General features: G+C 39.5%; 4 protein-coding genes across 13 annotated transcripts; 1 reads left to right on the top strand and 3 right to left on the bottom strand.

Annotated features, from left to right (window-relative positions):
* Window positions 1-48,173: 48,173 nt before the first annotated feature.
* Window positions 48,174-53,102, bottom strand: plk2a (polo-like kinase 2a (Drosophila)). The gene is made up of 14 exons (XM_072659087.1): window positions 52,891-53,102; window positions 52,352-52,459; window positions 52,128-52,244; window positions 51,572-51,701; window positions 51,296-51,479; window positions 51,001-51,199; window positions 50,716-50,863; window positions 50,508-50,605; window positions 50,259-50,394; window positions 50,055-50,135; window positions 49,744-49,903; window positions 49,511-49,640; window positions 49,296-49,406; window positions 48,174-49,003 (listed from the first exon to the last, which is right to left on the bottom strand). The coding sequence occupies exons 1-14, from the start codon at window positions 53,080-53,082 to the stop codon at window positions 48,812-48,814; spliced, it is 1,986 nt and encodes a 661-aa protein (XP_072515188.1). The 5' UTR covers window positions 53,083-53,102; the 3' UTR covers window positions 48,174-48,811.
* A 6,274-nt stretch (window positions 53,103-59,376) lies between these two features.
* On the bottom strand, window positions 59,377-66,128 carry LOC140536732 (ATP synthase subunit C lysine N-methyltransferase-like). 3 transcript variants are annotated; one of them, XM_072658717.1, is made up of 5 exons: window positions 66,047-66,128; window positions 64,302-64,579; window positions 63,019-63,159; window positions 62,874-62,924; window positions 59,377-60,193 (listed from the first exon to the last, which is right to left on the bottom strand). In XM_072658717.1, the coding sequence occupies exons 2-5, from the start codon at window positions 64,572-64,574 to the stop codon at window positions 60,005-60,007; spliced, it is 654 nt and encodes a 217-aa protein (XP_072514818.1). In that variant the 5' UTR covers window positions 64,575-64,579; window positions 66,047-66,128; the 3' UTR covers window positions 59,377-60,004. The 3 variants fall into 3 exon arrangements, with proteins under 3 accessions (XP_072514818.1, XP_072514816.1, XP_072514817.1); XM_072658715.1 differs by lacking the exon at window positions 62,874-62,924; XM_072658716.1 differs by lacking the exons at window positions 62,874-62,924; window positions 66,047-66,128 and adding an exon at window positions 64,767-64,877.
* Window positions 66,129-66,498: 370 nt separating this feature from the next.
* Window positions 66,499-94,287, top strand: LOC140536651 (ras-related protein Rab-3C-like). Its single transcript, XM_072658582.1, has 5 exons — window positions 66,499-66,616; window positions 68,085-68,294; window positions 82,915-83,033; window positions 87,450-87,574; window positions 89,778-94,287. Exons 1-5 carry the CDS (start codon window positions 66,593-66,595, stop codon window positions 89,969-89,971), a joined length of 672 nt encoding a protein of 223 aa, XP_072514683.1. The 5' UTR covers window positions 66,499-66,592; the 3' UTR covers window positions 89,972-94,287.
* A 2,978-nt stretch (window positions 94,288-97,265) lies between these two features.
* LOC140536649 (3',5'-cyclic-AMP phosphodiesterase 4D-like) lies at window positions 97,266-284,830 on the bottom strand. 8 transcript variants are annotated; one of them, XM_072658576.1, is made up of 16 exons: window positions 284,547-284,830; window positions 146,245-146,436; window positions 140,787-140,849; window positions 131,522-131,558; window positions 130,948-131,024; window positions 129,270-129,319; window positions 121,113-121,225; window positions 108,065-108,158; window positions 107,045-107,220; window positions 106,485-106,583; window positions 106,217-106,381; window positions 105,899-105,998; window positions 103,527-103,681; window positions 103,044-103,166; window positions 102,593-102,775; window positions 97,266-101,723 (listed from the first exon to the last, which is right to left on the bottom strand). In XM_072658576.1, exons 1-16 carry the CDS (start codon window positions 284,636-284,638, stop codon window positions 101,226-101,228), a joined length of 2,217 nt encoding a protein of 738 aa, XP_072514677.1. In that variant the 5' UTR covers window positions 284,639-284,830; the 3' UTR covers window positions 97,266-101,225. The 8 variants fall into 8 exon arrangements, with proteins under 8 accessions (XP_072514677.1, XP_072514675.1, XP_072514678.1 ...); XM_072658574.1 differs by lacking the exon at window positions 284,547-284,830 and adding an exon at window positions 238,473-238,995; XM_072658577.1 differs by lacking the exon at window positions 284,547-284,830 and adding an exon at window positions 193,432-194,695.
* Window positions 284,831-288,358: the final 3,528 nt, after the last annotated feature.

Here is a 288,358-nt window from a genome sequence, read left to right as displayed (position 1 = left end):
CTATAACTACAAACCGGATTACAAAAAAGTTGGGACACTAAATAAATTGTCAATAAAAACTGAATGCAATGATGTGGAGATGGCAAATGTCAATATTTTATTCGTAATAGAACATAGATGACAGATCAAAAGTTTAATCTGAGTAAATGTAACATTTTAAAGGAGAAATATGTTGATTCAAAATTTCATGGTGTCAACAAATCCCAAAAAGGTTGGGACAAGTAGCAATAAGTGTCTGGAAAAAGGAAATTGAGCATATAACGAACAGCTGGAAGACCAATTAACACTAATTAGGTCAATTGACAACATGACTGGGTATAAAAAGAGCTTCTCAGAGTGTCAGTGTTTCTCTGAAGCCAAGATGGTAAGAGGATCACCAATTCCACCATTGTTGCGCAGAAAGATCCAGAATGGTGTTACCCAGCGTAAAATAGCAAAGACTTTTAAGTTATCATCATCAACCGTGCTTAACATCATCAAAAGATTCAGAGAATCTGGAACAATCGCTGTGCGTAAGGGTCAAGGCCGTAAAACTCTACTGAATGCTCATGATCTCCGGGCCCTTAAACGTCACTGCACCTCAAACAGGAATGCCACTGTCAAGGAAATAACAGAATGGGCTCAGGAATACTTCCAGAAATTATTGTCAGTAAACACAATCCACCGTGCCATCCACCGTTGCCAGCTGAAACTCTACAGTGCAAAGAGGAAGCCATTTCTAAGCAAGCTCCACAAGCTCAGACGTTTGCCCTGGGCCAGGGGTCTTTTAAAATGGAGTGTGGCAAAATGGAAGACTGTTCTGTGGTCAGATGAGTCACGATTTGAAGTTTTTTATGGAACACTGGGACGCCATGTCATCCGGACCAGAGAGGACAAGGATAACCCAAGTTGTTATCAACGCTCCGTTCAGAAGCCTGCATCACTGATGGTATGGGGTTGCATGAGTGCTTGTGGCATGGGCAGCTTGCATGTCTGGAAAGGCACCATTAATGCAGAGAACTATGTTCAGGTTCTAGAACAACATATGCTCCCATCTAGACGTCATCTCTTTCAGGAAAGAGCCTGCATTTTTCAACAAGATAATGCCAGACCACATTCTGCAGCAATCACAACATCATGGCTACTGAAATGGCCAGCCTGCAGTCCAGATCTTTTACCTATAGAGAACATTTGGCACATCATAAAGAGGAAGGTGCGACAAAGAAGGCCCAAGACGATTGAACAGTTAGAGGCCTGTATTAGACATGATTGGGAGAGCATTACTATTTCTAAACTTGAGAAACTGGTCTCCTCTGTACCCAGACGTCTGTTGAGTGTTGTAAGAAGAAGGGGGGGGGGGGTGCCACACAGTGGTAAAAATGGCCTTGTCCCAACTTTTTTGGGATTTGTTGACGTCATGAAATTCTGAACCAACATATTTCTCCTTTAAAATGTTACATTTACTCAGATTAAACTTTTGATCTGTCATCTATGTTCTATTACGAATAAAATATTGACAATGATCTCCACATCATTGCATTCAGTTTTTATTCACAATTTGTTTAGTGTCCCAACTTTTTTGGAATCCGGTTTGTACATCTTATTCAGACATTTTAAAACTCAAATGTACCAAACAAGAACAAAATGCACAAATTGCAATAAAAGATTCTCCTGCACTTCATTAAACTTGATAAAATTATTTTGTTTCAATAAACACATTCAACACCTACAAACACTTTCCCAAATACATTGAATTTAACAGCTGAAGTAGCTCCCACTGTTTCTGCTAGGTTGTTGTTGAGTTGGTGTTGCTAGGTGGTTACTATGGCTTTGCTTGCTATGGTATTCCACATAGTTGCTATAGTGTTTCAAAGTGGTTGCTATGGTGCTACTAAGTGGTTGCGAGAAGAGTGGTGGCTGCTGTATTTCAGGTAGTTGCTATGGTGTTGCCTAGTGTTTTTTAGAATGTTGCTTGGTGGTTTCTGTGGTATCCCAGTCACACTTAATTTTGTAAGAGTTTTTTTTTCAAGTTGGTTCTGTTTGGTTAAATAAAAGTGTAAGAAAAGAACTAACAATATGGATCCTAACAAGCTAGTCTGCTGATGCTGATAGGCTCTTTGCCTTGCCTATGTTTTATAAAAGTTAAAAAGTAAAAAAAAAAACAATCAAAATTATGCAAACCTTACTTTTGGTTTTTTTGAAATTCCACAGGTTTCTGTGGACCACCACACAAATATAAATTTTCTTTCTATTATTTGTTAACTACATAAGCCTTGTAACTCCAGTCCAGAACTAAAGAGGCAAACCTCAGATATCAAGCACACAAACTGGCTGTGACATTTTTACTGTTTCTACATAATTTATACATCAAACTTTGACTCAATATACTAAATAAATATATTCTAAAGTAATTCCAAGTGTGGTGAAAAAAAGTTACAGGATCTTGCTATGACAGTAATGATATTCTACAATGAAAACCTAAAAAAAATACCATTAAGAAATGTGTGTTGAACAAGTGTAATGTTGTTAATGTGGTCTCTCCTTTCAGAAATATGTGTGTATGTGTGTGTGTGTGTGTGTGTGTGTGTGTGTTATAGGAATAGAGCAGCTAGTGTCAGAAGGAGCAAGACAGGGGAACCAACCCAATCTTACGCATACACTACAAACACACACGACTCAGCGGCTGTGCTCGCAGGTCTAACACACCTTCCAACCTTATCAGCCATACTCAGATAACTCAAACCTCCATTCCAGCCTGACAGCTTACTGATAGGCCCAATTGGATGAATCAAGAGTGTGAGTGTGTTTGTGTCTGTGTGTGTGTTAGAGAGAGAACGAGATATAGGCGTCTGGTGAGAAAAACATCACCTGAATTAAGGAAGAGCTTTAATCAGATTGAAATGATGATGCAGGTATAGCCTGAAAACATTCTGCAATAAAGTTCAAATCAGGGCAAATCTGACCAAACCCAACAAAATTCCCCCTAACTCAAAAATGGTCTCAATCCACATGTAACCCTGACCCAAAACATGACTATAGTCCAAAATAAATCTGAGATTGACCAAAAGGTCTGACATTCTTAAAAATAAAGCTGCTTCAGCTGCTTAGAAGAATGACTTTTGGTCCTATACAGAACCGTGTGTGACACTGAATGTTTGATGTTAAGGTTCTTAACCAGTTCAAAGGTTCCTCACACTCAAATTTCTAACACAATTCTTTATGGAAACAAAAGTGTTTTGTTTATGGGATCGCTCAAAGAACCATTCAGAGCACTTTTTTAAGAGTGTAGCTTAACAACATTCTGTCTCAACCAAACTATAGCACAAACCTGAATGTAGTCCAAAAAGTTTCAAACCTCACTGTAGTCCCGCAAAACTCTGTCCTAAACCAGACTACAGCCCAACAAAATTCTGTCCCAGATCAGACTGTATCCACACAAAAATCTGTAGAAAACCCAACTGTACCCCACCAATATCCTGTCCCAAACCCAACTGTAGCCCAGCGAAATTCTGTCCTAAATCAAACTGATAACCCTCAAAAATCTGTCCCAAATCCAACTGTAACCCAACTAAATTCTGTCCCAAACACAGATTGTTGGACTACAAAATTCAATTTAAAATGTTTGTATTTTATCATAACTATTCCTGCTATTGTCCACCTCTGCAACAGCATTTCTGTGAAGCTGATTTGTGACCTGTTTGATGCACAAAGCTCTGCATAAATGAAATTGAGTTGAATTACCAATAAATATTATATGTCTTCAAATATGAAAGGACTATTTCATTATGTGACAAGCTATGTGGGCTAGAGCTAATTAGAACAGCAATACTGACTAATTAAATGGGATTGGGGGAGTAAACTTAAGAGGAAACAATTCAGCATTTTTTGAAAGCTTCCAACATTTTGAGCTATTTTGTATTGTTGAAAGGCAAATTACAGACCACATCAACTCAAAGCCTCCTTAAAGAATTGAATAGTTGCCACTGTAACTACTTTGCACACTTTTGAACATGTCATGGCTGTACCCCTTCATACAACCCTGGTGTGAACACGAGGCCAAGCAGAACTGGCAGAAATCACAAGTGGCTTCACAGCTCTCGTGGCAGTACGTGTTAAACTCTTGCAAATATGTGGGCTTACACATTTGCTTGTGCCTGAGGATGTAACAAGTAGACACTTCTGTGAGCTCAGGTTTCTGACGTGCTGCTGTGCTTCTGTTTGCTTGTTGTTAATCAGCAGCAATCTGGTTTCATTTGATTGAATGGCCCTTGAACACATGCTGCATAAACACACATACATAACTGGAACTGTGTCAAGGGGAATTGAACAGTTTATTAGACAGACGAATTGCTTAACCAGTGCCATTCATGCGTATGCTGTAAAGAACCAGCCTCTCAATGGCCCCTGCACGCTCTGAAATACGTCTGAAAGGCATATTGTTATATTGCTGCTGTTGTAAGAAACCTACATATCTGTGAAATGGTATCTTTATAGGAGCTGCAAAACCTCCAAGTAATTCTCAACCATTTCTATTGGTCCATTCATCATGAAATGTTGTGCATCGTTTTGCCTATATGAAAGAGTTGAGAAATGAAATGAAAGAGATACAAAATGCTGCTGTCACAGCATGTGGCAGTCAAAAACCTATTAGGCTAAACACAATGGCTGCGTCTGGAGAATATGGAAGTGAGGCCAAAAATGCTAAAGGCTAAAAGCTAGATTAACTGGAACAAGAACCGATGCTGTTATCCGGAATGCTGAAGCCTTAAGAGTAGTTTACAGCTAATGCTAGGCTAACTGGTCACAATCTCCTCATCTAACTAACTGCATACTTTAAAACTGTCTATTACAGCTAGGCTTACCGTTACTTTCCACAAGCATGTTTCATTCCGAGGTAAAATAACAGGGTGGTAAATAGGCTTGTAAAGTGGCATCTGTGCATTTTTCTCCCCAACCAAAGTCACACACCTACTATTTATACATCAAACAACATCTTATATACTCAATTAATGCATTCTGAGGCACCTTTAAACTTAACTAACATCATTTGACGAAGCATCCTTGGCTTTTTGGGCTATTTTGTTGATATTGTCAGTCTAATAATGTCAGTTTAGTGCCCAACAGTGTTTGCTTGCATGTATCAAAATTAATTGTAATGAGTATTTTCATTTATTAGCTCTGATTCTCTGCACAGTAATAACTGTGACAGTGAAGCCATATCCATAAATCTTTTTAATGCAAATGAGTATAAAAAGCAAGGAAAGTGTCAAATTCTCACGAGCCACCGTGTATGAGTTAATTGGGGTGCAAGGCTTCCATTTGTTTGAGAGAAAGCATCTTTGAACCTTTGTGAAAGCCTCTCATCTTTTACAGACGTTGGAGTTTGTTGCCATGGCAATGGAAGAAGAGGCAGATCGGGAGAGAGAGAGAGAGAGAGAGAGGGACGGAGGGAGGGAGGGAGGGAGGTGCAGTGAAGTGTTATAATAAGTGCAGCTGTGCCACATGACGCCACAACAGTCACCACAGCAACATATTTGGTCAACATTTCCATATGAAAGAATTCAAACAGACTTCAGCCTCGACACGCACACTTTGAATATTGATTGCTCCAAAACTGCACCTATTTGATGTGTATATGCATTTCAATTCTCCAGTCTTTATTTTTAAGGTGGAATGTTAAGTCCTTTAAGCTTGCACTGCATTCCCCTGAGCATCACTACAGTTGGGGGTCAGCCAATCCCGGTCAGCTTTTATTGCATTAGGATTTTAACTGGGGTTTAAGTGTGACTGATATGCTACAATGCCTCGCATTCATTCGCATATCGAGGGGGCCGGCAGCATTCCTTAATTTCATATATTTCAATGCTGCTTTGTTCCATTTGAATCCCAGTTCTGTCCTTTGCCACTTTTTTTTCTCCCACCCACCAGATAATGCATGGAATTATAACTGTGACCGCCGTCAGCAGACAGTTATGAAACAGTGAGCCTTCTTTACCTCTGCAATAAAAACGATGAAAAGAAAGTGCAGAAAATGTCAAAATTGGGAATTTCCCCACTGCGGGACTAATAAAGGACTATCTTATCTTATCTTATCTTAAAAAAATAAAGCTCCAAAGGGCACCTCACTGACCAAGTAATGCACAGAAGAAGAAGGTCCAGAAAATGAAAGCCTTTTAAATTGTATCTTCTTCTACTGAGCCTTTTAACCCTTAGACATCTAGGATTACTGGCACTGTTATGTACTGTTTAACTATAATTACCTGTCTTTCTGTGCAAAAATGCAAACTCAGTAAAGCAGTAAAGTGTGCCCAGGTTTAGAACTGTGACAGTGTCAACATTCTCAATCAATCAGTCAAACTTAAAATTCAGAGTGTTTTACAGATGATTGAATTGAAGATTAAAAATTGGTCCAAAATGACAAACAAATAGTAAAATAGTAAAATAAATAAATATTAAACAATATAAAAAATATTAAACACTGCACAGACGCACCAAAGTATTTCGCATTTATCTGAACAACTGTTTAATGTAGTTTGCAAGATACAACTGTTAGCATCCTGGCTAACCCTTGCATAAAGCCTTGAGCTGCTGCAGAACGTTGGAAACCATATTTACACCTGGCATTAACATGTGTTTTTGGTTATCGGATCACATTTGAATATCACTTGTCCCGTTGAAAAGCCAGGTGTAAACACCCCCAAGGCGCACACCCTCAAACCACATTCGGAGGTGGTCAGAGGTGGATCTCCACCAGATTTAATACAAGTGTAAATGGAATTAATTTTCTGAGATCGGATTCCTACACGCGCATAAACATCTGATGCAAAAAAAGCATCAATATGAGTCATTTTTACTAAGGACCTTGGCTTCTCCCTCCCTCTCTCTCTTTTGGTCTCTTGCGGTTTAAATAGCCCGGCGCATTTTCTGATAAATTATTTCTTCCTAGAGTGACCCCAACACGAGTGAAACATCGCATTTGTTCATACTTCCATGAAAGGTGTTCACCACCAGGTAATTTTTGACCCTTTGGACAGGGGGAGTACACGAGACGTTAAGACCACATAAAGGTTTGTCCAACAGGCCTCAGCAACAAAGTGGCAGCAGGCCGTGTAGCACTAACACACACATAGGTGCTATGGGGGCTGCAAGTGTGACAGGATCACAGGGGAATGAGCGTAAACTCACTGTATGGTCATGAGTGCACAGGGTCCCCAAAGCCATCATGATCGCAACCGTCTCACTGGCTCATCCATCTGCGTAAGTCTGTATTAACTCTGTTGGTTCACTCATTACTCACCAGCCATTTGTTTTTGAAAAATACAAACACTGGTCAAAACATGTAGAACACCCACAATTTGTCCAATTTTTATTGACATTTAAGCACTTCATGTCCAGTGAATAACCTTAAATGGTGCAAAGGTCTGTGACCTCAAATGGTACAAAGGAAAGCAGTAAACTCCCAAAGCCTTAAAGGGAAAAAATAACCAAAACCTGAAAAATAATGCAGATTATTTTTATTACTAGGATTATTACTAGAAATGGTGACAGTAAACCAAAATGCAATCCGTCTCAGTGTTTAAGCAAACAAAGCCATGAATATAGGCAAGCTACGCCAGGTGCAAAGCACCCTGGATATACCAGCAAAACAAACCAATGAGGAGTACAATCTTCAGGAGAAATGAATCAGGAGTGTGTACACTATTAGAAGCTCAGCAGATTACTAAAAGCCAGAAGCCACACATCACTGAAGGAACATGATGGAACACATTCCCCTAATGTGCCTTTTGAGCATTGGAACAGCTGGGCTGTATTCATAAAATGAATCTGGAGAGGGGCATGGCTTCTTTCACAAATAAAGGGGCCTTGGCTGCAAAATGTTTGAGAACACCAGCCCTAAAGGACTCCAGTTATTTATGTTATTGTTATAGGTTGTTCTCCCAAGATGATAGGTTCAATTTCTCAAGTTCTCAAGCTAATGGAACTATGTTTTATTGAGATACTAACATAATTGTGAGAAATTAAAGCTACAAGCTACAAAACTCAGTCTAACCTGCAATATCTCAGAATTGTGTAATTATATATTTCTGTTGGCTGGTTAGCTTTATAAAACGTTTATTCCATTACATTGTAAGTGTGCTACATTGTATACTGTAAATAATGCTATTTATTTAATGTTGCTTATTTGCATGTTCAAGTTGCACAAATGTGGCCCAGGGCTGCAAGTTCCAATCCTGAGCCATAACGTTTTGCCATCAGTGATCGGGGTTCGAGAGAACACAATTGACTGTTATGTTGCCTTCAACGGCAGTTTGAACATGGGAGGTGGCTGGCTTTGCATGTATCAGAGGAGACATGTGTTAAGTCCTTACCCTTCTAAGGTCAGTAGCATTGCTAGTGCTAGAGGGAGTTACAAATGGCTGGGTTAATTGGTAGGTTTTATTTGTGTTTCTATTTTGTCTTGCATTTGTCATGTATAAGTATTAAGTGTCTCATTTATTTAGTCACACACCCTGACACACTTTTGCTTTGTCTTAAGGGTCAAAAATGTCCTTTTGACTTTTTCTAGTGTAACCCCAACAAGTGAAATATCACCTTAGGTTCATACTTCCCTGTACACCTCCAGGGTACATAGGTTGTCTTCAGGTCATTCTTGACCCTTAGGTCAAGGGGAAAAAGTTAGTTACGGGTTACAGATTTAATTGGTTTACTGTTTCTGTGTTTGTGAAAGGGTTTAACTGTAAAATGGATTTGTATAAGTCACATGACATGTGGCATTGCTAGTGGGTTTTCAAGAAAAAAGAATTGGATCAGTAGCAGCTGATCCTCAATGTTTCAGCTTTGTCTGTGTGAGACTTTCCAAGCTTTCCATTGTTGCAGTCTGTGGCCGGGAATGTAAACCAATGCTTTTCACACTCTCGAAACAAAACACACAAAGTTTGTTTGACAGAAAGCTGGGACACTGCTAAGTGTCATCACTGTGAACATGAAGCTCAGCTCTTTGCCACCCTATTAGCACAACTGACCAGAAATATAGCCCCGCTGAAGAATCTGCTGGCATACAGTATAAACCGGCTATTAAAAGGAACGCAAAGTAATAGCAACCAGCAGCTTAACAGCCCACAGAGATCCACATTATCTCCTGGATAGTGTGTTTGTTCAGTTTGATTGCACTTAATCAAAACAATGGAAACAGCACAAGTGGGTGTATGAAAATATCAATTTATCAAAGTATTGTGATATGGTTTACAATAATGTATCTCCAAAATAATATATTAATTTTTAATGAATTTTAATTTTATTTATTTTATTGTTAAACGGATAAGACCCTTTAGGAACTTCATCATGAGGTTCATCAATTTGACATTAATGGAGAAACCACTTATGGTGCTTTAAAGAACCTTCACAAAAAGGCTTTTAGACAAAAAGGGTTTCTTGCTGACTTCTTAAAGGACTATAAGAGGTTCCCCTACAGTTTTAAATTGAAGAACCTTCAAAAGTTCCTCAATGATCTTAAACTTTTAACAGTGTATAATGTACATTGCATACATCACCTTGCTTAAAGTATCGCAGAATATATATTTAATCACTGCTGGGCAAAAAAATCACAAAACTGCTGACTCAGGCTTTGAAAATTAAATGAATGAGCTAACAGGAAACCGGTGTTCCTGTACTAATCCACCCTTATCTAAGATCACACCTGTAACTACAGGCTTCCAGGGGAATTAAAAAAACCTGTTATGCTGGCCTGAGCACCAATGTGCAGGAGGAACTAACCAGCCGAAACTGTAGAACTGCAAGTCGCCTTAATTAACACATGGATGAGAAAGCTTCCAGTGAAACTGCCTGCATACCCTCACTGCTTTGTTGTGCTGCAATAGTCGGTGTAATTTTACACGTATTAGGGGATAGGCTGAGACTGGTGAGATATTTCAGCCGCTCTGTTTGTGCCACATTTTTTCCCATACAAATTAAATAATGTCTCCATTTCAACTTTAGGCCTAGCGGCACAGGATCCGTTTCACTGCAGCAATGAACACACTACACTAGTGATACACACCTCGTAGTCAAAACACATGAATGTAGAAATGGGGCCGATACTCAGTATCAGAAGCCGATACTCTGGTAAGAGAGAAAAAATGATAGCAAAGAGTAAAGTGTAGTGAATCTGAAATATTACAAAATTACATAATTATGTTATTTCTGTTGTCTGGTTAGTTTCATAAAAAGGCGACATCATTATATAACAGTACATTACACTGTACATGTGCTACACTGAAACTGGAAATCTCTGGTTGACATTAGTGCATCTGCCATGATTATTATAAGTATATATTTGTAATAATCATAAAATAATTTAATTCAATAATATAGTTTAACATTCCCTTTTGAAAAAAAAAATTGGAACAGTATTAGACAATACTCAAAGATTCAGCATTTGATATAGATATTGTAAAGCTACTATCTTGCCATCTGTGTGTTAATGAAAATCCTTAGATAATGGAATCAAGCATAGTTTGAGACATGACAAATACTCCAGTGGCCAGATAGGACTCATCACCTTAGTTTGCGCTTTTGGTTTCCAGGTTTTTTAATGTCGCTGAAGTATAATGAGCGCAGTCTGCTCGTCTTGAGGCTAAACAATTCTGCTGTTGTCTTGCTCTGTTTTGAGAGCAGATTCTAGACTCTGACTAACGCCATTAATATTCTAATCTAGTTGCTTAATCAAAATTCTTTTGGGAGCTATGCCACCAGACTCAATAAGCCTTACAAATGATTATCATTTCTCATGCTTTATGAATTACTCACTCGATTATCACATAATCATGTGTGCTCTACCACTCAGAACTCATGATGCTTAAACTGATGGTTCAGCCTTTTGGTGGTTAAGATTTCCCTTTTAGTCTAAATGGAGTCAATCAGCCAACATGTGTTTGCTTTCCAAAGTGTACTTCTTTACTTTTGCACTGGAGCTACAAAGCTAATGTAGCTAACAAGTAGTGTTGGGGAGTATTTAACCCTTCAATAAATCCTGCATGACTTCTGCTTTTGCCGGTAGCTGGCTTCAGGTGGTCTAAGACTAGTTTGGTTGATAAGTTCTGTCTGGATATACAGAGTGGTCAGGCTGGTTCACCAACATGGTATAACAAGTTGGACTGCTGTACAGCCATTGTACATTACAGTGCTAGATGGAGTTGAAGAAGAGAGGAGATGAATTGGACCCTGGTATCATCTTTTATTTTATTTCTCCAAGTATTTGATTCATCTTCTCTTTTTCTGGACTTCTTTCTGTCTCTCTCAACTGTATCAGTGCTGACCCTGCTGTACTGCTATCTGCTTCGAGGCTTCTCTGGTCCGGACATCTACTTTGATTGATTTACTTCTATTCAGTAATTATGCTTGCTTCCACACTATCTGGTGTCAACTAGAGGCAGATAGATTCCTATGTAAGGTCATGGTTGCTCTCAGAGTGCTCTGAGGATGTTTTTTTTTTTGCCACTGTTGTCTAATTTGGCTTGCTCAAAAGAAGCTTGGACCCAGATTTCTGTAAAGCTGCTGTGTGGCAATGATCATTATGAAAAACACTGTACTAATAAACTGGCGTGAACTGAACCGAATTTGAATGAAGAATGTTGAAACATGAAAGATAAAGTTCACTAAATACCAGGAGAATTAGTCCAAATCTGTTTGTCTCTGCCAAAAGGCTTAAACTTGTATGTGGGTGAACCTTTCAGTAAACTAATTCCACCAAACACACATCGAAATCCGATTTTCTGGTCAGGGGACCACAGAACAAAAGTTTTGCAATGACCCTCTTAGTCTAGAGATTTAGTCTAGAGATTTGAAAAGCTGAGATGTGTATTGAAGAGGGCAGCCCAGAAGTGAAGACTCAAGAATATCAAAGAACTGGAAATGTGTTTGCATGGAAAAATGACCCAAGAGCTCTGAACAAGTGTTCTTCAATGTTAAAACATTGCAAAAAGTGGCTAAGTGCTTGTTCTGCAGTACCCATGTGACCTGTTATACAATGAAACCATTTGTATAATAATTGTGGTAGCAATATAAAAACATATGGTTATGACCTTATGTACAGTATCTTAAGGCATTAGACAAAAGGAGAATGTCCAAGGTTGCAGTCACACCAGACCAAGGCTGGCCAAAACGTGGCCCAGGATGTTTGATTTGACCCACCAGGGACTGAAACTAACCCCTACTCCGTTAGAAAATGAGAAAATATACTCTTATATTATATGTAGCTTATGTACTTATTATCCTTTAAATTTTGTATGTTTTAATTATTAGTAACAAAAGTATACACTTTTGCTAAATTTTATTAAAATTGTATTGAAAAGTGTATTAATTGTATACAACATCTTTAAAGGGCTGCCTCAATGCAGCTAAAGCACAAGAGCGATTGTTTTTTGCTCCATAGTTCATAGTTGGCAAGTTAGTTAGCTTGCTGACAGCCGCGAAAAGGGGCTGATCTTCCGGTTTATGTACGGTGTGACTGTGGCTTGAGGTGAACACTCAGGTCTGACAACAGTAAACAATGAGGTCATTCTCTCTGATACAGTCTGTGGTGGAGGTAGACAGAGTAGGTCTGTCTCAGCAGGTGAGTTAAAGCATGACCATGCGGGTCATACTCAGGACACCACAGTGAGTCATGAGCCATGAGATACATCTGGCATCTAAAGTCTACAGGCATGTCACTGTTCAACTCATAGCAAAGTCTATTCATACTTGTCTAGCTAATAGTACAGCCACAGTTTGGTCAAAACATTCCCACACAAGATGGCTGAGATCCGTTATCTTATATTACAGCACTGTGTGAGGAGACAATAGTAAGTATGATTTGCTAAATTGCCTGGTAAACTGTCAACAATATCTGGCTTCATAATTCTTCTAATGTAAAACGATTTCTTACTAATTATTTTAGCCTTTGTTCACACTGTTGGGCAAATCAGATATATATAGTATATATATATATATATATATATATACTGACCTTCCTGTCACGCATCAAGACATTAGGACGTCAAAGCTGTGTCCGACTATCGATAAAATCCCATCCGACTGGTCAAATTGAGTCAATGTGGACTAAATCCAATTGGAAAAAGATGGATTTCATGGGGGTTTTGGTGTTAAGACTGCCAAAAATCTGTCTTGCTTAAATCGCATATGCTGAGAAGTTCATATTTAAGCTGGCTGTCTGAACAACGCCTTAGGCCTGAAGACAGGCCCGGTACCACATTGGGATGCAGGGGACAATGCCCTCTCAGTTCAGCTTTGCATTCTGATTTTGTCCAGCAAGGTAATCTACCCTTCAAAGTGCTCTCAGTGGAATTAAGTGAATTTCTGGGCTGAGCCATTTAGATATTTACTGAGTCAATATTATCTGATTTGAGCCTGTCAGACAGAGCTGCATATGATTTTTCATGTAAAATTGACAACGATCCCACAAGAAGATAAATCTACATGATTCCAAGTGAACAGCAGAGATAGAAATTGTGGACGAAATGTGAACTCTACCACAAGACAAAAGCAACATTTAGGTAACATTAGTTATCATTAGTTCATACTGCACATACCAAAAACAGCCCAGTGTGGATGCTGTCATGTTTTTTTAAGACTTTGGTTTTTGTTGGATACACTATGTTTTTTTCCAAAGAAAGTTTGCAAGCTCATTCAAAACACAGTTTGGATTAATTGGATTAATTTCTATTTTTTCCTACGAATGAAAATCTATGACTTGGGATAACATCTTTTTACATTGACTCATTTTCATTCAGTAAAGAAAACTTTCTCTCCATTTCCATTTCCATTTTGGAGATACAAGGTTTTTTTGCTTTTTTGCACAGTTTATGTATATATGTTATTATTTCATATGTGGGCAAGATTCTATATGTACTGCAAAATTAAATTGGCTAGTGCTAATGCTATCCTAATATAGCAATACCAGACGTTGACCGGGTGAAGATTTATAATGATAATATCTTTTGCCCACTTGTCTAATTGGTCCTGCCTCTGGGCCTGTTTGATCTCCCCCTTTGAACACAACAGTTCCTTATCTCTAGGGTACTCCCACTAAGAAAACCAGCACTGTACTTCTCATGCTGAGTAGCTGCTGTGTCCTCTTGTAAGGTTTAAGTACAACCTGAGGCATACACTTCTGGCTCTTGTCAGACTTTATGAGCTCAGGTATCACACTTGCCTGCCGCTCACCATCTCTCTCTCGAGAGAGGACACGGCCCGCTCTGTTCCGCCCAAGGCTGTACGCAGTGAAGCCAAGTGAAACTTCCAGAACAACCCTGAGGGGGGCAAGATGGTGTTTTCAGACATGAATACAAATTAAAATGTACCTCACCTTCTCTGTCCTCAGGTTTGTCTAGCTCTTGTTATTCAGCACCGCTTGTCCACCACAAGACTGTATGCACATTGCACTTGGAACTCCCTATCCTGAATATTTGAACAAGAATTAGTATGTTTTGCTCCTGGGCTCCCCCTATAGTCAGAAAGTGTAATTCGCACTTTAGGCTAACACTAAAGGACACATTTTACACATTACATTTTTACATATACATTTTTTGGACAAGCTGAGAGATACAGAACCGTCACTGAAAGTGAAAGAAGCATGTGGACGGAGGTGGTAGAGTAGTATTACAGGGTTTTACATTAATATGACTTGGTTTATGCAGCATTATGCTGTTCTCATGAGCGTTGAACTACCCATTCACAAGAGTTACATAGTGCAGTGTGCTGAGCCCAGGGGAGCAACTATTCTCGCTTCCTAAGCTGTTATTTTAAGGTAAATGCTACATAATGCTGTTTACAGCATCTGATATGATAGTAGGGTGACCAGACATCAGACCAGAACCAGACAAGTTGCAGAAATCTCTTATAGTCATGAAAAGATGATGTAGATAGTAGTGAAATGAGTCATTTGGGTTGAAGTATAAAATTAGATGTTTCTTAGCCTTCATTATGCAACATCACCTGATGCTCTGATGGGCACAATCTGGGTGTTGAAAACAGTTTTAATTAGCCTCACATCAGTCATTTCACAATGTACCTTTTTCACCCAGCTGCTCGTGATTATAAAATGCGCTTAACAGCTGCTTATGTGTTTTGATATGTACTTGACCTCATTTTCTGTCTTTTATGTTGGAAGAGTGTTCAGTCTTTTGAATAATAGCTTATGAAATGTGTGAGCACTGGGTACATCCACATGTTTTATGGCCTTATTTTATAAGTCGTAACCTACATTTAACAAAGGTCGGCATTCTTCAACCCAGAAAAGATGACATGTACAACCTCTTGTTCTGCACATACTAATGTTAGTGTGTCTGTCTAGCAGGCCGTGGTCAAAGCCATTGAGCAAACAGCTCACGGTTCGTTCTTGGGGTCCAAACACAAGGCTTTCAGTGGAGGGTTTACTCTGGTCATGAGCATAATCAGCTCTACTTTTTCTACAGGGAGAGTGAGAGGGAGGACTGCCTCAGTGCTGATTGAAGCCCCACCACACATCCTGTGCCCTTGTGCCTGTTCGTCTTATCTCCAGAGCTATGTTTGTTTCTGGTAAGCAATTCACTAAAAATGTCCCAGGCTTGCTTGATGTGTGCGGGCCCACCCATCCACAGAGTGATTAGATTTTGCCTTTCTCAGCATTTGGAGATCAGACGCATGCGTAGCTCGTCCTGCTGCCAAGCAAAGTGTACAGTCTGATAAGCTTCAAAACTGACTTTGCAAGGACCAAGATCTTTTATATGATTATATTTTTAAGGGAGTACTTCAGTCTACTTTGAAGATAACACTGCTAGATGTGAGGAAAAGCAGGTTGAGACCAGTTAGCCCAATTTAATTTGCCTGAGTCAACTGAGATGAAAATGGAGCTTTTGTCCATATTGCTATTTTATGTCTTTAATGTCATATAAAGCATGATTTATCGCATCATAAGTATCAGAGATGGGCACAATCTTCATGCAAGTCTGAGTTTAGTGTCTGTGGTGCGAGTCTAAGTCGGGTCTTGACTGCATGACTTAAAAAACAAGTCTTTTTATTATGTAAGTTAATACAGTGTTAAAGGGCAGTTGGACAAAACCTAAATGATTTGATTAGCCTGTAGATTGTTTAGCAAGTATGCTAACTACATAACATAACTTACTAAAACTTTAGCTAATTTAGCAGACAGCAGATGCTAAATTAGCTTTTGAGCTAGCTAGCATACTTGTAATCCAAGCTACTTACCTCTACATACCAAACTAGCTACTATTCTTCAAAGCAAGGTTGTGTTATTAGCATTGTTAGCTTTTTTGTGTTCTCGTGTCGTTTATTATTTTTTTTAAGTTGTATATGTTAATATCCTGTGTAGTTACAATAATACACATTTATTGATCACTTAGTGTATACTGAACTGGCAGCCTTCTTTTTCCCACAGCGACTCCCTGTTCTCCTCTGCTATTGAGATAACTGAGCAGAGGGAACATCTAACGTATGTAAAAGCAGACCGTTGGGAAAGCCGGGACGTGACTTGGATGCATACAGGCCCTGCAGCTGAGCCCGGCCAGCGAGATGCACCTGCGCTGGACGAAAGGAAGCGAACACAATGGAGTTTGTGTCATTTAGCTGTGGGCTTCCTACTCTCTTCCTGTTTGTCAGGAAGTCAAAACTCCCTTGGACCCCTGCAAAACCAACTCCTCACAAACACACATACACACACACTCCCAACGTGACATTTGATCTGTATTTATGCCCAAAAGTTAAGCTAAGTAAGCTATGCTCTTCAAGTTCATTATTTTCTGTAATTTAAGTGCATTACGAAACACAGCATGGCCGTATTATAAATCAATTTCAGCTCATGGAGAGCTGATGGAGTGAAAGGCTGCCTGCAGATGAACAAATATTGATTTTGTCTGCCATTTAAATACCAGACAGTGGTCAGATAACCAGGACGTCAGAGGCATAATGGAAGGATGCCCTCTGTTTAAATGGTAATAGACCATTTGTAGCAGCTTAGGGTGTTAGGAAGTGGCCGGTAGAAGCTGCAATCAACCAGTGAATAGAAAGGGCTTTCAGGGAACAATGTAATGATGAGGCATACCTCATGTCCTCTGGAAATGAAATTGCTAACAGGCGTGGAAGCTCTGTGCTAGGCTAATGGCTTACATAACAAAACTTGTAACCTATTTAAATGTCAGTTGATGTTTTCTGACAGGTGTTCTCTACAGTGTAAGACTCTGAGAGTCTTAGCAAAAGAAGAAAAGTCCAGTGGGCTTTAAGGACAGTTACTTTAAGGTGCAGCAAAGTGAGTGAGGGGATTATGTATGTGATGTAATGGGCTTTAGTTCATTGCTATCAGAGAGGATTCATCTACCACATGGAACCCCAAGCACTCAGCTCTACGTTAATTTAGTTTTCACCCCGAGGTGCAATTTTATTGTGATAAATTAAATGTGCACTCTCAGTTTTTATGCAAATAAAGCAAGCCATTATTTCTTATATAAGACCTGGTTGCACACTGATTAAACCCATACAGATTTGCACTTACAAATCAGTTAAATGGCCCATATAGTGGAAAACTTTATGAATTTTTTCTTAAATAAACGTTTGATGGTATGATTGATTGAATGATTGATAACCATTTTCAGTTTCAAAGTTTCAAAATGTACAGTTCACTCCTCAATTCATATATTAAATATGTAGAAGCTAGGCTGGCAAAACTGACCTATTTTGAATTTATTCTTTGTATAATGTCACATAAACCATCACTTCTGCATATTAGCCTTACAGCAATTGAGCTATAAGTATTTACTGAAGTTATAAGGCACATTTTGTTTTAAAATGTGTTTTTAAATACATGGAGACCAATGAGCTTATTTATGGACTTCAATCTTAAAGGCTGAAGGCAGAAACAGCCATATTAAGTTGGAAAACAATCATAGAAAAATGAATTGCACATAGGAAAAAAATAAAAAGATAAAATTTGAATTAAATTGCATTAGAATTTAAAGAATACAATGTGTATTGTTATCAATAGATGTGAGATTTTCTACATACATACAGTAAAGTGAACCAGGAATTGGATTGTTAACTCTCTGGATTGTTAGCGTTGCTTTATCTGTAAAGATCTTTGGGTGAAGTATTCTTTCAAGCTTGTCTCTTCGTGTTTTCTAGTTGTGCTCTGTGAACAGGTCAAAGGGTTCAGTTCAATCCCACGACTTTGGGCTGTGAGGTAGCATAAGAACAGACTTGTAGGTTTGATTAAGGGCTTGATTCAGTGCTCAGCAAGGGCAGAGAAAAGCAGTCTGCAGAGAAAATAACGCTCAAGTGATTCGACGCTTGGCTGAAACCCACAACGCCGACTTTTTCTCACACCCACTTCATTAATGGACTCTTGTGTGAAGCGCTGCTAATGAGAGACGTTTTCTTTCACACAGAATGGGAGAACATCATATTCTGGCAGTCTTTTCCATGAGCTTTTGTGCTACAGGCTTCATTACTGAGCAATGAGAGACAATCAGAGCACAGCCATTTGTCTTTTTCAGTGGCTTTTCAAACATAATGTTTTTTTTTTTACTTGGACAAAACGTACATCCGCAGTGTTCCTCTTCACTGCTGTGGGAATTCCATCTTTGCAGTGGCCACCTAGTGAAACTGTTCTGTGGTGCTTTATCATGCCAGCAGATCTCTCGTGTCATTCTCACCATAGTGTCATTTAGAGAAGCATCAATATGATATTTATGGGTCAACAACAGTTGATATTGATACCAATATCTGATCACTGATCAACTTGTGTTGCAAAAAATGTCTGCACTTGACTGGCGAAACCATGTCATGTATAATGTGACCCCATTTTGATTGGGCTGAAGTGTGGGGGAGTGACCAAATGACAATAAAGTCAAAATCACTGTGCTGATCAGTTATTTATCTCAGTGTTACTGAGCTCTACTAAAGCCTGAGTAGACTGATAAATCACTGTGCTGATCAGTTATTTATCTCAGTCTTACTGAACTCTACTAAAGCCTGAGGAGACTGATAAATCACTGTGCTGATCAGTTATTTATCTCAGTCTTACTGAACTCTACTAAAGCATGAGTAGACTGATAAATCACTGTGCTGATCAGTTATTTATCTCAGTGTTACTGAGCTCTATTAAAGCCTGAGTAGACTGATAAATCACTGTGCTGATCAGTTATTTATCTCAGTGTTACTGAGCTCTGTTAAAGCCTGAGTAGACTGATAAATCACTGTGCTGATCAGTGATTTATCTCAGTCTTACTGAACTCTACTAAAGCCTGAGTAGACTGATAAATCACTGTGCTGATCAGTTATTTATCTCAGTGTTACTGAGCTCTACTAAAGCATGAGTGGACTGATAAATCACTGCACTGATCAGTTATTTATCTCAGTGTTACTGAACTCTACTAAAGCATAAGTAGACTGATAAATCACTGTGCTGATCAGTTATTTATCTCAGTGTTACTGAGCTCTACTAAAGTCTGAGTACACTGATAAATCACTGTGCTGATCAGCTATTTATCTCAGCGTTACTGAGCTCTACTGAAGCCTGAGTAGGCTGATAAATCAAGGAAAGAGTCCTCAGCTTTGGATGTGTGCTATACTGGACTTATACATGCATTCATGGTATGATTTAATCTCTATTCACAGGCTCCCCAAAAACTACCATTAATATCATTTAATGTACTTTTCTTTATTACGTCTCACAGATGTTGTATGTATCAAGGTCATTAATATGTAAAGAGCTTGTAAGGATGAAACAGTCACTATGTGGCCTGTGGACAGAGGCTATCTGAAAATCTCTAATGTATTCTAAATGTATTCTGAATACATGACTTTTTATGTTGTATCAGAATATATTACAATACATTTAGGACAATGTATTCAGAACTCCATCATTATTACATTTTCTATGTAATCAGCCACACTCTGACTGAATCGAGCATTGCTTTACTTTCATTTCTTTTCCTCAGCACAAAGATGAGCTAAGTGAGTAAATTTAGCCTCTGGGTTTTTCAGATGATTGATAGATACCAGCTTCTCACTTGTTTTACCCAGTTGACACATTAATAGCACAGTTTATATAGAAATCCTCCTAGTGGATGTATGTAAACTCTCTATTGAACTACTCTTCTACAGTAATAAAAAAACTTTCTCAGCATTGAAAGGCCAGTCAGAATCCAGAGGAAAGAAATATTCTAATTAAGATCTCCTGTTAATCTTATTCAGTTCTCCTGGGCACGGTTAAATCCAGTTTGAGATTGATTTAAGCAATTTTTCGCTTCTTTAACTTCTGAGAAACAACCCCCTGATCTTCTCTGATCAGAACAAGGTGGTTGAACTCTTTTTGGTCAAATAGATTTTACCTCAGTCTTAGCTGAGTCATATAGGAAAACTCAGAAATGCTTCTCTCATTTGTGGCCAGAACCCCATACAGTTAAAGTACAATATGCAGCATTTGTATATTAAAATAACAGCTTCAAAATCATGTTGATGGATGTTGATCCACTGGCTGTAATTGGGAGAAAAGGATCTCTATTGTTGCTACTCTGGGCTAAACACACTGCTTACTGCACTATGTATTACAATGCTTGTGAGAACTGCGCAACATTGTGTAAGCATACTTTTGTGAATTCCTGTAATATTACTATACTGCCTCAGTCCATATGCTCCTTTCACTTTCAGTGATATTCCTGAGCTTGTCCAGAAATACATGTGTAAAGCCACTATCACACTGGGTTTTGTCAGGGCGAATACATTTTGACTGCAAAGTTTTGCGTTGAATTCTGGTAAACTTGAATTTAAAACGCAAATTCCAGTCCCCGAACAGTAGAGCTGCGGCTCTGGCTATGTGACCTATGACGCGGTCTGTACCGTGTACCTGCTTTGTCTGAGCCAACATGGAAGAAGCGCTGATTGTCGCGCATTTAAAAAAATATATTAAAAAAGTTTAAATAATAATAGTAAAATAATAGTAAAATAATGCAATAAAAGTGAGAGGCTGCATGGTACACAGTCAGTTGGAAGGTGAGATTAGATTTCTGGAGTTTTTAGTAGTTTTGATTGCACGCTAGCTGGTTGTGGAACTGCTGAGCCAAAATGGAGGGCCATTTACTCTGAGCAATGCCCATTTCGCGAGACAATGCGCAGTCACCAGTGTGACTGCAAATTAAAATGTGTTAAAAGGGTGTCTCAAAAACGTGACTTTAACTTCCCTACTGCAGGGGGAGCCCAAGAGCAAGATGTATAAATTCTCACAGAAACCAGTGATACAGTGATACAATTCTCATGTGCATGGGCTTCTGAAATGTCTAAACAAATGTCCTATCACTCCTATGAGGCCCTGCCAAATAAAAAAATAATTTCTGATTGGTTTTATTTAAATAAACTTGCTGACATGCTTGCTTAACACCTTCGATTGTTCTCCGTCACCAGTGGAATGTGCCCCCTCCTTCCTCCACTCTGTGAGCAACTGCTTGGTTAGTTATTGCCGGTCATGTTTGGGCATGTCTGGTGGAGGTGTTTTCCCCTGTGCTCTCAGGTAACCCATCGCCTGGTGTCCTTTGGTTTCTTGATGACTCTTTGTGTTGCAACCTCTGTTTTTCTTTTGCTCTCAGCTTTTCCATAGCTTGCATCGGTTTCGCCGAGAGTTCTCAGGCTCTTGGAATGTGAATCCCTAAGGTGTGTCGGGGAGTAACCCTCCACTATGCATATACAGTTTGACAGCCGTGGTGTTAGGTGTTTTTGTGTTTGTGTGGCACTTTGTGGATGGGATTTCCTCTGCCATTTGTCTGGAATGTCAATAAACCATTGGCCTAATGCCTATTACTTTTGGGTGAAGTTCAATATTGAGGCCCTTGGGCAAAATCAGAAAACAAAGCAAGGCATACAAAATATGGATCAGCATGCATTTGTTAATATGTAGGACACTCAAAGAAGCAGTTCACAGACAAATTATATTACTACATAAAACTCACAGAGGCTGACCTCAGTGCTGTAACATAAATGTATTATTAAAGACAACAGCCAGGCCACCACCATGAAAAAAGGAAATCAGGGCGGTCCAAGCACTCATAGCACAAGATATGACACAGTGATATTATGTAATATCGGGTTATATCCATAGATTAGCAGTCTGGTCAGGAAAAAGATTGAACCCTTGGAAAACTATTATGAGAATTATTAAAAGCATTTTGATCTTTTAATTTGCTCAATCATGTAAGTTAATGATTAGAAATTGTATAATTGACAGCCTTTTCTTTTACAATTTCAAAACAACAACCAAAGAAAAGGGCATGAAAAAAAGGTGTATAGTTTCAGTTTAAGAGTCTACTTTAAGGGAATTTCACCTATTCTTTCTTGCAAAAGGTGTGATTGGATGTTTGTATCCAGAATTTGCTGAAATTATGTGCAAGACACTTTTTTGCCACATGCTGCAACACAAACCGTACAACTATGGTATTTTATCATTATTTTGCCCCCTGATCCAATCTTAATGACCCCTGACCATCAGCCAATATCGATCCCATCTTTGTGTTGGTCTAAATAGTGCAGTCACCCAGTTTAAATAAGATGAGCTGCTGATTAATACTAAGGCAAAATGTCTTTATTTTTAGTATCAGTTTCTATAATGAGACGTTCTGGACTGATTGATTTAGTGTAGTAGTGACTTTTCTTAACTGTTCTTTCTTGACTGTTTTATAGTGTGTTTAATATCTTAGAATCCAGTCAGACTCCCTGACCAATCAGCTTTTAAAAAACTACAGTCAAATCACTTTGTGTGTGTGTGTGTGCGTGTGTGTAGTGGTAAACACTCTGGACTTATATCTGCTGTTGTTTGCCAGCCTCTGATGTGTGGTGAATCTGTTGTGATTGGGGTTTCTATAGTGTGTGTGCGTGTGTGTGTGTGTGTGTATTAGCATACAGACTGCAGAGGGAGTTGGAGGTGAGTAGTGCGGCACATATTGGAGGCTACCCTATGTACAAGGCAGATGTTGTTTTCTTATTTGAATTTCTTTTCCTCCTTAAATGGTGCTGCAGTACCGGACATATTCTAGACCAATAATGCAGTATTTGCATAATTTAAAGGTGGTATGTAAAATTAATGTAAGGAACTGCCTGAAAACTACACTTTTAAGTCGTTGACCAGTATACACTACTAGATTATGCTCGAGTCAAGATTCTTTGAGGATTAGGATTTTCATGGGTATATTTATTAATAAACATAATAAACATGAACCTATTTCCAAGTTTTTAAATATTAACTGAATTTATATTTTTTTATCTTTCTTGTCCATGTCTAGTTCACAGCAGAGGCAAGGACAATAATGTGCATTTCATGTATTTAAGTATATTTGAAATGGTATTTTTTGCAGGAATTAATGAGTAACACAATCCCATTACAGTTTGAGAGAAGTAACTAATAATTAGTAACTTACATTGTGTTTTTTTGGGAGAAACTATTAAGACTGGGTTTCTTTTGTACTTTCCTGTTCGTATAGATTTGTATTGGTACTGTAGAGTAAAATAAGCCCACTACAGTTTGAGAGAAGTAATTAGTAGTGTGTAATGGACTGCTTCTTTGAAGAACTACTAAGGAACTGGTTGACGCCATAATAAATGTTAGAAAGCTAGAAGTGCAGACTCAAACCTCTTAATATATTCAGTGAAAATATGTATGTATGTAAAATATGTAATTGTGTAATTACATTTAAACAGTATAGCAAAACGACAATAATAGCCCTGGACTTCTAAAAGTTAACCCACGTTCTTAATGTGGAGACTGGGCATGATACAGCTGAAGCTAAAGCTCCCACACATCGAAGCTGTCTCTTCTAATCTATTCCAGGGTTAATCATTACGCCTCATACAAGAGAAGATCAGACCAAATAATCAGTAAATCATAATTACATAATATCTGTCCTCATCTCATCTTGTTCTAAGCACGGTTTGCCCACCTTGATTAATTATGCAGTCTATTCATAGAAGACCCATCACTCTCCCACCATGACTAAAAATTCGTGAGATTTTTTGCTTATCTCATGCTAAACAGAAACTCCTCTGTGTGAAGAGACTTGTTTTGGCCTTAGCAAATAGAAGAATGCCCTCAGCAAGCCTCATTTTGCAATGTAACTTCAAATGCATGATTGGCCAATGTTGTTCTTTTCTCGCCCTTTCCATGTCTTTAGTAATCATTTGAGACTAATTAATGAATAGTTCAGTAAAGAAAGATAAATCCACTGGGATTATGAATGCCATTTTTCCACAAAACCCCTCAGGTTGTGGTCAGGGAGGACACTGTTTCATTACATGTGGGTGTACTGCAGTGCTGTCTGAGAGCTATAATTTTAGAGGCATTGACAACTGTAAACACAAGCCATGTACTGCAAGCAGTACTGAGCCTCTTTGAAGGGAGGAACACTGTGGAGTGCATATTGCTGAACCATTAAAAACAAAATGTTCTTCTATGAAATGCAGTTCCTTGTCTCAGTGTATCTTTTGTTTTCTATATTGACTTCATCAGTCCACAGCACTTGTTTCCAAAACCCTTCTGGCTTCTCTGTTCTGCCATTTCTTAATAACATGCTGATAAGCTGATAACGCTTGGCTATCTTCATATTGCCTTCCCCTGCCTGATTGGGCATTGATTACTTACATTTTCAGAAATTTTCAGACAGTTTCTTAGATGAACACATGTTTAATGTGTGTCAGTGCCCATGTCTAATGAGTATGAAATTTCATTCAGATGACAGTTTCTAATTCTAGTTGGTGACATGTCTCAGGTCTGATTTGCTAGTCCAGGTCTGAGACTTTTCCTAAAAAAAAATATGTGTACAAACTAGCACAGGCTACATCAATGATATATATTTTTATTAGATTTTATATATGAAAGAGTAACTGTGCATTAGGATATGCCAATAATATAATGACCACTTACCTAATAGTGGGAATAATGAACTTTGGCTCAGATTACTCTAGTGGCACTAGTCACGTAGTGGCATGGACTGTATTAGGTGATGGAAGGTGTTCATTCTAGTGATTCTAGAGTCAGTTGCTCTGTAAAACCTGTCGGAGTCATCATTTCCCTCTGGGGCAATACTGTTATGTCTCTAGAAGGTACTCAATGTATGAGAAGTCCATTCTCAATATTCACAACAGCAACCCCAGAACATCCCACAAACTGAGCAGTTTCCGAGATGCTACCACCCTTCGCCTACTGCCACAGTCATATCAGAAAATGATGGCCACCACTGGTGGAATGAACTCAGCACGGGATGTTAGATGCCACTTGATGGGGTTTGCTGCAAACATTAATAAGCGAGCACACCAGTCAGTTGTAGCATAGTGCAAAACAATCATCATGGGCAAAGGACTTGTAGTAAGGTAGTAAGCTAAAGGTGCAATCGACGCACCACGGTGGATCAGTTTACCTTTACCTTCTGCCACCTTATACATGATGTCCCCTACTGTCACTTTCAATGGTGCAAAACGGGGTTGTACGTGCGTTGTGCACGCACTCGTCACTGCCAAGATAGCAATGAACGTCTGACTGTTTACGTTTGCCTAGGTTGTTTTTAGGCAGTGGTGCACTTGTGTTTTCCGTTGCCAAGATAGCCATACGACTGAAATTTACACACCTCATTTCGAGACCACCATATATTCCCAAGCAGCGTTGCTATTTAAACGACACAGACGGAAGACATGAAAATAGACTGTTAGCGGGGTGTAAGATAGCAATGAGCATTGGGTGTAAGATAGGGCCCTTAGAGTTAAAAATATGTAAATTCTAAAACACAAATTTGTCAAAATAACATAAAATTGTTTTTTTTCATACATGTTAAATTAAGCCAAAATATTTAAGTTAGCTTCATGTGCTACCATGACATCACATATTGTATGTTGATGTATACTGCACATGCATTTTGTAAGTGAAGAAATATGTCTTCTTATTTTTCTCCTGGGTAGAACTGCATTAGCATTGAGGGAGACTGTACACTTCAAGTTATCCACAAAACAACATGGCCACTTGGCATTTTCCCATTTTCACCTCTCTAGAATTTCCCTGGTTGGCCCACGATTACATCATGTTTTTTTATAATGAAGTATAACGCTCAGTCTGCATGCCGGCCCTGAAATCAGACAACCAGCCTGTTTCCTTGCCAACTGTGTGCATTTCCAGGAATTTTTTTGAGTCTAGTTTTCACAGCCCTGCCCTGTAACCCTAAACAATGCTGATCTACTCACACCAATTGTGTATTTACTCTGGCAAACCAAAACTGTTACAATATCCACACAGCTAGAGGTGTGACAGTGTCAATGGAATGTGGATGGGATAGATTTTCATTAAACATTTACAGCATCTTAATCTCCACTGAAGCCACCATGACCTTTTGCGAGAATGGCAGGATGCAATACTGTTTGCTGTGGAGCTCAGGGGAACATTACCAGGGCATTTATGTGGACATTTGGTTGGACCAAAGTTTGTGACATGCCCTCTCTTCTCTTAGGTAGAACATAAAACGTAGAACTTTCAATGAACAATCAATATCTCATTTTCTTTATATAAGATAATTGAATAGACTAATATGTTTGTTGCTAGGTTGGACAAGCTTTTCAGAGACTTTCAAAATTCCTGATTCAGCCTAGTGAGAAACTTTTTTGTCAGGTTTTCATTCCATCCAAGCAGTAGAACACAGTAGCAGTATAGGAGATATCGATAACAGGGTTGTGGGTTCGATTCCCGGGCTCGGCAAGCTGACACTGTTGGGTCCTCGAGCAAGACCCTTTATCTCTGCTCCCCGGGTGCTGGAGTTGGCTGCCCACCGCTCTGGGTGTGTGTGTGTACTCACTGCCCCTAACACGTGTGTGTGTGAGTGTGTGTTCACTACCAGATGTGTTAAATGCGGAGGACACATTTCGCTGTACAGTGACAAATACGTGCACCTTTACCTTTGCTACTGCATCGCTATTGCAGGGTTAGCATCGCTATTGCAGGGTTAGCATTGCTATTGCAGGGTTAGCATCGCTATCGCAAAATTCGCATTGCTACTGCAGTGACTGCTGGCCTTACCCAACATTGTTACTGCAGTGTGAGCAATGCTATCGCGGTGTAAGTCACAAGCCATGTTCATGAACTCCTGGGCCTTTTACATTTCAAAACTATTAAATATGTGGTCTACATCCTAAGGCTCCGGGTCACATGAAATGGTACATGAATGGTACATTTTAGACCACATGACCTTTTTTTTTTTTTTTTAATAAAGGCAATATAGCTTGGTCCCGAACTCCACATTATTAAAAAGCCATTGACGGTTATATGCAGCCAATTGCAATCTGGCAAAACTTGTCCTGCCTGTTTTTTCTTGTTTGTATTTTATTGGCTTATGATTTATTGGCTTATGTTCTTTGTGTGATTTTATGACTCAAAATAGCAATGATTTGTGTTTTTTGGTTACAATGGCACCTGGAAAAAGGGAGAAAGCATGTATTTGGCAGATAATTACACAACAGGCTCAATGACAACAATTTAGCTTTCGGTTCTTCTGCAGAAATCTCCAGGGAGGCTTTTTCACACCTTTAAATTTCAGTCTTATAAGTCTTATATTTTCTGCTTCTCACTATCCAAATAATATGGAACACATTAACTGATATTGAAGTCTGGCCTCTGGATGGTCAGTTCATAAACAGTGCATTAACAGTGGTTTTACCTGTGTTATAACCCTCGGTCGTATTGTTCTTTCATTTGTGAATGCTGCTTCTGTGTTGTGTTTTTGATTGACATGTTGGTAACATAATTGGGGGCTCTAGGTCATCTGTGTCACAGTTCAAAATTTCATATGACAATTTTGTCTGTAGTTTTAAAAGCTTTAGGTGGAGGTCCCAGGTCTGATGCACCTGAGACTGATGTTGCAATGGGTAAGTCTGCCCTTCTTCTATAGGTGGAGACCAGTGGTGGTGGAGTTAATACCCTGCACATACAGTAGATCCTGATTCACTGTTGGGTGCCTTTGAGTGCAGTGGTTTAAAGGGTGTTTGACATGGCTGTGTGGCAAATGGAAGCATGTAGCGATTGTGTGTTCTCTGTAAATTAAATAAATGAAGGGTGGGCTCTGACTTTTGCACAGCGCTTAAGTTCAGTCATGGGTGCTCCAGGTCACAAGGGCATTCCAAGAGTAATAGCATAATTACTTGGAATGTTCATACAGTATAGTGGAAGCCTCTCTACTGAGTGACATTCCCCCAGGGCAGAAGTTACAGACCACTGGAAAATCCCTCTGCTTTATAATTAGCAGTCGTCCTTAAAGCCAGCACGGGCTGATGCCTGTTCATTTTCTGACCATATGACTTTCCATTGTAGCTGTAAACTGAAACTGTTGAACAGTTTGTGGATGATGACATGTCATTTTGCTTTGGCTCCCTGTGATTTTCCAGAAATTTCCAAAAGATTTCTGTGCGATGGGTGGTTTACTGTTTTTTAATTACATATAGCAAGATTAAAAGCATGGTGCACACATTGACCAAAACTTTCCTTAGGAGCATCTTTCACTAAATCTCTTTCTTAGAAAATAAGCCCAGAAAAAGCTTGGTTTAGCAAGAGCTTTTGTATGCCGTGGTTTTAACTACATGCCCTGGAGGAGCACAGTGCTCAGTTTCGTATTCTTCCTGCTCTTACTTACCTGATTTAACTCACTAATTAGCAAGTTGAATCAAGTGTGTAAGAGTCAGAGGACTGCAAAAAGCAAATCTGCAACACTACTGCCTGTCTCCAGCTCCAGTCCAGCTCCAACCTGTGAGCATTCTGTGTTCTATCATATCCATTTTAACACATTTTGACAGTAGAGCAATTTCAGGACCTTCTAAGACTAAGAACTAAAAAAATATATAAACATTTTTAACCCATGCTTGTATTTTAATCAGATAAGTTAGAACATTGAGGATAATCATCTGCGTAACACGGTGGTCCTCTGTGGTCCTCCAGGGCATGGAATTAGAATCACTGGATACAAATTATTGCATTAATGCTCATATTTCAGTGCTAACTTCTGGTTGGAAACAAATGGGCTAAGTTCTTGAAACAACCCAATGGAAAACGATCCAGTAAGGATTATTTTTGCTTCTGTGGTATCAAGTGTTCTATCAGACACTTGCCTAATACGCTCTTCTGGTTTGGTCTGATTTGGCTTAAAGCTGGGCTGAAAGCTGAACATGTCAGATTACCCACCAACAAAGATGGAAAATGACAGAGGTAACTGATTTTTAGGGTACAGAACATTGCTCTGGGCATTCTGTCCTAGATATATTCCTGATCGTGAATGCAAGCCAAGTCTACCCAGAATTCAGTCGATGGCAGCAGCTCTTCACTGCTGAACTTCTACATACAAATGTAAAATGGATAATATATGCTAATGTCTGTAACACACATCAAAACAAATACAAGACATTGATTTTTTTTCTCTATTGCAAGCCAAAAAAGTTGAGCATCAGTTTTAGCATAGTGCTAACACTACTAGAATCCCAAAGGGTCACTGGCAGAAAGGAATGTTACTTTAGATTTAAATTTGTGCCTGTTTTTTGGGCCTATTTCTACCTTTGTTGCCCAAACTGAAGGCCTAGCTCTAATGCTTCTTTTAATGTACGAAAGTTGGGAAATTTGTACTCATGTGTTTCTGGTGACCATGGCGGAAGAAGTTTCAGTTGCCATCATAATCCAGCTGCCATCATAATACTCACGGTTCTATAAAACAAATACAGTGACTAAAGGCTGCAGTTTCTGTGATACCACAGATTTCTTCCAATAGGATATGGCACAAATGTGTTCTTATCTAATCTCACTGTGCAATTAACCATGTCCATTACGCAGCTGGAAACAGAAAAGCAGGCTGGTTGGCAGGCTTTTTGCGAGATTATTGACGGGACTCGCTAATAGCGTCGGACATGATGGCGTCATGAGTGCTTTTGGCAGAAGGCAGTCTACTGGGAGGCCGCTCCTGCTGACAGCTTTGCTGCTGAGTTTCCCCACAGGCGTTCTTGTGGTTTGACTGGCAAACGGCTTGGTTTTGGACTGTGGCGCTAGCCGCTTATGCTAATCTTTAGTCTCAAGAGTATCTTTGAAACTACACTTCCAAAGCACAGCAAATCCACAAGTGAGCACAAAGTAAAACGCAGAGAGCCCAAGCTGTGCTGGTTTGAGCGGACTGTTAAGACTGGAGAAAACTGGAGGCAGTGTGTAGAGAAGGAACAAGGCCTACTTATATAATCCACAAGGATCTGTGGAAACTAGTGATCAAAGTCCTCTTGAAAAGCGCACAATGTGAAGTAAGGTGAAAGCTAGGGCATTGTTTACTGTAAGGGGAAGCGTAGCTGAAAAAGGGCTTTCAAGAAAGCTGAAGAAGAGGTGTTGGAGAAGAGAGACCAACAATAGGAGATGAAGCATCCGGGCGGTAGTTTTGGCGAGGGAGGCTTACTCAGGGGAAATCGCAAAGCCTGTGATTTAGGCCGAGAAAATATGACAAGAAAAATAAACCTCCTCAAGTCTGCATAGCACAGGCAAAAGTGTCTCTTTGGCTTTGTTCTGTTTGGTGATATTGCCAGAAGCAGACGTGTAACTACAAGCAATGCCCATAGCGATGGCCCTATTACATCTTTATTGGGCCCCTCATACACAGATCAGCCGTAACATTTAAACCACACTAATAGAGAAGGTCCCTCTTGTGCAGCCACAACAGATCTGACCCATTGAAGCATGTCCTCTACAAGACCTCTGAAGGCATCCTGTGGTATCTGACATTGGCAGCAGATCCTTTAAGTCCTCAATGGATAGTATAACTGAGCCTTAGGTGCCCATGACCCTGTTGCTGGTTTCCAGGTTGTCCTTTCTTGGAGCACGTTTGGTAGATAATGACCACTGCATACCAGAACAAATAAAGTCCTGCCTGATGTTTTGGAGATGTTCTGACCCAGTCACCTAGCCATAACCATTTGTGGCTCAGATTACGCTTGATCATAATCTTTGTTTTTCAAATCACTTGTGGTTATGGTTATGGTTAATTGGTGAATTGTTACTTATGTGAAATAATAACCCATTTAGTGTTCATATGTGATCTTCCTTGAGGTCCACTTATATCTGTCACAATTCATTTGCATAACTATTGTCCGACATAACTTTATCTTTTACATCTTGAATCCAAAGTGAGGCTGAGTTATACAATATTTTAGTTTAAAATTATTAGTATTAGGGATGTACTCAAACACTCAGTAAACCATTCAATTCAATTCGGGCTCCGCATGCTGCTTACTGCACTATGAAACTCTATGAAAATTTTGCTTGTATACAATAGTAAGTTGAAATGTGCTATTGAGCTTAACATGAACGTATTGCTAAGCATGTGGTGCCAAGGACACGTTGTTTAGCATGTGATTGAAAAGGTAGATTTAGCATAGCTTTAAACAACCTAAATGTGCAGCTGAATCTTTGTGCTGTTTCTTTACCTGGTGTTTCTACACCAGGTATCTAAAAGGGTTCCAAAGAATTTCCTAAAAAGTATTTGTTTCCCAAAGAAACAGCATTTAGAGTGACCTTTAATGTTATTCCAGAACCCTTAGCCTACATTAGAGCACCAGCTTGTTTGAGACATGACAATAGTGAATTAATGAAATCTCTGGAGTCCATAAAATCCTAGTTATACCAGTGCCCAGGATGTGCTGCTTGGCTAGCCAGCCTTATAGAAGTGCTAATGACCACACATCATTTCCATATCATTCTGTCTGCCAAACAATGAATTTCCAACACCAACACATTGGCCTACTGTATTTGAAGAGGCAAATTTCTGAAGACTGTCAGTGCAGCTTTCTGTGTAGCTAGCCATTTACCTTATCACTTGAATGGGTACTGTGTCTATATTTTCCATCATATCTTGGTCCATGGTTCAGCGACACAGAGACTCTACAGTAATTGACCTGTTTTCACCGGTGTCTACTCTGAGTTAAAGAGCTTAGCTGTCAAAGCCTTGGATGTTAAGTTATGATTACCTATTGCACCTATTTATAGAAGGTAGTTTCTGATGTCCCTGTTTATAGATGCAATATAATGATTGCTACATGCCTATCAGCAGCAATAATACAATCACAACAATGATGTGGAAATGTAGCTTGACTGTTGTAGAGGGACAGCTGTTAAAACATGGCTGAATACTTGCTTAGAGGACCACTAATAAAAATGCAAAGCAGAACTTATGGCTATAAAGTTGAAAGCTACCCTTTAAAGGAAGTACAACTAAGTGCTTTGGTCAGTAGTAGTGAAGTCACCTTCAAATTGTCAGGTGCATAATCTATTGAGGTGGTGTATAGAGGTAACATTCAAAAATTTTAATTTAACATTTAACACAAATTAAAAAAAATTATTTGAAAAGTTTAAAAAAAATTAAGAGTTACAATGAATTATGCAATCACTGTTTTGCTTCTGCTTACAGGATACCAATGGTGTGGGACATTAGTTAAAGCAACATTATGTAATATTTTGACCTTAAAACACCTGCTTCAAAATCATGTTAATGCTCCATGGACTGTAATAGAGAGAATAGCATCTCTATCAATGCTCTGGCACGCTGCTCACTGCCCTATGCAACTCTGGAGAAGCCTGTAGGACAATGCTTGTGAGAACTCTGTGACACTGCATAACCCAAGTCATATTAGTGTAAAATGCTATAGAGTACAGTATACTCTGCTGCCTCAGTCCACAGGCTTCGTAAAGAATGCAAGACCACCTGTCTAAAAACTACATCTGAAATGTCACACAGCTGAAACAATTCTGCATGGAGGAGTGGGAAAGACTTCCTCACAGTTGATGTCAGAGACATTATACGAAATGTCTAACTGACATTATTATAGCCAAGAAGGGAAATATCAGCTATTAAGATATTAATAAGAGTTTTTTTGGTTTAGTTATATTACCTCCATCTCTTAATACTGTTTAAATGAAGTGTGCTAACTTTTTCACGGGACTGTTTGTGGCTTGGCCTTATGCAGATATAATCCTGATACTCAAGACACATAGTAAACCCGGTCAGTGAGCCTTAGGAGCCCATGACCCTGTTGCTGGTTTACTGGGTGTTCTTCCTTGGAGCACTTTTTTTGCTAGCTACTAACCACTGCATACCAGGAACACCCCATAAGACCTGCCTGGTTTAATGTTATGTCTGATCAGTATTGATATATTTAATATATCTATATTATCCAATGTATTCATCACTGACATGCTGATAAAACCAGGCTATGATTCCTATGACTGTCTCAGACTGTTTAATTATCAGCCCTAGTGAAAATACATGCGCTGTGTGTGTGTGTGTGTGTGTGTGTGTGTGTGTGTGTGTGTCTCTCTCTCTCTCTCTCTCTCTCTCTCTCTCTCTTTCTCTCTCACTGTTTTTCAGCAGAGTAGACACTGAGAGGGCAGATCCAGGCTGCCAGCTCACCCTCTGTCACTCTGCTTCACACTCTCCAACTCCTTCTCATCTCTTATGGCACCCGTGATCCCACTGCATGCAGAGAGGAAAACAGCATTTCTTATGAACTTTAACCTTATTCTTCAAATTAAAGCATGTTAATTTATCCATTATTTAGTTATTTAACAGGTCCAGCCTTTATTTTCCCTGACCATCATGACAGGGTTTAAGGACACTGCTAATTTGCAGTGGAGCAAAAATGAAAACCAAATAATACTAATGCAGCATTTTGAGTTTCAAATAGACAATGTTTTAATTGTTAATATATGTTAATTAATCTCTACAGATACAGATGTAGGTCATAGCACATGTGTAAGCATAAGCACTAAAAAAGCAGTGCTTAGTATTTATGCACAGTTTATTCCAGTAACCACAAGATGACATTAGATGTTCTATGAAGCAAAGGACACTGTACTGATTCAAAGGGCTTTAAACTGAACTGTTCCATTTGTAACACTGTTATGCTGCAGTGGAACTTGAAGCAGGGGCCTTTTTAATAAATGTGATTTCTTCAACTGAAGTGATGACATTTTACTAAAGAAATACAGTGAGAGTACTGTATCTCTAATATTCCTTTCTAATTCCCGTATGTCAGCACTTCATTAAATGTCTTGTGTATCTTGCAAAAACTTGCATAAGCTGTTAATAAAACTCAAAGGTTGCATTTAGATATGTTATGAATGGTGTAGCTGTCTGAGCGTCAGTACTGCCATTGGAGAAATGCATGTTCAATCCCCGGTGATGCTACAGTCATCCAGGGACAGGAGTCTTATGCTGCCTTAAAGTCGTTTTGGAAACATCACATTTATGCGTGTGTAAACACCACCACAAGGGTGTATTTAGTAATGTGAAATTACAAAGTGGTTGTGCTTTAGTTTAATTTAACAGCACCTCATGAACACTGCAGTCTAAAGAAAAATACAGAAATGTACTTACCTATTCAAACAGTGCAACAATGCTCAAAATAATGCTTCTTTCTGGCCAAAACCAGAAAAAGTACAGAAAAAATATTTTCCTAGAGCATTTAGGGTAATTATGACTGAGGACAGGTAGAGGGTCAAATGCCTACACCCTTGCTGTATCTATGTGCTATTTTACTTTCCTTTAAAAGTGTGTTTGCATAGTTTAATGCCATAACTGGAGGGCATAACAGTGGCGTAGTTTACTTCTGAGTCATTGTATGTAAAAAAAACAAGGTGTGTCGGAATAAGTGATTAATACATTAAGCACACATCAGAACCGGAAGAGAAGTCAATGCTAATGACCCACAGACAGTTTTAGGAAGACAATGCCACATATTTGCCATACCATATTCATAGGTTGGATAATATATCCTGTTTGTTCATCAGGTTTAAAGAGAATAAAAGAACAGTAGATCATGGTAGCTAACTAGATGTTGTTTTGGCATTATTCTGACATTGCTAGACCCTTTGGCATTTACAAAAGGGTTTTTAGAAGTTGACCTACATGATGTGGATGTGATAGTGTGGCATGAAAAAATCCTTTTAACAGGTTGGTTTAGCTTCTTTGTTTATTTAAGCAGTACTGATTAAGGTTAACAGCTCATCCATGTTCACCTGAAAAATCACTGCTCATTAATTTTTTGTTTGTTTATTTATTATTTGCTTTTCTTTATTTATCTCATTCACCGAACTGCAATGACATATAGAAGAAAGCAAGTCACCAAGCCAGTGTCGTAATGAAATGTAATGAAATAAAATGAAAAGAAAACTCGTTTCTCAGCACTGTGTGTAGTGCTGCTCTGGCATACAGAAGTCACTCCCTGCATGATTGATGATGTTTACAGGAAGCAATGACAATCTCCATGCAAATGCTAATGGGCACCTGTTTCAAGCAAGGCATTCGATTAAGCAAGAAGCCTTAAGAGACTTGTGTAAGACGCCTTTAGCAATCAGACCAGTTCTATACACACATAAACCCACAAGCATGTATCGCTTTGACATGGCCTGCCAGCAATTACTCAATCTGTCAATCAGATTACAGGAAAATTAAATGATTGTGCCTATATAAACATGTCTGTGTTGGCTGGAATCATTTGAATCAATGAAGCAATGATGAGCATTTCTTTCAGGTGGTGCTGGCAAGGGGGAGATTAAGGCCATCATTTGTGTTCATTTGTGTGATATACTGCTCCCTTCCTCTGATGTGACTGTTGACTGCGGGCGATTTCCTGCTTCTTGTTTTTATTACTGCAACATGTCAGAATAGCTCTATTACCAAAAAACACACGGGACATAGTATGTGCCTTAGAGAAAAAGCTGGGTCAAGCAAGCCTTTGTAGCCTTTGAGGTATCTTGACTTCCAGTAGGAGTCAAAGACATAGACAGAAAAAGTCACAGCATTGCAATCTTTTGTGTGGAAAATTAGTATTCACAAAGGTATTCACTATTTTTTATTATTTAATGTATTTTTTAATATGCATTAAGCCCACTTGTACGTTTATAGACAGGTGGTCTGGTGGAAAAGGTTGGTGCAAGTCATGGTCTCTGGAAATAATCTAGTTTCCCAGATAAATAGGCAACATTTACAGGGCATTAATGTTATGTTATGCAAAATCACTCACCAAGCACTTTATAATGAAGACCAGTACATCGGCTTATTCATCTAATTAGTGTGTACCAGCAATTCAGTGCATATGGTCATGCTGATATGGGTCAGTGGCTACAGGTGATGTTCACATCACCCATTAGAATGAGGGGAAAATGTGATCTCTCTTTTGAGCATGGCATGATTGTACTGGTATGAGTATGTACTGGTTTGAGTATTTTTAGAACTGTGGAGCACTGCAGCCTTTACCTCAGTGAGTTTACTGAGAAGACCACATCGTGTTCCACCTTCAGCCAAGAACAGAAAACTGAGGCTGCAGTGGGCACAGGCTCTACAGTACTGGACAGTTAAACATTGGAAAAAATTCATTCTTCATTTCTGCTGAGGCACACAGGTAGTAGGGGAAGAATTTGGTGACAACAGCTAACAATGTGGGGTATGTTTTCTTGGTATACTTTGGTTCCATTAATACCAACCATCATACCATCATTTAGCAGAAATGAAAGGACTAGCGAAAGTTCAGGAGACTAAAATGCACCATCACCAGCCGTCAATCACCAGCCCTTGTCTGTGTTAAAGATCCTTTAATTACATCCTTTTGTTTTGCAGCTTTCAGAAGTGACGTCACGCCTCTCCCTCCTTCCTCCCCACCAGTTTGGTCCCAATGGCTGCCCGGGGGAGGCTCCTCTAAGTCTGACAGGATCTGTGAGAGTGTTGCAATGTTGCAAGACCCGGGCTGATGACAAGGCCTATGCCAAAGACGATCAACAGTTCTAACTTGCTAACATTGTTCCCATCTCATTGTCAAGATTCAATTTACGATTTACTGCCCTCATGTCTCCAGAGTCTGGAACTGTATTTACAAGTTGATATAAACCCAGCATACAGGTGATGGCTTACATAGCAGGGTTGACAACTTTGGTGTAGTTACTGGAATGAGATGTTTCAGGTGGCTGGAGTGAGACTGGAGGGTGATTTTCAAGATTACATGTGTATTCTTTGTCACACTGCTTAAAACACTCATTTAAATCACAGCTCATAATTATTACAAAATAGATTTGATGTTTATAGGCCAGTCTTCAGTTTTCCGACAGGTTTCTCTGATGACAAACATGATGTTGGCACACAAACAGTTAAAAATTTAACATGTTCAGAAGTTATTAGCATTTAACATCGACAAAAGCTTCATCCATAAATCATGCAAGGTATCATGGAGCATTCTAATAAGTTGAATAAGTGGGGAATGGTAGGACAGCATAGTTGATAACACCACTGCCCCTGCATACACAATCACAGTATACTGTAATGTCATATTGCAATATTTAGCACATCACATATTCTTTACTAATTACAATGAAGGGATTGTATTGTACTGTGAGTAGCAAATGACCCCCTCCCACCATAGTCCAAGTGAAGTGAGCTATGTGTATACTATGTGCTTCTTAGAGTTATCAACGTAGAGCTCAGTGAGAGCACGCTGAACATTGATGATCTGTTTCTGGGAGCAAAGCCAGCAGCATAGCCAAATGTGTCAAATATCAAATCTTTAATACGTAATTAAAAAAACTAACTGGAACCGAGATGCTTTCTCTCTCCATTGCCAGTTTTAGTTCCCCTTTTTTGTTCCTTGGATGAATTATTGCTACTGCAGCAAAGATATAAATGTGAGACGAAACATAACTGAGCAGTTACGCTATGGCAGTCAATGCAGCTTACTAAGTGGCATCATTTGGGGGTAGGGGGTGGGAATACATTATGGTGGTCTCTTCAAAGTTCAGTGCTCATCTTTTCAGAAGGGCAGTGAAATGTAATCTCTTCGTCATGGCCCTTTCATCCTCCAGAGCAAGCCTTTAGGTTCATGGCTGTGTTATTAGAAAGTCTGAAATTTCAAATGGCTCTCTCCTATAAGGGCTGCTCTCTTGGCCTCGCCTTGGTGCTCCTCCAGCTGTCTAAATAACCCTGCATTTAACTGCTTTTCCATCAAAAGAGCCCCCCCTCTCATTACCAGGCCAAATTAAAGCAAACCTACTGCAAAACTGCAGAGGCTCCCATGGTGTACATGACTTAAAGGAAACTCCATGACATGACAGACATCTTGTGAAGGTTCACGTGCCACCCGCCTTTTATTAGGCCATACCAGCCGGTAGCCAGAGTGCAGTTAGAACATGATATGTTGGGGGATGTGGTTTTTGAGGAGAGTGGAATCCTTCAAGACGAAATTCTTTTTACGAGGCTGTATGGCAAACACATGTGCACCAGTGACTAAGCGGGTGACGGCCTTTGTAAAAATGCACTGTTCATCATATTCTCCCTCTTACTGGCAATTTATGGTTTCAAGCCATGGTTTGGAGACACATCAAATGTACCCATTTTTCCTCTTATCCCAAAGTGTTGAAGTGTTAAAGGGGAATTCCACAGCTTGAAAGACAAATTCAGAGTATGATTAGGTCTAGAGAAACTTACAGAAGCAACTGTTCACTGTTTTGGTGACACAAACCAGACGTCTGAAGAGTATAAAGCTTCTAAAAGTTCTTCCTGGTCAGCGTCATGCTGAACAACCACTTTCACATTCTCGTCCAGCGTAAAAATATATAAAAATCTTATCACTGTCCACATTTCAACCATGCTAAATGGAAAGCTTGCTACTTGCTCCAGTACAAACCTAAAGAAGCAAACTTGTCTTGGAACATTGACTATATTTGGGCTAATGGTCACCAAACTATTCCAACTAAGAATGAGTTTAAGCTTCTGATAAACACTTCACAGCTAAAGGCAGTTGGTGAATTGCATGCCCAGTGGTTTGCAAATTCATGATATTTAGCAAGTTGCTGATTTACTTCCCTTCCACCATAAGATCACATGCATGTCATGTGCCAGGAGAGCAGTTTCTTCTGTTCTGGAATCTCATTTGCACTCATAGTAGCACTAATTAATTACAATGTTCTCCTTTGAACCAAACATTTTCTCAATCAAATGAACGTATGAAATACCTTCATACAACCTTTTGTATGGCTGCAAAACAAAACAAAAAATCAGAGAAGACATATTTACATTTACATTTACATTTAAGGCATTTAGCAGACGCTCTTATCCAGAGCAACTTACAAAAGTGCTTTGCTATTTACCCAAGAAAAACCTTTGCTAGTTACCTCTAAGTTTAGACACTACTAAACACAAGTCAGTAAGGTGACCACTCTGCTATTCGCACACACAGAAAATCAAACTCAGTCGCGAAACCAATCAAAAGCTACAGTTTTAGCTAAGGGTGAAACTCTCTATTTCAACTGTAGGGGCGGGCCAACAGCCAGACAACCAAACTTAGCATCAAAATGTCAGTGTCAGCTTGGTATATATCTCATGATGTCAGTCTGATGCACTTGGTTACCGTGTGAAATGTCAGTTACAGTGTATGTACCTTACTAACATAGGCTTCCATGTTAATGCCAATATTTTCCCACCACGTTTTCAGCATGGTTTCGCCTGATCTTCTGTGTAGCGCTCAGATGATGGGGTTTAATTTATTGAAATGACTGTTTTGCATGGTGTGTTTTGGCACATGTAATTGTGTAGGACTTGCAGTGCGGAATGCTCTTTGGAGTGTGTGGGAGGGAGAAGCCGTGTGAAAGAGTGCAGGTGTGTAGAGGAATGCACAGGGTGCGGTCGTGTTCTGAGGAAACCGGCAGTGTGTTGACGTCCAGTGGTGTGCCACTCGGCATGAATGAACTAGTCACGGGCCACAAAAATGAAAGATACGACTCAGCGCAAGCCTGCATCGTCCATTCCTAGACTACTGCAATAGTATTACAGGCAGCTTAAGCATGAACACACAGGTCATTATATCAGTATTTTGCAATGTGATAGTATTAAGACAGATGCGGAAAAGGGAAACAGTAGTTACAGTAAATCCCTGCAATGATATGTTCAATCTTGTAAATTTTCTTGCATATAACCACAGAAAAAGACACCCCTATTTACCCAGTATTTGTGTTGGACACAGGTGGAATTTGGCCTCCGCCTTTAACCAATTTGTGCAGTGAACACACACATGCACACTAGTGAGCAAACACACACAGTGGACAGTGAGCACACATGCCCAGAGTGGTGGTCAACCATCACTGCAGTGCCCAGGGGAACAGAGCGTGTTAAGGGCCTTGCTCAAGGGTCCAACAATAGCAGTTTGCCAAGCCTGTGTGTCGAAAGCACAACTCTGTCATCAATGGCCAATCAAAATCTCTATTTTAACTCAAGAGGTGGGACAACGGACAGTCAAACCCAGCAGCAGAACGATTGGACAATTCAATTTAGACAAACGATCAATCTCAGAACCAAGTGGATGTATGTAGATGTAGATGTAGATGTACTCTATATGTAGATGTGTCTAAATGTAGATGTACTCTATATGGACAAAAGTATTGGGACAGCTGCGCATTCGTTGTTTCTTCCAAAACCGAGGGTATTTGGATTTGATTGCATTCAAGTATTTGATTGCATTCAGTGATAAGAGCATTCATTTGGTCAGAATATTGGATGATTCCAGTGGTTCTTTCATTGTATTGTTTAAACACATAATTTGTTATACCTTTATTTAAAAAAATGTGCAGAAACCAACTGGCTATAGTCAACAAAAAATTATCCAATGTAAATAACAAAAACAAAACAATGAATCCAGCAGCTAACCAGATGCAACCAAATTGTACATAACCATCCTGAAAACTGCTGCACCACTTTTATTTATATGGCAGTTTCAGCCATAAACAGAAATAATGATGTAACTACAAAATATGTTTCTCACAAAGCCACACATTGTTTTGGCCAGACTGCACATTGGAATACAGTGAGCGGAGGAAAGCTGGAAACTAGGACAAATGTGCGATGCACACATCAGATGTAGGGCAGTCGGATAGTGTTATGATGGACGTTCGAGTGAATGGCAGATGCACTATTATGTAAGTGTGTGTGATTCACTTCAGTCTTCAGATGGTGTGTTATAGCTCTTGCTGTGAGCATGGAAGGGTCGTATCCTTCTGATCGACCTTCACATGCATGTACTCTAGTTAATACAGTGGCATGCAAAATAAAAAAAACTGGTAAAAATGTCTGTGACTGTTAAATCTGAAGTCAGAAGATGACAGGATCTCCAAAAAACATTTAGTTAAAGAATATTCTCAACGTTTTAAGCATGAGTGGTGTTTATTTTTGTTTTGTACAATTTTAGAGCAAAAAAGGATAGGAGCATCATGCAAAAGTTTGAACACCCCAAGAGATTTAAGCTTCAGATAACCTGTACCAACATCTCAGACCTTAATCATCTCCTCAAATCTTCCACAATCAGCACCCATGGGCTCCTCTAAGCAGATGCCTTACATCATGTTTGGGGATCAAATCTCAAGGAGTGATATGGACCAATTTATTACAAAAAGATATTGCTTATTACTTGAATGTATGAATATACAAGTTTAATCAAATATCAAGCATGAAATTCAGTATCAGATCATATTATCATATATATAACATTTGATTATTGTCCTAAGTAGCACATCTCAATGACTAGTACAACTCAACAGAACACCAGCATTTGCTTCAACATTTCTACCAGCTTTACCCACTATCCTTTGGATTGCCTGGATCCATTCAGATCTTAGCATGTTCTTGGTCAGAAATGTATGAAAACCCAGGTATGGCTGCTAACAGAAACCAACAGAGGTGAGAACCCAGAAATGTGAAAAAAAAAGATCCATATGTATAAATACATTTTCACAACATTGGAGAAACAATGATTTTAAAACTGGTTGATTTCACTTGTTAAAACATAATATTTCATTACACTCTTAGAGAAGGGGTTCTTCAAGGAGTCTATACTAAAGGCAGATACTAAGTTCCAGTAGTAGTTTAAAGAACAACGTTCCAGATTTCCAGAACTGGACGTGATTAGCCATGGTTTCCAATACTTCCTCCCATTTTGTTATGGCAAATCCGCACCGGCTAGCTGGGTCACCCCCATCAGACCAGTGCTGGGAAGGTAGCACTCGCCCTCTGTACTCACTTCTGGTACATTAAAAAAGTCCTGTCTATTATCTTTATTATATGAGCACACACATCAACAGAACTAATCATATTGTCATTTCCCTGGTCAGTTTAATGGTTGGGAATGACTGAAGAATCAAAGCCACATGGGCTTGTAGAAAGTGTCTGAACGGTTTCCTGCTGCAAGCTATTATGTAAAAGACTTTCAAACAGACTACACTCTCACAAAGTATAACACATCGTCCTTGAACATGCACACATAACTCTAATCACAGGCCGTGGTGACATAATAACAATTGACTAAAATGTTTCTCATAGTTGCTTCCATTCATAAGAGAGAGCGCAATTATGGCAATGGCGTGTGTAGCCTTAAGAACAGACTTCAGATAATTGACTCAGTGGAGCAACCTCAAGACTTGCTTTTTCCAAAATTAGCCTATGGTACATCTAGTGCATTCTCACATTACACAGAATTTGGGTGTTCCAGTACAGGTAAAGGTCTTTGGAGAGTCATAATTGAGCTTTCATAGAAACAAAGATGATTTATATATTTAGAAAGCATCTGCGAGAAACAGTGCTGCAGTCAAGTCCTAAAAAAAGGTGACCCGACGTGACACTTTTTCATGTTGAAATCGTAGCTGAAAGCCCATCTCAGCAGTTATTTTTCAATGCAGGTTTTATTTACCCGTACACTAAAACGATGAAGGACACCAAGGTGTCTTCTTACAAGGTACTGTGTAAGGAACTCTTTGGGGAGGAGGTCATTTACACAGTGTACCCCTTACCCCAAATTAGCCCAGACATTCTGAAGGTGTCTGATGTTTTGCACTAGAGCTACAAGGTAATTAACGGAAGCTAAGAGCCCAACAATTAGCATTATGCAAATGGAATACTTACTGTAAATCACACAATTGTCTCAAATGAGTATTGAGTTGGGTGACATTTTCTTTGTAGGCTTTCTGCACAGGGAGTCCAAGCAATGCATAGTACATAAGCACTGAATGATAAATTAATGCATCTATTGAGAGTGTATTAATACCACCTTTTACCAGTAATGGAAAGATGTTTAGTGAAGTGTGTGACATTGTATTGATATAAGGGGCCTTAAACTAAAGCGGTGGACACTTGTTCCATTTATAACACTGTTATGAAGCATCATTCTCACACCACCTCTAGATCAACCTTCCATTCTCACGCATGGATACAAAGCTCATCTCTAAAATCTCTTTTTCAGAGAGTCTGAACAGGCTACCTATGTATGCCGTGATATAGCAGCCATCCCAACCCATGTCTGAGGTGTGAGATGGTGTCAGCATTTTACCCTGGTATTTGGTGCTGCCCACTATCACATTTAGCTTCTTGATAGTGAAATTATAAACCTATATAGACTTAGAATTTACCTCGTAACAAATCTGTTGTGAGAATAGTTGAGTGTATTCGCTGTCCGATAGTTCTCTAATGAGATTCTCCCATGAGATTATTAGCCACTACTAATTTTAGCTGCAGTTGACCAGTATTGCATATATTTCTCTGACAAAGGTTTGACAGCGTTTACAAATCTGTCCCGGAGGAACTTCCTTAATTTTACATCAAAATTCACCCCCTTCATAGAACTGATATACGTTGTTCTTAACTAGGCCTCTGCCTTCTAAGTTTCATTACATAGGAGGCCCTTGTGTCAATCCAATATTATTTACTATGCTATCTTGTAAATAGTGACATAAGCTGTTCATATTTTACTTTTCAAATATGTTATTCCACACCAATGCATGTGTTATAACATACTGATAGTAATAAAAAACATAGATAGTGATTTGACCATTGAGAGGGTATCATACAATGTCATGTCATACAATGTCATGTATGATACCCTATATTAGTTGTGTGTGTGTCAAAGTGCAGCCTTTGTTTGACCATGCGTCATCCAGACAAGAACATCATCAGCAAGAACAGTTAGACAGCAATCTGGAGTTCATTCAGTTGATGTTCAGTGTTGATTGTTCTTATTACAAGGGTTTGTCTTGTTGTCTTTGGCTTTTTCTAATGTTTCTATTCATACTGAGAGAAGAAACATTCCTCAGGAGGAACACACTGTTACGCTGAACTGTTTACACTGGCGCATGAATGAGCATTCTTTACCATAATTGTCAGTGTCATTGTGAAGTGTTATAAAGGTTGTTAAGTCATTTCTGTTTACTAGACCAACCTGTCTGAAATTAAGTCAGCGCTCAAATAAGATTTACTTCTTACTTAGCTTTGCTAAGTCATTGTGAAATCGTTATATACTATCATCACTATCATCGTTATATAGTATCATCACTCGCATAGCAAAAAAACTCAAAACCAGCAGTTAGAAGATTCATACTCGACACAGGTATTAATGTAAATTAAACACTTTTACATAAAAAAACTTTATTATTGGTGTTCATATGGTGTTTAATTGCTGGTTTTATTTATATGTACACTGAAGCACACCAAGGTACTGTGTAAGGAATTCATTTACACAGTGTACCCCTTACCCAAATTAGCCCAGACACACTGAAGGTGTAGCAACAAGGTAATGGAGCCCAACAGTTAGCATTATGCAAAAGGCATACTGTAAATCGAACAGGCTGTCTGCACCAGGAGTCCAACATTAGACACATAAGCACCTGAGGGAGGGTGAGGGCCGACACTTGCCGGACTTCTCGGACTTCTCGGACACATGCGCAACCAGCCACTGGCTCTTTTCAAACTGCCGCCGATGCAACATCACCAGACAACCAACATGCTCAGAGACGTGGGGCCATCTACCCACCCAGAGAGAACAAGGCCAATTGTGCCTTCTTGGGCTCTTGCTGCTAATGGCAAACCAGCAATCCTTGGGTCATCGTGGCAGCACCTTAATCTGCTTGACCACTTAAAGCCCCCTACTTTTATTAGTAGTGTAATGTAGTGTTGTAATCAGTATCTTTTTCTGTATGTGTTTAAGGCTCAAAATATCTGTATCTGTATTCAGCATCGGAAGTGGGTGAGCCTGGAAATTTGGAATTTACATTTACTTTTTTTCACCATTGAATGACACCTGTCTGGTCTAAGAAGGACAAAGATTTTTTTTATTATTATTATTTGTTGGAGCTACTCAGAGCTCTTTTCTAATGAGTTGATTTGTGAAAAGGGTTGAAGTGTGTTGAATGCCCTATTTTCTCACTTAGGAAGCCTGCAGAAGCTGACACAGCTGTCTTATCTCACAGTTTCTGGGTTGGTAGGCACTTCAGATACCCAAATGTTTGTGCACATGCACTGAAAAAGTGAATTTGAAAAAAATGTCCCCTTTAAGATGGTGCCAGGTATTTCTCCATAGGGGTAAGGAGTGGCCAGCAGGCAGAATGAGTGCTTCTAATAGGCAAACCTAGATCTTTGCTTTTCTACATAACAGAACTTCGTAGATTACATCCAGAATACCAAAATACCTTTTGATATACTTTTAATCTTGCTGCACATAATCTCTGTCTGAGAGTATGTTATCCTTTTCATGCTTTCACGGATTCCATGGATTTCATCGTCTGAAGACACAAGTATTATATAACGCTGCAAGGCTTGTTTAGTTAATTGAGCCTATTAAGTAATCCAGCCTTGACTCATCAGAGGCAAAACGGCCTACATTTCATAGCACCAGATGGCGTGAGTAGGAACTTCAGCATGCCAACAGTAGGGCTATTCTGTTGGACTATTGGCTTACAGAACCAACTTTTCGTTCTGGTTCCAAAAACTTTCTTACTCAAAGCCAATGGAGAAGACGCCAGTTGGAAGGATGCTGCAAGGGAGAACATTTCCGAAGTGATGGCATGTTGACATGGTAACCGAGTGACTGAAGATGACCCCTCTTTTTTCTTTCAGTGTTCATTTCAGTACTGTAGCACATGTTTAGCAAGTCAATTGCTGTTCTAGTAAAGTGTCTGTTGACTCTAGCAATGTATATTTAGTCTGGCAATTATTATTTAGAAAAAATCAGCTTTGCCTTGAGCTTTACAGCAGTTATACAAGACCACACTTCATGTATTTCATTACTAGTTAAATTGCCATAAAGAATAGATTATTCCTATTTCAGGAGATATTTATGTGGATATTAGCTTTAAGATTATCCACTTGTGTAAGGACTGAAAAGGTCAAAGGAAATTGGATTCCTAACAACCATGCAAGGTGTAACCCTCCAAAACCACCTCTATCAGATAAAAAGGACTGTCATCTCTAAAAGGGAGGAGATAATTGAGCTCCACACTTGCTTCAGGTCTGAAAGACATCCACAGGTGATTTCAGTCTATCTTTCTGTTGTGAGTACATTAAAGGCATGAAAGGATGTGGATCTGATTGAGAAGCTCTTAATGGTAAAATCTGCTAATCAAACTCCTGAAGCTGCTAGAGTTCTCAGAGCAATTGTCTGGGCACTCCCTTAATGCCGTCGATTGGGATTGGAATGATGTGGATGGTAAAAAGCAAAAAAAGCACATTTGTAATATCTTAGGCTGCAGAAAAACTGAAAGTGCTGTTAGCAGGTTAGAGGGTGGACAGATATTAGAGCTGGGCTTCATGACCTCAAATCAATATTACGATTAATTGAACATTTTAACACAATAACAATCAATGAACAATTATAAGCTGCTCAGTTGGCTCAGTGTTTGAGTTCTACTCCATGTTGCTTCCATGTTGCAGACTGCATGGGGTGGAGTCACGCCAACACATGTGGCAGTATGTTTTAAGGGGACAGTACATGAACACACAGGGGGAAAATAACTAATCAAAAAAGGTATATAATACAGCAAATTCAAATAATTTCCCATCCCTAACTGGTATGACATTTTAATAAATTTGAGAAATTCTATCAAATATACATATCAAATGCTATTTTTCTTCTGAATGAACAGGTGGTCTCTAACTTTCACAAAATATTGTAATTGGAAACACTTGACTCTAGGTGACCAAGGCCATGACTTACAGTAGGCGTAGAACTACATACCAGCCCATAGGTTACTGAAGTTCACTGAAAGTAGTGACTTTTGATTGAGCAGGCAAACAAAAGTAGGACAGCCGGTACCCAAAATAGAACTGAATCAGTCTTTATCAAAGACATGTCTATTCAGTAGCCCTCATGTTTTTTACTGCTGTCTCAGTGGACAGTGATCTAAATTTTATACATACACATACCTACACTTGTTGTCCATCTTCCTTTGTAGTTCTATAATTAAAGACTGTAGTCCATCTGCTTCTCTGCATACTTGGTTAACCACCCTGTTCTTCACAGGACCACCACAGAGCAGGTATTATTTGAGTGTTGGGTCATTCTCAGCACTGCAGTGACAGACTTTTACAGTGCTTTTACTAGTGGATCAGACACTGCAGTACTGCTTGTGTTTAAGACTGTGTGCTCACTGTCCACTTCAACCTAGTTGTTATATCTAGCTCACCTTGTAGGTGTAAACGTCCAGAGAACACCATTCCACAGCTCAATGTTGGGGCATTATACCCCACACCTAGCATTAGGCAAAGTGCCAACAGGATCACATTTATCTGCTATAGAATTATATTCTATTCACAATACCACTCTACAGGGACTAGAGAGAGCAGTGTGCGCTCACAATGTAAAGTAGCTAAATGCATTCATTAGAAGGGACATTGTATGTATATAGCTAGCCACATTTGGAGCAATTGACCAATTTACTACCTCAGTATAGAGGAAAAGGTCATCAAGGCTTGTCAAGAAGCAAGACTATTGCAATAAAGCAATTTGCACTGGTGAAAATGGATGGTAGAGAACAGCAGACACTTCCCTCCCCCCCTTCACTCCTTTTGTGTATTTGTTTGTCTGTGCAGCTACTTTCCTCTGGCCCAAAGAGATGTACGTGTCAACCGCAAAGGCAGGCCTTTAGCTATAAGACAGCAGCAGAGAAACTGCTCAATGATGCAGCACTACCAAAACACCAACTATTGGGATTGTTTGGTTGAATGCACTACAGAATACATCTGCTGCTGTCGCCCTCAGGAGTGTGCATTTGTGCAGCAGTCAGAACCGCACCCAGTAGGAAACGAATCAATTGAAAGTCATTCACAAACAAATAATTTCAATATTATCTTTATTAAATAAATAAATACTGGGTTCTGTCAAATAAGTTACATCCATGGCACGCTAGCATAGTACGTCTCTCCAGTCAACATTGCTGAAGTGGTCCAGATCCTTATCCTCCCGCACCCGCCCCCCCAAAAAAAAAAAAAAAAAAAAAAAAAAAAAAAAAAATTTGATTATGGTGGGAGAACTATGGCATTGGTTCTAGGATACATCACCATGGAGCCCACTTCATGATGTGGAATGTATTCACAGTTTTACAGTGGTCTGCTCTACAGAGAGCTACACATCATCCTGCCCCGCTGAAGCTATTTCCATGACCACATCCCAGTTAAGCTTCAGCACAGCAAGATTGCTCCAATGTATTTATATGTACAAACACGCACACGATAAACACTAATGTTCTGCAAGTCCATTTTGTCTTTTCTGCCAGTCCATTTGGCTTTTCTGGTTCCAGCCCAGCTTCTTTTTTAATATTTTTGCATATCCTCAAGTCCTAGTCTCTCAGTCTTTGTACAGCGTACCGCACTCCTGTAGAACAAAAGCCCTAACCAAGTTCCGATGAATGGTGGTCAATGAAGTCCATCCAGTCCAGGAAAAACAAGGTCTTCAGCCCGAAGGGTTGAGAGTTTTAGTTGCATCTTTGCAACAGCATGTTTAGGGCATACTCCATTCGGTTGCGCAGATCTGAGGAGCAACCACAGCGGAGCAGCGTGCTGAGGCGTAATGTGGTGGACACACGTTCCTCGTTGATGTAGGTCAGCAGGTACTCCTCACTCTGGCTGCACAGGATGATCTTTGTGTGGTCGTGGTAGAAGTTCACCTGTCAAAGCAAAGGCAAGACATTAGAAACCACAAAACCACCATTTAAAACACACATTTAGATTAAGAAAAGGTAGAGGCAGGGAAAAAAAAAAAAAAAAATGTATCCCACCAAACTGGGATAAATTAATGACCCCTACAGCAATGGTTCTCAAGCCAATCCTCAGGAGCCCCCAGACTGTCCACATTTTTGCTCCAACTAAGTTTGGACTGGTTTGAGAACCATGTGTCCATAGTATTAACATAGGTGCCTGGCGCCCAGACTTCAATTAACATCGCTGGCAGATCTCTACCTGAAAAGTGCCATCATTGAAGAGCATCATAAGTGCACGGTCTGACTTGAGCCACTGCAAGAGATACAGTCTGGGCTTGCTGACATCCATCACATTAGGCAAATCACCACCCTGAGGAAAGGAAAAAGCATTAGCATTGTGAGGGAGCAAGACGACTAAAGTTTACACTGGACATCCATGTGAAGATTAGTTTTGGGCCATTGTGAAATACTCACATCCATAAGATTTTCTTCCATGTAATGTGCAAAGTACTTAAGGATTGTGACCTGGCCAACAAACTGCTCTGGGGCTTCACTGGCAGAGAAGACTGTGCACTGGCCCAGTTCTGCATAGTAATGCACTGTCCTGAAAGTCAAGAAGAGCATGTTAGTAGTGGAACAGATGGTGTCTAACAATTAGTGAAAGTGACAAGGGCATTGTAAAGGTCTTGAGTTTCAAGTCTACTTACTTCTTATCAGGCAGCAGGCTCATATGGGTGCCATTGTTGAAAAGAACACCAACTGTGTGGTCTGATAGCTGGTAGCCAAAGCCGTATTTGTTGGAGTAGTCCACCCACTTCGTAACCCACTGGAAGCTGCAGCTCAGGCTCTCTTTTGGAATGTCATTTACTACAGGAAGAAAAAAAGGGACAAAAAGCATGTAAATATCAAACATCAGCACTGAATAGACTTCATGTTTAACTTTGGGATAGTATCAAAAATGCACGAGCTGTTGAAAGAGCAGGAAATGGCATGAAATGGCAATGAAATAATTGCATACCTTCTGGCATATTCTCCAGGCAGCCTCGGAGTACTCTAGCAACAGTGTCTGCTACTGTACCCATTGTGCTGTCCTCAAGGCCTGCCATCAACACAAAGCACAGAAACCCATTAGCCACCACATTATGACATCCATTAATGTTTAGCTTGCAAATTAAACAACCTTTTGGAGCAACACAGTGCAACAGATAAGTCAGACACGTACATTCACTACTGCTACTGCAGCTCCCGAGGGTGCCACGCACAATCATGCGGATGGTGTCGCGGATCTGCTGTTTGTTGCCCCCATCCTTGGCAGGGACAGTGGGCTTTCCGGTTGGCGGAACTGGTGGTTTGCTGTCCTGAGGGGGGGAAAGCACAGTTAGGTCACATCCCAAGTAAAAGGCTGACCAAATGCCCTTGATGTTCGTTAAGGAAGCCCTACAACTAAAATGACAATGAGCCAGCAACTGACCTCAAGAGCTTGCCTGCAAGGCTGGTTGCTGATCGAGGCCTTCCTAAGGTCATGCCGCAGTTTGTGGATATCCTCTTCCTCTTTTGTTGTTAGTTTATCTGCCAAGAGCAAATAAGAGAACCCTGTTAGCAGTGCATCAACTGAAATGCTTCCCTAGAAAAGTTGGCTTCAGTAGAAGAGCTATTTCTCAAGAAGCAAAAGCACTTACTTAGTGTTTCAAAGTACTTGGCCTTGTCTTTCTTGCCACCGAACAGAGCCGCTGCAGCCTTCTTGAAGAAGCTCTTGGCAGGGCTAGTGTGCTGAAGGTCTGGGGCTGTGTGGCAGCAGCTGGAAGATAGCCTGTCTGGAGTGAAACCCTGAAATAAAAGAGCACTCGAGATGACTACAAGGCTATGGAGTAGAAGTGGGGTTTTAAAAAGTAAATACTGCAATGACATTGTTCCTCTGAAGCATTTTACACAAAAACAGTGAATCACAAGCAGCTTACACACACCTGGCTAAAGAAGTCATGGCGGAGGATGTCGTCCAGCCTCAGCCTGTCCTCAGGGCTCTTAGCCAGCATGTTACTAATAAGGTGCTTGGCCTGTGGCGACAGCGTGGAGGGCATGGAGTAACGCGCCTCCCGTATGCACCGATACGTCTCCTTCAGATTGGTGGTTTCAAACGGGGGCCTACCCAACAGCATGGTGTACCTGCAGAGTCAATCAGGGAGGATAATCAGTCAGTGACGGACAAATTTAGGCACCGTCTTTTCCCATGTTTGCAGAGATAGCTACGGTCTAACTCACATGACACAGCCGAGTGCCCAGACATCCGATTCGCAGCCATGGCCTTGCTTGTTGAGGACTTCGGGAGACAAGTAGTTAGGGGTCCCGCATATCGTTCTTCTCCGGTTTTCGACAGGTTCCAATTTAGCTGCCAGGCCAAAATCCCCAATCTTCAGCTCCATTGCCTCATTAATGAAGAAGTTGCCTGTAAAGCCCAGATCCAGAAGTTACAAAATAATGTACTTGAAATTATAAGATTACAAAACCATGTCATTGGTGAAATCACTGGTAACCTACCTAATTTAAGGTCTCTGTGGAGGATTTCCTGTTCATGGAGGTACTTCAGGCCTGAGATGATCTGTCTTAGGTAGTACCTAACCTCTGGTTCTGTGAGCACCTTGCGGGCTTTGAGGATGTGTGCCAATGACTGGAGGAAAAGGAACAGCCCACGTTAGTCATGGTTAGTCAGCATCAGATCACCTGCATTAAAACATAATTCTTCTAGCAGCTGCTCCCAAACTCGTCCTGAGGGTTTCTATAGACGGCCCACATTTTTTCCTCAAGCTCAACAGTAGGTAACATTTATATAGAAACCATTTAAAACAAATCACATATCACACACACACACACACACACACACACACACACACACACACACTACAATATACTAAATCCAATTAACCAGGACTAAGAACGCACCACTTTAATGATATGCTCTGAAAATAACGACAATAATGACAAGTAGTCACATATCCCATACTTAAATGGGAGAAGCACAAACGTGAACCTTCTACAGGTTCCAGAGGACCAGTTTGAAGAGCACTGCCTCGTAGGCTGCGCTGAGAACACTTACTCGTCTGCTACAGTACTCAAGAAGGATGTAGATGTTGTCCTTATCTTCGAAATGGTGGTAGAACTGTACGACGTGTTTGTGGTGGAGAGTCCTGTGCAATTCAATTTCTCGATCAATCTGAAAATAATAAATAAATTAATAAATAAACACTACTTAAATCTCCCTGAGTAAGACAGACACTGTGTATGGCATGCAAGCAGAAGTAAAGAAGTAAAGAAACATACCTTTTCCCTTTGATGAGGTTTGGAGACGCGAGTGTGTGGAATTATTTTCACAGCATAGACTTTGCCTGAGCTCAGATCCGTAAATTCATAGCATTTGGCAAAACCACCCTGGAGACAGAAACAACCTTCATCAAGCATGTGCTGTGGGCTATGAGAGTCTTCCACAATGAGAACAAGCCAAGAGCTCTGACAGAGCCAGTCAGATATACACAATACACATTGGATCCATCCTGAACTATGGTAGAAACAGCTCCAAAGAGTGGGGCTTATTGTCTAGACCAATGGTTCATAACCCTGATCCTAGAGGACCACCTGTCCTGCACATTTTAGTGGTTCCATACTCAAACACACCACCTTCAGATCACGAAGGACTTGTTAAATCATCTGATCTGCTAGATCCGGAGTGTTCAGAGCAAGGCAAACATTAAAACGTGCAAGTCAGAAGGTCCTCCGGGATTAGGGCTGAACACCACTAATCTAGACCCACGGGAACTGTACATGAACGCTGCGCCTGCATTCCTAACTCTTCTTAAGCATACCTTGCCAAGAACTTTCCCCCTGCAGTAGCATTTCCCAGTTGTGGAGTCCGATATGATCCGTGACATCTCCTGTGTCGCGTGTGAACCGTCCTCCAGCTTCCCACGTCTCGTCTCTGAAGGTCTGCTGTGTGTGTGTTCACACATCTTGCTGTTATTTCCAGGCTGATGGGCGATAGTCCTGAGTATGTCCATGCTCGCTTCGTCTCAGTCAGACCTCCTCTCTGAGGAAGAGACGTGGTGCGCGCCGGGTCTTATAGACCAAGCACCGCCCCTTTATTTTCCCTCACTACGTCACACGTTTGCTGGAGCTGAATGTAAATGAACCTCATAGGTGTCTCTTCTGTACACTTTACTGAGGATCTGATGATCCTGCTAAGGGAAGACTGTCCTAATCATGGTAAATGGTAAATAGTAAACGTAAGCCACGCATTAGGGGTTGGTTGGTTGAGTTTTTATCTACATTTTAATTTGGATTTCCTTAATTCCGATGTTTTATGTATATACATTATTATTTGTTTTATTCATTATATATGTTATAATATTATATATTTTATATATTATTTTATTATATAAATATATAATATTAATATCTAAAATCTTTGCTTTATTCTGTAAAATTAACCAATACTAATATTTAACACAACAGCTTTTTTGTTTCAATTCCAGTTTTTTTTTTTTTTTTTGGCATTTATGTACGCAATATTTCACATAATATATATAAAAAAACAATAACTAACAAAATCAAAATAAAGTACCACACGTGGTAACATATGCATATAAATCGATGAACATTTATATACACATAAACTGCTCCTTATCAAACATCATTTTTAACAAGCTAATATCGACATTTTTGTTGTATTATTAATCTGTTACTATGATATATGTATGAATCTTATCATTAATATATATTATCTCATTATTATTTTCTGAAATACTATTATTGGTTTTGTAGGTTAGTTTTGTTGGTGTGAATTATGGGCCTGTGCTTAGCACTGTTAGCACATTTAGGCTTATCCAGTGTAAAAGAAGCCAACATCGTCTGGTGAAAACAAACTATGCTGAAGAACTGAACGACCTGCTCCGGACTGTGCTGTCGGTCAGCACTGTCAGCCTTTCACTAGGCTCGTGTTCATGTGGCCGGACCCCGCTCACTGTGGTAAGACAACGATTTGACAGCCCTTCTGCGCCCCCTTGTGGTACACGCTCTAGTAGGGATGCACAATGATATTGGAATCATAATAATATCAGGAAACTAAGTACACTGCGTTACATTTTACTGTATACTGCATAGCATCTTAATTATACATAGTGCATTATGCATATATTATATAATGTATATGTTATTGACATATATTGCATTATACATACATGGTATCATATGTTAATAGTGCATATTGCATTAAATGTATATACGCATGATATACACATACATTGGTGTCCGAAAGCTTTAGCATTCCTTGGCCAAATAACAATCACCAAAATCATCATTGCAAAATTTTTGGACACCCAGGCAAAGTTTGAGACCTTGATTTGGCAAAGCCAGGCCTGCGGCATGTCAACAACTGTATTAAGCAACTGTCAGCTGAATCAAATTTCCAAACATAAAAATAATAACAAACCATCAAACATGGGCTTCTTTAAGTAGCTGTCTAAAGATCTGAAAACAAAAATGATAGATACTCACAGGGTAGGACGAGGCTGAAAGAAGACAGGCACATGTTTACAGGCACGAGGTTTCTCTGGTGCAGATTGTTATTAAGAAATGGCAGTTCAGAGGAACGGTGAGAGACACGAGGAGATCTGGAATACCAAGGGAAGTCTTTGAGAGAACAGCTTGTATGCTGGAAAGACAAATCAAATTCCCTTGCAAAAACATAATCTTCCTGAAAGAGTCATAGGAAGGTAAGCTTAATTGTGGCCTCTTCACAAAACTTAACGTTTGAAGTATAGAACATCTAGAGAGGATTAGATTAGATTTCTAATCACATGCTGAACTGATGAAGTCAAAACAGAACTCAGTCAGTTAAGGTATGCTTGGGGCGAAAAAGGGAAATGCATTTAATGAGAAGAACGCCTTACCACCTTCACTAACTGTGAAGCATGGGGTGGGTGTGTCAAGTTACCAGTGGAATTGACAATATTGCATGTGTGGAGGGAGGAATGGATTCCCCAACACACCAGCAAGTGATGCAAATTTCAAAGCCTCTGTTCAACGACTGAAGAATGAAATGAGAATGGCTTCTACAACACGATAATGGTCCAAAACATACCTCAGAACCACAAGGGACTAACAGATACAACTAAAGCTTGTGGAATGATCCTACACATTATAGAGAATTTCTGGATAGACCTCAAACAAGCTGTGCAACAAGAAAACCCAATAATATCTCAGAACCTGAGGCCTTCTGCAAATTGAGTAGGGAAAAAATTGGAAGATTGGAGACCGTGATTTGTTCCAAAGTGGATGTTATTTTTTTTTTTACCCAGGCCACATTAATCATTTTAATTTGTATTGTTTATGTTATGAAAGGCACAGTAACTGCACATTGGGGGTTGTGATAAGCTTCAGATGATGTGCTTACTAGGCTGTGTTTTCTCAGTTCTAAAAAACTGATTTGGCAAAGGGTGCCCAAACTTCCCTATAATTCTGCACTGTACTGGGATTTCCATCAACCTCAATCTAATCGGCCACCTGCACTGATTGGTGTCCCTTCTATTATTTACTGTCAGTGCTGGCTGGTATTGTGTCTCGTGTGAGCAGTAGCTCCCGTGTTGTCCGCTTCTCTATGTACTTCCTCGTAGGAGTACACTGCTGTACAGTTAGAATGTCACCATATTTAGAATGTCTTATTTTGAATGATCGTAGACCAAACTTGAACTTGAACACAAACAGTGGAGGTAATTGTATTAAATAGTTTTCGGTGCTAAATGGTCTCAAAATAAGCCAACAAGTAAAACTCTGAGTCATGTTGAAGTTCCGTTGGTTAAACATATCTCCTCAGCAAATAAGGAACTTCTGTCTTCTGTCTTCTGTGGCCATCCAGATCGAGGCAGCTATTGCGCTGAAACCACACGCTTGAATGTCAAACGCCAAGCAAATTTTACACCACTTGACTTCCTGCACTCAGACAGACTGCAGTCTTCAACTTTGAAAAGTAAGGTAAAGTTCTTTTACCACTGTGTGATCTGATGTAACATGTATAGAGGCCTATATAATCTATCTAGAGGTATGATTTTTGATCATCTTAAGGTGGTATGATGTTTAACTGTGGTATGATTTTTAAGGTGGTATAATTTGGAAAGACTGCATATATTCTGTTGGCTTAGTTGTCATTAACCTCTTTTTGGTGTGTTAAGGTTTGGTTTAGCTTTCAGAAGAGTGACAGTTTTAGAGTTTTAAATTTGGTCAAATCTCTCAAGGCGGGACACAAAATATCAAAACGATCACAATATCAAATAGTCCGACACTCAAGCAGGAAAGGTTCTATATTGTATTACTGGATTGTATCTTAGTTAACTGCACATATTGCATTGCACATATTTACTGCATCATACTGGTATAGAGAGTACAATCCTTTTTGGTGCTAGATAACACCAAGAGGTTTGCCAGCATGAAGATATACTGGATAATACTTCCGTTAACTGCATGTATTGCATTAAACATATGTACGGTATCATATCTGTATAGATATAGTTGAATCTGGTTAGACATATTCTTCTATTCTTAACAAAAAGGATTCTTCAATTTGTAACAGGAACTGAAGAACCCTTTTTGCTAAAATCAGAAGAATAGAGAAGAATAGAAGAGAAGAGAAGAATTTGGTGCTAGAAATACAATAAAAAAATAAAGAAATTTTTATGTTCCCTACATAAACACAAATAATATTTTCCTAATTGTACTCCATCATAGAAAAAAAACATATAACCAGACGAAGACAATTTTACACGTCCATCCACATCCATTTTCTAACACCGTCGTCTCTACTAAAGAAACACTGAATGAAAACATTTTTTTTTGGTATTCAAAGTTTTCCAGAGAAAGATGGATGTAAGATGTTAGCTGTTATCTTAGCTTTTGGATGAGCTTAGAATTGAAAGGTCAATGCCATTTTGAAGGCAGACTCAAACAAAAAGAATTTGTTGATTATTTTATGAAGAAAACACTGTGTTATTATAAACCCTTCCTCTGGTCAGATTTTAATCTAAAGTCTAGCACAAACCGGCAATCCAGTAATAAATCAATTTGTAATAACCTTCAGAGCGTGGGAAATGAACATGTAACATGCATTTCAACAATATCTACATTTGTGCAGAGAAAAGCAAACCAGTTTGAAAAATCAGGCACTGAACTGCTTTACCCAGCGCAAGCTTAGATAACATCATGCAGCATTTAGGAAAATTCTGTTGTTAGTACCAATAAAAAAAACATATTTGGATAATCTAGTTATATTCTACAGAACACCAGCTTTTTTAGTCAGATATGGCACCATGTGGCTGGGCCAAGTGGGTTGAGCTAAGCCTTCCTACAGATTTTTATGATTACAGTTAAAGAGAAGATGTTATACAGTGGGACGCACAAGTTCATGCACCCCTGAGAGGTATTTCACAAAGCAGGATTTCTCAGGAGGCCTACAGGCAGATAACTTAAAGCCAAAGTGACACCTGTCCATTAGGAGAGGAGCTGACAACTGACAAATCCTGCTTTAAAAAAACGCCTCCCTAATCAAATGACACTACAAACGGACGACTTCATATTTACAAACACTATTACAGTTTCTGTGCTTAATCTAATATACGGTGAATACATCAAGCACAAAAGTACAGTGGTATGTACAATGGTTTCATGCCATAGGTTGTATTTTTTGCAGTATGTTAAATGCAACACACATAATAAGTAGAATTTCTTCTCCTGAATAGAGTGATGCCATAAAATAATCACTTTTGGTTCCAAAAAGAACCATGTTTACCTTTAAATTGGTAAGGAACCTTAACATGAAGTCAAGGTTCTTTAAAACCTTTAAAAAGTCACACTTACACATCTTATAAACATAAACATTTCCTGCTTTGGATGGATTTTACTTTTCATGTATATTCTACGGTTCTTTATGGTACCAAAAGTGGTTCTTTTATGAAGCACCTTCATTTTTTAAAAGTGTAGCCTTAAAAAAGCACTCAGACCTTCTCAGAACATTAGGAAAGGTGGAAAACATGTTACAAACTCTACATTTACTCTTTTCTATCTCTGCTTGGTCATCTGCTGTCCAAGCCAGCTGGGTGAAAAGGATTACCAGTCATGCAGAACAGCACCAAAAGCTATAAACCAGCGGTTCAGCAGATCAGCGGTTGGATGATCGGCGGACCTGTAGCAGCAGCTGTCGTGTTGGGCCTGGCTGTTGGGTTCATAGTTTGGTGTTGGAGGCGCAGAAGGAGGGCAGCATTTTTCCAGCCCTCATTTCAGAAACCTGACAGAGACTCAGGACATGACTACGAATCTCAAGACGACCACCAACACGATGGAGGTTTTCAACAGTACCAGCAACATGACAGTGAGTCGGAACATGACTATGAATTTCAAGATGATGACCAAAATGATGAAGACTCTGAAAATGACTATGTGAACGTGTCGGTTCGACCTCTCAACCACGCGATGCGCGATTCTTCCGCAAGGGGCAGCAATGCAGGACTTTACCTGTCATACAGTTCATTGGACGTCAACAACATTTATGCCAATTATAAGCCTAGCGAAAATGACAACTACTAAGATGCTACTACGATGTCTACTGAGCTTATGGATGATGTGTATTTGCACTTAACTTAAGGTGATGCAACTAGAGAGATATGCCTGTAATAGCACACACTCACATGGCTGTGTGTTTCTGCCTAGGGGCTAGAAGGATGTTTGAGTGATTAGAGCAGGATTGCGCTTTAAGTTCAAGTTTTTTCAAAACATCTGCATAGTTTGAACATTAAGATTCATTGCAGAGAATCTTTGCAATCCAAATCTCTTTTCTTTACGGGGGTCATCATGTGTGCAATGCAAATATAGTCATTTTATTTACCATCCAAAAGGACTGTTAAACCATATCCATGCCATCCCAGTTTGTATATGTAATGCTGATTAAGATAAAAAATAAAAAAAGTGGGATATCTGAAAAGATACATTTTTACTAGGGACTACTTTGTCTCTAACATGCTGCATGTATCCCTCTGCCATGAGTTTTTTTTATTTCCCCCCCCCCAACATTTAAGACCAAATCTCTATCTGAAATAATGCCTCAGGCGCGCCCCTGACTGAAAACAACCAACACCCGACATCAACAGTCAGGCATTATCGCTATATTGGCAGTGAATTGTCAACACAGGTGCGCCACTGAAATACCAACCTGGATCTTAAAAGAAATGGCAAGTGACAAGCTGATTGGTTTATTGTGTGTTACGCTCCAAAACACACCCTGAATAATTAAGAGAGTTAGTACATGCCTTTTGCACAAGGTGCCGCACAAGATGTACTTTTTTTCATTGTGATGATAGCAAAGACACACTGACACGCACCCTAAATCAAGCTGTGCGGTGAAAGATTGATGGCTCTGCAAATTGCTAAAATAGAGCCCGAAGAGCCATGCCTAACATGGTTCTTTGGATTGGCCAAAGAAGTTTTTTTTTAGGTAGTTTTATATGGAACCTTTAAAAAACAACAACAATAAAAGTTCAATATAGCACCATAAAGGGTTCTGCGTCAAATAATTTTTCTCAGTAATGTGAACAAGATAATAATTAAAATAAATAAATAAATAAAACAGACTATCATCACGGTCACACAAAAACCTTGTGCCTTCATTTTCGCTTTATTTCTCTTTGTTTGTTTAAGTTTTAGACATACTGTAAATCTGGCAGTTGTTTTTTGTGCCATGTCAAAATGTCATCAATAGAATTACATTTATTTACACTGACTTCCATCGAAAGTTAGGAACGTTTTTTTTTTCCTGCTCTAAAGTTGCAGTTTCGGAGATGCAAGTTTTTGCGGGAAAGTGACACTATGCTTTTCGCAGCGGTGGGTGAACGCACTTGCACTTACACTTACACGCAACACAATTATTGAGCAATGTCCGATTTAAGCCTGTGGTTTCAGAGAGGAAGTGTTGCCTCTTTGTTGTGCAGTGTAGACATCATAGGCCCAGACTTGGTCCAGTCCATCACCTCTAGTGCAGCTGTGAGGCCACTGTGGAAAAGGAAAGCGGCACACTACAACACGAGCATCCCCAGGAAGCTCCTTCAGCAACTTGTCCTCCAGATCCTGCATCTGACGAGACAAAATAGAGCATACTGTATGAGCTATGACATTCAAGACTTAGGCTATGTTCAATGAGTCTTGCTTCCCCAAAGCAGCACAAAGGTCACCATGATATAGCACTGATACTGGTTAAAGAGGAATTCCACTATTATTTTCAGAATTTCTGCACAATGAAATGGTTAGGACGTCAACAAAGTCATTCAGAGAGGTGGGGTGAGAAATGCGTTGTTCTAGAGAAACTTGTTGAAGTCAGAATTGTTCAGTGGTGGTAAATGGAACCGGACATCTGAAGAATTTAATGCCTCTACAAAGTACAAATACATTAAATGGTTATAAATACGCATGGATGATGCCCGAGACGCTGTTTTACAATTAAGTTTAAAACCCGTTTTAATTTATACTTTTTATTAAAGATTTTTACAAGATACCAAGTACAAACAGCCCCACCTCCTTAAAGCCACCAAACCCACCCACCCCATATCTCGGCAACAGGATGTTTCACATATTCCAAACTTACAAGCTAAGGCACACGATAATTTTAAATATATATAAATATGACAGGGTTACACTCTCCGCTTCCATATTCCAATAGATTATATGAAATGATAATCTTATATATCTTACCTATACTTTTCTTAAATTTTTTGTTTGTTTCTTTTTTTATGTCTATATTTGCATTGTAGGCATTGTGATCCTGAAGACTGAGTGTGTATGAGTGTGTATGGAAAGAAGTGTGTATGGAAATAAGATATGCTATAACACAAAAGGAAAAAAAAAACATTGGAGAGAGAACTTTATTTTCGAAACTGCATTATGGAGATGTAAGATAAGATAAGATGAGATAAGATAAGATAATCCTTTATTAGTCCCACAGTGGGGAAATTCTCAGTGTCACAGCAGAAAGGGATAGCAAGACACTCAGTTTAAATAAGAATTAAAAAAAAAAACAATAACAATATTATTTACAGGTTATTGCAAATTACTCTTAATTGCACATGGTATTTTTGCATTGAGGGATCTCTGTTCCCTGAACATGTGTGTGTAGTTTAAGTGTGTGTGTATGTGGTCCACTGGGAGCAGTGCTGGTTGTGGAGTCTGACGGCAGCAGGAAGGAAGGACCTGCGATATCGCCCCTTCACACACTTGGGGTGAAGCAGCCTGTCACTAAAGGGTAACCTATAGACATGTGTGTGCCAGTAGCCTTGGATCATCAGATTTAGTGTATTGCTCTGCTCTGAGATTCATTACAGGAGACCCTTGCAGCACTCATCACTGGAGGCTGTGTAAAAAAAGCTGGTTGTCCTCTCTGGTTTCTGTTAAAAAAGGCACTTGATGGCCACATGTCAGTCTGTACTACATCAATGATCAATGAAAAAATGATCTGACCCACTCCAGTGGCTGGATCACCTGCCAGGTTCAGAGAGTTTGTACTAAACTGGGAAAACCACCGAGTTGGAACTGAGTACAGGATGCTTCAAAGCTCAGCTCGCTGGTGTCATCATTATTTTAATTTTTTTTTTTTTAAATCTGTTACCACCTCCGGCTTGCCTGCAACTGATTTATTATTGGATCTTAGCTTATTTGTTCTGTTTATTTATTTATTGTGTCTTGTTTATTTGTTTATAATGCTTGCTGGTTTAAACTCTACTTTTATTTATTTTTATTTTTACGTACAAAAATATGAAATATACACATAACATTTAATGTTTTAAATGTCTATATATGATATTTTATATTTTATGTGTGAGGGTGTGTTTGTGAGATGAGGCTGTTGTTTTTTTTTGATTTAATTTCTTTTAAAAATTGAGAGCAACAGCGCCCTTAATTGGAGAATATTGAGCTTGCCTTCCCTGGCATGCTGTAAAATTGCATTTACTAATGGAAATTTAAAAAAGAAACGAAAACAAGTATCACTCTTCAATGTAAATCAGACCTTCCAGCAGTAAATATTCTCTCAGCTTTAAAAGACTCTCGAATTTAACGAAATATTTGAAGGTAAGAAAAGGTAAGTATTAATCACAATAACCTGTAACCTCACCATTTTGATTTGATTTTGAATTTTCTTACACAATCTAATTAAAGTCAGCAGCCCTTTACACTGCCCTGTTAGGAAAAAAATACACCAGCAAACCAGACCATCACCAGACTACTTTAGACAAATATGAAATAAGGTTTTGTTTCAGCAGTAATGGTTTGTATAATTTAGTAGACAGAGGATTAATGTCACCAGGACGCAAGATTGTTTGACGTGCAAATGAGATTGTTTGGTATTGGGTGTAGACACATAGGACAGTTTGACATGAATTCATACGTAACATTTTTCTTTTGTCTTTATTTAAATATATGGCTGTAAAAAGACTATAATCCGAATCTCCTTATTGCATTACCACCAACATGCTTCTGAAGCTGCCAATTTAAGGTAAAAATACTACATAATGTTAAAGCGGCTTCGGTATGTGACACACTGAACTATGCAGAAATTTTGATCAGTGGAATTACACCTTTAACACAAATTGACTTTTTTTTATTTGTAATAAGGGTCACCATTAAAGTCAGTTTTACACCTCGATTACAATACAGTAAAGACGAAATGCTTGAAACTGTAAATTGGTCTGCTGTGTCCCCATGTGGTCTAAACAATGCAAAGGCCTATCTACCCAGCTAATAGTGCCCTCTAGGAGGGACTTACCACAGCAGGTGCCAGGAATGCGATCACGTTTGTGTATCTCGACAGGTCAGTCTGCATGAAGACAAAATCTAGTAGTAATAAAATTCAGTGCAAAGAACAGCTGCACCAGTCAATCAAGCTTAAAATCTACAGGTATGATTCCTACCTTCCAGAAATCCTGGTTCACAAAGGTGGCTTTGGTGTGCGGCATCCCCCTCCACCATGCCCTGCCACGAGAGTAAGCCAACAGCATGGAGTTGATCTCAAATCCTGTGCACTGGAATCCTGAGGAGCATGCTGCAAACACCTACAGGGATATAGACTGCATTAAAGCAGCATTACGTGAAAATTGGTATTTTTTGTTCATGGATGATATAGGCGCTATTCTCCCTATTAGACTCAGTGGAGGATCACAATGATTTTAAAGCTCTATTTTAAGGTACAAATGCTACATAATGTTCCTCCTAGGCTGAAGAGCTTAAAATTAAGTGATTGCTCATGTGGGTCCTACCCAATGTCTCTAATCAGATGTTATCCTCCATATTCCTACACTATTCACAATGTACATCAAGACAGATCTCATATTCTGCCATATGTTGAAATGATACTTAATGTACAGTAATACAGTATAACAGTGTTACATTTCCATTACAGGTAACTGTGACAACAGCTACTATAATGTTCAGTGTTATTATATTAAAGGGGCCATATATTACATTTTAATGGGTTTGTGTACCTAATACAGGGTACATTTTGCTGGGTGTACTTTTACTTGCTTTGACCGCTCTATATGCAAATCCCCTCTGTTCTGATTGGATGCCCTGTATTGTGCCTCACTCAAAAAGCAGTCTGGGTTGAAACACTCCTGGAATTAACCCCCTTGGTGTGGAAACTGTTCTTTAGCCTGGTTAGTTCTCACTGTGGGTTATTTACATGCTTCAGTACTACCAGCCACCAGGAGGATGATGGAAAATAATATAAGTGCATTCTGTGACATACACAGACACACACACACCACAGTGTATACATCCAGTGAACAAAACCCTTTTAAGATGTTAACATTAAACATTAATATCAGTCCAAGTGTGGTCCAAATTCACAGAAGATATTCAGAAAAAGCTGTTAGTGGCCTCTACGGTGTGACCACTTCAAAATGACCAACACTCCAAGTTAGACCAACATTACATTGAACAAATATGGGTAAGATGCCTTTGTGTAGGGCTTTCTTTAAAATTTACTGTGCTTGTATGGAAGCTACTCAGACGTAATTTAATGACAAGCGGCACTGTGTAGTACTACAAAGATATAATAATATAGTGCATATCCTCAAGTGAAACACAATCAGTGCTCCTCATCATCCAGGTATTAATGGTGAACAGCAAGCTGTTGCATTTTTATGTACATCACACAAGTGCTTGATTTGAGACCCTACTTGTTGTCTAGACCCACCAGTCTTCCATCTCCAGAGCCGAGATCAGCCAGGAGGCCTCGTCGCCCGTCCAGCAGCTTCATTACATTCTGGGTCTGCACATTCGTGGAGGGTAAGAAGGGCACCTTTAGCCGCAAAGGCACTTTCAGCCCAGGCATGCAAAACATGGCCCAGAGCCCGTAGACACCGGAGAAAACGGCTCCAGTCACCAAGGTGAGGATCCGGTTGTCCCGGTAACGGCGGAGCAATGTGTAGTTCTGGTCTTGGAGGATGACCTCAATAGAGTCCTCCATTGCACCTGCAGTTTAATACAAAGAGCACAGGCTGGGTACTGGTATAGGAGATAACTGCTTACCTGTGTTAGAGTACACATACAACTGAAGATCAACGTATCAAGACAAAGTTTAAATCATAAATGAAACAAACTACAAACATTTTAGAGTTTGTATCATGGAAATTAGTAAGGATGTAACTATTCAGCTTACTGTATAGACTAGAAATATGCAGAAGTATCGTCCTGTAGCTTGTGTTTAGTGTGTTGGTATGGAGCTTGACATATTAGCTTGTGGCTAGATGATTAAATAGGGACACTATAAAGCACAGCATTTATTTCAAATATTGTACATTTAGAATGATCAATTCTGTAATATATCAGAAAAGTAAACACTGACATAACAGCATCCTTATTTTTGTTGTACTGTAAAATATCTCAAATTGAGAAACCACTGTATCAGATTAAAATTTTGTAAATCATTACAACAGTAGAAAGTAACCTGTAGCTCATGTGGCACACAAATTAAGATGAAGATCAGACTAAGATGTGATAAAAAAACAGAAGAAAACTACACTAATCACACTAATCACACACAGTGCCAGTGAGCACATGTGCCTGGAGCAGAGGACAGCCATTGCTGCAGTGCATAGGGAGCAGAGAGGGTGGAGGGCCTTGCTCAAGGGCCAAACAGTGGCAGCTTGCTGAGCCCAGGTATTAAACCCACAACCCTGTCATCAATGGCCCACTGAGCCACCACTGCCCCCTAAAATCATTCGAATAGGGCTAAAGACACTCATTCTAAACTCTTTTACAGACAAGTACCTAACTACATTCAATAGAACTAAGTAATTTAATTAATACCCCAGTAAACAGTAGATTGTCCAGGACAGTAAGAGTCCTGATATGTCTACCATTTCTGTTTTGAGTGTAATATCTACATTTTCTTTTCTGGTTTGATTAGGACACATCCTAGAGGATTTTAGAGTGCTAGCTACTTTGTGTGGATGGGAAGTATTGGTTTCATATTGCAGTATACTCCTGAATTCTGAAATGCAGAAACTGCTCCACAGTAGACTAGTAGATTCCCCCTACCATAAACCCAGCTCACCAGCAGAGGTCGCACCACAGCAGCTTTGGAGACATTGGACACAGAGGGTTACTTAAGGTAAAAGTCTTCAGCGTCTCACGTGGAAGACGCGCATGCTAAGACAGGGTGTTTAAGTCACCAGTATATTTAAACTCTAACTGTAACCCTAACCTAAATGTCCCTGCCTGGTCACATACACTTTCTGCTTAAAATTATGCCCCGTATGCGTTAATCCGTTATTAAAATATACGCCACTAGTGTCCTTTATGCTTTATGCTCCTTTAAGCTGAAGCTCCTTACTCACTCCAGAGTTAGCTAGAGTTAGCTAACTACCCTGTTTTTATGAGCATAAATCCTTTACATTTCAGTGTTGGCTAGCTATATGGATCTAGTTCGGATTTTACCTGCCTCGTGCGCTCGAGTCAGTAGAGTCTCAGCAGGATTTAGCAAACTGATTCAATGTGACTGACGGGTCACAAACCCACGACACCGGAGCCGACAAGCGCTTGTTTACTCTTGTCTTATTTTTCTTCCATGCCATAAAACCAGCAGTATAATTGTTCAGGGATTCGTGTCCATGCAATAATAAATAACATGCTAACACGCGTGAGCTGGTGTAACTACCACTGAATTAATGATTCAGTAAATTCATAATAAACCCAGCTGTACTGCCAGTCGCTTAGAATCGTGCAGATAATGTTCACGTCGAGCCTTGTGAACTTCAAACACGTAGATGACGGCGATGACCGCTTGTGCAGGATTCGTAGTCCGGGGTAAAAACTACAAATCCCAGCAGCTGTCCAGTGACGTAGGCTACGTCTCGATCACGTGTGGGTGTGGCTTTGAAAGAGGAGGACGGAGCTGCTGCTGCTCCTCAGAGGGCGCGGAGGAGCCGGAGCATCACAGGGCTTGTTAAAGCTGTTAGTGCCAAACCATTTGGGGTTCGCAGCATGAGGCAGGACGGTTCCATGCAGGTTTGTGTGTTTTCTATTTTCCACATTTATTGGGAGACAGTAAAGGGTTGTAAGGGTGTAAAAACGTCCGGTTTTGATGAAGCTTTCCGTTTTGAAATAGAGATCACAGTAGCTAATAATGTAGGACAGCGTTCGGCGTCCATGCCATGGTATGTAAATAAATAAATAACGATATATTTGTTTATTTAATATGAGAGCTTTACACGTTCAAAAGGAAAACCCGATTAAATGAACACTGTTTAGTGTCCATAGAAAACACCCATCCACGAGTGGGGGGTGGGGAATGTTCCTGTCAGCGCTTTAACCCTTTAAAGCTTGTACAATTAGATGATTGCCAGAATATATATTTTTAATCTTTATTTGACCTTCTGACCAATTGTATATAAAATAAGAAACAAAATAACACTTTGCTAATATTACTTTTATTTTGTATATTTGGTACATCCGGGGTTTTTGCTCACAGGTAACGCTACATATGTGTTGTATCAACAAAACTGATTATATGATTATAATTAAAATAGCTAATTGTTTAAAATGTTTTAGTAATTTCAGACATGTATTTTTCTCTTGCTGCTTTGCACAGATAATCCACCAGGGAGCAGAAAATATGCATCTGGTTTTAATTACTTATTTATGACAGTTATTATAGTTATAATTTATATGTACTTTAATCATTATTTAAGATAATAAACGATTACATGCATTACAGTACTGATGCTGCAGAATCCTCAAATACTACATACTTGCTTTTAAAGGGGTGCACTAACGGTTGTGCCTTCACATGCAATGCAATTTTTGTCACAGGTTTTTTTATTGTTCGCTGGACATGTCTTGGATCTATGCCGTGTTTTGGCCATTTTTTAACCTTACGATGCAAGGTTTTTATCTCTAGGCTTATGCTTTCTGACTAGGTGCTCAAAAATGTTGTCACAACGTTGTCACAACCTCTTTATTAGTAATGCTGCCATATGGTAATATGATTAGTATTGGAAACTTAGCAAAATTCCAATATAGTTCCAATATATTGAGACAATATTACCTTTTCATGGGGTCTTAGGGTAATTCCCTCTTTCACAGATGCTCCTTACTATTTCACCTTGTCACCTTGTCATGTTGTCAAAAGCTCCTAGATCGTTGTCAGATAATGTTGCAGAATTTACATTTCAATTACATTTCAACATTCCAAGTCATTTTAGAGGGAATAAGTAAATATCGGGTAAAGGAAGATTTTCTACCTCTGGGATTAAGCTGTTACTAAGACTAACCTAGGCCTTTAGCTCTGATTGAAATGATCTGTCATCATGGCTCTGATGGCAATGGATAGGCTGCAGAGTGGAATTTTCACTAACAGCTATGAATTGGAGCCCATTAATATTAGATGCAAATGAAATGGTGCACATGCAACACCCATTGAAATGCTAAACTGTGTACTAAAAGCTCCTCTTTTATTGTCCTCCCTTTGGTGCAGATGGCTGCGACACAGAAGGAGAGCTCAGACCAGAACTTTGATTACATGTTCAAACTGCTGATCATTGGTAACAGCAGTGTAGGGAAAACATCTTTCCTCTTCCGATACGCTGACGACTCCTTCACGTCAGCCTTCGTCAGCACGGTGGGCATTGATTTCAAAGTCAAAACCGTGTACAAGAATGACAAGAGGATCAAGCTGCAGATCTGGGTACGTGGGCTGTTGAATAGAACTGTATGTCCTTCACTATGGTCAGATGTTTTGTAGAGATGGCGTCTTTTTTTCTAATACCAAACCTGATATAAGTCTTGACTGTTGGCCTGTATTGATATTAATCATATATTTCTTCTTTAAAGAAGCTATTTTTAATCGCAGCACTTCATTTAAAGCAACGTTATGTAGTAGTCTGTAGACATATTTGTGGGGGGTGGCTGGCTGGAGGCTAGACGTCACATTAACCTTCCCAAGCCCAATTGTGATAAAGCAGAATCGCGCATCGTTTCTTTAATGTTTTATGCGTTGTCTCTCCACATATGCATCCGCAATGTACTTTACTAGCTCTGCTGTGTTCTGATACTCGCTGTACTTGGTTCAATGATGAGCGCTGTGTGTATTCAGTTAGTGTGGTTAAAGACTTTACTTTGCTTTCCCCGCGAGACACGTTAGTTTTACACATTCTACAAATTTGTGTTTGAGCCCGATACGGTAAAAACCAGCAGACTGATGGCTTCAGCACACAGAGCGGAGTACAATGCTGGCTTTAATGATTATCTACAGCCGTGCGTGAGCTCTAACAGTTAAACGAGGAGCCTCGCACAGAGATGCTGTTATCCTTAAATCCCGGATGTGATCCGATTGGCTTTCAGAATCGGCTAAATTAGAGACATATTAGCAATCACATATTTTGGCTACAAATCAATGGATACCGATACATCGTTACCGCTTGATTGTTCCATCAATATTATGTAATGTTTAGCTAAAATAATGATTTTAAAGCTTCGCTGACTGTAATAAGGGGATGTCGTCTCTGTCATTGCTACTCTGAGCTCGGCACGCTGCTAACTGCACGATATAACTTTGATCTCAGCTTCTCCAGAAAAGCATGTGTAAAGCATGTCCTTAAAGGGTGGCTTACACTTCTGTAGGGGGAGCAGAGGCGCAAGAAAAACCTCACACGGTAAACATCACGGTCAAACCTCTCAAACTGTCTACTGTCTCACAGCAAGAAGTACACAGCTAACAATCACACACTGTGAATAGTCATAATACTTACTTATTTTAAAATGTAAAACTGTGTCCTCTGATGTAAAATTACAAACAGGTGTGGAAAGAAAGAATGGCATCAATGAGGTTAAATGCCAAAATTTATACCTGTGTTATATCTTTGCTCTATAACTGTGTCAGTGATGAACAGTTCATCTGTGTCTGACCTGGTTTAAACAAATGACTCTGAATGGCTGAAAATGGCTGCCATACACAAACCAAATCATTCATAAATAACCTTTTTTTTACCAAATACCTTTTTCTATCAAACCTGGCATTATTTTATTCAATACAAGAAATAAAGTCTGCCCATTTTTTGTATTAACCATGTCTGTTAGAAGACCTTACTTACATTTTTGTGCTCCTGAAAATTCAAATGAAATGCATCTCCAGCACCTCAGCCTTGGAGAGTGGACTTAGATTTACGACGTTGCCTCTTCTGATTTGAAATGTTTGTCTCTGAGTCCATGCTGATATTGTGGAGCTGCTATGGCTGCTATGGTCCCACCAGTCTGACTAATACATATGGAAAGTAGCCCGGAGCAAGCACAGAGCTGAGGTTTCACTGCACAGGGTTACTGTCAGAGCTCGGCCAGACTCCCCAGATTGATTCCGGGAAGTGGCTCGTCTGTAATAGTATTTGTAGCGAAAACCATTTTAATCAAGCCAGGGTTTAGCCCACTAACACATTAATTGCCTATTAGGAGTGCAACAGCACAGCAAATCATACTATATGATATAGGACTACAATGAATTAATTTACTACTTATTCTTTATTGTGTGTTAAACTAAAACAGAGCTAAGAAGCCGACAAGGACGTGCTAAACTAGAGGAAGCACCTTAGTCCGCTGGACCACTTGGAGCCTCTATACTGTGTTTATGAGAGTCAGATTACAGATATTGCTTAACTGCTGACGTTTACCTGCCATTTAATATGCAGTAATAAGCATATGTGGAAATTGTTAAGATCACTGTCAGTCAGTCTTAGTAGGTGTTTGTAGTAGAACAGCTTCATGGGCAGTGCATTTATGAGCCCATCTTATCTCTCATCATTTGGCACAGATGCAGCACAGCCTCCAATCTGAGAGGAACAGCTGCTCAGTGTCTTTTGTTCCTGCAAGCTGAGCGTGCGTCAGGCTTGATTCATGCCCTACGTTTGGAGGCGCTGGTCCGTTGAGCTGCGTGGCCCACGTTTGCTACGCGTGGCTTTGCTTCTCGGTGTGGAAAAATGAGCATCAGTCACTTTTAATGGGGCTCCTTTCACAGGACATCTGTCTGGGTCTGGCATTTATCAGCAAGCGTTTTAACTGTAGCACAACCCCAAAATGTCTGAATATCACTGCTTTAGGCTTAAGGGGCTTCATAGCTGACCTGTAGACTTAAAGGTAAAGCCAGAAACCCACAGCTTTGTCACCATGTGTATAAACAATAATAAAGGCAAATGTTGGTGACTATTGATTATATCCGTACTCCGTGACTCCAGTATATCCGTGACTAGGGCTGGGTGATGTGGTAAGTATACTACATCACAATATTAATAAATGTTTTTCACCATACAAGATATTTATCACCATACATGAAATCACAGACTAAAAACATCAGTGGTGTCAGATTCTTAAAAACTTAAACTTAAAAAACTTAAAAAAATACTTTCTTATACTGAGTACAGTGATTTTATTTATTCAGACACTTCATAATCTAATTAAACCAGTCTAATTAAACTGTAATGAACTGTGCAGCTGATCAATGTTTATTAAACATTAGCAATGTCCTCAATATACTTAAAAAAAAACATATTGCGTATTACAATAACAAATTTTATCACGATACGATCAAATATAGTCATATTGCCCAGCCCCATCTGTGACTTATTGAGTATTTAGAGGATTAAGTATTCATAGTTTTTTTTCTTTTTTTTTAGAAAGTAAAAATAGGCCTAATTAACCAGTTATGTACCACAAATATGTTTTTTACATTATTGGACGATAACACAAAGGCTCAGTGTGCAATATGAAGTAAGAGGTTGGTCATCTTAAAGTACTGCTTTAAAAGCTACATGCCTCAAAACATTGTATTGCCAGGTTCTTGCCAATACACAGCCCTAGTTTTGGCTGTCAGTTCGTGGCCTGATCCCACATGTCACATTTATGGTAATTTCTATTCTAGCTTGGTTAAATGCATTCTGGTTTGTCCTCTGTGCTTAATGGTGTCATGATATTGTTCAGAACAGGGCAGGTTGGCTATTTGTCAGCATCCTACATCCTAACCATTCTCAGGCCATTTCCAGTCCCTGCCCCCCAAAATTCATTCACCAGCCGTGTTCTTTGCGGCTCGACACTCCGCCACAACCAATGGCATGACTATTCATCTTGAGCTATTTTTACCCTGCCTCGTTCAACCACAAGGCCTATAGGGAGAAATCGTTGAGGTAGAGCAAGGGAGGGCAAAAAGGGGAAACAGCTGAGCTGGGTTTTTTTCTTCCTCTCTGTTACTTCTTTATCTTTTCATTCAGCAAGATTTCAATCTGGTCCTCATTTTTCTTTTCTTTTTTTTTTCTTTCTTTCATAATATGCCCGGTAAAATCAGCCATTTGATTGGCAACACTGCCCCTCTGGAGATTGAAATCTTTTCACAGAAATGAGTCTTGGCACAGATTTGATGCTAAAGACTCTTCCAGAAACTGGGGCCAGTTTTTGAGTGCCAGTTTCTATAGCTGTTGGGCTTGTGTTTGTGGACACATGTAGGTGTTTTTGTTTTTAATTGCTCTGAAGATCCAGAGAATTTTTGCAGTTCACAATTTACCATATGGATTCAATTCTGCTGATGGCTTTTTTGATCTTGGTCATGTTGGAAGTGATCTTGAACTGCCTGAAATGTACATGCTAGTATACAGGCTCGTATTAGGGCTGTGTATTGGCAAGAGCCTGGCAATATGATATATATATCTTGATACAGGGGTTGCAATTCAATATATTGGGTTCAATATATTGTGATACTGTAAGCAAGGTGATGTATTGCAATTTCTTTAAATCAAATTTGAGAGTCAATGCAGTATTGCAAAACTTAATATTACAATACTCAGGTGTATTGATATTTTCTTATTAATACGTTTACCCCTGGCATCTTAGAGGTACACAGACTGAATCTGAAAATGCAGTTACGTATTTGATTTCATTTACATTAGCAACTCCTAGAAAATGTAATGGTATAGTTTAGCCATATACATATCCAGGGGCATTATGTATGTTATGACTCATAATGACAAATAAAAGGTACTAAAATTGTGCTGTTGTGTTTAAAGAGTTCTTTTATCCAACACAGTGTAAAAGCAAATACAAATTGGTTTGAAACCACTTACCACTTTAGTTAAAAAAAATGTATTGACCAGTTCATCCCTAATAAAAGTTTGGACAGCAATAGAATGCAGTTGAGAAGTAGTAAACACCTCTTTAGCTAGTCAAACAGTTACTGTCTTTAATAACATAAAAATAGAAATTAAAATCATCAATGTGGCCACATTACTAAGGTCTTCATAGTGCCCCCTTTGGCGGACTATCACAACTTGTAATCACTTTTTGTAGCTAAATGTCTTCCAATTCTTGTATTTGCAATTTTTTCCCACTCTTCTTTGCAGAAGGCCTCCAGTTCTGGGGTATTCTTGGGGTTATTCACTAAGTCAGAGTTTGGTACACAACAGGGACTGTCCAATGCAATATTTCCCATACCTGAAGTACTCGTCCCTTTGGTAACCATGCTTGCCAATCTCGTTAGGAGTGATCAATCTTTGCACACAAGCTATGTGTACGGTGTTTTCTTTGTGCAATTGTGTGCACAGAACTGGGATGAATACAAGTATATGTTACACCCCTACTATTCACACATTCTCTTTAATGTTAAGGTCAGGAGAGGGCCGTTCCAAAAGCTTCGCTTTGTGCTTCTTCAGGTCCCCCAGTGTTTCTCTCTTTCAGATTCAGCTTTTTAACAGATAGTTTGCAGCCATAGTTTCTGGTAGTTTGTGGAATCCACTCTTCCCTCCAACTGTGCAGTATCGCCAATGCCACTGGTGGCAACACAGCCCCAAAACATGATACATCCACCCCCATGCTTCACAGTTGGCAAGGTCTTCTTTTTTATGAAATTCTTTTTACTTAGTCAGTCCACAGCACCTGCTTCCAAAACTCAAGTGGCTTTTCTACATCTTCTGAAGCATACCCCAGATGTACAGACATGGTCATAAGTAAGCTGCCGGTCCTCAAATACTTGCATCTATTTTTCCAGTGAATACTGAACTCTGAATCTGCCATTCAATTCTTTAATTGCCTTTTGGTTAGCAGTCTTTTCATGTTGTTTCATCATTGTCATGAAATGGGCAGGTAGCTTGCCTTGGCTCATATTCATTAGTCTGAGGAGCTGTCCATGGTGCTGCTCTATTTCTCCTGTTAGTACTGTGCACTTGGGTGATTTACTTAAGGTTGTATTCTTTTCCATTCATCATTCACAGATTATTATCCAAACTAATAGTGTAGCTAATGACCTCTTGACCATGGTTGAGCTGTAAGTAAAACCTCTCTTTTTCAGCTCCTGTCTTTTTCCTTACTCACTTACACATGCCAACTCATTGGGGTTTTAGTTCACCTGAAGCTCTTTGGGGGGTTGTTTGGTTATTATGTTCTGTACACTGCTATTCTCAGGATAGGGCTGCACAATCATCATCTCACCATTGATTGCAATGTGCACATGCACAGTAGTCATATCACAGGACATATAAAGTCTTGTGCAATATCACATTTGATGCTTGTACAAAAGGAAAATTCACACTGTTCTTATTATTTTCAGATGATCATGTATATTCATATATCATGTATTTTGCTCCAGTATGAAATACACAGAGGGCGTTATTATATCATGCCATGTTGGATTACTGACATCTGGTGAAATCTGATGAAAATCCCTGTATTTTTAAATATTGCTTGTATTGCAGAAAACTTTTCGTGCTGCCCTACTTCAAGCTAAAATAGTTTCCTTTTTTCCTTCTTCATGTACTTTCTTCTAACTTCAATTTGTTAATCAGTATCCCATAATTGGCCTTTGCAGCAGCTTTATCAGCAAGACTTGCAATTATGGCTGCCACAGTTAGTGCAGTTCTACCCAGTTAAAAAATATCTTCTCCGTGAATCAGCAGTGCCCATTTGGCAGGTTGAGTGATTTATAAAGTGTATTATTAGAAATGCTTTTCTTTTAGCCTAGTTTGCAAGCCATTCATTTACAGTGATCTCGGGCGTCATATTGAGATATATGATACTGTATTTATGAAAGCAGATCATTGCTGAAATGAATGATTGATGGTGGACAAAAAACAGTCTCAGATCTCAGAGAAATGAGCAATATCAATATTAGCAATTTATTAGTTAATTTATTTAGTGTTTATGTATAAGTATCGCCAACAAAATACATAAACAAACTGACATTGCAATATATATATTTTTCTGCAATATGTTGCAATATTTGAAAATGCTAAATTTTCAAGGAAATTTACAAGAACCAGATGTCAGTAATCTTGCATCAAATCAAATTTATTTGTATACCGCTTTTTACAACCACCATTGTCACAAAGCAGCTTTACAGGAATCAGTAATACGACAAGAGATCAACAAAACATAAAGCCAAAAGCAACTACTTAACCAGAACTACTTATAAATTATTGATAAAAAGTCACTGTACCACCAAAAAGTTGTATGTGCAAGATTGGAATGGTACTGTGATGTCTTTGATACAATTTGCCTTACATGACATTGCACATCCTGCAGTGTAACTATTGCACTTGCCCACATTGCGATGACAGTGCTAAAACGATATATTGTGCAGCCCTAGTTAGGATACCTTGCAAGGCATGTCGTTTTTGCAGTATGCAGCTGTATAATGGAATTCTGTCCAAATCATGCAGTTCAGCTCTCTTCTCAGGTCTACTTGGCACATCTTGGCTTGGGCCCAGTGGCCAGGGAGGTTTCAGCCTGTCGAAATGACGAGCACTTACATTGTCAGACAGAAATTTATCGGCCCTGTGAAAGGATAAAGGGTCAGTCCACACACGGAAGGGATCAATAAAACCGCTTGGGGCAGGGAGGAGGGCTGAGCTGAAGGCTTGGGCCAGCTCTGGGTGCATGAATCTAGTGGATGGAGTGCAAGCTGATTGGCCTATCAGGCTAAGGGCCATGCATTAACTAACACAGCTTTCACTTTAATTAGTGCAATGCCATATGGCAATATAGGAAATGAATAGCACCCCCCCCTTCTTATAGTGCTAAAATCAAGAGAATTTACCTTGTGCTTTACAGACATTGGGCTTCATTCACTAATATATAATAATAATAAGAATGTTTTTAAGTTTGTTCCTGAGAAAAGCCCAAACAAATAGTCTGTCAGATTCATGTTTTTGTTGTTGTTTTTTTGTTTATTGTTTTAATACACAAACAAACAGTACAAACAAAATATATCATAAGTACATTTGTATTTCTTCAAGGGTACAACGTTCCCCCTTTTCTTTTTGAAAGAAGGTTATAGACGGGGGGGGGGGGGGTGAAGACAAATATAACACAATCACACATAAGGACACTACAAAAAGCAGCTGTTAGAGACCTTAAGAATCATCTTCACACCATATCTGCATAATCAGTTTACTTCATGACCGGTTCAGTTGAAAGTTACTGATATATGAGAATGATTCCAATATGGAAAAAAATGTACTGGTTTTACCTCTCAGTGAAAATCTGTTTTTCCAATTGAAGGTGATCCATAGTTGAGATAGTTGGTGGTTTTTGTTGTTTCCAGTTCAGTAATATCAGTCTGTGAGTCTGGGTCAGCTGGTTGCAGGTCGGGTCAACCTTTGTAAACATCTTAAGAAGTTTGAATTTGGAGAGATTAAGTATATGTAGAACTTGAACTTGAAGTAGTCCAGAAAGATCAATACCTAGGTCCTCCACCCAAACTGTTTTTACGTGCTGTAAAGTGGTACCGTGTTCTAGCTGCAAGAGTTGGTTGTATATGTCAGATGTTCCTTCCTTAATAAGAACTTAGAATTAATAGGTTCATAGGGATATTTATGGGAAATTTCATTTTTTTAAAGCAAATTTGTAGGTAAAAATATATGACCTGAGGTAAATTAAATTTAACTTGAAAATTGTTGGAATTTGGGAAAGACTGTATTGACTGTATTGCTTTTTTTGTATCATATAAATGAATGTTTGGCGGTCATTTTCAGAGTGCATAACGTCAGGACCTGATGAGAGATATGTTCGAGGGATAGGTAAGGCTGAGTATATTAGTGCTGGTAAAGAAGACGGGAAGCAGTAGTGGCTTTCAACACTTGACCAGTCGGATAATTGCTCCTGGAACCAGAATGAAAGGACACGTATGTTACATGACCAGTAATAGAAAGACGTTTTAATTCTGGTGTTCTTTTTGTTCCATATAAATTGTTATAATCTTGAGCAGTTTCTTAAAGAAGGCCTTATTAATGAAAAAAGGGATGCATTGAAAAATGGATACGATTTTTTGGATACGATGGATACGATATATCGAGTTATTGTAACTCCTAAATATGTAAATTGAATTGAAACAGTAAATGTGAGCGGATTGCATGTTTGTTAAGTTGTCAGAGACTGATCTGAAAATGTATACCCTTTTAAATGGTTGAATTTGTAGCCTGAGCATGATGTGTTTTTACACTGCAGAATTGTTCACGGCTCTCTTATAATGATGGGTCACACTGTCCTCGTAACCTGAACAAATCTCAAATAAGAACACATTGGTGAATTTCAGAATTAAGGGCGTAATAAAATCCTGATACACTTAAGCATCGCAATATTGTTATACAATATTATATTAAATCTCAAACGCAGCATCGATTTTTACTTGATAGTTTATATGTAAAGATTAGTGCCAGGCGTTGGTTCATTGTGTGTTGTGTCTCTTTAGATTGCACGGTTCTGAAAAGTTTTCTTTTTACTCAGATTTTATGAGCATGGTGGTATGTTTTTATACTATGGCAGTTTTCCTAAAATTGTCTAATAAAAAAGCAGTTGCCTTGCTTACAGTATCACAATAAATTACAATATATTGAATTGTAACCCTTACATTGTGATACATAGCACACATGTAGACATGCAGATACATTGTGATACATTCTTGCCAATACACTCACCTAGTGAAAATCTTTGTGAAAGCTTTGAAAGTGAGTTTGAAGTCTTGGTTGCATGGGTGGTGAATACAACCCATTGTTAATTAATGTTTTATTCCCTATAGAATGAAAACCACAGTTTCCATATGGAACAATTATATGAGTACAGGCCTTTTTTTGTTGTATTTTGCACTTTACAAATGTAGCACTATTTTGAACCTGGAAGGCATGCTCAGTTATTCCAGTGTTTTAATCGAGAGCCTCAATTATTTCAAGAACAGCCTTTTAGTGACTCATAGAGTGAGTCAAAGTCAATATTCAATAAACAGAAATAAATAAACAGCTAGTGTGTTAAGGTGGATTTAGAGAGACTCCACAGCATCAGAAAGACGATGAGGTGGTCCGACTGCAGGGCCGCCAGGCATTGTTTTCGCCATACTGCATGCTGGCAGGAGCAGCTTTGATCCTGTTTGAGTGAAGGATAACATTAGGTCTAGCACAAGGGAACATATCGGACTGGTCACACGCACATCGCTCAGTGGACGTGAGCGATTAGGACTTGCTCCGTCAGGGGGAGTGAACCGAGCTGCCTCTGGACTGCAAAATCTTGGTAAATGGGCTATTAGTCCTGCAGAAAACTTCATATTCTAATCATTATAACAATAGTAGCTTCACATCTTTCTTTCTGCATGTCTTTGCGTTTTACATACATTGTTATGTTTGACGGGACCTTTAAGTAAGATTAGTCACAACAGCTAATGAGATGCCACTTGATAACCTACCCCATTTTTACACTACTAGTCCATAAATATATTTTTATGTAGTCGTTCATAAACAACCAATCAGAGTCAAACCAGTGAAAATCTGTCTTATGTATTGTTACCCTGCAAATAAACAACGAAGATAGTAGGTCAAAAGTGATCTATATACAAAATATTAGAAGATGCACCTGTGACATACATACAGAGAGACAGACACACACTATTGGCCCTCCAAGAAAATGAAGGCAGGCAGTAGTCTACGACAACACAGATTGAATTTGAATGTTCTGATACCCGCAGCTATGTTCTGCTGCTGCTCTCTCTTACAGTAAGAAACAGAAAGGCTGATGAACACGTGTTTCTATACAATTAATTTTGTGGACCTTGAAATGATCTTTTGTCAGTGGTGGACAATACAAACCCATGAACCCACGGCTTCACTAATAAATGAAACAAGTACCAATTTCCTTTCAAAATCTATTCTATAATAATTACAGCATAGCAGTGATAACAAGGAATCACAGCCTTGCCTAGTAACCCAGCACCATGCCATACTGAATCATCGCTGACTCAGAGCCACATATATTTATTTATATACAAGTCTTTGTAAAGTCATTGAAGCATTTTTACTGTGGCCTCTATGTCTGTTTCATACAGCATGTGTTCAGGGAGAACATACTAAGTAGATCAATCTACATTAACAGAAGAGATTAGGAATTTCTGATGATTTTTTCTTGAATTTTAACACTACAGCATACTAAATATTAAATGTTGAACGTTTAATATTTACGACATATAAGCAGGATCAGTGAAGATCAGAGGAGTTCAGATTGGATTACTGACACCCCACACAGGATCACCTTGGGATCATCATTTAAGATCACCCTGACATCAGGGGGTCATTTTGCGATTGTCCTATAGTATAGGCCAGGCTTTAGTCAAAGTTTGCTCTGTGTCTGTGGTTGATCTGATCCATATTTAGGCCAGAGTTAATTCTCTAGAACAGGGATCTCAAGTGTTCTCTGCAAAGGGCCACTCTTCCGTACCAATTGTGTATTGGCAACCTGGCAATGCGATACCTATTATAATATAGCGGCTACAATTCAATATATTGAAATATATTGTGATTTATGTTGTGAAAAAATTATAGGAAACCTGTCATAGTAAAAACAAAATACCACCTGCATAAAATCAGAGTGAAAGAAAGGCCTACTTTTTATCCAATCAGAACAGTGGGTACAACACTGCTACCTAGGGGTCAACACAGTACAAAATGGACCACTGTCTGTCATTAATGTTTGCCATTTATTATATCTTTATTAAAATGGTGTTTTGGGGATTAAATACAGTATTACAAAACATATTGCAATACTTTGATATATCAATATTTTCTTACACCCTTAATTATAACCAGTCACTTGTTTGAAGACCAACTGATGAATCCAGTGGAATTAGCTGTGCTCCACACAGATCCTTTGTGATGAAGATCGGTAAACCCTAAGCTAAAGAACCCTGACCTGCTCCTCACAATCAGCATGTCTCTCTAGAAAAAAAAAAAGCTCTGGAAGCTGCAAAGTGATGGATTTTGTCCTTTATGGCAGTGATGGTATCTAAGCAGCTTTATGCCTTCCTGAAGGAGCTGTTTACCAGGCTGCCCGGTACCTGCAGAGAGGGAGGTGGGGAGGAGGAGGAGGCTCTTACATGGCCTTATCAGCAGCTCTGTTTGCAGTAATTAGAGTCGTCCACTCCAGCCCATGTGTGCAAACAGCGGCCTTTCGCAGAGCCATAAAACAACTTGAGTAATAATTGTTGAGAGAGAAAGAAGCAGAAATACTTCTAATGGAGCCAGGGTCTGGTAGTGCATATATATATGTGTGTGTGTGTGTGTGTGTGTGTGTGTGTGTGTGTGTGTGTGTGTCTCTGTGTGTGTGCTGCCTTCAGCACGTACTCGTGTGAGCAAGCACAGAATGTGTGGCCTGTCCGAGCTGCCACTGTCAGATAAGGAGGCCGTCCTCTGCAGGCTGAGCTTCGCTGTGGCTTAGCGATGGGAGGGAAAATTGCCACTTTGTCATGGTCCATTGCACACTAGAGGGCAGTGTTAGTAGTCTGGAGGCACAGGAAAGCTGATTTCAAGCACTTTTGGTGACACGCTGTCAGCTGAGGGAGGTTATTTATTTATTTATTTATTCTTGTTTTCTTTCTGTAAACAGAATCTTCTATATTTAAAGCAACATTACTTTTAAAATAAAGATGCTTTATACTGTTCTTTGAGTGAAGGCAGAGGAACAGTAGAAGAACCATGCTTGTAATACCCAATTCGTACTCACACATATCTATTACAGACATGGTTCTTTGTGGAACCATAAGTGGTTCTTCTATTGCTTCGCGCTTTTTTATGAATTTTGACAATTTTACACCCTAAAATAGCAGTTTTGAAGTCATTGTGATGCTCCACTGGCATGTAAAAAGAGGAAAAGGGCTCGGCACAGGGCTCGGCACAGGGCTCGGCATGCTGCTAACTGCACTATGTAACTCTACCCCTTCAGTTCAATTGCTTTTTTTCAATTTTACTGGTGGTTCTGTATCTATCAGCTTGTCCAAAAGCGCATGTGTTTTTGGTGGTGGCTCAAAGTGTGAACTACACTTCCAGACTGTTGGGGGAGGCCGGGGCAAGAAAAAACAGTTCTCACATAGTATGCATGGAGCATTCAAGAAGACGTTAACTTGATAGTGCTGGAATGGTTCACTCCTTCTTATTCAGACTGTATGAGGTTTTCAGTGATTTCTGCAGTAAATTTCCAAGGCAGCAATTTAAGAGGATTTTCATCAAGCAAAAACAGGAGGTGGATTTTTTTAAATCCAGTGAGTCAGTGAGACACGAGGGCCCGACAGCAGGTGTCCTTGTAGTTTTAGCTGCATTAAGCACTGAGGCAGAGAATCACACCATTACAGGAATATGTTGCTTAAGAATGCTATCATGGTAAACAGTGAATAAAAGGTACACTTACAAATAAAGGCTTTGGCTTGGCCACCTGGTTTAAAAAAATTCTTTGATTATTATAGAATCTGTACATTTTGGGCTGGATCTTTAAGTTTTTTCACACTTTTCATTTTATTTTATTTATAGGTTCTATAGGGAATCCTATACTCATCACTCCAAAGAACCATCTTTATTTTTAAGGGCATAGTGTAAACTGGTTGCAGAGTTTTATTTGCATAATGCTAAGTGGCCTCTAGCTTTACTGTAACATTACTGCGGATACACCAGCTGGTGGCATTCCCATTTTATACCTTTGTAACCCTACCCCATTAATGCCCCCAAAATGATGAAGCTATTAATTTACTGATTCAGATGCGGTGGATCTTCTGGACGGTGGACACTGTAACTGGAATTGAACTAACACACAAACATATATAACATTTAATTGTGCATCTAAAATCCAGATTTCCGAGATACTGTGTCTTTTCTAGCAGGTGAAGTGAATGAGAACAGTGGGGGGAGTCAGTAACCTAGTGCCCTCTGTCATAGTCGTTTGTATGGTTGTAACGTTACTCCATTAGATTTTCAAGGAGGCCAAATACACTTTTTTACTTTTTTATTTGGACTTTGATAGGACTTACTTTCAATCCAAACTATACATTCATATAGTGCCCACAACTATGCTAATTTGTCATTGTGTGAAGACTAGTACCACCGATTAGTCATCACACCACACACACCAACGCATGACACATTTTTACTTTCACATCAGCTGAGCTCTGTACTTACTTTGGCTTATAAGTACTTACTTAACACATTTTATCTGTATTTTGTTTTTGTTTGTGAACCCTTCGATCCCAAGCACAGTTATATACACTGTATGACAAAGCTATATAATGTTATCAACACTGGAAGGACAAAATTGATTTGATGTTAATGGGCCAAAATACATTTTATAGCTAAAAACAGTAATATGTAACTTGGGTATGTTGGTCTATGTGTAAAAATAACAGCATGTTTTATGATGTTAGAAAACCCAAAAGAAAGTCTGATTGAGATGACATAACTTCATGTAGTTTGATTTAACTACAAGTGTATGTTGATTTTAGGCATGCAGTTTGCACAGTGCTGATTGGGTGGTTTTGGAAAGCGTTCAGGCTTCCATTAATGTTAGCGCCACTGTTCTTGCTAAACTGGGCTTGGCACGCTGCACTATGTAACTCTGGTAAAATGGGCGGGTTTACAGTCGCAAGAACAGTGTAGCGCTACGTAACCAGAGTCATATTTGAGTAAAATCCTGTAATATTACTCCACTAACTCAGTCTACATGCTTCTTTCACTGTGAGCGACGGTTCTGTATCTCATAGCTTGTCTAAAAATGCATGTGTTCTTTAGGGGTGTCTCTCAGCGCAAATGACACTGTAGGGGAAGCCCAGGCGCATAGTATTTTAAGGTAGTTTCTCCAGGTTCAGTGTTATGTAGAGAAAGTTGCTTTATAACAGTTTATTTGACACTGACAACTGGTTTAATCTTAGAATTCAAATCATTGCTGACAGTATATTTAGCCACACAGATTACACTCATAAATAAATAAAATCAGTGTTAAGAAGCTTTATTTTTATGCTTGTGTGTCTGTTTGTGTGTATGCAGGATACTGCGGGTCAAGAGCGTTACAGGACCATCACGACCGCCTACTACCGCGGTGCCATGGGTTTCATCCTCATGTATGATATCACCAACGAAGAGTCTTTTGGAGCGGTACAGGATTGGTGAGTGGGCATGCTTTCAGAATAGCTTTCAGAACAGAGTAGGAGAAAATGGTACAAATTCCTCACTCACCACATCTCTCACCAACGTCCACACTCTCGCGCTCTCCAGCTGATCAATGAGAGTCGGGGTTGCAGTGTTTGAACAGTAGGAGACATTTCTCTGTAACAGACTGTGTGTGTGTGTATATTTGTGTCCTTGACTGGAAAAAAGTGTTCTGTTTTATGGAGGTAAGTGAGTCATCGCCTTCTGAGAGCAAACCTTTCTTTTAATACAAATGTCAGGAGTGATACAGCCCTGAGGAAGACCAGAACGAGCCATGCTCTGTTCCATTATGGTGGAAAAAACACCTTCCTTTCATAAGTAGTGAAGGCTATAACTATTAGTGGATAATCTGTAAAGGACACTTTAATGAATGAACATCGAGATGCACTGATTGCAATTTAGATTTTTTGAACATATGACTGGCTGATTCTTGGCCGATTTTCTTTCTTTCTGAACATTAATGCGAAAGCATAAACAGTAATGTTAAACTGCTTCTGCTGTGACCAATGGCTGAGGCTACTGCATTTTCCTTAATACGCCAATAATTCACACACCTACCAGAGTTTCTGCTCCATCAAGATTAAAATGAAAAAACTTTGCTCATAATCGTGTCATATTTAATGAGGCAACCAATAAAATGACCGTTAAACTGAACCGATGGAGATGCAGGACTGCGCAGTCAGACAGATTTACTCATATTTATGATTTAAAAAGAGTAACTGACTGGGAAGAATTAAAGTTGCTGGATTTTACTGTTTGAGCTCATCGTTGAGCTCCCAGTGCAGCAGTAAACGCCGCACTGCTGCAGACTTGCAGGGTCACACAAATGTCTAGAACTTCGATATGATACGCTTCAGCCAAGACAAACTAGCCTGTTGTATGCATTATGGGGCCATTTCAGTCACAGCTGTGGTGTGTGTGTGACTATGTTCGTGCCACTGGCATAAGTGTAATTGTAACCGGTACAGAATTGGTTGTATGAGACTGATCGGCCTGTCACCGGGTGTGGCCAAAAAAATGTCCCATTCCAGTCACCAGCCAATAGCGTGGTTCATCTCTAATTCTTAGGGATGTCAAAGCTGCATTATGCAAGTATTTCTTGCTCCCCCTACAGTCAGGAAGAGGTATTTGTGCTTTCAGGCATGGCTTTTGATTAAATCAATCAACCAACAGTTACAATTGTTAAACTGCTCTGAATCAGGAGTGAGAAGAAGATTAGCATTAGCTTAGTTAGCAAGATAACATCCTAGTCATCACAGAATGTGGTGGTGGTTCTGTAGCCCACTTTCTTTGCTATCCTTGCTTATCTAGCTTGGCAATAAATCCACAGATCACCACTAGGTTCACTAATAACAATAACACAATAACAATAACAGTAACTAATAACACAGATTAGAGCCACTGGTAACACAGAACAAACATAGGCAACATAGACCTTGAACATGTTGTAATTTTGAAATACCGTTCTCATTTGGAGATACCATTATCAAGTTTAAAAACTCTGTATATCGTGTTACCGTTATAGCGCCTTGACTGAGTGGGGGCTGACCGAATGTGTGTGCTTCTTTTGAGATGGGACACCATTTTATTGCTGATGGATATGACATTTAACAAAGTTGAAGGGAAAAAGACAGGAGGTAAAGGGTTTTGAAGGGCAGTTGGGTTGTTAATATTTAATGGAATTGATTTAAATGTCCCTAAGGATCAGGAACTGCGAACCAGGCAGCAAGAAAGTAGACTCTGTGCCCTGTTGGAGCAGGTCAGTCCCGGTCAGACACCTCATTCTGAACTGAGGTGGACGAGACTCTATTGATCCTCCCGGTGGGGTATTTAGCTGAGCTCGGGGTGCGGCAGTTGATTTAATTAGGCAGCAGCGAGACTAATGAGAGGCCTGACAATACACTGAGGAAGTGGACGGAGACGAGGAATGAGGGAGCATGGCTGAGGCGGATTCAGACACTGGGGCAAGGTGACCTAGCACAATATGCTTCCGGGGAAAATAACTACAGTGCCGTAATAAAATAACGCTCATGCAGACTGGCATATGGCATTTTACATTAAATTAGCAGCTTCTCTGTGATACTCCACTGACAGCAATAGAGAGAATGGCATCAATATCATTGCTACACCAGGCTCGTCGCACTGCTTACTGCACTATTTAACTTTGGTAAAGCGGCCAGGACAGTGCTCGTGTTCCCTACTCTATTGCCCCAGTCCACATGTTTCTTTACTTTTCAGTGACGGTTCTTAATCTCTCAGCTTGTCCAGAAATGTCCAGCATGTCCAATTGTCTCCTTTAGGGTTGGCTCAAAGCACGTATTTCACTTTCCGACTGTAGGGGGAGCCCAGGAGCAAGAAATACCAATTCTGCCGCTTTAATGTTTGAGGATATAAGGGTCTAAGAAAGGTGGCTAAGGCTGACAGAGTAAAATAAGACTAAACAAAAAGGGCAGAATGGTAGAATTTGCCTAGAGGCTGCACTCAGAGTTTGAGAACATGTAGAGTTCACTGGCCGCTTTTGGCTAAAAAGTGGTCACCCGCCTAACTGAATGTGACAAACATGCTGAAAGAGTGGTCTACTGACCCTACTGCTTTCTGTACAAAAGACATAATGTTCTTATTAAATAGCTGATAATAAGAATGTTGATGTATCAGTTGGACAGTGATAATGGGAGATATTGACAACTAGCAGTTTTATCTGTATTGCAGATTGCAATTAATTGCTCAGGCATGTAGTCTCCTTACGATAAAATAAAACCCTAAACCAGGGTGAGGAACTCTGCAGAGTTTTGTGGTTTTCCAGCTCAACCACACCTGATTCAACTGCTCCGTTAATTGTCAAGTTTAGTAGATGTCTTGGAGTCAGGATATCACCAAACTGTGCCGGACTCCGGCCCACAGTTCCCTACCCCTGCCCTAGTTAACATGAGGTGTTTGGTTTTCGGGAAATATGGCGCTGCGTAATCTAGACATCTCCACTTTGGTCTCGTATGGCCAAAGGAAATTGTTTTCACTTGTTAATAATCTTTCTTACTGTAGAATCAGGGACTTCAGATTTGCCTCTTAACCCTTCCCAGATTGATGGGCAGCAGCAATTGCTTCTCTAAGATTATTGCTGATGTCTTTGGCATTTGTTAACACACACCTAAATGTTCCAGACCAGCAAACTACCAAAATGTCTGCTTTTGTCAAGGTGGTCAAACTTGCTGATGATCAATTAATCAAGGGCATTTGCAGCACCTGGCTGCTACTTACCCTCTTAATTCCTATGGAAGCAGTAAGGTGTACTTAGTTTTCACACACTGTCTGCGCATTTTGATCTAGTTTTTGTTAAATAAATAATGACTGTGAAATCTGTGTTGGATCAGCTTACGTTACTTGCTAAGTATTATTGTATTTCACCGCATACCTTCTTTTAGCTTAAACGCACAGTTGACGAGCAAGTTAGCTAATACCAAACCAAAATGAATTTTCTTACTGAAGGTTAAAACTGTTAAATCTGTACAAGTGTAAAACAAACTGGAGCTTCTTTTTCACTGGTTCTTTTCTGTGACAATTCATTAATGCAGTAGTGCTGTAGCGCTAATGCTAGCTGCAGTAGTCTTTCTATGCTTCCTTCAAATCAGACTTCCACAACTCCCACCACTTAGTATGACTTAGGCCTACTCTCTACTCCACCAGAGGAGGAGGAATTCAATTACCTTAGCAAGCCCAGGAAAAAAACATTTGTGTTCATTACATTCATACAAATAGACACAATGGAGAATATTGAGGTCAGCAAAAATGATTGAGGTCTTGTCTATATATTGTACAATAATGTAATTATTGTGACGGGCTGAGTTCAGACATCTCATGTTTTTAAAATGCTATAATGCAAATCTTCATTTAGAAATCTTAATTTGCTTTTTTGCTTTTCATGTTTTGTCAAATATTTAAGCAATCTGGCTCATAAACATTTAATTGAGGAGTCAAAGATAGGTCAGTGTCTGTTGGACCCTTATAAAAGTCCTGTCCTGGTCTGACCTGCTGTGTAACCTGCTGTACGCAAGTAAATGCTGGAGTTTACTGTAGATTTTGCAGCGAAGGGGCTGGGCTCCCATTACACCAGCTGTCTGCTCTCTGCCAGCTCTGCTGTTGCTATGGTACCGATTATTGGAGCGAACAGCCTTTTTAAAGAAAGAGCCTAGGAAGCTGTGTGCAAAATGTTTTGTCTGAGCAAGTGTGTATTAACGGAATAATGTCCTACATATAGTGTGCTTCCCTGTGTGCAAATCACAGTGTATGGAATTAGCATTATTTAGACCATGATGCATAATGTAGAGCACAGCAAGGCAGAGTTTTACACACACAGACACTGTTGTTTTTGTATCCAGGTCGACCCAGATAAAGACGTACTCATGGGACAACGCGCAAGTCATCCTGGCTGGGAATAAGTGTGACATGGAGGAGGAGAGAGTTGTGTCTGTGGACAGTGGCAGGCTGCTGGCCGAACAGCTGGGTAAGTCCAGTCCCACTGCTGCAGCTGCGCAGCCTCTTTCTCCAGGGCACCAATCGGCTACATCCATCTGACTCCGGAAACTAGTCATCAGGGCCACTCTGAGCCAATCAGCTGTAATTCTCTGACCTGGGCTCTGGGGTTTATTGAATCTGAACTAATATACAGCGGTCAAATGCAATAACACACAATCCTTGTCCAGTCCAGTGACTTCGTAAGTTGAAATGTGATGTTAAAAGGCAGTTACCATAGCAATACTCCTAAACCCACTGCAGTTCTAATAGTACCACACCAATTCAACAGCTTACGCCTTAAGGTTTCGGGGTGGTATGTGCGCTTCTTAATTTATCATATTTACCCTAATAGTGTGTACTGTGTATTCTCTGTGCAGCTACATGAACCGAACTGTTACCCCCGTACGTGACGGGTTGATATTAACACGTACCGTTACACTTCTAAAAACACAAAATGAACCACTGTCTGCCACCAATCATTGCATGTAATTTTGTAATGAATTATTATTAATTGTTACTGTGAGAATTGATACAGTATTGCAGAACATAATGTTCCAATACTCAAGTGTATCAATATTATGTTTCTAGTACACTATTCACTATTCTAACATCATGGTTTTAGATTTCCTTCTGTTTTTTTTTTAATTTTTATTTATTTTTTTTTATTCCAACAATTAATATTCCGAATGCCTTCTAATCACAAGCAGACCTTCAGTGTGAATAAATTTGAGCATATGGAGTGTGCTCTTACAGCTCACAGCTCAGGCGATAATTAAACACATCTAATTAGATGACACCAACCGCTTGCAAACCGCACTCTTCATAGGCCAGGTCTTTAGAGTGGGGAAAACAAACAAAAATAAAACCTCACTTTCTGATGAAAAAGATACATCCAGAATGAGGACGAAGGAACACGTTTCAGAGGTCCACTGATTTTCAGTTTTGTTTAGGCCAAGGGATTGTGAGGGCCATGGCCAAACCTTCTGCTTGCTCTTCATATGAGAGTCTGTTGTGGGTTTTGAGGTGTGTTTAGGATCATTATCCTGCTGTAGCAGCCATTCTTTTTTTTCCAGAATTTGCTGGTATTTGGTATTTGATCTTCCCTTTACCAGTGAATATTTTCTGCGCTACTGGCTGCAACAGAAGCCAAAAGCCTGATCGATCCACCCCTGTGCTTACCAGTTGGAGAGGTGTTCCTTTGTTTTTCTTTTTACCTTTGCTAAATTGTAGCCAAAAAGTTCTGTTTAGCTTCATCAGCCTGACTTGTGTTCAAAATGTATGAAGCTTATTTAGATGTGCTAAAATTTCTGTTTTGTCGTGAAAATGCAGGAAAGCTTTTGTTCTGATGACTCTGATATTTGTGCAGATGACAGTAAAACAGTGCACCATCACTCGAGAGTCGAGTGGTTCTAAAGGACTTTTGCAGGGTTTTTTGTTTTGTTTTTTTGTTTGTTTGTTGTTTTTTTTGCAGATTTGCTTTTTATCAATCCTACAAGCAGTTCTCTGGGAACGTTGATTTCTTTTGTTTCTGTAAACTGACATTTTTTAAATGCCTTATAAACTGAGGATATGGCTACCTGAAAATGCTTTGCTTCTTCTAATCTTCTGTGGTCTTCTGCTTTGTGGGTTTCTGTTATTTTACCAAGATAGGTAAGGCCCCCATAAGGCCCTTGGTATTTAACTTATTTGAGAAGGGGCTTAAACATTTGAATAATACAAAAAGACTCTTATTGCATATCAGGTTCCCCAAATGTTTTAAATCTCAGACTCCGCTTTACGGAAATTCTTTGGGATGCACCCAAATTTGAGGTTGTGTGTATGGTGCAAGCATTTTATTGTATTATTTATTATTTATTTGTTTGTTTGTTTATTATTTGTACTTTTACTGCACACTTAAAAACAATACAAATATTTTCACAAATTAAATAATAATAAAATAATAGATAAATAGATAAAAATAACACTGTAATCTTGCTTAAAATCATAAATGCTTCATCCTTGCCATCTATCCATGCATTTGAGTGATCAGCTATTCTGTTCTGATACCAATATGCTATCTTTAGCAAAAACCTAAAATATTGCAAAGTAATCAGCAGGGTTAGGTGGTCTTTCTTCTTTTGTGTTTTCTTTCTGGTGTTCTCCATCTCTGAGACTAAAGTTCTGCCTTTTTTTGTCTTGTTTTTGTCTCCAAGGCTTCGAGTTCTTCGAGACCAGTGCTAAGGACAACATTAATGTGAAGCAAACCTTCGAGCGTCTGGTAGACATCATCTGCGACAAGATGTCTGAGAGTTTAGAGACTGACCCTGCTGTTACCACGGGAACCCAAGGCAACGCCAGATTAACGGACAACCCGCCGCCCTTACAGCAACCCAACTGCGCCTGTTAGTGTTCTGCCTAGTGCATCGTAGCCCAGCGCGGGTGTGTGTCTGTGGAATACTTAGCTCCTTTAAGTTGAGGCATTTAACCTTTAAACCTTGTGGATGAAAGGTGGAACAAGCCAGATCTCATTGATCATGGAAAGCATTATATGAATCTTGTGACCCTCTTTAGCTCCACCCCCTCCAGCCCAAAAATTGTCGTCATGGTAACCGTTTCAGGTATGACTTGGTCCGCTCCTCGTTTTTGCGTTGGAATCTCACACGCCTTTCTCCTTTTGTTTGAGAAAAGTAGAGGAAAAGATCACAAATGCCAAAAGCTTTTGTTTTATGACGGCACGCTCTGTATATACTAATTAAATTAAAGCTCTAGATGCCATTTAAGCATAAACTTTATTTTAAAGCATACATTTACTTCATTTCCACACTCATTTCCTCTCTGTAGAGTGGACCAAAGTCCAGATCTCTCCCACATGCATGTGTTAGGTATTTTTTTTAGATTTTTAGTTGTATTCTTTTTTTATTTTCATGGCCTGAATTTAGCCTTTTATTAAAAATGAGATATTGCTCATCTGAAACAGAAGCAATTTCGTTTCTATGAATAAGAATTTATTCCATCTCATACCTGAAAAACTCAATTTGGGTTATATAAATTTAGCTGCTCTGTTAGCCTTTAACACACTCAACTATCTAGGCAGATGGAAAAGTGCACACATCGTAAATCATTTACAGATACATAATTGTATATACCTCCGTTAAGATTAAGAGATGTTGTTAAGTGGAGCCATACAGAAACATATGAAGTAACAAATGTTTCTATTATAATAGTAGTTTTTCAGAGAAATCCTTAAACAGTTTTTACATGACTTATTTATTCATATATTTATTTTAGTGTAAAACTGCTCAGAGGGTCCAAACATCAAGAAAAGCTTAAACCATCAAATTTAGAAGAGTGCATGCTAGTGGCCACAGTGTCCCATGTCCATTCTCTCTTGTTTATCACTGTGGTCTTCTTTATCTCTGCTGGCAAAAAAGCTACTTTGCAGTAAAAGCAAAGCCTTGCAGCGTCTACCACTTAATCCTGATTTTGTTCTTCAAGCATAAGAGAGGCTTTAGTGATGTTTCGAGTTCTCCTGTTTTTGTGCTAAAAGTGAAGTGCGAGTGCAGCTCTCTGACAAGAGGACGCCACAACACTCAAGGAAAGGTCCCAGGAAGCTATTTTCCGCAGCGTGAGTCAGACCATCAATATTTTACCAGGAAAACCTGGTATGACTTATTTTGCATTAGAAATGACAAGTGTTTATGCTTCCTATCGTGAATCACCACCGCTGCACAGCTGTTTGCAAACTCACATTTCTTTTTCCCGGCAGTTCAATGTTTTCTCCTTTATATTATACTGCTGCCAACAGCCATGCTCTTCCTACAAATGCTCTTTAATATTTTATAGCTGCTGTTGCTGAGTTGGACACCGTTTACAGAATATTGTAGAAATTGTCAATTGTCAGAAATTGTAACTCTTAAAAAATAGAGAAATTAACAAATGATCAGTGATCTTTGTAATGTGTGCTGGTGACCCTTCTAGTCTGAGCAAACAACTAAAATAACCTTGGATAAAGCCAATGGGACTGTGTATCGGCAAGAACCAGTCAATGCGATACATATTATGATACAGGAATTAGGATTTAATATATTGTGAAACTGTAAGCAAAGACGCTGAGATTATGGTCAGAGTTTCGCAAGTTCCGTTTTTAGGTCCTGCTGCTTCATCATCAGCAGTCTGCCAGAGAGCAGAATTGGCCGTGCTCTCTCTGGGAGATAGCACTCTCTTGTGATGCTGGCTGGTACAGGTATCTGTTTGCTGATGTTTCAGAGCTGGCGATCTGTCACCAAGCATGTTTCCTCCAAGCATGTTGGCTGCTTAGTGATGCTGCATTGGTAACAGTTTGAATAAAAGTAGGGACTGAATTGGGTATAAATAAATAAATAAAAATAAATAAATGCAAAAAGATTTTTTTAATGCAATCAGAACAGTGGGTCTGAAGACAGCACTAAATGAACCACTCTCTGACACCATCTTTATAATGTAAACTATTCATTAAATCAATACTGTGTTTGAGAATCAATACAGTATTAAAATAAATTAAAATAATATTGCAGTACTTCAATAAATCAGTATTTTCTTACACCTCTAGTTACCAGCTACATAAGTGTAAATGGAAGCACAGTAGATATGCCAGTATTCAGTAATAAGGTATACTGCAATGTTCAAATTTAAAAAAAAAAAAAAAAAAAAAGAAACTGCTGCTGCATTTTAGTTGAAGAAGCCACATCTTCACCAGAGCAGCTCTGGTTTCATGAGCTTCTATTACACCTTGTGATCCTAACCTTTGTTTGATGTTTGTACAGCTGGGGGAAGGTTGTAGTGCTGTCCCCCTGTATTTAATGTGCTGTCTAGAGTACCAAATGTCTTAAAGCTTAGCCTGAAAAGGGGCAGACACACAGATGCCCATTAGGTTATAGTGTTATACAAATGGAAATTTGTAGTGTTATACAAATTTCCAGTCAGGATTCCAGCCAGACCTAATTTGCTCGATTTTCTCTTTAGCCTTGAAAGCTACAATCAGAGTTGGCCGTCACAATGGGCTTCGAACTCCACTGCTCACATGTGTGTGTGTGTGTGTGAACTCACCCTACTGCACACTGCTTTCTCATTATTTCTCTATCAAAAGTACTAGCCGCTTTAACCCATCAATTGAAAATAAAGTATAATTTATCTCTAATATACTGTATAATCAGAAACCTGCAATGCTAGCTACCTACAGAGCATAACAGCCCTGTGTCAAATACCTGTACTGGTACAGTTGTGAGTAACTTGCATGCAAGGTCCCATCTCTCTCATTTGCTGTTGCAAATGTCCATTAAACTTTGCAAAAACAGCTTAGGCCACCTGGTAGCATCTGTAGCACTGCTAACAGACTAAAAAGGGACATTTAAAAGCATTGAAAAACATATATATATATATATTACAGATGACTATAGTAAAAGCCAACATAAGCAAGGGCAGGTGATTTTACATTGGTCTGTAGTGTTATTTACTGTTACTGTATCAGATTAAAATGAGTGTTAGCAAATTCCATAGATAGAGTTGAGCGTACTGTAGAGCCAGCATGTGTATGTCTGCGAATAGTTGTAACATTAAGCTGCTGGTGTGGTCTTCCACATAGGATAATGACTACTTTACTGAACCTTCATTCACACTGCTGCTTGATTTCTTAGAAATTAGCAATACTTAGATTGCAAATGCCAAATCTCAGTTTGTTAGACTAGGTTAAATGGGATTTTAACCAAGGTTCTGTACAGCTTGTCCAATTAAGCAACAGTTGCAAGGAATGAGCGTATTTGTGGACAGAGCATGGATCAATAGGTCAATTCTTAAATAGTTAAATACTAAAGCTAAAAATGTAGCCCTTAATTGAAGAGTGTGTTGGATGTGGTTTTATCACATGTTCCATGGTATTGTAAGTGTATTGTGTGAAAAGAGCTCTAAAATGGTAGGTAGTGGACTTGACATAAGCAAAAATAAACGCAGTCATATAATATTTATCGTGTCCGAAACGAGTAGGCCAGTCTGTGTAATGCCAAATGGACCTTGCGCATCAGTGTGATGTGTAATCGGTGTGTAGGAAACAAGCAAGATGTGACAGTTTTCTGCAGCCACAGCATTTAGCATTACACTTGCATGAAATTGTGAGACATCTATATTTAGAGAACTGTATCTATATAGTCGTTTTATTTCTGCTTCCCGCAGTACGTGGGGTGCAATGGGCCAATAAGTGCAATATTTTGAAACCCTGTCTCTTGTATATACTGTAGATGTATAATAAGGATGAATGAATTGTGTGGGTGTGTGAACGGGTGGGTGAGTGAGAGAAATGGATTGTGCGTACATGCTGTAAGTGAATGAGCAGTTGGTGTAAGTCAGTAGTTTACTACTGTGTGTGTATTAGTAGAAGTCATGACCTGTGTCTTGTAAATTGGCAATGCTGTTTTTGCACATTCAACTCCAATGTTTAAAACCCTCCTCCTCCTCCTCCTCCTCCACCTGTTGTTGTGTTGATACTGATGTGTTAATTCTTTGTGCTAGAAAAAAGAAGACTAAAGTACTGTGTGGCAAGTATGTGTATGGCTGTGAACGTGTGTGTGTGTGTGTGTGTGTGTGTGTGTGTGTGTGTGTGTGTGTGTGTGTGTGTGTGTGTGTGTGTGTGTGTGTGTGTGTGTGTGTGTATTTGAATGAGATTAAAAACTAGCTTATTGCCTGTAAATTCTATTCGTGTGTGCCAGTGCCTGGATATCAAGTTATTTCGAGTGTGGCATGATTATTGGAGTCCGATGGGTTGGTTTGACTATTTCTAGACCTGATGATCTCCTGGGATTTTTAGCATGACAGTCTCTAGAGATTCCTCCGACTGGTGTAATAATAGAAAAGCACATCCAGTGAGGTCAATGAAGAATGACTGGGCTGGATGGGGCTGACAGAAAGGCTACACTAACTCCTGCGACAACCACTGTGAACAGTTATGGTGAGCAGAAAAGCAGCTCAGAATGCAAAACACATCCAGTCTTGTTGAGGCAGATGAGACACAACAGCAAAAGAACATCTAAAGTTGCACTACTGTCAGCCAAGACCAGAAAGCTGAGGCTGCAGTGTGCACAAGCTTACCAGTACTGGACAGCTGAAGACTGGAGAAATGTAGCCTAGTCTGATGAACCTTGATTTCTGCTGCGGCACTCAGATGGTAGAGTCAAAAATTTGGCACCAAGAGCATAAATCTGTGCACCTGTGCTGGTGGCGGTGGTGCAATGGTGTGGAAATGTTATCTTGGCACACTTTGGGTAATTAATACCAATCAATCATGACTTGAATCTGGCATGTTCTGACCATCCCTTCATGACTCCTACCATCTTCTAATGGCTACTTCCAGCATGAAGATGTACCCTGTCACAAAACAGGAGACAGTGATCCTGAGTTCAGTGTTTTTCAGTGGCTTTTCATACACCCCATCTGAATCCAATAGAACGGACACCTTATGGATGTGGTAGAACAGGAGACTCTGTCAACATGGACCAGAATCTGAAAGGAGTGTCTCATGGAATGTCTCGTGGAATCCATGGCACGAAGAATCAAGGCTGTTTTGAGAGCTTGATGGAAAATTCAGGTCCAGAAAGTTCCAATCTGCCCCAACTGCCTGGGCAGCTGAGTTGCATCAGATCTGGCCAGGAAGTTGGAACAAAACCATGGGATGGGGTTTTTAAATTCTGGACCTGAATTATCTGCCTCTGTATCCTACATCTTTGTTAGATGCAAGTTTACAGGGAGACTAAAATAAAAAAGGCAGAACGTTGTAATTTATACACAAAACACTATAATTAAAAACCAATGAAAAATTAATAAACAATGAAAATTTTGAAGTACAAAACAGAAAGGATCATGAATAATAGCTTTCTGAAAACAGGCAGTTCCAAGAATCTGTTTCACTACATAGTTCTACAACACCCTCTCTCCTATGATCATGAACCATTCATGATATTTGCACATCAGCCACATTATACCTCCATTAAATAATAAACCAGCCATGTGAGCATTGCCTAAATGCGTGTATATTATTTCAAATCATTTTACCATTAAGCTTCTTTTTCTATGTAAATATGTTCTGTTTGCTGAAATTCCTCCTGTGTGGTGATTCTGACCCCTGCTGACTGTTGAACGTTGTCTCCAGTATGACGAAGCATATTCTTTTGCAGCTGAACAAAGTGTATTTTAGATTTCAGGCCTGAGTGCATCCTCTTAAGTGTCTTATTAAGGTGTTCGGCCACCATGAGCCTCCAGAGCGGCTGTAGTTCACCCCGGCATACATTTTAAATCTCCGGAACTCTAATGCGGGGATGGAAAGCCAATCTTCCAAAAGATATGCCCTCAATTAGTGTGTTGATGATGGTGGTGGAGAGCGCTCTGTAACTTCTTGGTCTAAAATCACTCATAGGTGTTGAAATAGGTTGAGATACTGTGGCTGCATAAAAATTGGAGCCACTTTAACATGGGTCAAATTGTGATGGCAAGCCAACTAAGTCAGAACATTTCCAAAACATCAGGCAAGTCTATCAGCAACAGTGCTCAAAGGATGATGTCTTTCCCATAATGTCTTTCCCATGAACGCAGAGGTCACTGGTTACTTTTGAAACGCTGGTTTTGGACTGAAGCTCCTGCATCTGTCACCCAGCAATGAACCCTGTTCTTCTCCCCATCTTGATCCAGAATTGAGTTCAGTTGGGCCTTCATTTTTTATACATGCTACAGAGTCTGGTGTCTGGAAGCATGCACACAATTATGTTTCTCCTCATTCAGATTTTTCCTTTAATTCACCCAGTGAATTCGCCTGTGTCTTTTTACAGTAAGTGTACTTCAATTCACAGTGGAAACACTAAAACACAAATAAAAGCTAACCCTCATTTAAAGACAAGCATGTAATCAAAGCTTGACCTGAGTTCAGATGTCGTGATTACTGTGTCCACCAGGTGGCAGCATTGGCTTTCTTATAATTCCCATTACACCCAACATGGAAAGAGGTGCTCCATTTTGCTAACAAACTAAGTGAAATATGGTTACGCTTCGTATTGCTATTGATATTGATACACCAACTGATCACCACTTCTACATCTTAGTGAAGCTTTAAGTTCTGTCCACTTTTATCTTGTGTTTAATCTATATATATATAAACTGGGCCGTCACAGGTGTAGTAGGTAAGGGATGCCTCCTAGGTGTGACGTGCCTTGTGCCCCCGGATTCCGGGCAGGTTCTTAACCCACCGCGACCCTGACGAGGAAGAATATGAATAAATGCGTGCTTGTGTTTGTAGCTCAGCTCCTCAAATACCACCAGATGGCAGTGTGGCGCAGGTCATCGCACTTAGCTGAATGTAGTTTACTGTACGAAGATCGACCTGTCCTCTTCAGCAGAACCTCAAACCATCAGCCAGACAGCGGGAACGTGGACACGACTGTCCACGTGTTCAGCGAGCTAGCATTAGGCTTCTAGACTGGCCTCGACAGTTTCCTAAATATGTGGCCTGTGATTAAAAGTTGGGTGTGAAACAGGAACAGTTGAGAGCTCAATATTGCCATGATGAGTGTATGTCAACCTCCCACCACAACTGTGTGTAGTAAATAAAGTGTGTAGTAAATAAATAAAGATAAACAGCCATGATTTCTACAAATGGACCCAGGAGACACACACAGAATCAACCCATGCTTTTATTGTATCTGTTGCATATAAAAATGTTTTTCTCTTTTTTTTGTCTTTTCTTTCTCTCATGAAAGTTTAAAGTCTTTAAACTGATCGGAGCAGAATCTACAGTACTGTCAAAAGACTGTAAGAGACAAAGTATCCAGTGACAGAAGTGTAAAAAGTTTAAGGTCATTAAAAGATGTAACCTAATGAATCAAATCTTGAAGTATCTGCTTATGTATCCCTTTAATGACACAGAAAAATACAAGTAATAATAATAATAATAATAATAATAATAATAGCCACGATTGGCTTTGGTCCAGGGCTGCTAAAATCTACAGTATGCGTGTCAGAAAATAGGCTCTTTTAATAACATACAAACGTCTAAGTCTATCTGTCGTCGTTGTTGTTGATGTTGAGTGCACAAGCACATCTACAAGGCTGGATGAGACAAAGGTAGCAGACAGTACCTGAACTGATTCTGGAACAGCATGAGAATAGACGTTAGTCGATAAATGCAGCCAGCAAGCACCTACAGGCCAGCAGCCGGTCTCCTCCTGCGAGGACGTGTTTACGCGGGTCTATTGCATCCGGCTGCGTTTCGCGTGCGGCATTCGAACCCATGCAGCCGACTGACAGTTCACTATTGTTAGAGTGCGTGCGTGCGCGTGTGTGTGTGTGTGCGTGCGTGCGTGCGTGTGTGTGCGTGTGCGTGTGGCACTCTCGTTCTGAAACTGCAGCAGCGTACTGAAATCTAAGCCTGTCCTAAGCTGTAGCTTCACAATGTAGCACTTATTACGTCCTGGTCATCAGGCAGCAGAACGGGGCGAAGTTCCCAGTGTACACAACTACTGTCTAAGTACGGGATGGGGGATTGGGGGGGAGGGAGGGGGGATTGGGGGGGGGGGGGGGGGGGGGGGGGAGGGGCAGAGAGACAGACAAATAAAAAGACTCAGTTTTAAGTTAAGGCACAGCCCTGGGGCCAAACACCAGTGGCGTCTTTTCCATCTTGTTGGACTTTCCCCTGGTTCTCCGTACGCAAAGAAAGGTGACTGCTTTTCCTTTTTTGTTTTTTGTTTGTTTGTTTTTACATTGTATAATATCTAATAATAAACATTCTCTCAACAAGAGTTTACCAAATACAGCAACACCATCGCCATTAGGGATGATAGAGTAAGAATTGGTTATCATTTACAACAAACGTTACAATAGATATATACAACATAATAAATACATGTCTGTAAACAGAGATGAACGCAAAATCCAGAACAGGTAAGGTCATTTGGTGAGGAGGAAAAAAAACAACAAAGAAAAGAAACAAACAAACTAAGAAGAAAAAAGAAAAGAAAACAAAAACATGGCACAAAACTTAAATATATTAAATAATTATAATAATAATAATAATAATAATAATAATAATAAAAAGGTCTACTGAAATCAGTACTACTTTAAAAGCCAGATTCAAGTTTCCGTGAAGCGGTTTACTACGCTCTTAAAAACGTTTGTTCTATGTACATCTTTTTCTTTTTTTAAAAAAAAGGAAAAAAGTAACTTGCAAGTAACATGCCGTCTATGCTACAGTTCATGTTCTACAGTAATGCGTAATATATATACACCCCCATAAAAGGTACGAACCAATAAATAAAACCATGTACACGTATAAATAATCTGAAATGAAGAGCCACTTGGCTAAGTGCTGCGAGTCCTATAGTGCAAGTCCAGTGAAGGAGCGTGTTTTATTTGGCATGTAAAAAGCGAGATAGAAAGACAGTTGGATGTACGTCTACGTCGGCGTCTAGCCCTAAGAAAACGGTTCGTCAGAATGAAGAAACTGTGCGATTAGTCTCTAAGTGTACCGTGAACGCTTACATGTTGAAATCATATCCATGGAAGTGTTTACCTGAACTGTATCCATAAAGGTACTGCACAACATGCCCCATCATGGAGTAGGATCTACAAGATCTTAGCCAATGCTTTTAGCAAGCTCTTTAATCCAGGCGCTGTATGTGAACGTGAACGAAGAGTGGAGTGGAAGTGTGCAGTGTGAACGCTCGATGGTACACAGCTTTCATTTGAGATCCACTGGAGAGAAACGAAGAGAAGGCATTTAGAAAAGGCTCGTAGCTTCCAAGGAACCTGAAAACGAGTGTCAAAGTAAACGGTACGTAAGATCGACCCAGAACAGGATGTTGGCGTTTCCACTACACGGTAGAAGAAGTCTTAGTGTAAGAGTCTGAGGGAGTGTAAAGAGTGAGATGGACTGATCTACAAAGGCCGTTGCCTGGTAGGGTGTAAAGTGTCCTATCATGAGGATCCCTTAAAGGAGTGCTCTTCAACACAGTCTCTATCTGCAACAGCTGATTATCACGAACAATCAGTTTAACATTCCCTCTAACAAAAAGCAGTCAAACACTGCATTTCTTCTCAGAAATGTACTCCGTTGCAAGTCCTCATGCCTAATCTCTTAACAGCTTCAATCCCCTCAGGAAAGGACTACATCAGTCTCTTGAGATCTTTTAGTCCACCAACTTACGCTTCATGTTCAAGAATGAGCACTGAACACTCTTAAAAATAAAGGTGCTACAAAGGGTTCCATAGAAGAACCATTTTTGTAGAAGAGAACTCCAGCTGAAATGTGCACCCAGGTGTGTGGAGGAGTGGGCCACAATAGACAGAAACTCTGAAATAGACTGATATAGCCCTTACCTGACAGGATGTTGATGGTTATTAAGGCAAGGACACAAATGATCAAGTATCAGAACAGAAATGCGGCAAGCAAGTCATGTTTTGTATCTGGTGAGTTCAGAATCTAAGTGGTAGAACGGGAATGGACTGAACCCCAGTGTGTTGGAAGTCAACAGCGTACAGTAAGTTCAGTAAAGTACTGGCCACGATAATCAGCCATACAGATGTGGCAGATAGACACTCGTGTTGAAAAAACAACCAAAAACAAGGAGGCCATGCTTGTGCAACTGTGATTCACTGAACAGACAGGAACGGTAGCGTTTTCTGTGAGGCTTTTGGTAGGAGAAACTGGATTCTGGATTCATACTGTGTTAAGAGGCTCACTCAAGGTAAGTGTTCCAACAAATCATAACAGAACCAAAGAAAACAGACGACAATAACATCAACAAATCTTTTCACGAAAGAGTGAAACTTGTGCGATAAACAAAAAGAAAGGACACAGCAGTGTTGAACGAAATTGTGAAGTCGGGCGAAATGCGTGCAATGCAAAGTAACACAACGCAAAGAAAAAAAAACGTGCCGCCAAACTTCACAATCAGATGACCATCACGATAGCATACTTGCAAGTTACTCTTCTTCGCTAGAAGATTTCTCAAAAAAAGAATTCTTTGCTGTTGGTGTTCGTAAGAAAAGTAACATCTATGTAAAAATCTGTTTTCTATGTCGTACAAAAAACTCAAGAGGCCATGACAGCACTGAGCTGCATGTTTTTTTTTGTTTTTTGTTTTTTTTCTCAGTCAGGTGTTCAGGAAGACTTAAAATGTAGAAAAAAACGCTCTCCTTGAAAGCCAAAGAATGCATTCCTATCAACTTCCCAGGGCTGACGCAGTCCTGTAAAGCTGGAGATCCCCGCAGTCAACTGCGCTTTCGCTGCTCGTTTGCTTCGTGAACTTCCAGAACCCTCTTGCTGTGAACGCAGAAGAGGAGGAGGTATTGGGCACGAAAGCACAGTGTTTTTTAGCTCCAGCAGTGTTCAACCATGCGCGGGGGGGCCCAAAGAGCATACTACTGGGCCAAGGACCTCGGGAGGGCTGGAGGGGTGAACAAAGGAAAAAAGCGCTAAATGTTATTCCTGAGTGCAAAAAAAGGACAATCTGCCAGAGTCTCCGCATCGCCCAGTCTCCGCAGAGCGAGAGGGGAGTGGCCGAGGTCTGAGGAGTGCAAGGTGCGCTTTTTTGGAACTAAATCTTCGCCGTCTGTTATTATTAATATTCGCCAAGACGTGCTCAGCAACACTGCTACGTTCCGGCGGGCTGGTCTTCCTCCTCATCCTCCTCCTCTTCCTCCTCGGCCATACTGGGTTCCGTCGAAGCTTCCTCTCCGACGTGATCATCCTCCTCCCCCTCCTCTCCCTCTGGCTGCTCATCCAGCGGGATCTCTGTGGACTCTGAGTCCTGTGTGCAGAGGGTTTTAGAGTCGCTGCAGCTGTTGTCCTCTTCTTCCTCCTCCTCCTCTTCCTCCTCTTCTTCCTCCTCGGCCTGGCTACCGCTGTCCTTCTCTGTGTCCGACTCTCCGTCCTCCTCCAGCGTGAGCTCGAACTGGAATTTCTCAGCCCCGCCGCCAGGCCGCCCACCTTCCTCAGCCTGCTCTGGTGCGGGGGACGGGCTCTGTGGGATGGTGCTCTGGTACCACTCCCTGTTGTCCTCCAGGGTGTCCAGGATATCCTGGGCGTCTGGGTGGACCAGGTCTGCCCACGTCTCCCACAGAGGATGTACGATGTAGTCTATGAAGCCCACCTACGGCACAGGGGAGAGTGTTTGTTAACAGCATGGTAAACACATATGGCATGTTTTTATGATTTTATTTTATTATTAATTTTTTTCTATTTTTTTCATTTTCATTTATTTCATTACTGATCAATTTGACTCCATGTACTTTCTGTTCATGTTTGATTGATTGACAGAGAAGCAAACATTTTAGTTTACAAGAGCTGTATAAAAGGCTAGGCAATTCATTACATACACGCCAACTTGGTGTAGTGTACAGTGTACACGGTCTTCTATGTGCTTGACTAGGGTTTGGTTTTCTGGGGAAGCACACCACTCTACATCACTCAACACCAAGATCCCTTGGGCAAGACTCCTAACTCTACATCCTCCTACCTGAGTAACATGATAGCTCTGGATAAGAGCATCAGACAAATGCCATAAATGTTAATGTAGACTTTAATGTGGAATCTTATTAACATATAATCAGGTTAAGCTTAGCTCAATAAAGAACTTAGTTAGCCTAGGTAGCCTATTACAATTGCATGATCATTGCTTAGTTAAACTTAGTCAGGCTAACTGGTGTTCATGAAAACATTGGACCTCATTCACCAATATCTTTGTTCTTGAGAAAAGTCAATGAGGTTGAGGTTCTCAGAAGAAATTTCTTCTTAAGAACGGTTGGGGAATAAGGCCCATAGTTACTGTGACCCTTAGCTTGTTTATTTTCTTTTCTTTTGCAGGTCTGAGCCCAGATTTCATTAAAACAATTGTGCTGATGTCTGTTAAAAGCGGTTTACAAATCAAACTGCTGTGACATGATTCTATTTGGGGAGTATAAAGAATTTCCCAGTAAGCTTTAGAACTTAAATTGCTGAATGCGAGGTAAGCATGGGTACCTGGGACTTCTCCACAGAGGCATTGTGCTTGTCACACATGGGGCTGATCTCCATGCCTCGCTCCCTTTCTCTGTCTCCCTGGCTGAAGAACTCTTCCATGATGCGGTCTGTCCACTGACGATAGAGCTGTAGGGGCTTGGTGGGATTACTGAGGTCCGCACAGTGCACCATATTCTGTAGCACCTGAGATGCACAAAAACACACACTTTAATTTACTGAGAACGCTAAAAAGACACAAGTACAGTATATATGAAACCATGTGTCCCAACGGATTCATACACAGATAGCCAATACTTCTGCTCATAGTTGATATCCTCATATTATATTACTGTAAAATGTGGAAAATAATCAAATAAATACAAATCTTTCTTTGAGTGTGTGTGTGTCCAAACATGTGACTAGTACAGTATGCTAAAGAGTTTATTCAGCTGTTCACTTAAGCTGTGCTTACTTGTATCCTGTCTGAATAGTTATCCAAGAGCAGGACTCCAGAACTGGTCACTTTCTTTGTCTCGACCATCGTTTTCAGGTCAGCCAGTAGGTTCATGTGTTTAGACATATCAGTGGCTAATACCTGAGACAACATATACAAAAGGTTACACTCCAAGGCTGCAGGATTGTAATTTAATCCATGAAGAGCAATAGTGTCAGAATAATATAGTAGTATACAGCAGTAATAGTATAATATTACATAACACTCTACTATAATAGTAATTCAGTATTGTGATGGTAAAAGTAAAATAGTATACTAACAATATATAATAGCAATAGTATATTATTACATAACAGTACATCATAAAAAATGGTAGTGATGGAATTGGGACTGAATTGGGTAAACAACATTTGGTAAAATGGAATAAAATCTATTGGGTACAACTATTTTTAGAGCATTATTTGAGGTCTTGTGTGTCTGTGTAAGGTCAGCTCTACTTACAATGTCGATAACCATCTTCCGTAGGGATTGTCTCTGTTTTTTGGTCAGGTTCTGGAAGATGTCACAGTTCTCCTCCTGGAGCAGCTTAAAGCCCACTGCCAGGTGATGGTTCTCCAGCACTGATGAGTCATTGTACATGAGAGCCAACTCTGAGTCTGCACACACACAAACACACAGACACAGAGCATTAGGGCCTTGAGCTAGTAAAGTAGTCCATACATCACTGTATCTGAGCAGACCGCAGAAGACTGGACTGGACTGTAGGGTGTGTTCTTTCTATATCCCCTGGGCCCATGAAGGTTAAATCTGTAAAGATAATTATTGATTTCATCTGACTCCATAAAGATAAAATATGAGTAATGTTTGAATCATTTTAAACTGGCTGATTAAGATACACTCTTATTGTGTTTGCGGAGTGTAAGATAGAGAAGGAGTGTTTTCAGGCACCAAAGGCACATGAACAGAATACCTACAATACACACCTACCCACAAAAAAATATGGACCCCCTTAATCAACCTACAACCCCCTTTTTAGCCATTTCACAGTTCAAATCTAAACTTTGTTGTCACAGCTATGACAGCTATATGTCCGGACTTTTGATGGAGGGGATATACTCTGAAAGATTCTGTTCAGTTAAAATCCGTACATGCTATTAATTGACCCACATGTTTACATTTGTATCACCCTGTAATTCAGTATGTAGTCTGCTTCACAACAAACAGTGTTATCACTGCCATCTGTCATTTTATGGTGGGTCACAAATACTTCTGATGTCCTCAACTGATCTCAGCAGACCATCACTGCTCCCTACAGAGCAGTAGGGGGGAAGAGTGTGAGGGGGGATTATGCTCCACACACCCTTGGCCTCTCTCAGGCAGACAAACCCTCTCGATCTCATTTATTTGTATATCCTCCTTTACAGCTGCTTATGTCATACCACTGTTATGTAAGCAGGGGTAAAATCCTTGGCGCGAGGTCACTTGGCTTTGGGAGCAGATGTGGTTGTGTTTGTGTCTGACTGGACCCACTCAGTGTTACAGAGTCATATTACATACTATAGAGAGCCCTTTGTTTCTCTTATGAGAGCTGCATCTCAGTAAACTGGCTGATGAGAAGCTCCAGTGCAGCGGTTTCCAACCCTGGTCCTGAAGTACGCAACAGTCTACCAATCAATGCAGTACGTACATTTACCATGGTGATAATGCAATTACAGGTAAAACTGGGGCATCTAAAGAATCCAAACTGGGGTATTCTCTTAGATCATTTGCCATTTTGTAGTCAGCCTCATGCTCATATTATAAACTCCAGGTCTGAGGAGGTTTTCTGTATAAGGAAAATAAATGGCCTTCCAGCTATCACGTCCTGTGGTAAACAATAATGTTCCAAACCCAAAAGTTTTTTTCTGTGTACATTACTCCCACAAATGTCTGTTGAGTTTCAAAGTTGAACAAAGTTGCACAAAATTCAAAACATGAATAATGCTATGCCCATGCTAATAGTAGGCTAACACTGCTGTGAATTGGAGTCACATGAGATTAGGTCTACTATTATTACAGAGAAACAACAGCTAATCAAACTAGCAACAGCTAATCAGCTACTCCAATTCAGCATTCAGTTCACCAGGCCAGTAAGAACCTGTATTGGGTTTGTATTTTTTTTGTTTAACATAAGGCCTGATAGCAGTGATTTTTCTGTGTTGTTAATTTGGGTTCAATTTTTATAGCTCACAAAATACTCAGTTGGTTCATTAATAAATCTTAATGTTAAATGGACGCTATTCCTCCTGCAAGAAGAAGCGCACAATGGAGAATGCAGAATGACGTCAAGAATGTTTTCTCTGTTGGTGTGTTCTCCGCTTGGGTGCACCTGATATAACTAATCAGATCATTAACAAGCTCTTCTTGAGTCAAGTGGGGGTTTTAGAGCAAGGGAAAACACTCAAATGCACAGTTATGACAAGACCATTGTACTAAGAGCCAGTGCTCTAAAGGAATACAGAACATAGTAGGTTTACTCGAAGGCCCACTCCATTCATTTAGGTGTTTTTGAGCTGACTAATCGATCATCTGCAACACAGCTACTGCAGTTGTAAACTATCATTGAGGAAGAACCACTCCTTGTGAGAATCCGTAAGCCGGATGCAGTGGTCTTTTACCATTTATTTACTGTACCAGTCAGTCTGTGTGCCTTACACTTGTTCTAAATGTACAGTACAGCTTGCTAGGTGAGGAGTGGGAACCTGTGAGGTGGGAGCAGAGTCGTGAAAACACAGAGGCCCACTGGCAAACACACATTCTTGTCTTCTGAATGGAACAACAGCAAGCGTGGGAAGGAACCTATTTACATCCCTCTCAGGAAGAAAAATACTCACTGGTGTTAATGAGGAACTGGTTGGAGACACCCGGGTGGTCGACGTCGTGAATTGCACTGGCAAAAATGGCAGCGAGAATTTCGAGGTCTGTGAAAACAGCCTGGGAATAGATGAGAGGACAGAGGATTAGCAACACTGCTTTGCCCACGTCCCCCATTATAACTTCTCATGCATTCAATTATTGCTAAAAACAGCAGACGGAGCGGTGAACTGATTCCCAGACAATATGAGCAATGTTGGCCACATAATCATTCTATTACGAAGCATTTACTGAGAACACTTTCTCTGCAAAAGTATGAAAACGCAGTGGAGCTTTACCTCTAAAGCAGGTGTGGAAAGCAGCACGTGTGTAGACTGGGTGACATCAGCAGCATGAATGTTGTTGTGATACGCCACGTCTCCATGGTAATGGTCTTCTAAGGTCATCAGGTAAGTTATAAAAGTGTCTAATGGAATTCTAAATGTCTTGAGCAAGTCTCTTTCCTAGGAGAAGAACAGCAACAGTGAACGTAGATAAGGACAGCTTTTAAAGATAAGGTTCATCTTCAAATGGTTAAGTGTGGCTGATTTTTAGGTTCTGTCTCACCTGAAATATCGTGTACATCATCACTGTTAAAGGCCTGTTCCCAGAAAACTCTGTGATTTTGAAAACGTTAAGGCCCCATTTGTTTATGTCTTCTAGTTCCTGCAATGCAACATATGCAGGTGTTACAAAATGCATCAAGACAAATAAATGCATAAAAAAAACCTCATACAAAATACATTGTCATACAATACTGAGGGTGAAACAATGCTTAAAACATACAACTGTGTTACAAAAATACACAAAGACACAAGAATTAAATAAAACAATGCTTAAAACTATATATATAAATATATGGTAGAATGGAGCTTGTGTTAATATAAAGACCCCAGTGTTTGTTTTGACTGCACATATCATTAGTTTTCCACAATGTAAAACCGATCTAGTGGATCAATACGTTTTGTGACAGAACAATGACCTTCATACAAGGTCTGCCACAGTCTATAATCAGATCCAATCAGAATTCAATTAAAGCGATTGGAGCCCTATTTCTGCTTGAAAGGATATAAGTGGTTGAAGGAGCACTCCAAAACTAATGAATTGCCTTTATTCTCCCAGCTCACCTTGGCTAAGGACTCCTCCGTATCTGTCTTGACCCCAAAGCGAGGGATGTTCGAATTGGTGAGGCTGGTACTGTGCATCAACTTCTTTACGCCACTTATTTGAGACATGGGCTTCTTCTTCTTCTCCTTCTCCTTCTGAGTGTGAGGGGAGGGCATCTCCACATCATGCTGCTTGTCTGTGGAGACGAAGTGGAGAGGGCAGCGCAATCAGTGCACCATTAAAGCACTCTTTAACATAATAGCTCACTAGACTGAGTCATTTAAACGTGTGAGCGTACATATGAGAATGCATGTTCCAGTGTGAGCACGGTTTCAGCTTTGTACTGTTTTTCTACTGTGTTTATTCTGATGTTTCTCTGTTAGCTAAAAGTCTATAAGGATTCCATGGTCTGCCACTACAGTGACTCTACATCACACCATTTATTGATTCTACATTTTAGCTAGGATGTTTTTGTGGCCCGCTGCAGGAGTGACTCTACATTACGGCTTGGATGAATCTTTGACCTGGCACTGAAATAACAACACAGCCTAGGTGTTTCCATGGACCTATGTTGGCATGACTTTACATCACAGCTCGGATGTTTCCACAGCCTGCCATCTGAGTGATTCTACATAGCCATGTTTGTTTGACGCAACGCCACAGCAACATCACATCATAGCTCGCATGTGTCCATGGCCAGCGCGACTCTACATCACGGCACTTATTTAAGGCCCCCGAAGTGACTCTATATTGTGGTTTGGATGTTTACACGGATTACCCCATGCTGGCTGCCAGAATGACTGTACTTAACGGCTTTGAGGCCTCACATGCGGAGCTTTCCCACCATTCCTATTAATAGATTAATAATATTTATAATAATCATAACTATAACTATTATTATTATTATTATTATTATTAGTAGTAGTAGTAGTATTATATTAAACAGACTGTCTGGGCTCTTGGTTACACTCATGTGCCACTCTGCTTGTGGTATATGTGCAGCACTTCTGTGCTTGATGAGCTCTGATGCGTGTGATTACCTAAGAAGGTGTTGGAGATGAACTCAGACACTTGGTTTCCAGACCGGCTCATCTCTGACAGGTGGGTCAGCTCCCTGTTCAGCATCCTCTTGAACTGGAGTGGAGAGAGAAGGTGGGGTGTTAGTTTGCATTTGATTCTGACAAGCAGAATAAAAGAATGACACCAGAAGCAAAAAATTAAATTAAGCACACACTTAAATCTTGTCTCCACAAGGTACTCAACCTGCCACACCTTTGAGACACTCTTGACAATGAGTATTTCTAAAGAAAGGAACTAGACAACTAATTACTGTAAATATATTGAACGAGTACTCCACTAAAAAAGGGTTAGACTAATAACAACAACAATACCTTTTTTGGTGCTACATAGGACCATTCTTTAAAATGTTCAGTTGTAATGGCTTCATAAAGAACCATTATTAAAGAACCCTTTTTAAAGAGTGTAATAATAGTTATTAGTACTTCTATTTCTATATATTTATAAATTAATTTCTATCTTATAATTATAATATATACATTTAAATATATTAACTAATGTATGTATTTATAAATGATTTAGTTATATACGTATTTATATAGTGTCATTTACAGATTCAATGATGCTTTACAGTGGGGATGGAAATAAATCGTGTTATGTAATTTTATTACATATAATTTTAGTACAGGAACATTCTTAGAACAATTGATATACAAAATCATCATAAATTCTTTACAGAGTGTTTTTAAACAATTTCAACAAGTAAAAATTACTAAAATATATTTCTAAATATTGTATTAAAATATTTTAAAATATAATTGTAGTATAAACCTCATTTAATAAATCATTATTAATTTTGTCTTTGTGTACAGGTGGTGGAAAAGTGTATTTAAAAAAAAATAAATAAATAAGACAATGATAGTTCTTACATTTTAGAATATTTATTTTTCTAAATTATATATATTGGTTTGTTTATTTTGCATTAATTTATGTAAACAGTTTAGTATTATCTTTTAAAGGTCAAGCTAAATTAAATGAAGAACTACACAAATAATAAGTATGTAAGAATGATTAATGAAGAACATGTAAAAATAATAATAATAAACATTTTTAAGTTCGTTCTTATTTGCACTTAACACTTTTATATTAGAGGAAGAATAAAAGGACTACCAGGCTGTGTAGCCTACTTATTAATAGGTCAGCTGTGGTCGCGGAGATATTAGAGTACAGAAAATCAATGCTTCTGGTATTAGCAGTGCCAAACATTCTGTCACCTGACAACACAAATAGATTTTTCCTTTTTCAGACCAACAAAGAAAGAAGTCCAATATGACCAATGCAGTTGAAGATCTCGAAGTAAAAAAATCACAGGAGGAGAGGAATATTCCTCTCAAACCAACACAGCATCAGATATAAAGGTCAGAACGCTTTCACACGTCAAGAATTTCACACAATTCTCCTTCCTCTCTGACCAGCATTTCTAATTCTCATTTTCACACCTTTGCATCCAAATCCAACAAAACATCCTCTGGCAAACTCATGAAGCCAACAAACCAACCACGATAAAACAGTCCTTTGTTTCTAGAATGCTGCATTATCCCCTCTGGATTCTTTAGAGCTGCAAGATGTGGCTCTAGGACATCCTGAAGCTGAAGTCGTGACCACAGCCCTGCAGAAGATAAAACAGATCCAAGGAAGAACCAGGACACCATACCTTTATATATCCCCAGGAGACGGAGCGCAAGTAATTCGCTTCAGGCATTTTCACAGACGCAACCGGCACAGACTCACAAATGCACAAAAAAATAACAATAAAAAAATCGGTCTATCCGTCAGACACTGTGATCACAAATCTGCCTCTGCTCATTATCTCAAACCAAAAAAAATGGGCGTGAAGCAACGTCAGCTGACTGGAGATCAGACAGAAGCTTCAGAGAGATGCTGCCTTGGTCTGTGGGATGCATGTTCGCTCGCCTGTTTGCTGAGAAAAATGGCAGTGGTGGGAGGATGGTGTGCTTCTGGAAAAGGAGCAGTCCTGTCAACACCTTCCAAATAAGGGCCTGCGCTCATAATCCATGCAGCCCAAGCCCACCAGGCGGCCAATCAGCGCTGATTACAGATGGAGGAGAGAGGGATGGGGTGGCCGAGGCATGCCTACCGTCTGCTGATGAGGCTGGGGTGGGTGGTGGTGGTGGTTGGGGTGGGGTGTGAAGGCCTTGGGGACTGCTGTTTTAATTCTCTCCCAGCCCACCTCTTAGCTCATGCACACTTAAAACAGTGCTATTACTCAGACAGATACAGTATAGCAGGCAGTTAATATGGACAGTACTGATTTTAGAGAGCTAATACTTTTATTTAAAGGGAAATGCTGTCAACATTTCTGCAGAATTAAATAGTTCAGTTTTATTTTAAGTGGTTTGGTGGGAAATGCACTGTTCTAGAGAAACTAATGCTACAATTCCACATGAAAATGAAATGAATGGCTTAATTTCACATGGTTTTCTGGTTCAAAACAGTTTTTAACCAACTTAAACACACATTTGTACATTTGGGCATATACAAAATAATACAATTTGACATTTGTCCAGGGGGGGTATTCCTGCCTTGCACTCTGTGTTTCTGGGTAGGTGCCGGACCAAACAGTAATAAAGATAAACAGAATAACAGTAAACATTAATCCTTTAGACTGTAATTTAGTGTATTAACAACTATCCACATTGCAAGCCATGTTTGAAGTCCTAATCCAGTACATACTTTGGCTAATCAATACTTAATTATCTCATTGTGCAGGAGGTAAAATTTAAGTCACTGGCTAAAGCTTCATTGTGGAGATGAGACACCAGTGTTCTTCAGCTCACAAATGACCAAAAACAGGAAATTCTCATTACTTTTCATTGTATTAATGCTAATATGTATTTATTATCCAAAAAACATCCCGGTACATATAAGGTTTCATGTCTGAGCTAGCCTAGGAAGACTGTAAAGACAATAGAGAGTTGATGTCTCTCCACTGCAGGCTATTCTTTCCCATATCCTTCATATGCCATCAAACTGAGACTACTAGCATACCTCTTACAATAATCTGCACAATACAAATCTCCTGGTTAAGATGTGGCTTTGCTTGTATTTTCTCCACTCAAATAGCTTGCATGTCTGTTGATCTTGGTACTGATCTGAATTGCAGATGAAATTCCACTTCCATCAAAGCTGAATTAGAGGCGGGCGACATTGATAAGACTTCCTCCCATTCGTCAACAAGAGCCAGCGTTATGAGAGCGGTGCGCCAGACACAACACGGCAGCATTCATATGGAGATTGAACCACCCTCAAACCTAGAATTCATCGAACCTTGCCATGGGCCTTTCATGTGGTCTACCTAGATGAACTCATTTGAAAAACAAATGCAGCCAGCGAATGAAACAAGGACCTTTAGTAAGCTTGCAACCCACGGCCAGCTTTATTGTACCACCTTTCACCTATTTGAATATGAGCCCGAGCCCTGCATGGTATAGCATGGCCACTGCCTAACCAGGAAAAGCAACAGAGCTCTTCTGTTACCTTTTGCGTCACTCTGAGCCATTTATGCAAAGTGAAGAAGCATGATACCTGTGAAAGAACAGATAGACTAAACCGTGGAAGTACATAAATACTCAACTTCAACCTCTGAGAGGTGAGGTGTGACTGAGAAGAGTTGAAAACAGCAGTGCCTCACAACAGGGCCAGTAGGGTTTGAGTTACACCTGCAAATTAGGATACAGTTGCTAGTTCCTCCAGGTGTGCTTCTTAAAATCACTTGAAACAAAGCTAGTGGAAGCACACAGTGCAAAAAATTATATCTTAGCCTTATTTCGAGATTATCTACCCACAAAAATAAGCAAAAATAGTTGGTAATAAATTGAATAATTCTATAATGTTCTTATGAAAATGTGAAATTTGAATTGATTACAGATGATTTCACTTGCTTAAATATTTTGTTTTGCAGTGCAAAAGGTAAAAGGTTCCTAGTCACAAGTGTGTGTTTCCACTGCCACGGATGGGTAAATGTGGAGGTTAAATTCAATGGCTATAAGGATGAGCTTGATCTTAATCAATCACATCTGCCCATTATAATGTAAATATGTATTTAAGTTGAGTTCCAGAATTTAATTGGTTCAGTGAGCCGCAGTGAAATGTTATAATATATATGTATATATATATATATATATATATATATATATATATATATATATATATAATGTTATATAATAGATATAACGCACTGATATAGATATACCTATGATTGAGCACATTGACTGATTTATTATTAAACTGGAATTTTTGCATAGTTAAATGGATAATTAAAGGTGTTAACAAAGTCATTCAGATGGGTCTGGTGTAGCAAATGATTTTATTTTTTAAAGTTTTTGACTACACATTTTAATTTATTCATGGTGGAGTGCTACACAGAGGGTGCGGAAAGAGAAAGTAATGTTTTCAGACTTCACGGGTCATTTTACATAGTAAATAAAATGGCTGTGTTTGTCTTGAAGATATCACAACCTGTGTTTTTCATTAGCACATCTAATCACTCTGCATAACTTTGATTGCATCTTACAAACGAAATTATGGTGACATCATTACTTAATCACTAAATCAAGTCTTTGGACATTATTCGTTAGCCAAGCATCTCCCATTGTAAAGAAAAGAAGCACACATCAGATGTCAAATGTGTCTTGGCTGATGTACTGAATGTCTCTGGGTGAGTGATAAATCATGTTCATTTGATTGTTTGCTGACCTATTCCTGTACTCCTGTAACTCTAAGTACACTGTACATCTCATTCTGTGAGACTGTGACATCAATTCCACTACACTTCCATCCAATATCCAATGTTCCTGTACATTTGGTGTTGTTGGTGCTATTGTAGCCCATCATACCCTGACCTTAAACTACGTCAGCAGCTCACAATGAAACAATGGAAGAGAACAGAGTGTTTGTCATGCTGCAGCTGATTTGTGGGGGCACTGGGCCTCAGTGGTTTACTGGGAAAGGGTAGTGCTGGTGTGCTTTCTGGAGGAGGCAGAGGTTGAGGCTGTGTGTTGGGTTCATCTGGAGTTTTGGTGGCTTTGATTAGAGAAATCGTCTGCGTCTTTGAGGGCATAAGCGCATGGCGTTTCAGTATTTGTGGTTCAGACTTTGAAGCGCCACAGGGTGTGTGGAAGTGGCTCCTTCTTACATGGCAGTCCATACAAGACCCAGTGCCTTTCAGCGCTCTGCTACCGTTTTTCTCCCTCTCTCTGCCTCGTCTTACTTTTGCTTTGAGATTGAATCCAGGCACCAAAAAGCCACCAGCCATACAAACCACTGGGTGTGGCATTTGATGGAGTTTTAGTGGAAATGGAGGAAACTGCTTGCCCAGTGCAGAACCACTCTGTTAGTCACTAGTTCTTAAATCACAGCCTGGCATACTCTACCAACAGCAGGCCTACACATACGGTTAGGCAAGGTAAAGCCATCCTTCATGACTTAACACTGAAAACCCCTGCTAGCCCACTGTGGACGAAGTTACAACTCTTCAGACAATCAGATGTAACTGCTGTTTCACTGCTGAAAATGAAATACATGACATATCAGGCCAGATTCTTAAAACCTAAAAACTGATTTTCCAACCTCACTGAACATTTTTTAAGTTTTATGGGTTTCAGGTTTTCAGGTCAGAGTATCTCTTCACATGATGTTCTAGGTTTCATGGGGTCTCATTATAGAGAGAGCTAAGATTGTTTAGAATCATTCTGGTATTAAACATGTGGTAATTTTCTTATATGCGGCTATGTAGGCCAATTTAAGAATATATGCAAAAGTAACCATAAAGGCTTAACAAAAGTATAGGTTAGTGTGAAAGCAAAATTCAAGGACAATGATAAAATACTAAATTTTACTTTTTTAAAATACTAAATATTTTTCCAATATTTGATGTAACGAAGATGCACTCATGTAAACCACAAGGCTCCATTGTCATAGTCTGAGGTAAAATTATCCAGTCCTGGCCATTAATACCCTGAATTTTAGAGGTTGGTTTGGACATGTAAACATTTAGATCTATCCTCTGATTTCAGGCATGAAGGTTTTGCAACACTGGCTATTATTTGGTAGAACCAAAATATTTCTGAACCCAAAACAATAATAAAAATAAGCAGGTATTTGTAAAGTGAAGAACTTGATACACAAATCATGTTATAAATTCACACTATGATGGCATGCATGTACACAGGACTGCGCCTGTACCAGTTATTCATACAGCTCTTGTAAACGTCTTGCTTTAGCCCAGTTTCTCAGAACAACAGAAGAACTTTGCCAGACTATTGTTGGTATTGTTAGGTTAGTAGTAGGAACCAGTTCTTCACTGTTCTCTTACAGCCCCCTGCTAACAGTATTTACCTTCTCACTCATCATTAATTCTATTTAGTAATTTGTTGATGTTATCTAATACAATATTTTAGTTTGATGTAGCTACCATAGTCAACTTGCTCTTCTAGCCTAGTTTACTGTTTTTGGTAAATCAGCATGCAGTGATTTAGCACTGCCCATTCACCTGAGCTTCAACCTTGACTGCATTTTAAATGAGGCACAGAGCAGGGCAACCAGTCATAACAGTGGCCATTTACAAAAGAGATAAGGAGAGGTCAGAAAATGTAAAATAATTAATTATGGCTTCTGATTTATAAAAACCAACTGAGCATCATAAGTGGACAACAAAGAAGAATGGGAGAGGCACTTTAAAGCTGCTGAAGTTGATGTTTTTAATTAGTCTGGGCGTGGGGATGTTTGTGGTATGCCACTTTTTGAGCTTATCACGGTAACATCCATATCATACCTCCCACTCCTAGTCGATGCCAAGGCAGCGTCATTCAGAACTCTGAAGGTTGAGCTTGTTCAGAGTGTGTTGTAATGAGCTATAAGGAAGATCTGACCTAAGATGTTATCGGCTATCTTTACTGGCACAGGCATATGAGAAGAGGCCCTACAGCAGTAATGAGGGCTGAATCAGAGAACTGAGGGTTGAGGGTAATCCTTTTCTAGTGGTCTGTACAAGTCTCACCTCTGAGTCACACCCACACTGAATCATCATATGGCCACACACTTAGTGTGAATGATATCCATACAAGAAATCAGCAACTGCCTCATGCTCTGTTATTATAAACGTAAATGAAAGCACTGAACAGGAGGGATGGTACTGGCCTTAGGCCAGTCATGATGACTATTCTTTTAGGACAATATATTGTCCCAGAAATTACTGCAATATTATTGTGATGTTATTGTCATTATAAGACCTTTTTTTGCCACTGACACCTCTGGCAGAAAACAGAACAGCGCAGCAGGCTAAAATAGTGGTGAAGTTCAATCTAATGTAAACAAACTTCAGTAAAAATGATCAAGGTCATGTTTATACATATTGTATGATAAATCGATAACGTAATTATCATGACAGCTCTAACTGGCCTAATGCTTAAGAGCAAACCTCGCTGACCTTGTCTGTCTCTCTGTCTCTCTGTCTCTCTCTCTCTCTCTCTCTCTCTCTCTCTTCCCACCTCTCAGACCACTGCAGGATTCCATTTGTTGTGTTTCCATGGCGACCGCGAGCGTGTAGGATCCTGCTTAGGCCCGCTTGTCTGCTCAGTGACAGAAAGGGCATGTTTGTTGCCATGCGCGTCTGCGTGTTTGCGCTTGTGTGTTGGTATTCTGTTTATCAGCATGCAGTTCGGCGGTCCGGAGCTTTCGGTGCATGCTCGGTGCGCTTTAATGACAAACATGAGACGGGTAGAGGGGCGATGGAGCAGCAATGCGTCTGATTGGTCGATGGCCACTCTACAGGTTTTCCTGTGGTAGTTCCTTGCCACTGGCAGCCAATAAATTGCATTGACAAATGGGCTATAGTTAAAGGTCTAGAATATCTACTTGAGTAATTCTTGAGGGCTCTGGTCCATCTTAATTTTTGGAAACAAAAAAGCAATCATTTTATTTTAATCATGTCAAGACTCTGTTTACATGGTTTAAGGTAAAGACTTAATGATGGCCAAAACTGAGCTTATATAGAATTCTGATATTTTATATTTATTTGAATATAGGCACAGTGCTTCAGTATTTAGTGTTTTTCCATATTCACTAGCAATCTCTACTGATGTCTTATGGCCATAATAATTGAAAAACAGCAAGTAGTTTTAGAAAGCAATGCATTTAACTTTAGATTCTAGACAGTTATAGAATGGTAATAATAGGTATAATAGGTAATAATGGTGAAATTGAAAACCTGTCATTACCATTACAACCAGTTTTGTGTCTGTAATGACATGTCGATAAGGGCAACTCAGGGTATACGGGGTTAAATTATTCTATGTTATTTAATTCATTTAAAAAAATCCTGCTGTGAGCAATACATATATTTATTAAATATGATACAAAATACAAGCTATATATGTAAATAATTGTCTGGCAATTATTTAATGGCTTAAAAGGGTTAAACAAATAATACATAAATAAAACATACATTAAATAAGCCCCCTTGGTGGCTAGGTGGCCCTTACCAACTGCTTATGGTGCTACCGCTTATAGCTAAAAACAGCTACATCTGTAACCCATGCTAAAACTTTAGCTAGTATATTCTAGTATTGTACTTCATAGCAGGAAATGATGCTCCAGACTGGTTCGGTTCAGTTGATTCATACATTCTAATGTTCTACTTTTACTGTATTAATCCCCCCAGTTTCCCAAACGCCCTGCATATGCTGTCCTCAAACTGAGTCAATAAATCAGCCTTAATCCGAATGACCGAACAGCCAGGTCATACTTTACAGTACAGTGCAGCAGGTAAACAACTACTACCTGTAACACATGTGGGCCAAAAGTGTCTAAACAGTGGATGTCTAAAGTTGTGCAAATGTCCTGAAATGCTGTTTAATTGATGAGAAGCGTCCGCTAGCTGTAAGCGTGAGTGCGTGAGTGATAACGATGGGCAAGGCGGGTGTTTTGCTTTATGCATGCCAGCACCAGAGGCCACAAGTCTCCAGCCTCCAGAAATGAACAGGTTGTCTGGGTCTGTGCTAGATAATGACGCTTTCACGACATTACTAATGTTTCCAGATAGAAGCGACGCACTGGGCACGTAACCCAGCTTATCGGTTCCTAGAAAGCACTTCTCCTCTCCTGTGTTCATCAGCAAAGCGTAATTGTGTTAACAGCTGCATTACATAATCGGGCTCTGAGTAAACATAGTTTGCATTTCTTGGATAAGGCTTGCAATGCCACTGCACTTTTATTACTGTGTCAAGACCACAGCTCAGCTGATCGATGACGAAGGCTCACGGGGGAAAAAGATGAGAGCGAAGAGCACTGGCGTTTTGTTTTCTGTACAGTGATGAACTTCCATACTTGCTGTTTATCTTTGGTTTGACTTTGGTGTCAACATTTATAGAGGTGTTTCACATCTATTATACCACAGTTAGTTCAGACCTCGCTATGAGAAGCATTCTACTAGTGGCAATATTTTAACTCTGTGATGACCTAGTCACACTTAATGTGCAGCAGTTAGACCGCTGTGCCACTCTAGAGCTGTGAAATAACATGACATACAAACACAATTCTAATTAAATTTACCTATACATTCTTTCTTGGACACAGACATATACATAGAAAGGTTTCCTAGCTCTGGAATGGCACAACTGTCTAAGTAACTGTGCTTGTCGCGAGACCTAAGACATCTAACCCTAAGCCTAGTTCAAATCCCATCAACACCACAGCCCTCCAAAGTCAGGAAACAAACAGTGAACAAATTGAAGGGAAGGAGCACAGACTAAACATCTTACGCAATATTTAATCCATTTCAGATACAGTGTATTCACTAATGTTTTGTGTTAGGTGAATTTTTGACTAAATTCAGTTATAATTTAGTTAGTTAACTCAAATAAACACTCTGTAATCAGTAACCGTATCACTTTAAGTTGGCATGACTTACGTTTTATACCATGTAAAGCAACACAAGCTGCAAAAATAGATGCCATTACAAACATTAAAGCTCTTCGTATCATGCCGGTTTTGGGGGAAGGCCTGTGTCTCTAACTAAACTAACCAAATAATTAATGACTAAAACTAATCTATACAGCAGAAAACAACAGAAGGTGTACGACCCTTCCTCAGCTTTTGAATGCAGCAGCACTCTAATCAGTCTTCCTGGGGTGCCACTTTTTATTAAGTGTCTCTAATAACAATATTAATAACTGAACTGCCCATGTTAACAATCCATGTAATATCAATGTAACATAACTGGTGATGTTATGTTACACATGTGTTATTCCACAATTACACATGTGTATTAACTTCAGTTTTGACTTTTGTAATTACACAAATCTCTATAAAAGCTGTAACAGGAAATGCAGCAGTTCAAATATTACAAGTATAACAAGTTACATGTATAATCACATAAGAGAGAATATTATGTTATAGCTTCAGATACACTTGAGTAAATGCAATGCATCCAAACTAAACTGACACAAGCTGACACAAAGTCTACTGTAGTCTACTTGCAATGATAAAGAGATCAACATTAATTACACTGTTGCTGTGGGTTGCTGCTCAATTATTAATGTGTAATTACACAGTTATTAGACGCACTTAACCCCTTAATGCAGAAAGGCTATTCTTTGGTAAAAAAAATAAGAATACACACACATAAAAGGTTGTTGTGCTACAGAGCTACTGCTCTGTTTGTCTATGGCACTTGGCCTTCCTCTAATGCGTTACTGCAATAAATAATCTGCCGATTCTTAGAAACTAGCGAAAAATAAATTATTACAAATTTTGATCCATTAATCATCACTCAGTACAATAATAGCAAACAGCTAAACAGTGCTAAGTATGTGGTGACAGAAGAATGTTTCTGTTTGATGCTAGCGATAGCTTATCTAGCAAGCTAACAGCTACATAGACTAGGTGGAACAATTAATACAATTCACAATCCAGTTTGGTAAAATACAGTGGCATCTAGATTTTATCCAATTTTCAATACAATTAAAATATGAATTATTGAACACTACAAACACACAATTATATTATAAACAAGTATATTATACTACTGCGCTAACCACAAGTTAGCTCTGAGCTCCTACACACTAACAAGGACTGCGCTTATTCTCTCTGCTTTCAATATTTCTCAGAGGAGGGATGGTCTGTCTTTGTTGTTGGGTTGCTTGTTTAATTTTTATGCAGAAACTTGGTGCAGTATAAAAACTATTTGAATACTAGTAAAATATATGTATATATAATGTATTTCATTATATATTTTTCATAGCAGAAAAATATGACATATCGGCAGTTCCCGTATCAGTGCATATCTAGTTAAAATGACAGCTGGAATGGAACCCCCTTGGTAATACTCTATTTGACAGTCTGTCAAAGTTGATACTGCCCAACCCTACATACCTCTGTGTCAATGTGTGAGAACAATGTATGACCTTCAGTCCAGGATATGGGGCCTCCTCTCTCTATCCCTTTTCTTTATCCTTTTCTTTTACTCTCTCTTTCAGCCCCCATCCCCCACTATGTTGGGTGGCTCATGCCCAACCTTGCACTAACCACAGTAAACAAAACAGGACTTCTGCAGCACAGTTATTTACTTTATATCACTGCACTGAGCACAATGCAACATTCAGCTACAGCAAAACTGAAGTCAAGCCAGCCGGTCACGCCAAATGACGATGCCCAGTAAACACCTAGAGGTGACTTCCAGAGAAACTGCTATCTGTGAAAATAGGTGAATAATGCAAATTGTGCCTGTGACGATGCCTACGTATTACAAAAGGTCAAATGCAGAGGCCAAAGAGGATGACCACCAGTTGGTAAGACGGTCAGTTACTCACGGGGCATCACAATCATCCTGTCTTGTTTTCGTTTCAGACGGCAGCACGTTCACAAAGAATGCTGAGGATGAACCCCCCCGCCTCCCCCGAAGCTGTAGTGGAGCAGGCTGCGTGATGGAGAATCCTAACCAAGCCTAACTCACCTCCTACACGTAGCATGTAGTTTGTATACATTTGCCTGACATGGCATCCCTAGAGTGGTCAACCTGGGTCTGCTTGATAAGTCTCAGCCAGCCAGATGTCCACCACTGCTAAGACGCAGACTTTACCTGCCGTTCCCCGGCTGACAGTATTACTGTTAACTCTGCAGATGCCAGAATGTACCATTACAAAATGTTTTACACTAGTTCTACATTGATGATTGATCTTGCATGCACCAACTTTTGCACCAATCAGACTCTATAATCAGTGTATGCGGATGACACTAACCAACAAAATCAGAATCAAACAAAGCTTATTGACCATGTACATGTACATGTGTTACAATTGCCTCATTCATAAAGCCATTTTAGCTCACTTCAGGTAGCCTGATAAACATATAGGGGGAAAAAATGTAAATATATGAAAAGACACAGTGTATGTGAATGGAATGGACCACCAGAATCAGAATCAAATCAAGCTAGATTACCATCTAAATAAACACTCACTGTTTGGCCACAACAGGCCACATGCAACACAATTCATATGCCCCTTCTATTAAAACAGAGGGAAGACCGAGTGTATATGAATGGCACTGGCCAACAGAATCAGCATCAAGTTCACCATATACTTTATATTAGGAATCTACATGACATTATCACATAAGTATTTACAGAAGCCTATTCCAACAACCGTCATAAAATCATTTCACCTCAGCAAGTGTTATGACAACTTGAATGTTTATTTAGGTTCATGTCATGTCATGCTGTCATGGAAGGCTTAGGTAGGTGACAGGTAGCCTAATGAACATATAGGGAAATACTAAATAAACATATTAGGCATGGATAGCATGGACCACCAGCATCAAAACAAGCTTAATCGCCATTTAAATTAATTAAATGTATTAGGGATCTTTCTCAATGTTTGACACCAGGCCACAAACAGCAATATGCATATCCATATTTTGCACCATTAATAAAAATAGAGGGAATACCCAGTGTGCATAGGGATAGCACGAACCCTTGTATGGAAAAGGCCGACTTACCTTGTTGGAGGCCATCTCGCTGACAGAGTGCCTGGTTTGCAGGGTCTCCAGCTGGTCCAGGCACCAGTCTAGCTCCTCCAGCGTCTCGGTGGCCAGCTTCTGGTAGGCCTCCTCTGGGGGGAGACAGGGAAGGGGGTGGTCAGTTTTGAGACGTTTGATGGGGCTAGCTGAGGCTTCGCACGCATCCTCCTCTTCGCCGTTGTCATACACAGCCATGTCGGGGTGTCCAGAGTGCACACATGGGTTACTCTTCATTGCTAGGAAGACAGAAAGCCCCCCTGCTTATGAGGAAGAGAAAGGGCTTGTGGACCAAAAGATGGTACTGCTCCTGGCCCTGGGAGACCCCGTAAAAACTCCTTAAGTCCACAAGAGTGTCCGGAGGAAAAGGGCGAAAGAAGGAGTCACGCTGGTGAAGGTCCAGCAGCGTAGAGCTCCTGGTCTACAGGGCAGTAGAGCGCCATGCTCCAACTGTATACGAAAACACAAGCATGCGTGCACCAAATCCGTTCGGAATCCTCTCTCACTGATCCCGAGCCAGATGTGTCCCTGCCTGGCATACCAAATCCACATCCCAGTGCGGGATTACGGCCAGGCTCCGGCAGGGCTCCATAGGAACTTCAGTGAAGGAAACAGCTCTCACCTTCCAGCCATGCGCTTCTGCTTCAACAAAAGCAGCAGAGCTCCCTCCTCCTCCTCCTTGCACCTCCTATCCTCCTCAGTCTCCAGCCAGCCCCCCCCCTCCCCAGCTAAAGACCCACACTCCCCCCATATGTAGCAGTGGCAGCAGACTGATGAGCTTCTCTTCAGATATCTCTAACTGATATTAGGACACACAATAAACAAATCCCACAAAAAGTAGCAACGGTGCTGTGGCAACAGGAGCTGGAGCCTAGCGGCACCTCGGCCACGGCAACATGACTTAGGAAAGCATTGCTTTACACAAACATAAGCGGCTTCCTGTGAAACCACAAACCTAAAAGAACTGGAGAGCACGACGCAGGGAGAGAGGAAAGAGCCGGGGCGGACTTCATGGACTGGAGCTCGGCTGTCAGCAGAAAAAGGAGCCTTGTCTGTGTTACAAAGCTGCTTAATAATGTAAGCATGACCCTGAAGTCTGGTTATGACCCAAATCCTGTATGAACTTGCTTTATATACATTTGCTGCACTGAAAAACACAATAATGCACAGGGTTAACATCAATGTGCATCTTATTTATGAATAATTACAAAATGAATCCTCATTAGTCAGTAAAATATTATTAAAAGCCACCAAATACATTTGTTACACTGAAAAACACAGTACAATACATTGGATTAAGTCGAACGTGGATATCATTTCTGTATGAATAAAATCTTTCACAATATTAAACATATATAGTCCTTATCAGTCAAGATCAAATAAATACAAAATATTCAAGGCACAACATATACAAGAGTTTTGACACACATGTTTTGTGGTACAAGAGAGAACATACTTCTGATCATTTTACCACATAATTACTAATTATTTGCTAAATGTTTATTATTTATATTGGGAACAATTCGGATTGAAAATGTGGCGTGTACAAAGCCATAGCACATTTTGCACGTTAAGTTTGCAAATTGTTACATTTAGCAAATCAATAGTTAGATCAATAGCAAATCAATCAGGTTGTGCTCTAAAATGTACAGAGAAATGACATAAACCATATATCAGTGGTCAGTAGTCAGAATGTGTTGTTGAAGGACACAGTTAAAAGAACACAGGTTTGGGTGCTGATCTTCTCCATGATCTCCAGACACTAAATAGATGTGATCAATTCCACCAGCAGCTTACCTGAATTACTTTAATGAAGGACTGATTAGATAAACTAGGTGTTTGATTAGAACTGTAAATACTGATCTGCATAAGGAAGAGCTTTAGAAATGGTAATCTAACACACTAACACATCAAATCATTATTTCTTATTACAGTATTTATTGTTTTTGTATATAATCATATTTGTTCTGATGTTTTACACCATACTGCACAATTACAGTCAAGATTAAGCCAATTATAAATGTGTGGGTTTACTACTTTGCATTGTAAGTAAAACGCACAGTCAAAATCAGCAGTACAGCAAATGCTAACCTATAGCATTGCTCTTACAGCCTTCAATACTGAGGCCAGGCTGTCAACCTTTACATAGAGTAGAAATGAATACCTCAGAGAAGTTAGTCTGGGGGGAATGACTACACATTGAAGGTGAGTTGGGAGGGAAGACAGGCCTGGTATGTACATGGATGGTGCCAGGAGCCAGTGAGAAAGGTGTGAGTTTCACTCAGAGGTTGTATTGCACACTATTCATCTGACAATGGCAACAGCCTAAACTCAATTATTACAAGTTGATTCAACTTAAAGATCTGGACAATTATCACAAAAAATCACCTAATTTTAAAGTAATATGAGTAATATGTGAGACATGTCCAGTTTTACATACAGCCATAGCTCACAGTGTCATGTTCATTTGACTCATTGCAATATTAAACTAACTAAATTACTTAAAGGCAACTCACAAACTCTAGTTTGCCAAACTCTAGTTAAACTTTTTTATAAAACATTTTTAATAGTTTAAAAAATGTTCCAAAACTCCATGAGAAAGCTTATATTTCTCCAAACCATGGGACCTTCACATAAGCATCACAGCTTCAGAACAAGCTTCAGAACAAGAAACATTAACATATGATATATGATACCATATTATAGGATAAAAGGGTCATGTGACTTCTTGAATGTCGTAGCATCATGTTCAACAAAACCTACACACAAAAATAAAGGTGCTACAAAAGGTTATTTAAGTAATGCCATAGAAGAATCATTTTGGGTCCAATAAAGAAGCATTACTAAAGAAATGTATCAGTAGTCAAATACATTTAATCAAACTAAAAATGGTTCTTCTACAGAATCACTCAAACACCATTTGGTAGAATCTTTATTTTTTAAAGTGTAGCAATTTACATTATGTAGGTCTTACAGATTAACCCGTAGAAGTCAAGAACCCACCGTCCACTACTAAAATGAGGCATCTGCATGCATCCTATCAGAATTAAGTGGGTGGAGGAAGGGGTGGGGCTCCTGTCACTATGATGTTGTTTTTTTTACATCAATTCTGAACAGACCAAATCAGAATGTCTGTACACATATAAGTGTGCTATATCTTTGCCTGGATAGTTCTCATTTAATAAGCAGATAAGTTGTTCTTATGAACTGTTTTTTTTTTATTTCCTACCAGACCCAGTAGGGGGCACTAGTACTTACAGAACTAATAAGCTGTTCTGAGCAGTAGAACACACATTAAAATCCTTCACATCTGTGTAATCCTTTACATCTATGCTAACAGATACCATAGAATACTTGTTAAAATGATGAAATCTTGTATTTGGTACTGTAATGGTTAAATGTACAGAATGGATTAGGTTTAAATTTTCAAGCCGAATAGAAAGTAGCAGGTACCATGTATTTTGTCCAAATATTTAGAGGTACACACCATTTCAGAATGTTATCATTATTATTATTATTATTATTATTATTATTATTAAAATCTTATAAAAATCAATACAGCACAAACAGTGTTATTCATCCCTAAGATAGATTACTGTCATTGTGATAAAGCACTTGGATTCACACAGTGTTAAATGGTGCCGCTGTGGACCTGTGTATCCAATCCACAACCTTGTGATAACCCCAACAACCCTGCACTCTAACCACTGAGTCACCACTGCCCCAGAGTATGGAAGCATGAACAAAGGTCTCCAATGTCGGGGTCATGCCAAGTCATTCAATTTCAAGCTTCGTAGAGCTCATTTAAGGGGTTATCTCTGCTTTTAAACATGGTGGTAGGTCATTTGAGATCTTTAAGACAACACAAGGGTTAACAGAACTACTTATTGCATCGATTTCTCGAACTGTCTGTGTGCAATTACACAAGCACATTAAGCACTTCCCAAAAGCGCTTGCTGCAGAATATGCTCAACAGACTCCTAGTGAAGAGATCCTTGTGAAATTGCGGCTGATGAGAGATTGCTTTACGCAGGTCTGGTGACCATGTAATTTTCGATAAAGCTGCAGATCAGATAGCTTTGCTCCTTTGCTCCTTCATGCCCCAGCAAGGACAGAGTTGAAAGGTCCAGGAATTTTTACTTTAGACCTAATCAGAATCACTGAATGTTTGTTCTCAGAGATGCACTGGTGGATTATAAGAGAGTGAAGCGTTGTGGATTATGAGGAATCCTTGTTAGGAAATGGTACAGCAGTTTTTTTAGGGGGGGGGGGGGTCATAATCTGGGATTATGATAGACGGTTTTGCTTTTTCAACCCTTCCTCACAACCTGCTGTAGAGTACGCTCTGCACTCTAAAGAAAACAAACACCTGGAAAAGAAGCTTCTTTCACTGCCGGCTTTCACAAGAGTCAAACGAGATTGTGTTAAAATACAAGAGTAAATCATTCAACAGGTCGGCTGTGCGTACGTGCGTGACCGATATGGGACGTGCTGCTATTGTTTTGCTGCAGCCTTTTGACACACACACACAGTGTGAATTTGGACATGCGTATGTATGGAGGGATTGGTTTACCAGAAATAAGTGAGAAAGAAATGTACAAAGACACAAAGACGACACATTATGTGTCACTTTCTCTCCTCTTTCTCTGACCACCCCCTCCAACCCACCGCAACCACCTCCCACCCCAAAAAAAAGGCTGTGCAATCAATCGCTCAGGGGAGATTTCAAGAGCAGGGGTCCGCTGTCCTTGCTGACAACATCTCCTCTGACGTCAATGGCATTCTTCTCGTGTTTAGTGCGCCACCAGAGGCCAGCCCCACAGAGGCTGCTCCGGCTGAGCGCAGGGCTGGGCTGCTCATAAACTCTGGACTGGACTACCTGGGAGATAGGGAGACAGGAGCACCTGGAACTGGAGCAACTTTATCAAGCCTTATGGCTGCTTTTACAAGAAAGGGTCTCGTCAAAAAGTCAAGTTTGGTGTCCCAACTTCTTACTGCTTCTTTAGTTTTGAACTGGAGCTACAAAGCTAACAAGTACTGGAAGTGTATGTACACCAGTTAGAACTGCAAAACAGCAGGCCTACATCATCACTCACTTGCCTCAACCCTTAAATATATTACAGCTGTCACCCAAAAACATATCACCATTTGTGCAATTGTTCACTTTTGGACATAATGCTGGCAAACATGTTGCAATATGTTGCAAACATTGACATGTTGTGTCAAACATTTATGATGACCAATAGAAATTCTCCAAACCAATTTGGACTAAAATAATTTTATATTGACTTCCAGTGAAAGCTAAGATGTTTTTTACCTTCTCCTGTAAAGCTAATAATGATAATATTAAGAAGAAGTATAGACAAAAGTGGCTTCTGCATGTCTTTTTATGTTTTTGTCATTGCAATAGATGACACAGAGTCAAAAAAGCAGAGAAGCAGGTCTACTTGAGACTGAAAATTAGAATGAAAAGCTGCTTATCTGAGCAGTAAGTGTTGATTTGCTTATTAAAACACTAATATTAGAATAAATAATAATAACATTCATACAGAAAGCAGTGGTTTTACATCACTGTGATCATTATAACATCTCCAAAGCTCTCCTCTCGGGAGTCTAGTATTATTTATACATATCGTCCAACACCTGGTTTGGTTCATCTGTGCTTAATGATGTTAACCCCTTAAAAAGCATATAGCTCGCCGGGGGGAGGGGGGGGGCAAAGTGTTCTATTACCAGTTTGTACAGAAGTCCCTGTAGTTACTGAATAATACACCTTAGTGTGTAATAAGCCTTGGAGTGTTAAGAGGTTAAATCAGGTGAGCTGGTGATGGAACTAAACACATAAATGCACTGGCTAAATCTGGAACCAAGCTTTGTTTTTCAGATTAGCTCACAAGATCTCTTTTTACTGGATTTCTGTTAATCAGCATCTGTGCTTTAAATCATGTGCTTAGGTGCCTAAACCACAGTATTGTATACAGCATGAACTATACTGTGTTGCTATATAAAACATAATGCTGCACCTTGTCCAATTAAACTGGACTTAATACACTCTTTGTAATGAAAGGTGAAGTTGGTCAGTATTTATCCAGCACTGAAAATACAGTACACGATAGGCTCAGAAAAGTATGTTGTGTATCATGAGACAGTATTCAACCTGATGTAATGAAATATTGTCATATTGCCCACCTCTAGGTTGCACACATAGCATGTGAACATCAAAGGTGAAGCTTACAGCTAAAGGCCGAAGCTAGCTTTTCCATCTCCCTAGGGGAAGCTGTGACGTCACCCTCAGCAGCCTAACACCTGTCTTCTCCCTCTCCCTGCCGTCACCACATCTCGCCAGATGCTCACTCCGGCCGCTATTCCCAACGTCGGGTTGCCAGGCAACCGAGTCCAGTTAGGAAGCAAGGGGCAGAGGACCTGGATATTTTTAGCAGGTGCTATTTATGGCACGGCCCATAATAAAATCAGTCAATGAGTATTGGCAGGTGCTTGTGAGAAATGCTGAGCAGTGATGGAGCCTTAGGGGGAACGCGTGTGAACAGCATTATTATTCAGATGCCTGCCGTTAAAATGGCTAAATATGGATTTCGGTACGAGGGCACTGGGAGTGCAGGTTTTCGTAGTTCTGCATGAGCTCTCCAGAACACCCAGATCAAATGAAACAGGACATGTGGACATGAGATTTCTTTCGACAATTCAAAGGGAAGCAGGGAGAGGAGAGTATCTTTGACTGACAGGCTCTCTCTTGAGTCGTGGCGAGGTGCTGACACACACTTTCACACGCTGATAACCTGCCTCTGACTGGAGAGGACACTTAGATAGCATCTCTGTGTACATTAGGGCTGCATGATATGGACAAAACAGCATACTGCAAATATGTTGCCACATATTCAACACCTTAAGGGAAGTTATTCATCATCATCTTTAATTTACGTGCAGACTGCACACAATGAAGATTTGGGAATTTATTGAATATTACAGAATACTAGTCATGCAATATCCAGTGCTGCAATAATGATCAAGAAACAATATTTAACAAATATTTATTGTGTAGCCCCAATGTGCACTGTTGGACAATATTTGGTGAATTTTTGCTGCTGTAAAATGTATTCATATTTGTATGTTTATATGTACTGTTGCAAAGGAAATAAGTCAACCCCCATTGCAAATTAGGTTTATTAGCTACAATTTCAGCTGTTTGCGATAAACCAACCAAACAAGAACTATTTAAAAAGCTCTTAATGGAATTGTATCCCATAGTCGCCGAGTGAGACGACTATGACAACCCTTCCAGACTCATCCAGAACTTCTTGTAAAGCCAATGCTTGGGATCACTGTCCTGTTGAAAGGTCCAATGCTTCAGCTTCCTCACAGAAAGCATGATTTATTTCCTCCTAGGCTTCCCAGAAACTCAATGAATTTCATCTATGAACTTGTGAACAATGCCCAACTGTAATTCTAGAAGCATTCAGTGTCTTTCCCTTGTTTATGCAAGGCAGTGATCTCTTCTCCGACCCTTTTGGACAACTCTCAACTTATATTTCTATATTCCATCTTTCTAACATGCAATCAAACGTCACAGTCAGTAGGCCTCTACCCAGTCCAGGTATTTGATGTGTTTTTTCCCAAGCACACCTGATGAAACCATTGAAGCCCTTGATTTGCCACCTTATTTACAAATGTGTGCTCTTATAAGAGTTTCTATTCAGGGTATGAATAATTCTGAGACTGCAGTATTCATTAAAAGTGGCATTTTATGTTGAATTTGGGGAAAACATTTGCTATATTAGCTAAGTTACTTAAACTGTTCTTGTTTGCTTAATTGCACCTGTATATATTAAAGATTACATTAAGAGCCACCATGCAGTTATAGGTATAGTTCACCGGTGTCCTTCCAAACAGAAATCTAAGAAACTGAGAAAGAGAAAACAGGCAGTCTGTCTCTCCCTCTTGGTGCAAAGTTGGAATGACGAGGGGCCCCAGAGCACAGAAATGAAGAATATGACATTTCAGCTAGAATTATTTACTTAAATGAAGATGACATTTCTTCTACATTTGACTTTCTTTTAATATATAACCCCGTTCAGAATTAGATTATTAAGAGTGCTCATAGTAAGGCAGAAGGGATCTCACCTGTGAAGGAGGCTTTTGAGAGAGGTGGTTGGTTACACATTGGGGATCGCCTGCAAAATGACCACATAATGAGAAGATTAGGGATTTTGCATGTTGATCACCCTTTTTCATGATCAATTATAAAAGCCAGTAATAAAATCTGAAAAAGAAAAGTAGTGTGCACTAAGTCCAATAATCCGTTTCTGTATATATTCATAGTTGGAGGTCAGTTACTGTGGCTGTAAAGATGATTGACAAATGAAAGGAAACCCTATGCTCATTATTCTGTCATTAATCATAATGCAGAAACTACTATGAATTATTTGGCAATAGCATAGTTTCTGGGGTGCCAAATATTTTTGTTTTATGGCCTATGGAATTGAAGTTACTGATGCAAGTTAATAAGAAGAACATCTCTTTCTTTATTCTTGTTTCTTTTGTTGTTATTTTGAATGGTGTATTTTGATTAAAATGTTAAAGAAATGTTTATTCTTTAAGCCTTACAGAAATCAGTTTATCATTAGCTCACACTATTCACAGATATTTTGACCAGGGGTGTTTCAACATTTGCAGGCCACTTTTAATCTTAGTAAAACTGAAGAAAAGAAAGAAATTATGATCTAATGAAATTATTAAGTATATTAACATCCTGCATTGTGCTTTCTCAGGTGACTAAGAATGTCAATACGTTGTGTGATCAGACTGTCAGCAAGAACAGCTCATTCACAACTACACAGAGAGAGATATTAGAGCAGAGCTGCAATGCAGAAACCCCTCATTACAAAGGCAAATCTTCGAGTTCAGTGGTGTGAAAACCACAGGCACTGATCTACAGAAATGTGGAAATGTGGAAGCAAGAGATCCGGTTAGATGAGTCATCCTTCACTATATTCTCAACAAGTGGGCCAGTGCATTTGTAGCTTACATTAGAGAAAGGTACAGGCCTGAACCAAACACTTAAACCCTATTTTGATGAGGATAAAAATGACAGTAAGTGTTTACCAGTAAATATAAATAACATTTATACAACAAGTACTAGTTTAACATCCCTGTGAGCTCTCCTCGGACAAGTCTAGCATTATTTCAGTTATCATCCCACATCTGGTTTGGTAAATCAGTGCTTAATGATGTAAAATAAGGTGCGCTGCTGTCCATGTAACTGAAAAAATCCATGCTGTGCTGGCTGGGGGTGTCAGGGAGAAATGTGAAACTAAGCTTGTTGTTCAAACTAGCTCAAAAGATCTCAAACACTTTCTTAAAAACGAGACATTCATGTTCCTTTTACTGTGTTTATGTTAATCTGCGTCTGTTTAAATGTGATCTGGAGTTTTTACTGTAAAAATCGATGACATACTTGCTTTGAAATAATGTGCTTAGGTGCCTAAACTGTTGCACAGTACTGTAAATCATACAACCTGGCACTTTCCGATCTTAATCTAGCACTAGATCTTCTTCTAGCTGAACACCAATGAGAGATTTTGACCACTAGCAATAGTGGTCAAGCAATAGTGGTCAAAACAATTATTGAAATGTCTTTTGAAATATGAGTATATTCTCCCTTTTTCCTTTAGGACATACAGCAAGGTGCACTGAAGCTGTTCTGGAAACTATATATGTTATATTGTTTGTTATTTTCCTCTTTAATTTGCCACCCATCTGTACTTTAGCACTGTGTAGATACTGAAGATACTGGACTCACTTATTTGAGGTTCTGTCTTGCTGCAAGTTGGTTAATGCTGCAAAGTTGTTTCTTACTGTTCTCAAACTGGCAAGTACCTGAAATAAAAGAAAGAAAGAATTAGAAACAATAAGCTGAGAAAGTGAGAGAGTTACACACAGGACAATTTCAGCAAAACAGTATTTTACTAATCAGGTTTACCTAAACTCAACATGGTGCCAATATTCTTAATCAATATGAACTTGCATTCTTACTCTCTCTATTTTGGCAGAATTGTGCTTTTTTAAAATAATAATTTGTATGTTTTTTACATTTTGTACTGCCAATTAACCCTTAGCACTAGCAATCTTCCAGACACTAGGAGGTGATGTGGCACTGCCAGGCAGCCGACATCTCCCCATCTCCGTTGAGTGCCTGGCCATAGTGGTACCGTGAGTTCAGCACAGAATAAAAGCAGTAATTCTGAACAAAAATTAATAATTGGACTAAACAAGGCACTAGCAAATTAACTCGCACTATTAATTTAGCAAATTAACTACATTAATATTACTGATGCAATGCTGAAAACAGTTCTGTAGCAGGTGTGGACACTAACCTGGGCAAACGGTGTGACAATCAGGTCGTCCCCATGACTGGAAGAGAGTGGACACATGCAGTGAATCAGCGGTTGGGCGTACAGGCACACTTTCAGTTCTGCTACGCTATGCTGTGAGGAGTGTAATGACGCTCCTCACATGTGCAATACAGCTACATGTCTGAAATGTGGCATGCATTTTGTCTCCACAAAAGAACCATATCATAGAGGGCAACAGGAGAATTCCCACCATAAATAAAAGTATAACACAAAGAGAGAAGAAACGTCAGGTAGGTTTTTCTTCTCCATAGACGGGGGTTGTGATATGGTTTGTCTGTGTGACAAGGGTCAGCAAAGGCGGGGGGGGAGCATGGCACGCTAGTCAGGCATTTCAGAACGTTAATGCTTTTTTAATGCTGGTGGTGTTAACTAGTACAGTAGGATGTGGAGGCAGACCCATAATCCGATGGGTGAACAAAGGCATTGATTTGCACATATTCTGAAGCTGTGGATGACAGCCCACTAGCAATACAGTCAATATTGCTAGTTACACTATTGGATTAGATCACAATTCTTCAGGAAAAGATTCCCTCTCTGATTTCGTACTGCCCATTTTGATTCTATTTGATTGGATTTTTACCAATACTCTCCCCAATTTAGCAATTCCCACCCACCAGATAAGACTCCCCCATCATACAGTGCTACCAATGCTACTGGGAGTACAAGAGCTAGCACATGCTTCCTTCGAGACACGTGAAGTGCCACCATGTCTTTTTGAATCAGTTGGAGAAGAACACTAACTGCCAGTTCTGTTATGCCAGCTTATGGATGCCTGTGCTGACTAGCATCATGCTGAATGATGAAGGGACATGAAGAAGGCCCCATCTCTCAGAATAAAACCAAGATTAAGGCCTAGCCTGGACTTAAAATGTTATTTTTTCACCTTACTATAATTTGCCATTGAGTGCTATGATATTAAGCTTGGTATTGCTATCAAAATTCTCTTATCGTGACAACCTCACACTCATCCTGCAAATGAAAGGCCACGTTGAGTGCAGCGAGCAGCGTGTACTTTGGCGTGTGCTGTAACAGGGCTCCTCTGAACGTGTTGCTTCAGTGGCCCTCCGTCCTGGCACAGCTCAGAGCGTTCCTAACGCAGGCCCATGCCGGACAGGTTTACACTCGCGAAAGGTCAGGGCTAAATCCATCTTCTAACAAGTCCGCAAAGAACAACGTATTCCCTTCTGCCTTCTGCCCCTTCATTCTTCTACCACGTCATCTCCTTCTCTTTTCTCACTACGTCTCTCTCACCTCTATCTCTTGAGATAGAGATCTGTCATTATTCTTTTTGTACTATATGTTATCCCAGAAGTAACTGCGATTATTGTCATTTTAAGCTCATTTTATGCCACGGATCCATTGATAATATAAGAGCACAATAATGCAATTTTTAAAGAGCAATAAGATTTTCCCAGATTTTGTGGGAAAAATGTCGGAGCTGTCAGCTGTAGGAGTCCGCTCTGTATGTATGGAGGCAGAGTTGTTGATGCGCTGGTCACTTCACGCACTGCACTCTTTTCCTACACAATAGATGGCGTAGCTGTTCACAGACTCAAGCTTCCAACAGAGAGTAGACGAGAGAACAGGACAGTGTGACTGGCTCAAATATTGCTGACGTTCATTCTTATGTAAACAAACATGCAAGTAAACACAATGGGCAATATCAAGGTCCGAAAATGATTGAGGTTATATTCATATATTGCGTGATAAGTTGATAACGTCATTATTGTGACAGGCCTACTCAACAGTGGACGTATTTCTAATTGGAATATATCCTGCACAGCAAATGTGACCAAAGTGACCAAGGCTGGTACTACCCAGTGACTGAACGCATTACAAATATGACACTTACACAAAATGTGTAAATCTGAAAATGGATTATTTACTAAAACGTATCACTGACTAAAAACTGACTAAGATACATATATGATTCAGTTTCTAAATGAAAGAAGTACTGCTATGTTCTAGTGGCACAATAAAAGAGCAACCACTTATCCACACCTTTAGCACAGTGTGATATAGAAAAACACTAGTACTGCTACATACTGCAATACAGAGCAGTGAATTAATAAAAACTGATTATGATTAAAGGCTGTCATTTGACTGCAACAATAGAAATGCACCAATATGGGATTTTGCTCGGATATGGAACATTTTACATGTAGATATTTGCAGATGCCAACATTTAAGAATAATTGGGGAATTATTAGGAATAAATCTACCTGGATATTTTTCTAGCATTAAACATACTGTAAAATTAATAAAGTACAAAATACAGATTTTAGTATAGCAGCTAGGCGTGTAACAACACAACAAGTGCTTATTATAATATTGTATATTGTATAACAAAAAGACACCTGTAACCATTTTTGTTTAGAGGAGCACAAATGTGCATAGTAATAACACATTTAACCAGTGCAGCTCAGTGGCGGCACTTCTACAACAATTGAATCCATTCTAGGTGCGATGAAAGTGGCATTAACGGAGGATAGCATATCACCCAACATGTTTAAGGGTTCTGCTATATTCATGTGTGAGATTGAGGGTGTCTTAGGTCTTAAGACCTATTTGGATGGGATTCATTTTACATGGGGAGACGAGGTCATGTGATCTACCACAGGATATCTATAATAGTAATAAATGATAGGAAGGAATGGGATAGGATATCTCATTATAAATGACAGAGATGGGAGTGACTCCTCACCCTAGATTCTTTTTATGGGATGTTTATGGGAATACATGAATATCTTAATTCATGAAAACACAGAAACATTCCTCTTAAACTGTGATTGGTCGAGATGCTCATAACACACAGTGAAAACATCTTAATGTAATCTAATGCTTTAACTGACAGGATGTAGCGTTCTCGCATTAAAGAATGAGAACTGCGAAAATTGTTTTTAATTGCTGCTGGGTTCCCCCTACAGTCTGGGAGTGTAATTCATGCTTTACACATGCATTTCTGGACCAGCTGAGATATACAGAACCGTCCCCGAAAGAGAAAGAAGCATGTGGACTGAGACAGTTAGAGAAATATTACAGGATTTTACGCTAACATGATTCGGGTTACGCAGCACTTTGCAGTTCTCGCTTATCTAAGCCCAGAGTAGCAACAATAGAGACACTACTCTCTCCGTTACAGCTCAGTGGAGCATCATTGTGTTTTTTTGAGGGTTTTTTTTTTTTGCTATATTAAGGTAAAACTGCTACATAATATTGATTTAAAACAAATATCCATAGCTTTCACAAATCCCCTCACAGGAGTCAAGTCAAGAAGCATGCACTGGAGGTCATGCTGTAAGCGGAGCCCAAGCGGAGGCAGAGCCGGGCATCAGCGCTGCTAGAAAGGTTGGGGAGCGGCCGGTCAGCAGTTGTTGTTAGTGGAGAGCGCAAAGGAGCTGGTGCAGGGAGGGGGGGTGTTCGGCTGGGATTTAGTAAGAAGCAGCGCGCCTGTGGACGACCCTAAAGGCAACTGGACTGAGCCTACCCTCTCCGCCGGTCACAGGGCTCACTGAAGAAACGGCTTACGACGCGCATGGCTGGCGTCTGCTGTAAGTCTCTCGCTACACGTCCTACAATTTGACCTAGCCAAGTGTGTCTGGCTGTGTGCGTGTGTGAGACTGGTTCACTCAGCTGCAGAGGGAAAAGGTCGTCATAAGGAGTGTGCAGTGTATCACACGCTCCTACACCACTCCATGGGTATGGAATGTGTCGCAAATAAACTACTCTAAACATAGCTCAAGGCCACCGCTTCATTGCATGTGAACAATCCAGAGCTGGCTGAGGGCAAACAATCGAGATAAAGACTTGGACTAATTAAAGCGGAAATCCACCAACTTTGCAAAATTTCCCCATAATTCAGTTTCTCACATATAAACAAAGACATTCAGAGTGTTAAGCATGAATGGAGCATTATACATAAATTTAACAGCTCAGATTTTTCAGAAACCCGCACAAATTGCATGAATATCAAGTAAAAGGGCCAGAACTAAAATAAATATAAACTATATAAAAGAGTTAGGCTAATAAAATGAAAAAGGTTTATCAGTTACCTCTAATCTTTAGTAACAGGCATGCTTCGAATGGGAGATGCTAGGTTAACGCTGCTAACAAACACTAGTCACCAATCTTATTTCCATAAAACCAGGGCCAAAACTTCTCAGAAAAACATAAATAACCTTCTCCCCATAGCTAAATAATGGTACCACTGGTTTAACTGGTACCTCTTTTACCTCAACACAATATGTGGTACCACTCAGCATATAGCGGTCCAGTTGGAAAGCGGAAAAAGTACAAAATGGGGTGATGATAGTCTATTTTCAACTTCAGCTTAAGCAAAGTCTGCTCATGCTGTTTTACTGTTTTTAATGGTACCACTTTTACTGCAGCACAATATGTGGTATCATTCCGCACATTGGTCCAGTTGGAAAACGGAATTGTAATACAAAATGGGGCGATGATAATGTAGTTCCAACTTTAGCTTCAGTCTATTCATGCTGTTTTACTAAATTGTTGTTAAAAATGAAGACTGTAGAGATAGAATTGATAGAAGCTTTAGTTTGATAGTATTGGTGACAAAGACAGTATTGGTCGAGATGCTCATAACACACAGTAAAAACATCTTAATATAATCTAATAACTTAGATAATGTAATCTAAGTTTAACTGACAGGATGTAGCGTTCTCGATTAAAGAATGAGAAATGTCTGGAAGTCTGGAAGTGTAATTCACAAGGAACCACCTCTAAAAGTCACGCTTTACACATGCATTTCTGGACCTGCTGAGATATACAGAACAGTCACTGAAAGAGAAAGAAGCATGTGGACTGAGGCAGTTAGAGTAATATTACAGGATTTTGCGCTAATATGACTCGGGTTACATAGCACTATGCAGTTCTCGCTTGTCAAAGTCTGCTAATTAGTATTTAGTATTAGTATCTTCATTTAGTATTGGTGACCTTCTAAGTCTAGTGTTTGCAGGATTGTTAAACTAGCGTTTCCAGTTGTAAACTATAGAACCACAAATCAGAGGCACCATGAACCAAAAACATCACCTGGTAAATCAACTGCATCTAGATAGGAAATTATGTCGATTAGCTGAATTGACAAACTATTCCTTTAAAGTAGTAATATTTACAGAAGGACTGCATTCTTTGCTTCAATTCCTCTTGTAGCTGTGTGTAGGCTAGAGCCATATAGTATCAAATCTCTGGTAATCTGTTGATAAAGGCAAAGTCGTTGGCGGGCTAAGAGAAATAATATAATCACTGTGGTGGATAACCTTCTGTGTGTGCCCTAGTACAACAAGAAGTGTAGAAATGCTGCTGATAGACATTAATCTCGTTAGATGTTTCCATTCACCACCACTGTGCACAATTCTCACTCACAAGTTTCTCTACAATAGCACTTTTCAAATTAAAACGCTCAATTTAATAATGCATTATTTGTGCATTTTCATTTTCAGAGAAGTAATATGTCCTTGAATTGCTGCACTGAGCCTGTACCCTGGCCGTGAAGTAGAGTAAAGTCTTATTTCTGTACTTCAGAGTTGATCGAAAGGAGACTGGGTCAGAGCATCCTGTCGTGTATGTGTGTGAACTCTGTGTGAACTTTACCTAGCTTACGTGCTGTGGGTGGATATTCATGGCCTGGGGGGAGGGGCTGTGACAGGGGGCTGCTGCCGACTTCCTGAGAGAAGAGCTAAGCTGAGTACTGCAAGAACTCCATTTAACAGCACTCTGCCTCATTTATTGAGGCTGCCATGGTTTTCAGAGAGGCTCAGATCAAGGCCACAGGTTGCTGAGCCCTACCCAAAACATTTAGGCTACTTATATATGAAGGTGATGAACTATGCCAAGAGTTTCCAACATTTTGCAACTTGTGGCCTGCACAACCAAACATAAAATAACTGACTGAAAAAAACTACAAATTCCTTCACCCTTCAGTTGTCTAACCGTTGTCTGTAAGATATGCCCTAATCTATACCCAATGTGTCAGAAATGCAAAACTTACTTACATACTATTGGTACATAACTTTGCAACAAAAGGCGTAGGCATAGCACGCTAGAAGAGCTCAATCAGGTTTCTTTTAGCAGATGCCATTTTTAGTAGATGCTTAAGATTGAAATAACAAATAAAGCTAACTTTAGATTTAAACTCTGGGACCCATTTATGAAGTATTGTTAGCCCTTTTAAATATTCCTATTTTAATATAAATGTAAGAAAATCAATATATTATTATTTATTTTGGGGGTTTTTTAAGTAGTGGGTAATAAATTTTTAGACCCACCGGGGGTCATGGGATTGTTAATGAGCTGTGTTGTGAAAAAAAGAGAAACAGTAAAAACATAGTAGACCCCAGAGGCTAATAGAGACCAATGGCCAAGACCATAAAAGAAAAACGTGAGTTCCACATTTTGGGGTAGGGGAGAATTGTGTAAATTAAATGTTTTAACCAAATGACATAAATAAGAGGACACATTTCTTTACTTTCAGAAGCAATTCCGGCAAATAAGGCAGTTAGAGTTCCTGCTGTTCCTATGAAGAAGTAGCAAATCATCTGATGGGATTAAATGAAAAGCGTGCGTCTGCTCTCCCGTGGGAGAGATCCATTATGCATACGCTGGTGCAGAGTTTCAGCCAGGACCACACTGAACCTGCAGAGGACAGTGAAGCTTACTCTTGACTGCAACCTCATCCATCAGAGCACCTCAGCTGTGTATTTGTGCACCCTTCAGGGCTTGTTCAGTTTTGAGGCATGGTTAAATGCTACGCAATTAGTTCATAACCAGGACGTCGGTGTAGTAGTGAGTACAGTGTGCTCTCCTCATTCATACTGTACTGTTCACTGTATAATTTGACTTGTTATATGGCCCCATCTACTGTTGGAGAAGGGTCACCGCACTTCCACTAAAGTCAGTATTATGGGGAAGACAATGAAAACTGATTTCTAGAGTAGTAACAGCATTCTAAATAAATACTGTATATCATTAAAGTGATAGTTTGGCAAAATATAAAATTTAACCAACCATTTTTTAAATTTCCTTTTATCTGAAAAAATGTAACTGTTTAACCAAGACGTGTTTGGTGTCTGAAGTTCATTTCAGACTTTTTGTTGTGGTATCTCACTGTATGCAATACTGAATATACAAATCTCTGTATAGCCCAGAACTATTAAAAACTAGGACTGTTGTTTTAATGACAAAACCTCCTAAACATGCATCTATTGCAAAACTAGGACTAACATGATCACACATTTTTAGCCATAGAAGTAACAATTACTAACTGAATTGTCTTTCTGGCAACACCTAATAACACTTAATGCCATATAAACAGTAACTTGATCATTATCTAATTATGTTAATGAACATTTATAACAAAACTAGTAATTGCTATGCATGAATTAATAAATGCTACCATTTGAGTAATTAACCATTACTTACTGATGATTGTAATGTTAATGTTTATAAATTTGATAAGTACAACCTATTTTAAAAAAGGACACAGACAATTTGAAGGTTTTATTCCTTCTTTTGTGAACCTGTTATTTTGGAGAGACACTTTTTTATTTTTTGTGTAACTATTATACAATTATTAACAACTATTAAACAACTTTTAGACTGGCAGCTAGCAAGACGATCAAACCATCGTATTTAGGGGGGGGGGGAACAGCAAACAGCATTACTAGTTGTAAGCAAATGTACCTATTTCTGATCAGTGACTCAAATAATTATATAGATTTCATTAGGGAAAAGTACCTAAATGGAAAATATATGCAAGTTTCTGATGCCTGTAATGCCTATGTATTTCAATTTATTAAGAACTACTCATTTCTAAAAGACAATTTGACAATAGTTATAAAAAGACAATAATTATAATTGTTTTTTAAGTGATTGCTTTCATTACTTATAAGTGTCAAATGTCTATATACTCACAAAATACAATGAATTATAAAATATTAAAATATAATTAATGGTAGGTTTTTATATTAATAGACCAATAAAGCTCCAAAATATTAAAATAAAAATATTTTTACACAGACTTCCACTTAAAGTTAGGTTAAGTAAGATTTTATTCTCTTGTAAACCTGCTATTTTGGAGACACGTTTCTTTCCTTTTTTGATGTGTAACTAGTATACAATTATTAACAACTAACAAACTTTTAGACAATGATTAAGTTGCAAAACCAAAACACTCCTATCTACCAATAGTACACTACGTACTGGCAGGTAGCAAGATGATCAAACCAACGTATTTGGGGGGGAAGAGAACAGCAAACAGCATACTTAACGTAAGGGAAAAGAACCTAAATAGAGGAAAAGTACATACTTAGAAAATATATGCCAGTTTCTAGCAAATATTATTTAGAAAAATATTTCCAGAATTTACATACCACTCTTTAATCTGTAGCTTTACTAAAAATTTATTAGTACTTTAATTAGGAAAGTTTCCCAAACTAATCTCAATAGGTTACAGTATACTTCAAGCTAAAAATAACAAAACAAACTTCAAACAAAACTCTGTAACATTAAACTGAAGGGCAGTGCTAATAAAGGTGCAAGGCAGCTTTCAACTGTGATTACACTGTCATTGGACAATCATGCAATAACAGTGACAGGTCTACGCAGGACTGAGTATCCAACCTTATCAGAAACAATCTTGGTGAACTGGGAGGTTACAAGGATGGGGTTTTGTGGAGTTCTCTACCACTACAGCCAGGGTGTTACATGCAATGCGAGGTCAATGCAAAATGGATACCGAGGCATACACGCACACGCACACACATGGACAAACGCACGTCAAATCGAAACAAACAAACCAAAAAATTGCACAAACTTTCATGCCATGAGCAAGAGAATCCCAGGCTTGAGCCCAAATCACATGCTCACACGGACTGTCTCCTCCAGGCGATTTCCCTCACGACCTGCCCCATCCAGTCCAACACACCAAGGTTTAAAATGCCTGGGATCTTCGAGAGTTATGATACTCCGCAATGGCAGGAACAGTTTGAGACAGTTTCACGCTATTGTGAATGGGCCAGGCTGATTCGGTAGCCATTTTGTGCATTAATAGGTGGTGGGGGGGAAGGGGGTGCGGGGGTTCTCGATGCATGTGAGAGACCATGATGCTCGATGTCTTAAAAAGTGAAGCAAGCCGATGCAAATCAAGCAGAGCATTCCTTTTGCGGCTGGGAGCTGCTAGGAGAGCGAGCCAGCACCAGCGACTTACTTTCCACTAATAACAGGCTCAGAGCGCCGAGAGACCAGGCCCGGCCTCTGCAGGTGGTTATTCCTATCAATAAGGACACAGTTCAGTCAGACACACATACATACATACACGCAGGTGACAGACACTTTGCATAGCTTGTATACACTTTGCTGTTTCGTATGCTTGTGCTGTGTCGGTTTTAGTTTTCCTGTTTTAAAGACTAAGTCAACAAACCTCTACACACCCACTGGCTGACTGTCAGCTTAGGAGAGGCACAGCTGGACTGGTAAACTGAAACGACGAGCAAACACGAGAAGGGCCGACCTTGTTCTTAACATATAGGACATACAGGCTTACCGTATACATGCTGTCTTAAATTTCATTCAAATGAGCACACATCAGCTCAAAGTACTCCTATTTCACAGGGCAACTTAAGGAAGATGCGGTTCTCCACATCACTGTAGGAGGGGGGCGGGGGAGAGAAATGGCAAATGGGTCTTATTAAGAAAAGCTGATAATGAATAAACCAACATGAAGTACATTATCTAAAAGTCTAAAGTCTTTGTATATGTCCTTACTATAAATTTTCATAATGAAGAGGTAAACGTGCCTATACCCCTATTCAACTAAACCTACTCATCTTTTAGTTAAATAACGACCTGCATCTACACAATTTGATACTAGCGTGGGTATCTGTCAGCCAACATAACAAAACCAGTACTTTCACAAAACAGTACAAAAATAGCAGTTCAAATAACAGCTTAAAAGGGAATTCCGCATATTTTTTTTATTTTTGAGAATTTAAACATAATTAATTATAAGTAATATTTTATAAAGGTAAAATATGTTATTTTAGAGAAACCAAAATCTAAAGTGTTTAACGTTTCTAAAAGCTACATTAATAAAAATTACACTACTCATTTACTTTTCACTTATTATTGTATTATTATATATGTTTGAAACATTACTTTAGGACTGATGTGATTATTATTATAATTATTATTATTATATAGCATATCTAATATAATTAAAATTATGTTATACATTGAAAACTATGCTTGTACCCATCAACCATTAACACTGTGAAACTAAAAGGAGTAACAAAAAGTAATTTAACTTACATATGAAGTAATATAGGTCATATATTATTACTTATTAATTTCATACAGAGTTTTGTAATAAGTTCAACATGATAGTATCGCTGTGTTTATGTTTGAGAGGTCCAAGCAGGTCATTATAAAACAAAAAAGTATGCAAATACATTTATGGTCTGAAGATTAAGTTGTTTGGCAACAAGGACCAGATGTGTGTTTGAAGGAGTAAAGGTGGGGTTTTCCACTCCAAAGAACACTGTAGTGAACGCTGTCAGTGAAACTGTTAAACCAAGTGGATGGACTAATGAAGAAGAAGGACTACCTCAGAATTCTTCAGCATAACCTTAAACCATCAGCTAGGCAGTTTGGATACAACTGGGTGTTCCAACCGGAAAATGACCCAAAGAGCTTGTAGAATGGATAAAGCAAGGTAACATTTAGCTCTTGGAATGGCCTTTCCAAAGTTGAAAGTTTGACTGTGCTGAAATAAAAATTGTAAAAGTGTTAATGATTAAAATGTACAAAACAAAATACCCAAATGAAATCCATAGATATTTATTGGTTTTCCTACTATTTTACCATTCTTAAAATTACATATAAAACACAGAAGACACATAGGTTCACTGGTTTTACACAAAATAGTGTTTGTGTCATCAGGTTTCTCAATTGCACAATAAAATAACCCTGAATGATTTTGTTTACATAATAATAATGTATATACATACACTTATCCCAAATACAGTGGATCAGTGGAATTCCCCTTTAAGCTCTATCATTTTTGGACTCTTTTGGCCTAAAATTAAATGGTAATGCTTAATGTAATGGTCTGACCATTACAAAGCAGTACGGCTGATGTCAAATGCAGAAGCCTAGCTTTTTATTAATGGCTACAAGGCATCCAAGTGAAATCTAGCTTTCTCTCCTCACTTGCGTACTGGGTAAAAATTCCCTATATGCGCCAGGAAGCAGGGGTAATGTTACCAGGAAGCTACTGCTCCAGAAGTGAATGCTCAGCACTATGCTTTCAGTCTTTTTGCTTGGATCCAATTTCATGCCCTTATTTTTCCTCAACTGCTGTATATGACAGTGGAATGGGAGAGCAGAGCAAAACCAGTGTGTAACTTAGCTTTTTACATTTTTCAGTTCTGCATCTACAGTTGTGGTCAGAAGTTGACATACAATCAACATGGACATAAAGGTCATGGCAATATTGGGCTTTCAATATTTTTTTAACTGTTTTTTCTGGGGCAGAATAATTAGTGTACAATATACACCTTTAATAGAAAATGAAAAAGAATGAATTCACAGCAGTCATGTGTGGAGGATTGGCTATTGTACTGTCTGTACTGTGTTGTGTTGTCTGTCCGCACTTGTATTGTGTTGTCTGTCCGCACTTGTATTGTGTTGCACTTGTGTTTTGTATGCACTGTCTATGTTGCACCATGGTCCTGGAGGAACGTTGTTTCGCTTCCTTGTGTACTCTGTATGTAGTTGAAATGACGATAAAACCCACTTGACTTATTCAACCCAAAGAACACTGAAGCATCTGTTAAACATGGTGGTGGCTGCATCAAGGTCTGGAGGTATTTTGCTGCCAATAGGGTCAATCTGGTCAAGGTGCAACTTAACTAATTTAACCAAAAAATATTGTTTGTGCCATGTATAATTTTGATGCTGTAAGTAACTGTGTAATGAATGTCAGAAAACCCCATTCAAAACTTGTGACCAAATTAAATATAACATATATGTTTAAATTTAAGATGTATACTGTTCAAAGAAATAACTGAAAGCCATGATAGTCATGTCCATGATGAGTGTATGTACACTTCCCACCACAATTGTAAGTTCAAAAGGTCAGCAGTTCAGTTTACTTACTTAACTTAAGGTGAGTGCTTCTCAAGTGGCAGGATTTAATATAATATAATTATAATTTACAGAATCCGCTCAACATTCCTGGAAGAGCATGCTAACTGACAGTTCTAAAACCCACACTAGTATCGTTATGATGGGGCAATAAGGGGTTAAATACTATTTTTGCAATATTATGAAAATTAGCAAAATAATAAAAAATGTCACTGACATTAAAAATTTAAAATTACAGATAATGAACCATCACTAGTGTTAATGCTATGAATTGTTCCTATCCTATGAAACTAATATGTTCACTACCTAGCAACTACTTAATAGCATACCAAAGCATAAGCAATAACTCTGGACTTTTTATACACATCATCAGTACAGTGCCAATGAAGCTGTTGTCCCTAAAGATTCTTCCAGAAGCAGACAGGAGAGCGGGTCATTTGTCTCTGGTAGTACAGAGCAAGAGAAAAAAGCCCTTAAGGCCACACTATAGAAAAAAAAAAAAAACGAGCAAAAGGCCCACCTCCTCGTGTGTGTCGTCATACACGTTTGTGTGGGCGTGTGAGCGCTGATATGTGTGTGTGTGAGGGCAACTGAGAAGGATGTAAACACTAAAGAGAGTCATGTGACAGTTCATGTATGGCTCTTTGGGCTAGGGGGCAGACACCAGCTTACTCATGCCCTTACAAGTGAATACATAAACACATGCACACACACACACACACACAGAGCAGAACGGCATGAATCATTCTAATGGAATAGTCCCTCTGAGCTATAGCTGTATGTCAGCACTGCAGTGCTAGAGTGAGTTTAGTGTGTCTCCGTAAACCTTCTCCATAAATCTTCTTAATCTCATCCTCTGCTACATTATAATTACTCTGCACTGCCGTCCGCTACCGTCCAGAAGCAATGCACTGCATTTGCTTTACTCAAATGAGTCCATCTTTTCCAAATGAATTGAATTTATTGCTAAAAGTGAGTAAACTCCTGGTGCTGAAGTAATACACCAATGAGCCTGTTTTGTATACAAGGGGGCCTGTGGTATCTAGGGGAGTGAAAATACTGATACACTTGATTATTGCGATATTAGGTTTTGCAGTACTGTATCGATTCTTAAAAACACAGTATTATTTTATTTTTTCATAATAAATTTGATCAGATTTTCCTCCATCTTCTTCCCAATTTGGACTGCTAATTACCCCCTGTTGTGCGGAGTCAAGCCGCTCATTTTTCGAACTGCCGCCAAAGCAATATCGCTGGGCAACCAACGCGCCTGGAGAGAAGCGCTGCATAACCGGCTCCAATGCACTAGCCATCAGACACCAGTGATGGCCAGCACCGCAGCAAAGCAATGTGAGAGTGCCATCTACCCACCCTGGAAAGAGCAAGGTCAATTGTGCTCTCTCAGGGCCTTGGCTGCCGATGGCTAGCAGCAGTACAATAAAATTCTTCTCTTCATATTTCCCAGCTAGGAGAAAGCTGGTGTCAGATTACAGGGTCAGCCATGCTAGAGCACTCTTGGAGTAAAGAAGGTTAAAGGGCCCAACAGTGGTAGCTTAGTGGACACGGGTTTTAACCCCACAACCATGTGATCAATAACCCAGCCACGGAGTGATGTTTTTTAAAGATAAACAACGCCATTAGCTCCACTTAGGGACAGAGGTGACTCAGTGGTTAGACACTAGATTATTGATTTTATTGACTTCTTGATCACAGGGTTGTGGGTTTAATACCCAATACTGCTAAGCTGCCACTGTCAGGCTCTTAAGCAAGGCCCAAGACCCTCTCTGCTCCAGGGGTGTCGTAGAAATAGGATGGAGGACATTTCAATGTGCTGCACAAGTCTGACTATGAGTGGTCATAATGTTTAGGTTCTTCAGTGTATATGGAAAGTATTTTATCCAGGTGGAAATGATGGTGGACACATTTGAGCCATGCAAATTCCATGTGTTACTTTCCTTGTTTGCAGCTTACCAGCTGGGACAGATTTGGTTGATGCTTTTCCACTTCTTTAATAAAAATCGAAAAGCCAGATGAGTGATCTTTGCTCAGAGGTCAGAGGCGAGAATAAAAGTCATGCCTTTTTTCGTGGGAAACTATTTAAAACATCATTTTTTTTATATTTATGGCCCCAGATCACTCTTTGGAGACTCTGTAGGCTGTCTTTATTTTGCTATTTGTGATAAGCAAATGGCCGTAAACCTTTAAAAAGAATTTCGGTATAAGAGAAATCAACATGGCTACAGACGAAATCTGTTACTGGTCAGCAAGAGACGCTTAATCTCACTTAATTCCAGTTTATGTTGTCTGTATATGGATTATGAAACCATGAAACTATGAAAGGCAAGAATGATGTATAGGCTTGAAGACCGCAAACTAAGAGCACTTTCGGAGGAACACGCAAGCACACAGGAAATACCTTATTTTCATGTCCAATGAGATGGGAGAATGCATAAACAGTCTCTTTAGCAGACATGATCTACTGAATGGCGAGCTCATGGGAAAATGAGTGTGCCAGTACTCACATGTCGCTGGCAATGGAGGAGTTGCGAGACATGGACTTTGGCGACAGGTCATAGTCGCTGTCCGAGCGATAGAGGAAGGATTCCCTCCTCTGGCTGTGGACGAAGTTGGCCTGAAGAATCAGGCCTGAGCTTGGGCTGGTCATGGGGTCCAGGGGGCTCCTTCCTGACGACGTGCCATTGTCCACGTCGAAGCTGCACAGAGAGAGAGAGGGGGAGAGAGATACAGCTGATTAGAGAGATGCAATCTGTTGAGTTGAGCAGACAGGAGAAAAAATAGCCAAAGTGCTTCAAAGTGCTATAAGTCAAAGTTCTAGGAGGGGGGCTGAACAAACTGCCTTAACCATGGTGCTGTCTTGAGGGTGAAAAATGACTACTTCTAGAAAGTGAAACATTGCCTTAGGTCATACTTCCATGAAAGCTGTACAGCTCCAGGGTACATACAGATTGCATTTGGGTCATTTCTGAAACTTAAGACAAGGGCCAATGGCAAGTATATGTAAGTTAAGTATATGTGTAAGTTAAAACAACACAAGGGTTAATAAGATAAGCTACACTGTAAAAATATAGTAGAATGTGAAAGAAATACATATATTGATCTCTACTAATAAATAGGTCCATATATTTTACATACAATTTATATGGCCATAGCAGTTTGTATCAGTATGTATATGGATGGCAGAGTTAGTTCAATTCTCAAGGATTGTTACCAAGAGTAGGAGCATTATGATCAGTCTAGAATTTAGTCAGGTCCATAAGTATTTGGACAGCAACCTGATTTTGGTCATTTTGTCTCTGTACACCAGCTTGGATTCAGTCAAATGTTGTTAAACTGATAGGATGCCGCTTCACAGTACAGAATCGAAAGCAACCCAAGATCTCCTCAAGGCAAAGAAATGGAATGTTCTTAAATGGCAGAGTCAGTGTATGCATAAAACCACCTTTCTTGTTGCATATTTTAAAGCCAAGAAGCATCATGCCACATGTCACAAGCTCAAATTTGAAACCACGTACCAATGTGTCTGGAGCTTTACTTGAAAGAACAGATTTCATGGAGCTTTTTGGCATTCAGACCGTAGGAGATCTTCTCAAATCGTTTACACTGTATCAACTTTTAGCTCTCTTTCTCAAGAAGGCCTTAGTAGCTGAGAAGAGGCAATCATATCTGGCAAGTCACAGTTGACAATCACCAAACACCTTCATATCAACTCCGCTGTACCTGATCCACTAGCCAAATAATGTCTGCTCTATATTACCCATCAATGCTGAAAGTACAGGCCTGAACTGATCTGAGGTCAGCGCCCTTAATCAGAGACAGAAGGGGTAATAATACAGTGGATTGCTTAAATCACAGCCTAAAGCTACTAATCCCTGTAGCATTGTCAAATCTAGATGACTGGGGCTTCCCTGCTTGCTGACGTCCAGTCCTCAAGAGACCTAAAGCATGTCCAGATTTATCCATTATAATCCAGTCCCTTATGAACACACTCTAAGAGGCTACCTGGTAGCTAAACCTATTGCAAGGACGAAGCCTGCGTGATGGCACAGGTTTTGAAGCCTTCGAGATTTGATTTCATTTTATGCATTGTGGTGGTTTGCTGTGCAACTAAAAACTGACAAATCTCCAGCGATCTGGTTTGAGAACAGGGGGCTGCAGTTTTTAGAAGTTTTAAACAGAAAGCAGACCTATCTGGAATGATATGAGACAAGAAAAGTAACACTCAATGAACTACAGAACAGTAGTTTGCATTCCCATCTTTATGACATTTTGTATTACTACAGTATTACTAGCTAAATGATACGCTACACCTAGTCTAACCCCAAAACTTAACCTCAGCGGCCAAAACGGATTTATTGACTCTTTTACTTGATCAGAAAGTAGCTAACAAAAAACACACACAAATTCATATAAACTATCCTAAAAGCTTCTGTCTGAAGACATATTCCAGAAGAAAACACGTAAGCCAAGACAGATGTACATGGTGCTCTGGATGAACTGACATGTCCCAATCTCTCTCTCTCTCCACAGAAAACACACTTGCTCTCAGATTCCTCTCCTAAAAAGGCTAGGGAGTTAGTAAGCTCAGATAAAGCATAGCACAATTTTATAACCATTACAGGCCTCTTTCCCTTAACTGCTTTGTAAGGTATAAAAGAGTGCAGTCAACGTTGGCGTAGCCTAAAGGTTAAAGACCTCCCTGTTCTCGAATAAATGCTTTTCAAATGGTTCTTTCCTCTTTATAGATTTTCATTTGCGTCAAACGTGTTTCCACAGCACAGATTTCACATTTTTCAAATGAAAATACAGACCTCGGTCCAAGGTCCAGAGTTACAGAGCATGCTTGTGCTAATGTAGCTAACCTAATGTTTGTGGTTTCTGGAAAGTTTTTACATTTTAAGGGTATCTCCAATTCTGACAGGGTCACGTTTTTATACCTTAAAAATTGGAGGAGGGAGCTGTTAGCCCGTTGGCTGAGCAGGCACTCTACTGTCCTTGTTAGCACTAGATGCAAGTAGCTTAGCTTGCAGTCTAACAGCCCCCCCTGCCAAAGCTTATCCCCCAATGTCATCTGATATAAGAAAAAAGGCAAAATTAGTCAAGATTACTCCAGCTGTATTGATATGCCACTGTTATCTCTTGCCAAAATATGGACTATGAATTGCCTTGACTTAGATGCCCTTTAGAGGTGGCTTAAAGCCTGCCTGACTATAAGTGAAGCCCATGAGCTACTTTATGCTTAGGATACTTCTTTAACCCCTTAAGCAGCAAGGCTTATGACACACATAGTCTGTTTTAATGGTTTAAATGGCATTCAGGTTGTTTTTTTAAGCTGGAGAGGAAGGTGAACTCTATCCCCTGTCCTGATGCTGGCTATGAAGTGCCAGGCTCTTTTTATGTGCAGGCCAAGGATGTATTAAATAGCTCTTTATTGAGAAGGACCATTGTGGAGACAGGCTCAAATGCTCAGCTATAGAGTTACAAGCCAAGCAGCTCTTTCTCCCAACCTCCTCAACCCGTAGGTCAGCCAAGAACCGAGCCATCAGTCTCTGTTCAACTCTGAGTGGCGCCACGTTCGACACCGTCAGCCTTAACACGCAGCTCAGATGCTGCCGGGAATAGACAGCTTGCTGTAGAAACGCTAGTAAAAGGGTGGAGGGTCGACACACCAATCAATGAAGAGGAACCAGTGGACATATCACCACAGTCCAACACTGACTGGTACAAATATTGCCTGTGGTTAAATTCATTCTGCTACTTCTGTAGACTTTTGGCCCATCTGTTTCATCTACTATGTCCATCTGTTCGTTTACTATGTTCTCCAACAATAGCTGAGGACCAAAAAGCTACTGCTCGGACACACAGACTTTCTTGAATAGTCAATATAAAAAGCAGATCTCTGAACGTGTGCCGTGCTATCTGGCAGCAAGACGTTAGCAGTAGAATCTTCATGTTCTGTAAGCTGTGAGGTTGGGCACCCATTATCCTGTCATTGGTTCAACGGTTGTCTTTTCCTGGTCCACTTTTGGTAGGTATTGACCACTTCATACACCTTATGAGATCTGTTTGATGTTTTAGAGATGCTAATTAGTGCCACTGAGAAGATGTCAGTAAACAAGTTTACTCGCTTTACATTTACATTTACATTTTATGGCATTTAGCAGACGCTCTTATCCAGAGCGACTTACAATGTTACTCGTATTACAGAGGAGGGCCAATGTAGTGTTAAGAGTCTTGCCCAAGGACTCTTATTGGTGTAGCGCAGCATAGTCACCCAGACCGGGAATCGAACCCTGGTCTCCCACATGGTGTTGTTGTAACGCAATGGTAGGTGGTGGTGTTATCTGTTGCGCCACACCAACCACTGACGAATTGCTTATAATGACCAGCCCAGAAACACCGTTAAAACTCCCAGTCACTTTTAAGCTCCCATGCCATTTTTATGCGCAAGGGCACTTGGCAGCATTTTGCATACGTGTGCAAAACCCTGGCTACATGTGGACACCCGAGCTTTACTCAATACAGCTTGCCGTAATGTACTGTGATACGTTCTGCAGAGCAGATATACAGAGCAGGACAGGAGGTAAACGGCTACATTTCTGCCATATTGCCAGCCCCTAACATATACTATACCATACTATACTATGACATACACTCAGTGGCAAACCATGATTATAAGACTGTCCATAATTCAGTCCATAAATGTGAACCACTAATGCTAAATTCTCCTAGCCTCTCTATAAGATTCTAATAGTGTGTTAGTGACAAGTTAATGAAATCCATGATTAAAAATATTATATGATAATTGATGTTTGTAACTGTCGATGGCATCTATTTTACTTTTGTTTTCATGCAATGTTCGGACAGAGAGTCTTCAACATATCACTGTCAGACACAAATGTCTCTATTTTTGCTGTTTCTCTGTTTAACATAAAGTGAATCTGTTCTTTTTGACATAATAAGAATCTGTTTTTTGACATAAAGTGAATCTGTTCTATTTGACAATGTGAATCTGTTCTTTTTGACAATGTGAATCTGTTCTTTTAGACAATGTGAATCTGTTCTTTTTGACTTGATGTGAATCTGTTCTTTTAGACAATGTGAATCTGTTCTTTTTGACTTGATGTGAATCTGTTCTTTTAGCCAATGTGAATCTGTTCTTTTTGACAATGTGAATCTGTTCTTTTAGCCAATGTGAATCTGTTGTTTTTTAACAATGTGAATCTGTTCTATTTGACAATGTGAATCTGTTCTTTTTGACTTGATGTGAATCCGTTCTTTTAGCCAATATGAATCTGTTCTTTTTGACTTAATGTGAATCTGTTCTTTTTAGCAATGTGAATCTGTTCTTTTTGACTTAATGTGAATCTGTTCTTTCAGACAATGTGAATCTATTCTTTTTTTTACATAATATGAATCTATTCTTTTTTTACATAATATGAATCTATTCTTTTTTTACATAATCTGAATCTGTTCTATTTGACAATGTGAATCTGTTCTATTTGACAATGTGAATCTGTTCTTTTTAACAATGTGAATCTGTTCTTTTAGCCAATTTGAATCTTTTCTTTTTAACAATGTGAATCTGTTCTTTTTGACTTAATGTGAATCTGTTCTTTTTGACTTAATGTGAATCTGTTCTATTTGACTTAATGTGAATCTGTTCTATTTGACAATGTGAATCTGTTCTTTTTAGCAATGTGAATCTGTTCTATTTGACAATGTGAATCGGTTTTATTTGACAATGTGAATATGTACTTTTTAACAATGTGAATGTTCTATTTAACAATGTGAATCTGTTCTATTTTACAATGTGAATCTGTTCTTTTAGCCAATGTGAATCTGTTCTTTTTAACAATGTGAATCTGTTCTTTTTAACAATGTGAATCTGTTCTATTTGACTTAATGTGAATCTGTTCTATTTGACAATGTGAATCTGTTCTTTTAGCCAATGTTAATCTGTTCTTTTTAACAACATGAATCTGTTCTTTAAGCCAAAGTGAATCTATTCTATTTGACAATGTGAATCTGTTCTTTTTCACAAAGTGAATCTGTTCTTTTTGACTTAATGTGAATCTGTTCTATTTGACTTAATGTGAATCTGTTCTATTTGACTTAATGTGAATCTGTTCTATTTGACAATGTGAATCTGTTCTATTTGACAATGTGAATCTGTTCTATTTGACAATGTGAATCTGTTCTTTTTCACAAAGTGAATCTGTTCTTTTTTTTTCACAAAGTGAATCTGTTAATTTTGACAATGTGAATCTGTTCTTTTTAACAATGTGAATCTGTTCTTTTTGACAATGTGAATCCGTTCTTTTTAACAATGTCAATCTGTTCTATTTGACAATGTGAATCTGTTAATTTTGACAATGTGAATCTGTTCTTTCTGACGTGAATCTGTTCTTTCTGACATAATGTGAACCTGTTCTTTCTGACAATGTGAATTTGTCCTTTTTGACAGTGTGAAGTTGTTATTTACACTGTGTTAGAATTTGAATGAAGCAACAGAAATGCACACACACATACTATATATCCAATGTTTGTGGACATTGCTTCTAATGAATGCTTTCAGCTACTTTAAGTTGCGCCCATAGCTGACACAGATGTGCACATGCACATACACAGCTTGTCTTGTCTCTGTAGAGAAGTACTGTCAATAGAATAAAACTCCCTGAATCAGATAAACATGAACATACTGGCATCATGCCTAATGTCAGCCATGGACAACGGGATCCTTCAGAATAGGGGTAGCGGTGTAGAGGTGGAAGTGAATGAGGCCCAATGCATCTAACATCTGTTTTCCAAGCAAATTACGACATTGTTTTGCCCCAAAAATTTACCAAAACATGCACGCACACTCACACACGCTAACATGCACCAAGACTCCTTCGTCCGACTGGAGAGACCTGACACATCTGATCTGCTTCATCAGACGTCATGCCCAGGGCTTAACGTCACACGTGACCTGCATCAAAAGGCTTGTCATGTGAGCTCCTCACAAGACCAGCCGCGCATCCGCCTCGCAGAAGTTTGGAGGGGTCCAGGTAGGTACCTCCCTGCAGAGAACCCATCTGGGGTTAGAGGCACGAGGCTGACGCACTGCAGGGGCCTTCGGCTCTGTGGGGGCTGCTCTAATTGGCCGGCGGGTGGCCCGGGCCCTTGGCTACTGGCACACGAATGACAAAAGGGTTTATTTATATAGGCGCCGAAGACGTGCAGAGAGGCAGGAGAGGAGCCAGAGGGAGCGAGAGCTTGAGCAAGGGGCGCCCTTGGCCCATTTTTGGCAGAGGTCGTCCCCAGATAGAACACTGCATGGTGAGACGCAAGAGAAAGAGAAAGAGCATCCGGGGAGCTGAAATGGAACGGCCGTGACGCGTTCCAGTTTGAGGCTGCACACTCTGCACAGCTCCTCATACACGCAGACACGCACAGCTCTGGGTCGAGGCCATGCGTACAACACACATGCAAGACCAAGAGGGTGCTGAAGCATACAGCAGCATCTGTTCCAGAATATGCTCCTCGTAAGCTCTGTTTGTGGGGCAGCAAAGCAGCTAATAACGGACCAGCCGGCACAGGTTCTGCAGTTCAAGAGCTGACTCCACACTCTCCTCGTTAACCCCTTAAAGGCTGACATCTTTAAAAAAATACACTTAAAAGGTAGCACTGCCATTACAGGGTGCATATCTTTCAATTTTCTTGCCTTTTATGTTTTGTGTTTAACAAAAGCAGTTTAAATTAGCTGCACATGATTTGTAGCCTCTCTTAGTCTCAGCCTCATGCATCATATTTGATACATATTTGATTTTGTAATATTTGTGATATTTGATCTCTGTAACATCACTGTACAAATGAATTTTATATATATGTATATTTGTATATATCTGTATCTTTCAACTTGTAAAAAAAATTGCATTTGTAGAGCTCTCCATAAGGGGGCACTCAAAGCATGATTTGTGTTTATGGCAGTAGGGTGACAGTAATTTACACTTTCTGACTGTAGGGAAAAATACCAACTCTGGCAAAATCCAGAGCTGAAACACTCCAAAAAAACATGTATTTGATTTCATTTTCATTTCAATAAATACATTTTATAAATAATAATTAATAATAAATAATAATAATGTTATTGGATAATAATTAAATCATATAATGAATTAATTATTTAACACACTGATGTTGAATAGTTTCCAAATACAATACATTTGGCTTTAAAGGGTTGGGTTTAATAGCTGAATAATCTCTGAGACTGTGCAGCACTTATCTTTGCAGCACTTCAGTTTCAGTTGAGGAGCTAACTGAGCCAGCACTGAAAAAGAATCTGAATTCTGAATTTATCCCTTTTGTTTGAGATAAAGATATGTATGCTAAGTCTGTGCAGCCCAAGCAAATTGTAAGGCTGGACACTGTGTGGATGAGGTATTGCCGCTGAACACGGAGTGGGAAACTTGACCCCAGGAGAAAAGTGAAGACCACACAAAGTGTGAAAAGAGACCCAAATTGACCTATGATACAAACACAACAGTGGAGAGAACTATGAGTCAGCTAGACTATGAGAAGTTTAGACAGTGAAATGTCAGCTGAACTAGTTTTTATCAATTCAAATAAACAGCCTCAAAACAAAGCTGACAGCTAAAAGCTTAACAGCATATTGCTAATCAGCTTTTAACTACTGTACACTTTAACACGGAAGGCCTCATTTTTACTCATTTGTATTACAATATTTCTTTAAAATGAAAAAAGTCAAGATTCATGATATGTTTTTAAGCCGCAGATTTGTTCACGGCTCTGTTATGATGATGGGTTCCACTGTCCTCATAAACTGAACACATCCTCAGTAAGAAAACTTTGGTTAATGTCAGAATCTTTGTTAAAACTGTGTAAGTGGGTTTTAAGAAGAAATTTCTTCTTAAGAATGGTTGGTGAATAAGGCCCATAGTTTTGAAGTAGTCGTTGCATTGACAGCATAGTCAGCCACTGTTCAATGGCAAAAATGGGTGGACAGCTAACCTTTCAAAGGCACAGTTAAGTTTCAGTGGATACTGAAGTTTGTTTTTGTAGGAGATTCTATATCTTTGTAATAAATTTGATAAAAAAGGATATTGCATACTCTAAGCTGTAAATAGTTATTATATAGTAGTGCCAAATGTTTATTTGACATGATGTAATAATAGTGGGACTCTTTTTGGGTACCATAGGGAACTACTTTTTAACCCCTTAACGCAGAAAGACTTATTACATACTAAAGTGTATTATTCAACTGTACAAACTGGTGAGGCTATTCTTTGGTAAATGAAGTTTGTAGTAACACTTTCAGCCCGGCGGCAGGCCTTAGGTGCTTTAAGGGATTTAAAAAAGTTTATTTTAGTGTCTGAAGAACCACTTAACCAGTCAAAGAACCATGGATGCACTCAAATGATTCTTTGAGCTGTCACCGTTCTATTTATAACGTAACATTATACTCTTTGTGATGAAATGTGCAGTTGGTTCTTCATTGCATTGAACCACCATTAAAGGACACCATTTACACAAGCATTTCTGGACAAGCTGAGAGATGGGAAAAGGGATGGGAAAGGGATAGAAGCATGTGGACTGAGGTGGTAGAGTAATATTACAGGATTCTATCCAAATATGACTTTGGATTACGCAGCATTACACAATTCTTACAAGAGCTGACCTGCCCCCATAGTAAGAAAATGCAGTTAGCAGTGTGCAAAGCCACTAGAGGCAACCTTCTTTTTATGAGTTAGTGGAGCATCACAATGATTTCAATGCTACTAGGTAGAAAATGCTACATAGTGCTGATTAACTACTAATGATATTTATGATATGGGTCAAAAGTACATTGTTTATCACAATAAAGAAATTAATCATAATAACGACAAAATACTGTTACATCGCTGGCCACTAGAATGATGTTACACTGCAACAGTACAGCAACATGCCAAAGTAACTTAACTTCCAAACTTCCCTCCACGAGCTGCTTATTTAGTAACTTTAGAACTTATAATTCAGTGTCTACAGCAGCTAGAATTTAGCATGTACATTATATGTGGTTCTGAGGCTGTAGTTTAAGGGGAACTGCTGTTTAAGAGGAAGAAGAAAAGCAAGACGAAACTTTACCAGATGCCCTCTGTGTTCCTGAGAGAGCTGGTGGACCGAGAACGGGGTTTCATAACAATGCTCATGGCTCCACACGTCCCACCGTTTTCGCTCCCCTCCACTTTCTTATGCTGTTGGTTTATAGCTCAGTTCCTACTCCTCCACTCTGGGCATGCTCTCGCAGCGGCTCGGCCTGAATATGCCTCCGCTTCCGAACACTCTTTTGCGCTTTCTGCCTCCCCTGTGCTCTCTCTCTCTCTCACTCTCTCTCTCTCTCTCTCTCTCTCTCTCTCTCTCTCTCTCTGTGGGCTGAGTAAGCGCTGGCTGTGGTCTCGTGTTTCCACTCTCTCTCTGTCTTCGCTGTCGCTCTCTCTCTCCGTGGGTAACAGTGGTCAGGGAAGGGGGGTAGGGAGGGTGTTCTAGAGGCCAATGTGTATGTGTGTTGTGTTGTATCTCAAGTCAGAGTGGCTTTAGGGAGTGGAGGACAGTGTGTGTGTGTGGGGGGGGGGGTCTGCAGCTGGTGACAACATCAGAGCCTGTTTCTTAGGGAAGTGTGGAGGGCTCACAAACGTGCCCATGCACACTCACGTGCATGCTAGGGGTGTGAGGGCTGTCGTAGCTCATCAGTTAAACTTGATCTGAAAAAAAATTCCCCAGATACTGTTTATGCAGTATGGACAAAAATATTGGGACACACCTCTTAATGAAGAATTCAGATGTTTCAGTCCCATTGCCACAGGTGTATAAAATCAAGCACCTAGTCATGCAGTCTGTCTTTAGAGATATTGACTGAAAGAATGGGTCATAATAAAGAGCTCTGGAATAGGATGGCAGTGTTGCAACAAATCAGTTGGTGAAATTTCTTCCCTTCAAGATATTCCACCACTAACTATGAGTGGTAGGTATTACTGAAAAGGGAACCACAGCGACTCAGTCACAAATTGGCAGACCCTGTAAAGTTACAGAGTGGGGTTACTGAGTGCTGAAGCTCATAGTGCTCAAAAGTCACCAACACTCTGCTGACTCAATAACTGCAGAACTCCAAACCTCCTCTGGCATTAACATCAGCACAAAAACTGATGGCATGGGTTTCCATGGCTGAGCAGCCGCATGCAAGTCTTACATCACCAAGCACAATGCTAAGCGTTGGATGGAGTGGTGTAAAGCACACCACCACTGGACTCTGAAACAACAAAAAAACATAAAACAGCAGGAATCTCTCAGCAGAAATAACTAACTATGTACTAAAGCACTCTGCATGAATTATGAAAAAGTGACAGTGGCTGTGACTGAATTTGACTCCCTATTTACGTTTCAGGGCAGTAATGAGTCCATATGCCATTTTTTCTGAGTGTCCAAATAGCAAGGAGAAATTCCAGTATGATTTTGAGAACACAATGATCTCAAGTACACAGGGTAGCACACTACCTCAGCTGAACATGGACCAGAATGCATTGCGAGTATGTTACTAAGCAACAGACACTGAAACTACCATATAAGCAATTATAGTAACGAGCCAACAGATGCCACGAATTTTAGATATTTTCCCATGTAGTTCAATAACAGTAGGTTTAGGTTGCTCAGCAACATAGTTTGTGTGTGTGTGTGTGGAGCTTTAAACATGGCTCAGACACTCGCATCTTTGTTTACACAAGCCGTGCTGACGCATGTTGATGATGAGAAAGTGCCAGAACTGATTTGTGTTTCTACGGCTATTTAAGAACGAAATAGTCCCTCTCTTGTCTTTAAACCAGCCTGAAACAGGGTTAAGGTTATTGCAAGGTTCTAACCCCCACCTCTTAATACCATATAAAAACAAACATGCACGTGTGTGTGTGTGGTAAGGGTGGTGGTGGAGGTGTTCCAGTGTGCACATTAACAACACCTGTCCCCCTATTTATTGAGAGATAAGTGTCAAACTTAAAAGGAACATGAAATGCTACCACTTTCAATACAAAAGAAAATCAGAGAATTCCTTTACAGGCCCACAGAGAGGATTTAGTGTGTATGCGTGTGTGTGTGTGTATTATGCTGTCCAGCAGACCGTATCTGATCTAATAACAAGGACTGGGAGATGTAAAAGGCAGCTAGCAACGTCAGAGGCTTTCAGCTATGGCTCCCCCCGCCCCTCCACCCTACTCGGACTCCAAACTGTTCTACCCTTATCCCAGTGCTGGCTGGCCTCAGGCTGCAGCCATCAACAACCCTACTCCCCCGCATTCTAACCTGGCCTTCATTATCCTGTATTACTGAGCCACATCCAGAGCCAGCAGAGGGGCAGACTAATTAAAGAAATTAGTGAGAAAGAGATGTGATGCCTTTTCTGAAGGCACAGAGTCAGACACGGATAAGAAACATAAGAGATTTCTGAGGTGACTGGTGACATGTCCATGAAACCAGTTTGAGAAGACTTTTGGTTTGTGACGTGGTGTGTTATTATGGTAGAAGCAGCAGTTAGAAGATAGTAAACTGCGGTGATGAAGGGATGCACATGGTCAGCAACCATACTCAAATGTGGTATGAAGCAATAATTGATTTGTTTAACGGTCCAAAGTGTGCCAAAAAAACATTTCCACACCATTACACCACCTCCACTAGCCAGAAGTGTTGACACAAAGACAGGCCCAGTCAATGGATTCCAATGTTCTGTCAATGTTACCCCTCAGCAGAAATCGAGATTCATCAGACCAGGCTACACTTTTCTGGCCTTTAACTGTCCAGTGTTGGTAAGCCTGTGACCACTGCAGCCTCAGCTTTCTGTTCTTGGCTGACAGAGGTAAAGACAAGCCTGATTTTCTGCTGTTGTTGCCCATCTGGCTTAAGGTGTGAAGTGATGTGCATTTTAAGATTGTACAGAGTGACTATCTGAGGTACCGTAGCCAAAAATGTAAAACATTAAATGTAACATGATAAGTGCAATCCATGTAGCATACCAATAACTCCAGTAACTGGGTGGTCAAGAGTCACAGTGTTGCATTGTGTTGTCTCTGAAACAAATGCAGTAGCGGAGAGACATCCTCCAATGGCTGCCAGGTTAAGCTGGGAGACAAATAACCATGGCATTAGCCATCCTGGCTGCAGTGGCTATTGATAGCAGGCCGCCTTCAAAACACACCCAAAGTACGACCAGCTGTTCTTCTCCTACATATATGGAAGTGAGGATACTGTTTCAAAAGGGTGGTATAAGATCTGAGCTGGTGTGCACAGAGAGATTTCAGGAGGGAAAATAGCACTAGACAAAGCTGGTGTGATCACAAAGGAAGACATGGTCTCTAGGTGATGCACAAACAACAGTAAACATTTGTCTATCAGCTGTTATCATCTTGATTATAGCGCAGATTAGCTTTTTTATTTGAAAATAAGAAGTTTTAAGAAATCCTTATCCAGCCAAAACAACCAAAACAGACACATAAGTACAGGTATCTTCGTATGGTGCAGGAATAACTAGTCCATTGCAGAAACTAAAATAAAATGATATTATATTTAGCTGTTTAGGATTCCATGTAATTTTGTGTTACATACATAATTACTAAGTTTAATTTTTTTTATTATTTAAAAAACATTCTTCAATTTAAATAATTACTGATCCTTCAAAGTGAATAATCTGCACTAAATGTGATTTTTGTTCTGGTTGTAATTGTTTAAGATGGATATTTTGTTTCTTGTTTTTTAATCTTTTTAATTTGTACATGTCTTCATTGTTACATTTTTATTCATATTGTATTAGTATTTTTATTTATTCATTACTGTTACTGTTACACGGAGATGCAAGACGTTTATCTTACCTTTAGGTTATTCAAAGAACCTACTACAATAAAAGAGGACTTGAGGAACGTATGAGAAAAGTATAGGGCTTTTAAAATAACTCCTTTCCTCTAGTAAACTAGAGGTGAAAGATGGTGTATAATGGAACCGAGGAAGGTAGTGAGTTCCTGCAAGAGTTTATACATTTACAAAGGTTCTTCCAGTAACTACATTATATTAACCTATCATATATTTAAAGCACCTTTCGTTTTTTTACAGTATACTTTAGAATGGTTGCTTTACCTGTCTTAATTCACTGTGGCTCTCAGCTACATTGCTACTGAGGATCACACCCAATGTAAACCTGAGTTTAAAAAATTAATGATGATGATGACAGATTTATAAAGGGTGGGTGTGTAGGTATTGGTGTATTCAAGGCCTGGCAATTGATTTCCAGCCCAACAGAACAATATATAGCCTATATGTAACAGCCTTAAGCACAAAAAAAGTCAATTTGCACTAAAATAAACATTTGATTTCCAGGGTGGATTTCATGCTACTTGGGCAGAAGTGACTCTGGGGTTGTTGTGAAGCGTGAATCATTTTTATTTTTTCTTGTGGACCAGTGTGGAGGGGGCAGAGAAGGGGTGCTGTGTCCCACTGTCACATGACAAAAAAGAGTGGTTGACAACATTGTGCCTGTACTGTATGTGCTGTATCTTTAGGACATGTGGCCTCTGACACTTGGAGCATGCTGACACTCACACTAGAGTCCAGCTAGTTAGCAAAACATTAGCCAATGCTGTTTCCAAATACTTTCCAGCAAATAACTGCCCAGCATCACTGTTTATTCAGTATCCAACAGTACATAATGAGGCAGGTGCATCTGGAACTACATGAACATTTAGGAAAGACATTCACTGAACTATATAGGCATTTTTTAAAAGACTTACTTTAACAAGTTGTCATACCACTGATATTATGTAACACAGTTTGACAGTAGCCTCTATTAGCTTTCTGACAACTGCCAAGTGTTTTTAACCTCCAAAAAACATATGACGTCCTCATATGACATCAAAAGGTCAAAGTGTTTAAAAAAGTATCATGGTGCAAAGAAGCAGAAATGTAATGTCCCTAAATGAGGACACAGGGTCTCAAGAGGTTAATACATGCTTATGTAGGTTAACGTTATGTAGGCTTACGAATGCTACTGTGTTTCCAACAAATTGGATTAACTGCCAAAGTTTAACCACAACAGTGTGGAATATAGTTTTACTGACGCTGTTTCTTTTTACAGTTTTAATTCCCTCATTCAGGACACAGAGCTGAGAGAGCAGAGTTCTATTTGTGTGAGGTGTGGGAGTCTCCTATGGACACGGGCTGAGTGGAAAAAGAGAAACCTTTTATGTTTAATGTGTAACATAAAAACATGAGAGAGGCTATTACTCCACTCAACCACTACATCACAAACAGGCCGTGTCAAAATATAAGTCATTAATACAAACAAACCAAAAGACCATGTCAAAATAAAAGTCACTAATGCAAACAGACTGTGTCAAAATAAAAGTCATTAATACAAACAGACTGTGTCAAAATAGAAGTCACTAATACAAACAGACCATGTCAGAAAAGCAGTCGCTATTACAAACACTGCAGTAACACAAAATACATTGTAATAAATTGAAATAAAAATTCAAAGCTAAAATTGCTGTCTCACATTTGTCTCCATTTTGAAAAAATTATCCGATTTGTGACTCAAAGCTGTGATCCGATTTAAATCCTGTAACACCACTACTAAAAACATTTTATATTAGCATAACTGAATGAGGTGCTGAATGATTTCATGTAATTTCTGAAGCTTTTTTTTTGGCTCAAGATCCCAGTTTTATTCAAAATCAGCTTTGCTAATGCACACTGCATATAATTAATTAGCAATTACATTGCATACATGTTAGACCAAAATTACCAATCTACAGTGCTCTCAAGTGTAGACTCCATAATTTTTCTGTCATCCACTGTGGGGGCCTACCAGTCCCTTTATGCTTACTTAAGTTCATCAGTTGTCTCATTACTTTTTATAAGACAATATGTAAGAGAAATACATTTTGGTAAAGCTAATGTTTGATTTATTTCTTTTACTTTTCTATTCTTGTTTCTCAACAATATAGCTAAATAGATTTTTTGTCTTGACTTAGTGTAGCAACTGTGGTCTGGTATGTGGACAAGTAAAATCAGACTCCAAAGGTGACTTAACTGAGATTAAATGTGCTCTAATATGTGCAATAATAAAGCAATTAAAAACAGATGAGTGATCACAAATATTTGTACAACCCTATGTCTCAAACATTATGGCAGGAGGTGGCTATGTATATAAAGTTTTGTAATATCTACACGTTACAAAATGAACTTGAACCATATGTGAATTGTTGGACCATATGTGAATTAAAACAGAGGCAGACCATGGACAGACCATGGACAGGTTACGGACCGAGGTGTGAGAAATCGACTTTAGGTGTTTCTGGATTAGCAGAAAAGCAAAGTCAGTGTCATTCTTTTAAACTATTTGTTCCATACTGTAGAGCTTATAAATTGTGTGAAATAGGTGTGAAAATGTCCTTACCACAACAGCTAAAAGTGTAGAGCAGTCCTCATGTTACTTTAAATACCAATTGAATTCAGGTTAAAAATAGAAAAGTAATGATAAGCAGTACTTGTTAAGTAGAAGTAGCTGCTTGTTGAGGTAAATTTCCTAGAACGTTTTACAACTAACATTCTCTTCATGTTCACTGAAAGACCCAGAAACCACAGCATCTCACTTTGCCACATATATTGTATATGACAACACATGCCTATTAACTGAAGCTAGAGGTCCCTCTAGTGTTAAAGATAGCAACAACTGGACAGTTTAGTTCAATTGTGTCTGAATGGCAGACCAACTGCTCTAAAGAAATGTATTCTATTAAGTGAATAAACACAGAGACTATGTACAGGGAAATTCTTAAAATCAACAGTCCAGCATATTCCACATTGTTTTCATGCTGTGGGATGATTACTATGGCTCAACTTCACAACGCATGTAGTTAAACAGTGTTTTGTCTGGGTTCATTTTCTGCACATGTAATGTGGTGCGAAAGTTGAGGTTTAGCTGAAACTTCATACAGCACTTCAGCAGCCTGTGCCGTGCCCGGCATGAGTGCAACATCCTCTTTCAAAATGAACAGAGCATTGCACCATTGTTCAAGACTGCTCAGCAAGTCAGTCTAAATAGAAGGCCAAATTGTGGCTTACAAATGTGACTATATATACATACAGATATATATATTTACTTAGCAAAAATCCAAAATATATAAAAAGCCTAATTAAAGCTAGCAAAGCTAAAATAAAAAAAAGTCATTTTGAAATAAATGAACAAATAAACTGAAAAATACATACATTTATTATAAAATATGAACTTTAGCTGAACTCGACACTACCACTCCATCCGTCTTCTTGAGCTCATGCAATACTTCTCCATTTCTGTAAGCGCTGGGTGCAAAAAAGAAAGTTCATCAAAGAGGTATTTTGTTGCACAGTGGTGATAGATAGATAGATAGATAGATAAATAGAAAGATAGATTAAACTAATGTAGTGGTGTAAAGATTCAACTATAATGTTAAATTGTGTTTATGTGAGCATATACACGCACACATATATATATACCAAAAAACATTACTGGTCACTTAAGGTCCCTAAATGTTTAGAAGGATCTATAAATTATAGATGTTTTTAATTTACACGACAATAAATCACAAATGAATACTTTGCCCATTTTTTATCACTCTCTGGCTAAACATGGTTACCATGGTTTCCTGGCATGTTCCAAAGGGGAATGGGCATTTTTGGATTATACTACATGGACAAAAGTATTGGGACACCTCCTCATTCATTGTTTCTACCTGCTTTTGCTGGAACTGTAACTGTCTCTACTGTCCAGGGAAGGCTTTCTATTGGATTTTGAAGCATTTCTGTGAGGATTTGACTGTATTCAGTGTCAAGAGCATTAGTGAGGTCAGAATGTTGGATGATCACCACCCCACCTCACCCCCAACTTCCCAACTTATCCCAAAAGTATTGGATGAGGCACCCATTAATCCAGAGAACAAAGTTTCACTGCTCAACAGGTGAATGCTGTTGGGCTTATACCCCTTTGGCCCATGCCTGGCATTAGGTATGGTGACAATGAATACTTTTTAGTCCATATATATCAAGAAAGCCTATAAAAACAAGTATAACCCGATAAAAATAATTACAGAAAAGCTTAATTGCTTGGAGAAACAAAACAATAACTGGTCACTAACAATTCATATTACAAAAACAAAACAAAACAAGGGTCCTCAGGGGTCCCAGGCCACTGCACACATTGCTTATAGCAATAAACATATTAGTACTCTTACATCACAAGTCCTTCAGATAATATAACACAACTCAATTACATCAGTGTCTCCTCACTGTGATCAGCTACATAAATAGCTGCCTTATAATAGCAGTACAGGTGAGTAGAAGACAAAGTGATAAAAAAAGAGTGCAAGGAAGAGAGAGAGAGAGGGGGGAGTGAGAGAGAGAGATGTGCACTTGTTTGCCTCTCAGCTTACCTCTTTAAGCCACTGAGAGCTTAGAGAGGTGGAACTGAACGTCCAATCTGGCAGCATTACTTCCATGCACTCTGAAGTTCAGTAAATGCCATACATGTGCTAACAGCTAGAGTAAACTAATACCAACTAAGACAAGCGTTCCATAAGTAAACAGGCTGGAGACATCTGCGGGAAGCCTGTTTCACGCCTGTTTCAAGGAGGACTCAGCAGCAGTGGTCCACTGCTGGGTATGTACAGTACCTGTAGGACCGGAGCAGGCGCTTTCTCTTCATGCCTTTGGACACAATGCTGCTGGGGGCTATGAAGTTGCATGTGGTGTCCCTGTGCCAATCCATGGCTACCGGGGCTTTTTGTTTCCTGCGACAGGAGCTGAGTTTGAGCCTCGCACCGCGCTGACTGCTTCCTGGAGTCTGCCGTGCCTTGCCCTCCCCACTCCCCCATCAGTGCAGAGGAACAGCCCACAACACTCCCTCTGGCCTCCATTTACCCACCCTGCTTTTCTCCCCTTAATCTTATTAGGCCTTCGGGGACACAGAGTTCAGCCTTGGGCTTCTCTCACCTCAGGGCCTCCCTCTCCCTCCCCTCTCCCTCCCCTCGCCTGTCCCTCTAGTCTTTTTCACACTCATGGATAGACAGACAGCCGTTTTCACACTCTGTCTAAACTTGGTTATTAAGGTTTCCTTGCAGGTTCCGACTGGGAATGGGCATTTTAGGATTACACTATATGGACAAAAGTATGTGGACACCTGCTCATTCATGGTTTCTTCCGAAATGAAACGCATTAAAATAGAATTTATCCTGTTTTTGCTGGAGTAACTGTCTCTACTTTCAAATAATAGCTTTCTACTATATTTTTAAGCGTTTCTGTGGGGATTTGATTGAGTTCAGCGACAAGAACATGAGAGGTCAGGATGTTGGATAATCACCACCCCACCTCATCCCCAACTCCCCGTCATCCAAAAAAAATCTAGCCCATGCCTGGCAATAGGTTTATGTTTACCTGCTCCAAAAAGTCCTATTCTATTGACAATACTTCTCTACAGGCACTAGACAAGCTGTGTGTGCGCATTTGCACATCTGTGTCAGCAACAGGTGCAACTTAAAGGTGAATGCATTCATTAGAAGGTGCCCATAAACATTTATTTGTGGAGATATAGTGTAGTTGCTATTTGAAATTTATAGGCTTATTACAAAAAAGCATCAAGTTTATTTTGTCAATTTCGATGTTATAAGCCTTTACATAATCTATGTAGGTTTATGTCACTTGTCATAAATGCCTTATGGGTGTCTTATGAAGTCCTATGAGATCTGCCTGTCCTGTTTCTCCTGTTTCTGCTTCTCTATATTTACGTCCCCAACATTTATATAAACACAGTCCACTGAAAGTGTTTCCAGGCTAATGGCAACGGCTACCTCTAGAGAAAATAATGCAAGGCTAAAAAGAATTGAAGCTAATGCTAGCTGTTCGGGTAAAGCTCAATGGAGAAGCTGATGAAGCTAACTGAATGCTATGGCTGGCCAGGGAGGCTAAAAGCTACAATCTCTTCAGTTAGCTGATGGCACACTATTCTAGACACCAAGAGGACCAAGAGAGGACTGCAACACCATCCGGTAAGACTTTGGAATAATTACAAAACTTTTTTTGTTAGTGTTAAAAGCAATGCTAGACTAGGTTAGACTAGGGTAGACTACTGTTGGCCATCGTGGTGATGTAAACCAGACAGCAAAACGAGTAAAGTGTTTATGAGCCCACTATAAGGCTTCATGCTTAAAATGTAAGGTGACTGAATGTTGTCAGCCACTCTTCTTTTGTCATTGAGACACTAATCCTCTCTACCCTTATGAGTGTACATTATTCAGACATCCCTATTTTCAAATAGCCACGCCTTACAGATTATCAACCTGAGGTTATCAATCTTCTATGGAGAGCCGTGAAGGAGGGCCGAGTGTTACGTCTACAGTCAGAAGACTCAAAGGGCTCTCTCAGGTGAGCATGCAGTGGGTTGGGTCTTCTTTCCCACAGTGCCTCACAATGCATGACAGATATCAGGCTGCCACTTCCATTAGCTCTGACTGCTCCCACCTCCTCTGTGGCTAAATGTTCTGTATTCTAAGCCTTGTGTTTTGCCTAAGATGCTAAGTTGCACCACAGGAGGGGGCGGCTGGTTTAATACCTTGTTATGGGGCTTGTGTAGATCATCAGATTGCGTAGTGTCCAGAGAACCTATGAGAGCTTGGTTAAGCCCTCTGGTCTCTCCTCTTATGCAGGTGGCTAAAACCCTCCAGCTCAAGGCCTTTCACCTACATTCACCACCACTAACTGACCTGATAAACAAGGGTCGCAGAGTCTACCCAGCACAGCAGAACAAATGGAGAGATATGGCCAAAGAAGCAAACAGCAAGACATAAGACACGCCTACGTGATCCTTGTGTGAACGTAGGGAAGTAAAGTTCAGTCTAAACTCTGGCAATGTAGCACATGTTTGTGCCGCTCTCAGCCAGCATCTGATAAAAGAGGCTAACACTGTAAACTGGCCAATCTTAAGCTGCTTTGCAACAAACACAATGGAACATTGAGCTTACGCCTGCCACTGGCAATGTTTCTTGCAAACATCAGGCCTTATTCACCAAACATTCTTAAAAAGACATTTCCTCTTAAAACCCACTCACACAGTTTTCACACAGATTTTGACATTCACCAATGTTTTCTTATCTTTCAGTTTACAAGAACAATGGGGTCCATCGTTAGAAGAGCAGAGCTGTGAAGCCCTTCGAGCTTCAAGTACGGCTCGGCTCGACCCGCCATCCCTCAAAATCCGCGGAAGACAAGCGTCCAGGCTTTTTCCTGTCCTGTCACCAAAGTGGTGGAACGAGCTTCCCCTGGGTGTACGAACGGCCGAGTCGCTCGCTGTCTTCAAACGCAGACTGAAGACCCACCTCTTCCAAGAGTACGATTAGAGTACTATGGTCACCTTATTGTCTTGTGTTTAGTAATGTCTAAGCTTAGAGGTATCCTTTGAATTATTATTCTATTCTAACTAGCTAAGGCTTTTCTTGGGTAAATAGCAAAGCACTTTGTAAGTCGCTCTGGATAAGAGCGTCTGCTAAATGCCGTAAATGTAAATGTAAATGTAAATGTAAATGTAAATGAACAGTTCTGCAGTTTAAAAATCATGAATCTGACGTAGACGTTTTGCTGTGACTTTTCTCAAGAACAATTTAAGAAAATGCTACTGGAGGAATGTAGATACTGGAGAATGAAGCCCAATGTGCTGTCAGACAACTGTGGTTTACTCTCCCAGGGTCTCTTTCTAATATGCACTGTTGTTAAAAACTCTGTAAAGAGGCCCTAATAAGCCCATGCATCATTTTAATTTGAAGGATGTATTAAAATATTAGCATGTAATAAAATACTGAGCATCTCATGGAGTATACACACGTTTCTTTGTATGTGTAGTTTGAGATATCTGTGTCAATGCGTAAGAACTCTCTTAAACACACAGCAAAGTCACCATGAAAGCTTTGCTCTAACAGGCGGACTCATTTCAAAATGATGTGGGACAAACAAGTGTTATTAATATTCACAATCTATAGAAATGAATAATAGATGGATGAATGAATGTAATTTCTAATTGATACAGTATGTTACAGCCCATTTTAAAATATACACTAGCTTCTCTGAGCAAGCGGCCGCAGTTACAGTTACACAACTACAGGAGTCACATGACTTCACTGTCAACTACAAATACAGTCAGCTAGTCGAAAAATCAAAAGAATAGATTGAGCCTAAATGCATAACTTGTTGAAAATATTAATGATAACCCAGTGTAGATGTTATTAACTTTTATGTGTCTTTTTTGTGTTTCTGTAAGCTATTAAAATGAACACTTTCTCTGAAAAGAAAAATACAAGTGGGTGTATAAGGAACACAAGTGGGCTTATTAGATACACATCACCCCTTAAGGCCCAGCCCAGACTTTTCATCTTGCTTACTTAGAAAGTGATAACTTCCTTGCATCTTTGTGTGATATTACATGTCTACACTTCTCTTGTCCATTCTATCTATCCCTTTGCTGCATGGTTCTTTCCCTTGCAGGTGTTTTTGCACTGGTATTGGTCCTCCACTACAGATCTATTACGTCCATTAAATCCAATGTAATTATCCGACGAGATAAAACAATTACATTCCTGCATTTAATCCACTGTGTCTGAGTTACTTGACTCAGGGCCCTACGTCTCCATGTAGCACTGAACTCTTACTCTACAGCGAAATGCACAAAAACAGCCATAAGACTTTTAGGCTATAGGGTAAGAGACCTGCAAAAGGAAAAAAGGGCTTGGTTGTGTGGCGCATTCTGGTCTGCTTTTACTACACCACTTTTCCAGCTGGCAACCAGACTAATGGTGTGTTTGCAAGAGGCGAGACGGAGTCACGACTTAGACAAGGACACAAGTCAAGTCACGAGCAAGACTTTGTAGCTCTTAGACAAGACTGAGTGTTACCAGTAGTCAGAGTCAGAGTCAAATCAAGACCAGTTTAACCATTGTGTTTTCTTAACATTCTGTTTACTCTCTTTGTCCTAAATTACCTGAAGACAATCTATGTACCCTGGTGGTGTACAGCTTTCATAAAAGTATGAGCAAAAGGCAATGTCCCACTTTGTCTAAAGTTGGGGGTCACTCTAGGAAACTTTATAAATACAGATCATTTAGGAGGTTGTCTCAGCTGTTAAATATAGTGGCAGGTCATTTCTGACCCTTAAGGCAACATAAGAGTTAAAATAACAACAAAAAAAGCCTGTAGTCAATTTTACACTCGTCACACAGGATAGACACTGCTTATCAACCAGTCCCTCTGGCTCTATCCTAATGTTGGGCTGTACAAATGTATAAAGTCAAATGCGTTCAATGATCAGATGCTTACACAGGAGAGCTGGATGTAGATGTTTTATTATATTGATGTATTGGTTGATTGTAATTGTATTATTAGTGTACTGACTGTCTGTCAGGCAAATGCAAATGCAAATTTTCAACACATTTAGGTTTCTGTACCACAGGCTTTCTGTGCGATGTCCATGAACAAACTGAACAAACCACACAGCAAGGTGGCAAAGTGGAGGGTTTCTACTTCCCTTTTTCTCACCAGCCACTTGACAGCACCTTCTAGAGTCAAGGGGTACAGAAATGTGTGTGCGTGTGTTGCTGTAGAGTGCACTGCTCACAGCACAGTAATGTTACTAGTTCTGCTTCTGGATCTTCACATCACACAGCTGTGCTCTCAAGAACAAAAAAGGGGAAAAATAAGTTCTGGAAATACCAGAAAATTCTGAGTCCATATTTCCTCAAGACCAAGACCAGAACATTTGATTGAGACAAAAAAAAGATCACTAGTCCAAATATAAAAGCTCTATACACATATTGTCAACATCTGACTAAAAAACCTGTATCTCCAGTTTTCCCATTTTTTACTTTTTGACATGATGTGAATCTGGCAGTTAGTGAAGTCTGGCCACTGAAAGTTAAGATGGGTTTTCCCTGTCCTGTAACATTGTCATTCCGGAGATATAAGATTTTTGCATGACAGAAACAATATACAACCTATGTACATGTAATCCCATTAGAATCAGTTGAAATTTGGAAACGGAGAAATAAATAACAAAAAATATTCCAAAATACACACCATAAAACTACACGTAGAAAACGCATTATCCAGACCTCCATGCTTTCTATTCCTGTGTAATGGAAGCACCCCAAAGAAGTGATTATCACGTTTATTAGTTAACCATTTGGTATGCACTACTTTCCGACGATCACCTGAATGCAGCAAAAATACACAAGACATAGCCGATAATGCATCCAAATCTTACCATCTCCTCCTGACCTTGATGTCGATAGGTTTATTGGTGGCAAATGGTGAGCCGCTGGTGGACATGCATCGAATTTTGGTGGCCATCTCCAAAGAAAGAAGCTCGGTACTGGCAGGCAGACTCATCTTCTACTTCAACTCGTCCTCACAGGCTTCATCCAGCTCTTTAAGTAGCGCCCCTGAGCTCCCTGACGCCAGGGCAATGTGACCCTGCATCATCGCTCGCACAAACACTGACTATGAATACTTAGCATCATGCATATCACTGAAACGGTGAGGCTAGGTCTAGACGAGACAACTAGTCTTCACATACTAATGGGCAGGGAGCGCGGTTATACAAGTACAAATGCAGACCAAGACGGTTCTTTCACCGCAGGAGAAAATGGGGTGCAAAAGTTTGTGCACCCCTCTTGTGTGCCAATGTTTCGAATACATATAGACAACACATGATCAGAACGCAATACCTTTGTAACCACCTGAAATACCATAACAATCAAGTCGCAAAATGATGACGCTCATCTAGCATGCACATAGCAACACCATAGCAACCAACTAGCAACTGCTTTGCACCACCACAGAAACCACTCAGTATACCATAACAAACACCTAGAATACCATCACAACCACCAAACATCACCATGGAAACCACCTCACAACCATTAGGCAACATATCTGCAACCACCTGAAAAATCCCCCTTTACATACTATAACACACATCTAGCAAGCACTTAACAACACCGTAGTAACCAAAAAGGATACCATAGCAACCACCTAGAATACCATCGCAACCACCTAGCAACACCATAGAAACCACCTACCAACCACTTAGCAACAATATGGCAACCATCTGGGATATCAAAGCAACCACACAGAAACAGCCTAACAACTGCCTGGAAGTGGAAAGCACTTAATGCGCACAGCCATTCTGCATTGCTTTTCTAGCTTTATATCTATATGCTGCTTATATCTCCTCAGACTTGATGGACTGTTGACTGGAAATGAGATACATGAGAAGTAGTCTCTGACTCTGCACACTTTTGTTGTTAGACAAAAGACTCATAAGCACATAAGAGACTCAACAAACCACAACAAATTGGAATTTATGAAAGTCTGCCCAGCGATAGCAACACAATGCTAATGAAAACAGGGAGCCGGTAGAAACCGTGGCAGATGTTTGCAGTAATCATGCAACAGCTTCCTCTGACTATTCATCTCGCAACAACACAAAACAAAAAAAATATAGAATGACTAATTCACACGGCCAACTGGGTAACAAGATAGCCCATCGCTAATCCCATCTGGCTCAGGAGCATTCATGAGGTTAAACTGGTGATTGATTTGGAATGGGGCTGTTTGAGGGCTCACCATAGCATGGCAAGTTTGTGAAATTGTGGCATATTCTGCAGGGGACTTCTGAAAAGTGTTGGAGAATACTGTCCTCGAGCAGTGCTGAGATTGTTCAGGTATAAATTGCAATCTGCTGACTGTGCATTGAGACAGGGCATCTGTCTCATGTATCTGCTGATACAGCATATCAGACTCTGAGTCTACCAAGTGTTAAATTAGAGGAAGGTGTAGATCGGTTCAATCTAAGGAAAACCTGTGCTAAAAAAGAAAAAAGTTTTGGTTTAAATAGCTAACTCTGCTCTGCTAACTCTGCATTTAACATTTGAATGTAGTTTTTCTCCAAACAGCTAGCCTAAGCAGGAATGCCTAAACAGCGCTTGTGCAAATGCATCTTTCATCAGCTCAGCCGAGGAGTTCCCAGAGTTGCTGATGTTATCCTGCTACAGGTACGGCCTTGTTGCTGTGTGTATCATGCAAACTACTGGACACAAAGCCGTTGCTCTTTGCCAGCTAAAGAAAACAGTGCCGTGATAGGTCAATCCTGTCGGCTGTGGTGACCAATCAGAGAAGCTTGAGGGCAAGGAAAGGAGCGCTACCCCACAGGGGTCTTGAAAGTACAAGGACAGCAGGAGGGAGCAGGCCACAAACAAGCACAGGGTAATACAGATTCTTAAGTAGTTAAGAAAAGGTCTAGTAGAACGTATATGCAGATTCTGAGTGTATTTGGACAGACATTTACTAAAATTGACACTAAAGGCCAAGCTAAAGTACAGGTCTAAAGTACACATGGCGGAGCCAGTTTTAACAGCCTCTCCTTATTTTAATTCCATAGCCCATATCCAACCATATGAATTCAATAAGAACATCTAAATATATGAATACAGCATACCCAATATTTGTTGTATGTCTTGTTCAAACATCCAAGTGTGTCCAAATTTCAAGCTTCTAGTTGATAGTTTGAGGTTATGCTGAAGAATTTTGAGGTAGTCCTTCTTCCTCATTTGTTCATCCACTTTGTTCAAGTAGCCCTGGAGCATAATGCTACCACCACCATGCTTAACAGCCGGTACGGTGTTCTTGGGATTGAATGCCTCACCTTTACCATAACACTTGGTCAGACGAGACAGTGGTTCAGCTGCAAACTGCAGCCGAGCTTGAAGCTGTTGACCTTAATTTTTTTATTTTTTTATCTCAATGTTAAATTAAGGTAAAATTAAAAAAAGAGATGCAAAGGATGCAAAACTGGCTATATGTGATCTCCACTGCTGTCACAGAAATGTTATACAATACAACTGGTATACAATACAACTGGTATCACTGCTTCCACCACTCTTAGTGTTGTCCCCTCTGCTTCCACAAGAGGACAGTATGATCTCATTTCTTTGCCCTGCTGTTTCAGAACATGATCCAAGCATTTTCATTTGTTACTGCACCAGATGAAATGCACATGTGACACGCCACAGCGATTTTATTTGCCTTACTGTGAAAAATGATTTGCCAGGTGTGAAATGAGATCCGCTACAGTCATCAAAAGGTTTTCAAAGCCACCGGTTTGATTGTTTTCATGCTGACACAAGATTTTACAAGCGGGTGCCATGTGATGCATATTTTCATTGTTTCGGGAGAGGTGAAGGCACGTTAATGTCATGAACCCTGCATTGAGACGTCAAGTGTTTTGAGAGAGTGGTCACTTGACTGGCATCTGAGAAGCTTGAAGCTGCTAAAATTAGATGGTGACATTTTTACGACAACAAGCTTTCCCCTGCATGAAATGTGGAGTGCAAGATATTTTGAGAATAGGGAACAATTAAAAGAAGGGATATTTTTAGGAGACACAAGCTTTGAAACCCTCTGGCAGGAAAAATGGCCTTTCCCAGGACACTGTTCACTTGACCTTCTGCCATACAGGAGGCAAGCCATGGCCTAGTGGAAAAATGGCAAGGCGGAATGCTTAATTTATAAGAGCTTTCAATAGTACACCATAATAATAGAACACCCTACACTCATCCACAATGCATTGCCGGTTACTGAAAAGTGGGTGAGAACAGAGAAGGTTGTGGGATGAGGAGATCCATCCACATGTTGCCCACTCTATTGATTAGGGTGATTCAATGTCTACAGCGAAGGCCCGGGGCCAGCAGTGCAATCGCCTCTCCTGCCACCTTTTATTTAGCCCTTGCACCGCACTGACATGCCACACCACCTGTGCCCCATCACGTTGCCATGGTGCTTGCATTCTTCTGCCTACCCCGTTGTGGGGGAAAAAAGCCGCTTGTCCCAGACTTTACAACAGTAAATGGGTTTCCATGGCAGTTGATGGAAAGGCAGGGGGATGGGTGGGAACAGTGCCTAGGTTTGGTGTGTTTCACCTGCTTATAGCAAAGCAACATGACACAGTAGAACACAAAAGGAGCTTTCAATATCGGAATAACTGAAGATTTAATGCAAAGCCAAAACTGAACTTTTACCTGTCTATAGTAATTGTTGCAGTTGCACAACTGCACGTTTTTCTACTGAAACTAAGGGCATCAATATAGAGGGGTCCCTTTTTAGTAATGTAACTAATGTAACAGCATCTACTATTTGGAAAAGGATTTGTATTGGAACACTACTGTAAGAATCTGCATTACATGAGTATTAATAAGGCCAGGTACTAATGTTGGATGATGGTTTTTCCACTCCAACTTATCCCAAAGGTATTGGATGGCGCTCCATAACTCCATAGAACACAGTTCTACCTCTCTTCAATTTTGAGAGCTTAGGCTCATGTGTGGCTGATCGAAAGTGTCCTATTCTATTGGCAGTGCTTGAACACGGCAAGTGAATGGCAACTGAACACCGCAATTAAATGCCAATTGAACGCAACTGAATGTATTTGGGCATAAAAGTCTGTTGTGATAGAAATGTAAAGGATGTTCATTTTCTTTGCAAAAAAAATCACTAATCAAATCAAAGCCATAATAATATCAAAATTTAAGAAATATTATTGCTGCAGTGCTGAAGTCCAGTATCACACTCGAGTCCAGACTTGAGACATTTTTCCCAGTCTGGGCTTGTCTTGGACTTGACATTAGACTTATCAGAATTGGACCCAAAACCTCTTCATTTTTGTCTTGACCTAGTCTTAGCCCCCATTAGTCTCAGCCTTGACTTGGTCAAATCCCCCATCACACCTAGTCTTGATGTGGTCCTAGTACTTTATTTTTGGTCTCCACCCTATCACAATCAATCTTGACTTGGTCTTCACTGGGTCTTAGCCACCATTAGACTTAGTCATGACTGGATCTTAGTCCAAGCCCCCAAATGGTCAATGGTCAAAGCCCCATTAGAAATGCTCTTGATCTTGATCAACTAATTAAAGCCTTGGACTCATCTTGGACTTGACAACGATGGCCCACAGCCCTAAACCATACTACTAGTGACAAATAACGTATAATAATATGCTACTTTAATGACAAACAGTTAAATCATTTAGTCAACTACAATATTCCAGTGTATGGTGAGCAACTTGTGCCCCCAAATGTGTGCATATGTGTTTTCAGCTTCTGATGTTGCTCACTTTAGAGGAGAAAATGTGATTTTCAGTTGGAAACCTCTTGTTTGATATTTGTGTGGGCTAACTTGCAAAAACTGACCCCTTGGAGTCCACCAGCAGCATTTCATTTAGGTGTACATCTGGACTTTGCCTTGGTCAGCACACAACAAACCTCTTCTACATTTTGAGGGATTTTGTATTTCTGCTCAAATGTTTAGAATCGCTATCCTGGAGGCAAGAGCTATTTTTGGCTTAGTCGCAGCCTTTTCACAGACGACCTCATGTTTCATGTTCTGTGGTACACTGCAGAGCCACATTGTGGTACACATTTGCACAGTTGATAGAAAGCTGCAATTGTCTTGAACTAAAGGCACCCACCACCACACTTTTCACATGCCTGGTTCTTTACCTTAGTGCCTAGCACTGCAGACAAATAGCTCTAGCAGCAGTGGACAAAGCTAGGTCTACACACTGGACACTTCTATAAAAGATGATTGTCAGAAAATTCTACAGTTCTAATCTTCTTGCTGATGTCATGCCTGCCCCTGTTCTGTCTCTGTTTGTGTCTTGTCTGTCCTAGCCACACTTGTCAATTAGTGTTTCCACCAGTGTCTCTTTTGTAACTACGCCCTCCCAGGTGTTACTCCCAGGTGTTCCTCGTTATCCACTCTATAAATACCCCTTTAATTCAGTCGCGTTGGTAGCTCAGCAGTTAGTCAACAGCACCTGCACTATGGCTGTTTAATAAACAGTAGAGCTGTAGTTAAGCTAGTTAAGCTAGCATGTGGGCTACAGATCCAAGGCCATGGTCGCTTCCCACCCCCGTTGGGCCCATTACTACTGTATACCCTAGTATTATTTAGAGAGGGTATAAAGGTACTGTCCAACCCTACAAGTATCCATCTCCAGAATATGTAAACAAGTCACATAATGAAGGCATCACAATTTCACACTGTATTTAACTCAAATTGTCTCGGACATTCTGTGTCATTGTTTTCTCTCACAGTGAACCTTGAGCATGTTCTGTTAAGACACTGCAAAGAAAAAGAAAGATCACTGCTAAATAGATAAAACCGTGTCTGTGAAGGCTCTGTTTTGCTCAGCACTACATAAAGTCTCAAAAGGATACACAGAGGTGCAATTCAAAACATTTCCACTGGAACTAAATCAAGAAACATCTATAATATTTGTGCTGCGAGATCAGCACGTTCAAGCTAAGCTCTTTCTAAAAGATCAAGAGGCTAAGGTCTGTTGACCCTGGACGCCTGGGAGGCAGTGCTGGAATGTTTTGTCAGGATCATGTTTAATGCTGGAACGCTTATTGTCTTCTCAGCCCCCCCCCCTTTCAAGCTCAATGCTCTACTGCAGTCTAAACATCCTAATAAGGAAGACCACTTCTCCAATTATGCAGAGTCTTTCCTGGCCCTATGCAGTCGGCAGCTAAAAAAACTGACCGCATGGTTAGGCAGGTACGCTTGCTGTCTCAAAATAAGCTCTACTTCCAGAGACACTTTAGCACAAGAATCACACCACTAGCGTCACCCCATCACATGATATGTGCTCTTAACTTAATAAGGTGATTAACCTTTAATGTTTTTTATCTGTCATAACTGTGAGGTGCCCAGTAAAGCAATAGAATTACATTACTGCAAATCCAATTTAGGAAATGCTTCATTGAAAGTCCTTGATTGTGTTACTTCTAAACAGTTAGCACTAAACAGATAATGGATAAGCACTGTAAATCTTCACTACGACCCAGAAACCGACTTCCATTAAACACAACAAGTAGGTGACTCCCTGAGCCAGTAGTAATGAGGAGGTGGTGAAAAAAAAGGTAACAATTGTTGGAGCATGTTGGAATTTATATGAATTATTTCTTACTTCTAGCTCTATGAAACTAAAACAAAAATTTATAATTTATAAATTTTATAAATTTTATAAAATTTATTTATAAAAAAAATAATTTATTTTTAATTTATTTTAACAGACCCCAATAAATTGCAACTTAATCATTATACCTAACTAATGACTGTCAACAGTTCTATAATTCATGCTTTAAGAAATGCTCCCATTTAGTAACATACATGTAGTGTTATTTTTTAATGATCTAAAATGAATAACACATTTTAAATATTTTAATTATTATGTATCCTTTCTATGCAATTAGCTAAACATTTAGCTATGAGTAATAAGCATCAAATGACTATTAACAAATAGTCAAACAGTCAAATAATTGTTAAAATAATAGTGGTGTCATTTCTATAACAAATTGATTAGCTGTATTATGTTGCTAAACAAACTGTTAGTACTTGAAATGGAGGCACTTGTAACAGATGTAACAATTGCTAAATTATTAATAGTTATTATGATATACTATTACTGCTGTTTTATTATGAAGGGGTAATGAAAAATAAACTGTCGGAGCAGATTCAAAGCTTGATAATTTGATAAATGTATACATTGATAATTAAGTGATGTTGCAAAACATCATTAAAAGCCATTTTCATCAATTGTGTGTGTTGTGAACGAGCTAAAGCTACAGAATGTCATTGTGTAATCTATTCAATGTTATATTTACACTGACATTAATTAACTGTGAAGGGGAAAATCAAACAAAGTACAGCTACAGTAATGCTGCTGCAGAGTAAGGTACCTTCTACCTCTACAAACTTCTCTACAAAAAGCTCTAACCCTACTTGATCCCACCTGATCCAACTAATTATTGCTGTAGCCGCTCTTGAATTGCTGAATGAGATGTTTTAGGCCGTGGCTCATTAAAGTACTGTTATAAACTAGGAAACATTAATTTTCCTATATCTAGATGATGCATGTTCTCCAGACCGCCATGCTTTCTTTTTTCATGGTAAGCGTATCTTTCCACAAGCACCAGAAGTGTCATAGTCACAGTTACTAATGTACCTGGTTTCTAATATTTACCTCTTTTCAATGAGAACTCAAAATCAGCATATGATAAGGGTTAAAGAAGGTAGGTCTTCAGTAGGAAGGATGGTGAGCATGGTGTGGAAAAACACATCTATGCTACAAATTCTCAGAGTTAGCTTTTTTGCTCTTCTGAGTGCACGTGATTCAGTTGGTGGAGTAGAAGCCAGAATAACACCAGAATAAACAAGAGGTTGTTTGGGGAAATCGGCGTGCAGTCCACTCCCTTGTTGCGTCTTCCGTAATCTGCCAGTCTGAGATGCTTAATTTGTCACTAAAGGCTGTCACTTTGTCTCGCCACTTACCTAAACACTGCTCATTACAATAGCAGCGAGCGGAAAGACGCCGCCATTCAATCCCACAGACGGGCTGGAAGTGGGCTGGCTGCGCCCTCTAATGAGAAGGATAAATTTCCCCTCCAGCTGCAGGTTTAATTAGTAGTGACTGCCATGTGGGCAGATCATCTGGGAGCACCTTGATGGGGCTGCGCCAGCCTGAGCATCTAGGCCTCAGTGCCACTCTGTCTTGCGGTAATGATCGCCACCACAGGAGACTGCAGTCACACTCATCCGTTCTTTTGTCACATCTTCCACGCTTGCTCACTGAGCACTTACAAAGCTCAATGCCGTTTTGTTTGTCTGACTCTTCATCTGGAAAGAGGAGACACTCTCTCTGATTTGACAATTCAAAAGACTATTAATAGTCTTATCACGTTTAGACGTTTTCCTTTGCTGGCAACAGAATTTTAAACCATGCTTACTTCTAAAGTTTTCCATGTGGAAACAGTGATCAACTTGGCATGCGAGGCAGGATATTTCTGGATACAATGGTAAAAAAGTGAATATTTAATATTGAATATTTAATGAGAATTTCTTGAGAAAAGTCAGAGGTTCATGATGTGTTTTTAAACTACAGAATTGTTCAAAGCTATGCTCTTATAATGATGGATTTCATTGTCCTTATAAATTAAACAAATCCCAAATGAGTCTGTAAAAAAGGCTTCTTAAAAACAGCTGGTGAACAAGGCCCAATGTTCTTTGTTTAAGCAAAATAAGATCTCTAAGAGGGCATAGTCTTTTTCTTGAGCATGCCTAGTGAGAACCAGAACATGGAAGAAAACCTCAAAAGAAGCAAAAGGTCACCACACCACTGCAAGTAACTCCTTCTGCGTCACACAAAATGCAGAAAAATAAACTGTGGCTACAGTCAAATGCTCTCTACCACTTAAAAAAGTGTTGTCAAGCTAACAATGTCCCAAAACAAGGCAATGGCTAAAAGCAACCGAAAACAACCTGCCATATATCAAACCTTGTTCTCCTTCAGTGGTAGTAAAAATATGCAAGTAAGGGACCTTTGGAGACCAATTGAACCAACCCTTGCCTGGCCAAACCAGGGCAGGAGGCACCCCCGTTACCACCATCATTTCCTGTGAGCCCATCTGCATCTGGGAATATGGATTCTTAAAAAAACATTCCCAGATGGAAAACTTTGCATGGTTTCCCAAGTGGGTCAGCTTCTCTCGCTAATAGATGTGTGCTGGAGAAACCATACTCTAATTTTAAGGACAAGAGGTGTTAATAATGATCTAAAAAGTAAAGTCACAGAGCCTCACAGTTTGCCATCGAGATGATACTAAATTAGTGACCTGGAGAACACCTTCACACAAACAGGTTTCTTAATGGTTCTTGGTTTGGAGGTATAGTTCAAAGAAAAGCCCCCAAGCTGGTATATATCTTATGCATGATGTGAATTAATTAAAAGGTTCTTTGCTTTAAAAAAAACATTTTGGTACCTTTTAAAATGTACAAATTTTACTTTGCTTAGCCCTATACAATGACAAATTCCTACAAAGAAGTCTCTGTTTAATGGAGACTGTGTATCCAAGATTGGGTACTAACAAGGTAAATATCTGTCATTACAGTTACAAAAAATACTAATCGGAATACACACTTGCTCACCAAATGCTGTGTTTAAGATGTGACATTCTTTTTTTTTGCCCTAACATGATTTCACTGACGACATGGTTTGTCCAAAGTCTGGATTTAGACTTTTTCTATGCAATTTTGTGTTTTCCAATGTACATAAGCATATTAAAGCAGCAGTTTTGTATTTTTTGCTCATGGGCTCCCCTTCAGCTGGAGAGTTTATGTCACTGCAGTTGTCTTGAGCCTTGAGCCCCTTGAGGTCCCTTGTGGTGTACATTTTACAAGCTAAGAGATACAGGACCATCACTAAAAGTGAAAGAAGCATGCAATTCCTGTGAGCATTGTCCTGCCCACTTTACCAAAGTTACATAGCGCAGTTAGCAGTGTGCCAGGACCGGACTACAAAAACAGAGAGGCTATTTTCCCTTTCGCAAGTCAATGAAGCTTCAACAAGCTTATTGTAAGGTAGAATTCTGCACAAAGAAGCTTTAACACCATCTTTTATACTGAAGTCGGACACTGTATGACTGCAATGCTTAAAAAATGTTAGAGCTTTTAAATGGAACCAGTGGGATTTTCTGTGTTGCTTGGATGTGTTATTCACTAGGCTAACCAATCAGAGCTTCAATGACATGGTGAACTCTAGAGCTGATTCACTCATTCTTTTAATGCTACGATTTCCAAACAAAATAATAAGGCCTGTGAAAGAGACCTTCATTAAACTGTATAACTATAACCAATCAAACCATACGAAACAATTGAACTAGAATGACTGACAGGGCTAATGTGAAATAGGAAGCAGAGAGTAGAAGGGCTGATGTCAGTCATTTTTACTGTAATTTTACTGTATTTTCTACTGTACATAAATACTACACAACCAGTCTTTGTCTGCTGAGACCAGAATCCTTCTCTGTCCCATCAGTAGGCTACACACATTAAAAAATAATTTCTGTAGTAATATTCTATTACTATAATATTCTAGTAATATTCTATTACTACCCATTTTGGCTTCTTGGGTCAAAAAGTAATTTTGACTGTGGAATAAGTCAGATTATATTACTTGACCTCATGCAGAGGTTTTATCTCAGCAATAAGAGAGTTTTTACTGTAGAAACTCCAGATCCCAGTAGATCTGATGCAGGTAAATATAAATCCAAGAATTTCTCATTTTTAGGAAAGGAGTTGAGATCTTCTGAGCTAGTCTGAGGATCAAAGCTTGGTTTCAGATTTCTTCTGGACTCCCCTGGCCAGCACATGGATGTGTACAATTTCATCAGCAACTCACCTGATTTACCATCATTAAGCACTAATTTACCAAACTATGGATCATAACTATAAATAATACTAAGACTCACATGAGGAGAGCCTTTGAGATGTTTAAATAGGCACAGTGATGTTAAAACACATGTTTTTGTAGGAATGTTATTTGTATTTTTACTGAATTTAAGTGTTTTACAGAGGAAAGAAACACATGCTGCCCAGAAGTTTAGCTTTTTTTAAACAGCAACAAATTGCATTTTATAAGGTAATCAGTAATGTTTATGTAATCCCAATCCTGTATGTAACTTAATGTGCTCAATACTATCTGCAGCCACTCATTTATCTTTTTCAGGCTCTTATTTCAAGATTCAAGACACACAACAGAGACAGTCCACAGGGTTCTCCTTGAGCATTGCAACCTCATTTGCATTGTGGATTTAAGCGCTGCCCTGGCACGAAAGCCCTGGAGGGAGTTTCCGTCAGCGCTGTAGTGACTAATCCACACATTACTTACAGTGCAAGGAGTGGCCCGATTACAGCACGGCGCCCTGAACATCCTTAGTGTGAGAAGCCCGGCACATGGCTGAGGTAATGGATTTAGACACTTTTGGCAAGGGGAAGTGCATCGCAGTGATGCTAACCCTAATCCGATCAAACTCTCCCCTGTGACATCACTGACCTGAGCCTGAATAGGTGACCAGGGAGGACAGTGTGAGCACACAAGGATCCTTCATGGGTTAAAACAGGGGATATCCCTGACTCAGTGCTAAGTCTGAGAGGATCCCCTCCAGCATGGCGCACACACACGTCACAGAGTCTGTATACTTGCCTCTTCCTTTACAAGCGTGGGAGAGTGTATCGCGACAGCGATGAGGTCACTGCTGCTTACGTCATGCCTGAGCAGAGAGTCTGTACATACATTTATTTTTTACTGTGAATAAAATACTTCTAAACTTTAAAACTCAATGATATTTGTATGAAGTGTTTTTTACAGCAGTCATTTTCTCCAAAGCAGCTGTATTGCTATGGACCACAATAGACAAGAGGAGGGTAAGTGTACCAGTATCCTTGAAAGCATGAAGAAGATTATGATACAGGGCAATTCAACATCTCAAAACAGTTAAATAACAGTCTTGACTCATACTCCCAAAATGTACATGCACCTAGAACACTAGAGAAAGCCTTTCAAACGTAAATGCAATGCCTCCTTTGGCCGAATATGGAAATAAAAAAGGGCTAAAAGCTAACGCTAGCCGACTGTGTAAAGCAGCCCTTGGAGGCACATCTAAGAGAAAATTGATCAAGCTAGCTGGGTGCTAGCGTTAAAGCGAACCCTACCAGACACTACTGACTACTGACCATACTACACACCGTGCTGATTGGACACCAAGAGGACTCAGAGAGGACAGCAACACTACCTGGTACTCAGGAATACGTATAGGTCACAACACTTGTAGAAATAAGCCTTTAGAAATGCTTATACAGTTTTGTCATGAAAAGCTTACGTAGGTGTCCATACATCCTTATTAATGGTCTAACCAAAGCACTATGTTAACCCCTAAAGAGCCTGTGGGCTGAAGTCCCTGTAGTTACTGAATATTGCACCTTAGTGTGTAATAAGCCTTTCTACTTTAAGGGGTTAAACATTTATAATTAGTATTTTTTATTATTGTTTTATATTTATTAGATGTTTTAGATTTGTACAGTGACCTTGGATGCTTTCATTAATCATAACTAAATTTGATTATTGATAGTCTACTTTAATTAGTCTAATTGAAAGTCTAATTTAATTATTAATAATTATAGTTATTGAGTTGACAGCAGTAATTGATACACAATACATTCAGATTTAGGTTAAACTGAGTCAATAGAGCACCCACATCAACATGTGTCATAGCAATTCTTATTTTGAGAGAAGCGTTATTTATACAGACATGGACACTCATCGGCCTGTCATTGAAATTTGTGATTTCTTCAGAATGCTCAGAAGATAAGCATCATTCTGTAACACATGTCTCAAAATCAGACAGAGCACTCAGAATTGCTTTTTGTAATGCTTTTTAGTAATAAATGTTAATGTTTTACATTAACATGGAAAATATGAAAGCACTCCTTATTAGGGTAGAGAACTTTTTATAAACTAAAGTATTATTCCATTATCTATGACTGGAAACAACTGACGTCATAAGAAAGTTCAGTCTGCAAATCTCTGAAACACAAAGGTGCGCTTCATGGAAAGGGTCCGTGATAATAAAGACCTTAACAGCTGACTAAAATGCCCTTTAGGAACATAAAAGGGAAGGGCATGTGCAATAGAAATATGCTAAATTAACTGAATGCATTCCCAGTAAAGTAGCCTGGCACAGCAAAAAACAGAGTGGGAGGGAGGAGAACTGGAACCTCATTGCTAGGCTGTAAATGCAGGGACGGGGAGGATATTTCCGGTTGGCTGAACTGTCCTTGTCAGGGTGTCAGACTTTAGTCTTCAGACCATTTCTCTTCACCCTGCTTACACATCTCATTCATTAAGTTTTGGCGAGTTACAGTAGCTGCTGAATTAAATAAGATCTCTACAGCAGAGGAAATATAATGGGCACTCCTGGTCAAATTGATTTGAGCTCTCAGATAACTTTTTTAATAAGATATCAGACCTTAATGATCTTGTTAGAGCTATGGCTTATTTACAGGCATCATTGGGAAAGGCCAGGGGATACAAATTGCACAATTTTTACTATAAATCATCGAGCACTTTGTAAGTGTTCAGTTTGTGACCAGGCGACGAGTGTTTTTTTTTTTTTTTGAGGTGGATTGCTCTCAACCCAGCAGACATTGAGGCATTTGGTTAAAGCTACTGTGCTTAACACACCCGTACCAGCACCAAACTCACTAACTACTGTCAGGGTCAGGGTCACTGCTGTGCTGAGAATGGCTCACCACCCAAATATTGGTAAATCTAGTAAATGATGGTCCTATGGTGCTCCCTTTCCACAGAAGAATGGAGTAGACAATGGTTGCTGAATTGTGCAGCAGTCATGAATTAAAAACCTACAAAGTGCAAAAGACAGACTGAGCTGGAGAAATAAGCAGTTCAGTGATACATGAGCAGTGTGATGCTTGGCTATATGTCACACAAAGCCACACCCTTGTTATCTTTTTTATAAGTCTGTTATTAACAGACCTCTTCAAATCAGCCATGAACTGAAATGCAGCACATCCAAACACCCCAAGCTGCACAGACGGCCCCAGCTTTTAGGATCTGCTGATTCAGGTTGTGCACTTTCAGTATAATTAAATAAGAGGCAACACCACAGACTTCCATCCCACTCCAGGGTAGTGCTGCAAGCAATACAGGATGCAGGACGGCACTGCGCCACTGCAGTGATGTGGCACTACAAACCACAACACCCTCCTCTCCTCTCTGCACTCCCACCCTAAACTCAAACTGTAAAACTATCCAAAGGCCAGCGTTGACGCACGCAGGTCAGCGTGCGAGCCACAGCGCAACCTGTGTTGAGGCCTCCGACCAATCTGAGCTGGAATCGGCCTGGAGACTTGTTTTGGAAATAACACTGTGTGGCTCAGTGGCTTTGTAAGGGCTAGCCTCGCCGGCTGCACATTTTCAGCAGCCCACACTGGAAAAGTGTATCTTTGAGGTTGAGGAAAATGTGGGTCATATAAATTCTAGAAGTCCAAAATGCAATTAAGAAATTTAAATAAACCTGACCCAGCAAGAAGCAATTTCTGTAAGCTGTAAAGTTCTGAAAATACTTTGTAGATGTTAAAATTCTTCAAATAAAAATCTTTATGTGAACAAATTCATTTGTGTAATTCAGTTACTGTGCAATCTAGATGTTTTGGAATGTGCAATGAAACTTACATTACACAGAATATTTCAAATTAACTTACTAAATATAAATAGGTCAAGGTAAAATCATAGGCGCAAGTATACATTCATTATGTAACGTACATACACAATCAGAATAGTATGACCATCCCTGGTTTAGAATGAACTAGACCCATTACTAATTACTAGAATTTTATTTGTCACATACATAGTCATACACAATATAACTTGCAGTGAAATGCTTTTATGACAGTCTGCCCACATCAAAGCTGTACAATAAAGATCTACATTTAAACTTAACTAAACCTTAACTTAATGAAGTAAAGTGCAAAAGCGCAAAAGAAAAATAAAATAAAAAAATAAAAATAGAATAAGTTACATTTAAGTTAAAAAATAAAATATAAAAATATGAAAATATAGAAATATAAGCAAAAAAATACAAATACAAATATATTTACACAGATGAAGTAGTGCGTGTCTGTGTGTGTGTGTATATATATATATATATATATATATATATATATATATATATATATATATATATATATGTGTATACATATGTACATATTTATCTGTATGTGAGTGTATGTGTGAGTTAAGAAGAAATATTTTCGTTATTGTCCGTAGTGTGTTTTCCGTGAGCCATGGTTGTGTATTGTAGTGAGTGAGGGTCCAGTTTGTGTATGTAGATAATTTCACAGTGTTCAAAAACTCCAGCAGCACTGCTGTGTTTGATCCACTCGTATTAGTGCTTACAGATGACATCTTATTGTTATTTTTTTAAGATATGGGCCCTTGAAGTTAAAGCAAGTGTCCTTTAACTTATGAAGGTCTGTCCATTTAGACCAGATTTATGTTTGGAGGAATAAAAATAAGAAATTCAACTTTAAAACCACTCTACCAACTATTAATCATGGTGGCGGTGGCAAATTTGCTGCCAGTGGAACTGGTACATCCAAAGTGATGGACTAATGGGGAAAAAGAAAGACTACAAGGTGTGCTTGAGCAGGAAAATCACAAAACTGTGCAGGAATCCAGCCCTCCAGGATCAGAGTTGCCATACTTGGATACAATTTGGGTGTTCCAACAGAACAATGACCCCAAATGCACTATACAGGTAGTTGTGGAATCCTGACCTCAACGCTATAAAAGATATGTTGGATGAAACCAACAAATTTAACTAAATTCTACCTAGGAGTCTGGTCCAATATTTAACAATAATTCTACCAGAAGGTTGGTAATGGCTACCACAAGTCTGGTCAATGTGCAACTTTATATGAAGCCAAATATTAGGTGTGCTGTATGTTTATTTCTGACCCAAAATATACTTTTCAAAGAAATCAGCCCAATATTGCCCTGAACTTCATGTGCATGAAGAGTGTATGTAAACTTCTGACCACATCAGATGAAGGATGAAATTAGAGTGGCAGGTTTCTTTGGGAATAGACAAGTTTAATAATAAGATTCAACACTGAGAAGAGCTGAGGAAGTTCTCAGTTTGATGGTTAAATTAACTGTGGTCTAGAACTATCCACATAATAAGATCCCTTATTCTCAGCAAACAAATCCAACACAGTCACCATGACTCTGCAACCTTGGCAGAAATATGCTAGGAAAGATGATATGACTGTATTTGAAATGTGAGAAATAGTGAGCTTAATGACCAAAATATTGAACTATGGCTTCTGTCAGCGGTTTTGGTTGACATGGCCTGTGATGAAAACTAAGTAACTGAACAACAAATGAATGATGTGTTCCCACTCTGACATCAGAGAGCCCACTATTTTGAGGCAAGTAGGATCAGACGCTCGTTCATCTGAATTGGAAGCAAAATGAATATTCAGCCACTCTGGCATCAAAGAATTGTGCAGTTCGGCCAAACTTCGTGGATGCCTTCCCTACTGTTTTATTTGTTTCAGGTAGTCCCACAGCTTTCAGTTTTGCAGGCCATTCCTAACATGTGAATGCTCCTAAATGTTCCTTCACACTATGGCTTTTGACATGACCAATACTGCAATCCCTCTTTTTTTGACAATTATTAACATCTGCTATGCAACCCCTGTTTTTACACATCATACGTGACATTCTCTGCATTGTACCACCTCTTCTACATCTATAAATCATCCCCACCACAATCACCATTACACATATGCAGAAGTAAGTAGCTGGTCACTGTGCGCACTGCATTCTTTCCCTGCAAAATAGACGGTGCTGCTGCTCACAGACTCAAGACCCGCCACCAACAAAGCAGACAAAATCCAGCAACAAACATGTAAGCAAATACAATGGGTAATACTGAGGTTAGCAAAAATGACTGAGGTCATGTCCACATATTGTACCATAAATCGATAATGCCATGTGCCATTGTGCCTAGAAGAGAACTAACTGATCAGAGAGCTGATCTCCGAAGAGCTTTGAAGAGAATAAGTCTTTCTCATTCCAGAATGTGCCTATGTTGACTTTGGAACTGCCAATCCCAATGAAAAGCAGATCTGATTTTAAGGCTGTTGAATGGCACGTCTGTTCAAAATTCCCTCACAACTGTCTCCAATAAACAGATTCCTGTTTCCACTCCTGGGACCAGGCCTGACACAATTCCTTTTTTTTGGTCGATATTTGCAATTAACGTGCAATAAATTATTTTATTTTAAGACTTGTTTATTCTGCTGATATAATGGTAATATAACAGCATTATGAGGCAATTACACACTTTTTAAGGAATAATGAACCTTTTAATTATTAAAAATAATCAAACATTGGAACTGGAATATAAAAAAAAAACATTGTCCACATACCATTCATATTAATGAGCTCTCTTCGCTCATTTGGCTTAAAGCCAAAATGTACACTGCAGCTTTATAATCCGCTCTTCCAAACTTTCGCGGTAGAATTATGTAGTCTTTGGAAAAACACCTATTAGCCTCCAGTAACACATCTTCACCTGCAGCAGCCCACTTTTAGTGTATGGATGTGTCGATAGTGATCAGTCATTGCACACACTGCACGCTTTTCCTACAGGATAGACGTCACTGTCGGCTCACAGACTGGAGCTTTGAGAGCAGACGAGAGAACTGAATAGCAGGACTGGTTGAAATATTGATGGTCATGTCCATAAATTGTAATGATAACATATGGCCATGACAACACTGACTTATACAAAAAACACCAAAACATGGGGTCTCAACAAGCTTTGTCCATTTAGAGTTAAAGTGACGAGGCTCTGAGAATGAAATTACTGTACTGATGTTGATGGACTGAAGCTTAAGGAGTTATTTAGTGAGACTGCAACCGCTCTCATTCTCTTTCCTCAGTAAAATAAAGGACTGGTCGTAAAGGGCTGGAGAACAAGTAGAGCAGGAGCTGAGCAGGAGCCAAACTGGGGGATGTGTGGGTGGGGCATAAAGCTGCCTCTCACTGCAGTTGGGGATGATTTGCTATCTGGACAAACACACTCTGATGAGCACAAGGAGAACAAAGCAAAGGAGGCTCTAGCCTGAGAAACTGCTCGCATACAATTCACAGGCTATAATGAGACACTAATGAATTGCAATATAAACTTACTGTGACTAAATTTTGTAATTTATATGCAATAATAACTTTCATAATGTCAATCTAAACATTATAAACTATAGCATCTGCTTTAGGGTTGTAATTGCATTTGATTTGAATGGTTTAGGTTCTTCTTCTTCTTATTATTATTATTACTATTATTATCAGATACATCTTGTCAGAAATTTATAATGGCCACTCCTGGTTTGGAATGAACTTGGACCGACACGTCACAGATGCCACATGACAGGGTTTGCTGCTTGTATAAGTAATGCACATCACATCAGCACACCAGTGGCATAACCGTGGTGCCCCACAGACCATTAATGCCAAAAGGGAACAACAACTCCAACAAATGGTATGGAGCAATCCACGCCCCACTGTTGACCAGTTAATGTGTATTAAAAACATGTATTACAAATATGTAGGTGGTCATAATCTGATATGACTGTGTATATTTTAGGCACAATTTACACACAGAATATTAACACATTATTGTATTCAAGAACGAACTGAGTGGCAGGGTTGGCATTTAGTGTGAATGCTGATAAAACACAAAAAATAGTAAACACACCAAGATAACACCATAATAAACACACCAAGTTCTACTGTGATATTAAGTGAACCTTCATTTGATCTTCATTTCAGTCTCTGTTTCAGTCTAGATTTACTACAAGATTAGATCAGATTAATTCTATTTTCCTCTTGATATCTAACACAGAATTGTCTGCAGATACTGATATGCCATTTGTAAATAAGACATATAATAAGACATCAATTTTGATGTTTGCGATGAAGAAAGAGATATTCTCTATAAGCTATGCCCAGTCTGCGTCACCAAACTGGTATGGAAATGAATGCGGCCCAGAGTTCAAACTACTGTGCACACACACTTACAGACACTCGCACATACACACCTGTTTTGGTTCCCTTCAGGCATTTTCCCAACACTAGTTTTTACATGCTGTGTTTTGAACCACAGCCTACTGCCTCAGAAGTCACAGCAAAAGTTTTTATTTAGTTTGTCACGAACACTGATGATATATATGAATATATGCAAACATTTGAGGCCCCTTGGCCAAATTACACACTTTATTTTTAATGAATTAAGAAGTAGTAAACACAACCTCTTGTTGCTAAGCAAACATAAAACATGTGAACACCCCAAGGTTGCATTGCAAAAGTGCAGAATTCTAGTAAAGATGCCGGCAAATCAAAGATCCCATAAAAACCTGCATGGACGTTTTAAGAGGGAGTCAAGAGTGTTGGAACAATTTACTTGTGAACTTTGTGAACAGAAACCTTGGAACAAGACAGATGAGTTCTGGAAACAAGGGTCGAGGACTGATGAAGTCAAAATAAACTGTTTGGCCAAAGTCAGCAAAGGTAAAAAGAAAAAAAGAAACTGCATTTCATGAGAAGAACACAGAATTGCCAACTGTAAAGCATGGTGGTGGATCGATCATGCTTTAGGTTGTGTTGCTGCCAGTGGCATTTGCAATATTGCTCAGGTGGAGGAAATAATTAATTCCACAAAATATCTGCCAACTGTAGGCGGAAATATTGCAACATGTTAAAATCTGGGTTTATCCCTACTTGAGGCAAATTTGAAGCTGGTAAGATGTGTCAAGAAAATGTTGCAGTTTTAGGAAACACTTGAATTTGAAGCCTGGAGGAGCAGAGCAGGTTAGCCTGAAAGTTAGGTATCTTTAACCAGGCTGAACGGTCTGGAAGGATGAACACAAACACCTGTGGATGGTTTCACATCTGAAGTACGGGTCCCTTTTTCTTTTAATTAAAGTAAGAGATTTTCTTATATAAGAGATTACTCCTGAAAAATGAATAGTATGTACTCAGTTTTACTGGCCCTACTTCCTACTACCAACAGCCAATTCCCTGCTTGAACGCAAGTGATTTAGAGAGGGGATAGAAATGGCAACATATTTACACTTCACACATAAAGGAACAAGACATCAATAAGGTTAAAGTTAAAGTAAAGAGTAAAGGAGATGTGAATTTCAAACTGAGAGGGCACATTGTCTAATACTTTGTGAGACTACTGTGGATTACACTGACCTATTTGTGGACTGTCACTGTTCTAATGAAAGAGCGAGGATTCTTGGACCTTGATGTGCGCAACACTGCCATGTGTTCTCAATTATTCAGCGACACAATCCCATTAAAATTCTTTTCCACTTTTCACCAGTGTCCGTTGCTTAACTAATAACTAGCCCTCATTCGCTACAGCACTTTTGCACTTTAACAGCACTCTTGTTCCAAGGGTCTTGTATTTGAATTTGTCCACAAACTCCCAGATGCTCAAAAGAATTTCATATTTTTAGTAAAATACTTAGTAAAAGACAGAAGGATCGGTTCTATGCAGACATGAAACAATACTGTTTGATCTCACCTGAAAGCTGGGAATAACACAGCAAAGGAAAGAGACGGGCACTTGTCTTGGAAAATGTCATACATCATGCGCTCGCCTCAGCTTTGAACTCATGACTCCAGCACAATTTGAGAAAAAGAGGTCTAAAGGGAACCATCTGTTTTACAAAAAGTTCTGGGTTCCGCAGATTGATAAGGAATTAGAAGGTATCAAAATGTTCCTGGGTTGCTCCCGAGAAATTCACTTTATGGAACATATCATTCGGCTTGTGACTCAACCTTTCAATGAGGGACAATTCATTAGTTATAGAAGTTATCAGAGGTCAAATATTGACCATCTAGGACACAAAAGAAAAAAGGGGTGATTTAGCAGCAAGTCGAGCAAATTGTAGAGGCAGCCATGGCCTGAAAGGGGGTCAGCTGTGGCCTGAAAGCAGGGCAGCTGGAAGGTCGCCAGTTTGATCCCCTTAACCGTCAGGACACGACCGAAGTGTGCTTGAGCAAGGCACTGAACCCCCAACTGTTCCCCAGGAGCCTAGCTCGTAGTGTCTTAATGTGTGTGCTCACTACAGTTTTTTCCTTCTTTTTCTTCTTTAAATGAAGCTGAAATAAAAAGCAAGTCTTGACTGTAAAGAGACTGCATATTAATTGTTATTATTTTTTCAACCTGTTTAACAGGCAATAAGGCCCTGTTTTTACATGAAACTTCAGAGCCACACTGACGCAATGGGGATATTTGATCTCGACCTCTCAGCCTGGAGGAACAGGGTAAAGATGCGAGCCATGTCCGCAGGCTATGGCACATAACAGTGCAGCAGGATGTGGATGCGCCTGTCCGAACGGAGGTAAACTCCACCCAAAAGTGTGCAAACAGTGCTACAGTAATAGCAGCCTTAGTCAAAAGTCCCATAGCCTCTCGCCCTGTGCTTGGGCCCCATATACAGTACCCATCGCCAGGAATGCGCCATGAAATTATTGACAAAGCATGGTTAACCTTCTGTTACCCGCCTACAAACTGCATTTTTTCCCCATAATTTCTATGTTCTCTGCAAACAACTGTGCCTTCTTGCACAACTTGTTTAAGTAAAGAAAACTGCAAACCACTTGTGTGTTTGCTCCACAAATGCTAGGGAAACGCTTTAGGTATGGGTGGGAATGTATGGCTGCCACATGGAGAGCTCAGCTTTGTTCAAGGTCATCCGCTTGGGCTGGCTTTGGTGTGCCTCCCTTGTTTTATGACACCTATATTTGTCCAGACAGTTTGAAAGAAACCAAACACAATCCAACGTACAGATCAGCCAACAAGCGTACAACGTTGCCCGGTTGAACTGCATTCTGTTTGTTACTTTGGTCCTGCCGAGCACAGCACATTGGTTCTGCTGCCAGCCTGTCAGTCTTGGTTGTTTAAATGACGTCAATGAGGAAGAGAAAGAATGACAAGAAAACCAACAAGCACTCCTGTCATGCCTGATTCATGGCTTCTGTGTTTTCTTTAACGTGTCTTTAACGCCGAAGTGACGCCATGTGTGCCTGCTGCTCGTACCGGGGTGTTAAAAGCATTTCTGAGCAAGTGGTCTTGCAAAACCTCCAAGAGCAAACAGGGCCACACCCTCAGCCAGCTAGACCATCAGTCATCGCAAACAGTGCAATTCACAACATGAAGGAGTGAGTAGTGTGACAGGAGCAAGACAGAGAAGATTTGCATGAGCCGGTGTCTGTGTGGTGGCTGTCTCAGAAGCTGGGAGTGTTTAAAACCCAGCATTGAAGGCCCATTGTATTCAAATTCAGATTGTATGGTCAGATATTGACCACTGTTCCCCCCACATAAGTAAACTCGTTAGCAAAAGCTAAGGACCTCAATAAGCAAGGTGTATTCCATACTTTGTAGATTTTCTGTAAATACTACAAATACTAGCAATGGGAAAGAAGTGACAAGGTACAGTATATGATGGCTATAGTACAATAATTAGAGTACAATTACCAGCTACCCTATAGGTTCCTTATTAAGAATGGTCATTGTTCGTTTACATAGGTTTAATTCGAACAGTAGGCTATAAAAGTGTTGATATTTTCATAACTGTAGTTGATTCTTTTTGGTTTTATAAAGAAAAAAACAAGAATAACCCAATGATGATTACTGCCTACTTACAGTCTTTACACCATGACGTATGATCATTTTGAACATTCAACCAAAATTCTGGTCAGTAGCCTTTCAAGCTTTCAAGCTATTGAAGCGCACTGAGCTGACAAAGTCATGGGCCTGTAGTGAAGGCCTGCTGGTTATTATAGGAAGCGACACATAGGCCTCGACCTCATCTACTCTCTTCCAGCTGAATGAAGCAAGCAAGCCTTTGCCCTGGCCATGCTTTCATGAAGTGGACGTCTGTTTCAGGATTAATACAAATCTCTGAGCTCATCTGTGTATGATCCTAGTCTATAAATAAGACTGACCTGACAGAGGGAACATCATGATGTTATGATCCAAAAAACACAAACACACTAACAGTACACATTTTTTTTGTAGCATGGTGTGTGAGCAACGCAGGGTAGCACTCACCATATCCAGGAATGCCTCCTGAAAGGGAAATTATTGACTTGCATCATTTTTAGGTCCCTTCCTGTGCAAGTGCGGACAGTCTTCATTTAAGCGAAGGTGTGGTTGGCTTTCGTAAATAGGTAAATAGCCCTCACGCAGGGTCTGGAGAACGCCATTAATTCCACTCCTTACATGCTTCCACGCAAGTCCTCTCGAGGCTTCTCAAAGGCATGGAGGCTGGTAGCAAATATACAGAGTACATTGTCCTCTGTGATATTCTACTCCATGCAAAAGTTCGGAAGAAAGCCCATATTACAGTTTTAAGGCAACCAAGAAAGCATGTCAGTGCTCAAAAATGTAAGGCCCATCCAATGTTAGAAGAAAAGGGAAGCTGGAAGAAAAGGAAAACAGTCAGGACCCCCTTGTGATGTTCTGTAGTAGTAGAGCAGAAACAGAAAGCACAGAGTGGCGTAAGAGTAGTCGTCACTTTCCTGCCTTTTTCGTGGAATTCTTCCGGATAAGATGTCAAATTCAATCTGGCACATCCTCATCATGAAGTCATGTTATTGTCTTCCACAGGGGGAGAAGGCGCCGTCTCTCCCTATCTCTCTCTTTCCCAGTCTCTGTTGCTTTCTCTCTCTCTCTCTCAAGTCATCCAAAAGGGAAGGTTTCATTTCAGAAAGGGAGCTGCATGCCTGTGCCTCCAGTAAGCCCAGAGAGGCACAGAGTCATCCTTTCTATGCTGTCCTGCCGTCCGATGAGATGCCATGGAAATAACAGGGCAGGATCTACTGGTGGGACACTTCTGAGCCCAGAAGCATACCGTGGACACACTTCAGGACTAAAAGGTGTCTGCTGGCTCCTCTGGTGTGTGGCACAGTGTAAGCTATTGATCCTCTTAGCGCAGACACCTCTGATTAATTCAGCCCTGTTTGCTGAGGGATGGGAGGAGCAGCAGCCTTAGGGAAGACGGAGAGACGGCAGTGGCAGGTTGGAAGAAAAGAAGAAGTGCCAAAGACGGAAGGAGTGCCGAGTGTCATCTCAGGTCTGCCCGCATCGCCTTGCCCTGCCAGCTGTCGTCACCCTCGGGACGTCCGGGTGGCTCAACAGCAGCCAGAACGCTGGGAGAAGCCTTACCTCTTAGCACGTGCTAATCCAACAAGGCATGCACAGTCACTCCCACCCCTTCACCTCTTCCTACCTGCTCACTCTTTCCCAACCTGAGGCGCTTTCCTCTGGCTTTCCGGCTGGGCCCCTTACCTCGCCGGCTCTGGGGTGGTCTTATAGTGTTCCAGGTTGTCCTGCTAACTCCACTCACTCGCTCATTCACTCACTCACTCACTCACTCTGTTGAGCTGTGCTGCAGAGCCAGCTCTGGGCTGCAGTGGGTGTGTTTGTGTGTGTGTGTGTGTGTGTGTCTGCCAGAGACTGTGTGACTGGATGTCTGAGTGCAAGCGTCAAGGGGGCCCACGAGGGAGGCTCTGGCCAGCCAACGCTACGGAGCACTAAATAAGGCCACTGGAAATGCTGTTTCTCCAGTTGCTGCCTCCTCCGGTTACAAAGGGCAAAAACTAACCATGTTTATGTTACAGGTGGCACAAAATATAGCAGGAAATACTGAAGAAATAGATTTTTTGCCTAAATGTGAAACAGATGTGCTTTTATCAGAGCCATGTGAACAAAACATCTGGTCTGTTCCAATTAGATTTGAGACACTTTCATAAGGGGTCTTAGATCAGATACATACATACATACATATCTGATCTACACATCATGAGAACAGACAGATTAAACATCCCTTTACTGTGCATATCAAGCTGCTGACAGTGGATGATAACGAGCATGGATCCGAGCTAACACTCTGAATTGAGACATAAAGCTTCTTATGTGAACCACCAGGCCAAAAGCACTATACATAAAAGACAAATTACAAGGAAACATCAGACATCCCTGTTGCCCACACAAAATGATTATCCATGCTATCATCCATTCTCTCCATAGTGTTATATTAATTTCGCATCGACATAACCAACAGACCCTCAAGGAGCCCTGACAGGCCTGGCTCCTGCCATTTTAGGACAAAGAGAAAAGTGTAAACAGACAACTTTGCAGTGAAGCCTGTCTCATAGAATTAGGTCTGCTGTCAGCTGTCCAGCTTCAATTCTTGTTTGTTCAGTTTTCTTTAAATAAAGAGTGTCCTGGCAAATCATCCCTAAAAATCACCCCAGAACCAAAACAGCTGACTGCTATGGTTTACATGCATGACCTAATAAAACCTAATGACAAATCACAAATCCTACACATCACTTACTAACTAAATGTGAATGCCATGGCTGTTCACTGAGAATTTCATTAATTAAGGATGAATATGAGCAGATATAGTCCTGCGTCATAAAGCCGGGCCTCTGACCTGAGGCTGTTGAAACTAAGGAGAGCAGCTTTAGACGGCATTATATCAAATCGTTTGGCTGCAGTGAACACTTTGGCTCAGCTACCAAATACGAATCATCACATATTGTGTGTGTTTAGAATTTCAACTCTACACAAAGGGCCTTCTTCTTTTGCATACTGTCCCATTTTGCATGCCAGTGCTGGCAGTTCTGATTCAAGACAAGTTTAGCTAATCAGATATGCCTCTCAAAAACCCTTATACACTATGATAAAGTATATTAGGCCAAGAACAATCTACCGCAACCTTAAAATTCTAAACCATGTCTAAATGATCAGCCGTAAAGATGGTAGATGACAACTGACCCAATAAAAAACAACAGAGCAAGCTATTCACTATTCCAATTATGGGGTGGAAGGGGCAGATGGAAGCAAATGGTCCACAGTGACAGCATCTGGATTTCTACTGTGTATTAAGTTAGACACACGTGCAACTTATCAGCATCAATGGTTAGAGCACTGGCTTATTGGGAGTTTGAATTTGGCTGCGCTGCCACTGCTGGGCCTTCAACCTTCTCTGTTCCATAGGGCGCTGTAGCGTGTGCTCTGATTTCACTGTACTGTGGAAGTCTAAGTATAAGGCACCTTAGTCTTTGGATTTTGCCAATTTAAACTGGCTGTTCATAACTTTGCACATCTGTGAAGTTTTTCTGGGAAGAAATATTTGATTGATTATTTTTGCCAATGTTAAACTATAGACAGTGTTTGGCTAGGTTAGTCAAACTGCCTCTTTCTGTCAAAGGTCAGAGGTTTTTGGGCATGTTAAGCCCTGACTCTGTGATAACAGGCTAAAGTCTGGCTTGCAAGACTGTTATGCTCTAAATACAACATTGTACATTGTATGTACATTTAGGAATTTCCTGCATATTTTCCTATATCTTCCTATATCTTATTGGTAATTGGTCATTGGTGGTTGGTGTGGTGCTATGGATAACACCACTACCTGCCAGTGAGGTACCACACTACGTGGGAGACTGGGGCTCGATTCCGAGTCTGGGTGACTGTGCTCTGCTACACCAATACGAGTCCTTGGGCAAGACTCCTAACACTGCACTGGTCCACCTCTGTAGTACAAGTAACCTTGTAAGTTGCTCTGGATAAGAGTGTCAGCTAAATGCCATAAATGTAAATGAACAGGCTAATTTCCTGTGCAGCCAACAAATAAGAAATGTTAAAGGTTAGTTAAACACTGGTCAAATCTCCAAGTGTTGGAATATCTTATTTTTGAGTGTCCTTATCTCCCCCGTGTACGAATGGGTCTATGTTTACTTATTAAAAGCTCTGGGTTGTTCGGCACTGGGTGTAAATGTCACATTGGGTTTGCCGCAGTCAAGCAAGCGGCTGATGCCCGGAGTCACTTCAGATCACCGTGAACACAGCAACCACGCAGAATAGCCTGCAGAGCTATGTTGATTTAGAATGCTTGGGACTGCCAGCTTTCTCCACAGCGCCACAGCCAGAGTCTTATTCAACAGCCAAGATATGAGCTTTGGAAGAGCCATGAGGTCTGCGACATAATTGGGCAGTTCTGCTTTCCTTGTTTGTTCTCAATTTTAAAGCTGCAGGGTTACACGGGGAGAATCTCTACAATATTTCAAAGGAAAAATGGATAGCCGCCATGAAAAAAGCATTGTCCATGCTTGTTGTAGCTCATAGGATGGCGTAAGACATGACAAGGTCTGGATTAAGGGAATATCCTTTAAGCTTTTAGACATTACCTATAAACGCTGGTTTTGTACCATGAAAACTGTTTAGCACAACAGTAAGAGAAGAAGGCCACTAGATCAGTTCTTCTGTGCTGTCTTTGGATTGTGTAAAGGGATGCTCCTTTAAGAGGTCTGAAGTTCTGCATGGGAAATGATGACATTGCTGACTGCTATGAGACAGAGTGGGATGTCCATCTCTCTTGGGTTCAGCTTTTTCTCCTCGTCAGCTACCAGACTGTGGTGAATGTTCTCAAGAAGGATAAAAAGATTATGCAAAATCTCACAACTTAAGTCAGAATGCGTCCATTCAAAACAAATCCAAAATCTCTAACCCCACCAGCAACATCGTAAGATAAAATGTTTTAGCCCGAGGTCCATGATGTCCTTCCAGTATCGCTTCTGAAAAACCTGCTTGACAAATGAGGGCTTCATTAGGGATTTTCTATGAATGCACTGTTACAGGAATGCATTGAGGCCGTCCAGCATGAGAGCAAATGCCAGAATTTGGGTGGCCACAAGTGGTGTAGTGCTATTTGTGCTATGAGAACACTGTCTTGCTTACAGTGAAGTTTTAGGATTATCGTGTACCACTATGTATCAGATTTACAAAGTACACTGTCATATTTTCTGTGGCAAATTCTGCAGCAGTAACATATTTTCTCATTAATAAATGTTGATTACCAGCTTGTTTTACCATTTACCATTACTATAATATATAATATATACACATTACCTACTTCAACTGTGCATTTCCTCTACAATTACTCTTCTCAAACATGTTTGGTGCCCCATGCAAGTCATCAAAGATGTATGCACATGTACCCAAGGAGCTGATTAAACGACATATTTAAGAGGTAAATGATGTAGTTAAAACTGAGCATTGTGGCAAACACCGCACCTGCAGTTGTAGCTGTGTATAAGGAAGATGGGACCTGCTTGAGGAGTATTTTAGAGTGCATTAATACAGAATTACATTTTAACAGTGTGAGCATTCAGTTCAGGTCACAAATGCCCAAGCTCTGTCAAAAAAGGGAAAAACCCATCTGTGTGATAATGTTAATTTTTTATGGCACCTCTGTGTCATTCTAGAACAATATTAGTGTAAAGCTAACAGCAATGGACATTTTTGGCCCATTATTGATTAACTGATTAACCAATTTTTAATTAACATAAATCATCTGGCTCCTCCAATCAGGTTTTAAAAACATAGATTAATAAGAGCTTTTTAGTGCCTTGTCATGATGTTAAAGAAGAATTGCAGTTTTTTTTATTAAAAGCAAGGAGTCTCTGTATGCCTGGACTATTTTCCTTTTTAATATTTTGTCTTGCTACCCTGCTCATTCATCATTTTTTTTTATTAAGAAATAGTTTAGGCTGCTTTTGCTAGATAAACTGTCTCTACTCTACAGTGAAGAAGCATTTTGTGTTCAGAAGCATTGCTGTGAGGTATATGTTTGCATTCAGCAACAAGAGCATTAGTGAGATCAGGATGTTGGACGATCACCACCCCACCTCATCCCCAACTCATCTCAAAGTATTGCTGGAGCACCACCCATCAAAGGTCCCTGCTAGGGGGGCTTTTAATACCAGCCCACGCCTGGTATTAACCATGGTGCCAAGAGCTTCATGTTTATCTGCTGCAGAGTGTCCTATTCTATTGGCAGTATTTCTCCACAGGAACTAGACAAGCCAAGTCGACAATGGGTGCAACTTACAGTAGCTGAATGCATTTGTATGTTCTATAAGTGTTCATCAAGTTTGCTGTATTTTCTAAGAATCTTAAGAATATTAGGTATTACTTTAATAACATGTTCTTTTTTGAACATTTTCAACCTTTAACTGAAAACACATAAAATACTGCTGTGGTAAAGAAAGACCAGCAAGCTGATGCATTCCACACATTTTGTGACATAGCACAGTTAAAGTAACTTTGTTATTACGTATTCTCCTGTCTAATATGTTGTACACACCTAGTAATCTAACGTTTCCTCTAAAACAATGCTCTTTAACAAAAAAAGCCACGTCATTGGATGGAGCTCCATAACACCAGAGAATGCAGTTCTCAGGTGGAGGCCCCACCTAGCAGACAGTTGACACTGAGCATGGTGACCTTGGGAATACTTGGCCATATTGTATGTTTTGTACAAAGGCTTTAAAAATTTAATAAGAATAACACACAAGCGAAATAACATTTTCTTCTCTGCATCAATTTGCACACTTTCATTCCATGTGTGAGGTCTGACTTTAAACAGTACATTATGCTAAAATTGACTGACATTGAAATTTAAGAAAGAAAAAGAACGCCTGCATGCTCTCTGAGTTACACCCCATTGTGTGGCCTGATATTTGAGCTGTTACATTAGCATAATGTGACAGGGCCAGTGCACTCGCAGTGACACGACACTGTACATGACCCTGGTCTGAAATTCAGTTGGGGAAGACGTTATCGGTTGCTCCTTCGCTTCACAAGCTGTGCCCTCTAGTGCGTAAGGAACTGAGATAACAAGGAGAGTATTTCCTGCTGAAGGCCCACAGGGCTCTATCTCCTTCTGTGCTGGGCCCTGCGTGGCTTCAGTATGGCCTCCATATCAATACACCCCTGCCTGCAAGAAACCTTGCTGATAACATACCCCAGCCCTAAACAAATACGCACTGAAAGCCTAACCAACTGCTGCACATTTCTGTTTAAATAAAGAAAAAAATAGCATTCTGAGAATTTGCAAAGGCCTTACCTTAAACGACTTATTACCACCAGTTAAGCAGGTCTAGAGTTACATTTACATTTAAGGCATTTAGCAGACGCTCTTATCCAGAGCGACTTACAAAAGTGCTTTGCTATTTACCCAAGAAAAACCTTAGCTAGTTAGAATAGGCTAATAGTTCAAAGATACCTTTAAGCTTTAGACATTACTAAGCACAAGTCAATAAGGTGACCATAGTACTCTGCTATTGGTCCAGAGGTGGGTCTTCAGTCTGCGTTTGAAGACAGCGAGCGACTCGGCCGTTCGGACACCCAGGGGAAGCTCGTTCCTCCACTTTGGTGCCAGGACAGAAAAGAGCCTGGACGCTTGTCTTCCGCGAATTTTGAGGGATGGCTGGTCGAGCCGAGCCGTACTTGAAGCTCGAAGGCCTATAGGTGCGGATCGGCTTTTGACCATTGCCATCAAGTATGGAGGGGCTGGTCCGTTCTTGGCTTTGTAGGCCTTTGATGCGGGCAGCTACAGAAAGCCAGTGAAGAGAACGCAGCAGTGGAGTGACATGGCTGAATTTAGGGACATTTAAGACGACCCTTGCCACTGCATTCTGGATGAGTTGCAGGGGCCTGGTGGTGCGTAGAGGGAGACCAGCCAGAAGAGAGTTGCAGTAGTCAAGTCTGGAAGTGATAAAAGACTGAACAAGCACCTGGCGGCCTCTCTAGAGAGGAAGGGTCGAATTCTCCGGATGTTGTTCCCAGAGTTGATGCTGGAAAGAAAGAAATCATTTCTCTGACTCTTCAAACATCATGCTAACTATCTACAAAGCTGGGCTCCTCTAAGCATCTGAAATGCCTTACAAAGCAGGGCAAGGCTATAAACACTATCAAAGAATGCTTGTAATTTCCACTCTCTAAAATGTCACTAAAAAGAACACCATTCCTTAACCAACTGTTGAGAATGAGAATGGATCCACTATAGCCACTTTAGCACTGTGTAGCAATCAGTGGCACAGGAAATACTGCACAGGTAGATGGGCTAATTGGATTCCATTAAATATTATCAAATTCTGGAACCAATGTGACACAGTCAGTCAAAAAACTGTACAAGAGCCAACCAGAGGAACGTTCCAAAACATCTCAAAATACACCATGAACTACTTCAAGAAAAGCTCGAAAACATTGTCCTGCATGCTTCACCATTGTTCAATTGTATAGTATGCAGCGTGCCAAGTCTAGAGTAGCAACGACAAAGGCGCTATTTTCCTTCTTACAGTCAGTGGAGCATCATCATGAAACGCAAAAATGCTTCATTATGTTGCTTTAGGAATTAAATAAATGGAGTGGTAGATAAAGCCAGCACAGTGGTCTGTGTGTGTGTGTTTTTCATTAGTGTGTGAGTGTGTGTGTGTGTGTGTATGTGCTGTCACAGAATGTTCTGTTTGGCTGAAATAGGAAATGTCAAATGCTGCTGGTTCAGGTACACAGTGAAGCAGGGATAGAGGTCAAATCATGGCTCCTGCTGAGCGCTCAAATCCCAATAGCAGCCTCTCGCGGAGCTCTACACAGACCACTGTACACTGTGACATGTGTGAATGAATAGGCCACAGCAGGAGCAGGCATGGACTATACTAGCCCTCAGAATAAACTTGTGGTGAAGGCATAGGCTTATATGTCACGTTTTCCCTACCATTGGAATTAGTGGACGGTCCACCCTGCAATTTTGATCTTTCGCTCACTAATCAAGAATTCTTCTTCTTTCCCTCGGTTAATGTGAAGACACTAACAGTTGTATTTGATTGTTTATGTTGATACGGTGCTCTTGTTCTTTTTCCGAGGTTCTTTGACATCTCCGGGCTGCAAAAACGAACCTCAAGCTCATTTAGACCTGAATGTTAACCACTCTGCTGTTGGTCCTTGTGTAATATGGCTATATTGTACAATGTAGGCCCATAATCACAACAACACTTGGATTTTATTTCCACTTACAATGTCTGTGTTTAAGCCTGACTTAATACTTAAGCACAAGTAGTATTAAAACCCAGTGTGAGAAAGTGACCATACACCACTGCTACAACACTGATAACTACATGCCTAGATAACATGCCCATGCGGAGCCTGTATGGTTAGCCCAAATGGGAACCAGAAAGTTTTATCAATGGGTTTCATGTTGGGACCAGGAATATTAAGCATGGGCCCTATCTGGGTTGTACACTGCACATGGGGCCTAGATGGGACCCATGTGAGATTAGGGTGGACTGTAACAATATGGTGCATTTGAGAAGCCCAACTGGGTCCTGATAACAACACAACCCACTCTGAGCCCATGCCCCCATGTTCCTCCCATGTGAGCCCCACATGAGCATGTTGGCAGGGTAGTGGTGCTTACCGTTACGGTCATTCAAAAACCTTGTAGACTCGTAGGGACTTGAAGTCATGTTTTTACTGTTCTCATCATCAATATGTTTAAAATTACAATTGCTTTAAAAATAATTTGATGTAATCTTACATTATTTTTATTCATTTCTATTCATTTCAGATTTACACAGTTCTATAATTCATAATATTAATAAAATACTGTACTAAAAACACTCTCCTTAAAACATTGCATTTAACTTAACGTAATTACATCTCCAACGCTGACGCAAAGTAGAAATCTACCAAATGCACCTTACACCCTAATCTACACCATATGTTCTCAGGTTCCCTGTGCACTCACCTATACTTTGCGTCACAGACAGTGCGGTCAGCCAGAAGGTGACACCACCCCTGAAACGGCAATCTACAGGCCTCCTGCATGTAGTAACAGGCCATGACATGCATGCTTGATGCATGCAGAAAACCCAGAAGACCACATAGGTCTGGGCTTTGTGTGATGACATCAGAGGTGCAGGTCTTCGTGCCAGTGCAATGGGTGACCTTTGCGCATATTGAGTCCTTCTCAACAATTCATTATCATGTGTTGACTAACAGCCAGCTTGTGCTGCCACCTAGAGCTTCCAGCTTTGTGGTCCTGAATTTTTGAGAGGTCTTTCAGGTATTGAGTGCAATCCTCACCCTCCCTCACCCTAACCCTTCAAGAGTGAATGAGCCCACGGTGAATCAAAGGCACCAAAGGCATATTCAAAGGCCTGATCATCCAAGTTGAGATTGACAAAACCGCGTAAGACATGAGAGAAGATAAGATTTAGGAAATTATTCGTCAAACTACAGAAGAACTTGGTTGTTGGTTTGCAGTGCTTTTTCTCGACCAATTCTGCAGTGGCTGCACCGCTGCTTCAGCAAATCCCAAATGCAGCTTGAAGGAAGTTTTTAGAACATGTGTGTTTATTAAAGCTTGGGTAGACTTTATTCTCTTAAGTGGAGGCCTTTCTTAAGGCTAATACCCTTTCGGGGCGAAGACCCTTTAAAAACACATCTATCTCACAAGTCTCAAAGGCAGAATATCCAGGATCCAGACTATAGTATGACATCCATGAGAGAGATGTGGGAGATATAAAAGTGCTGGAGAATGCACACTGTTCAAAATGAATGAACAAAAAGTAAATGATTCCAAGGAGCACAGAGCATATTCACACAAGGCGTAGTAGGCCAAGCTTCAACCAGGACTCACTGGTAATCACGGTAAGTATGCCTAATTTGGATATCAGCCAACTTGAACAAAAGGACAGTTTTGGGGGGAAAAAAATGTCCCAAATCTTTAGTATCACTGGTTTCATATTTGTAGTTATGATGACAGTTAAAAACTCTATTTTAGATTGTTCAGAATTTAGATTCTCCATGCCAGGGAGAACCTGAAAGGCTTTTCAAATGTACTGGGCTAAAGAACACTTGGTTATATTGGTGTGTGTGTGTAGGGGGGGTCCAAAGCTCTCCTCGTGGGAGTCTAGCATTAATTATTTAGTTAGTTAAATAATTAGCTACATCAGGTGAGCTGGTAATGGAACTGAACCATAATGCACCACTGGCTAGGGGCCTCCTCTTATTGCTGAGAGATATGATTTAAAACCATGTATTTAGATGCCTAAATACAGATGCACAGTACTGCAAATGCACTAACTCGCATTAACTTTGCATGGACAGGTTATGCTTCATTGTTTCAGTTAATAGCTTGGCTAGCTAGCTCATTTAATTTGCCAACTGGCCTTATTTGAAGGTCATGTTATATGTCATTTGTAGAGGTTAGACAGGACTTTCTACTGACAGACAAGTGATGGGAGTCACAACCAACAATATTTCATTCCAACGTAAAACCTTCCTTTAAGCAGACATCCTCACAGCATTGAAGCCGTCTGGTAGGAAGACGTTTGTGACTCACCTGTAGGCTAAAAGCTGTCAACCTCTCTGAGTGAATATCTGAACCACTTATTTACAAGAAAAGTGCACGGGTACTTAAAATTCTATTTGCTGGTTTGTCAGCTTGTTAGAGCCTTTTCCACACAGTCAGTTTCACCCTGGGTGAGCTAGTGGCAAAGGATACGTTGCACATTTCTATCACAAGCATTTCTTTTCTAGGGAAAGTCAGGCTAGGCAAAAACCAGAGCTGAAAGGGATGACATGATTACCAAGACAGCAAGATTTGTTTACAAGGAGTATGTTGGAGGAAAAAAAACTGGAAAAATGCCATTTGATCAAGCAGTAGTAACTAAGTCATATGATTGCTTTTTTCATTGACATAAATACTCATAAATACACTATTGTAATATTGTCACAGTGTCATAGTCTCACAGACTCTAAAGCATGAACCTAAATAGGTTTGAAAAAGAATGGCTGTGCATCTTAGGTGGTTTCCACTTCCAGGCAGGTGCTAGGTTGTTGCTAAGTGGTCTCTGGAGTAACATTTTTTTCTAAAGAGTTGCTAGGTAGTTGCCAGATGGTTACAATGCTGTTGCTAAGTGGTAGCTACAATGTTGCTAAATGATTGATATGGTCTCCAGGGTGGTTACAATGGTGTTGATAGGATGCCCTTGACAAGCTTAATGTGACTACATCTAACCAGCACTGGTAGGGGAGTCGGTGAGTGGGAATTGGAAATTACCAAATGGAGGAGAAAATTGGTAAAGCATGAAGAGAAGCCTGAAAGTGACAAGTGAACACAGGTGTAACTCATTCCACAATGAAATCATCATGCGTAAAACCAACTTCAGTTCATCCCCAGGGATTGATGATGTCTTACCAGAATCATATTTGCGTTCTAGCTTTAGTTCGGTAAGTTGTGACGAAGACTCGGCTTCAACAACACTGTAATTAATGGCTACACTACATTTCACTACATGCATAAACAGCATAGGTCAAACCAGTCACATGTTCCAGTGTTGTTACTGTTTTATTAGGGGTGTGAGAAAATATCGATACACTTAAGTATTGCGATATTTGTAATACTGTAAAACAGTATTGACTTTTAATGAATAGTTCACATGCAAAGATTGGTGTCAGAAAGTGGTTCATTTAGTGTTGCGTTGAAACCCCAACCACTAGATAGCAGTGTTGTACAAAAAGTAAACTTTTTAACTCAGATTTAGGATTGTGTCTGTTGTTATCCTATGACAGTTTTCCTAAAATATGATGAAAAAATGCAATATCGCCTTGCTTACAGTATCGCAACCTATCGTGATATATTGAATTGTAACCCCTGTACCATAATATGTATTGTATCGACAGGTTCTTGCCAATACCCAGCCCTAGTTTTTACACCCCCCTTGTCAAGAAGTTCACAAGCTAAAGCCCTGCAAATTAAATGTTGAGCATTATTGGAGTTTTGCAGCTCTGTGTTACAAACAGCTTCATCCACCATTTTTGGGAGGTTCTGCTACAGAACTCATCACTTATGTTAACTCAACTCCTCACCCCTTTTAGAGTTCATCTAACCAACTTTACTTCAGCTAATAAAGTAATGAAACGACTATTAAGATGGAGCTGGGAATTCCCTCAATGGCAATTGGACAGCGGAAGGGTATGAGCAGTGTATTCTTTAAGCCACTGAAGGTACAGTGTTGAACATGATGTAAATGTAGAGCATGCACAGACTCCTCCCTCTCCTCAGTGCGAGCACTATAACAAGGTATGTCTGTCTCTCACTGACTTTAAGGGCAGTCTAAGGTTTGTGGCTGGCGGACCTGAAGACCACTGGGCAATACTGGGTAATACTGGGTATGGAGCATGAGGTGAGTTGCAGGCTAACCAGCTCTCGCCCAAAGCTTCTGCCCTCTATGCCATACCTCCATCACCATGAGACAAAAGTAGCACTCTGTCCTCATCAATCATTCAGAGCCAACCCACACGGTGTGACTTACAGTCACAGCCCGGAAATGGCAGACTTCCACTCGCTCGTTTACAGCACTCAGCAGAGGGGACCAGCTCTGCCTGTATAAAACTCAAATCAGGCTTTTAAGAGTTTGCCCTTTTAACCCTAGGTTTATTGTATTGTTATTAAGCATAAACCAAAAACTATGAGTCCCACAGGGTTCTAGTTAAGGGTCTATGTAAGTTATGTTAATTATGAAAGTACTGGAACAATGAGGGTGAAGAACTGAAGTGTGGGCCTATGTACAGTGTTTGAGCAGTAAACCATGCAACATACTCTTGTGTTATTTGTATAGTAGACAGTGTATCACATAGTCCATTAGAATATTTAGGAACTGACTTAGTCATGCAGTTTGCACAATGCTAGTTTGTAGGACTGCAGCTTCAATTGCTCATTAGGTATTAGAAGTGTAGCTCCAGGGAAAAACTAAAAAAAAAATAAACATGTCTTAGCTAATCAGCTATATTTGAAGGAAGGGGAACACTGTGCCTAAGAAGCTGCACTGCAAACAATTTTAGTGCAAAATTACAGCAGCAATTTTACCAGTAAAGCCCATACTGTATGTCCAAATGACTAGCGGAACCATGGCTGACTGGCAAATTACAAGTGGGGCTCACTGACTGACTGTCTAATACGAACTTTCAGCTCTACACAGAGTCTCAGTCAGAGCTATAACATAACAACATGTCTCAATAGACCTTTTTATGAACACAGTCAGGGTTGTGTATTTTAACCCTGTGGGGTTCACTGGGTGCTTGCTCACACCTCTGCAGAACAACAAAGTCTGGCTTCGAAGGTAGCAAATGTCTGGCTTATATAGATAGCAACTCATTGTTATATAGTTTGATCCCTACGCCACAGTACTTTGAAAAGCACTTTTTGCTACATGATGTATTATAGCAAGTAAAGATATAAGCACACATGCTAGCTAACTTTTAAATGTGCTTAAAAGCATGTGTTACAGTATCGGAATCCAGATTCATTTATGCAGTTTTCTAATCAGCCAATTGTGTGACAGCAGTTCATAATAAAATCATCTAAAGGTCAGCAGCTTCAGGACAGCCTCAACTGTCAGAAAGGGGAAAAATTTGTGATCTCAGCGATGGTATGATCGCTGGTTTCAGACGGGCTTGTTCGAGTATTTCTAGAACTGCTGATCCCCTCGAATTTTTAGCACAACAGTCTCAGAGTTTACGCAGAGTTTAACTCAAATGGTGTCGTAAAGAAAAAATGTCCAGTGAGCAGCAGTTCTGCAGCTTGCTGATGTGAGGTCAATGGAGAATGACCAGACTGATCTGAGCTGACAGAATGGTTACAGTAACTCAGATAACCACTCTGTATCTAAAACTTTGGTGAGCAATAAAAACCTCTCAGAAGGAAAGACAAAGGATTCCAATTCCGTCAGCCAAGAACAGAAAGGTGAAGATGCAGTGGGAACATGCTCAGAGTTGAAGACTGGAGAAACAAAGCCTGGTCTGATGAATCTGGATTTTTGCTCGAATTTGGTGCCAATGGGATAAATTCATGGAGCCAATCTGCTTTCATGTTTAATGGTCCACTTTGGACCGTTAAAACTACCTAAGTATGGTTGCTAAACCTTTGCATCCCTTTATGATCAGTTTAACTTCTGGCAAAAGCTACTTCCAGCATGATGATTCTTGCTGGCACACTTAAAGTGTGTGTTTTGATTCATGTTTTGGTTTATTTGTTTATAAGATTTAAATAGTGAATCAAAAGTCAGCAACAAGGAAGGACCAGTGATATAAACATGGGTGGGCCTAAGTCTACTGGGACCAATCAGAGCACCTCCACACAATTTGAGTACTGCTAAAGTGGGAAGATATTCACTATGGGAATTAACCAGAATTCAGTTTCACTGAAGGACGAGCAAATTGAGCACTTTGTTATCTTCAAAGATGCACAAGCTTGGAAAAGAGCAGTGTGTTTAATGCAGCCTTCAGCATGTTTATTTATGAACACGCTTACCACTTGAGTGTGGGTGGAGGAACTACCACATTTTTTTTTTGCTGTGGTTGCGTCTGTTTTCCATGGGAATGGTTTAGAAAAGTTCCTATGTGTTGCTAAAAGATCTGCAGTTTCCCACACAACAAAACTACGTGATTTCAAGCAGGCACCATGCTGGCGAGCTGGATTCCCAAAAAACAGAAAGCAGCTTAGAGCGAGATTAGACAGCGTGAGAGATGAGGGCTAGGCCGGGAGCAAGGGAGGGCTTTAGCCTGATGGAGACGTTCATTAATATTAACAGGCCTTCCTCCAAAATTAGACCGTGGCACCCCCAATTACATGAAATGACTCATCCACATAATGTCACATTAGGGGGATATTAATGGAGCTTGAAATAGAGCAAACACACACATGAATCTGAGTGATTACAATGCTTGTGTTCTGCTTAATGGGAAAGTGACCTCGATTTTTGGTTAGAAACATGAACTGGATATGGGTATGGTGCGGAATACACCACAAAACACTCTTCAGAGCATCAACAGCAGCCGAAACAATAGAAACAAACACACTAGCACAGTGCAATGTGGAACACAATTATCACAATGAAGTTTAACAACCACATCATCTTTTTTGTTTATTATTATGTGCAAATAAAGTATTAAAGTACAAATTGCCAAATCCGCTGGTAAGCTATGTGAGAGCTGTGTGGCATGACAATGTTTATAATTATTAGGATGAATTACACTATTATGATACAATATGCTTTTCTCAGTATGTCATGGATATTGTCAGTACTTTATAATACTCTGATCAACTGTTTAATTACAAAAACTAAATAAATAAACTAAAAAATAATTAATCCTGTTAACTGGATCCCGTAAAATACATAATAAAACATGTTCCCGATGTGAGTAAAACCTAGATGTGGGTTAGATTTTCTGAATTTATGTGGGGGGATATTGTCTTCTCTCACTGGACATGCTTAGCTGTACCATTATGTGGGGAGGCTGTACTTTATCCAATAAGCTGTTTACATGATGTAAGATGGAGCTACATTGCAAAATATTATTATATTATTGTTATATTATATTATGTTATATTATATTACCAAACAGACTTTAATTATTATAAAAAGTAGGGATCTCCTGATTAATACTCTTTATAGAAACACAAATACATTGGGACATCCCTTTTAAAAAGCAGTTTATATTTGCAAAAAATATATAACCAAAAGGAAAACATCTTTTCTTATCTTCGTCTGAGGAGAAAAAAACATCTTTATACTGTTTATAAGAAAAGATTGTCTCAGTCCACATGCTTCTTTCACTTTCTCTCAGCTTGTCCAGAAATGCATATGTAAAGGGTGTCCTTTAGGGGTGGCTCAAAGCACAAACAACACTTTCCAACTGTAAGGGGAGCCCAGAAGCAAAAAAATACCATGTCTCACATAATGCTGCTTTAACTAAATGAAACTAAGACGAGATCTTAATATTTCTCTCCTCTGGTTTTGGCTTTCAGTACAAGGTCTATACTGATGCTTTTGAACAGAATGAAAGAGAAGGAGGGGAAACACTTCTACGCAGAAGTAATCACCCTTCGCTTAGCAAGAAATAATGGCATACATCACCAGGACCATTTGTAAAGACACCATTCCGACACACCACAGTTGCTTACCTACAGAAGAGAAAAGAGAGAAAAAGAACATGAGTGATATGAACTGCAGTAACCGTCACACAGGCAGGCGCAGAGCTCTCGGCTGAAAAGCCCACCCATTAGCAGTTGTGAATACAGAATCAGCCTGAAATGGCTCAGACTAATGTGCTGCATTAGAGAGAGGAGTGTGTGTGTGTGAACTCCACACCCTCTCAGACTCCCCACCGTACAGAGATGAGTCACTACAGCAGCGTCTCAAAAAACCCACAAGAAACACACACATTTTCAATCAGGAGCTCTAAATCCATTTCACTCCACACTCTCCTCTTCAGCTGGAGCTATTTATAAAGTGTTACTATCAGCGCTACGCATCTTATCCAGTCTCTCACACACAACCACCAGTGCATTCATCAGCAGAATATACACTACATGTCCAAATGTTTGTGGACATCCCTTCTAATGAACGCATTCGGCTATTTTAAGTTGCACCCATTGCTGACATAGATTTGCACATGCACACACACAGTCTAGTCTTGTCTAGTACCTGCTAATTGTCTGATTACTGCCAATAGAATAGGAATCTCTGAAACAGATAAACAAGGACTTATTGGCACCATGCCTAATGCCAGCTATAACCCCCCCCCAGAATTGAGCATGCATGAATTGAATGTTGAATTAACATGCTTGTTGCTGAGTGCAATTAAATCTTCACAGCAATGTTCCAAAATCTAGTTTTCTGAACAGCAGTTACAGTTACAGCAGTTACACAGTTACTCCAACAAAAGCACAATAAACTCTTTTTAATACCCTTGATTTGGGAAGAAACAATAAATGTGCAGGTGTCCCAATATTTTTATTCCAAATAGTGTCTAACAGGAACAATTGATGCTATGCTTTCCGCAGTCTGTCCTGTCCTGTACTGTTTTTTGTTCTTGTTTTGTTGTGGCACCCTTGTTCTGGAAAAATGACAATAAAAGCCACTTGACTTGACTTGGCTTGACCATGGGAGTGGGAGGTTTTCTCAAAATAAATACATAAAAACCCCCATCCTTGCATCTCCACCTATCTGGTGAACAGTTAAAGATTGTTAGTATTAGGCATTAGGCTAACAGATTGTTAGCTGAGGCACAGTTTTTGTTAGCTATCCATAATCCTTTCACCAGTGGTCAGTTTCTGACCACACAACCAGTCTTGGTAGGATATTTCTGGCTGCTGGTCCACTCTCAAATAGGTCCTGATTAATATGAACATTCTAAAGCAAATAAGCTAATAAAAATTATATCAGTGCAATTATCCAGTTGTTTTTCAGATTTTAACTTTGTATTACAATAGTTTTAGTCAAACTTTATAAGTACTAGGACCGCATATTGGCAAGAACCTGGCGATTCAATATGTGCCATATCACATTACAGATTCAACATACTCCAATACATTGTGAGAGATAGGTGATATAGATATATATTAGGTGATATACTGGCATAGTTTAATGCAAAAGAAAAAACATTCTACTTGTATTTTTTGAATTTGTGTTTGTGTGTGTGCTGTGTTATAAAAAAGTTTTTTTTAAGATACAGTTTAAACAGCTTTCCCACAACATGCTGCTACCATCCCCATGCAAGTTATGTCTGACCACATGAAGCTTTTGGACTTTTGTCCAAAAAGCTCAATCATTATCTTGCTAAAAAGTTAAGAATATCTAAAAATATCAGAAAACCCTAGACAACAGTTTTTATTAAAATAAGACATTGTCAATTTGTATCCCAATTCATAGGAAGTTTATATTTGACCTGATATGCAGACTCTGATATGCAGACTCATGCCAATCCTAAAGGCTGCCCAATGCAATTTGATACTATGCTACTTGAACGCTCTATCGAAAAAAAATAAAGATAAGAATAATCTGATATTATAAAGTTCTTATTTTAGCAGTATTCGCAATCTCAATGCAGCTCTTAAATCCAACCTTTAAAGCCAGAAAAGTTAAAAAGATCAACCTCTCCTCCTCATATGCTGTCCTTTTATTGCCTTCACACTCACAGTGAGGTGGTATGTGCTAGGAAAAGCAGAAGACGCTCCTCCTAAATAATTTATGGAAGGTGGCACAGGAGGAGATCTTGCATTAAGAATTGGGAGGACTGAGAATGCATTGAGCTTTCAGGAAAGGTCCCCTTGATGTGGAGCACTGGAATTAATTACTTCTGTCCATGTGTTCTTAGTGAATTTGCGAAAGTAGATCTGCTGCAGTGAGAAGCATGCGCAAACATCAAAGGTTAGGAACGGGTGCTGTGCAAAGCTCCTGCTAATCAAATCACACATTTCACTGCATTTAGCCTTCGCCAGTGTTTGTTTGCCAGCATTGTCCTGATGTGAATTAGGCTGATGATCTGCAATCTCATTCAAACTGACAGATTTGTGTTTTAAGCTACTGTTTCTCTACATAAGAAGGCTGTTCATATTACGTAACCACACACAGTCTTCTAAAACTTACTTTGTGCTGAACGTGAGTAAAATCGAATTAAATGGGCCATGGAGACCCTCGTCGTCAGGGATTTCTACAGCTTTCTAGGAAAAGCCAGTGTCTTCCTGTGAACTATACTGAGATTGTCCTAATAATGAGATTACTTCTGCTGTCTAGCCATAGTAAGATGAGACATGCAGAAAGCCAGTACTGTGCTATGGCAGTACTGTGTTGGATCTCAAATGGAAAAAGGAGAATTCCACAGATTTTTCCAATTTCCTGAATAATTAGATTGTTACGATGCCAATAAATCCCTTCAGAGAGGTTTGATGTGGGATGCTCTGTTTTAGAGAAATTGACCAGGTGCACCAGTGGCCTTATTTATCAACCAAGCATACAACTCTTTACATATTTCTATGCACAGAATATGTGTATAGGTTATCAATATAATCTATCAATTTTGTCTTGTTCCTGTGAATGTGCACACATTTAGAACTAATCCTGAACAGGAGTCATGATTAAAAGACAATCAAACATCTATACATTTTCAGCCATTTCAGCAGTACTGACAAAATGATTGATGACGACTACTGTACTTATTTGTTGTGCTCGTTCACATTGATGTGTTCGTTCACACATAAAGGCACTTAAAGTGGGAACAAACAAGGTATTTCCTGCCTCAAGAACAGATTTTACTGGTAGCTGGTTTCAGATATCCAGCTCTTGATCAGTTTAGTGTATGCTGCATTTGATTTTGGTCACGCTGGCTGACCAGTATGGTCATGCTGGTCATGCTTGGTCAATCTTGATCATACCGGTGGTCTAGCTTGGTCAGGTTGATCATGCTTGTGGACCAGCTAAACCATCAAAAACAAAAGCATTCCTATGCAGGTCAGGAGCTCAGATTGAGCTGGTCATGCTGTTTTTCAGCAGGGTTGGCTTTTAATCTGCATATCAATTTCTTGTTTACTATTAAAAAATTATGAAGGTATCTGAATTCAGTTTTTCCATACCAGCTTTGGTTCCACCTTGCCAAGCCCCAAGTTCCACTGCATCTGTGTCTAGTCCTTTTTGTAATTATGTGTATTTTCAATTTCCAAAGCTGTTTTCTCTGGCTTTCTCACTAGTAGCCTACTTAATAGTTATGAACATGCTTTCAAAATGTCTTCTTTTTTTGTTGTTAACTTTATCTGGTTGTAATGACAATGACACTCTGGTGAAATGGCCCATCAAAGCTCACCAAAGCTCGCTCGCATTTACAGCCAACAGCCTCAGGGTCCACTTTGCTACAAACTGCACAAACGCTGCCAAATTACAAAGCATGTCATCACTGTTGTGATAAAACCTCCTTATCTTCAAAACAACTCTCTCTCTCTTTTCCTTCAGATTTGGTGTAATTAGCAAAAAACTTCAGGAGTAGATTTTTCCCCTGCAGCTGTGCAAAAAAATAAATTTCAAGGAGGTCTTTCAAGCTATGTGAATATACATATCTATTTATTAGCATGATAGCTTGTGACTAGAGAAATCAGGGCACCATAAAGCAAGGTTTTGGATTTAACTCTTGTTATTTTAGAATGTTAAATTAATAACAAACTGGAAATGACCATGTTTAGAAAGCTTTATTTCTAGTGTCTGACAGTGTCTGATTGCTCTGGATCGCCCAGGGCCCCCAAAAAGACTACATTTTTGCTGTATCCGAAAATGCATTGAATCAAGACACCACTGTCTGCTGGTAAAACACCAGATTCAGCACACAAACCTTTTGTACATGTTGGTTGATTTTGTACCAAACATTAATATCATATTGAGATTATTCTAAAAACCCAGCCGTTGACCTGTGTTGGTTGAACACAACGTGGAAAGATATAAAAAAGCTGTCAATACAACTCTGTACAAGGTGCATCCTCAGACATCAGATGAAATGGTTTTGGTTTGTACAAATGAACGTCACATGACATTAAATGAGCTTGGACAAAAAGGCATTAGGCTAAGCAACCACAAGCACCAACCTCGAATATTACATTTAAAGAGACCACAACTTTCACTAAACGTCGCTGTTCTATGTTCTTTTCTTTGACAAAGACTAAGCTTCGACTCACACCCTATCAATTTGTTTGCTTTGGTGTCTGCTTTACTGTTAGAGGCTGTTGCAAAATTACTAGGCAAAAGTACTGCTCTTCCCTGTTTATCTTTCAACAGTAAACCTTAAGGTCTTTCTCTTAAGGAGGTTCAACCAAGGTTTTGCTTTACTGCATTCTCTATGTGATAAAGATTTATCCACTCTATTTGTTTTGTTGCGAAGTCCTTATGTTTACATACTTTCAGCTAACACTACAAAGGGTTTTAAGTGATGCCGCAGATCAACCATTTTAGTAAATTGTAAAAAATTTACTCATAGCTTTAGAAAAATGGTTATTTATGGAATCAATAGAGGTTCTTCAAATGGCATGATTCAAAGTACCATTTGTAAGACCTTTATTCACATTTTTAATGATGGTCAGGTTTGTTTAAAACTTTCAATTTCAGGCAGAAACAGGGCTGTCACAATACCACTAGTATTACTAGGCAAAAGTACTGCTCTTCCCTGTTTACTTTCGACTCTGTAAACCTGGACGCTAATAAACACCACTCACACTCTTAGCATAATAGTTCTATATCGTATAAAGTCTTCTTTTTAAAATGTGCAAAGACAATGACATAACAAAAACTATTTAAATGCATAAATGAGTTTGAGTCATAGTTCTGTATACAACCATTCCCTTTACAAAAGAACCCTTGAAGAATGCTCTTTTTATATTGTTATATCATCAGAATTTAAACACTCCTGTCTCCAAACTGAATTATTACAGGAGAGGGAATATCACTTTCTTTATTGTAAGTTAAAGTAGGCCTAGGGGACAGGCCTAGGAGCTTGTGAGTGAGAATTAATTAAACAAAAAGTAGGAAGAAGCATTTCAAGCTGTATACACATAAACCATAGGAGGTCTAGGAGGAGGGTTCATTCCTGAAGTCTTTGGCATTGAGGGATACTGCCTGCTGGATGCACACACAAAGACTCCACAGAAGTAGAGACCCTAGTGTATTTGTGACAGCTGTGTGTGTGCGCCCTGACTCAGTGATGTGTGTGAGGAGGCTCTATGGGGTCTGCCTGTAAACACACACACTGATTTTAGCACACACACAATGCAACCTGGATCTGCCAGTCAAGCAAACAAAGCTTTCGTCATCCGTCTTACTGATGGCTCCTCCAGGAATTCCTCATGACCTGCTCTGCTGTATTAATATCTCTCAGCTCTTCTTAGCTTTTGAACTACTATAGACAACATATTTAGGAATTACCACAAAGCAACATCAGCTTGGATTTAAAGGATCCACAGAAAGCATTTACTGAGTGTTTAAGTTGTTGTTTCATGTGAAAGTAGTGTGTCACTCTGGTTGGGGCGCAATATGCTAAGATGTAGTTTTATAAGCCCATTTTTCTTCTATATTGAACTCATGAGCATAGTTAATATTTTGTTAATATTCCCGAGTTTTGTCCGATTGTTTTGATGTCCTCTCGGTGCAAAATGCAGTTAGCTATCTGAAAAGATTGCTAGCTTTTAGCATAACACCTGCTCGCTTCACCAGACTTGGCTTTCTCACACAGCACTTCTGAGTCCCCCTTCTGATGTGTGGCTAGTTCTAGTCTGAGTCTAGTGTACTTTTGAGGAAGCAGACATTGGACAGAAGAGATGGCAAAAGCTGCCCGGCTAAGGTTTTCTGTAACTTTAGCCTAGCGCACTACACACTCGTTTCTCCAACTTAGTAACGAACATGAGGCCTGGTTCACAAAATAAAGGTGCTTCAGATGATTCATAGAAGAGCCACCTTTGGCTCCAAAAAGATCCATGTTTGTAACAGAGATGTGTGAATGTAAAGAACCTTTTAAATGTCTAAAAGAACCTCATGTTCTCAACTTCATGTAAAGGTTCTTAACCAATTTCACACTCACACGTCTTACATTATTTTTTTTTTCGGATTGCTATTTCACCACCAAACAACAACTTAGACACAAACACTTAGAAGTCACATATGTGACATGAAGAACCATGTTTGTATTAGATGGAGATGTGTGAGTGTGAAGAACCTTTATGTTGGTAAGAAATATTTACATCAAGTGAAGGTTAGTTAGTCCTAGAAAAGGTTCTTCACAGTTGAACATCTCTATCATAAACAAGGGGTCTCATTCACCAATACGTTCCAAAGAGTTTTCTTACATTTGTTCTTGAGAAAAGCTTTAACAAAAAGTCAAAAAAGACGAGTAACTGCAGAATCTGCTTATAATGATGAATTCCAGTGTCGTCCTAAACAGAACAAATCCCAAATAAGAAAACAATGGTGAATGTCATAATCTTTGTAAAAAAAAAAAAGAAAGAAAAAAGAAAAGAAGAAGAAGAAGAAGAACAGTTGGTTAATAAGGACCATGGTTCTTTAAAGGATCAAAAGTGGTTCTATGGCATTGATGAAAGAACCATTTGAACCATTTTTAAGAGTGCAGACATTATGAATTCAGGGGTGGGTTTCCCTGCAATGAACCATTTCACACCAAAACCCTCTGTATGACTTTGGGCCTCATCGCTCACCAATCGCTCTTAAGAAGATATTTCTCTTTAAAATCTATTTAAGTAGTTTTATTATAAGAGCAGAGCTGTGAACAATTCTGTGCTTTAAAAACACACCATGCATCTTTCATAAACAAATAAAAAAAACACCTAGGACAAAATGGGTGAATGACTGTTTGTCTCACTGATTGGACTATGCAGAATATTCGGATGGAAATTTTGACAGAGAACTGAAGGCAATAGAATCAAAGCAAGGAAATGAAAAGGCTCGTCAGGCCTGATTATTTTAAAGGTATGTGGAATTGCAGACTGCAGACATGAGGCTGAGTGATAACACTGGCATCTCTCAGCCTCATGTCACCATTAGTGGAGGGGGGAGCATTATAAACGGCGATTTGAAATTGGAAGCAGATGCGGCATGCGGTGCTCGCGTTTGAACACAAAACCCTGTGGCTCAGTCATGTGCAAGTCCCTCTCCCTTCCCACGTCATCACTGCGTTGTGCCTGCGTCAGCACCATGCAGCGCCCTCTTTTCCCTCCTCCTCCCTTCGTCCCTCCTTCACCTGCCCCTCCGCTTACAACACCCCCCTGGGGGATCGCAACCCCTCCCTGCACGAGGGGCTGAAACAAAGCGCTGAAACAAAGGGCCGTGGGAACCGATTCAAATGACTTTCGGGACACGGAACGGTGCACTTTAATGGCCCTTTCATGCTCTGCCAGAGCCAATTAAGAAAATCTGATTTTCGCACTAAGCATGCCATAATCTGTCCAGGGTGATCCGTGAAGACGGTAATGGGCTGAAACACTGGGATGTGAAAAAAGTGCCAAGCACAGCAGAACGCTTCTTTCCACGACAGCCAAACCGGCAGACTGGGGATGATGATATGCCTGTAAAAACAAACACCCATCGGATAACATCAGCCTTTCCAAGTCCATGTTTTCACACTGGATCTTAATCTCCAGATGTGGTAAAAATCAACTGACAGATTTCATGGGATGTTATCATAATCTGCATGGTTAACATTGGATCTGCAGTCAGGAGCTGATCACTGATGAACAGGGTAGGGTGTGGTTGGCAAACTGTATGATGACAGATGAAGTATGGTCTGTAATTGTACACATACACAAAGAACATAAACCGATTAGTATAGTAATGAAAGGGTTCTCAAATATTTCGCAGTCAGGGACCCCTTCTGGTGTTAAAAAAATTCCACAGGATCCGACAGATGTATTTTATGAATGCAATCCAGCTGTACAAATGCTCAAAAGGAACATGCTTATTTGCTTACTAATAGTGTCCATGCAATAATTGTAGGCTGTGATAGGCTCTATGTATATTATTATATAAGTTGTGTTTTTCTCGATATAAAAATAATAGTTACTGTTACATTTTGGATATAGATAGCTAGATAGGCAGCTTGGTTAGGTTCATGGTCTCATTTGCCAGAACTGAGATTACATTTTGATCTACTATCACTACTTGTCACTAAAACCGAACTTAAGGAAGCGGACTCAACAGAAACGAAGTAGTTATGATGTAGTTGTCACTGTACTTGAAACTGAGCTGATTTAAACAGATTTTCTTATGTTGTGGTATATCTAATTTCTAATAATCTTGTGGATCATATTAACGTTTACATTGGTTCCGAAAATAAATAAAGCTATAGTCTGTAAGTTTTGGGGATTTAGAGACCTTCCTGGTGAGAATGTGTAATTACACATAACATGCGATGTGGTGCAGTCTCCTTTTAGAGCAGGTGATTCTGATCATTACAAGTTTACATTCATTTAGTCAGTGGAGTAGATCAGAGTGGAGCATTCAGAGAGAGCTTAGTCAAAACGTTTCGCTTATATGCAGATACATACTGTCACTGTCTACAGAACAACCACAATAGTGGATGAGAAGGTTAAAACGTTTTTACTTTTAAGGCAGGTTAATGTTAATGCATTGCCATGTAAATCTGTATTCTATGTAAGTATATATGTTAATTTATGATGAAATACCGTCACAACGTAAAGAGCAATTACATCCAACAAATGTAGAAAACTAAAATTAGGGAAAATTGAGTCTTAAGGCTTTCTTTGAGGTACAGCAATACGGCAATACACAGTGTCATTCACTGAGCAGCAGATAAATCACTGGCTGTAAGAGTGCAGCTGGTTAGCATGAGTCCAGTAGCTATATAAAGCATCCACTCCGTCAGGTATCTGCTCAGGACACTGTACAGGTTGTGTTTACAAAATGACAGTGGGGACTAGTTCTGTTCTTGCTATACAGGTAATATAGCTGTACTGTACTAAACTGTAACACAAGTGCACAAAAAATTCACAGCAATGACAGTTTTGTTCGTTTGACAAGGAGTGAATGAGCAGATCTATCTTCATGTTTGCAGTAGCTCTCACAGAAGCCATTCTGTTTGTACCAGTGCCAACAGCACCACAGGAACCAGTAGAGGCTGTGCATGTGAAATATGTAGGTAAAGACATGTGGCGTGGACAGAAAAACTCCTGCTAAAACCAACCAGACCACTCTGTTTTTGGAATGAATATAGAAGATGTTGCAGGGATGGTTGTGCCAGAACACTAATATCATTTATTAGAATACTTTATCCCCTCTTCACTCTGGAATACTACTGTTTCAATTCAAAGGAATAAATCTTTCCCCTTTAATAGTTCACATGCAAAGATTGGTGGCAGATGGTGGTTCATTTGGAGCCTTTTGACAGTGTTTTTCCTTAAATTTGATTAAAAAAGAATGAATCTTCTTGCTTACAGCATCACAGTATATTGAATCGTAAACCCCTGTATTATTATATGTATTATAAGACCAGGTTCTTGCTAATACACAGCCCTAGCATTCAGCACATGTTACATTTTCAAAAGTCAATATTCAAAAAACAATTTTAGTAGAACACTTACACGCTAAAAAAGAAACACCATCAATGCTTGCTGATTAACGGATTTAAATTTAATCAGTGCATGGCGTCACCTTCGTTAGATGGACTCTAAAGAGCAGGCCTATCCAATCACATCCACAAAGGGCTGTTTTAGCTGCAGGTTTTCATCCCAATCAAGCCAGAACACACCTGATTCCTCTTATTTAATCAGTTGGTCTCACTCTTCAGACAACTGTTCATGAGTGCGCAAGCTTTGCTGGTATGAAATCCTCCACCCACACTGGCCCTTTGCTTCTTGTCCCACTCTTTCATCATGTAGTGATTGCTCATTGCTGTGTTTACTATTTGCCATTCGCATGCTCACACCATAAGATTCCTTTTTGTGCAGGGTTGGGCAATCTCCACTTTATACAAACTCTCTAAAGTCCTTAAAATGTTACAGCAGTTTACATTATCATTTCAAATTTGAAAACAGTCTAATGCAAAGTAAATTAATCAAAATAGCAAACACTGGTGTTGTAAAAGCACTGGTACTGGATCTGCAGCCTGCTGGCTTTAGTATTTAACAGACTGAATCTGTATATGAATCTGAATATTTAATCTGACTACAGATTCAATCAATGTCCCCCCCCCCAAATCAATGTTCTGACAATTCTGACTAACTGCTGCGCTAATGGCACAACTGTGTTTTTTTCTTTGTTTTTTTTTTTTTTGGGGGGGGGGTCTCATCCCTCTGGATGTGTTTCTTTAAACTTTAGAGACTGTTGTGATGAAAATCCCAGGTCAGCAGACACCAATCACGTCACACAGAAAGAATCAGGTGAGACACCTTTAAACATTGGTCAGACGGTTGGCCGGTGGAGAGACCTCTGAACGCTTTTACATTTAGCTTAAGGTTGTTTTATGTATAGCTATGCTCACCGCGTGATGTCGCTGCAGATGTGTGGTCATGTGGTTAGTCTCTGTGTTTCCACTGCAGCTCTGCTTCGAGACTGAGAGAATTATTAATGTACGAAGTAGCAGCAGCAATAAAGCCGTTTTCTGCACTGTTATGGTTAAACTTTGGTGAGTAATCTGCAGTTAACTTGTAAACCACCTTTAGTCAACTTGAGAAACTCGTGTGATGATGTCACCAACTAGTCGACTACTAAATGACTATTAAATAGCTGTCAACTACTTTGGTTGTCAATTTTTGTCGACTAAATCGATTGCTCTTTGCACCCTTAATAAATATAAATATATATAAAGTTAAGCCCACAAAATGATGAAATATCTTATGAAGGTTTATGAGTTGACACTGTGCTATTAAACTAAAGCATATTTTCAGTATTTCAAACATCTATCATGCACTTCTGTATTCTTTCAACTAGCCAGATGGTGCTTGGTGTATACTGTTCCCTACTTACGTCAGTATGCAGATAGTTAAAAAAGCCATTATAACTTTATAGAGCAAAAGCAAAGGGTGATGGGTTTGTCCAAACGCTATTTACAGCTACGATCAAAGCCAAGTTACACAACATGAATTCCATTTATGCTCCCCACATTATTCCAACCATAAACCTCATGCCAAACCGTTCTAGTAGTAAATCTTTTGAAACTTAATGAAAAGTCTACTCAGAATGTGTCTAATAAAACTGAATACACCTCAATCAGGTCTTCATTTGAGCCAATTTGGCCCAGATCGTCCTCACGTTTCATACAAACCTCAGTAAGTCTTCTTTTTTGACTGTAATTACTAAGATACTAAGGTGCAGATTCATTTTGTCACATGCTGTAATATGCAGAGTTTATAATTGCATAGGTAACAGACAGACTTGTGTTACCTTTATGATTAAGCATTTACTGTAATGTGTGTCAAATAGTAAACATATAAGGTTTGGGTATCCTGGAAACACCCAGCACTGAACTGCTTGTTTAGTGTCCCCTATGCATGTGAACACAAATACATGCTACTATTATATATATATATATTATATGGGCAGTCTCATGAGCACTTCCTAAGATCATGAGGAAGAAACACTGAAGGGAACCAACACTCAAAAGAAAAAACAACACTTCCTTAAAGCATGAAGAACCACTGAGAAGAACCGAGACTCAAAAAGACGTATGAAACAAGATTAAAAAGGAGAAGCTCCCTGAGAGCACGGGGCACAATACTGAAAAGAAGAAACTCTTATAGTTATGCCATAAAAGTGGCAGTGATTTGATATTCAGTATCTGTATCAAGCTGATATCAGTAGAAAATACTGGACCGGGTCTCAGGAAGAAAGGAACGTTGGCCGATATTCCAGATTTTATTTGAAGAAATATTTATTGGACTCCAGAAGAGGAAAATGGTTAATCATTTGTGCTGTCTTAGGAACACTTAATACTCTCAGGACAAAAAGGATATGTTTTCATTACTTTTATTTTGGGAACGTAACTGTATCTGTTAATAGAAATGCCATGTCACCAATGTGACATCTCTAGGCTCTAGAAGTCAGTCAGTATAAAAGGGTAATTCTGCTCATGTCCCAATTCATTTTCTTCTTTTCATTTTCAATCACAGTCGATCTCTACCCAATATGCCTTTACCAGAGCTCTTTAGCCAGAGAGAAAAGCTACGCATGACTTCACCTCTCACTGATGCATAAAAATTCACTTTCATGTCCTAATAACTTTTCTCTTGGCTGGTCCAGAACGGACTGGACTGAATTAGCGGACACATGCGAGAGATGCAGTGGCACAGGTTTCATGATACACCAAACATTACAGAAAAAATAAAAAAAAATTTGCCATCACATAATCTGTTATATTTCACAATGCAGTTAAATACACCACTAAAAGCCTTACAAAATGCTGCATTTCGGTTTTCAAAACAAAACTGCTGATAGACCAGCATTCTGCCCCTTTAAAATATCACATCCCCTCCATCCCCTTAAATCTACACCTATGGTGAGACGTCAGATCTTTGTCTTCCACAGTACACATTCTGACGAGGACTAACACTGACCATCGTTTCCTGCTGGGCAGACGGGTTCTCTTAACACAGCTCTCAGTTAAGCATCATATCACGGGTTGATATAATGGCTCACACACAAAACACTGAGCAGGATTGATCAATAGTTATGAACTGATAACCGTGTCAGTGATCATGTTACTAATGTGAAACTATGACACAAAGAAATGTCAATACAATATCATCAATCTGGTACTAAACACAAAAGTGAGACACTCCTTGCTGTTGCTATGGTTTGAGTCCCTCTAGTGGTCATAGGCTCAAATCTATCACAGCTAGTTGGTCTGAGTTTTAGTCTAACACCTCACAAGCTAAACCTTCCTCAGTTAATTCAACTTCTCAGCAGTTTGTTTTTGGAGTGTTTGGAGGACAAACATAGACAAAAATGCTTTATGTATTTGTTTATGGGTAAAAAAGGTGTTACGGGCCTGTTTCATGAAATTGTTTCCTGCATTTTTAAAATGAAAGTTACTAATGTTTCAGAACATACCATCCACTCTCCAGTCCATTTATGCATTAGCGATATCTGGCCATTTTGTCTTCATTTGAACAATATACAGAGATACAGATAGTATAACTAATCACATAAAACTGAAGAAATGTCTTTTAATTCATTTCTAAAATGTAAGTAATAAAAAATTTAAAAAACTGGAAAGATCTCAGAACAATTCAAAAGCAGCTGTTCTACTGTCTTGCTAAATCATTTACACGTGCAACAACTGCCAACATGGCCAAGTTAGACTATCCCAGCAAGTTCAGCCTAAGAGGGGCAATGGTGTCTCAGCTGCTCTTCTCTCTGGGTGCTGCAGCCATGACTGCCCACCACTCCATGTATGCTCACTGTCTTTTGGGAGGCCAAGTTTCATCTGTGTCCAACACAATTGGACTTTGAGCAGATGGCAGATGCGTAAAGAAGATTCCACCACCCTAAAATGTCAGCCCAGAACCTAAAGGTAGCTCTTGCCAGTTAAACTACAGCTTCTACCATCGTAAAAAGACTGCTTGATTTGCATGGGAGGTGTGCAAGAAGGAAACCCTTGCTATCAACAATAATTAACAGGGTTAAATGCCCCCCGGCAAATGTTGTTGTTTTTTCTTTTAACAGTACATTTTCTTTTAACTGTATATTTGCTTATTCAAGCTACAGCTTCTTAGCTCCGCCCATTCATGAAGCTGAGGTTGTAAGGACGGTTTAATCTTGGACAGCTTTTGGAATGAAGCCTAAAACAGGGGAGCCCACACAAACATCATAAGTGGAACTCAGTGCAAAAATAAAACACAAGAAAAATGAAGGATATGAGCTTGCTGAGGATCTCTTTCCACTATCAAAAGTTAATACTTCTAGGCTAAAGAGGTTTATCAGGTGGTCAAAGTATTGCCTTCCAAAGCAATGTTTGGCTTAGCATATATGAAGCCAGGTTTTTCTGTCAAACGTTTACACAACACATATGCAATTACGGCGTGTGTGCTCAGCGGCTCTAAACAGTGTAGTCCTTGTGTATACTGTCAACTGGGGCAGTCTGACATTCAGGCTGAAGCCTTTAATGGTATAGCAGTAAAATGGCATGTGTGCTCATAGAAATTAAGGCTGTGTATTGGCAAGAACCTGACGATACGACATGTATCACAATACATTAAAAAATAAATTATATATATATATTTAAGCCTATCAATATTTTCTGATGCCCGTAATAGAAACGCTTTAAAATCAGCAATGTTGTTACTGGAGCAATTGTTCAAGGCAGCAGAGCTTCCTAATAATTCCTATTCACATCATTCTACATATGACTGATTGAGTTTGCTGTGGCTCCCAGTAGATAAAAGCTTCACTCTTGTGGGCTGGTTATTGATACGTGATAGGGAATGATGCAATTTGCCAGCAAATGTCCCTGCTATTCACGTCATCACATCATGCTCAGTCACATGGAACATGAAATTATCATATTGGCAAAGACCACAGCACCAGCATGCCAGCCACTAGTCTCTCACGCCCTGTGAAGTAAGGCAGCAGTCATTAAAATGAATAGGTAGGCTAATCCATGGCTGTCTCTGGGCAAATTTGATTCTGGCAGATTCAACTTCACAGCGTACATCGGAAAAACACCATGCAGTGGTGATATTGCAAGTGCCATAATAAACTATTGCCCGACTGATGTATACAGTACTGTGCAAAGGTTTTGGGCACCAGTGAAAACTCCTTATCTGGGCAACAGGTGTTTATTTACTAAGTAAAATAATATTAATATCAGAATAAATATTCATACAATGTTATTTGGGGTGTGACAAAGTCACAAATCTTTAGTATCACTGGTTTCATATTTTTAATGCTATTAAATATTTGGTTATGTTGGGGGTAAATTTCAGTACTGTAAAAATAAGTTTCAGGCATCTATGAAAACTGAAATGAAAAATTATTAATTATTAATAAATAAAAATAACCACAATCACTGTGCTCATTAAAAAACATCTCCAAAGCTCTAGTATTCTAGTATTCTAGTCTTCTAGTATTATTTATAGTTCTCATCCAACACCTGGTTTGGTAAATCAGTGCTTAATGACAGTAAATCAGGTGATGGAATTGGGGCTGGGGGCATCCAGGAAAATCCAGAACCATTTTTACTATATTTGTGTTTATCTGCATCTTTTCTAATGTGATATGGAGTTTTTACAGTTAATACTCTCTTATTGCTGAGAGAAATGATTTTAGTACTGTGCATATGCTGATTAATGGCAACCCAAGTTATAATTACTCTCTATTTGTTTAGGATGTGCCATTTCTGGATTAGAATTTCTCCCAACAGTAGTGATGGTAGAAGCAAATAAGACCATCTGGAACAATTAAATTTTTTTGGAACTCTTGAATTTGAAGCTGAGGTTTCAATATGTGTTACATGGTGCTTTTAATAACTGGCATTGTCAAAAAAAACTGCTTTACAAAGGTTGTGGGCAACAACATCACAGCAGCATGGACTTAACATTCTGCACATGTTTAAAATCCAAATTAGCTTTTATGTATGTGTTTATGAATGGCTATGGCTCTCTAAGTAAGGTTTGAAGCTCATAACAAACATTTAAGTAATACAGTATTTTTCAGGGCAGTACATACAATGAAAGAATGTATATTTGACAAAAGCAAAGAAAACTGAATCAGGTTATCGCTAACATGCCAGGTTATCGCTAAATACTACGCCATTTATGTGTAGTATTTAGTGATAGAATAGCCATATGGTAAAATAAGGATTACTCCAGCATTGCTCTTATCCAGAGCGACCTACAAGGTTACTCGTATTACAGAGGTGGGCCAATGTAGTGTTAGGAGTCTTGGTAGCGTTAAAAGTTAGCGTTCTCCTACAAACGTATTGAACTGTTTAGTGATGCTGCATTAACAGCAGTTTGAAAAGTAGGGCTTGGCTGGCTTCAGATGTGGTTCTCAGCTTTGTGCATCATGTGATATGGGAGACGTAGCTAGTGGGTGGCAATCTGGATTTTTTTCACAGTGTGTACTGTAGACACTGAAAACAGCAATGAGAATGTGGATTTGCTTTAAAAAAAATGGTTACCTCTCATCTTTTTTGCATCAGTATCTTTGGAGCACAACATTGATAACATCTCTGCCGCTCTGAGGTTGATCAATTCACAATTTTATTTACAATCACCCCCTCATGATGGCTAAGGCCAGACCATTAAACCATAACGAGTGGGCTGAGCTATTAGAACCTTGAGTAAAATGACCATAACTACAAGAGCTTCCTGGAAAAAAAAAACTTGGTTGCCTTGGAAATAAATGTAGCTTAGATGTCATCTGTGGTTAGCTTGAGACGGAAAAAAGAGACGACAATGGGAACATTGGGGGCATATCTCAAGACGCACATTAAAGCCAGGGTAATAGCAAATAAACGTTGCCTATACACAAGCGGGCCAAGTAAGCGGAATCTTAATGAGGCAGACTATTGAGCGAGCACCTGAGAGATGGATGAATGATGCCATGCATACTGAGGGGTAGGCTCCATTCAGGCCACATGTGAGGCGGGAGATGGAATATTGCACTGGCTGCAGCTGGCCACTTTCATATTGAAATGAACCTGTCTAGAGTGTGATGCCACAAAAGAGAGCCTTTCACACTCCCTCCTGGCTATTTAAAAAATTATAAGATAAAATCCCCCTCCTGGCATGCTGTCTTCAAATCACTCCCATAGCTCACCTTTGCAGAAGCCCCAACTGCACTAATCTATTAATTCCTCCAAATTTTATTACTGGCAGCATTTTAATAAAGTACTAAAAATGAAAGTGATGAGGGAAAAGATGTGCCAGAGCCATGGTATCGCCAGGTATCAAATCTCAGATTTGATTTCATACGGGCCAATGATTAGACAGCTGTGCTACTTGGGTGCCAATCTAAAAAAATGCTACAAGCAGTTATTTCAAATCTATCAAAGCTCCTTCTTCTGCAATTTCAACTGTCATTAGGAAAAAGAAGATAAGGGGAAGTGGGGTGTCGAATTCAACCACTTACCAACACAGCCAACACATATTTATAGAACAATAGCCTACCTTGGCTACAGATACTGTTATAGCTATTTTAAATGTCCTCAGGAGGTGGGTCTTTTAAACGTGTCTATTTGCCTGGCATCTTTATTCATTAATCAAGTTTTCATAAAATGGAGTTCTGAGCTGCTGAGACCTTCAGGTTGAAGGAAAGTGTCTGTCAGACAAGTCCAGTGAGATGATTTGTTTATCTGCATCAGAGAACATCTGCTCACAGAGGTATGTGTACCCTAACCTAGATAGCATACAGGTGGCATGTAGGCAGAGCTCTGGTATTGTTTCTGGGATGAAAGAAGTGAACTCTTGGCTCTGATTAAATTAACTGCTTTCATCACAGCACAAATAACGTGATTAATTTTTCCGCTTTGCTGTCCCATAGGTTGTTGTTGGGAGAAGGGGGGTCGGAGCGCACACTATGTTGCGGTGCATGCTGGGGATTGTAGTGAGGTGGACTGTTAAACGGGTCAATATAAAAAAAAAAAAATCACAATACTTTTGCAGGCCGCATTTCATTGCAAATGCCAATTTGGGAGCTAAACACAGTGGTGGATTATGCTTTAGGGTTTTGTGACAGACAGTGGTACTAAAATCAGTCAATTCTGGAAGCAAATGTTACACAGTCAGTCCAGGAACCATTATCTTTACACATGATATACAGTTGCATAAAAAGGACACTGTTTGTTTTCTACATGATTGTCTACAATTAAATATGTATACATATGTAGACAATAATGATAATAATAACAACAACAACAACAACAACATATTCTTGTTATCCATCTAGTCCGATGACATGTTAAAGACTTGCTCTAATATTTATTTTAACACACAAAATGTATTAAATATAAAAACACACTATATAATACAATGCTTCAAATACATTCATTTCAAAACCATCTACAGTCATTCTGTATCATGTTCTTGCAATGATTCTGTATGAACATCTTACAGCAATCAACAGCAGAAGGTAAATATGAGAACAACTCTGTGTTCCGGCAAATATTCTGGGCCACAAAGGGCATCAAGCAATCCAGGAAGACCTACCAACATGATTCATTGGTGACTTTGGGCAGCCAGGGAAAAGATGTACTCAAACAAATGGCTTTTAAAACTCAGAAACCACCAATAGCAGCTTCTCCACCCACAACCAACAACACTGTCAGCAGCTAACACGTCCCTACATAATGAAGGTGGAGACAGTACATTTTGACAGGGGTACAGCGATAAGGTACATCCATGTTGCAGACATTCCCTAATCATTTAATAAGGTCTGCCATTTACAGCTGTTTCCAAACATTTAGGCACCCTTGGCCAAATGTATTAATTTTATTAATTTTGTGAATAATGCACAGATACTTTGCATTTCACAACACAAAAAATAAACAATATTAATGCAAGCTGTGCAAACATTTAAGATGTTAAACTAGATTACAAGTCTTTCAAGCCTTGTACCTGAAATTTCATTCCATTCCTCTTTTCAGAAAGGCATTAGTTTTGAGAGATTCCTAGGTTGTCATTCATGCCCACATGGGTCACAGTTATGACTCTACCATAAAGAATATGTTTGTGCAAGCAATGCCGCACTGTGAAATGGTACACTACCACTCGTTAGGCCAGAGCACACCAACCGGACAAACATGAAACGGCTGTTTATGTTTGTTGGTGTTCGTTCAGATATGTGTGGTCGAATTTGATGTGTTCAGGCAGTTGACTATGACTTAGAACTGACTTTTCTACACACAGCTGTGCACCCACTGAAACTCGTCTCCTGGTTATATCTCCCTGATTCCACTATTTAGCTCATTTTATTGCTAAGCTAAGACCTCAATAATGCCATTTTTTTTAATGGTACAAAAAAGGACTTATTTTTGTATTGGTGTTTAGCCATCTTATATGAGGTGAAGCTAACCTTTTTAATAGGTCGGTAAAAAAAGCTCTGTAAAGGACATAAAACCAAGTACCTAATTTTGTGTTACCTCAAATGTTTAATATCCACCGGAGGAGCTCTGATATGTACATTTGTAAACTAAATACAGCATAATTTTTTCCTGACGTGAGGCGACTGTCTGAAAAAATACAGAGAAATGAATCTGGACAGGTTTAAAATGCAAATCACACAATCACTGAGTTCAGTGAAAGACAGTAGGTAAGTTTCTCAAAGGATGATGGAGAAAACCACAGATATGGTCGTCTGGGTGGGAATTAATTCACAGAGGAGCCCCCTGTAAAAGAGAGAATTACCCCAGGGCCCCATGTAAATACACTGCTCAAAAAAATAAAGGGAACACTTAAACAACACAATATAACTCCAAGTAAAATCAAACTTCTGTGAAATCAAACTGTCCACTTAGCAAGCAACACTGACAATCAATTTCACATGCTGTTGTGCAAATGGAATAGACAACAGGTGGAAATTATTGGCAATTAGCAAGACACACTCAATAGGAGTGGTTCTGCAGGTGGGGACCACAGACCACTTCTCAGTACCTATGCTTTCTGGCTGATGTTTTGATTAATTTTGAATGTTGGTGGTGCTTTCACACTCGTGGTAGGATGAGACGGACTCTACAACCCACACAAGTGACTCAGGTAGTGCAGCTCATCCAGGATGGCACATCAATGTGAGCTGTGGCAAGAAGGTTTGCTGTGTCTGTCAGTATAAAAGGAGACGTGGAGGAGGCCGTAGGAAGGCAACAACCTAGCAGCAGGACCGCTACCTCTGCCTTTGTGCACGGAGGAACAGGAGGAGCACTGCCAGAGCCCTGCAAAATGACCTCCAGCAGGCCACAACTGTGCATGTGTCTGCACAAACGGTAAGAAACTGACTCCATGAGGATGGTATGAGGGCCCAATGTCCACAGATGGGGGTTGTGCTCACAGCCCAACACCGTGCTGGACGCTTGGCATTTGCCAGAGAACACCAGGATGGGCAAATTCGCCACTGACGCCCTGTGCTCTTCACAGATGAAAGCAAGTTCACACTGAGCACATGTGGCAGACGTGACAGGGTCTGGAGACGCCGTGGAGAGCGATCTGCTGCCTGCAACATCTTTCAGCATGACCGGTTTGGCAGTGGGTCAGTAATGGTGTGGGGTGGCATTTCTTTGGAGGGCAGCACAGCCCTCCATGTGCTCGCCAGAGGTAGCCTGACTGCCATTAGGTACCGAGATGAGATCCTCAGACCCCTTATGAGACATATGCTGGTGTGGTTGGTCCTGGGTTCCTCCTAATGCAGGACGATGGTAGACCTCATGTGGCTGGAGTGTGTCAGCAGTTCCTGCAAGATGAAGGCATTGAAGCTATGGACTGGCCCGCCTGTTTCCCAGACCTGAATCCATGTCTCGCTCCATCCACCAACGTCACGTTGCACCACAGACTGTCCAGGAGTTGGCGGATGCTTTAGTCCAGGTCTGGGGGGAGATCCTCATCAGGAGCATGCACAGGCGTTGTAGGGAGGTCATACAGGCACATGGAGGCTACACACAATACTGAGCCTCATTTTGACTTGTTTTAAGTTGGATCAGCCTGTAGTGTGTTTTTCCACTTTAATTTTGTGTGTGACTCCAAATCCAGGCCTCCATTGGTTAATAAATTTGATTTCCATTGATGATTTTGTGTGATTTTGTTGTCAGCACATTCAACATTCAACTCATTCATTCAGATCTAGGATGTGTTATTTGAGTGTTCCCTTTATTTTTTTGAGCAGTGTATTTTTTTTCTAGTACTGAATATCTATTGTTGTATTCTGTGATGTTTGACCGCTGTACGACAGACAGTTATTTTTCAGAACATTCTAAAACAACTGAAGGACACATACAAATCATAATATTTGTGCAAAAAACTATTTATAAAATTATTATTTTACAAAGTTTATTTTTAAATAATAAATATATATAATTATATATATTTATGCTAATGTCATCTTGGTCAAGATGAAAAAGTAAAATTCTTAAAACTGGTATGTTAAGAAAAAGTATTTTTTCATATAACACATTAACAAGATCACATAATACTTTTAAGCTTTAAAACACACTTTGGCATATTTCTTGTGCTTAATGCATCTTATCAAACGTTGCAGATGTTCTGAATAGTGCTGAATAGTGCTGGCAGAGCAAACCATTACCGGTATCTACTCTCATGATGATTAGCCAGTAAATCATTCGCTTGTCCAGTTAATGCACTTTAAGTGTTAAAATAAATGGAAAATGAATGGGCAGATTAGTCAGCCACCTAACCTTGCCAGGTTATTCAGTTTTCAGTCTGATTAAGCTTGGATATACATCTGTTCAAAAAAGGTGCCTGGTTGCAAGCAGCAGTAAAGTAAAGTGTGTTGTATTGTAAATATAATACATATTATGTATAAAACCTATTGTTACAATACTACTAGATACAACAGTATGCAGTGTGCACTTTTGTTGTAGTGTGCGCTCCACTGGAATGAACACCATGCCCAAATGGCACAAATTGCACACATGCCGGGTGGACACTGGAGCGCACACCAATCAAGCATGCAACCAATAGTACCAAATGACTTTCTCGCCTCTCTGCTGCCTCAGGGGGTCTTCAGCCCCACCTAACCCATCCATTATTCCAGCACTGGTATCATATGGTGGTAACACTGGTACACCAGGCACTGCAGACTTGCTATGGCTTTTTAAACATTGTTTATTGTATAGCGGTGTGTTTTGAAGAATGTTTTGAATGTTGGTGTGTTTTGAAGAACCTACAGCAATACCGGGGTTAGGATTCTACATATTGTGATATACCGCGATAGGGCTGTACAATATATGCATCGTTTCAGCATCATCATCGTAATGTGTGCATGTGCAGTAGTCACATCGCAGGATGTGCAATGTCGCATAATGCAAATTTAATCATTCATGAAATAATTTTTGGTGCTTAATACAAACAAAAAAATTTCCACTGTTCTCATTTACCATGACAGATCTACCAGAGACAGATTCTATAAATTAACTCCAAACACACAGGGTGCGTTATTAATATCATGACTCCTGGTGAAATATGGTGAATATTCCTGTATTTTTAAACATTGTAATATGTAAACAAAATATTGCAATGTGAGTTTTTTTCCCCAATTTTGTGCACCTGTACTGAGATACGGTAGGCTACTGTAGGTAAAAGAAAATGGAATCTGAAGACTTCCAGCTAGTGGTCAGGGTTTAAACACAAACACAAAGTGAACCACTATTTGCCGCCAATCTTCACCTGTAAACTATTGATTAAAATCAATACTGTGTTTTTGTGAATCGGTACAGTATAGCAAAAATTAATATTGTTATATTTTGATGTATATAGTTTTTACTTGTTCAGGCCATACAGGCCTGTACATACCTTTTTTGCGATAACTGATTAAAGGGCCTGTTAACTCACCAGCTTTCATCAGAGTGGTCATAGGTGCCTTGATGGCCTACCTCACTAGTCTCCTTCTTGCATGGTCACTCAGTTTGTGAGGACGGCCTGATTAACACGTGCCATATTTCTTCCATTTCGTACTGATGGATTTAACTGAACTGCTGGGAATGTTCAGTGACTTGGATTGTTTTTTGTATCCATCCTCTGACTTGTACACTCCAATAACCTTTTTTTGGAGTTGTGTGGAATGTTCTTTTGTCTTCATGGTGTATTTGTAGCCAGGAATACCAATTAACCAGTGACTGGACCTTTCAGACTGGTGTCTTTATTCTACAATCACTTGAGACACATTCACTGCAGTCGGGTGATCCCTATTTCACTAACTGTGAAATTACTAGCACCATCTGCCTGGACCGCTGTTGAATTGGGTCAGTCACTTTAAAGGGGGTCAATATTTATGCAACTGACATAGTAATATTGACAGTACCTTTTTTCACTTCTAATTAAAGAGTTTTCTACCACATAATATTGGCCACATCCAAGAGGGTGAATACTTTTTAAAGGCACTGTAAGTAGACAGCTCCCTAGTTCTTTAAAGCCTTGTTTTAAAGCGATTTCACAAGCTGGACGGCAGAACGCGCTGAGCGCCAGCTGCCTCATGCGATGACTACACACCATGTGTCATGTTTTTCTCAGTCCAGGCCTGAGTCACCCAGACTAAGCCAACCAAATGGCTTACCCAAGCACGGATATGTTTCTTCAAGGTTTCATGAACAAAATATGCCTAAACTGTAGCGATACACACACTAACCATCATCACAATCACAGTGACCGTGAGTATTACTGGAGAGAGGCATTATTGGAACATAGAGAAGTTGCATAAAGCAGTGCCTAAGACAGCGATGGAGGATTTTATGACAGATCGGGACAGATAAGATCAGTGGGCGGTTGTCAAACAGTGGCAGTGAGCCTCACCCCCACCAGCTGGCAGCACTGTTTGTTTCTCATTACTGCTGTTTACTTAGACAGGCCAAGCCAGTCACCTTTATCCACAACTGGCACTAAGTTCTAGAACCTGCTGTTCATGCATTAATACCAGCAACAAGTACACTTCACGATGAAACGCTAAAGAAGTTCCACACTGAATTTACATTAGTTAATTGTTTATTAGGTGCATCTATACTACACATGGCCTTTGTAAATACATGCAGGCCTGTCACAATAATTCTGTTATCGACTTCTCATACAATATATGCACTTGACCTTAATTACTTTTGCTGACCTTAATATTACCCACTATGTTTACTTTGTGAGGAGAGCCATTAACATGAATGAGCCGGTGTGTCAACTTTGTTTAAACAGTGTTTTAATTTTCTTTGCTTTATTTTGTTTACAATATTAATAAAATGTATATTTTAATTCCAATGTCTGAATATTCTTATTAATTATAGGTTCACTGCTCTCTAAAGGGTAGTACATTATTATGTTACTATATTATCTTTATATCAGTGGCATAAAAGTCTTATTTGTATAGCGCTTTTTACAACTGTTGTTGTCACAAAGCAGCTTTACACAATCAGTAATTAGTAAAAGATAGAAGAAAACATGACAAATCTAAGACCCCAAGTGAGCAAGCCAACAGCGACAGTGGCAAGGAAAAACTCCCTCAAAGCTGGAGGAAGAAACCTAATCAGGAACCAAGACTCACAAGGGGGACCCGACCCATCCTCCTCTGGTCAGAACTATTTATAAATTATTGATAAAAGTTACCAAACCATCTATACTGTTGTACTGCTCAGGTGTGCAACATATTCATAATCATAATATCGTATGCATCTTCTGTGCAAGCAATACACTATATGTCCAAATTTGTGGACATCCTTTCTAATCAATGCTTTCAGATACTTTAAGTTGGAGCCCATTAAGTGAATAGAGTTCAAGTTTTCTCTGAATCACTTTTTTATCTGATGGGCACAGTTTTGGTGATCTACTAGGTCTTGTATGGTTGTTAGTCAGTCTTGTTAGTCAATTCTTGTTTGTAAATCCCATATTTAACCTTCTCTGAAGTATCTCCAGTAAAATGAATAACTTAATGGCCTTTTTGACTGGTGGTCTCCGGCCAACTTAGTGTACATGTTGCAGTTTATTTACTTTTGGCAATAACTGTAATTTTCAAATTGCACATTTAAATCAAGTGAAATCACACTGGTCTTTTCCACCGTTTCTAGTCATTTGAAGCCTGAACACTCCAAAGGAATGTTAACATCTGACTGACATTTTAAATACCCAAATGCCTTCATTCTGTACCTGTAAGTTACAGTCTGTGAACCTGAGTGAGGCAAGAAGCCTAATCCGAGCTCATCAGTGATGCTAGCTGTCATCTGAGCAGTGAAGTGTAGTTCAGTGTAACAAATCTTGAGGTTGGTTTAGTGAAGCGGGTGCCTTTGGGAAGCAGATAAAACAGAAACTAGGAGGTTCTGTACTTTAATAAGCGGGGTATGTAAAGCTCCACAACAAAGCATCGAGAAGAACTGTGACAGAAAAGCATTTTATCTTAACCAGGAGAAACAGATCCTAAAAGACTCCTTTCTCAAGAGTACCGTATTCAGAGTTTTACATCAAACACTATCTTGCGCAAGGTTCGGGGAAAACAAGAATACCGGTTTCAAAGGGTCCCACCACTGAAAGGGAGAATACGGTTGATTTATATGATCTTCTGCTCAACTGTGAGATCCATGAACCGATGCACCGTCATAAAAGAACAAAGTCTATCTCTCATTCTTTCACCTTGTGCAAACTGCAGCTCTGAATCTCGCTTGAACAAGAATTTTCTGTGGGTCTCTCTTTTAGACCCTGACCCCCTACCATGTTTAACAGCAGAGAAAAGCCCCTAAATTATCTTTTTTCAGCTTGGAATTAAATGATCTTTTCTAAAGTGACCCCAACATTATATTGAAACATTACCTATATTCATAGTTCTATAAAGCTGTTCACCACCAGGATAAACAGATCGTCTTCAGGTCACTTTTGGCCTTTAGGACAAGGGGCGTATACAGCATGTTAAGACTACACAAGGGTTAAAACACACTGCTGAGGATACTTATGCTGCAGAGCTATCATCTGCATATCAAACAACCACTTCCTCTGAGCAAACAAAAGGAACATAACACTCATCTCCAGTCATGCTCTCTCTCTCTCCTTGGAAGTAAATTTGAGTTGGGAGCCAGTTTAGGCCTCCTTATTTACATTGAGGTCGCTCATTATGGGTCGAGAATCAGCTCTTCATTAGTCAGCAGCTGTAATGAATAGGCCAGCTATGCCAAGGTGGTAAAATAAATGAGTAAACACAGGTAGAATGTTAAAGCAGCAAATTCCACAGTTGGATTGCATGGCTGACTGAAGAGAAGCAAACAGTAATAAGGATGATGTCATATAAATATTACTCTGGGTTTTTTTTTAAACACCACTTAAAAACACCATCTGTGCTTCATATTGGGTGAATACTTAATGGCAGTTTACCTACATTTTGAAAAATAAATCATTTTCACACCTATTAGCTTAAGTCCACACCACAGTTTGGATTGTTGTTAGACTGCATCCTTTTCAATTGCTTCTGCTGGATTCATACGGCAAAAGCTGATGAGCAAAATAACTCAGAACCACTACAAGCAAAAATGAAATAGGGGTGGTGAAAATAGCAAATCACAAAACCCAATGTAGGCCAGTCATGCTGACAATTCATGGACAATATATTGTCCTAGAAATTATTCCGTTATTCAGATAAATGATATTTGAATGAATATTGTTATTTCATGCCACTGATATTTTGAAAACACAGTAGCATAATAATGCAATTGCAACCTTTTAAAAACTATTTAATTTAGTGAATAACAGTTTGGGAGTTTTGTTTATTTTGCAGTTTTTTGCATATTTTTAAATGCTGGTTTATCAGCTGTATTTAATGGCAGCATCTCTTTGGCTATTTAGCAAGTTACACTACCTATCTTATACCTATTTTATTTAAAGCCCTTAACATACTTAACGCAAGGACGTGAACACAGACACTCCAAGCTATATATACTGGGTGTCGAGCTGCATTCTGAGCATTGCCGCAAGGGGCGCTATAGCAACAGCCAAGTTTATCTTGTACCACCAGTTTGATGAGTTTCTCCACCATTGAGTGTTTAACCACCATCAAAACTTTAGATTGCATGTTAAGTTTGTACAGCAGGACTGTGCATTGAGTGCATTAGGCTTAGGCTTAGGCTTAGGCTTCCTTACAGAATTAAACTGCAACCAACTTTAAAGTTCAAAATGGTCTTCTATTACAGGAAGCACAAACCCAAAACACAATTTCAACATTCTCACACAGTCCTATAGCAGTACATAGCAGGTTTAATGCATGATGTTTGAATGCATGCAACATAATATGCAGCTAAGCAGGATCTATCCAGGAACTCCAGGATTCTGTCTGCTCTGGCACGAAATTACTAATATGGGAACTGTGGGCCCATGCTAATGCAGATGCATGAACATTTATAAAATGCAGAAATAGAGTTAGGAACAGTTGAGGTATCAGTACAGAGAAATGTAATGTTCATTTGTTATTTACTAAAATATAGCTAAATCACAGTAATTCAGCCTTGTTTAAACATTCAACTCTTCTGGCATTTAATAAATACATCATGAAATACTGGTATGAAATACAAATCTAAACCTCTGTCCAATGGCGATTATTTTTAAAAGAAATTTTCTGCCAATAACGATATGATGATAAAATCAACCTCCTGAAATTGATAACTTTGAGAAAATACTCACAACAGATACAGCACCAATAAAGTAAAGTGTCAGTGGAGTCTTAAACACAAACCTACTGCCAAGTTTACTAACCCATAAAAATCATGGCTGCTGGAGTTTACAGGGCTAAATGTCAGCAGTTTCTGGCCGCAGTCTGGCATTTAGGTTATTGCCTTAACATTCTTTTAACAAAAAAGCAAATGCATGAAAAATGTGGCAGCACGACAGAATGAGCACTTAGTCCAAAATAGAAATCAATCACATGTGCTCTCACGGAATAATCGATAATCCCTACTTTGTCACACACACTAAGTAAGAGAGAGCAGCTAATGGGAGATGAATGACAGTGGTAACTACGGTAATGGAAATGAGAAAAAATGAGAGGTGGCAGAAAAGCATTGGTTTGAAAGGATTAAGATTAGCACGCTTAAGCTGTGACAGACATCTCGGGCATTCATCGATACAGGAAAATGTAAAAGGTCTCTAATGACAAATGGTCATGTCCAATCAGCCGTACGGCAAACTAGACAGGCAGGTCGGTAATAAACCAGCATAAACCAGACTCAATCCAGACAAAGAGTTGGAAGATCGGATGTCGAGAGAACCAATGGCTCTAATTCCTTACCAAGTGTGGGCCACTGTGAAGCGGCGTTGTTTATGGATGTTGTTGTTAAGAAGCATGCGTCGCAGTAGCCGGGGTGAGTTACGTGGGGACAAGGTGGTGGGGGACAGTCGCGGAGACACGGAGGATGGTGACTTCCTTCCACAGGGACGTCGGGGACGCTCTTGCTGGAGCAAGTTCTCCCTCAGTATTCGCACCAGGTCCTCGTTCAGTCCCACATGGTCTCCGTGGTGAAGCTGCTTGGCAGGGACTGCCAGGGTATCCTGGTTACCTCCTGGTTGAGCCATCACGGAGACCTTCTTGATCTTTTTTGTTGCTTAGTCTTTAACACCACAGTACACCAAGACAAAGATACCCGAGCAGGTAAACAAAGCGGCACGAGACTGCCCCTGATAGAACTCCACAGCAATGGTGACCTGGGAGTGTCCTGGAACCAGAAAGAAGCCAAGCGCCCAGCACTGCCTTATTTACAGCCGTTCATACAGGCAGCCTGGCATTCCTCTTTTCTTCTTGTCTGCATCCTTCTGAAGCGCTCTCTTTCAGTAAGTATCCACAGAACGCTCTCGTACCGGCACAGAACCTGGAGCGCCTGAGTGAGCGAGTGCTGCACGGAAGGGAGGGAGGGGACTGTGTTAAAGGAGAGGAGGGGGCTAAAGGGAATCACTTGTCAGCTGTACCAACAGAACACCACCACTGGCAGCTTATTACGCTGGCTACTGAGCAAACTAGCCTCTTCCGGCAGCAGACCAAGATTTCCACTTGTTTGCCATTGGGTGGAGAGGGAAACTTTCATGAGTGCTTCTCATTTACCTGTTCGCTCTGACCCTCTTTGAAGCACAACAAACAACCACAGCAAACAGAAAATAGAGATGGCCAAGAATGAAGAGGATAAACAGCCGGCCTGCTCTGGCGACAGCTGCTGTCCACAATCATTTGTTCCACAAACTGAACATAATAGACAGACATAATAGATAAGCTTATTTGCACAGCAGAAAGGCATGTTATCATCAGTGCAGTAATGGTAAGCGACACTGTGGGACAGCGCTACTATACATACTGCAAATAAAGCAGGCAGTCCTTGACTGCAAATGAACCAACATTTTTATCTTAATTACACGGCTCATTGAACACAAACCACAAAGGAAGGGCTACTAATATTAGAATGGATGGTATAAATACAATAATTTGTAGCTATTCATGTCATTAATAGCAGATTATGACATATCTTAGAGATGCCACAGATCGGCGATTATAGTATAGTGGAGGTTTTTGCTTTCCAGCACCACCGGCACATAGCGAGGGGCGAACATACAACCTTACACACACACTACTTGCACCCCAGAACTTTCAGATGCTCATGTTAATTGTAGTGCCTCTATTAACAAGACACACATCATCTGAAAAACTATTTGAGAACTAAAAGCGCACCCTTGTAGAGATTTTTCCCACCTGATAATGACTCACCATGAGTGAGTGCATAAGTGAGTGTGTCAGTGAGTTACAAGCCACCTTCACATCTATAAGAGTTTATTTTTAATCTCAGCAGTGCTATATATCCGTATTTCAAAAAGAAAAAGTCACTGAGCAGAGACACAAAGCATCAAAGGGTATCCATGTTTCAGATAACATTGCATTTCTGTATATATCAGGAGCATTTGCGGGCTTGACTGTTTCCAAATACAGGGCATGTCTGAAGTCCGGAATGGGAACAATTCTACACACTATGCATCGAGACTCTGTATATTTAAGTAAAGCCTTGTTCACAGATTTAAACATACCATATTTTACAGTATTTTCTGGCATATACACACAAATCCTGGTTTCCCATATTAAGAATATTTTTAAGGCTTTAGACTAGGCTTTGTATTGTTGCAGAATATTTACATTTACATTTACATTTACGGCATTTAGCAGACGCTCTTATCCAGAGCGACTTACAAAGTGCTTTGCTATTTACCCAAGAAAAGCCTTAGCTAGTTAGAATAGGCTAAATTCAAAAGATACCTCTAAGCTTAGACATTGCTAAACACAATACAATAAGGCGACCATAGAACTATTCGTCCAAGTACTCTCTGAAGAGGTGGGTCTTCAGTCTGCGTTTGAAGACAGCGAGCGACTCGGCTGTTCGGACACCCAGGGGCAGCTAGTTCCACCACTTTGGTGCCAGGACAGAAAAAAGCCTGGACGCTTGTCTTCCGCGGATTTTGAGGGATGGCGGGTCGAGCCGAGCCGTACTTGAAGCTCGAAGGGCTCTTGGTGCGGATCGGCTTTTGACCATTGCCATCAGATACGGAGGGGCAGGTCTGTTCTTGGCTTTGTAGGCCAGCGTCAGGGTTTTAAATCTGATGCGGGCAGCTACAGAAAGCCAGTGAAGAGAACGCAGCAGTGGAGTGACATGGCTAAATTTTGGGACATTGAAGACGACCCGTGCCGCTGCATTCTGGATGAGTTGCAGGGGCCTGATGGTGCATAGAGGGAGACCAGCCAGAAGAGAGTTGCAGTAGTCAAGTCTGGAAGTGACGAGAGACTGAACAAGCACCTGGGTGGCCTCTCTAGAGAGGAAGGGTCGAATTCTCCGGATGTTGTACAGAAGAAATCTGCAGGACCGAGTTACGTTTGCAACATGACTTGAGAACGATAACTGGTCATCCATCACTACACCAAGGCTTCGGGCTTCTGTAGAAGGAGTGACCAGTGAGTTCTCAAAGGTGATGGCAAGATCGTTTCTTGGTTCAGCAGTTCCCGGGATGTACAGCAGCTCCGTCTTGCTGGGGTTGAGTTTGAGGTGGTGAGCAGTCTTTGAGAATGGTGAGAATATACAGCCTTTATGTCATAATTATTATATTATTATGTAACAGACTACTATGACAATAACTCATTATACATCAATGTGTTTATATTATATCCAGACAAAACAAACCACTCATAGATTTCAATTGATTTCTTTTTATTTACTTTTTCGTTTCCCCTCATTCCCAAGCAAACTTCATGTTTAATATAAAATTTAATACTTCAGTCTGTCTTGTTGTATTAGCGGTATCCTGCCATCTCTATCTTATTATCTGCTTGTCCTAGTCCTCATGTGGGTCCTCTATTCAGAATATGCCAGGGCGCAAGGCAGGAATTCACCCTGGACAGACCATCAGTCCATTACAAGGTGCAAAAAAGACCTACTAGCTTAATTAGGCCCATTATGGTTTAACACCATCTCTGTTTAAGCAGCCAGACAAAAGAAGCAAGAGGCATTTTGCCTTTTACACTTAGTGAGAATGTGTTCAATATTTCAAGCTATATCTTCTACTCTCAACTCTTCCCCTAGGAACGTTTTTTTTTTGTTCTAGCACACTTAATCACACTATTCAGTGTTTTCAGAAGACCTTAATTTGTAAGAGCAGGTTTAATAGACTTGGAATATAGTCTAGAGTTAAAAATAGAGGTTTTATACAAATGCAAGGCAATTCAAGCATTTTTTTTAAAGATTACATAAACTCTGCAGTTTACTGAGTTAACAATGTTAACATTAATGCTGACATTAAACATATGAAATATACCTAATAAAATCATGCGGAATTGAACAATTACAATCAAAATAAAGAAAAATATACTATTGACCGGTTTATGGAGGTTTATGATGTCATGTATCATCGCACAGTGGCTCCAGAGAAGTATAAAGATCATATGCAATAAATGCAATAAATGTGCAGGGAAGTGATCAGGACAAATGAGCTTAACCCCCTGAGTTTTCAATTCCAATGCAGACATTATAGTAAATTATTTGGTAGAGTCCCGCAGGCTTCTATTTTAGAGCCTATGAAGCTGATGTTAAATATGACAGCAATGTAGTTATGAGTCTGAAGAACTAAGTTCAAAAACATGTTTTTTTACATTGCCAGAACTCACTTAGGTACAAATTACAGCCAGATACAGGTCAAGGCTGACCTTACTGCATCTGCAAGTAATTTACAAGGGTTAAATGTTCACATCATTGAAGCAGGCTTGTGTCTCCACCTAGTGTCTGAAACCAAAACTTCCTCCATGAATTCCATGAATGAAAGGAAATGCCAACATTATGTCTGAGATCCTGAGATGATTTCTTCAGGCATATTCATACACCACAAGATCAAATATGACCTTAGTATGATCACATGTATTAACTATTAATGGGGAATCACAATAATGTTACACATTAACTGAAAAATAACAATGTTGAATGAACTAACTCTCATGCTGAGATGTAAACAAAGTCATGTGTGGATGTAAAATGATTAATTGTAGAGGAACTTATTAAGATCAAATCAGATTTCTTACCTACATATTTTTTTTTGGGGGGGGGGGTATTCGACCTTACACCACTTGTATGTAAAATGAATGGATATTAAAACTGCATTTTAGGCAAAAACATCTAAAAACCACCATAAAACAATGCATCAGGGATCAGGCAACAAATGTATAATAACAATTACATGTAATTAACAAAATGTGAAGCAGCTTTTAGAGTCATTCAATTCTTCAGATGTCGTCACTACTGTGACAAATTCTGTATGACAACTATATTGTAATGATTTATGCAAATTTGGAACATTTGAAGAACTGATGGATCTCTGCTGTAAGTCCATTTCTCTCTGAGCTGCAATTCTCTTTATGGCCAACAGGGCACACAGTATCATCACAAATGAATGTTTTCCTTCCTTACCTTATGTAACACACCATACCTGATGCAACAGTGGTCAAAGGAGCTAAGCTGACATCTCCTGTACAGTACCTGGTGACTTGGTTTGTGGCATTTTTGATTAACTCTGACAGCTGATTCTCACCAGACTCACATTATTTGCAGAACTCTGTGAGTGTGTGTGTGTGTGTGTGTGTGTGTGTGCGTGTGTGTGTGTGTGCGTGTGTGTGTGTGTGTTAGGTGTTTTGAGCCAGCACAAAGACTACAGTTAAATAATCAAGTCAAAGTGTTTGATCCACTGTAAACTGCACACTTCATTTAACTGTTAGTAGGGATGCACAATGATATTGGAATCATATTGAAATCTGACTAAAATATCAGCATTAAACATGTTAAAGCCCCCTGGGAACACATTATTATTATTTTGTTTAATACTAAACTTGGGAGTGAAGTGTTCAGCAAAGTTTAAATAAAAAAAGAAATAAAACAAAACACTCCTCAGACCTCTATAAGAATGGTCTGGCCATCGTCTCAATAATATAATAAACATGCTTAATATTCTAATGAGCGAATGGCAGCCCTCTGGTATCCAACTTACCAGCCCATATATAGATGGATTTCTGTGCAACGTCACCACAGAGGGGGCAGAAAGCACAGTTCACACTGAGGAGCAAAAATGACAAGGAGCTGTTGTGCACTAAACTGCAACCAACCTCAGAGAAAATGGATGGAAAATGTTTACTACATTTTCACATCACATCTATATGGTCTATTGGTTAATTTAATAACTGCATTGGTTTGTGAGATTTAAACAGTTTTATTTTTTTCTAGTTTTTCAAAACTTAAATCTGAAGTTTCAGTCAAATTATGAGTCATTTAAGCGCAGGTTCGAGTTGAGTCGTGCTGTTTGTGTTCAGATTTACGACCTAAAGCCATGTGTCTTCTACTTGGGATTTTGTGGTCTGTGTCTGAGTTATATACATATATAGAATATTAATATTATAAGTCACTACTTTGAATATTTTGTGCATCTAATGTAAAGTCCAGGGTGTATCAGAAATTAGTGTAAATAAAGGAGTATAAATAAAAAAGGATCAGGTCTACAGATATATAGACACTCTAAATATGTACCACTCTTTTAAATCTGCCTAATCTCTAAATCCATGGACATCTTCCTTTTAAGACACAAAAATCAATACTATTCTTTTTTTAAACGCAAAAATCGATGAAGTCACTGTTCAGTGGGGTAAGGCATTAAAAATACTGCTAGAGCCTGCGACCAGTTTTTCTTTATCTGAAAGAAGCTATTGATGTGGATGACTCACATCCGAGATTCCAGAAATTGCTGTGCATTCGAAAGCAATGGGTTGCTTATTTGAAAGGGGACTTGATTGAATCTCGGAAGACATAAAAGCCACAGCAGATTATTCATAATTATTAAGTACAATGCGGCAAGAAAGCTTTTGTGGCCTGGGCCTACACAGAGTATGCATTTTGACTGTGCAACGACAAAAATGTCTAAGCAAATTTCCATTTCAAATAATTTATTTTACTGTGCAGGATGGCAGCAAGCTTTCAAACAGGGACATTGCAGTCAATGTATAGTAACACACCCCTGAGTTCCAAGATTGTCTTACGTACAATCATCATCCACTGTAAATGCCAGCCCATCTGGATGAGTCTAATACAGCTTCCAAAATAACTCAACTTCAGATTTTTTCAGAGTAAAATGGTGTTTAATTAATGGCTGCAAATTACACATTTAGACTAAAGTGTGTTTCTCATGAACATTTTCACAGCTAGCTGAATTTCCTGCAAAACCTGCTACTGTAAAGATGTGTTCATAGTACATGGACCTGAACCGGAGCCTGAAAGAACTGCTTAAAAGTCCAGATTTCCTTCTGTCTTGCTTTGTTATTCATAGAAATGTTGGGTATGCTGCATTCTACCTGGAGATGAATATCTGCAGACACACATCTAATAAACAACAAGAAGTCTGGCACAGCAGAAGTCATCTCGCAGCAGAATAAAGGAAAACCAGGCTACACTGAATGGATATTATTCATGAAAAGTTATCTGCTTGTTTTTAGGTCAAAGGTCAAAAGGTCAGACTGTGGAACAAAACAGCCTTAGAAATAATAGCGCAGAATATCAATTAGAGCTGCATGGTAAGAATACTGTACTGCTATTATTTCATTATTTCATTTACGTTTCACGAACTTTCACTGTTTGTTATGATATGCATATTGTGTCTGTAGGTTACTCTGATCCTGAGTTATGAAGCCTAGAATACCGTCTGTAAATGGATCGGCCCCATGTTAGAACCAGCCTAAATATCCGATACCCGATAGAGACAATTATCAGGACCTATATCCAATCCTAGTACCGGATCGGAGTTTCCCTAATAAGAGTGGTTTCCAAAATGTTTGAACATTGCACTTTATGTAGTCTTGTGTAGTGTTATGTTGCTTTTTGTTGCCTCAATGGCCCTTAAGGAACATAATTTTGCTACCCTGTTTTTGTACACAGACGAAACAACAAGTCTCTTGACCTGACGTTTATTCAAAACAGGTGCCTGTCATCCAATGCTAAGCTTAATTAAGACTAGGCTTATTCATTCACACAAAAATGAGTGTTTTTTTGCCTTTGTTTAATATCATTTGCCATACCATTCCTACATCTTTGAGCATTGTGATGCTTTTTATATTGTGATGTACACTTGGTCATGACACTGGAATTTCAGCATCATAATGTGAACACAAGCAATCTAAAATGAGTCTTCAAACCTTTACACAGGCTCACTGACGACCTGAGAAAATGCACAGTGGGAGCCACTTACCATTTCTCATTCTAAATAGCCACTGTTTCCTGTCCTAATAGCGCATCAAAAATGAAATATTGCTCAGTAAAGGTCTCCACAAAACCCATTATTAACCGAGACACTGCCAGCCGTGAAAGGCTCCCATGTTTACTACCAGGTAGCAATCACAAAGGCTTCAGCTTCATTAACACTGACAACATTTTACAAGGAAGCTTAATAGTTTGTCAGTCCATGAGCATTCACGTGCTTTTTTTATAAAGGCTGCAAAGAGAAAGGAGCTCCCTTTTCTTTGGGAGGCAGATTTTTACTTTACTCCTAACACTACATTGGCCCTCCTCTGTAATACGAGTAACCTTGTAAGTCGCTCTGGATAAGAGCGTCTGCTAAATGCCGTAAATGTAAATGTAAAATGTGTCTATGATTCAGAACTAATCGTCCAACATCAGTACCTGACCTCACTAAGGCTCTCATAGCTAAATACAATCAAACTCCCATAGAAAGGTTTTAACATCTAGCCTAAAGATATAGATCCACTGCATTAGGTAAAAAAAAAAAAAAAACCTTAAGGAACCATTTGCAGGTTATTACCAAAAGATGTTGAGTTGACCATGTGTGCGTGCAGCTGGTCATGGGTTGGGGGAGGGATCCTCGGGGTCTGGTGTTGGGAGCAATACTGCCACAATATTATCAAAATGGTCAATAATATTATCAATATTGTCAATAACATTATCAATAATATATTTATTTTTTAAAATTTAATAAGAAAATAACAATTTAAAAAATAGTGTACATTTGCATATGTCCAGTAAGTAGGACACGCATCAAGCCTGGAAACCCATTAAAAATACTCAAAGCACATCACTCCAATGTACCCCACTAGAATGTTAATGCAGGGTTCAGATTCACTGGCAGTACTACACACAAAGAAGTGCCATGCCAAGTCACACAGTTCATGAATGCAAGCGAAAGCCAAAATCAAAAGCCTACACAGTAAAAAAAAAAGCCATGTTAATATTTAAAAGTGCCCATCTCATTATATGTGTCTTCATTTTTAGGCACATGCAGTTTGAACTGCACTGTGATGACATTTACAGTTACACCGCAGTCAAATCAATTTTCGCTTAACCCTATCTTGCCTAATGGGTCCCTTGTGAGTCTTTGTCCTTGGCCCCTTTAACTCATTAAAATCTGCCCCTAGGTTAGCTGGGCTGCATGCATGTCCACAGCGTCCACAGTAAAGTGGACCAACATTTGAAGCTATCTTTGTCGTACAGTGGTTTCTATCACTACAAAAAAGAATTACCATGCAGTGCATTTTGGCCCACCAATCTGCAGTGTCCATCGACAGTCTATTCATGTTTAGTACAAGTCAATAAATACTAAAAAATGACTACTACTGTTATTATTACTTCTACTCTCTCCATTCTTACTACTACTATTGCTACTACTACTAATACCATTCCTACTCCACTGGACAAAGACAACAACAATCACCATTTGTGTTGGACACAGGGGAAATTTCACTTTACTGCAGCAAACACACACAGTAAGCACATGCCAGGGGATCAGAGAAGTCTACTGAACCCACAAACCTGTCACCAATAGCCCAGTGCTTTAACCAGAGAGCCATCACCACCCCTCATTCCTACTACTACCGCTTATACTACTACTACCAATCCTGCTACTACTACTAGTACTACTATTTTTACCGTTTCTACAAGGACTGCACAATACTGGGAAAAAAAATGGCATTACATTTTTTTTGCAATGCATATTGTGATATTATTTTACTATTTATTTATTTATTTTCTTATTTAGATTTTACTACATTTTACAAGAAGTCATGATACAATACAAGAATTCATGTATCCAAGACTGGAATAAAATAAATTGGGCATATATAATCTGCCTCTGGTAGATACAGTGGGGAAAAAAGTATTAAGTCAGTCACTGATTGTGCAAGTTCTCCTACTTAGAAAGATGAGAGAGGTCTGTAATTTTCATCATAGGTACACTTCAATTATGAGATTCTTAAAGAATTTATTTGTAAATTATTGTGGAAAATAAGTATTTGGTCACCCACAAACAAGCAAGATTTCTGGCTCTCACAGACCTGTAACTTCTTTAAGAAGCTTTTCTGTCCTCCACTCATTACCTGTATTAATGGCACCTGTTTGACCTCCTTATCTGTATAAAAGACACCTGTCCACAGCCTCAAACAGTCAGACTCCAAACCTAACCATGGCCAAGATCAAAGAGCTGTCGAAGGACACCAGAAAGAAAATTGTAGACCTGCATCAGGCTGGGAAGAGTAGAATCTACAATAGGCAAGCAGCTTGGTGTGAATAAATCAACTGTTGGAGCAATTGTAATAAAATGGAAAATATACAATCTGCCTACGCAAGATCTCATCCTGTGGAGTCAAAATAATCATGAGAACGGTGAACAGAAATCCCAGAACTACATGGAGAGACCTGATAAATGAGAGCTGGGACCAAAGTAACAAAGGCTACCATCAGTAACACACTACGCCGAGTGCGTTACTTAAGCCAGTACATGTCCAGGCCTGTCTGAAGTTTGCCAGAGAGCTTATGGATGATCCAGAAGAGGATTGGGAGAATATCATGTGGTCAGATGAAACCAAAATTGATAATGTGATTTCCTCGTTTTTTTCTCATTTTGTCTCTCATAGTTGAAGTGTACCTATGGTGAAAATTACAGACCTCTCTCATCTTTCTAAGTAGGAGAACTTGCACAATCAGTGACTGACTTAATACTTTTTTGCCCCACTGTAGTTCATGGAAATGGAGACCAGTTCAGATATTTCCTTTGCATCAAGCAGCCAAACAGTTAAATTTACTTAACATTTAATTACATTTGCCTTACATTTGCATTTCATTGCGACGATGATGCTGAAATGATATATAGTGCAGTCCTAATGCCGGAGGGGGTCGGAGTCGAGCACAGTTTGTTGATTTCCCTGCACTAAAAGACCAATAAACGTGTTAATTAACAGATGAGTTGAATCAGATGTGCAGGAATCCAGTCCTCCAGGACCAGAATTGCCCACCCCTGTACTACATTTACCAGTCCTTATATTACTACTACTGCTGCTACTACTCCAACTATTCATAATAATAATAATACTAATAATAACAATAATAGGAGGCTCTTATTGTGATAGCAGCAGCATTCCAGGCTAAACCAGCAGGAACACCCTGGGTGTTCTGACTATAGCGGTGCGACCTAACCAGATGGTGCGCCCTGACATCATTCTTCTAAAAGGACCTTGTATTTTATTCTTGTGTTATTTACCTACTGCACTTGACCAGTTAGATATACTTCATATCTGAAATATATGGTGGGAACACCGTAGGAAATAACTATGGAGACAATCTATTTCCTAAGATACAATTTACCCTTAGTGTGGCTTGCCCAGATAGTCCTCAAGGCAATGAAATAGCCCTGAGGCTATACAGTCTTAGTATGGAATGATGTTAGTTAAACAGCTGACATGATTTCTCTTCATTGTTCAACTGTATAGCACCACTTACTGTTTGTCTCAAATGCTGCCTGCGCAAATGTGATAAAACAATGAATGTCAGTCAGGGACTGATCAATGAGTGAGTCAAAGCTTCGGAAAGAGACTGAGACATTTTGCAGACGTTTTTCTTTTACAAAAGAAAAAAAGCAGATCAAACGGTATGAACGATTTTTAATCGTTAATTTTATTATTTTATTTATTTATTATATTTTATTTATTTATTATATTTTATTTATTACTTATTTTGCTCACTCATTTTGCCATGCATTTAAGGTCAAATGGGATTAACCCACTGAATTCCACACTATTGCCATTCTGCACTGAGTTCAGACACACCAGCATTTGAGGGAGAGTGTCTTTGAGCGTTTGCTTAACTCTTTCTTTCTCTTAATCTCTCTCCCTCTCTCTCTCTCTCTCTCTCTCTCTCTCTCTCTCTTTCCCTCCCTGTTCAGCAAAGGCAGCTTCATGGTGTCAGATGAATCCTGGGGATGTGGTGGCTGACCTTCAGCTCAGAGAAAAGAGCACCCCGGGCCTTTATTAGGCTGAGAGGATAGTGCTGCTGCAGCTGGAGACATTGACTTCCTCTCAGCATGCCCTCTACTCGTACTGCCCTCCCCCGAGAGTAGAAGCCGGCGAACAGGCTGCCACGTAGCACGCCGCCTTCCAGCAACTGTCCACCTTTTCCTCCAGCTCTCACTCAATTAACCAGATTCTCTAGCCACAGCTCAGCCGCACAAACAAGTGGAGGCAGTGGAATTCAGAGCTATATATAACCTGCATCTGAGACATCTCACTTCTGAAACCATCTTCTTTACCCCTGATTGGCAAAGTGTGCTAGATGTCACATGCCTATTACACAGGCTATTGATTTTCGCTGTCTACCTGTCAAAGTCTTTTGTTTACCTGCAACAAGGGCACTACCATGGGTGTAAAAAAATATCAATATATTGAAGTATTGTGATATTACGTCTTGCAACACTTTGCGATTGCTAGGTTCTTGCCAATACACAGCCCAAGGCAGTACATCACATCATTTTGGTCAAGGCTCTCACCTCAGGCAAGGGCCTGTCCTTAGGGCCTGAGTCTAAAAAAGGTCTTCTTGGCTTTTTCACAGCTATGGACCATGAGGAAAACAGAGTTTAAACTTGTCAGCTCTGTACGCAGGCATAGATATAAACTGGAGCTTAAAGCCCCAGGGAACCTCTGTTTAAGTAAGCTAATCCTGCTTTTGACAGCAAACAATATGCATGTAAGAAGTTCACCCTATTAAGAAATGTATCAATAACCAATAAATAACTAATATATTCCACCCAACAAACTGGGAGGACCAACCATTGGGTACCACACATATCTCTCAGATAGGTCTGGTTAGCGTTTTTTAACACTAATAGTCTCAGTGTTTATTTATAGGGCAACTGCCATCTCACTTCTCACTGTTTTTTAAAGAGTACATTTACCAGCATACAGTGTGTCACCCTAGACCATCCATTTAATTCAAAAAGGGTAACGGCAGTAGCCAGACTAAATGTCATGACAATTCATCAACCAATATGAATGCGGCCGTGTTTCTCCTGCAAACTCCATGACTGAACAGACCAAATGGAAAAGACACATGTCCCAATTAGCACCATACTGTGTCAAATGTGTGGATGGAGCACATGTGAGAATAGATTCTTTGTAAATACAACACCACAGGAGCATGCCAAAGTGTTAATGAGACCGCATACAAGATGTTTCTCTACCTACATTAGCTCCTTTGTGGACGTCAGAAATAAACAAACGTGTAGAATTCACTATGATGCACAAAGCAGAAGTAATGAGACATTCATGTGTTACAAAATTCATGGTAATTCATAAGCTGTTCTTTCTTCCTCTTTTTCTTACGTGTTCTCCTTTTTTTTTTGATTATGCTCATATTTGCAAGTTAAGTACTTAATTTAATGTGCACTCTTCTACTAATAAGCCCCTTAATATGAACGATTTCCAAAGCATGCATTGTTATAGATATGACTGAGAAGATCATACATGGATCATTGGAGATGGGTTTCTAATTTTAGCCGATGTGAGCTAAATGTTAGCTTTTGTAGCTGATGTTACATATATGGTATCAACTCTAGATGATAGTTTTTGTTAACTACTCTAGCTAATTCTACCTAAATGTTATCAAATATAGATAATGTTAGCTAGATGTTACCTACTCTCATTGGCATTATTTATATTTGTTCACTACTGTAGCTGATGTTACTATAGATGTTATCTACTCTAGATAATGTCAGCTAGATGTGATCTACATTTATCTTTTTATGATCCATTACCTCGCTCTTGTGCACACTCACAAATGAACACTTACAACAGTGTCTTTGTCTGGCCATTACATTAACTACTCTAACTGACGCCAGCTAGATCTTAACTACTCTAGCTTATGTTAGCTAGATGTTATCTAATCCAGCTGGTGCTAGTTAAATGGTTAGTTGGAAATTAGTTACCTTTTTGTTACCTTCACAGTATTCATTCATTCTGATATTCTGATAGTATTGATTCATTCTGGTGTGGTTTCAAAACCATCAACAGGCAAGACAGAAATGCCTCAGGGTTATTGAATTTTTGTAGTAAGGTAACTTGTATCAGCACTGTATTTGTTGAAGATCATGTAATTGTACATTGGGGATATAGTGTTCTCGGTAAGACTTGACCAACATTAGCTTTTTGTGATGCGGTATGAACCCCAGAGATTACTGATTATATTGTCATTTAGATAGGCATAGTCAAGAAAGATAAGGCCTCAAGTGTGAAACATGCTAGATGTTGGAATGTTGCTCCGGCATGCATCACAGCTCTTGTAACAGGATCAAACATCTGTTACATGACTAAAGACAATTACAGTGTAATAACTTCAGAACCCTACAGTAACATGAATGTACTGCTTTTAAACACCCTGGGTCATACTGAGGTGTTCAGAAATGTCATGTCAGAAATATTAGCTTAATATTACTCGCTTAGCAGCACTTAAAAGAAATTACAGATGTGAATTATCTGTAAAATGCTTGCTGGGAGATTTAATCACACAATAATGCACCATCCCATTTCCATGTTATTTATTACATCAATAACCTTGGCTAATAGTTAAGCTCTGGAAAGTGCCAAATTGTATTTGAAATCAAATGAATGACTGTGTCAGTGGTACTCAGGTTAATAAAGGAGAAAACTATGTTTCCCTACATAGGACCAGAACAATACAGTGAAGCCTGCTCACATTGTTAGTGCAGGAAGAAGCAATGGAGCAGAATGATGCTGTGAAACTGCACTGTGGTGGTGAAAGTTGGTGAAAGATGTTCAGACCATAATAAAGAAGCTTCACTTGAACTGACATATTGGTGACAGGCTGGCCCAGCTTCTAAGCATCCCCACTAGCTCAAATTCAAGACAAGATTGGAAGAGCTGCCCCTATCTGCACTGGTTCTGTTAAAACCTGAATTCAACATCCAGTATACAGTACACTCAACACAGCAGTCTAATGGATTTATTGCATGTCACACTGCACAACATGCTGCCACTGTGGCAGGCCAGTAGCAGACTGTGTAAATTCAGTTATGCTCACGTGTGCTAAAAGGTCAGAAAATATAACAACTTATTTCCGGAGATAGCAAGAAAGTGATGTTTCTTTCTACAATAATAGGGCCATGTAGCCAAACAAAAAGCTCAGCATTATAATGGCAATATCTGCCTGAGAAAACAAATACTACAGTTAAAAATGGGAATGAAAAGCAACATAGAATGCCTATTCTCCAAAGTGAGCTTGTGGTCAATAAGCTATTATTTCCATCCATTATGTGGAAGCGAGCTCTGGTAGGTCACTCTATATGTGAACTGAAGGCTTTGTGCCATGTGCCACCAAAATAGCTCTGACCAGTGAGGCATGGCCCAGCCTTCAGTTCACATATAAAGTGACCTACCAGAGCTGTTTTGGTAGCTCTGACCACTGGTCTGGCATGGACTCTGAAGGTGTTCTTTGGTACCTGGCACCAAGACATAAGCAGATCCTTTAAAGCAGCTTTATGTGAGAGTTCACACTTCACACATGCATTTCTGGAACAGCTGAACAGTAATATTAAGTAATATTACAGGGTTTTACCAAATATGACAATTATGCATTACACAGTTGCTTTAAGTCCTGTAAGTTGAAAGACGGAGAAGTTGTGGATCTTTCCCACAGATGCTCAATCAGATTGAACCTGTTGTGCTCAGCAGCAGGGTGCGCTGCACTGTGAGTTGTGACACATTCCTCTGACTTGTGCCAAAGTACCCTTTCTGTCGGTTCGAAAAAATAAAGGTGCTACAAATGGTTCTTTGAGCAATGTCATTGACTGACCACTTTTGATTCCACAAAGAACCACATTCGTCAGCGGTGGGAGCCTCTAGACACCTTATGATTTGATTGCAATTCAGAGGGCTGTGATGCAATTATAAAACAATTATCGATGCATCTTGATGCATCTTTTTTCTATACAGAATTTCTTTCTCACTGTGTGACTGCTTGGAACTTATGATCCATAATGAATTTACTTCCAATAGTTTTTATTAATAAAACAAATGGAAGCGATGGAGCAAGTCATCCAGACGGTTTTGCAGTGGGGTTGTAGTGGAAAAACGTAATAATGCGTTCTACTCTCCCTAGTAGCTTTTACCACCAGTATCTTCCTAAGAATTGTCTTAAATTTGTTCTCGAGAAAGGTCCTAAGAAAAAGTCTATGCCAGCTTTGTGAAGTGTTTTTACAGTGTGAAATTGTTTACAGCTCTGCTTTTATAATAATGGATCACAATTTCCTGGTAAACTAAACACTTTTTACATAAGAAAACATTGGCGAATGTCAGAATCATTGTAAAAACTGGGTGGGTTTTTAAGAAATTTCTTCTTAAGAGTGACTGGTAAATAAGACCCACCACTCAAGAAACCATTTAAACCATTTGAGTATTTGTGCATCCAACTAATCTACTATAAGAATCAAGTGCTTCACAAGATTGGGAAGAGACAGTTATTGCAAAAAAACAAATCTGCAATATATCTTGCAATATTAAAAAGGTATTTTCACCAGATTTCAAATGATCCAACATGCCATGATATTAATAATGCACTCAGTGTATCCAAGATAAAGAAAAAAAACAATATTGGGCAGATATAACCTACCTATGGTAGATATATCACAGAAAAGGAAAACACAGTGTGAATTTTCCTTTTGCACTGAGCACTAGTCTAATATATTTTAGACTTAAAATATAATATTATATGCTTATAATGTTTTGGCTCGTTAGTGTATGTGTGGGCAGAGACCAGCTTACACCCACTCACTGTGTGTGTGTAAAAAAATTGCGTATATTTTGCTGATCAGGGCAAAAAAAGCCTTTTATTGGAGTGAGCTTCAAATTGTATGTCCCATGAGCATCTAAGAAGTTCCACATGCCCTTGAAACCTAATTTACTGTGACGGAACTATGGACAAAGAAACTGCCACAAAGGAGACCATAATTCAAAAAATAATTCACAAATAAAGATCCTGTGAGGTAACAGTACACATTACAGCTCACTGAATTGCCATATGATTGTGTGTGGAGGACTTGACAATCTGCATTTTAGAGCAGCTGGAAGATAAGCATTTACATGAGGCCTCAAGAGAGCTACTGCTGAATAAGCTGAAAATGGTGCCATTACAGCACTGTGCAAGATTTACCAAACCCAGCTGGACTCAAAGGTGACAGCCACAGAACTGCGGAAATATTTATGGGCATAAAAAATGCTTGAATTCACAGGATGGTTCACATAGGGACTACCAGAACATGAATAAAGCAGCATGTGGAGAGAGAGAGAGAGAGAGAGAGAGAGAGAGAGAGAGAGAGAGAGTAAGAGAGAGTGAGAGGTATATCAAATAAAAAAACTGGAGCCTTTATTCTAAATAAGTAGCAATTGAGAGAGCTTGCTGTTGAACCATAGAACGTCTGAAGCCAGACTTCACATAAAGAGCAGATGAAGGATCTATGGCGATAAGACTGCCAAGACTTTTGGATGTGATTTTCTTATGAGGCAACACTGAGCGCTGGCAACGGCACTTACTCAGAGATGAAGAAATTATATAGCCTACCCACACAATCTGTGCTGAGGGAGGAATATTGCTGGGGGGGTGCAGATTTCTCCAGGACTGTACAGTGAAACATTGCACTCATAATACGGGGGGGAGACTGCACGCTGGAAGAATAAATCAAGCCTTCATTCTATAAAAATGTAGCTAATTGTTTTCTCCACTTCTGTGGCACAAACTGCTTATTCAGAAAAGATCACAAAGTCACTAAGGAGTTCAGGGCTGTTCAAGGCTGGAGAGAAGTGAAAAAAAAGAGATGAGTAAAAACAGTACTTTCTGTCTGGGAAAACTACACATCTTAAGTCTGTTTCACAACACATGACATACCCTTCAGAAGGAACAAAATACATCAGAAAAACAGACTTTAAAGATTAGGAATTAGGAGCAGGCTACAATGATATTCTTTAGAAAAAAAATAAACAGATAAAAAGAAATCACCAATATGGGAATTGTGGGTAAGTGTACCCCAGTATTTGTACAGTTTATTAGTTAGGCAATATCCATTGTTGAACTGACCATAAATTTCAACCAAAAAACTTGGCAAATGCACTTATTTTGATGATTGCGATATTTAAGAATATCCAAGGATGTAACCAAGTCAAGATGGTCAAAACACACCAGTATTACCACATTTAAAAAGGCAATTGAGAATGAAGTAGGCCCTATGTTTGAAAATATAAGCTACTAAATAAGAGAAGGAAAAATCAAACTGCAGCAAACTGAAAGATCATTTAGAATGTACCAATATGAAAATTGTGGGTAAATGTTTCCCAGCATGTGTGTGGATGGTTGGTGATGTTCTATTTGGATATATTTAAGTAGAATCTTTTTTACTACATTACATACATAAACTGGTCATAAATTAAAACCCCAAAAAATCACACAACAAAATAAATATGCACCAATAATTTTCATTAAATTACTTCAATTATTCAATTATTATAAAACTGTTCATTTTAATAATATCAATCATTATTAAGCCACTACCAAGTCAAAATAAACAAAATACATCAGTAGTACCACATTTTAGACGGCTGTTAAAAACTATGAGTAGGCTATGATGATGTTTTTCTTCAAAGGCAAAAATAAAGTACTTAAGAACAGTAAGTAAAATCTAAATCAAATTTATTCAAGTTGCACACAAACAATTATTAGAGATATCTGATTAGTCGATATATAATTAGTGTCTTTATCTGCCAATGTTTATTTCTGTATTCTGCATACAGAATCAGGACACTGCTATGTTATAATACTAAAAAGCAATAAAACATGAGGGGGAGTGTGTCATCGCAACATTTCAGCATGGCTGTGATAAAGCAGATGCGAGCTGTTTGCAATAGTAAATTTAATGAGCCTTAAACTAACCATTCAATATGTTTTAATGTTAGCATTTGCTTCTGCTTCTGCTTAACAAGCAGCTTGTTGCTGCCTCACAGAAACGAACTCTACTCACTCACTGAATGGCCTGCAGTTCCTTCTCCAGCTCTTTACATAGACCAACTAATGGAACTCACTTTCCCACTCACTTTTTCTTTTGTCCATTTGTTGTTTCTATTGTGTATTCAGACCGTACATACCCTCAACACAGCCTCTTCCCACTATTACCATCGGGCCGGCGCTACAGGAGCGTGAAGTCCAGGACAGCCAGACTGACGAACAGTATCTATCCTCCTCCCCCCGTCCTCTCTGAACTGGCTGAACTCTGACATGCGCCCATTAATAAAAGCCTGCTACATATATCGCTGCTACTGCTATACAAATACTTACTTAGTGTTTACTTACTTTTACTTTACTGTTTTCTTTTCTGCTACTTTAGTGTACTTAGTATATATATATATATATATATATATATATATATATATATATATATATATATATATTGTTATTATGCTTATTCGTATCTCTTTTTATATTGATATTTATAATATTATGTTGGTAAATGGAGGAACTGCAAAGTAAGAATGTCATGGTACAGTGTAACTGCTTGTTGCTGCTGTGCACATGACAACAAACTCTTGAATCTTGAATCATGTCTTAATCCTTTTAGGTTTTTTTTTTAGGTCATTCTTGATTTCTTTTGCTGAGGGCATTTACATTACTTCTTTGCTCATTATATAATTCATATAACAATTATTTGTTAACAATTATTTGTTATTCAATGTATAAAAAGTCTGTGTATCTACAGTATACAATAAATAAATCTAAGAACTCATATTGGCCAACCTTATAATCACAAGTCCCTAAAAATACATTAGATTCAACTGCTTCTCACTTTGCAGTTTATTGTTTTAAAAGTGCTGCTGATATTCACATAAAATGTTCACATAAAAGCATATAGTGAAGTCATTTATCACAATAACGATCACATACAGTCCTATCGCCTACTCCTTCTAATGATTCTGAAACAAAACAGATGTGTGCAATTCTCTTTTCCAATGTGCACATTTCACCAGACAAGCAACAGATTTTGTTCCATAGCATAATCTATCGAATGCACAGAGAGCCGCCAGAGTAATTGAGCCCCAAGGGCACTGAATAAATACAGGTCTGCCTGTCGGCTCCACTGCACTGAGAAAACCTCTCTGTAACACTTCTGGTGTTCCATACAATTAGAGTACTGGGGAAAGCCAAGCCATCACAGTTATTAGCATACGCTACATAGCTTTCTGCCGCCTGGAGCTTTCTTGCTTCTTATTTTGAAACAACCATAATATTACTGCTTTTCTTGTTCTTGATTTCATACAGTAATTTCTTCTTTACAAAGACTTAACATACTGGGGGGAGCTGGGTTGAGGCTTTGCTTCACTTCAATATTGCAAGAAATTCATTTGTCAAATCGCAAATTCAGCAAGCCAGACACAATTCCACCATGACTGTTCAAATGACCACCAAAAAAAACAGTTCTATTTGATGATACATTGCACATTTTCCCATTAAGCACTTTTATCAGGCAATTGAATATCAAATAGATCCCAAACCACTGACCAATTATATCAGGGCTGCAAGAATTAGTCCCAAAGTGGGAAGTGAACATGGAAGATTTCTGCCTCGCTTCAGTGTGTTCAGTGATTTCAAACCAAATGCTGCAACATACATTTAGAATATAATACTAAATGCCAAAATACCGTGGCATGCAAAAGTTTGGGCACCCTTAGTAAAAAAAATATGTTACTGTGTAGGTTAGATGAGTAAAATATTACCTGATTTCCAAGAAAGGCATAGTTAAAGATATAACATTTTAAATCACTTTAAATCAAGCAAAATCAACCTTTTTATTTCCAGAAAAGGACCAGTATCAAACGTTTGGGCACCCTGTCAGCACATCTTGGTCAAATTCTTGTTAAAAGCAACACTAGCAATCAGTAGTCACCCAAATCTATGCCTGCATGACGTGTGTTCATGCCAAGGGAAGAGATTCTGAGGGGAACAACTTTATATCATTTTCCTCCAGGGTTCAGCTACACATAGTTAACAGTAAGCTATACTGTGCTGTAAGCCACATTGACACATCTGTCTCATAATAATGAACACCTCCATGTAGTTTGCTCTGGGGTAAAGAAAATCACTCCTGGGTTTTAAACTCACAACCTTTTAGATTTCCTAAAGTATTCAGACTGCCCTTCTAATAAATCAAATTACATCAAAGATGATATATTTGTTCCATACATAGTCAAACGTCCACTCACATGAAACAATAAGATAAGGAACAAATGTCAAAGCAGAAATATAAAAATTGTAAAATTTAATATATAATTTAATAATGTAACTAAAAATATTTATGGAAGGGAACTGCAATATATATACACTAAATATACACAATACAGAAATATAAAATAACTAGGAAGGGATTTATTCTATTTTAAGGTGCCCCCATTGCTCATAAAGGTTTTCAATTGCACACACACCGTTTGTATGACCTCAATAGAAAAGCCCTGACAATAGAATCGAACACTCTGGGGCAAGGTCACAAAGCCCAATGGCAAGCTTCTACCAGCTAACACTTCTGAAGATTACTGAGAGGTTGATGGAGTTTGTGTTCAAGAACTAATCTGACCTGACTAATGCTCATGTGGCTGAATACAATCAAGTCGTCACATCAATGTTTTAACATCTAGCGGAAAGCCTTCCCAGAAGAGAAAGGCTGTTACTGGAAACTCCTAATTAAAACCCTTCATTTCAGAAGCAACTTTTCATATTGTGTTAGACTGCTGGTTATCTTGACCGCAATTCCTGACCACAGAAAGGTCACTGTAACAAAACATTTATATCGCTTGGGCCCTACCACATATGGTTTCCTATACAATGCATAGAAACTTCCAGTAGTGGACAGAGGTGGTCCAAACTTAAACTAGAATAGCAAGATCAAGTGTGTTATTCTAAGTAAGTACTGCACTGAGACTGACCTTACTATCAAAATCCTTACTTTCCTGCCTGGGACTAAGCTGACATTCTGGGAATCCCTCAGGACTAGCACACAGCGCAAGTCAAAGAGTATGTGGCCCCCAAAAAGTTCAAGAGGAATAAAGGAGGAATAATTTAATATTGATGTCATTCAGCTGGCACTCCAGTATCTGCCGCTTTGTCCTCTTCTGTTCTCAGGTCTGTCTGAGGAAGGGTGTGCATCACTTAAACGGATCTCCATCACTCCTCGGTCACCAAATTCAATTTCGTATTAAACCTTTCACACAATTTTCAGCTCCCCCTGGCACGGCCAATGTGATGTGGGGATAGCAACAGGATTTCGTATCAATCTTCTGAGTTACCTGAGAGCTTTTCAACCAAGACACTGTAAAAAGAGAATGGTTTCACATTTTGAGAAAAGAATAAAATATAGTGTTTGTCTTTAAATATGAACATTTTGCCAAACTAACAGCCCTAATGTCAGTTAACATATTAACAAGCTATACTGCAGCTCTACTGCTTTTGAAAGTTGGAAAACAGGACAAACTTAAACCCAACTCATTCTGTACATTCTTTGCTCCAAAAGTGGTCCAGTGGACAAAGGCGCTGCTACTATGATCCGAGGATCACTGGTTCGAATTCTGCTTGCCATCAGCAGCCAAAGTCAGAGAGTTACCTTGGCTTTGCCTCAGGGGAGGGTTGATGGCACTTCCTACCCACTTCACTCCCAGTGTGATGTTGTTGTATCACTGGCTACCTAGCGATGCTGCATCAGCAGAAGTTCAAAAAGAGGTTAGCTTCACGTGTCGGAAAAAACATGCTAGTTTTTACCCTCCTCGTATTGAGGGCATAGCAAATAAACAAATGAAGGATTGAATAACTGGTCTTCTAAATTGGGTAGAAAATGGGGTAAAAGGACTGCATGGATACACAAACGTTTACTGTGCATTTCCAGCAATCATTTACAGGTGTTGTCACTGTACATCTAAAACTGCTGTGGAACAGCCTTGATAACAACCTGTATGTTTGCAAACATTTTAATGTGGTCTATCACTTGTACAGCCTGCACAGTTCCGGCCTGAAATCAACTGCACATATCACAAAAAAGACAGGTTTAAACTAGTTATAGAGAGTCTGGAAACAACACCAACTTATAATACCAGCTTAACCTGCATAGAAACAAGTATCTAACTGAATGTCATCCCATTATGCCATTATATTATCAATGTAATGTTACATTTTCCTCATGATCTTCGATATCTTATCACAAATGCATGATGACTACAATGAATAATACTGGGACACTGTTGTTTAACGGTCTCCCTGTATTTCATTCCTTTCAGACACAGGACCTGGAAACAGTAATTAGCATTGGAGCCTCTTGTTTTCAATGTCATTTGCTCAGTGGCACATGAACCCCTGCAAGTATGTGGAAGTACTGAATCAAACACTATTTCTTCAATTTTCACCCATTAGCTAAATCTTTCCATCACACACTTCTGAAGTTGGCATCACTTCTTAAATAGATATTAATGCACCACTAACTTCCAACTGTAACCAAATCAGCTAACAGTATCAATATATATACATGCATATACATACACACTGTCACTCTTTTCCAGTCCTCCCATTTCACCCTATGTAACTGGTCAGTTGGCCTGTTATATGCTTCTCTCAAGATGAGACACAAACAGATATAAGACACAAATTTTACATCAACAATCAGGCAAAAGAATCCTGCTGTCTCTCAGCATGTGGACCAAAGAAATGTCAATGCCAGTAAAGCGGCAAAGGTCAGTCAAAGACACAGCCTTTCTGGTACACCATTACCTGGTAGAAAAATTCACAGATGAAAATCCATCCAATCTATTCAATAAACAAAATTAGAAAGTCCTGTAGAAAGATGACAGAAATCTGTAAAATTGTGATATAAGAAAGTATGGGGGAAAAAATGCAGATTAGGGTTGCGCAATATATTGTTTCAGCATACTTATCACAATGAATGCATGCACAATTAAATTATATTAAATGAATTAAAATTACATGTTTTTTTGCTGTTTGATAGAAAAGATAAACATATCTACCAGAATAAGATTATAGCTGCCCAATATCATTTATTTTACCCCAATCTTGGATACACAGAGTCCACCTCTACAGTTCAGTTACAGTTCACAGCTTCAGAAATGATCAAGAAAGAGAACTCAATTGAAGCACAATCTGAAAGATTGTTCAAGGGCATTTTACTAGGATATATGTGCCCCATAAAGGTATCTCACAGAGAACATTGCATTTTAGCTGAAAAAAGCATGCATTTTATTCTAATTGCCTTTCCATTTAAATGTGACAAAATGAATAATTATAAAACCTACTGGCAAAAGGGAAAGAAGCGCTTTGTCAAATTAGAGCCATGATTCATCAAATGTTGTGACCTTAGAAGACATTTATCAGATGCCTGAGTGAATTCAGAAAGGTCACACAGTTGCTTCTGAGAAATGTAGGACTTCACAGCACTTAATTTGACTCCATAATTGACTTAGGCACTGTTAGGCATATAATAACATAGGAAATGTATGGCAGCTCTGTATAGGGAACAAAAGAGCATTGGATAATGAGTCCTGATGCTGGCATGTCATACTAGCACCACTTTTCTTACCCATGCAGGCATTCTGCATTTCTTATGTTTTTTCTACACACATTTACAAAGGGCTCTCGTATGTAGGAGAACGCTTCTTTGCGGACATCGCGTCTGTGTGACTCATTAACAGTTGGTATATTGTGACATTTGCAGTCCGAGGCTGTGGCACCAGAAATAGGGACAGGAATAGCTCAAAGAGAGCAGTGTGTCTGGAGGAGCCCAGTCAGCCGAGTCAGTTCAGTGAAGGAGAACATACAATGTAATCCTGCTCGTCACCAAGGAGAGAGAAGGCTCTGCGATAAAGCAAATTATCCAAATGTTATGGTCATGCCTGCCATTTGAATATCAAACCAGCATTGGAAAAATCGGGTCTGCCATTTGAAAAAGGTATGATACCAAATCTAAGTCCTTATACAATAAACTTTTTATACAATTACTCTTATTTATGCTGAAGATTATATTCATATTTTGTGTTTTATCAATCCCACAAAAAGACACTGTAAACAAGCTATTTTCAATTAAGGAGCAGCAATTCTTCCAGGTGCAGATATGAGTAACTTCCTTCTTATATAAGCTCCTCAGAAAAACACCATATTACAATTTGTCATTCAAATTCCAATTACGTCAGTCTCTGACATGTGAGAAGAGAATATATAGAAACAGTGATGTCAAACTGTGTTTAGCCAGAAGAGACAGATAAGAATTAGGTACACTGCAGTAAATGAGTTTGCATAAACAGCAAGTCAACTAACAGTGTAGCAAATTGTAGATAGTTAGGTCCCCTACACTCTTAAAAATAAAGGTGCCTTAAATGATTCTGTTGGCGATTTTTAGGCCATAGAAAAAAACAGGTGTATAATAGAGGTATTTTGATTTTGAGTTTTTTGTGTTCAGTAAAATGTAAATAGAAACACAAAGTAGAAATATGCTAAAATACTCTTCAAAATGTGCAAAAATGACCTCATCCCACCTTAGAAAGGTCTGGATGGTCTGAGAACGGTCTGGGCTTGGTCTTAATATTCTAAAGAACATGCTTTACCTTTACGCATCATCATCCCTCCAGTCCGGGCCCGTCACCTCTATATTTCTCCGCTTCAGCGGACGGCTATGTGCTGTGCTGGTAAGGTGGGGTACAAGAGGGTGGCAGGTAGAGACACCAACCTGCTAAAGTCTGCAGTGAAGCAGAGAGGCACCAAGCGCCGGAAAGAAGGGATTTAGCTTCAGTTTTAGCTTCAGGTGTACCACTTCAGGTGGCTCAGACTCAAAGAGAACGAGGAACCTTGTGATGGATCATGGATATGCGGACGTAACCTTACCTGACCCACTTTTAGGACTGCCCATGCCACATCGATAGGGGAGCAAATACAGGTGAAATACAAGAGACATTTATTTCTACAAAGCAGACATACTTTGTACGTTTACACTGGGGGTTACTCAGATTTAGGTTCCCACAACATTTAAATTGGTAAAGAACTTTAAACATTAACGGAAGGTTCTTTAGACCTTTAAAAGGTTTTCACACTTACACTCTTCTCTATTACAAACATGCTTCTTTATGGAGTCAAAGCCACTCAAAGAACCAAAAGCATCTTCATTTTGAGTGTAAGTGTTTAAATAATACCAACATAACGCTGCTATGTAAGATTATTTAATGTGTCTCTCTTTTACTAGAAATCTGCAAGAGATTTTTCTGGTTTTCACCATCCAAGTCATGGCAAACACATCCAATGATCCTGAGGTCGTTACTCTGGGGTGATCAGTCTATTGGTCTGAGAACATCAGTACCTTCAGTGAACCTTTCTTTCATCAGTAAGAGCTTCTTGGTCAGCTCCACATCCTTTTACACCCTCATTTTTGAGGTTTCTCCTCAAAGTGGAAGGATGGACAGAAACACCATTGGATGCTCTTTTTTTCAGATCTGAGCTTAACTTTCTCCTCTTCCTCAAAGGTAAAAGATTTGAGTGCTATTTATGTGATGTGAGCAGTTTTGTCAGTCTTCCAGGTCCTGCACAGTTGCTATTTTATCTGTATATTTGAATAATTTTTAGGATCCAGGTTTGGAAACTCTTGAAAACTGTCTAATGCAAATGGATTATCTTCATCATCTAATCTCCTGAATAATGAACTTGTACTTAATGACTGTTTTGAATGGGCACTGAATAAGCACATGGTGGCTCTCACTTTTGTACAGTATTGTGTGTGGCTAATTAGCAACTAATGAATGATTGCTATCAACCAAGGCAACAATATAATCATTGTAAAATGACTCACATCTCCAGCAAGAGCTATAACAATGGAGGCTGAAGATGGAGATGATGTATATTTGTAGACTCTGCTTCTTTGGGAAAATGTATTACTGACACCTTTTCACCAACTGCAAGAGTCTAGGAGAAGGTATTTTAGAGTTCGCCAAGAAGGAATTTCGAATTCTCCTCCATATCCCGGGTGCTGGAAAGTCTTTGAAGACACAGTAGAAAAGAAAAGTAACAGTGTGAATGGAAAATACAGTATGAGGTTGAGACGCACTACCTTGGTAACATCCACCACAAACCGTGCCCTGTGCTGCCAATCTGATTAAATAAGACATGAATTTTACATTTGCATTTTTAATTATGATCCGAGAACACGAGGTACTGATGTACAAAATCAGGTCAGCTTTGAGCAGGAACGGATTGGACCAAAATAAGTGATAATTAAAAATTCAAGAAGAAACTGCGGCGCCGCTTTATCTCTATGGGATGCTGCTTGCGTAAAAGCAAACTGAGTCTCGGCAAAAAGACAGCTGACTGTCCACAAATCTGCATAGTCTTTGTACTTCATCAGCACTGCAAACACCTACAGCTCACAAGAGCAGTGATTTCAAGCAGCAGCCTAATGGCTAATCCCACTTCCCACACAAAGAGAGGGAGATTTACCAGCAAAGATGAGTTTTTATCAAGGCCAGATTTAATGGACTTCTCTTCCCTTATTACATGATTAATGGCACCCCCCCCCAAAAACCAAGCAGAAATTGCTCAAGGTGAACTGAGGCTAATTCCTCGTTGAGATGCAAAGAGGAACAGTGAACGAGTCCTCTAATCCTCGGGATGGTTCTATTTCTTTTTGTAAAGCTTCAGTCGATCCATCACAGCGGTGTGAAAATGCATCTAAAATGCCTTTAGAGGTGATTGTAATAGGTTAGGATAACATTCATTAGAATAAGCAGTAGAGTAAGCAAGGATGTCCTGGTCTTATTTCTGTCTGAATTGGGGTCAATCCAGGTGTAATTTAATGGATATCAGCTATAGCTGAGCCCAATGAAGTTCTGATCTGTCCTTTCCACCACTGTTGTACAGACATCTATCTACGATGAACATTAAAGTAACCTTATGTAGCCTTTTTTTTTACCATGAAATATGCTCCACTAACAAATAATAAGGAGAACAGCGTATCCACTGTTGCCACTCTGGGCTCGATACGCTGCTACCTGCACTATGGAATTGTTAACCCGAGTCATATTTGTGTAAAATCCTGTATTATCGCCTCAGTCCATGAGCTTCTTTCACCTTCAGTAACAGCTCTGTATCTCTCAGCAGGTCCAGATACGCATGTGTAAAGCCTGTCCTTTAGGGGTGTCTCAAAGTGTGAATTATACTCCCTGAATGTAGGTTGAGCATAGGAACAATTACCAATTCTCGCATAATCCGGACAGCACCAGTGTTTCGACTGCCTCAGTGGTGCTGCCAGATGGGCAGGCTGGGGTGGCACTGGCTACCCTTAACTTTAATTTCCCGGAATTTCGACATGAATATAAACGGAGCGTTTTTCGTATTTCTTCCAGTAACACCATTCTGATTTGTCTTTTTAACCTTGGTGGGAAAATGCCAGCAAACTAAGCCTAGCTGGCTTATTATTTGTGAAAAAGTGTAAATAGGAACTTCAAGAACCTCAAGTGGTGCAGCAGTTTTATGCCTTCATGCTGTGTAGCCCCGTTAGAATACACAATTCATTTTTAGAATTCTTTGTTAAAATGTAATCCTTGTGCTTTTTTCTTTACACAAAAAACATGACTGCTTGACTTGAAGAATATGTCAACTGATGGGTCTCCGACTGATGATTTGACTCGTCAACTTTCGGGGCAGCACTAATGTTAAAACATAAAATATGCATCTGTTGAGTTGTCATTCCTCTGATATGCATCATTTTTGTGGGTGTTATGGATTTTGGATTGTGCCCTGAATATGTCCATGATCATATAATAACCGTCTGTATTTATACAGTCCTTATTTATACAGTTTTCCATTGGTCTTTCATCTAAACGGGGCATGTGAAATGTGAGTGCATGGTGCTTCTAGTCCTTGCTGAGCTGTTGACTGTGAGAGGCATTGCAAAATACAGTCCTGTCACATTTTAGCTTGAGTCTCCTGACTGATTAAAAAAAAACATCACAGAAAAACTGTGCCATGCGGCACTGCTTTAGCTATTAAACCAGTGCTGGCAGAAACAGTGGATATGAGGATATATGTGTTCAAAGTTTCGACCACTATACACATCTAAGTAATTAAGTAAAAATGCACACAGCCTATATAGTTTGTGTATTTCATTTTTAACTTTTCAAACATCTAAAGTTTGCTTTGTGTACTAAAACGGTTCATTTACACAGAATCGGTTTTCAGCTCTTTTTATCCTTTAAATTAAATTATATGTATGTTACCCTTCAGACTCATATGTAAATGACTACTTAACCATCATTTATTACATTTTAATGACTAGTCTGGATTGAAACACTCCTTATAATCCTAGCCTGAACAGGTGTAGCCAAACCACTGTAGACTGAATAGATGAATATGTGTGCTGGTTCAAATTCAAAACAGAGCTTTTCCCATCTATGGTTATCATATTTCATACTTAGTCTTAAAGCAAAAAAGTGGTTTAAGATATATTCCACTTGTGAGAAATTTGTGCATTCAACATATTTGTAAATAATTCTGAATTGCAGCCAAATGAAATCTGAGATTCCATGATGTAATGGGTCATTAGAGCTTCTTAGCTGCAGAGTAAATGAATGCATGCTTTCAAGCTGTTTGACTGTCAGAGTGGCAATCCACATTTCAGACATGCTCATGCTTTAGCCACAAATCAGTATGCAAGCAGAGAACGTATTTGCTGCTCCTTTTCCCTTCTTGACAAAGGCTCATTGAAAAAAACGGTAATCCATCGCCTGTGGGGGATGCCCATGTAAATTTACACAATCACTGACCACTGCCTCGGGCTTCAGAGAGGACAGTGTAAAGGTGGATGTAATTTTTGTCTTCCTGCAACAGCACAGCACTGTTTCTGTTTGTATCCATTTCTAAGCCGAGTGAAGTTAGGTGCAGAAAAGACTAGAGTGTTACATAACAGCGTTACATGGAGAGTTGTGTTCTGCGGCAAAAAAGTATGCAGACAAAATGTAGGCCATAGGCCTGCACATTTCTTGACCCAGTAAAAAACAATAGAACTGATGTGATGCGTGGTGGGAACAGTAAACTGTGCAGCTGCTGTAGCTTTTGGACTAACAGGCAGAACCTGACCAACGGCTGTCTTCATCATTAAAGTAAAATGACACAGGCTTTTCAATACTAAGGCCTAATAACAATAGGCTAACTGAACATTATACATCAGCAACCTGAGCGTGACTTTGAGCCCAATAATTTGACCGTGGTTTTGTTCTCAACATAAGCCCTATCAACCCTCTTCCTACGTTACTCTTACAGAATGTAACAAGGTGCCTAGATTTGGTCACTGACAGTGGTTTCTGTAAAAAAGATGGCGAATGAGAGACCTGGTTTCTAAACAGACTTGTTCACCCTATACACCTATATACTCGCACATATGTAAATAGCAATGTGTACATCTGTATATTTCATAACTTCTATTAATAGTTGTGTATTTGGAGCACTGCAATGGTGTATGCATAGTGTATGTCACTGTATTTATTCTATTTATTTAGTTCCAAAGGGAATTCCAAATGTCTACAGCTATGGGAATACACAACAAAATTACCAAATGGGAGAATTCACAACAGCCTTAACTTTTTAGCATGCTTTACTAATACTACATTATTCAAGGCCTTGGTGTGCATTTGGCATAACCAAAAAAAATGATGTTCAAATGCAAAAATGCTGAATTCACACACTAGCAAAGAAAAGTGTTTATCCCAAGGAATGGCATTATGTTCTTAATGAGGCGAAAGAGCAAGAAAATAATCTTTTACAAGAATTTGGTAAATATGCGCTTGCCAAAAGCATTACTCTCACAAAGTGCAGACACTAAAAGCATCCAAGTGAAAAAAAGAAACCTGGTGTGTCTTTTTTTGTAATAACTCCTCTCACATGGGACTAATACAGGAAATTGGATGATATTCTAAATATCAAAAATACCATGGTATTTTATAGTTAGTTCCCTACTAACTTATTAACATTCATGGAGTTCTCAAACAGTCTCAGATGCACAACTGAAAGAGAAAATTCTTACTGTACTAAATCCAGTTAACCAGGTAATGTTGATAATGCTTCCCTTGTAAGGAAACATGCAGTTGGTCAGTGTTTTTTGCCATTGAATACAGTATTTCAGTTTTGGTATTGGATTAAAAATTCTGGTATTGTGTGGCTCTGACTATTCCTGTTTAAAATAAGAATAAAATGATTTATTAAAACTCTAAGTACATATTACAATTTCTTCATTTAATGAAAGGTAGTATTCCTTATTCAGTGTCTTATATTTCATGTGAAGCTGTGGGAAAGTCTGCCATTTAAACAATGCAGAGACAGTATTTGAAGCCACTGCAGATAATGCTGAGATTTTTCTGCAGTCTTCAACTGAGCTAGGACACAAGAGTGCTTAAGAGGATCCCTAGAGAGGATGAGACTTTGGCCATAAGCAGTTCAGATTTCCTTGCTCTAACCACTTCAACAAAATGTAATCACCAATTAGTGAAGCTGGAAAAACAAGCCATCCATCATCACCTTTAATCTCATGAGAGAGTAGTCCACATTGGAGGTACCAGTGAAGAGGAACGGGGTGTAAAGCAATATCAGTAGTACTGCGATATTAAAACAGCATTGCAATATTGTGTTTTGCAATACTGTTTTGTTTCTTAAAAACACAATACAGGCAGACAGTGGTTCATTTTGTGTTGTTTTTAAACTCTGACTGGTACATAGTTGTACTCTGGCTTCAGATCCCATAGTTCTCATTGTATAAAACATTTACTTTTTATTTACTCAGATTTTTCAATTCAGTTAAATTCTGACTGTTTCCCTAAATTAATAAAAAATCACAATATATTATCTTGTTGACAGGATTGTAATACATTGCAACATACTGAATTATAACCCCTGTACCCTCACAAGCTGTACCCCTACATATGCTTGTGTGGGAGAACTTTGAGAAGTCTGGAGGAGATGAAAACTACTACAGAACTACATGCCATCATAATTTCAGTAGCACAATTTCGGTAGCATAAGTAAAAATGAGCTTTTATGATCCTCCCAACACCGTTCAGTCTTAGTGAGCAGGTCACCCTGAACTGTGAGGACAAGACCAAAAGACAAGACCAAAACCAACAATAATCTTTGCTTGATATGCTCATAAATAGGCTACAGCAGTTCCTTGATCATGATTGCTTTACAATCACTCTTATTCCCGAAATAATTTGAGTGATTCTAATGCCATCTCAAGTGTCATTCTAATTTGATTAAACAAGGGGGGAGAAAGGGAGGGGAATTCAGAATGTGCTCTACTCCTCCAATGATGAGTTGCAAAGCCATTAGGACGATAATGATGTGAGATTAAATTATAACTGTAATGTCTGGAAGGGCAAACAGTGGGGAATGGAAGCAGAATAAAAGATGTGGACAAATACTCTATTTTACAAAGATCCAGTTTTACAGGTTGTGCTCATTTTCTTCACAATTTTTTTTACAGGCATTATGAGCATTGGTAAGGGCCTAGGTCACCTGTACAGAAAGGTTTGAATACATTATATATATATATATATATATATATATATATATATATATATATATATATATATATATATATATATATTATTTTAAGTATCTTCGCCATTAAAATCAGTCTGATGCTGATTTAATATGCTGTCAAAAGCTGCTGTGAATGCACTGTGACCACTTTTCTACCTTCGATATTGACACTGATACATGATCCTCAAGTAACCTCTTAATTTTACACAGAGCTTACACAGCAATTTAACATTCAAGTACACATATCTATGCATTAAGGTACCAATATTTAATGTGTTTTTTAATTTGTTTAAATAAAAAAAAACTGTCCCTTTTTGTTCAAGCAAACTTTCAACCATGCAAGGTGTCCGATTCCATCTGGTTTGTGCATAATGCCACTAGGGATGTAAGAAAATATCAATATATTGAAGTATTGCAATATTATGTTTTACAATACGTTATTGATTTTTAAAAAACACAGAATTGATTTTTTGATTAATAGTGTAAATGTAAGGATTTGTGGTAGACGTGGTTTATTTTGTGCTGTGTTTAAACCCTGACCATTAGATAGCAGTGTTGTGCTCTGTTATCAAATCACACTGTCCTAATTGCATTAAAAGTTTTTCTTTTTCAGATGTTGTAATTACACTTTCAGCCAAAGACTGTTTAAGGGGTTAACTAGACCACGTTTGTGAACAGGAAATTGTGTAGCACAATCAAACAGAAATTGGGTGAGATGAGATCCTTATGTGCACCATTTACAGAATTATTCAGGCACACTTTACTTCACAGAAAAGCTCTGCAGAATCCGGAAGCCACTGGGCGGATGTTCATGAGGACGTATTCCAGAAACTACCAGAGAAAGAGGTCAGCTTCCTGTTTTATGCATTCAACTTTATTGGAGCAGACAGAGCGCCTCTTTAATCTTTGATGAGCTGCGAGCCGCGAGGAGTGGCAGAGCACTCAATCTAACCTGACAACTCTCTAAAACATGTTTCCCCAGAGCCCTGGGTGGAATCCCAAGCTCTAGCGTAGAGACAGAGCAGGTCACAAATCAGCTTGACCAGTGCTTTAATATTCTCTCCTCTAACAATGCTGAATGACAATTTTCCAAACACTCTTCTGGGATGACAACTAATAGCATGCCCTGAAGCAGGAACACAGCCAGGGAATATTAAGTAAACAGGTGGCCTAATGAATCAGATTACTGATGACTATAGAAAATCTTTAAAGACAGATTTCCAACTTGACATTTAGAGGATCCCTCTTTCAAGGATCTAGAAAAAAACTGCCAAAAACTGGGGCATCCCAAAACATCCATAACTGCATAGTTAATTACGTTAATATGTGGAAAGACATTTCTGGGGGTAGAGAAGTCATTCTGTTGGGGAAAAAAACTAATGGTAAAAATGTGCCAATAACAGCTTTGCTATTTGCTCCAGGCTCTCCATTAGTCTGATGATAAAATGACTTTAATTACCTATTTGGAGGGTGTAAATTTAATCCAATAAATTTAATCCCTGCTCTGTTTAAAACATATGGCCAATAATACAGTTTCAAGTCACAGAACCATTAAACCCTCTCATTTTCAAATGAACACTTTATATAGTAACATGCAGTAGTCAGAGACCATCTTTGATTTATTTCAGTCGTAGTCTTTCAGTTTTTTGTCATGTGATATTTGTTAAGACTTAAATATAAGATAAAAGCTCCTGAGTGACCCCACCATCTAATGTGTTGGCTCTAATGTGTTGGCTAATGTGCTGGGTGGGTAGGATAGCATGATGCTAGCCAGAACAGGTGTCTGATAGCTATCAAGCAAGATGTTCAGATGTCTAGTTTGAAAAGATGCAGTTGGTTGGCTAAAAGAAGCACACGCTAGCCTTCATTCTTCATTCAAAACAGGTAGCATTGTTTTGTGGTAGGGGGAAATTCTAGTTACTGGGTGGAAACTGAATATGACTAAAACTGGGATAAACAAACAAGACAAAGAAAAGGAAAATCTCATTGCTAACTTGAAGAATCTGAATCATGAGGCATTTATTCACAATGATGGCTTTTGTTTTTTAATATAAAAATTATGTCCTGATACCATATTTTCAGGTTTACTCACCTGTTTCACGTTCTAGGGCACAGCATTACTTTCATATGCTAGTTCTAATCAAAGGTCTATGTCATACAACACTAAATTATCCTTCCTTTTTTAAACAAAAGAGTTTCATATAAATATGGTTAGATTTTCAAAACATAGTGTTCACTCAACAATCTTTACAGTCCATGTGTGGAAATCAAGCTGCAAAACCCATTATTTTAAATACCACAAAAACCCACACCTTCACAAACAGTGTCATGAAATTTAATCTTGCCTGTTTTGGTACCTAAACATATAAAAACAAACTATCTGTGACACATTTTGCCCCGGGCATGAAACTCAAAGCGAAGGATAAGACTGACTTTTATTTGTCCTCGCATCTCAACACCAACATTTACCACTAAATCAATTACACACGAAAAGCAGATACCTTTCTCAGTAACACACACACTGTACAGTGTTACTTCAACAAATCATGTTATCTGATACCAACTGTGTGGTATTAAGAAGTACCCTGTCTCTACACCTCAGGTTTGCTTTAAACACAAATCGGGCGTAGAATTTTACCCCAACAGTCCTCACACACCCACATGAAGCGGCACATTTTCACAGCTTCACATTAATGCTGTACACCAGCCAGGACATCAGTCACAATCAGCTGGTCAATCACAAGGCTCATGCTGTTGAATGTGTCACAGGTTTAAACTGCATCATGTATATTTACACCTTTATCACATAATTATGCTGTTATCAGTACTTCTCATATAGAGATGGGTACTGCATTGCAATATCAGAACTGATAACGATCACATGTACCAATTATCACTAAAGCGTTCTGAAAAACTTGTCACTTAAGACGTCCAGTGACATTTCAGGCCAAACAAGTACCTTGGAATGTACAAAATGAAGCATAAGAAAAAGCCTCAATATTAACAGTTGCTTGAGCCAACAAAGACAGAAGACATGTTTCATGTTTTGACAGAATATGAATCTAGCAATTGTTCTTTATATTGTATCAAAATAATGAATGGACCAATAGAAATGCTCCAAAATGACTTCCTTTGTAGGTTAAGCTGTTTTTTCACCTTCTCCTGTAAAGTTGTGAAGTTTGGGTTTTTGAATGACAATGACAAAAGGTACAGTAAGTCCAAACTGGACTGCTCAATTGTTAAAATCCTATCTCCACATCAGCCCTCAATGAAATTCTGAATTTCAGTGTATCCTACATATACTCTACCACAGGTACATTATTGCCTAGTTTTCGTTTAGTTTGCTGTATTGTGAAACTCTGCACTATGGGTGTATAGGTGCAGTTATATGGGACTAGAGATCTTCAAACCCATCCACTGTTTAAGTTGGGTAATATTAAACTGAACATGAACTTTCAGCATTGTAAGCTTAATGCTAATACACAAAAGTATGTAATTGTTTAGCAAACCTCAATGCTCAGTTTACTTGGTGTTGGCCATAAGATTTAATGACAATATCACATGATGTTTGATTTTCTACATACTGTAAAAATCTACATCATTCAATAATGCATCATAAAAATACTCTCACTGGAGACCTGTAATGTAAAACCGAACACAATTATTGCTGTTTCCTGAAGGCATGCTCCAGTGCTTGGCAAACGTTATATGCAAATCTGTATTTGTTGTATGTAAAATATATAATATATATGCATATGAAGACCATATCAAGATATATACATATTTATCATTTACACATACGCATTCTGCCAAGGCTCCTTTGAGTAAAACAACAGCAACAACAAATATTATCTATTGGAACTGAGTTGAATCACGGGAGCAGTGGGATCTCCCTTAAGTTCACTGAAGAATAACAGCACTTGCATTCCGAGAGGATCTCATTCAAGCACACTCGGGATTACTATTAACACTTCAGAAGGGAGTAGCACTCAGAGTGAAGAAGCTTTAATACTGTGAAGCATCAACTAACTCCCACTTGAACAAAAGCTACTGCTGCTGTTATGAGGCTTCCACAGACGCTCGCACATGCTGAGATTAAACAGGAGGTATCTTTTTGTCTGAGCTTCACTTGGACTCTTCATTGCAACAACTGTCGAGATGATTGACTCTAACCTACACACTGGAGGAGGACAATAAAGTCTGCAAAGCTATCTTCTATTCTGGCCATTGCTGCTTTACATTGGGTATCATGCTGGGAGAGAATCAAGTAAACACCACTCCATGAACTAATGCAGGATGCCTGTGTGTAGACACACTTTAGATCTCGGTGGAACTCTGATTGGATAACAAAGTAATAATGAGTTATAATCATAATGCTGACATTGGCGCAGTTAACCTTGGATGTGAAACACAAGGGATCTATAATATACTCTGTTTGCAGAGATGTCCCTGTAGTTACTGAGTAATACACCTTAGTGTGTAATACACCTCTGAGTGATAAGGGGTTGATGTCAGTTATGAGTTTTCTTTTCATTTCAGCAAATTGGCTGCTTCAGTTACAATCAAGTCAATACACTTATTTAAGTGCAGAATTGTTCAATGGTTTTTGGGCCCTGAAACGTAATAACTCTTTCTGGGCAGTAAGAATTTATTTACTCAGTAAAACACTAGCATTAGAATAAATACACATACAATTTATACAAACGTAGTGGTTTTACATCACTGTGTTTATTAACACATGGGAATCTAGTATTATTGATAGCTATCATCCAAATCAGTGCTTAATGACGTTAAATCAGGTGAGCTGGAGTGTCCAGGAGAAATCTGGAACTCAATTACTTTCTTAAAAATAAAAAAGTCTTGTTCCTTTTTACTGTATTTATGTTTACCTGCATCTGTTCTAATGTGATCTGGGATTTCTACAGTGAAGACAGCTTATTGCTGAGATACATGCTTTTAAATAATGTCTTTAGGTGCTTTAAAACTCAGTACTGTCTATAATGTATGCTCCCATGTGGTGTCTGTTCTATATAGCCCTGTTGGGTTCGAGCCCCAATAATGTCACAGCCATCCATGGCCGGGAGTCCCAGAGAGCATAATTAAGCTCACTCTCTCTGAGTGGGTAGAATTGCACCCCCCCCCTTTCCCTCCTCACTTCGCGTGGACATCTTTTACCAGATGGAACACAACTGGGATGCAGTGTTCTCCTCTAAGTGCGTCCAATGACGTTGTGTTAGTAGCAGTTTAAAAAGATGTGTTTGACTGGTTTCACGTGACTCTGAGGAAGCATGTGCTAATCTCCGCAGACCCAGCAGTGCTAGCACTGTGTTATGGGGGAGTTTTAGCTAGAAGTGGTAGCTGTAGCAGTTGTACTAGTAAATGAAGTAGTAGTTGAAGTAGTACTAGAGGTGGTAGTAGTAGTACTAGTAGTAGTAGTTGTAGCAGTAGTACTAGTAAATGTAGTAGTAGTAGTAGTAATATTAGTAGTACTAATACTGATGTAATAGTAGAAGTTGTAGTACTAGTAGTAGTAGTTGTAGCAGTAGTGCTAGTAAATGAAGTAGTAGTAGTAATAGTAGTTGTAGAAGTAGTACTAGCAAATGAAGTAGTAGTAGTAGAGGTGGTAGTAGTAGTACTACTAGTAGTAGTTGTAGCAGTAGTACTGGTAAATGCAGTAGTAGTAGTAATAGTGATGGTAATAGTAGAAGCTGTAGTAATAGTAGCGCTAGTAACAATAGTAGTAGTAGTAGTAATAGTAAAAGTAGTGGTAGTTGTAGCAGCAGTACTTGTAAATGTAGTAGTAGTAATGATGGTGGTAGAAGTAGTAGTAATGGAGATAGTAGTAATAGTACTAGCATGAGTGGTAGCAGTTGTACTAGTAAAAGTAGTAGTAGTAGTAGTAGAAGAAATAATAGTAGCAGTAGTCATAGTTTTAGTAGTAGTTATAGTACTTTTTCTAAAAAAAGCACAAAATTGTGCTAAAGGACCTTTTTCTTGTTTTTAACCCATTTTAATGGTTCATTACATTTTCACTCATGTGGATTGTCTATCCACAGCTCCATAGTATGATAACCCTGCCCCAACATAACAAAGATGTTTTATAGCTCAGGAGGAGAAAAAATGATTCTGCAATATACCTGTAAATGTTCATTTAACAGCAAGGTGTTATTTTAAACAGCAAAGCACAACTTTTCACTGAAAAGCCTCTAAGTGTGACCTTTTCACTCCTGCAAGCACAAAACTATTCCAGCTCCACATGTCTGTGAGAATCAATGATCTTGTTGGAAATCTTATGTAAACTCACTGGCTTAATTCCAGAGGACACACAAGGACGTGAGTGTGTGACATAGAGCTTGAGAAACCACAGTCGACATTGCAGCAAATATGAATGTAATTCACAATAACCTCCATACTACAGATCACAGATCCTGTAAATGGACATGCTCTGAACCAGTGGCGTAACAATCGCAGTGGAGGCTCTAATGTGGAGGGTCCACTGCGGCTGAGCCCCCTAACATCTTTATTGGACAGCTAATATGTCTGTGCAATTTTATACTCAGGACTCAAGGTTAGCTGTGATAACATAATAATAGAGTTTAAATATCAGCCTACATGCTTGGTTAATACCATATAAAAAACTAGCAAATTACATTGTCATTTTTATTCATTGAAGGTAAATTTTGAAAAGGGTTTTCTGCACAGGGGCCCAAAAGGTCTTTAAAATGCTGCTGATTCTGACTCTGGTGAATCATCTGATATACATAAACACATTAATCAGGGCCCAGTTTCCCGAAAGCATCTTGATTTTGAGAACATCTTAACTGTTAGAGAGAGAGAGTTCAGTGTGCTAAAATATTCAGTGCCTATTTAAGAATCACCTTTGTGCTAGTATGCTTTTGGAAAATCCAACTCAAATGATTTCACTTAAACATTCAGATAGCAGTAAGGACCATCAGCCTAAGCTGCTTGCAGTCACATAGGTCTCCGAAACATTTACTTGGATGGGACACCTTAGATGCTTTGTAGTTAATGTACTTATCTTTAATTCACATTTACAAAATATCTATTAAAATTATCTTTATTTTCCCTGACCCTAACCTCAACCCAAAATCTAACTCCCTGGTCCCAATCTTAAACCTCATATTCAAGGTCAATACTCAAGATGTTAATATTGGCACTGCTATCAGTGAAGAAAAAGTGCTCTAGACATATCAGATGAACACTATACATACAAAAGTATCCAGACACGAGTTCAGCTGCTTTTTTGAAGCACCCATTACTGACAGATGCATTTAGTTGAATTTGCACAGCTGTTGAATTGCCTGTTGAAAGAGGCCCTGGAGTAGTTACGCATGAGTCTAAAGTCATCATGCCGAAATGCCATCCGGTAGATAGAGGGGTATAAAGGCCCACAGCACTGGGCAGTAAAGCAGCGTAACTGACTTCTCGAGTGTTGGCCAGACAATACCTCTGGGTTTAAGTGGCATTTTGGATCTATACCCATTTGTTCGTTATCAGTACCTGACGTCACTAATGCTCTCATGGCCAAATGCCATTAAATCCTCACAGCAATGTTCCAAAATCTAGTGTAAGGCCTTTGCAGAAGTGTAGAGGCTGTTACTGCAGCAAAGGAAAAAAACAAACTCTCTATTATTACCCTTGATTTGAAAAGCAACTCTAGAGGAGAAGGTGTTTGCAAACTTTAGAGACCCTGTTTACACCTGGTCACTTCATTGCCTCTTTAGTATCTGGATAAGGCCAAGCAGGTGTAAACGTACCCAAGACACGCATCTGTCTCATATTGTGTGGGATGCATATTCTGTCCCATTCTGTCCCAACATCCAGATTTCAGTCTAACTAACTGGGGACGCATTTGACTATCAAGTGTAAGCGCATGTGGTGTAAAATCATATCAGGATAAAATTTAGATACTAGTTACATGAAGTGACCAGGTATAAACATGGTCAAAGTGTATGTTTTTCATAATTATAAACTCATTGGACCTTATTTACCAACCATCATTTTAATCTAATCAATGTTTCTAAAATGCACTCCAGCAAGAAGTTATTAGCAGCCAACAAGGGCTTAGCATATGTGCATCTTCTTGGTAGAAAAGCATCCCCGGTGGCTCCTCATGAGAGTGTGTAAAGCTGCCTATTGTGAAGAATTTAAAACAGGAGCTAATTCTTACTTGTTTGATATTTTATTAGGAACTGCACAATTGCATAATTTCTAGCTTTGGTTATTTCAGTATTATTATAAAATGGAAAGGAAAAAAAGAAAAAAAAGAAAAAACATTAGGAGCAGGTATGTTTTATTTATTTTATTTTTTTTAGATTTACACATACAGTATACATTGTATAGTCAAAAATTGTGGACCACTGTTTTATGTCAAAATAAACACTGATAAATCAAGGATATTTAAAAGACGTATAATCTCTGTCTGCTTAGTTCTTCTGCAGAAATATTTCCAGATGTTGGAACTTTGCTCTAAGGATTTGATTGCATAACACAAAGATTGGGACATTGTACCAATGGGCTTGGAATTTGGCCTTACACAGTAAAAATGTTTTTACCCAAATGCTGGGTGGAGCAGTTTGAGTCGTTTTGCTAGGTTACTTCCTGTGAGTGGGGTAGTATTTGTGCAGACCAGCAGCTGAGTCGCTTACTGTCACAGTAATAAACCAGCCAATTAGTTAATTATCAGTCTTAATTAACAGCACCTGGACAAGCCATTAAGGATAATTAACAGCACCTGAGGAAGCTGATTAGAAACGAACAGCTTTCAGGCAGTTGCACAAATCAGTAAGTGAACTTCAATTAAACACAGATTATTAGAAACTACTACGCCAGACGAATTCATGTGGGCTTTATTTCTAGTAAAAGTAGAATTAACTGTGGGTCACTGACAGTCCATGCTACATTAGTTGTCAATATATAGCTAAGAGCTCATTTTAAGTAAAATATTAATGTTATCTATGTAACACTTTTATTGTAGTTTGGTAACAGTAGCCTACCAGCTCTCTGTTACTTAGTAAAGCTACAAACTTGGTTAGACTAGACTTTATATCACAACCCATTTCTAATCTATAATTCAATAATACTGCAATTTCACTCTAACGTTATTCTCTTTACAGATTGGAACAAGCTGAAAAGAAGTATAAATGTTAACTTAGTTAACTTAATTGTTAAGTATTTTATTTTATTAAGAAAAGGAAGATGAATATATGATGTTAAAATTAAAAAAATCTTAATTGAATTGTCATTTGTATTTATGACATTGGTAAAAAGGTTAATTGCACTCTTCATCTGTAGGGGGAAACCAGAAGCAAAAAATGCCAATTCTTGAATAATGCTACTTAAAGCAGGGCATGGGTCTGTTAAGCTTTGGGGCTGCGTGGCCAGTGGCACAGAAAACACTGCACGGGTAGATGGAAGAAAGGATTGAATGGTTAAGTCGTCAAAGCATTGGCCTCATCATTAAGAGATTGCAAAGCTGATCCTAGAAAGCAAAATTAGGTGGGTAAGATTGCCCTTCCACTTCTTCCATCACTCAGCATAATGCTAGCCAGTAAACGGAATTAGTGTTCTCCTTCAAGTGCGTTTAGCTATCCAATGATGTTGCATTAGTAGCTGTTTGAAAACACATTGTGGCTCTTCATGTTACATGAATCATGTATCGGATGCTAGCCTTCACCATTCCATGCCCTTGTAGCACTGTGTGATAGGGCCAGACCTAGCAGGTAGGGGAGAACTGGACATTGCTAAATATCTGCAAATTCTGGAAGGAAATCTGATGCTGCCTGTCAAGAAACTTAAGCTAAAAGGGTTTTTTTTTTTTTTTTACAACAGAATAATCTAAAGCATATCTTATATTCTACCATGAAACTACTTCAAGGAACATGAGCTGAAGCTTTAGGAACAGCACTCACAGCTCCCTGACTTGTGGGTAGATCTTAAGCATGCTCTGCATCAAAACAGTGTGAGAATATTGCAGAACTGGAAGTGTTCTGCAAGGACGAGTGGGTGAAAATTCCATAAACAAGAGCAGAGGGAGAAAAAGGGATCACTAGCATTGATATTTACCAAGTTACTAAGTACTAACAAAAACTTTATATCTGCATTTTTACATTTGCATTGTTCATCTTTTGACGATGTGAATCTGGCAGTTGTTCTTTATATTGTATCAAAATTCCACGATAAATGGACCAATAGAAATGCTCCAAAATGACTCACCTTCTGTAAAGCTTACAGGGACGTAAACATATATCATCTAGTGCCCAAACCTTTACATATGACTGTAAGTTAAATCTCAATATTTTTTTTTAGATTAAAAAAGTGATGCTCTATAAAATAAAAAAGCTTTGTCTTTGCTTCTGAAGCGAAATCATTTAATGGAGCAGGAGTATATGACTCCTTGGCTAAAGACAGTCTTGTTTAATAGCTGGAGTAAGAAGCCAGAAAAGGCTGATGGAAAACTTCAATTCCAAAAGTAAAATAATATGCATCCAAAAAGGCGCAATGATGGACTACAGGCAGACAAGATTGTTCTCCACCGGCTCCATTTCACATCGCTTTCCACGACTTTAACAATGCCTCTGAAGGCTGCTTCCAAAAGATAAGCACAACACTGTCACAAGCATTAGTCCCTAAAAGAAATATATAGCGACTCTGATGTCCTACACAGAAACTTAGGACGGCACTATCAGTGTTAAACTCAGTGTTAAATTCATTTATTGTGTTTCTTTCAGCCGTGCCATAAATCAAACACAGGAATCAGTAACTGCCTTCAGTATAACTGATAATTGATCTGTGATCAATCAAGAGATTTTTAAGAGAAACGGTTTGCCAAAACACTGTCCATGTCTGGAAATGTGTAGACAGTGTCTGAGTGAGAAAGTGACACCCAGCACATTAATTATGTGCCCCAGTGGAGAAGGACGACTCAGGGTTGAAAAACAACCCCTGATTTATGTCCAACACAAGATGAATGTATGTCACCTTATATCATTAGTAGAAACATAATGTCAGTCCATAAAATAGAATGGGATTTGCCATGCTTATTATTCCACAATTGTCCTACAATTATCAAGAGACTACACAAGATTTTATTGTCGTTAGAGAGCACAGTTAGTCCTGATCACCATTCCCTGAATTTGTGTGTAGAGATGGTATACAGTATTTGTATCTAGCCTGAAACAGCAAACACTCCCACTGTGTGATGACATGTTGTGAGCTGTGCATGTCTTCCTGTGGGGTGTTTGAGAAGTTTGAGCATGACGGCCTACTTTTAGATGCTCTTAAGTGAGGCATTTCAATTAAAAACAGCTCATTTTGAAGCTTAGTAGGAGGCCTTGAAGGAACAGTTCAGCGGCAAACTCAAAGCACTGGTCTTAGACCTCAACCTCAAACCTCAAAGTAAATATCTGTTTATATAAAAAAAATGTAAATACTATGAACACATTTACAATAGATGACAGTAACTGGGCATGTATTTAAATACATGTACATACATCAATATTGCTTCCTCAGCACGCAGGTTTATGTTGGTGAAGCTCTTGATGCATTTTAAAGTAGTACCTACAGAGCTGATATTGGTGACAAGAAACCACATACACAGTATCCACTCAGTAACACCATAACAACCACCTAGCAACATCATACCAACCACCTAGCAATCCCACAGCAAACATTTGGGAAGCAACAGAATAGAGTAGAAACCACTTCGAACAGCATAGCAACCACCTAAGATGCCATACCAACCACCTAGCAACACCTTAACAGCCATGATAAAAACCAATGGGCATAGCAATTACTGCACCTTTTTTTAATAAATATATCAAACCTAAAGTTGGATGAACAAAAAGAACTAGTGAGGCGAAGTTTTAAAAAATACTATGAGCACAAATGATTTCAGTGTTCCAGTGCCCTAAATTTTCTTCAGGATCAATAAAGTATCTATCTATTTAACTATTCAGTGGTACTGACAATATCCACGATATGCTCAGAAACGTATATTGTAATGTATGTATCACGATAACCATTTATTATTAAGAAAATATTGGCCATCCCTACAGATACAGTACAGTTCAGCACAGATCATTTATTCCAGTACAAGTTTATAAGGTTCACTGGTATCACAAAAATATATAACCCCCCATTCTAACTGCAGCAGGAACACAGTGTACTACAGTTTAAGTGAAATCTCATGACGCTCCACAGAATGCCAGCTTCCCTGTCCCTCTTCAGTGACAGGTTCAACAGGGGGGTTTACATCATATTCGGATGCTGTGAGGACGCGTGCAGCCAGCCGTCCATCTGACTACAAGACAAAGAGGCAGGGGGGAGAAAACATGTGCTCTAAATGCTACTTTTCCACACCTGTAAAGAAAATTGGTTCTGCTGTGATCAAATTCCAAAGACCTGCACCAAGCCACAGACTCCACAGGAGCAATGAGGATGCACCCATATTCACATCCACAGCATCACAGTCCCATTCCAACAACAGGCCGAGACACACACACACACAGGCAAACCTGGACACAAGCAACCACCTGGGGGATCAAAGCAACCATTCAGCAACACCACAACAAACCACCTAGCAACACCATGACAACCAACTTACCACCTTACAGCACCAATTTGGGATATTATAGAAGATGCTAAGCAACAGCATGCAGCAGAAACCACTTGGAACAGCATAGCAACTACCGAGCAACACCATAACAACCACCTACTAACCCCTCAGCATCCATTTTGGATGGCACTATTGAAACAGCATATCAAACACCTGGAATCCCATAGCAGCTACTTAGCAACACCATAACAACCACCCAACTAAACCCCTTTACAATCACCTAGCAACCCCTAAACAAAACCCTACTGCAAAGATCATTTGAAACACCATAGCAACCACCTAGACCAACATAGCAACCCCACTGCAACCATGTGAAATATAACAGAAACTGCTAAACAACAGCATGAAGGCGATACCACTTGAAACCGCAGAGCAACCACCCAGGCCACCGCAGCAACCACCTATCGACCCCACAGCCACCAGTTGGGATGCTACAGAAATGCTAACCAACAGCATGCAGCAAAGGCCACTTGGAACACCACAGCAACCACCTGGGACACCATAGCAACCCCGCAGCCACCATGTGGGATGCTACAGAAATGCTAACCAACAGCATGTACCAGAAGCCCCTTGGAACACAATGGTAACCACCTGGGACACCACAGCAACGCCACAGGCACCATTTGGGATGCTACAGTATATGCTAAACAACAGCATGCAGCAAAAGCCACTTGGAACACCATAGCAACCCCACAGCAACCATGTGAAATATAGATAACAGCAAATGCTAATCGACAGCATGCAGCAGAAGCCACTCAGAAAAGCATCGCAACCACCTGGGACACCGGTGGCAATCAGTGGCAACAAACACACACATGCATTTACGCACACACACACACACACACACCCACACACACATCCTAGCATATTCACATTAAACATTCATGAGATGCTCGAAGAGTACACTGCATCTAAACGGAGCTGGAACTGCGCTTCACGCACAGATGCAACTTTGTGAGTTGGTCTAGAGGAGATGACCTTGCGGGTCCTGCTGTCTCAGGAGTGGTGCTTATTCAGCTCAGAGATATCATAAACACAGCGATACGCCTTACAGCCTGACATCCTCTTAACATGTCCCGAGCTCAGGAGATAACAGGCGGATTATAAAGTACTAGTAGTTGCAGACTTTCAACTTCAGGAGACGACTCGGGCAGTAAAACGCGACAAACAGACAAACAAAGTGCATTTGACGAAGCCCCATCCCCGCCGGTTTGAGACACAAGCGTCCCCTTACCGTCTGAATCCCTGGAAAGAGGACGGCCAAGACATCCGCGATTTCTTCAGACCCGGTCGGTGACCCGTATCCACGGCGTAGGTTCGGTCCATTTTGTCTCGCTTTTCGGGCTTTCTTGTGTTTCTCTGTGTATGTATGTATGTGTGTGTGTATGTGTGTGTGTGGGAGAGCAGCCCCCGCTCGCTTTCACTCGCTGCGCTGCTCCGCTTCGAGCCGGTGGGTGTGCTCAAGTGGGCGAGGCGAGGCGGCTGCCGGTGCTGCTTGGACGCTGAGGTGCGCTCGCATTTTCCGCCCAGTGTGGCCGGAGCTGCCGCCAGAGCGGGAGGTGTTGTTTTTTTCCAACCCGTATTCAGACAAGTCCCGCCTCCTGCGCTCGGATTGGACCGTAGTTATCCGCCTCGCGAGAAATGATAGGGCAGTAGTTCTTGCTCGTGTCCATCAGTCGAATAGGCAGGCCGTGAGTGAGAATGAACTTGTAGCCAATCACAGCGCAGAATGCAAATCAGACGTCCTCCCTGTGAGTGTTAACCACGTGCCAATCCGAAAGCAATATGCAAATCAGTACTACATCTTTGGGCGTGAACTACTTTTCAATCCTAGTATAATATGCAAATCAACAGTCCTCCTTGTGAGCGTTATAAACTATTGGCCAATCCTAGTGCAATATGCAAATCAGTGGCCCTGCTGTGGGTGTAAACTACTAATACTATCCAAACATGCAAATCAGCAGTCCAAATCAGCAGCGTGAACTACTTATCGATCACAGTGCAGTATGCAAATCAGACGATTGTGATTATGAACTACTATCCAACCCAAGCACAATATGCAAATCAGCAGTCCACAAGTGTGAACTACTGACCAATCACAGCACAGTATGCAAATCAGCAAGTCGCCGCGATCATAAACTACTATTCAATCCGGGCACTGCAAATCAACAGTTCATTAATGTGAACCATTAGCTAATCACAGTGCAGTATGCAAATCAACAAGCTTGTGATCATAAACTGCTATCCAACCTAGGCACAATATTTAAATCAACAGTCCGTTAGTGTGAATCGAGTATGCAAATCAGATAGTCGCTTTTGATTATTAACTATTATCCAACCCAAGCACTATATGCAAATGAGAAGTTTGTTAGTGTGAACTACTAGACAATCACAGCACAGTATGCAAATCAGCGAGTTGCTTGTGATTATAGACTACTATCCAATCCAAAAACAATATTCAAATTAAGTCAGTTAGTGTGAACCACTAGCTAAAGGCCATTTTTTGCCATTTCAGATCCTTTTGATCAAAAGACTCAATTAGCTGTCCTGCTAATTAGCCATCCTGATAGTATTGTCCGCATAGCTGGGTTAACCTATAACCCATAAAACATATCATAGGACCCCAAGGGCCCTAAACATACTGTCGCTTTTGTCACAACATGTGTGACAAACTCTGAGCTCTTGGAAACTTAAACTGGGGGGCATGCCATCAGCCAGAGGTAAAAGACTTCCATCACCTCCCTTACATAATCTAGCATGAGTGGAGATTAGGGTATGGATTCCTGTTATTTTGGAAAGCCGTGCTGAAAGGAACATAGTAACATGGGTACCGACTGTACCGACACTGATTGACTTAAGTGACAATACCATAACTGCACACCAAACTGGAAGTGAACAGATCTGCAATACTGATGCTGTAAGCAGCCTTAAATCCCCGGAAGAGTGACCAGCAGGCCAGAATGAGCCACTGCTTTGATGAACTCAGCGTTTTGTCCAAGAGCTAAGCTCCCCTGCTGAATGAACAATAAATAAGCCACATTTAGAGGCGTTCAAGATGCCACTCTGGAAGAATTACAAAGCTCACTCTGTCATTCAAGTGTAGCTGGCTTGAGTTGAGAAGAATCAAGCAAAGAACCATTCAATATTCAAAAAGTTCAGAGTTTTCATATTTCTATTCAAATCCTTGCCTTTATTAAAGAACCTTTTAGCGTGTAGGCAGTTTTCTTTCTTACATCACGATGGGAGAGTGTAGTAGAATTGGTTGAGCTTTCGAATATGTGCTAATATAATCATAATTTCATCTAATACAACCACAGCAGAGATTGTAAAAATAATGAAAGTAATGACGATTACGGTGGTAATAATAACACTAGTGGCAGATATGGTCCTGCCCCCCCCTTAGTCCTGGAGGCACACTGCCCTGCAAATGTATTGTGCCTCCTTCTAGAATTCTAAAAGCAGGGCTGGGATCCAGGGCTGGGAAACACGGCACTACTCTAACCTTTTAAGGAATCAAGAATAAACTAAACTAATCAAACACGCTGTGAAAGATCCAGGCGTTTGCTGATTTCTGTTCGACCAGCTTGGTACCACAGTGCAATATGTGGTTGAAAGCAACTGAAGTCATTTGTTGATGATCTCATGCTTGGCTGAAAACCAGCTCAATATGGAAAAAGCCATGGAAGACATTTGAACTGTAATGAAAGGAGTCGTTTTGTCGGCCAATACAGTTTGATTGAACTCTGTAATCAGCTGTTAGAGCCGGTCTGTTAAAACAGAATATGGCAGGCCAGACTAAAAATACATTTTAGGGCGGGAGTGAAGCAGCTTTTCAGAGAATAGCTGCAGGAGGACATTGATTGTGAGCTGTGGGGAGCCTCTGATTTTTCTTTCTTTCTTTCTTCTTTTTTTTTTGCTCTGTAAATGAGTACATTCAAAAAAGAAAAAAATGAAGAGATCGAGATGCAAGAAGGATAGATACACTGTGTGTGTGAGTGGTTCATAAGTGTATATTTGTATTTGTTCAGGATTCAACTGTAAATGAGTTACAGTGAAGAAGGTAAGAAGACAGTAAAAGAGAAAATGACGGAATACGTCTCTCTGTTTTTTCAAAGCAATTAAAGCTTAATCAAGCCATCATGTTTCCCAAGTTTCCTAAAAGCGCCATAATATTTCGACCACCTGAAGTGTTAGAAGCCTTGTTCAAAGCGAGTCCTCCAGAGAAAGCCCACCAGAGTGACAGTATGTTCCAGTGAATCCAGTTCAAAAACATTGCAATTTTATTATTACTGCTACCATTAATACTGTCAGGCTACAAAGCTCCAGAGGGAATGCTTCAACCATCCGTACTGGTTCATATTAGCTGCGCTGTTCAAGACAAAGGCTATATTTATGAAAGGCTCTGAAGATTGTTCAATGAGCTGTACTTTAAAAGGGGATTTTGGAGAATGTGGTGATGTCAGTCCACCAGAAGTATAATAGGAAATACTCTCAAAATGAATTTAGTTGCAGTCTTGCAAATAGTGACCCTGCAAGATTTTCAGGCTTTGCTCTCACACCCCCTTGAGATGTGAGAGAGTGTCAGACTAGTCTACTAGTGTATGGTTAGTATAAGGCATCCATGACCCTGTCTCTGGATTACCGGTCGTCCTTCCATGTAGTATATTTAATAGGTATTGACCACTGCATATATATACTATATATACATTAATCTAATAAACATCTAATAAAATTTTTGCTAGGCTAACAACACAGCAAACTGTTTCCTTAGTGACCTGCCTCGCTGCTTTATTTAGGCACTGAGTTGGTATGCATCTAATTTGATGTTTAACCTGCTGTTACATAATGCGATTTTGTTATTTTTGAGAAACCTGTGATTTCAAAGAATATGTTGCGTTTGCTGCTCTCTTCCATTATTTATATGTTAGCCCTACAGGAGTAGAGGATGACTAATGAATAAGGCGACGGCCTCACTTTATTTAATTAGGTGTTGTCTCTGGCGACATTTGCGCATGTGTGTTTTAACAATGGTAGTCAGTCAGCCAG

The sequence above is a fragment of the Salminus brasiliensis genome, chromosome 16, assembly GCF_030463535.1.
Source record: "Salminus brasiliensis chromosome 16, fSalBra1.hap2, whole genome shotgun sequence".
Lineage (NCBI taxonomy): Eukaryota > Metazoa > Chordata > Actinopteri > Characiformes > Bryconidae > Salminus > Salminus brasiliensis.
The sequence above is the reverse complement of the archived record's forward strand: the minus strand, read 5'-3'. Positions and strand labels throughout refer to the sequence as shown.

Excerpts from the sequence above, each read along its gene's own strand:
- plk2a (XM_072659087.1), bottom strand. The coding sequence starts at position 53,082 with ATGGACATACTCAGGACTATCGCCCATCAGCCTGGAAATAACAGCAAG. Across the intron at positions 50,864-51,000 it reads GCCATGACTTCTTTAGCCAG|GGTTTCACTCCAGACAGGCT; the intron begins GTGTGTGTAAGC and ends CTTTTATTTCAG. Across the intron at positions 49,004-49,295 it reads TCAATGATGGCACTTTTCAG|GTGAACTTCTACCACGACCA; the intron begins GTAGAGATCTGC and ends TTGCTTTGACAG.
- LOC140536732 (XM_072658717.1), bottom strand. The coding sequence starts at position 64,574 with ATGGAGGACTCTATTGAGGTCATCCTCCAAGACCAGAACTACACATTG. Across the intron at positions 63,160-64,301 it reads GCTCTGGAGATGGAAGACTG|GTGTTTGCAGCATGCTCCTC; the intron begins GTGGGTCTAGAC and ends ATATCCCTGTAG. Across the intron at positions 60,194-62,873 it reads CATTCCTGGCACCTGCTGTG|ATGCAGGATCTGGAGGACAA; the intron begins GTAAGTCCCTCC and ends TTGTCTCGTCAG.
- LOC140536651 (XM_072658582.1), top strand. The coding sequence starts at position 66,593 with ATGAGGCAGGACGGTTCCATGCAG. Across the intron at positions 68,295-82,914 it reads GGATCAAGCTGCAGATCTGG|GATACTGCGGGTCAAGAGCG; the intron begins GTACGTGGGCTG and ends GTGTGTATGCAG. Across the intron at positions 83,034-87,449 it reads TTTGGAGCGGTACAGGATTG|GTCGACCCAGATAAAGACGT; the intron begins GTGAGTGGGCAT and ends TTTTGTATCCAG.
- LOC140536649 (XM_072658574.1), bottom strand. The coding sequence starts at position 238,756 with ATGGCTCAACCAGGAGGTAACCAGGATACCCTGGCAGTCCCTGCCAAG. Across the intron at positions 140,850-146,244 it reads TCCTCCATTGCCAGCGACAT|GAATAACCACCTGCAGAGGC; the intron begins GTGAGTACTGGC and ends CCTTATTGATAG. Across the intron at positions 121,226-129,269 it reads CTCAAAAGCCTCCTTCACAG|AGGAGGCCTACCAGAAGCTG; the intron begins GTGAGATCCCTT and ends GTCTCCCCCCAG.